The 227354-nt window shown below is 37.4% G+C and overlaps 26 protein-coding genes, 3 long non-coding RNA genes, 1 other non-coding gene and 1 pseudogene across 36 annotated transcripts in view; 16 read left to right on the forward strand and 15 right to left on the reverse strand.

Annotated features, from left to right (window-relative positions):
• The window catches only part of LOC145222143 (GATOR2 complex protein WDR59-like), a 9307-nt gene extending 1982 nt beyond the window's left edge, over positions 1-7325 (reverse strand). Inside the window, exons 1-17 of the mRNA XM_080088190.1 lie at positions 7100-7325; positions 6781-6966; positions 6459-6663; positions 6305-6393; positions 5957-6154; positions 5487-5640; positions 4429-4656; positions 3975-4174; positions 3341-3502; positions 3144-3239; positions 2952-3082; positions 2796-2879; positions 2430-2592; positions 2050-2228; positions 1716-1797; positions 1479-1588; positions 631-784 (exon numbers count right to left, since the gene is read on the reverse strand). Coding sequence (XP_079944316.1) covers positions 631-784; positions 1479-1588; positions 1716-1797; positions 2050-2228; positions 2430-2592; positions 2796-2879; positions 2952-3082; positions 3144-3239; positions 3341-3502; positions 3975-4174; positions 4429-4656; positions 5487-5640; positions 5957-6154; positions 6305-6393; positions 6459-6663; positions 6781-6966; positions 7100-7153 — 2475 coding nt within the window. The 5' untranslated portion in view covers positions 7154-7325. The remainder of the gene's footprint in view (positions 1-630; positions 785-1478; positions 1589-1715; positions 1798-2049; positions 2229-2429; positions 2593-2795; positions 2880-2951; positions 3083-3143; positions 3240-3340; positions 3503-3974; positions 4175-4428; positions 4657-5486; positions 5641-5956; positions 6155-6304; positions 6394-6458; positions 6664-6780; positions 6967-7099) is intronic.
• A 462-nt stretch (positions 7326-7787) lies between these two features.
• Positions 7788-16970, forward strand: LOC145222153 (protein CLEC16A-like). The gene is made up of 24 exons (XM_080088201.1): positions 7788-7991; positions 8060-8188; positions 8256-8389; positions 8486-8634; positions 9005-9110; positions 9182-9305; positions 9373-9559; positions 9702-9749; positions 10047-10136; positions 10233-10347; positions 10692-10808; positions 10889-10952; positions 11340-11440; positions 12260-12385; positions 12707-12816; positions 12948-12992; positions 13394-13444; positions 13506-13634; positions 13773-13893; positions 14038-14186; positions 14541-14662; positions 15111-15250; positions 15578-16069; positions 16486-16970. Exons 1-24 carry the CDS (start codon positions 7924-7926, stop codon positions 16533-16535), a joined length of 2967 nt encoding a protein of 988 aa, XP_079944327.1. The 5' UTR covers positions 7788-7923; the 3' UTR covers positions 16536-16970.
• A 1813-nt stretch (positions 16971-18783) lies between these two features.
• LOC145208928 (uncharacterized) lies at positions 18784-21866 on the forward strand. Its single transcript, XM_080079178.1, has 2 exons — positions 18784-19290; positions 19496-21866. The coding sequence occupies exons 1-2, from the start codon at positions 18924-18926 to the stop codon at positions 20968-20970; spliced, it is 1842 nt and encodes a 613-aa protein (XP_079935304.1). The 5' UTR covers positions 18784-18923; the 3' UTR covers positions 20971-21866.
• An 851-nt stretch (positions 21867-22717) lies between these two features.
• Positions 22718-26383, forward strand: LOC145209583 (high choriolytic enzyme 1-like). The gene is made up of 8 exons (XM_080079902.1): positions 22718-22769; positions 23391-23444; positions 23508-23660; positions 23890-24015; positions 24512-24675; positions 24737-24875; positions 25016-25148; positions 26269-26383. Exons 1-8 carry the CDS (start codon positions 22718-22720, stop codon positions 26381-26383), a joined length of 936 nt encoding a protein of 311 aa, XP_079936028.1.
• Positions 26384-26787: 404 nt separating this feature from the next.
• Positions 26788-26860, reverse strand: Trnam-cau (transfer RNA methionine (anticodon CAU)). Its single transcript has one exon. It is a non-coding gene; the product is annotated as a tRNA-Met (tRNA).
• Positions 26861-30489: 3629 nt separating this feature from the next.
• LOC145208830 (ephrin-B1-like) lies at positions 30490-35652 on the forward strand. Its single transcript, XM_080079084.1, has 6 exons — positions 30490-30888; positions 32736-32899; positions 33600-33728; positions 34090-34167; positions 34688-35180; positions 35341-35652. Exons 1-5 carry the CDS (start codon positions 30779-30781, stop codon positions 35029-35031), a joined length of 825 nt encoding a protein of 274 aa, XP_079935210.1. The 5' UTR covers positions 30490-30778; the 3' UTR covers positions 35032-35180; positions 35341-35652.
• Positions 35653-37055: 1403 nt separating this feature from the next.
• Positions 37056-45843, forward strand: LOC145237486 (ephrin-A1-like). Its single transcript, XM_080100365.1, has 5 exons — positions 37056-37962; positions 42947-43119; positions 44198-44326; positions 44624-44698; positions 44814-45843. Exons 1-5 carry the CDS (start codon positions 37859-37861, stop codon positions 45104-45106), a joined length of 774 nt encoding a protein of 257 aa, XP_079956491.1. The 5' UTR covers positions 37056-37858; the 3' UTR covers positions 45107-45843.
• Positions 45844-51073: 5230 nt separating this feature from the next.
• On the forward strand, positions 51074-59132 carry LOC145202954 (ephrin-A2-like). The gene is made up of 5 exons (XM_080075824.1): positions 51074-51263; positions 56034-56194; positions 56604-56729; positions 57152-57400; positions 57829-59132. The coding sequence occupies exons 1-5, from the start codon at positions 51142-51144 to the stop codon at positions 57936-57938; spliced, it is 768 nt and encodes a 255-aa protein (XP_079931950.1). The 5' UTR covers positions 51074-51141; the 3' UTR covers positions 57939-59132.
• A 2313-nt stretch (positions 59133-61445) lies between these two features.
• On the reverse strand, positions 61446-73562 carry LOC145235508 (ephrin-A1-like). Of its 2 annotated transcripts, XM_080099591.1 has the most exons (6): positions 73404-73562; positions 69219-69382; positions 67470-67595; positions 63160-63243; positions 62850-62918; positions 61446-62173 (listed from the first exon to the last, which is right to left on the reverse strand). In XM_080099591.1, exons 1-6 carry the CDS (start codon positions 73499-73501, stop codon positions 61947-61949), a joined length of 768 nt encoding a protein of 255 aa, XP_079955717.1. In that variant the 5' UTR covers positions 73502-73562; the 3' UTR covers positions 61446-61946. The 2 variants fall into 2 exon arrangements, with proteins under 2 accessions (XP_079955717.1, XP_079955718.1); XM_080099592.1 differs by lacking the exon at positions 62850-62918.
• Positions 73563-81155: 7593 nt separating this feature from the next.
• On the forward strand, positions 81156-82377 carry LOC145238007 (vacuolar protein-sorting-associated protein 25-like). The gene has a single exon (XM_080101032.1). The coding sequence runs from the start codon at positions 81226-81228 to the stop codon at positions 81754-81756; it is 531 nt and encodes a 176-aa protein (XP_079957158.1). The 5' UTR covers positions 81156-81225; the 3' UTR covers positions 81757-82377.
• A 34-nt stretch (positions 82378-82411) lies between these two features.
• Positions 82412-86547, forward strand: LOC145237999 (GMP synthase [glutamine-hydrolyzing]-like). Its single transcript, XM_080101020.1, has 11 exons — positions 82412-82855; positions 83232-83354; positions 83569-83726; positions 83829-83999; positions 84092-84227; positions 84326-84530; positions 84739-84886; positions 84947-85057; positions 85570-85731; positions 85999-86109; positions 86176-86547. The coding sequence occupies exons 1-11, from the start codon at positions 82414-82416 to the stop codon at positions 86425-86427; spliced, it is 2019 nt and encodes a 672-aa protein (XP_079957146.1). The 5' UTR covers positions 82412-82413; the 3' UTR covers positions 86428-86547.
• A 1056-nt stretch (positions 86548-87603) lies between these two features.
• On the reverse strand, positions 87604-90421 carry LOC145204811 (MTOR-associated protein MEAK7-like). Of its 2 annotated transcripts, none has more exons than XM_080077415.1 (7): positions 90271-90421; positions 89850-90062; positions 89473-89697; positions 89111-89414; positions 88923-89041; positions 88457-88651; positions 87604-88028 (listed from the first exon to the last, which is right to left on the reverse strand). In XM_080077415.1, exons 1-7 carry the CDS (start codon positions 90412-90414, stop codon positions 87867-87869), a joined length of 1362 nt encoding a protein of 453 aa, XP_079933541.1. In that variant the 5' UTR covers positions 90415-90421; the 3' UTR covers positions 87604-87866. The 2 variants fall into 2 exon arrangements, with proteins under 2 accessions (XP_079933541.1, XP_079933533.1); XM_080077407.1 differs by having other exon boundaries at positions 89111-89423.
• A 40-nt stretch (positions 90422-90461) lies between these two features.
• LOC145204825 (RNA-binding protein pno1-like) lies at positions 90462-91452 on the reverse strand. Its single transcript, XM_080077426.1, has one exon. It carries the CDS (start codon positions 91411-91413, stop codon positions 90727-90729), a length of 687 nt encoding a protein of 228 aa, XP_079933552.1. The 5' UTR covers positions 91414-91452; the 3' UTR covers positions 90462-90726.
• Positions 91453-93186: 1734 nt separating this feature from the next.
• Positions 93187-97152, forward strand: LOC145221068 (uncharacterized). The gene has a single exon (XM_080088037.1). The coding sequence runs from the start codon at positions 93431-93433 to the stop codon at positions 96497-96499; it is 3069 nt and encodes a 1022-aa protein (XP_079944163.1). The 5' UTR covers positions 93187-93430; the 3' UTR covers positions 96500-97152.
• LOC145222393 (threonylcarbamoyladenosine tRNA methylthiotransferase-like) lies at positions 97146-102513 on the forward strand. The gene is made up of 12 exons (XM_080088863.1): positions 97146-97382; positions 97477-97589; positions 97767-97851; positions 97982-98127; positions 98261-98381; positions 98525-98628; positions 98705-98871; positions 99275-99481; positions 99676-99795; positions 99891-100101; positions 102126-102223; positions 102292-102513. Exons 1-12 carry the CDS (start codon positions 97201-97203, stop codon positions 102406-102408), a joined length of 1671 nt encoding a protein of 556 aa, XP_079944989.1. The 5' UTR covers positions 97146-97200; the 3' UTR covers positions 102409-102513.
• Positions 102514-102560: 47 nt separating this feature from the next.
• On the reverse strand, positions 102561-115928 carry LOC145223243 (sodium-dependent glucose transporter 1B-like). 2 transcript variants are annotated; one of them, XM_080089966.1, is made up of 13 exons: positions 114686-115928; positions 111566-111689; positions 111074-111156; positions 110840-111008; positions 110659-110775; positions 110344-110451; positions 110117-110222; positions 109598-109755; positions 108891-109051; positions 108450-108587; positions 107568-107697; positions 103268-103381; positions 102561-103101 (listed from the first exon to the last, which is right to left on the reverse strand). In XM_080089966.1, the coding sequence occupies exons 2-13, from the start codon at positions 111612-111614 to the stop codon at positions 102968-102970; spliced, it is 1467 nt and encodes a 488-aa protein (XP_079946092.1). In that variant the 5' UTR covers positions 111615-111689; positions 114686-115928; the 3' UTR covers positions 102561-102967. The 2 variants fall into 2 exon arrangements, with proteins under 2 accessions (XP_079946092.1, XP_079946764.1); XM_080090638.1 differs by lacking the exon at positions 111074-111156 and having other exon boundaries at positions 111566-115928.
• Positions 104958-106995, forward strand: LOC145227381 (uncharacterized). Its single transcript, XR_013859958.1, has 2 exons — positions 104958-106594; positions 106917-106995. It is a non-coding gene; the product is annotated as an uncharacterized LOC145227381 (long non-coding RNA).
• A 190-nt stretch (positions 115929-116118) lies between the features above and the next one.
• LOC145224768 (MAP3K12-binding inhibitory protein 1-like) lies at positions 116119-117636 on the reverse strand. The gene is made up of 7 exons (XM_080091707.1): positions 117570-117636; positions 117390-117497; positions 117169-117249; positions 117015-117109; positions 116882-116952; positions 116589-116744; positions 116119-116475 (listed from the first exon to the last, which is right to left on the reverse strand). Exons 1-7 carry the CDS (start codon positions 117633-117635, stop codon positions 116252-116254), a joined length of 801 nt encoding a protein of 266 aa, XP_079947833.1. The 5' UTR covers position 117636; the 3' UTR covers positions 116119-116251.
• Positions 117637-117684: 48 nt separating this feature from the next.
• LOC145225790 (proteasome subunit beta type-3-like) lies at positions 117685-118755 on the reverse strand. The gene has a single exon (XM_080092278.1). The coding sequence runs from the start codon at positions 118664-118666 to the stop codon at positions 118049-118051; it is 618 nt and encodes a 205-aa protein (XP_079948404.1). The 5' UTR covers positions 118667-118755; the 3' UTR covers positions 117685-118048.
• A 3004-nt stretch (positions 118756-121759) lies between these two features.
• LOC145214010 (cysteine-rich motor neuron 1 protein-like) lies at positions 121760-143797 on the forward strand. The gene is made up of 17 exons (XM_080082435.1): positions 121760-122150; positions 123177-123322; positions 124815-124979; positions 126904-127149; positions 127296-127422; positions 129843-129964; positions 130338-130541; positions 131092-131241; positions 136736-136864; positions 137401-137545; positions 137710-137834; positions 138152-138367; positions 138914-139123; positions 139643-139766; positions 140240-140322; positions 141290-141648; positions 142139-143797. Exons 1-17 carry the CDS (start codon positions 122008-122010, stop codon positions 142268-142270), a joined length of 2826 nt encoding a protein of 941 aa, XP_079938561.1. The 5' UTR covers positions 121760-122007; the 3' UTR covers positions 142271-143797.
• Positions 143798-144362: 565 nt separating this feature from the next.
• Positions 144363-146354, forward strand: LOC145214041 (polyprenol dehydrogenase-like). 2 transcript variants are annotated; one of them, XM_080082472.1, is made up of 6 exons: positions 144363-144501; positions 144735-144866; positions 144933-145034; positions 145189-145396; positions 145657-145861; positions 145997-146354. In XM_080082472.1, exons 1-6 carry the CDS (start codon positions 144363-144365, stop codon positions 146171-146173), a joined length of 963 nt encoding a protein of 320 aa, XP_079938598.1. In that variant the 3' UTR covers positions 146174-146354. The 2 variants fall into 2 exon arrangements, with proteins under 2 accessions (XP_079938598.1, XP_079938606.1); XM_080082480.1 differs by having other exon boundaries at positions 145192-145396.
• An 85-nt stretch (positions 146355-146439) lies between these two features.
• On the reverse strand, positions 146440-160659 carry LOC145214019 (sodium/hydrogen exchanger 3-like). 3 transcript variants are annotated; one of them, XM_080082447.1, is made up of 21 exons: positions 160466-160659; positions 160316-160369; positions 159587-159616; positions 159248-159343; positions 158754-159068; positions 158132-158289; positions 157517-157773; positions 156987-157207; positions 156470-156672; positions 156305-156394; positions 156092-156162; positions 155576-155715; positions 155036-155138; positions 154601-154742; positions 154097-154234; positions 153958-154018; positions 153777-153812; positions 151239-151337; positions 150642-150728; positions 149589-149711; positions 146440-147974 (listed from the first exon to the last, which is right to left on the reverse strand). In XM_080082447.1, the coding sequence occupies exons 1-21, from the start codon at positions 160545-160547 to the stop codon at positions 147817-147819; spliced, it is 2664 nt and encodes an 887-aa protein (XP_079938573.1). In that variant the 5' UTR covers positions 160548-160659; the 3' UTR covers positions 146440-147816. The 3 variants fall into 3 exon arrangements, with proteins under 3 accessions (XP_079938573.1, XP_079938579.1, XP_079938587.1); XM_080082453.1 differs by lacking the exon at positions 153777-153812; XM_080082461.1 differs by lacking the exon at positions 150642-150728.
• A 590-nt stretch (positions 160660-161249) lies between these two features.
• On the forward strand, positions 161250-162907 carry LOC145214055 (uncharacterized). The gene is made up of 2 exons (XR_013856958.1): positions 161250-161867; positions 162092-162907. It is a non-coding gene; the product is annotated as an uncharacterized LOC145214055 (long non-coding RNA).
• Positions 162908-164905: 1998 nt separating this feature from the next.
• LOC145209393 (uncharacterized) lies at positions 164906-167038 on the reverse strand. Its single transcript, XR_013855091.1, has 2 exons — positions 165946-167038; positions 164906-165721 (listed from the first exon to the last, which is right to left on the reverse strand). It is a non-coding gene; the product is annotated as an uncharacterized LOC145209393 (long non-coding RNA).
• A 1563-nt stretch (positions 167039-168601) lies between these two features.
• On the forward strand, positions 168602-172013 carry LOC145239264 (transcription factor CP2-like). Its single transcript, XM_080102572.1, has 2 exons — positions 168602-169252; positions 169894-172013. Exon 2 carries the CDS (start codon positions 169930-169932, stop codon positions 171520-171522), a length of 1593 nt encoding a protein of 530 aa, XP_079958698.1. The 5' UTR covers positions 168602-169252; positions 169894-169929; the 3' UTR covers positions 171523-172013.
• A 1900-nt stretch (positions 172014-173913) lies between these two features.
• LOC145228920 (alpha-L-iduronidase-like) lies at positions 173914-177082 on the forward strand. Its single transcript, XM_080094138.1, has one exon. It carries the CDS (start codon positions 175022-175024, stop codon positions 176924-176926), a length of 1905 nt encoding a protein of 634 aa, XP_079950264.1. The 5' UTR covers positions 173914-175021; the 3' UTR covers positions 176927-177082.
• On the reverse strand, positions 176679-181873 carry LOC145228929 (coiled-coil domain-containing protein 102A-like). The gene is made up of 11 exons (XM_080094149.1): positions 181329-181873; positions 181141-181270; positions 180895-181071; positions 180767-180821; positions 180579-180705; positions 179295-179403; positions 179117-179233; positions 178664-178873; positions 178367-178537; positions 178089-178192; positions 176679-177641 (listed from the first exon to the last, which is right to left on the reverse strand). The coding sequence occupies exons 1-11, from the start codon at positions 181823-181825 to the stop codon at positions 177542-177544; spliced, it is 1797 nt and encodes a 598-aa protein (XP_079950275.1). The 5' UTR covers positions 181826-181873; the 3' UTR covers positions 176679-177541.
• Positions 181874-182494: 621 nt separating this feature from the next.
• On the reverse strand, positions 182495-185305 carry LOC145209591 (contactin-associated protein 1-like; annotated as a pseudogene).
• Positions 185306-198092: 12787 nt separating this feature from the next.
• On the reverse strand, positions 198093-201881 carry LOC145209601 (organic anion transporter 3-like). The gene is made up of 12 exons (XM_080079921.1): positions 201708-201881; positions 200753-200838; positions 200460-200541; positions 200223-200392; positions 200012-200163; positions 199659-199827; positions 199439-199555; positions 199256-199378; positions 198792-199006; positions 198599-198707; positions 198296-198426; positions 198093-198226 (listed from the first exon to the last, which is right to left on the reverse strand). Exons 1-12 carry the CDS (start codon positions 201879-201881, stop codon positions 198093-198095), a joined length of 1662 nt encoding a protein of 553 aa, XP_079936047.1.
• Positions 201882-202749: 868 nt separating this feature from the next.
• On the reverse strand, positions 202750-208904 carry LOC145208176 (organic anion transporter 3-like). Its single transcript, XM_080078887.1, has 13 exons — positions 208112-208904; positions 206826-207023; positions 206239-206324; positions 206018-206099; positions 205775-205944; positions 205561-205712; positions 205184-205352; positions 204786-204902; positions 204603-204725; positions 204249-204463; positions 204060-204168; positions 203789-203919; positions 202750-203200 (listed from the first exon to the last, which is right to left on the reverse strand). The coding sequence occupies exons 2-13, from the start codon at positions 207000-207002 to the stop codon at positions 203061-203063; spliced, it is 1671 nt and encodes a 556-aa protein (XP_079935013.1). The 5' UTR covers positions 207003-207023; positions 208112-208904; the 3' UTR covers positions 202750-203060.
• A 2180-nt stretch (positions 208905-211084) lies between these two features.
• Positions 211085-217635, reverse strand: LOC145209136 (uncharacterized). The gene is made up of 12 exons (XM_080079384.1): positions 217540-217635; positions 216251-216407; positions 216002-216097; positions 215842-215926; positions 215495-215615; positions 215329-215432; positions 214914-215037; positions 214507-214655; positions 214052-214224; positions 213577-213731; positions 213246-213476; positions 211085-213028 (listed from the first exon to the last, which is right to left on the reverse strand). The coding sequence occupies exons 1-12, from the start codon at positions 217579-217581 to the stop codon at positions 211325-211327; spliced, it is 3141 nt and encodes a 1046-aa protein (XP_079935510.1). The 5' UTR covers positions 217582-217635; the 3' UTR covers positions 211085-211324.
• Positions 217636-227354: the final 9719 nt, after the last annotated feature.

The raw sequence follows: 227354 nt of genomic DNA on the forward strand, positions 1-227354 counted from the left end.
TGAAAGTCGGAATTTTTTTCGAGGAGGATTCGGCTTAAGTCAAATTGCATTTCACATTAGGCTACATTAGTGTCAAAATTTTATTTTGGCAAATCTAACTTTCGTGCCCTAAAATTTTTGAACAAAGTGGATACTGGTGGTTTTGGGCTTGCACTTCGGGTTTGGGCCTTTTTACGTCTTTTAACAACCACCTGTTTTAGACCTAAATAATAAATTAAACAGCTACAAAAACTGGGCATAGAAAACGAAATTGCTCAGGAAAGATTGGTGTTTTCGGGGAAATGCTGCTAGATACGCAATAAACAATTATCCCGTTTCCATGGCCGTTGGTCCGATCGGACGCGAAGAAAGCGTTTTTGTGGACCTCCTCGCAAGAAGGTCCGATCGGAACTTTTTTGTTTCGATAGTTGCCGGTGTCTGGATTCAAACAGTTTTGCGAAAATATAGTTATTACCGATGCCTTTAAAACGAATTCTAGGATAAAGTGATTGCATGTAATTATTGTTTTAGCCAAACGTATCGTAGTGGCAGTTGATCCAATCAGGCCACAATTTGAAACAAGTCCGATCAGACCGACGGTCATGGAAACGGGATAAATGACACAAATCTATCACCGGATTATAGACTTACTCTGAACGTATCGTATGAAGCAGATCGTTTCATATCAGTTACGGTTTTCATATCGCCGCTTTGTGGTTGTGATGCTGCAGGAAGCGAAGAAGCAAAAGTGCAAGCCAACATTGCTAACGTTTGAACGTCGTATTGAACACAATAGTGCTGAATCCTAAAATGCATTTGTTAAAATTGCTGTACACCTGTACTGCTACTGTAGAGGAGGGACTTCACTACAATAACATTTACTTTACTTAATAGATTAACAGTGTGTCTCACAGTGACATAGACCTGTGAAATGCCGGATTTGTAAGGTAGAAAGCGTGTTGTACATTTTAATACCTTTAACGTTCCAATGCTTTAGATTTAGAGCAGTGGTTCTCAAACTGTTTTAGATTTTTTTTTCAAAACGGTCCCTTTCCCATTATTTCGAGGGCTCGCGATCCTTAAGCCTGAATGTGTATTTCAGAAAAACGAAAGTTGATTGCAGGACTTTAGCTAGTTATGCAAAATTGCGCATAACAGTAATCTAAAGACAGCTTGTGACATCACAGAAAAGACAAAAACATTACGATTGTGCGCGAACAATTGCATTTTTATTAGTTGTCATGCAATAAATACTATTGTTTAGCAATGAAGACAGTCGATTCTCAATTCTACTTTTATTTACACTTATTTAGTGGCACAAACTGACGCCAAATAAGATTATAGAAGTACCTCAACCTTTTCGCAGTCCCCTCAAAATTGCCACACGGACCCCAAAAGGACCGCGGACCCCAGTTTGAGAACCGCTGATTTAGAGGGTGTTGGGCCAAGATTTATTTGCCATTCTGACAAATACTCCAGAAATATGTTACGATACTTACAATTTATTCAAAAATGTTTTTCCCATGGGGCTACATGCAAATGGTCCACTGTTATCATGAACTGGTCGGTTTCCTTCGGGTTTTGGTAACAACGACACACAAGACCATAACTGGAAAACATTAAGACATTAGAAATATTTTTAAACTGCTACTATTTTTGGCCCTTGATTTCCAGTTAGAAAAAATTGAAAAGGTTTAGTCAAAACGGTTTTGAACAAAAAGTTGTGGAGAAATTACCTCTACCAAATCATCCATTTCTTCTTTAGTGGCATTCTTTTTGTTGTGCAAACATGCTTCCACAAAGTCTTTTTTGCTGGGACTAAAATTGATTTGTTAAAAATCGAGATAGAGTGTATTTGATTTAGCCTTTCCAAAATCTAATTTCACAATTTGCCAATCACTAGTCTATGCAGCTAATAAACGTTAAGGGACTTTCATTATATAGGTAGCGCAGATTAAAACTTTACGGGTTAGTTCTTTAGTACTGTGGTTTAAATTTATGAAAAAACACTTTTTTGGTAAAATGTTTTGTAAGAAGTTTTGACCTTTAACAAACTCACACACTACTTACATCAGATACTGTTCAGCTAGTTGTCTGCTTACTGGCATCACCCGAGTAAGATCATTGATTACAACATGACCAGCATACTGTTGAGGCTTTGTTTCATAGTTTGTTAATGATGACGATATTTCTTGATCTTTTGCGTAATATGGAAGATGAGAAAAGTTTTTCATCTTTCTGGAAGGTCTCTAGCATATCACAAAATACAAATGTTTAAACCATCACAAAATGCAAATGTTCAAAATGAGCAACCCTCTCATAATTGATTCGTAAATTATTGTCCCTTACTTTTTGTGTGTACACTAATGCTAGTAGATACACCAAAAAACAAACACAATTATTTTAAAATCTTTGACAACAGAGCATAAAACTTATTGTTAGCCTCTTGCCTTTTGTTTGTAATAAAAAGTTCGAACAGACAAATCAGGAGGTTGATTTGGGCTGGTGCTAAATTGTGATGTGGAAATCTGATTAAGAACAGATGAATTGCTTCGGTACATAGGAAACACTGATGGTGTGGAATTGCGGTGTGTTGTCAGACTCGAAAATGATCTTCATGAAAAAAACAAAAACATGTACAATGTAATTGCCTTAAAAAATGTTCTATTTGTTTCTGATGGGTTTCTTACAATTTTTATCGCACTTACATCTACCAGCTAGTTTTTGTTGTAAAAACAATAGATAACCTCAATACCAGTGTAATTGGTGACAAAATATTGTTACAAAGCCTAAAATGTGAAATAAATAATAAATACCTGGGAGTTTTTTCATTAACTGACTGAAATCCACGGACATGAGCTGGTCTCAAAAATATCACCAGGTATCCAACACTACAGAACCTGTTTACAATGTAATGGACATTTTAGCTGGCTAATCTTAAATAACAGAGAATATATTTGGACAAATTTTACCTGGCTCCACTTGTTCTGGGAAAAGGAATGTTGTTTGGCATTGCATAGAACTGGTGATTGCGCAAAACATTGGCAAAAGAAAATGTTGGTGGATCAAACGCTTCAGACATTTTATCATCCTCACTATGATACTGAAGAAAAAAATCAGAGATTGCCTAGTTGGTGACCAATTGACATAATTGTCACTCTTACTGATATGTCACTGAATTGTGTGGTGAGTTGTCTAAGACAAGGTTCCAAACAACTTCTGTTGTTACGCACATGATGCTGTGCTGTTTCTTGCAATGTCTAAATTGAAATATTGTTAATGCAAAAGTACTCACATATTTAGGTTGTGGGAGTAATTACTTAGATACAAGCCCTGAGTAACCTGGTATGAGTTTATTTACCAGCTTGAGTTTTGCAATGGCATCTCCACTTAAGTTGTTTTTACTGAATAGAAACATAGGTGGTTCATTGTGAGGATATGTGGGAGGAAAGCTAATTTTGATCCAAGCATAAAAGACTGGTGTTCGTAAAGACACACTGCACGTTCTTTGGGAGAGGTCAACCTGAAAAACAATTGCAATAGACATGACAGGATGCTTTTCATTTGAAGAATATATGTTCTATATACAACACTCTTATTAGAAAAACTACATGTATATTACTGAGGTCAGACCTGAAGCCAAGTTATGGCAGGACAGGCCCTTATATAATCCCGGGAAGCCAGGATCATTAGAGTTTGTATTAACAGTGCCTTGCCACTGCAAAATGCCCCAGAGAGTGTCTTGATTCAGTATAATGAACCTAATGAGCTCACTGCACTTGGGCAAATTTGACACACTGCTTTTTAATAGGTCATTTGGTCTCTTTATTTTTGTGTGTTAATTTTATATCAATTAAAGAAACAGAAATACCTCAATGTCATAAATAACCTCGTTTTTTCCAAATTTGTTTAAACAAAAAACAAACAAACAAAATTTGTCTCTTGTAGAAAAAATCACATGAAACAGTTGTTGTCCTGAATTAGGACATACACACCTCATCTAGGCGTAAATTAGGCAGTGAAACATTGAGAAGTTTAAACTCTTGTTCCAATGAATGCATGGAGGTTGCTGGGGAACTTATTGTCAATGACTTGTTGAATTGGTAAGATTCACTTGGTGTGTTGTCCATAAACCCATCTGGATACTCATGAGATACAGACTTGTAGCTTCCAGACACCAAAGATACATTACTTTCTGAAAAATTAACACACTTCAGTCTTCCAATGTTTATGTGCAACAATATATGTTTTTGTATTATATGTAGAAAAGTGTGTAGGATTTGGACAATGTTCATTAATAACAGTTACATTTTAACACCTAATAATGTTATGATGATGGATAAATAACATGCTGTACAGGCAAAAATCCACTAAATTACTGACATATGCAGACTGTATAGCTAGAGCACAATTTTATCAAAACTTTATCAACCTAATGGCAATGCTTACCAACACTTGAATTAGATGATTGGATCACATTTGATACAGGGTGGATTGGTTCAGCTGGTTCTTTTTCATCGGTAGTGACATCATGCATTAAATTATAAACTTCCTCATCTTCTGGCACATGATCAATCGAATCCTTTGACATCCCACAAGCATACAAAAGGTTTTGATCCAGGTTGTTTATTTGAAGAGTTTGATCCTTGCACCATGTCACTAGTTTCCAGTTAGTATCTGGTAAAAATTGCTTTTTAGTGTACATGTGAAGTAAAGCATATTGTGAAAAAAATTATTTGCCTTTATTCAATTTAAACCAGTGTTTCTCAACCTGTGGTATGCATACCAGTAGAGGTACACCTGAGCTTTTTCGGTGGTACGCAAGGAGCTTTATGTCATTTAGAATGAGAGTGTAACTTAACAGACCCAACAGGTCGGCCCTGGTTTGGGGTGAAACTCAGGTTTTAGACCAGGGGTGTGCAACCTGCGGCCCGCGGGCCAAATGCGGCCCTTGATTAAAGGTTGTGCGGCCCGCAGAGACGCTTGGATTTCAAATATACTGACAAAGAAGTCCAACTATTTTATATTTTTCAGATTATTGCGCCTGATGCTATTTTTCTGCGACCAGGCAATATGTGGCTGGAATCAAATGCGAGTTTGACTTGTAGTTGAACATATTTGGTGAGCAACAAAGTAAAATCACCTTGTGTTATACACAGGTGCGGCCTGCGATCTAATTTTGGCTATTGTATTTGGCCCCACAGTAACAAAAGTTGCACACCTCTGTTTTAGACATTCCTTTGAAATCGCTAACTGTGCTGGTTACAGAAATATGCTAGCCTGGTCAAGAAAAATGGGCTTATGCCTTGATGTATCCATTCACACAGGGTTGTGGGGGTATGCAGTGATAGAAAAAGTTCCCAGGTGGTACACAATCCCTAAGAGATTGAGAATCGCTGGATTAAACATATTGCTATTAATTAGCAGCTAAAACATAGAATATAATGAAGCAATTTTATAAGTTGAACCAGAGGCATGGAAACAAAACACACACAAAAAGTTCATACCAGATTTTGATTTTGCAATGTGGTAACCCAAGATGACATCATTGTGTCCCACAAAACTATGGACTGGTTGGTCAGGTTCATTTACATTCCACAATGTCAAAGGAGTTTCCCTGAAGTTTGCCAACTCCACAGAAACTAATCCAGAACCAAAGGGCTGTAAAAATTAATATATTTTAATAAAAATCAATGTTACAAAATTTGTACCCTCAGTACACATGTATGTATAAAACGTAATTGCTCTTCCGTGTTGTTATTTGGGTAATAATATAATAGAAAAAAATATATCAGAGAAAATTTTATCAAAGAAAAAAGAAAAAAATGTATCAGACTTTTTTGAAAAACACCTTTTCAACACATTGGTACAGATGATTAATAATTTTTACACAGTTCAAAATTTAATGTAAAAAATCAAAAACTAGCATGATGTTGCAAATACTAGTTTCCATTCATTAACAGCAAAAAATACCCACAGTGTATGAGAGTTTCCAGACTGGGTGTTTGAAGGTCATTTGCAGTTCTGCTTTACGAGGTGTTTCTGATGTATTCCAAAGCTTGATTGTGGAATCTTGACTTGCAGATGCCAGGGTATGTTCGTGGTTTGGGTCCCAGTCCAGATAATTAATTTTTGAAAGGTGTGCAGTAATGTAATGCATGGCAGTTTTAACATTCTGTATGATAAGTATATTACGAGTGAAAAAGGTTTACTTTTAAAAAGATGTATTGCAAATATTGAAGTGTTATAACAATTTTTGATTTTAAAACATAAAAATTCAGTACATGATTTTTTATTAAAATTCAAATAAAAATGAAATTTTTACCCTTATATCCCAAACTCTTATATTGCCATCATGAGCAGTGGACAAGTAGTTTCCATTTATTTTGTTCCATTTGACTTGGCCTGATCCCGCTATAAACACAACAAACAGTCAAAAAACTGTTGCAAAAATACAAACACACAAATAAAGCTCTTACAAACTGTTGAAATTGCAAACTTGTGGCGCTTTAAGTCTCGGGAGTCCCAAATATATATATAGGTATCCAGAGAACATGTTGCACATAGATTTGGATTTACAGCTGACCAATCAGCATCACTAATTGCTCTTGTGTGACCCTTTAGTTGTGCAACACATTTCTCCATTCCTTCATCAAATCTCCACACATCAGCCCATTGATTGTACTGTGATTACATAAAAATGCTACAGAATAATCAATACAAATCGTTGCATTTACACCTCTTGTACTACATTGTTAAGTCATTTTACAGATATCGTTGTTTAATATAAAACTTTCTTACCGTTGTCAAAATGAAGTTATTGTGTGCAACAGAAGGATTCCAAAATAAGTGACTGATGTCCCATTTGTTTGTTAGGTGTACCCTTCGAACCACCTTCTGCGGTTCTTTTAGCTCAATCAATGTCAAATGCCTTCTAGAACCTAGTACCACCAGGTCACCAAGGGCATTCACAGACATTGCACTGGCCTGAAACAAGTTTTTGAACAGAGCAATGTAAAAAAGCAATTTAGTCCTATAAAAAAAACAAAAAAATATAGACATGTTTAATGCTTAAACTTACTTTGCAAAAGCTTTGTTTCAAAACATGGTTTAGACATACCTGTGTATTAGAATGCTGGGCCACTATTGAATCTTCAGTTGTCCACTGGTTCATTTTGATTATATTTGAGGTAAATCTTTTAAAAAAACAGTTGCAGTGTTGCACTGAGCTTCTTTACATCTAGTCCTTTCTTATTACATCAGGATTCAGGATGCATTTTCCAAATGATGTCAAGCGTGACGAAGTGTTCGCTTATGAACCACCTCGCAAAAAAAGAAAAAGGCAAATGTGCTCTGTTGGAGAATCGACGAATCCATGTTTATGAGAGTTTCTCATTCCTTTTGCAGATTTGTGAAAGAACAATGAGTCTATGATCGCAATGTGTATTGTTTACTACTTGGGACCAATTTTCTTCATAGTAAATGAGTTAGTTAAGTTTGTTCTGCTTGTTGAAAGAAAACGTTGCTGCACAATTGTACTAATATAATCATCAAACCGAAATAGCACCGTAACTCTGGCTGGAGCTGTATCTGGACGTTATGTAATTCAGATTGCAATCGAAGTGAACTTGCATGTTAGTGTTAATGGAGTAGATAGCAAACGGTTTAATTTAGTTGTGGCGTGAATATGCATCGTTTTGAGACAATACGCAATATAAGACAATATGTATTGTGCCTTGTGGTACTTAAGAGCTAGTATTTAATTTATGCATAACTTACATAAAAATGTTTGGAGAGAGAGGTAAAGCACATTTTTTTGCATGTTGGTAGAGTTTTTAATACACACTGGTTTTCAAGTTGAGCATGTATTAGTGAATTTTGTCTTGTGATGACTAACATGGTTTGAAACCAAACTTGTGTTGAGGAAATTGAAAAAACATTGCAATGCAGCGACGGGGATGGCTTGGTGGACCAAAACCACCAAAAAATCCACATTCTTTGGAACATCTAAGGTAATCATTTGCAGGGATTAAAGTCATGTTGTTTCTTGTTTTTTTATTATTTGTTTTTTATCATTCAGGTACCTTCACCATGTTCTGACTAAAAATCACACCATCACAGAAAACAATAAATCATTGATTGTTGAAGCATTAAGGTCTATGTCAGAAATTCTGATTTGGGGAGATCAAAATGACAGTTCTGTCTTTGAGTGAGTATGGGTTTAAAGCCTGCTTTCATGTAACTATGAGATTTAAAGCATGATGGTGATTTTGCAGGTTTTATCTGGAAAAGAACATGTTTCTTTTTTTCCTCAACATTTTGCAACAAAACTCTGGAAATTATGTTTGTGTACAACTTCTTCAAACCTTAAACATTCTTTTTGAGAATCTTCAACATGAAACCTCTTTGTGTAAGTGTATTAAAATTTGTCTGGTATATTAATTGTATTTTGACTTTTTGTTAGTCACCGTATCATATTCAATTTGAAATATTTTTCTTTTGACAGATTATCTACTTTCCAATAATCATGTAAATGATGTTATTTGTCATAAATTTGACTTCTCTGATGAAGAAGTAATGGCATATTACATTTCATTTCTCAAAACCTTATCACTAAGGTTGAATGAACACACCATCCATTTTTTCTACAATGAGGTACATAATAGTAGCAGACTAATGTTTGTTATCATTTTGATAAATCCTTAACCTCTACCCTTGGTTAAACACTTGAGATATTAGCTTTACTGTTGCCAGGCTACCAAAGAGTACCCCTTTACCCTTTCCATGTTCCATATAATAGTCAACTTGTTTATTAATAAAATGAGATATGTAGTAAAACATGTTATTCCCAACTAAATATTGAATTATCTCCAATATTTTAAAAAATAGAACATTTGCAATGTTATTCTTGAAATGCGCATGGGGCTAGTCGATCGGGGTTTTGTGTTTTTTTACTGTAATTGTAATAACACTTTAAAAATCCAAAAAATGACAATTTAAAAATTCAAGCTTATCAATAATACAGCACACTGATGATTTTGCTCTCTACACCGAAGGAATAAAGTTTTTCAATCATTCTGAAACTATGGTGCGGATTGCTGTGCGAACTCTTACTTTAAATGTGTACAAAGGTAAGCAAAAGTCCCCTATTCTTTCAGACTGAAAAATCTTATGGATAAATAAGCCATGTGTTTTATTTTAGTCAATGACCATGCAATGTTGAGGTTCATTCAAGACAAAACTGCTGCTCCTTATTTCTCCAATCTTGTGTGGTTTATTGCTGAACATGTCAGACAGGTTGATGCCTGTGTAAGGGCAAATGTGAAGTAGGTAACTGTGCGTTTTATAGACTTATGTTCAATGTGAATAACTGGAATCATATTGTTCTTATAGTCACCAACAAAGTGACAGACTTCGAGACATTGTTGCTGAACATTTGGACCATCTCCATTACCTCAATGATATTGTGACATTGGAAAACAACATGTTAAATAAAGTTTTAATAGATCATTTGCTTCACCGATTGTTTTTTCCTTTGTATGTCAGATCACTGGCAGATGGTGCTCCAGGAGACGACAATGTAAGTTTATTTTGTTTACCCATTGTATATTTTGTGTTATGCTAGCTGTTTTTGGAGTAAATCTTTTGCTGATTTAAATTTTTGGTATAGTGTTAATCTGTTACTGTTTCTGTAAACCATAACCACTTTTTTGGTTTTGTAGGAAAAGCCTCTTGTGAATTCAGTAACAGCCCTGTTTCTTTTATCTCAAGTAAGTATTATTGAAAATTAGGCTTATCCCAATGATTTTGTACCTACAGGGCAATTTTTTAAAATCTTTGGTGTATTTTGTTTGCAATTTTGGTCCGTGGAATTTTTTATTAACACAAATACTTCCAGTGTTGTGTAAAACAAAAGATACTTTACTAAAGAGTATTAAATAATATAACAAACTAAAGCAGTGTGCGCCTAAAATCATGAGAAAAATCAGCTTATAAAAAGAAAATTACCTATCTGTTGGCAATGCTTCAGATAAAGCATTGATCAACATGCATTTGTTTGTTTTCAGGTGTTTCTAATAATTCATCATGAAACACTGGTACACCAGCTAGCTGAAGTAATATTTACAAAAAACCTTGAATCCCTGTTCATTACTTCTGTGAGTATCATTCTTTCTACTTCAAGAATTATTTTTTGTAAATTGTTGGATACCATTGTGTTCGGCACATATTTGTAACAAATGTTTTCTTTACAGCCAATTGAACACAAGGAGCTTCTTCAGCAACCAGAAAGTCTTGAGAAATTGTTGTCATCAAGGAAGCTGAGAAAGAAAACAAAAAACAAGAAAAGACCCAACTTTAGAAATCTCGGTTTGTAATAAAAACAATAAATGTAGTATAACAGCAATGCAGTAAATAAAAAATTCAAATCAATAATAAAGGCAGTTTGTTACATTGACATGCAGGATTGATTTTAAGTAATCACACAGCCAATTTATTTTTTTCTCTTGGACCTGAATTGTTTTTAAATTTTGGCTAAACCACAAATAATTATATGGCCATGCGGTTGTTATGTTTCTTTAACTAAAGATAGTTTCTTTGCAACTCATAACAGATATGGAATTGGGGCAATTGTGGGTATAATAAACAAAATTACAAAAAACTCATGTTGAACAACACATAAAAATATCGCATTTTTATTTGTTACATTTCAGGTTCTGATGAAGAAACTGAAATCAAAAGTAGCCCTGAACCGGACGCAGAAGCCTTACCTGTTGGTGTATCAAGTGAATTCTTTCAAAGGCAATTAAGCATTGCTGCATCCCAAACAGGTATATATTGTACAGAATAATTGAAAATTTGATGTAATTGCAGTGTTCACATGTTTTAAATGCAACAATTATTTTTTCAGCTTCATCAGGGAGTTCTCTTGAGGCAAGTCTGGGCTCAATTTCACCTGAATCTCATCTTGACAGGTATTGTTAATAGACATTTTGTTGTAAGTAAATGATACCATTCGATTCAGTTTTATGCATAAACTGTATAAAACTAATTGCAAACAAAAAGTGCTGTTCTACAAATATTGCACTTTTCTTTCCCAGAAGCATGTATTTCATGTTGAAAGTTTTTTCTATGTTTGTTTGCCCCTCCTGCAAAAAAGCAGCAACAATAGTTCATAATCAGTATATTAACCCCCATTTTACATATTCAATGTTAATAGACAAACTAGGGTAACATCTTTTTGACGAGCACGATTTTTTGTATTTCTTGTTGCTTTCTTTATAACTTGGAAATTGCTGTTGTAATAAGTTTGCATAAAATTTGCATTCTTCAACAAATTATGTGCTGTGTATTTTGCATAGGCCGTTCTTGGACACCATCTACAGTGCTCTAAACTGCACAGAAAATGATTACACTGCAATTTTTGCTCTTTGTTTGCTATATGCAATGCTTCAAAACAAAGGTACATCTTAATTTTCGGTACATTTATTGCCACCAAAGGTTCTGTGTTAAAAATTATAGCCCTAAACACCTCTAAAATGTTCAACAGTACAAAAAATCGCACAGGTTATAAATATCTGCAAAAATGTTTAAAAAATGCTGTTAAAACTTACGCAAAACAAATCTACAATTATTAATGATAACAGCAAGTGTTATTCACATATATTTCCTACTTCATAATTCCTGTTTTTATTGCCTCGTGAATGACAGGAACTGGTGAGTAACAGTTTGTGCAATTATGAATGTGGATGAATGTATTGTTTAGTAATTGGCTCAACATGCAATGGAATTGTAAAATATTTCAATCACTAAAAAAGGCCCTAAGCAAATGTGTGTGACATGACCCACATCACACCAGCTATTATGCTAGCATTTCCTGTTGTCACAAAAATTTGCAGCTATATTGCAATTTTGTGAACACAAAGTAACTATGTTGCAACAAACTGCTTAATATTTATTTTGTTACATTAAAAAGGTGCACACGAAAACAGCTGTAACAATGTTTTACAAACTGGTACTAAACTTAAAATTCCTTAAAGTTAAACTTTTTGCATGCATATTGCTTTTTTGACAATAATCCACAGATCCAACTTCTGGTATAACTTGGATTTGTGATTGTTCAAACCCAAATGTGCAACAATGTTGTCTAGTATGCTTAATTGTGGTAATTGGTGTTAAACACTGCAATGATGAGTTTGTATGCAGTTTCGTGCTTTGTGTTTAAAACAGTCATTTTGTGACAAAATATTTCTAAAATTAATTACATACTTTTTTTCTTTAGGTATAAGCTGTGAATTAAAGCGAATTGTTCAACTTGGGATGGGTGAAGAGGAGAAAAGGAATGAGTCGTATTGCCATTGGTTGATTGAGAGGTTGCTGAGAATCATTAGCAAAGCTGTCAAACCAGGTTTGATTTAAAACTGATCTAAAGTGCATTAACATTTTCAAGAAGTCTCTAAAACTATTGTATGTTTGTTAAATTACATCCTTTGTCCAGTTTTTCAATTTAAAGTTTTTTTGTTTTGAAAAATCAGTGTGATAAAATATTTGGTCAGATAGATTAAGCGATATACACAAGTCAAATTAAAAACAACTATGGGGGTTAATACAAATATACAGCTCTGTTATGAAATCCAATGACAAAAAGAGATTTTTTCCTGGTGTGTGAATTGGGCAATATGTGCAGGATACTTTACAGTACAGTGCATAACCTAATCTTCTATTACAGACAGCAAAATTCGCTTAGCTACCCTTCGTTTGACCGTGATCTTGTTGAAAAAATTGGGGATGAAGAATGGAGAGTGTGTGCTACCTGAACATCATCTAACATGTGTTGAGGTAAAGACCATCTTTATGTCATTTCTTGTTTGTCCCAAGCAATTTTAGCATTGGTTTAATAAGCCATACAAACTCTTATTATAAATCTGTTTTAGTTAAATTGCAAACATACTTGTTCTTTGTGTCTTCAGCAATCTCGCAATGAAAGCATGCAAAACCTTCAGAAATGTTTACAGGTATGTTATTATTAGCAACCACGTTCAAAATAAACTGTTCTGTAAATATTGTCAAACGATTAAGCCCAGCTCATTACCGTGTAAATACATCATTGCAGCATCATAAGTGCAGAAAATGTACAAAAATGAGGCACCACACTCTTCTGTTTAAAAAACAACCACAGATTTTCAAAATAGCATGACAAAGCCAGCTATACAATTTCCAAAAAAATGTTTGGTTACATGTGCAAGTTGTTTAACTTCATATATTGTCTGGAAAGTTTACGTAGCACCAAAAGCATTGCATCAGCACTTGCTTGCCTGCAGTATGTTTGGGCAACGAGAACTGAAGTAAAAGCACTGTTTGGTCAAACAGTTTACATCATGACCTTAGGCAATAAATTTAAATTATTATTGTTCAGGAGGAGGAAATGTTTTTAGACATTTTTGAAGACGAATACAGAACATTTATGGTAAGTACTAGATATGAAAATACCTTGCCAAAAATAAAACAAATCGTATTTGTGTGATCAGAACAAACCATTCAATGTGGAATATCTTATGATGGATTCATCATTGCTGCTACCACCAACAGTAACTCCTCTAACTGGTATTGAGTTTACAAAACGACTGCCATGTGGCCCAACTGAACAAATAAGAAGGGTAAGATACAAGTTGTTATTTTAATAGTCTTGTTCAATAAATGCAAATGTGGTAAGTTCCAATTTCCGGAATTTGGTTTACGATCACTTTTGAGTAGCTATATGTATTTTTATTGACTTGAATATTTTCACATTTCAGTCAATTGGTGTGTTTCTTGCTCTGCGTGATGTCTCTCTAACATTTTGCAAAGAGGTTGAAACTCAACTTCCGCTGACCAGAGAACAGGATTGCATTCAGACTGATGACAAACTTGACCTTAGTAAGAAGTGTGCATGTAATGGAATTTAAAGTTAATTTTTTTTATTACAAATAAATCCTTATCCCCCCTGAGTTGTTAGTTGTTTTCCTAGGGTTAACAAATCTTAAATTTATACTCAAATTGATTAATATATTAAACTTACAGACAACAGCGACCTCATTGCCTGCACAGTTGTTGGCAAAGACAGCAAGAATCGTCGATTTTTGGTTGTTGATTTGTACCAACTAATTTTGGTGGAGCCTGACAACAAACGCTTGGGTTGGGGAGTCGTGAAATTTTCAGGATTCTTGCAGGTTAATATTTTATAATTTACATCCATGTCCAGTTGCCCAGTGTGTGTTTATAATAAATTATTCAGTAGATAATGATCTCGCCCTTTTACCCATAGACCACTCTACATGGTATTGTACACTTGGAAAACTGTTGCGAAAAAAGCAAATACCATTTTTCAGTGTTACTAAGCTGTGAAGTGTTAGCAGATTGGGAAATAACCACAATATATTTTACCATGTGTAGTGTAAGTGTAACGTACTTATAACCGATGTATGCAAAAAGCTATGTTTGTCAGTTTGGACTGGACTGTTGCTCTGAAACTGCATTTGTGGGCTGTACATTTGACCCCTGCGTTTTTTGCATGTGCTGTTCAGGATGTTGAAGTTAGTAGCGACCCGGATGACAGCAGAACGCTTCATGTGACAATACATAAACCTTCAGGCACCAGAAGGGTTCCAATGCTTGCTGCGAATTTTGTATTTGATGATCACATACGGTAAATTAACTGTGCAGTTTTCCAACCAAAAATCCAGTATACCTACCACTTTTAAAAATTATTTGAATGCTTTGTTTTAAGAACGGATCTGTTTTAAGGTCTTAATTGACGTAAAATACGGCATGCTTTATTGTTCACACGTTTCAGCAAATGCTCAATCCATTATCACTGATATTGTTTCATTGGTATCTTTTCTAAATTATAGTTCATCTGTTAATGTTTATCTAGAAATTTAAAATAACAAAATTTCTAAAACGAAATATGTAGGAACAGCATGCCTAACTTTGTTACTAACTTCCAAAATTTATTTAGACAATTTTAGGTAACTTCTTGGTGTTTTGATTAGCTTTTTATGCAGACTTATATTGCATTTTTTATCATAACGTGTTCGTTAGTACTTTGTTAAGCATTAAACTTCAATGTTTACTAACCTTCGGACTTGTGACAGATGTATGGCAGCCAAACAACGTTTGACCAAAGGTCGTATGAGAGCTCGTCATTTGAAGACTCGTCGCATTGCTGTGTTGTTGGGTGTATCACCTGATGCACATGACGACCCATTTTCATCCAGCTATCTACTTAACTCCGGTATATTTGCCAGTTAATGATTTGAATTTGTACGTGTAGTATATATTTATTGTATACCGAAAGAAAATTTATGGCATCTAGCACAAATCATTAAATGAACCACTAATACATGTAAAATGTGTGATGTGAAGTCTTTGATCCTTTGTGGTAACGTACTAAATTTCTTTGATCGTTTTCTTCTGTACCAAAAGACCCCCAGACAAAAAGGTTGCTATTTTACCGGACTTTGATTTCAATTTCTTAGGTGTTTTTTCTTCATTAAATAAATAGAAGCATTCCCAAAACCAACTTGGCGGCAAAACGATTTTAATAAGTTTCCGATTTTAGGTTACCAAGCACCACGAAGCCAATTCCGGGCTTTCGCCGAACCACAAGTGTTACGAACGGACGCTCAACGACCAGGGGTGGCGCTCAACCAACGAGATCTATCCCGTACACCAACTGCCCGTGTACATCCACTGCTGAAACGACCTGGCCATGCAGCCAGTCGTGTATCGCCTGTGAAGTCAGGAGGCCGAATTGGGAATCTGGGACTCCCCCTTCTGTCGTCACCGTCACGTGCTTCGTCTAGCTGTTCTAGCTCCAGTGACGAAAAACCGACGTCATCAGATGGAGACGTCATCGAAGTTTCAGCTGAAGTCCCAGATGAGTCACGGGAATCGACGCCCAAACCTGAAATTGTCGTCGAATCGAACCCAGAAGTGACGTCAGTGGAAGTGGTGACTTCATCAGAGGATTCGCGTTCAGATGACAACGAGGAGGTAAATGCAAAGATGGTGCCAGACGACGTTGCTGTCGAAGTAACACAAAATGAAACAGGTATGACATTATTACAATTCCTTCACCATTTTTATCTTTTATTTATCTGACGCTGGTTTGTCCTTTCGTTTGGCCAGGAAAGAGTGCTTTAAACTATTTCAAGTTTACACACATGTTAGATTTGATAGTTTTTCGAAGTTTGACCCCCCGATGACCCTACGTCTCACCCACATACCCCCCAAACGGGAAATTTTGACCCTGGATGACCCAAAGGTTTGCCATGTGTGGGCACATATTCGTTTTTGCTTGCAAAACATTCTTGTTAGTTGGTCTAATGGCGTACATATTGTAGGACATGAAATATAGACTGTGGAAATAAATAGGAAAACAAACCTTCTGTTTTTTTATTTTTTTCTGAATGTCACTAAGATTCAGGCAAAAAAACAAAACAAGACCGATGTTTTTTGTTTTTCTAGAAACCGAAACGTCAAGGAGTGCATCAATAAATGAAATTGCCAGAGAATAACTGGCCAGAAGGTCATCGCTGCTTTCGCATCCATTTATAAATTTTGAATGTTAACACGTAGCAAACTGCTCAGAATATTTTTTCAAAACAGCAAAAAATTGCCACTGCATATAAACTTGTACATTCTTTTTTCTTCAAATAAAGTCATTTTGTGTGCAATTATTTGTGCAAAAACACGCCCAAGACAGGTTGCCACTTTATTTTGTATTTTTTCTGACTGTTTAATGGCAATAATCACATTGTCACACATGTGTTTACTTTTTAAAAAGTTTCGTGACCATATGCTGTTTTTTGTGTGGTGGCAATTAATGTAGTCCGACGATAATTTATTAGCTAGCTTGTTGGTGCTGGTATAAGTGGATAGAATGTGTATTTTTGTATTTGTTTCTTATATTCAAGTGCAATGATCGCGAATAAAATTATACGATTGCGTTGCTTCTTTTCGTCTGTATATACATGAAGATTAAGATTAGTTGGCTTTTTTTCTCTTTTATTACTTGTCTGGTGGCGATAAAGATACCAATAAAGATACCTTCTATTTATTTTGCACGCTCCGTATTAACAGCATTGTTAAACTGACTGGTTGCAAAATACGGAGAATAAATTTTGACTTGCAAGCCAAGACAAATGATTTTTACTGCCAAGAATCCTAAAAATGTTTTAAAAGACGTGCTGCCAATATGTTTTCTTGGGTTGGTCCACTTGCTATTTCTGGCTTTTTATTTATGTATTTTACAAACATGCTTGGAATTTAACGGTAGGTAACAAGCGTTCAAACTTTAGACTCGTCTTAACAGTATTGTGTTGCATTTTGAATTTGAGAATCGTAAATCAAATTATTTTAAAACCTAACCTATGACATGGTGTCGTTGAAGCGCCCAACTTACTTTTTGTTAAATTCCAAAATAAACACTTCTAAATAATCCACCTACCAAGACGCAAACTGTAAAAATATTATTTCTTACATATAAACACCCTTATAGGCAGTGGTGGGATTCAGCCGGTTCGCACCGGTTCTATAGAATTGTCTCACGAAATTTTATGAGACCAGCGAACCGGTTAGCATTGCTGGTTACTGTCAATGGACTTTTTGCAACAGGACTGGCCTAAAAATATGACTTTTGTGATAGAACCGGCTGACAAAAAATTTGAAACCAACCACTGCCCTTAGGTTATCTAATGTTAAAACTAAAATTGTAACAAGGGCAAAATAGGAGAAAAGAATGCTAAAATGCATTACGGGTTTTCACCGTTATATCATGTGACATCACGTTATCTACGCTGACGCATGAAATGCGAATATAGCCAACGGGGCATGAAATGACGTGAAACGTCTGCTGCTGTACTAAGCGCAGTTGAGCTGTTGTCTTGTGTCAACAAAGCAGGTCGTTCAAGTAGGATAGAAACATTTGTTCTTTAGCTTGGTGTATAGCTGTTCCAGTTATTTTAGGCATGAGATGTGAGACAGATGGCGCCTGGTATAGATCGGTGTGCTAATCAGCTGCTAATTTAGTTTATTCTTGACAGTTCATAGGACCCTTGGTTGCTGTTTAACATGAAAGTTAGTAACAGTTTTACCTACTAACAGTTTTACAGTATGACTAAACTATATAGAAAAGTATTTTTGCTGTTTCGTTTTGTCAGCTTCGTTGTTGGTTGGTTAAAATATAATACGCCGCCATTAATTAATGATCTGTCGACTGTATAGTATTACGATCAAAGCGGAAGCGTATGGCAGCGTATGGCAGCGTATTAGTTTGACTCAGCAGTACCAGCACGGACAGGATAGAATAGATGCATGTAAGTTATTCTTCAGCAAGCAAAATGTCTGACATATACCAAACGTCTACATTGGGAAAACAGAGTGTTAACAAATATTCTGAAGGCGAGTTCAGTAATATTAACAAATGTAAAAATTAACTGAAATAATGTATAAACTGTGTCTTAACATTGTAGTTACTAGGGTGTGGCTGAGTGGAACCAGCAGAAATCTGCTTTAAATACATATATTTAGGTACACCTCGCTACAGTATGCTAATATAGGAGATAATTACACTGCCTCCGGCCAGTTAGGTATAGTTATAGAGTCCTGTACCTGGGCGTAATGATCAACTGCAAGTCCAGTTATTTGACATACTGAACACAAATACAGCATAATACAGAGGCAAATTGCACTGTCAATTTATTGTACTGTGGTGAACTATTAAAAAGCTGTAGCTATTGACTATTGTGCCTTTTACCCTATAGAATCGATCTGAACTGGTTGTCTATCGATTGAAATAAGTCATAACACAGTTACAACTGGGTGTCCAATTCATCTTGGCTGCTTGCATGAAAATCTAACTACTAAAGGCTTTATTTACAGATTTGTTCGTAAAAATGCGGTAAATGTTTTGTGCTAAAATGCTCGAAAATAGTCCGTGCGTATTGGAACGTCCATGGCCAACTGATATGCAAGTGGTTCACCAGCTGGAGGACATGAAAGAACAGACTAATTACATGACGGAATTTCGGTCGGCGTTAAAATATGCCCTTGAAGAGGTTCAGACTCTACGAAGCGAATTGGCCGAAGAAAAGACTAAAGGACTTGACGAAATATCCAGTCATGCCAAGCTAAGCAAAGAGATTGACATACGAATGGCAAGTACAACAACAGTAACAAGCGGTCTGCACAAAAGCATGACAGCCAATGACGAGTCACAAACAACTGCTGAAACTGAAGAAACCAAAACCTTGCAAGAGTGTCTTGATGGTGGTGAGTATATGTTGCAACGTAAATTTGTGTTCTATTCTAGTGAATTATTTATTGACCATGCAATAATGATGACACGGCCCACTTACATTTACTAACGTATTTATCCCCTAATTTTGAATCGGGCGGTTTTATTATGCAGCTTTATGAACAAAACTCCTGTCCGCAGTGTGCAATCGTTTAACAACCATGAAAATACTTTCCACAGATTCGGTACAGACAACATCAGATGCAGACCTAGTTATTGCTGAAGCATCGAATAGAATTGACCGAATCCGCAAAAAAGTGATGCATCGAAATACGATTATTACCAAACTGAGAAAACAGTTACAAAAGTCATCGTTACTTCTTCGAAAACGAGAGGATAAGCTAGAACAAAAAATTAAATGCGAAAAAGAACTGAAATCGAAAAGCGAAAATTTGTTAAAAACCACAGACAAATACAAACTGATTGCTGAAAGCGCGACTGAGGAATCAAATCAAGCCAAAAGTGGACTAAAGGAAAAAGATGCGGAAATCAGTGCGTTACAGAAACGACTGGAGGCAATGCAGCAACAAGTTAACTCATTTGGTGCACAACTATACGAGAAGGACGAGCATATCAGATACTATCGTACGAGATGGGAAAAAGAGCGTGATTATGCCCTTTACAAGCACCGTGAATGTGACCACTTACATCGATGCTTAGAGGACATGAAGTACCGCATGCAACAGATGGAAGGGGAACGACGTGGTCAAGGCAACCACAACTATTCCCAGAGGACGCAACCAACGACACACGGGGAATATGTAGACGCACGCAACTTGAACTTATCTGGTAACTATGCCAACGAACGAGACTGGCATGTAACCAACGAACACCTTCGCACCAACAGCTATGCACATCGAAGTCCCCGACAAAACAATTACAAACCGAAAGCCACGAATCGTGCACATATTCTTCAACAGTTGTCACCTATTCAAGAAGACAGTGAAGAAACTAAATCAACTACTCCCCAAATAGTGATTCCAACGGAAAGTTCAGTTAGCTCCGTTCCTGATTGCTCGTTTGAAGTCAAACTATCCGACCTGAACGAAGAGCAAAAAGTAGTAGACGATTTTAGCAACGAAACTTCACCAAGTTCTGTTAGTAAAGACACAAACGCTTACCCATACTTAGTTGTTGACACAGGAAGCACCCATAAACATAATGTTCATAGTAGCAAAAAACAAGTGCCTTACAGCGTTCAAGATGATATGCAACGTAAACTAGTTTCCGAAGGACACCGTGGACCACAAATGCCATCAGTTAACATGCAAGACCAATCTGACCGTTTTGGGACATCGTCGTCCTCACCGTGTAGCAGTGTATTTTCAGCAGTCGACGAAAGCAGGCTATCCGATGTAACCACAATTTCCTGCCAATCGACCGAATCCCGCGTAAAAAAATCGTCAAAAACTAAAACTAAACGCAAATCGTCACGTCACATACGATATTGCGGGCACAAAATCGACGTTACAAGTTTCAGTATGCAAGATTTTCGTGAGATTATGTGGGCCCTGTCGGCCGAAGAACACAGTGTTGACCATTTCTTGGATTACCTTGCTGCCAACGCCAAACGTCTTCAGAATGACCCCTTGTGGATGGATAAACACGTACTAGGAAGCGACGAGGACTGGTTAAATTTGAAAGGGTGTTATTGATCAATATTTTAGTTTGTCAACAGACAAAAAGGACTTTTGGGGAGCTAAAAATATTAGTTTGTTTTCTGGTGCATTTTTTTTCTTTTGTTGGATTTTCGCAGAATATATAAACACATATGAAAATTTTACAACCTAACATTTAACAATCGAAACAAAATTCCTTCTATGATTAGGTGATACGGTTTTCTTCCATTGTTAGGTTGCAATTTTGTCAAATGCAACAATGATTTAATGTACCTTGTTTTTAAAAATTCTATGAAAGTCAGTCACCCGTTATATAAGACCATGTCGACCGCAACCGGCTCACAGTGTTTTGTACAGTTGATAAACTGTGTGTTTGGTGCTTTTAATTTTTGGTGTGCAATCAATTTTGTTACAACTGTGTTGTGTCATTGTAAAAGTCATTAAATTATTGGAGAAATGTTTTATGACACTTTTTCGCTAAAATGAGTCATAACATTGTCCATGTTAGATTTTAATCTGATGCAATCTGGTAGTTCTCAAAAAAGCACGTGCATATAGGTTAAAAGTCAATCTGTGATTTCTTAGTGTCACGAATGTTTAATGTGTAGCTTTGCTATGCAATTTTGATAATTCAACTTGATTTGAGGTATATCCTGATCGATATAACTCTTCTGCAGTAAATAACAAAGTATGTATTTTGATATGCCAACCACGCAACCAAGTTACTGCTACAGATTACTGCTGCAATTTTTGTTCGTTTTACATTTTTGCCTTGTCCTGTCAAATAAGATTAAGTTCCTGATTATTTTGTTCAACGTTTGCCTGTATAATTGTGTCGTTTTGTTGATAAGTGAAACTGGGTTTTGTACTGTTAGTATCGGTTACATGTTTTCGACCTTAAAACCGCAATTAAATAAACTGTCAAAAATACATTGCTCGTCTGCAATTTAATTTTAGGAAGTTTGATGTAACGTTGCACAAAATCTTAATTTAGCTTTTGTTATCCAGCTTGGTGACAGAGGATGTGGCTAAGTGACGTAGGTAATAGCATTTCCTTTGGCATGTATGAAGCATTTTGGTCAGTATTAATCGACTATTCTCTTTCTCTCTTATCGGACTATACAGATCACTGCTATGTAAAACATCCGTAACACAAATTTTACACATAAATCAGTGGTAAATGTCGAACAAAGTTATTTGTCTTTTAACTACTCCTAAGTTATAAATTTGCAGCTTATAGTTGTGTTATTGCAGCCTATAAATAGATGACAGTAGCTATAGGAATCAAAAACGTTTGTCACTTTTTGTTGAGTTGTTGTCTAACGAGAGGTCATTCAAACCCCATGGACTTTGTTCTCCAGACGTGCGTCTTTCGTGTTGAATATTTCTGCTTTGCAAAGCATCCTTCTCAGTTGAAATCCGTCCGCCATAATATAACAGCGGCCCTTCAGAGAACCTCGCACCCTTATGCAAAAATATACAAAATCAGGTTTCACATGGATAAAACAACAACTCAATTTCAGTAAATCATTTAAGAACGTGAGGTGTCAATCTTATTTTGGCCCTACAACGATAAAGGACTACAGTGTATGCATATAACTGACGGGGTGTTGGGACCACAATAAATTCATAATGCGCTAAATTAAAATGTCCACACGGCTGTGTCAATCACATGTCGGAAACACTAATGTCATTTTTTTTCTCATTAGCCTGTGACAATGTGAATAGTATCCCCTTTCATACGAACGTTTTGTTGCATGAACGGGTAGCTGTTTTGATGAACATGGGATTGTTGTCAGTCGCCGTGTTTGTGCTACTGTGGACAAGTTGTTGCTGTAAGTTTACCTGCTTTTTCACAACTCACTATTTATTATGTATAAATATGACGAGACAGTTTTCTATGTTTGCCTGGGTTAAAAAGGGATACAGGGGACAGATGAAAAATTGGGTCAATATAGAGGTTATACTGTGTTATTGGCTAGGAAATGTCTTTATTTTTAAGGATTACTCTTTATATATTTAATCGAACATAAAATAATTTGGGGACTTCTTGTAGCATATATTTTAAATTTGGGAGTTTTGTGCTACATTGGGAACATTCTATTGTTTTTCCTGATAAACAAAAAAGTTAAAACCAGGCGTAATTGTTTAGTCGTGGGGAATAACGGCCAAAAGCAAATCAACAAATTGTGCCACATAGTCCTTATGCTCGTTTCTGTAAATGAGAATTCAAGAATCAAAGACCGTTCAAGTCAAATAGCCTGTAGGTGCCAATTACGAAGCAAATTGAGGCTTAATATGAATAAAAAGCAATTTGTAAGAAAAACAGCAATATAACTATGTTGCGTTTGTTGTCACAACTAAATGTTCGTGCACTGAAAAATCCAACTCACGTCAAAACTATTGTAAATAAATGTGCATGCAAATGCGTTAGTTTATTTATGTTGTAATTTTAGATGGAAAGTCCACAAGAGTCGCTCTTCTTGTGGCTTCGGTTTCTGAATTGAAAGGTTGGTAAAGTGACTGCAAGTTAAAAGAAAAAAATGTCGGAAAATATATGCCTTAAATTGCAGGTTATCAACAGAACGATGTAAGGTGTGCTAATTTCGACATAACCGTGTGCACTGAAGAATGCTTTTTGGGCTTCCAGAGGGATGCTAAGGGATGTATTGTCAGTTGTCAATGCAAGGCTTCTGGTCTGTTCGACGGCGATATTATCATGACCGGTAGGATATAAAAAAACAGACTAAATAAACCTACGCAATTGACCAAACGTATTTTCCACAAAACTTTTCGAGAAGTAGATGGTGTTGTAACTACCTGGGCAATATTTCCAGTATCCACATGGTGGCGTTGTTAATCCAACATTTACAATTTCGAGAAACATTTTATGCAAACAATAAAATAAATTTGTGATGTAGGATCATAAAGTAATCATGTGCTTACTTACTAAAGCTGAAGAAGCTCGAACACACTTTGACCCAAACTTTCGAGCAGCGAGTCGCAAACTAAAACGTTGGAACAACATAAAAGGAACTGGTGGCACTTTCGTCATTCCATACACTCTTCACCGCTCAGTTAGTAAGTTGCTCCAAACCAATAATGATTGAAAGCACGTATGTTTCAAATTAACTTTACCAGCCAGGTTTGTGCGGTCGGTTGCGATCCTATGGCAGAACATACCCAGTACACTCCAGGCGTTACTCAAATATTCGGACATTTGGCTCGATAGGGTTTTTTCAGTGTCGTTTTTACAAACTGTTTAACATTGATTTGTCTGAAGAAGTTACAATGCAAAAAAAACTTATTTTTAAAACATTGTAACGTTTGGGACTTGACAGACAGCTTAACCAAGAACATAACTGCATTTTAGTTGCATGAAACGCATTGTTTCTGCTTAAATGAATATTTCACAGATAATGACACTAGTTTTATTAGTTTTTTAATACACTATAGTTTGTCAAAACGTTTAAATAGTAAAATGAATACGTTTTAAGCCATTTGAAGGGCAGTTTTGTTTTAGTTATGATAACATTAACTTTGAGTTTTTTTTCTCATCATACGGATTTTGTTAAAGGGCAAAACATGCATAAGACAAGAATTATTCTATCAGCATTGAGAAATTTTGAGGAAAAGACTTGTCTAAGATTTAGAAGTCGGAGCAAAGAAATCGACCACATTGAATTTACGAACGGGAATAAATGTGCTTCAAATTACGGACGAGTCGGTGGTAAACAAGAGGTAAAGACGCTTGATGTAGCCTAACCATAACCATTACCCTCATTAATCAATCTTGTTGCAGATTTACATCGGGAATGGATGTGACAAAGAGCAGGGCACAATAATGCACGAGATAATGCATGCTTTAGGATTTTTCCACGAACATTCTAGACCTGATCGTGACCGATACGTCAAAATCCAACTGGAAAATGTTTTATTAGGCGAGTTGTTTATATTTTCGTCCGTTGACATTTTACATCGTCTGAGCTCTAGTCCTAATTGATGTCTATATTTTCGTAAAATTGATTTTTTTGTTTTCTTGACAATTGTTTTGGTTTGATACAATATTTTCGTTTTTCAGGGGATAGATTTAATTTCAATAAGTTATCCGGACGCGTAATTGACTCCATGGGTTCACCCTACGACTACCAATCAGTGATGCATTACGGTGGTTACTCATTCAGTAAAAATGAACAACCGACCATCATAGACCGGTGGGTCACTTTATGCTCTAACTCAGGGCTTCTCAAACTTTCTTGCTCTGCGACCCCATTTTTGAAAAGAAATTTCTACGCGACCCAGTGTTTATAGCCAGTGTTTTTTTAAGGTGTTTTGGGAGACCGAAACGGTCCCCCAAATTTCTCCAGCGGTTTCCCAAAATTTGGACTTGCAACTACAACTACAGTTTTTGGTATTTAAATGAAACACTTGCGGTCTCTTAAAACTACTAAGAATAAGCGGTCACCCAAACCAAACCTTAAAAAAACCCTGGGTATAGCTAGTATACGTAAATGATGTACAACAAACGACCATTAAAAATAAACGTCGCATTGCAAATCTAAAGTGGCTTTTTTGTGAACAACGAATGTATTCAGTAAAACGAATAACCAATTACAAAAAAAATAGGTTTATAAAATTTATGAAGCACGTTTAATGGGATGGATGCGCTTGATGATTTTTACATAAGTCAACCATTCGTGGCTTGATACAAGACAAGGCAGGACGAAGAACATCCTCAACATTATTTAAAGAGGATCGGTATTTGGCCTTAATGATCACCAATCTTGAGAATCCCGCTTCACACAAATATAGCAAAAACCTACTGGAACGTAAAATGTTAGGTAAAAATAATTCGTTGTGATGTCATAACTACTTTAACAATATCAATAGCATAGTGCAGATAGCCAAGCTATTAAGGACAAAGGCATAACAACAACTTAACGATGACAAAAACCGGCCCAGAAAACAATTTTGCACGCACGTATACCATTTATTGTGACAACGACATAATAACGCATAATCTTTCGCGACCCCAAAATTATATTCCGCGACCCCAATTGGGGTCGCGACCCACAGTTTGAGAAGCCCTGCCTAACTAACTGGTTTTATTTTTATTGGTCTTATTCAAATGTTGGTAATTTTAGATATGCGTTCCAAGCGCTCTTGGTTTAGCTACAGACATTGTATTTAATCGCTATTTGTTGATTGAAAAGGACTTAGGTCATGATACGCTTAACAATACGATCTTACCTGAAACCTCTTAGGTCTATAGGCTATAGCTACCATTGTTTTACTCCTAAACTATTGCCAAACATTTAAATATTTTGTTAACAGTCGTTCTAACACCCCGGCAGTGGCACAACGCAAAGGCTTTTCTTCAGAGGACATCAAACAAATTAACTCCATGTACAAGTGCAGAAATTATAGATTTAATTGGTATTACAAATAAACACAAGCACTGTTTCGACTTTGTGATGAATTTTTAAAAAACAAAAGGCAATATTTTATGTTGTTTTCGTCTTTAACATTTCATCTTTATCACTTTTGCACAAACCTTATGTGGAATCAATTTCAGCATGATAACCCCAAGTCTATACTTGATTAAGAACTTGTAATTATTATGTCAGGAGTTTTTTTGCCACCCACATCAGTTTCGGTTTTGACAATTGTAACGTTTGATTGTGATGGCAAAATATGTCTTTGTGTTTGGTTTGTTGCAATAAATTCTATTTTTGTGCTGAACTGGGTTGGTTGTGATACTATGGTTGTTAAAACCGACAAAAAATCGAATTTGTGTGTTTAAAAAAAATAAAATAGCACTATGGAAATAAATTATTTGCGTCTGCAAAAACGTGCCCCGAGTGAGGATCGAACTCACGACCTTGAGATTATGAGACTCACGCGCTGCCTACTGCGCCATCGAGGCGACGAACACGGAGGCTCCAATGCATTGAGATAAAGTACAAAACGCGCTAAAGCCCGATGAAGTTAACAAATAACATTGGGTATTTCGGTTCAATTGAAGAGTTTACCTGCATTTTCGTGCTGGAAATGACTGTTAAAATGTCACGTGTATATTATCAATTTCGGCATTAATTTGATCGTTATTATTTATCATGTGAACATGTTCATTTTTGAACTCGTCACAAGCGTGCACTGTTCTCACAAGCATGGAAACGCACTTAGAATCAATAAACTGACACCACCATTAACACGTGCCTAAAAAGAGCTTGTATTTGTTTTGTGTTGGTGTCGACCTGTGGAAATTATAAACACTGCTCGTTTTGGAATATAATTGTGATGACTATAAAACGTGACTCTTGCCAACGTGCTTGGTAATGTTTTCACGACACGTGCTACTTTATTCTGCACACCTAGAGTCACGATTGCATCATGGTTTATAAACGAGCGCATTGGAAAGTTATGGTATTGTTGTTTTCACGAATTTTCGTCACGAACCTACAATAAATCGCTCTCAATTTTTTTCATTGACATGATTTTTCAAAATGTACTATACTTTGGGCAACATGTTTTTTTATTCAGCTTCCCAAAGAACGTTTTAAAAAAGGGCTTTGCTGGTAAAATTAAACTAAAAAAATGTACATTTTATTAAAGGTTTATCATTTATGTGAATTTTTTTTTCCGGCAGCTACGCCAATTCTTTCGCAGGTCAGCCTTTACCCAGTTTTAAAGATTTCACACAAAGTTTGTTGAGGTAAACAACCCATTGCGCACAGAGGTTAACTTATACCTATAAAACGACCTACAAATTCTCATGAGATTCCAAAACAGTACTATGTGTTTCTGTTGTTCTTACGTAATTGCAACGCAACGCAATTTCCTGTTTGTCAACATCCCACCGCTATTCTTTGTGGCTCTGTGGGTTCCTGTCCGAGAGTTACAAAACAAATATTTGTATCAATCGTTTCTATTGTGGAGTACTGTTACGAAAATGTTTGGGGGAAGGTTTTGTCTACGATTACTTTTTAGCGCTTGCTCTTTCAAAACAGTCTGATAGTAATATTGTCCAAAACCAATAAGCTTATTTTTGGTGTGCACGTAAATCAGTTTCAATATTGATACAGTCAGCAATCGTAGCTACATCCCCTTCCCCCCAACATATCAGACGCCGTCTGCTTTTGCAACAAAGCCCATTTATGAGTATCCAGCTGTTTAAACAATTTTTTAGACATGAGAACATTACAGTACAGACAAGTCCTGTTTGTTCGACGCATTTCCACCGAATATGTCCCTCTGCTCACAAACTGTTATATTTTTGTTTGAACACAATATGTGACCTAATACCGTTTGGCGACTTTATGCACGACAAAAAGTAGCATGGCTAAAAATGTTGTATTTGTAACTTAACAATCTTAACAGTTTGTAAGGTATATTCTTTTGTCAACATTTTTAGACAAACTTGATCAGGTTAAAATTTAAACCGATGACACCACTTTATCTTCGGGCTGAAATTTGTCAGTTATTGCCACTAAATATCGTTAACGAACAAGTTCTTATCTTTCTTGTCACTGAGAGTATATCGAGATGGTGAATACGCGTGTGCTATCTGCATTATCGCCAACGTTGCAGAAATTAGTGTGTTGAGATAAGCTAACGACCGATAAGGGCCGCCACCTTAGGGCAACACTTCACCTTCGACACAGGCGTGTTCACCCGGTTGGCCAACTTTCCTGCATTTTCACACAAACCAGCTTTTCATGCTGCCTAATAATTCGTTCCTTAGGACAACTTTATGACGTAACTATTGATGGACTGGTATTGTAAAGTAAAGACAATGGGCGGCACATGATTGCAAGATTTTAACTGCCATTATCCTGTAATTGGGGCAGAACAAATTAATCACTTTTAATCCATGTAAGTTTGCGGCAATCAGACTGCGTGCAAACTCACAACATAATGGCACTAAACTTACGAGATGTTGATTTTGCATCGATGCACTCCAAGTACGTCGTCAGCAGTTATACTAGGCGGCAATAATAGGCAGTTAAATTACACAAATTTAATCAACTCGATGAACTGTTAATGGCGGTGACAAGCACCACATATGCAACCAATTATTTAGTTTAAAAATATATGGCAAGTTTGCATTTTGCCAACTTTGTTGTGTGTAGAACAGGGGTGGGCAACCTGCGGCCCGCAGAGACGCTTGGATTTCAAAAGTACTGGCAAACGTGTCCAATTATTACATATTTATGAGCTGATTAATGCGCCTGATGCTAGTTTTCTGCGATCTGGCAAAATGTGGCTAGAATCAAATACAAATTATACTTGTAGTTCAGCATATTTGGTAAGAAACAAAGCAAAATCACTTTGTGTGATGCACATGTGTGGCCCTCGATCCAATTTTGACATTTATAATTGGCCCTACAGTAACAAAGGTTGCCCACCCCTGGTGTAGAAGATTTTAATATGTTGCCATGGCCAGGAATTTATCTCACCGAAAGCAAATAGTTAATTTTCAAATGATCGCCATTTCTTTAAAAACAATGTTGCTACAGTGTTTCGTAAAATTCCATGCCCAAAAGTCATATACCACATAGTTTACTGGTCATACCACAGATTCGGCGGATTAGGCCAATGATCGAATAGGATTTTCGATGCGGGATTGTGAAGGTTTGCGACGGACTGGCTTCAACTTTGACACTGCATTGTGGTTTTGATCAAATATTTCCCAGAAATAAAATTCCCGCAACTTTGACGCGTATGGGAGGTGCATTGTTGAAATGCTTTGCGCCAGGCACAAACCGCCTTTGGGTCAGTTTTTCGCCACTTGTCGTTCAAATACAATAAGATTTCGGACCGGATTATGCTGAATATTGCAAACATTCTTTGTCCGAAAACTTCGCTGACTTTGGCCCACGGCTAAACCGACGGAAATTTTGAGTGACATTGTTTACATTGATCTGTTTACTGAAAATTCCGCGATTAGCGCGTGCCGTCACAACGGCTGGGTAACACCTCGCAATCGACCTGAATATTACTCGTCATGCGAAAGTACATTTAAGGAAGCATGAGCTTTGCAAAAGGCCTGCAGTGGTTTTACCTGCGCCTAATTTAAGTGTGACTAGCAGATTTTAACTTCATCAATGTGTTTCTCCCACAAGGATATTTCCATTGCGTTATATGGTATTTTTGGGCATGGCCAAGCTATAATCGTTATAGGACAGCCCATAATTGTAAAGCTAAATTTATTCCAAATCGTTAGTAGGTAATCCAAATCGAGGCGTAAGTGGCATTAATTTCTAGCACGCGCTCGCGAAAATTGTAGCATGAAATTAGTTATCGACAGCCGATATCGTTCGTTGGCGTCGCCAAATAATCGCCCAGTAAAAACTGTGATAATGGACCGAGCGCTAGGATAAATATTTTGATAAGGATGAGGTCCCGATATGCACGAAGCAATGAGCTGTACTAACTCTACTCAGCTGGCTCGCAAAAAGAGAAAAAGGCAATCGCGAAAAAGAGAGAGGTGCTTTACTAGCTAAATTGGTGAGACCGCATGTCATCAATCAGATGTGTGGTCGCAGTCGTGGTAAGACACAGCTTCTCCTGAGAGAGTCAGCAATTACAAGTAGTAAAGCATTTGAGGTGATCTTGTTGTGGAGCTGCTTTAGTTTAAGGCGCAGTTTGTTGTGGTACAAGGATCCACAAGACGGGTCACATATAAAGCGCTTTGCATAAAGAAAGTGAATTTTACTTTAGCTAACAAGGCGCAAAGTTGTGTTTCGTAAAATCATCTTTATTTTAAAATCATTTTTATAACCTGTTTGTCCATTTTTTAGGTTTATTAGTTATTTTGCACTTATCAAACAGTACTATAAACATGAATATGATGAGATTCGCAAGTATGTTTGTTCTGTTCTATTTCTGCCAGTGCTGCGTCGGTGGAGCAACGAGGCATGTTCTCTATTGGAATTCAATTATGTCTCCACAGTAAGTTCATTTACACCCGTTAAATACAGTTTTGTATAACGTTTTTAACATAACGTTAAACCACATCGATCGAAACTTTGTCAGTGAAGTATTACTATGTACTGCATATGTATGTCACTATGTGGGCGGTACACATATAGAACCCCCCAAACCGTAGTAATCCGATTGTGAAAAACTCGGTAGTTAATACTTTTTAAGTAGATATACCCAGCGCAATAAAGTTACAGCAGCTCGTCAGATTTGATCGAGTAATTTTCCGAAATTAAGTACCAGAGGCATTTAAAATTGAAACCCTGCAATTATTATCCGCGCTTTGCCCTTATTCGGTGCTACGTGAGTTAAACGTTCCTTCGTGCAAAAGCAACCCATCGAATTTCAGTGCTATATTTATTGGCGGTAGTTAGCAAAATTTTATTGATATTTTACAAGTCGCACTATTGTCACCGCTTCTACACTGCGACGGTCATAAAAGTTTCTCACTGTCGTGGAGTCGCCACACATTTCCGTGAATATTCCCTCCACGAAGCGTTGTCCTGACAACGAAACCATTGATTGCGTTACGTATTGATTATACGACAAACGCGTCATCCTGTTTTGTGGATGTATAATGGTGTCCCGGACCGCTGGCCAACCTTTTATGAGAGAATATTGGCGTATTGTTTCCGTGGCGTTACAGTCGACCTGGCATCCGGTTCCCACAAGCGCAACTACAATTTAGGATCTGGGTTTGCTCCCCGGAGAGTTGCGCAGGCCTTTATGCCGAATCCGGCACGAACTATTTACCAAGGAACCAAATTAGTTTGTCAAATCGAAAATCGTTTGCCTACACAGCGTGGCGTCCTTGTTTTCCGGCAAGCGTCTGTCTTTGACAGTTCCACTAATGTTGTGTGGATATTCGACTAGGACGACGTGATTATCAAACATTCTATTGTTTTTGACAGTAGAGATTTACGTGTGGGAAAATTAAGCCCCTCATTGCCACGCGCATTTAAATCCCAGTCCCAACAATTGTTTAATTGTGCATTAAGCAGCAAGTACTTGCAGGCGGCAAGATGTTAACGTCGTGCGTTCGATCACAATTATCGTTAGCGATGGGAAGAAAATCATTGAGTGGGTTTACGACCATTGTCCAAACCGCCTATTTGGTTTAACGCCTGTTAACAAAAAACACAAAGGCTGTGCAAAGGGCTGCAACGGTCTTTCAAGCGACTCATCGCAAACAATGGTCAATGCTGAAACACGTGTTCGGGTTTTTTCATCAAAGGTCAAACCGCGAAAAAAGTTCGATGTATTGTCCGCATGCTAACCTCAAGTAATAACGACGCGATATTAGGTGCGTGGTTAATATTTGATACTGGCACTGTGGCACATGTCCACAAGTCGTATTGAGTGGCTCGCGTTAATGCTTTAAATTGTGGTTGGGCTCAACTCAGCAAGGGACCTTACTCATTGTTTGTACAACCGTACTGAGGTCTCTTTAGCGCGATGGTCATTTTTTGCTTGTTCTTGGCCACGTAGCCGTGTAAATATTGGTTTTACGCTCGAACCGGGACATTCATACTTGGAACGTTGCGCAAACAAGTCGCCTCTAATCGCGCCTTATCTCCTTGGCGCAAAAGAAGGTCTGGCATTGGCTCTCGGCCCACTAAATCGCATTACTTATCGCCGTCTAACAAAAACAACAACACGGGCCAGCCCAAAGTGTCTTCGCTTGCTACACACTAACGCAATCAATCTCACCAGAACGCGCACTAAATCTACATGAATCCACCAAAAATATATAAACGTGTCCCGCAATCCACACAAAATTGCAAAAACAAATAACACGTATTTATCTTCTTTTCCAGACTTAAGGATCGTGATCACATCACGCATGTGAAAATCGGCGAGTTCATGGACATACTGTGCCCCCATCGAAGTCTCCAGGGAATCACCGGAGGTCCACGGGAACCGGCGACCTTTGACTTGCTCAATGTGACGGAATCGGAATACAATGAATGCCACGCCAGAGGTCAGTATTCATCATTTGTGTAGAAGTTTGTGCTAAATTCTCCCAAAGCACAATGCGTCGGCCGCGCAAACGAACAGACATGTGGGGATTACTTGGCCTGATGATAGTTCATGCAAGTATTTTATTCGAAAGATTAGTTTTGGTGACTTCCTCGCTGAGTAATATTGCGCCGGCGTTAAATAGAGTGGGAGGAAGGCCAAGGCGTTGGTGCGCTATTATGACAATTAAGCGAGACACGATTAGGTCTGTTTTATACACAAATTATCGTCCGTGTAATACAAGTCCCGTGTGTGGCTCTGACGTCTGCTGACTGTGGGTGACAACCTACAGTGTATTCACTGCTTATGCGGTATATATGATGAGAAAAGTCAGACTAATGGGTAATGACTCAACACCCCATTTCTGTAAACAATCAAGTTTTTAAGGCAACTTTCCGCTGGAAACGGAGGCAGCGCGGTTAATTGTTTGTATTGACGCCTGGGTATCACATGTCGCTGTTTGCCTAACTAATTGCCGCTGAAGCCTATTCGAATTTCCACACCTCTTTGTGATACAAAGCTATGTTTACAATGGCCACTTTGTTCTGTCGCGATGATTTGGTGTTCGTTAGACAGTCATCAAACATCCGTTAGACACTTCGTTGCGACACAATCTCAGTGTTAGACACAAAACCTTAACACAATTGTTTCTCTTATTTCAGGAAAAGGAAAATTTATGTTCGCCTGCAACAAACCAGAACGCGAAAACAAATTGACTCTCAAATTTCAAACCATCAGCCCTTCTCCACTCGGATTTCGATTTCAATATTGTGCTGACTACTATTTCATGGGTAAGTCGATGGTTAAAGTAGCTATACTTAAGAACACGATTAAGGTGAAGAACACAACAGTGTTCTGCGAAGTCACGGCTTATAATTCCCGCTTGTGTGTGTTTGTTGTGCGATCTCGGGCGGTTTAAAACTGAATTAGAATATTAAGTGGGTGACTTAAATGCAGTGCCCGCTTTGCGTCCAAAGAAAGTCAATGCACTTGGACGTAAACACCCCGGGCCACAAAACGACCAACCATCGCCTTGGGAAACTGTCTAGAAACGGCCTGTTGTCGATGTACACAGACCAGAGCAGATAATTTCCATGGCGTGGTCAGCCTTATTTATACGGTGTCGGCAACAGTTTTTGTTTCTTTTTGCAGCTCTGCCACGAGGCCGACGATCCCGTCATGGCTGCTCAAAAGATACGACCAGGATCCACATTCGAGTCGCTTGCAAAGGTAACATTTGTTCCAAAGTTTGCGGTTGTTTATCATTGGCACTCAAGTTAGTTTTTCCCACATAATGGCAGAAGAAGATTTAAGTTAATAAGCCATCTGTCTGAGACCCAGCTTGACACACATTTCAGACGCGATTAAAAATAGATCAACTAAGAGCATGTTCGAATTAGTTATGGCGAAGCAAGGTTGCCAATTATGGGCCTGGTACTACCTGTGGCTGTCGAAGATAAGAAGAAAATGTCTCACACTCGCTTGCTCACGAGCTGTCCTCAATAAGAAGCGCTCTCCTTCCTAAAGCTCTTTTTTGTTCCTCGAGCTTACCTGCGGCTTATCGCAAACTAGCATTTATACCCGTTGAAAAAGAGAGAGAATAATTTAATTGAGCGTGCGCACGTGTTGGTCTTTTCAATGAGCCGCGGGGCGCGCTGTTTTGATAAACAAGTTCACGTGACTTGTGTGCAATACTTACAACTTGTGCCGTGTGACTCATCAAGCTAAATGTGATTACTTTGATTTTTAGACGAAACAACTACTGTTGAAACAACAACCGAAGCAACGACAACGACGGTCAAAACAGCGAAACCTGAGGATGTTCTCTCGGACGTTATAAAGCGAATTCGTCACCACAAGAAGCCAAGCGCTGACCCAGTCAAAACAGAAGACATTGTAATCCCAGAATTGACAAACCCATTCGATATCGAGACAGAACTCTCTGAAAACAATCCGCAAGTGTTAAAGGTTGTCTCAGGACACCGAGACGTTGGTGGTGGTGAAAATTCAGCATCTTCTTTCGGAAAATCGACTTTACTACTCGCTGCAACAGTGACTGCTGGTTTCGTCATATCAAAATTCATCGTATCGTAACGCTGTCTTGGAAACGGACTTAATACTGGTGCCTGTTCAGTTCCAGCTGTTGGTTGTATCGGTTGGCGGCTTTAAATCACTGTGGATAGTTTAAATATTTAATGCGACGACAAGTTTCAGCAACAAGTTGGATCTTTTCCAAACAGCTGGTAAGTTTTTATTTTTCATGTTTTGATATTTTGTTTTATACTTATTTTTAATTAAATAAACACAAAAATTAAATAAATAAAAAATCTGCTTAGAGTACTGTCGTTCGAAAAAAATATTTATTTGAACACATACACTGAACAAACCTTTTTACTTTTTTAGAATCTTCAATATGCACTCAAATCCACAGGCAATACATCAACGAACTGCTATGCTTGCAAGTGTTCATTTCGCTGACGTCAATCATGGCAATCCGCGTCTTTATTAGCCTTTGCTTGTATTTTGCATCCTTGCCAACGCTTTCATCAACTGCTACTTTGTATTTTTGCTTAATTTCGCGGTTGTTGATTGTGCAATTTTTCCTTAGAGTATGTTTTTCTAACCACTGTTCTGCACTTTTGTTTTTTGATTTCTTTTTTCTTAACCTTTCTTGTTATTTTTTCTACGATCGATCAAATAAATCTAAAATCCCGATTTTCTACGTAATAATTTAGACTTTAGAGCTATTGCTCGTCAAAACATGTAAGCTAGGCAAAACATGACCAGATGGTGGCAGTGAGGCTCAAACATGAAAGCTAGTGAAGGCATGACCACATAGTGGCAGTGAAGAGTAACTGATACAATCGAAGATCTGTGGTTGCGTGTTCCATATTTAACGAGTGGGATCAACAAACACACACGTCGTGTTTATTGCCGACATTAGTTGCACATCCGAAGATTTTGCAGAGGCATCGATTTGCGGCAATTGTGCATAAAAAAAGACGGTCATACGCTAGTTGTGTTTTTCCGATTAATCGATGTTAAAATCTACGCAAAGGAAATTCCGTTATTTGACTGAAAAAACACCAATTTAATAAGCTTTGTTGTTTAGTTTGCTTAGCAAAAATATTACGCCTTTGAATGAAATTTAGTATAGAACCTAAGATTCTATGTCCTGAAGTAATGATTGTAATCTTCCAGAACTAAATCTGTTCATTGTTTTCATTACCAAACGATATGAAAGCAAAAAAACTGCTGATCGTTAGTTGCAACGTTTCACACAGGTTGTGGGCCAGTTTTTTTTAAGGTTTGGTTTGGGTGACCGCTAAGTAGTTTTAAGAGACCGTAAGTGTTTCATTTAAATACCAAAAAATAGCCATATTTGCTTAAACGAATTATTTGGGAAACCGCTGGAGAAATTTGGACACCTTAAAAAAACACTGGTTGTGGGTATTATTTACTTCTATCTTGTACTAGAAGTTATACTTGTAGGAAAGCACATTTTTAGTCAATCAAAAAACCATTCATTCACACAGTAATTTGAAATTGATGAGTAAAATGAATTTAGACAGACGAACAAGCGACAGACAAGCTGCACCCAATTAATACGCCGCCACGTCGGCCATAAAACCGTCAGTAGCAGTCATCAAACAGACGTCAAACAAGATTATTTATTGCAAACAGGCGTTTCGAATAAACCGATTACTATTCGAACGGCAGCATTCAACGTCACAATGATGCAAGTTCGTGACACCGTTTCTGAACCTCCACAAGAAACGTGTAGAGAAAATAATCATGAACAAGTATTAACACGCTCAACGCCTTGAATTCAGCGTAATTTATACACGAATATTGAAGGATTGTCTTTAATATGAATTACCTTGGGTAAGATTATTACAATAGACGCTGAAAGAAATAAACGATTTGATTGTACAATCCCTGGCTTACACAAAAAAGTGAAGGAGTCGTGATGTGTATCTCTGATCGCAGCGATAGTAGTGCAAAATCTGTCCTTTGCTGAGCTGAGCTCGTACCTTTTTCTCTACGCCTACTTTGTTGTCGTTCTACGGGAGACGCTCCTCGGCTCAGTTAGCTGCCCTGACAGTCTTTGCCGATGGACCAACAGTAAGTTATTGCAGCCAGCCCAGCACAGGCAAGTTAGAATTGGTTGAACAGGAGTTGCAGTTGTCAAGTATATTAAATTTGCAATGTAGATGAGGTAAGGTGTGAAGAGATTAGGATGTTGACACATTCAATGCTTCACATTAAAATAACAAAAATGGGCGATTATATGTACAGCTGTGTGCACAGAAGTCTTTACCATAAAAAAACATATAGTTGCTGAACTAAGTTGCGCTGGTATTACGCTGCGTACAAACTAACACTACAATACTTGGTTTGTTGACTTATGGACGACAGACTATAAGGGCTGGAGGCGTCAGTCTGCTTTCAGTCAAAGGGTTTTAAAGTCTCCGTCATGAGTCAAGTTGTTGAATTAACTGTGACGAAATTAGGTTGACGACCTATTGTTTACGTTTAACTGCGCGGAACAAGATGCAACAACACAAGGCAGATTCTGAACTTCGTGTTACATGACTACAGCAGAGCAGTACAATAGTAGAGACTCATGGTTACCCAAAGAAACAGTAGCTTTATGAACTTACTGTTTGAATTATTAAAAATGTACCGTATAAACAGCAAAACTTATTCGGAAGCGCTTAACGTACGAAGCAGCTGTAAAGGAAGGCAGCGGTTGTCGCTCCCGTGTTTCTAGTTACGGCGTTGATTGGCCAAAGGAATTTGTAATTACATTCAATCCTAAGGGAACATCACATGTGTTTACGGAGGTGCTTGCAGACAGATGCCTGTAACTTTGCAACATGTATTTCAACAGTCTTGTGCTACCTAGCTTGTAGAAACAATGAACCGAATATTCGTGTTTTGGATTGCTTTGTCGTTGGTTTTTGCACAAGTTACTTCTTCCAAGCGGCATGAACTTTATTGGAACACATACGCAACGCCAAAGTAAGTACACCATTTGTAAGTTTATTAGGCACATCAGCTTAATGTCATTTTACCCAGCTCAGGCTGTGTGGCATGTACGATTATTAGCGGGCCTACCAAATGTTTTGCATTTCAACCAAATTAAAAGTATTCAGACGTATTTATGGCGCTATCAAAACATGTGCGTCGTCCATGATAAGACGGTGAGCTGCATAATCCCGCTGCAAGAGGCGAGCAGCAATTCGTTGTAAGGCTCTAATTGCTTATCTCTTTGCGGATTTTAACATGGGAAAGTGTTAGTCGGGCATTGTGTGCTGCCTTGCGACGCATAATAGCACAAAACCAACGATGGTTGTAATCTATCAGAATAACAAACAGACATGGGATAAGCTTTCCCTCGGGTCGCAAATGAATGGAGACAATAGCTCACTATGTGCGACCCAATCAGCTGCTAGGATGTTTGTTGTTTGGTGAATGAAGGGTTTTACCTTTCAATGTATTTGACTGTCAACCGTTTTACTATTGTGTTGTGGTTTGGTCCTGCAATCAGGGTCATGTCGTGCAAATGCGAAGGTCTAATTACCGTTATGAAATCATTGGGGTACTATGTGATAAAGTTAACAGTTTAGAAAATATTTGCGCGAATACATTTACACATAACTTTTCTTTCCTAATATCAAAACCTGAATTATACGCTGAAAATGAAAGATGTGACCAGTGGTTGTCATATACATTAATCTTTGCATTTTGTGGTATACCTAATTATTGTGGCATGTTGCGGCTTATCTTGTTTCTGTCGTAATTAGAAATTGTTCCCGAAGGACAAGCCTTAGCTTTGCCCTGAACGATCGTTTGGGGCGAACTCATCTGATGCCAGTTTTGCCGTCTGCATCTTGAATATCGAATGTCATTAACCAATTGATTGAAAAGCACCGTAATTATTCCATTGCTGCCATTAGTAAGCATATGACCTTTAATTAAGGCCTATTTATACGTAGATTAAGATACGGAATATAAATGCCTAAGAAGATTTGCAAAATGAACTGGAAATAGTAAACCCAAGGGTTTTGTTAGGGTGCACTGCCTGGAAGACTTGCAGCTCGATACCGTAAAACAACTTGTACGAGTCAAATTTCTAGTGCCGCGTGCTTTGTCACGCCGACGCATTGACTGCAGCGAGATTTTTTGAATTGCAGCGTGTCAAGTTACATTCTGCAAAGGCAGGCAGTGATTGATACACCGAGAACTGTAATGTTTACTTTATATTATCCACGCTTCTTTACCCCCGAACCACGGTGCTTGACAAGCAGAAAGACAGAGAACTTTAACGTGAAAATGGATAACATAAGCAAATGGTACTAAGCTAAATCAGCCTGGTCTTGTGTTTCTTAATATATCCCGAAGACACACGACCACTCATGTTCCACAATCATGTGAGATTAAGCTGACATGGCCTGCTACAAAAAGGTCAACTACAGTAGATCAATATGGAATATGTACTGGGGGGCGGCCAATTTCGCTCAGCTACAGCACTGTTAATTGTGGTCCGTACGGAATTAACACTTGGACTTGGAAAGAGCAGATTCGTGTTCGCATCGGCGTCGAATCCCAAGATGATTGAGACAGTAGATTTGGTAATGCTTAAGTGAGGTGTCCAATTCCTAACCGAGACACCCCTTAATAGGTGTGCACATTTTCGCGTTCGACATGTCGCGTGCAGATAGCGGCAAATTAAACTGCGCTTAGTCCCGTATCGGCATTGGCATTGCTATTAGTCCGCGCCTGATGTAAAAAGCCTCAGCGTAAATCTTATCCAGGCAGGCCTTGGACACGAAGCTGATAGCTTGAGGCGAACAAGTGCCATGGCAAACAAACATTAGCGCGGCAGACAAGTTCTTTCCGCTCGAAGTGCGGTTTGTCTGCGTTCTCTTCAACAGAGCGTCCAACCGCTTCAGTTATAGGTTCGGCACACTAAACGCAACTTCTGTTGATTAAAAATGCCTATCACGGTGCAGTATTTGGAACTTGCACTTTTGGCAAGTCAAAATTGTACAGGGAAGTTAAATGTTTTCTGGTGTACAGAACTCGGTTCAATTCGTAGTGTGAAACAAATTGAGGATTGTGTGAGTCAATGTACGACTTCATATCAACACAGACAATTGTCTCGTCCCCGGCGCTGCAATTTCGTGCCCGAATTGACATCACTAACCCTGATCGACTCATCTCTTCACGACCTTAGGTTTCCCGCACTCTAGCCATTTAAGTCAGGTTGAGTTTCCGAAGCATGGGACTAGTTTTCTGACACCTTCTCTGTAGCATGTTATCTGATCTTCACAAATATTTGCGAGACTGGCTGCTTGTTTTACAGCAAAACGAAGCCGCCATGCTCGTTGCGAAACCATCGGCTTATCTGCGTCATGCTTGATTTACCTTCAAGCCTCTAAAATCGCTTTGCTGTTGCGTCTCACGTAGTTCAAGTTAACGATAAATATCAAGTTTAGCCGTCGTAATATGTCTGAGTTAGTTTGCTTTTTATGTAAGTTATCGTGGAAAAATTATTACACTTTTCGGCAAATAGTTTATGACGCGTGAAGCTCTACTCGCCCACGCCGCTGGTTTATTTAGTTCCGCTCAACTTCGGCCGATAGAAGAAGTGATGAAATGTGGAGTTAACTTGAAATCATCCAAAACGTTGGAGAGCCACGGAAAAGCTTTTAGAAAAACAATTGAACTATTCAAAGCACGCTTCTGAAAAATGTCGTCATTAGCAGAAAGATCCCGTTCTTCCTTGATGCTTGGGAAATGATTTGTCAAGGATTGTCCCTATTAGCGGCACTTATTAGTGTATGATGGCGTTAATTTTCAAACCGGCGCTAATTTATGTCAGCTGAAACCGGTGATTGGCAACGTGTGTCCTTCAAATTGCCGTATGTCCCTTTTCGTCAGTTTTTTGCTACTATGTAATCGTTAAGACTGGACATCCAGCGTAAGAATGTGTGTTATCCGTGAAACTCGGTGCTAACTGCGAACCGAGCCAAAGCGGTTCAACTTCTTAGCGTCGTGTCATGAGAATCGATTTATGGGTTTACTGTCCGTTTGGTACAAGATAGCCTGGTGTCGTGACCGACCCACCCCTGCTCTTACCTCACATTGTTATCCTTGTTGGGCGAATTAAACAAACTCGATGCACTTACTGATTCACGAACCAGATCCGGCTGACGAAAAATCGCGCAAAAGGGTATTTAAGACTGGCGTCATTTGTTAATTTTAGACCCAATGTTTGCTTGTTATAAGTAGTCCACTATTTGCAAGTCATCTATACATGACCAAGCATTTTACAGAAAAAACTGCAATGTAGCGTATATTCATTCGTTGATATTTTACTTAAAGACTTGAAGCCGTTTGTTATGACACAATCATTACCATTGCTGGTTGTGAGATAGCGCTTTACTTGGAATGACAATGCGTAAGTGAACTTCCATTACTACTACGTCTCAATAATCAACAAGGGACCACCGCAGGGTGCTGAACAACTTTATCAAGTCAAGAGGTGACAGCTGACCACACGGGCACACGGAAACTAAATTAATTGCTGCGTATTATAGTAGGGCCACGTCGAAGACTGAGTCCAAATTGGAAGTGACGCGAAGTAATCCGTTTTGTATCTTGTAATAAAATTAGTTTGCAAGCATCGTTTATCTAAGATTCGGCTTAAGACAACGAGCAGGCTTTAAACAGGAGCCGTGTGTTATGGAGGTTAATCGTCATCAATAATTCATGTACGAAGCGTGGTGTTTAGATATTTTCCCATGTTTCTGATACACTGGTGTTATTTGTTTTTTGTAAGAAGCATTCATATATAATAGCTGTAATTTTGAAGACTAGTTTGTTATGATATTAGTTTTCTTACTATAGTGTACGATCGAATGGTTATCCCCGGTCGAAATTTCCGCTAAGACCACAGTTTGACTGGTGCAACCGCGAAATTCACATTTCTAAAACGTCTACCGGTAGTCGTACATTATTTATCTGCTCTGTCTGCTTTTGACTGGTGGTAAATTTTCAATCCCAAGAGAATCGAGTTATCTGACGCAATTGTAACAAAAAATCTCTTCCTGTTGTGCCACTTCGCGTTTAGCCGATACTAGCTTATCCCAAGTGTTTAAGATTCGGTAAACGTGACTGTGCGTTATGCAAACCACTTTCCAAAGCACAATCAACCATTAAGGCGCTCCGTACATAATCGTCACATAAGCCGAGAGAAGTTTACTTGCGCACAAGTGGGTTTTGTGTCTGCTGCAAATACAGCTGTTTCATCCTCTTGCAAAAAGCCTCATGCTTACTCTGTTTTAAACAGAACTTTGTATAATCTATTCAATACATTAATCATACTGCGAAACAACAAGGCGTTGGTTGGGATTTACCAACTGCTTGTGGCCATAGATTCGATGTTGATTCATGATTGTTTACGTTTTTTGTGATGAACTTGGTCGGTTCGCCTGCACTCATAGTGAGATAATGCCCAAAACGCGCGTAACGCGTCAATGCTTTTAAATACACAAAACGCGTTATGCCGCATCACCCTTTTACCAATCGAAATCTTTTGTCCAAACTTCGAACACCAAAAGTCACTGGACAAGATGACTTAACAAAAAATCTATTATTAACTTTCAACTGCTTTTGAGTGATGGAAATCAATGTGGTCACGTTGTGTGATATTAGTTCAAAACTGGTCTTTGCGTGCTAGTTGTCAAGGCGTTTCTTAGCTATTGGCGGTTGGGTTGTCTGCCTATTTTTCAAATGCAACGGACCGGTTAAACCTTAATTAAATTAGGTGCTAATCTTTTAGAGAAAGTCCTTACAATTGAGCTGTTCCCAAAGGCGCAAAGTGAGTGTCAAAACTGTTTTGACAAACAAGGAGCAGTTTATTTTTAACCTGAACCTTTGGTCTGTCAACTTAGTTTCAATACATATGTTTAATGAATATTGATTTTTGTGTTTACAGGTTACTGGTCGAAAACAATGACGAATTCGTTCTTCACGTGAAAATTGGGGAGTTTCTTGATGTGATGTGTCCTCATAGCAGCCTCATGGGTATTACGAATGGCCCGAAAGAACCAGCCCAATTCGACCTGTACAACGTTACCAGGAAAAGTTATCTCAAATGCCACCATGGAGGTAAGGAGTGATAATTAACTAATTTCGCCCTGTCTAATAAGCGAACCGAGTATTGCCGGCCGAATCACAGTTTCCTATTTCGGGTGTGTGCGTGCTGCCTGTAATAGATATGTGAGGTTTTCCTAATAATATTCAATCCATCTACTTGTGCCCCAAAGTTAAGCTTTGGTCTCACTTTATCTATGAATTTAACACAACAATTTTCCACTTATTCTTAATCGTTGATGACGTCACAATTATCAATATTACGATCGTTGAGCTACAAAACACGTTTCGATAACCTTTTTGCCAAGTAAAAGTAGCCTTAAAAAGTACAAAAAATATACTTATGTTGTGAAATACACGTTTCAATATATTCTTTTATCACCAGTATATATCTTAGGTATTTCCTATTCGTGATAATAGACAGTTAAACTTTAATAAACTCGATGTAAACCCATCATAAACAATAGGTGCCCTTTCCGCCAACCCTTAGGTGCTAAATCCTTGCACAAGTTTGTTCTTTGTGTGTTCTTCCCTAAAATTTTCACAACATGTATTGTTTGGTCGCATAAATAAGTTAGCCCGTATGATGGGCTTGTTGAATGATGAAAAACACAGCAGCAGCAGAGTTAAACGGTTAAGCCATTGCCTTATCATCGTGTTAACGTTCTCTGTTAAGAGCTCAGGTTGCGTAGATTTGATGTGGGAACTCATTTTGGCCAGTTAAAGAACAATTATTCTCACATTAGCCAATTAATTAGACGTTGTTTATTTTATCGCACAAAGACTTTTCTGTGTGTTAACAGCAAGAGATCACTTACCCACCATTCAACGCGTCACAATTCAGTTGAAATTTGAGTGTTCGTGGGTTTTAGGCCACTTTTCACTTCAAAAGACAGTTTTTCACCTTTCTTACTACTTGGCGTAACACGTAAAGTTTGGTTGTTAAAAAACCTGTCACGAAACCAATCCTTTCGAAATTACTTTCCGCACTAATCGTTGTGTTTCGAAAAGTAATATTCGCACAAAAGCGGCCGCTCCTTAATTGTTTGAAAAGATGTCACGCTCTTGACACGAAAATGTTTTTCCTTTTCAGACAAGAAGAACTTTATATTTGCGTGCGACAAACCAGAGCGAGAAAACAAGCTGACAATCAAGTTTCAAACTATCAGCCCTTCCCCGCTTGGCTTTCGTTTTCAATATTGCGAAGAATATTATTTTGTTGGTAAGATTTGTTCGTTAATCTGCCTTCATATTTCCTGTTCGGTTTTCTTGATGTATGTGGACAAATTTTATGTCTAATCTGAACAGTGGTTAGGCTTGAAGTGGCATTTCGTGTGAATGTTAACGATTCCCAGCGCGAAAGCTGATTGTACTTTAGACGTGCAATTCTCACGAGTCCCACATGGTGGAGTAACTGTTGTAGGACAGTTGATGTGCAAAACACACATAAAACATCTGTCAAGATTTTTGAACAAAATTTATTGTGTTGTAGAACTAACAAGAATTCTTATTTTTTCAGCTATTGACAAATCGCATAAGAACCGAGGTTGTACTAAAAACTCAACGAGGATACGAATTGTTGTGCAATGCAAAGGTAATGTTTTGTTTTTTTCGTTTTGATTTGCTTGATTACTACGATTTTTATCACACATATAAATAGTAAGCCGCCAAATTTGGACGCCCTAAATTTACGTGTATTTTACGAACAGACAAACCTGTGTCGACTAAAAAACCAACGACCACTACAACTTCGACTCCCAGCACCACAATAAAGGCAACCACACAAAGAAAAAAAGCCGACCCGCGATTTGTACACCCAAAACTGCAAAGACCCACTAAAAACTCAACTGTTTTGTCGACCGGCGTTCGAAAACAGCAAAAACAAGACGAACCCGATTACGGAGGGGGCGCTTGCGGCCAAGTTGCGCCGTCATTATGGCGAATACTGACATTTTCTTTTGTCGCTTTAACAATAACTAACATTGTACGGCAAGCGGCTTAGAGCAGATGACAAGCGCAATTTCAATCAATTATGATTCGTAAATCAAATAGATGGTGCAGATAGCGCGTTGCTTGACGAAAGAGCCGAGAAGCTTTTCAAAGAAGGGTCCAGCAGTCTCCAACCATTGCCACATCATGCCTGCAAATTATTCTTCAACATAAATGTCAATGACTAACACTGGCATGTAAAAGCTCCGAGCAAGTCGCTTTGCATCAAGATAGGCGCGGATGAACTGTATTTGACCGAGCTACACATGTCTGGTATCAAAATAGCTTTCGTTCGACGGGGGGTGACTCGTGCACCCTGTAAAAGCCTTCATATTCAGTTGGTTGTGTTCCGAGGAAGTGCAAACTGTTTCTGTTTTTCAGAACCCGTTTTTGTTTGTGTTGTGTCATTGTAAACACACCGATACGAATTCGGACATCACTCTGATTCACACTGATTCAAGTTTGCGTTCGTTGTGTTCGTCTTGCGTCTTTATTTATTTCACTGTGATACAGAGAGATTATTTACTTTTTTCGTTTTATTTTTGCTGCCCCAGAATTTCTTGCTACCGAGCTTTCTAATTTACCGGACATTTAAGTTGTTAAAGAACTTACGCCTGTTTTATTGTAAGAAATCATTTTGACAACTTCATCGTTACCGCAGTATTTGTTTTTTCCCACCTGGCACGAACTAAAAAGTTCATTCTGTTTTCCTGCTGACGTTTATTTGAAATAAAATGTCAAATTCAACGATTTCTTATTTGTTGAGCCGACTTTTGTGAATCCACATGGCTTACAAAGTTCACCAGTTTGAGTTTACCATTTCAATTTTCAATCGGTTTAAAGTAGTGGAAGGTGGTCACTATATATCAGGGCACCTACATGCCGTTAAAGCAAACAGTAAGTATGTTATTAACAGCATATGACGGCGCCTTGTCGTCTGTGTTGATGGTCGGTCTTGAGTGTTAGTGTCGGAGATATATTTGTTTGATGACGCGAACTAATTAGCCCGTTTTTTATGACTTGACATGGGGAGAGGCAAAAGTCTTTGGGCTGTAAAGTAAGGAATTGGGTAAAGCTGTTACATTTGTTGTGATTGGAAAAGTACGTGATAGTCAAGGATGAAGGCAAGTTTGGACTCTCTTACCGTTTGGTTTTTATTTGCACAACGAGATAACTGTGGACAAGCTGTGGCACGCCTCTTACGACTAAACGACTTCCACGTATGACTCACATTGCCGCACAGCAAGCTCTGCAATTCTTTGACAAGTTAAAGTTGCAAATCTCCAATCTTTCTCACTTAAACTGATGTTTGTATGTCACTTGCTATGAGAATATTTTCAAGGTGGCGACAAATCTGTTAATCAGTGGTCTTCAACCTTTTTTATAGGCGACCCCAATTTAAGGGAAAATGAAATCAGAATTTACATGCGACCCCATTTTTTTCAACACTGAGTGCTGAACCGAAAGAACAATTACACAAACTGTACATAATTACAAACAAATTTGGCGATACAAAAGTATTACGAATAAAGTTTTTAAGGCGTTTCATTTAAGACATAAACCCAATTTTCGGAACACAAACTTGTCAGATTGTTCAACATTTAGTTTGCACTGTTAGTGAGATGGTTGCGCCTGTATACTGTCCACAAGTTTTTGAAACCACTGCTTGACTTTGCACAAGCTTAACCGCATGTCATGCTCCACTTCCAATCGATTACGATGTTTCGTTTCTAATACACTCATTGCACTAAATCCTGCTTCACACAGCCACGTGGTTGAAAACGGGATTAGAGAAATTTGGCATAGTTGGGTATAAATAGTTGCATAAATAACTATTCACTCGTTCTGGTGTCACCTTAAATAATACAAACTTATAGTGTTGACTCATAATACACGTTGTCGAAACCCATTGTTACACGATAAAGGCATTTTCTGTTTTTTCACTACCACGATTTAATTGCAACATGAGGTAGCAAGCTGTACCACAAAACAAGAACAAAAGTTGCGATCTAAAAGAACATAATATTAGTTTTATTTTATGTAATCAATTTTAAAATGCGCTAAATTAAATTCGGCGACATTTCGCGACCCCAGAAAAAGTTTAGGCGACCCCACTTGCGGTCGCGATCATAGGTTGACGACCACTGTGTTAAGTTACCATAAAAAAATTAAAAAAGTATTTTGGTTTAATATTGTCAAACACTTAGCAGCATTGCTTTACGAGATCAATTCAAGACTGTTTCCAATCTTGCCAGTTTTATGTCGTTTATAGTCGGTGCTCTTAACAGTGCAAGTACTGGGAAAACTGAGACACAAACAACTAACTGACGGGATTGAAATCCACAACTCAACACTATCGTAACAGATGAGACCATCGTTCCACTACGTTAAACACAGACACAATCAGTAATTGTCCGGGGGCTAATAACAAATTCACGATGCGGAAAACGAGCTACTTTACGATACCAATCGTTTCTTTACCAGTTGCTTTCAGAATCAATCACATGCTTTCATACCAAACGGTATTAAAATGGGCACGAAACGTATTTGGACCCTTTAAACGCTGTCAGCAAAGCAAACGAAGTAGCTTAGGTAAATTAACTTCATCGATCCTGTGTCGTTTATAAATCCAGCGACCAGTGGTTTTATATCGAACAAAATAACGCCGTTATTTTTAATCCATTAATTATGCATCTTTCCGACCGAATTGTCGTTTTATGTGACAAGACGGTTGACCCTTGTATTATTTATTAATGACTAAATTTAGAAACAGTACGCGGCAGTTTTATGTTTACTAAAACGTATTTAAAAAAATGTTTTCACGGCACATTTGCTTATGCGACTTTATATGCCCATTTTTCACTACTTGTTCAGTCAAATTATCTACGGCTGCTTATGTTTCACGCAGTTTTATTCAGACATCAAAAAAGATTATTATTAATGTCAAATTGACACAGGCGCCTAGAGCGCTTTTCACAATATTAAAGTAAAATAGAACGTATTTTTTAATCATGTTTAGGCGTCAAAACCAGGCCAGGATGTTGTGTGTAGCCCAGTGCTTACTTTTTGTAATCTTTACCACCACCAAGCGATGATTGAATGTGATTGTAAAGTATGTGCTAACATTCAACACTAAATCGTAACTAAAAAGATGTTTTAGCTTTTAATTTTTAAAGTTTTTCCCTTTAAATTGCTATAAAATTTGAACGTTTGAAACAAAATTAAACATCAACAATTTAACGACTTTAGTGTAAAGACCTTGCTGTACAAAAGAGGCCCTCTTGGCGCACTGAGTTTGGTCAAGATTAGCCTACTAAGTGGAGCCTCGTTGGTTTATACCAGTCATGTTAATTTATTTTTGGCAAAAGGGTGGATTTGTTTTGCAAACAGCCGTAATCACGTGATAATCCTTCGCTGTCGTTGCTCAATCAAACCTGCCACATTGTGGCGAGTGCGGAAACTTTCCGGTGCGGTAAATGCTAACGCTTGTCCCGATACGGAGTTTAGCGCTGAGCAACAATATACAAACTCCAAAAGCGCACGTTTGGGCTTGAAAATAAGCGGCACGAAATGAATCGGCAACCCCCCACACGTTAGGAATACGAAATTCTCCCAAAAATGTTTGACCTAAAAAGTACAAGATTTAGGTCCACCGAAAACAAAATTTCCATGTTATTGATAATCCCATAAATATACATGGATTTGGTCCTTTTCATACAACTTTTTCAACCACTGCGCTAAAGCTTGTATCTTACATTATTTAACGTTGGTTTTTGGTTCCGTTATGCAGCAGTATATGTCTTCTCTTCTTACACGAAAACAATGGCTAGCAGTTTGTGCGTTATCATTAGTTAATCTCAACGTCAAGAAAACCGCACCTGACGTAAACTCTGGTTAGGCGAACAAACCTCATTCATGATGAATCAGTTTTTGCACGAGCTTGTATTGTTGTGGGATGTTTTGTGACCAGAATGCAGCGTCCAGATTTTTACACCGCTCGATGTTTACTTCAAATGTTCGCGCGCCCAGTTTGTTGCCAAACAAACAAATACTCTAAAAAGTCTTCATCGATCGTCCAGAAATAAAAGCTGTTTGCATAGAAAAGAAGCAAAGATCGCTTAAGGCGTTTCGACTAGTTTTTACGCTTCATTCTGAGTAAAGGTGTGCGTTAATCGCTTTTCTTTGGTCGTTAAGATTTTCTGAGCCGAAATCAGAATTACTTGCAATCGCCGAACTGATCACTCTGGTAAACAAACAAGGTATACCGCTGTAGCGTTCGAAGAAGACCCGGATGAACCCTATACAGTATACACGTATGCACGCATGCACCCACAGTATCTAAAATTAAAATCACTTTGACCATGCAAAACTTAAGCAGCACGCGTCTGTAATTTGTGCATTCCTGCGCATCTCATTGGTTGTCTGCTCGTTTTACAAGCTATTTCAAACCGCGGGCAACGTTGTTGCACACTGCGCTTTGTACTCTGGAATGATAAAGCACCGTCAATCAACATCTTCTTGGTTGACTTATATTGCAAGTTTGATCCGGATACAAAAGCACATTTTACCCGCCAACGTGTTGTAGTCAATCTTTTTTTTTTAAAAACTTTCATGTATATTTGCACAAAAACAATTTTCCACAATTTTCTTTCCTTGGACCGCATTTTACCTGACGATTTGTTACTATAAATTTGAGATAAAATATGCATGAAATTAAGATCAAAGTATTTTGCTCATTACAAAGACATCGAAGTGTACACTGCATTAATCTACATTTCGTGTCCGTTAGGGGGCGGTCCGACTTCGCAAGAAAAGTATAATGTAGCGGCCATTTTATTTCATGTTACGATTATGGCATTCACTACAAATTATACAAGCAGTGTATTAACAATAAAATTACTAATTGTCTAAGCAGGCTGGCAGCAGCATAAACGTAAAAACTGAATGATTTGAGGTTAACGGTTAGAAATTTTAGGATTGGTTTGAATATAATTTATTGTTGTTATTCTTATTTTCAAATTATATGATTATTAAAAATAGCCTTTACGAAAGTATGTGCAGTACTGTTTGCCTTTGCAAGATAAGTTACATTTTTTAAATTAAGTTTATAGATTCCGCGTAATTAGGCAAAGGAAATATCTGCCTTCCGCATATGTGCCATTGTTCAACCGAACAACAAGCCCGAGAGAATTTTGCGGACATAAAATAGAGTTTAATAGATTACTAAATGCGGCTATTCATGTCCCTAAGGCACAAACAACCGATAACGACTGACCAACCAAACGCGATCCGAAAAGGAAAAAAAGGCAAATGTTTGGCTGTGAGACTGCTGTCGAGTGTCGATAAAGCAGTATTTTACGAAGTAGTAATATGTTGTCACAATTAGCTGTGCGTGAAGGCAAATGACGAACAAATGGTGCTGTTCTATTTTAGCAGGAAATGCAACAAAAGGGTTATAGTCAATTTGTTACGGAACTGCACATCGTCGATAGCCTGCCTTCCAACTGTTCCATTGAAGGCCTCCCTAGGCGATTGACTGCGCGGTCATTGTGCTTTCGCCGATTACATGCAGCAGTGTCAGTTGAGCCCGCTGGCTTTCATTTCAGTAACAGACTTTTTCAGAGCAGTCTTCATTTACCGCCATGATCTGCAGTTCATAACAAGACGATGTGCTTGAGACTAAACAGAACAAACCGCACTGAGTAGCGTACACACTACACAGCCGTCGGGCAATAGCCAGCCAACAGTTGTAGCTTGCTGTATTATATCAGATTACGTTTCAAAAGACAGGCTTAAACAAAGTAGTCCATGGAGAGTGTATTAGTTGAAATCAGTACGCAAGACATGAGCATCAGTGAAGAAGAACAAAATAGAACAGTCTTGTATTACGTCACAAACCACAATTGGTGCTCATTTTAAATGAGGTTTTGTTGGTTAACTGAGAATGAGATTACTACGCGATTGTGAAATCTTTAGGTGTAAACAAGATTTTTGATTTATTACAGATACTGTGTTTAATATTAACTGCGCTCAACGTTTGTAGTAGCCATGAGGATTGCGATTATCGTTCTGTTTCTGCTTACCAACGCCAAGGTTGGAATAACAAATCGACGAGTCTCCCACTCCAAAGAGGTTCATGAGATTACCTGGGACCCGAAAGTTACCAACGGGTGAGTATTTAGTAATTTGTTTTTTAAGACATAAAAAACAAGTAAAATCCAGGCAATGAATGACTCAGTTTGGCAAAAACACACGCTTCGATAAATCCGCGGTTAAAGCATGCGCTCTTCGAACTGAACTTCCACGTAGCTGGAGGGATACGCCCGACCAACTGTGTTATGTAAAACACGAAAAGTGACTCACGAATTACCTGAAAATCGCGTGATGGTTTCAACTCAACGCGAAGATCGGTCAAAACAGATAAGTTAATCCCTAGCCCGGCACTTCATTCTACACATTGTTCGATGAGAGAAAAACATTGTATTGTAACCATGGGTTAGATTTTGGTACGACAATACCGTTGCTGACCATATGTTGTTAATAATTTATGCGCCTTTTTATAATGACAAGTTTCGCTCAAAATGAAACTAGCATGACTTGTCGTTTTTTTACGAATCTCCACGAAACCTATTTGAACGATGCCAAGTTAAACATGGCCTTTGTCAAGTATAAAAAAAACTACTACTGTTAATATGTAACGGTTTCGATCTTAAAATCCCATAAACATCCAGTCGCAAAGCTACACACTAGGCCGTTTTACGCTCGATTACACATGAAGCTATGTGGGAGGATTCAGTTCTCGCTGTGTGTCAAAACCACAATCACAAGCGCTGCGAATTAATATGTTGTGTCTGTGAAACAAATGTGTTTTTGTTCATTTTTCAATGCCACACTATTTGTCATTCGATTCATCGAACTTCAGGTTATCAATTTCTTGGACAGAAAGCGGGATTTAAGCTCTGACGTACAATCGAGCACAAAAGCGTTTGTTATACCATCCGTCACTCGTCGGGCTATATTGTTTGCTCCATGAAAAGAATAGACCAGGTCTGGGCTTGCTGCACTTGAGTACACATTCGTGGGCTAAGAACGACCTCGTAAAGTAAACTTCATTCGCGCAAACAAGAGTTATTCCACTTTCCATTTTTTAGCGCAACAAATCGAACTAATTCTCTTTAATTTTCTATATTATTACTAATAAAACTATTGTGGATACAAAAGTATTGGAGTTTAGAGCGTTATACATTGATTGATTAAAACAGGCCCTTTTAAAATTGGTATTTACCTAGGGCGTGCGTTTTATGGCATTGAGCAAATACATGACACTTGTTTGTGCTGACAAAGCAACATATCGTGTAAACTATTTATTGTCAAGGTTACATCACTGGTTTAGAGTTAAAATCTGCTTTATTAAGATGTTTTCTAAACTTCATGTATAAAGCCAGTCAAAGCGAGCTTGTATGTAAAGTAAAATAACTAAATCCACTTCGCAATGAACAGTCACACTCTTTGAAGATCACGAGTTTTGTCAGCTTAGAGATAATACATATTACATACTGGTCAGTAGCGGTCAGTGTGGCACGTGACTTATAATGATTTGCAGGTGTCGTGGTACGTGACATGGCAAATTATGCCGGTCACCTAAAACGGCGAAACATCCTTAATATTACCACCTTTGAAGTGATCTTTTGATAATCCCTTGCTATCAGCACGAGCGTGCCAGTCACCAAATCGTTAAAGCTTCCTTCTTAGCTTTGACGTCGCAAAAAGTCCCCAAAACACTGTCACACTGACCATATTTGACACACCCATATAAGGCGCTTGTTAATGCAATAAAGGTTGAAGCTGATCTTGTGTCATGAAAAGACCAGTAATTGCCTACTACTTCGTACACACATAGCAAAAAGAAAAACACCTTTAAATTTGACTAATTAGTAGCCGAGGGTTGAAATAGTTTCCATGCTTTGGCTATGGGCGTAATGCGACGCTTGAAACGTGTCAATTGGGCGGCAAAAATATCACCTTTAACCCGTTCGTTGCGTGGTTCCGGGCACTTGATCACTCACATCCTAACCAGTAAGAATTCTTTTCAGTCAAAGTGCCGACCATTTTATTACGAGTCATAAGCGCTGGCCTCTCGACGTTGGAGTGCTTGTGGCCAGTTGTAAATGCCCCATGCACTTTGTCCGATCAATGTGTAGAGCAATTCGGCCACTGTTATTAACTGTCTCATCAGCAACCACAACATGGCCTGGAAGGTGATCGTCGGCGTTCGGTACCGGGCCGTACCAGTCGCGAGATCTGCCCGAGCTTCCACTAACGACCACCTTACAATTGGCTGGCGTACGGAATCGGCTAATTTTGCGTTTTCACGCTATTGTTTCACGCGAGAACGTGATGTTTGAAAAAAACAAGACCCGCTACTCCCATTGAATTTTGACGCCTTCTGCAAAAGCAGTAAATTAAGGCACTTGGAAGATTGATAATTGATATCGGTTAAACCAGTGTGTTTCGCGATGCAAACTACAAATTACTTCCATTTGTTTTTTCCCCATTTTGGCTTATGGGAATCGATACGACAATAACGTGATTTTAAATATCTCTCAAGCGACGCAATATGACAATTTAAATATATTTCTATTTCCCGCTGTTTGCCATCTGTTTGCTTTTCAAATGGACATCTGGAGCAAGTTTGAACTGTCAGCGTGAGATTTAGTTTAAAGCATCTTGTGTCTGTCGGGTTGGTTTATCCCCAAAGAGAAGAGGCCGCTTCACGCTGGTTCAATGTGCTAATCATATAATCTTATTTGGGCGCAACATGGCTTTGCGGCATTAGAGTTTACCATTCCCTCATTAGGGCGAAGTTAGATTATAGCATATGTCGCTGAGTTTTGTATACATAATCGCTGCATGGAATAACTTTCTTTACCACCAATACGGTTGCGCTGGGAATTTTTCGGGGGATAAAAATCTTCATCTTTTTTGTTTGTTGGTGGTTCGTTGACGAGAGGTGCGAGTTTAAAACTTCGCTACACACGTTTTGGTGGCTAATAATAATTTTTTGCTGTGAAATTTATGTTTGCACTTTAAGCCGTGATCGCCGGCGGCGTATTTCGTGACATTAACAACAAACACAGTTAGCCCGCAGACATATAAGATTTTTGGATAACAATACTAGCCGCCATAAATTATGAAAGGAGAAGTATTTAAACAGTCATGTCGTTGAAAAACAAAGACCAACCAATCTACTATAATACCCACTGATCCTTATTTATGTGATTAAAACGTTAGACATCGCGTGTCTGTCGATTTTGGACAGCGGGATATACATTTGCGGGCAATAAATCGTGTTGAATTTAACGACTGTCTCGTGAAGTTTAAACTTAAATAATAACACACTTAAAGACAGTGTTGGATTTTAACAAACCACTTTACAAGAGAAATCTCCGAATAAATCATTTGGGCGAGTCTTATCCACGATCCTTAAGTGTCGCTGCCACTTGCCAATGTACACTTAAAACATGTAAGAATTGGTCAGCTTGGCCGTCGTTTAGGTAGCTGGACAAGCGAGCACTCAAACTCGATGATTTCAACTTCAACGATTTTTTTGACTCAAGTGTGCTGGTGGGTGCGTCAGCGTGAATGTTCAAATGTTCGCGAGAAGTGATCAAGAAGCTTTCGAGTGATCTTGAAGCGTTACACTCTGTCGAATCGTGAGCTAATGATGTTTGCTGCCGTCGTAGCCGCCCAAACCATCTCATTTACGACTAGGTTCAAAGTCAAAACAGTGAACGTGTGCTGTGCACGTAGCTGTGATGATACACGATGAGATCATACATGCTCTGTAAATATATGTGTGACATAAAAAAACAGACTTTTGGCAGATTGTTCAAGTGGTCCCATTTGACCAATAAACGTCGGACAAATATTGACATCTAAGGCAATGTTGCACCATAGCATTAGTTTCACTTCTGCTCCAGCACTTTGCAGCCTTCAAACGCGAACAGCACTCAACGTAAAGAGATACTCTAACACCGCGCTGGAGGTTACAAGTCGTGTATAATGCCAACGCAACATCTGTACGACAAGCCCTCACCATGTGGTGAACCCTTGCCCATAAGCTGACAACCCAATCTTAGTTGTAAATGAACAGACAAGCACCCAGTTTATAAGAACATAAGATTCGCGGAGCCTAAAAGAGTTTGGACCCGTATCATATGACAAAAGCTACTCCTGCTTTTGTCGGTTTGTTGACGGCGTAACTATACGCGGCCGTGGGTTCACGATCGTATAATCGAACGAGCATTGTCCCCGACAGGTAGATAATCTTTAACTTTCTGTGTGCCCAGCGTCGCAGTTTAGCCTTTCCGTCTGCTTAAACAGCGTTGGAACTAGCTTAACCGAATTCGTTTATGGCGCTCAACAAACGTCACTAATTACCCATACACTTGAACAAAGATTAAAACCATGACAACAGCAGGTTCCTTCGAATCAATCACAACATTGTTGCTTGTATTTTTGACCAAACTTCCCCTTTCGGAAGCTTTTCAAAATTTGTGTGCGTTTCTCAGGTAAAACAAAGTTTTGGGAACAACCTTGGCACATTTAAACCGAACTGTGAAACTAGTAATTACGTCAGGTGTGTCAGATCACGTCACAACGTTAAACATTGGAAAATGACATAATGTGTATTCTGCGTCTACTATACAACAAACCAGTCACGTGACCCAACTACACCCACCTACACAAGAAAACTGAAATCTAAATTTAGCCCCGTTTACCATTGTTATACCAGCCGATGACGTCAATGAACATGTCTTCCCACTCAACATACATATACACGTCCCCAAAACAAATGAGCATGTAGCCAGGGTGTCCAAAACACCTACAATACACATCAAACGTTCTGTTGTTTTGAGCTTGTACTGTTTCTGTTGCAGACTCGGCAATGGTCAGATTTACCACATCAATGTAAAGATGAATGAGTACATGGACATCTTTTGTCCGCAATACGACGCCGACGCCCCTGAAGCCCAAGTCCTGAAGTTTGTAATCTACAATGTCAGTTACCAGTCTTTCCAGGCGTGCACCAAAACCAATGGTAAGAGCAAATTTACTACAAAAGACTTTTCGCTAAAGATTATTAAGGCCCACACAATATGAAATAACATTGACATTCGATGGTGTGGAGTATTGTGGTAAAGCGTCCATTGTGAATTTTATTTTTATCAAACTATGTGACTGGGCGGATTTATTGTGGCTGCTTCTGTTTGTTGTGCAGTTTCCGCAGCGACGTATATTTTGTTAGCCCCAATCTCCATACGATGCGCTGGTGTATGGCACGAAAAAGTGACAAAATGAGTTTGCCCCATGGGTGGTCTTTATCATTCGAATATACGCCTTTGTAGTGTCGATGTGGCGTTTTAGCCCAAATTGTCGCCGCGCCCGTCGTCTTCAAACGTATGTTTGCCGTGCCCCGTGGTTTAAAACCTTTCTTTTCATATTCACAGAAGCAAAAAAGATCTTCAACTGCAGTTCACCAATCACATCGCGCAAATTGACGACCAAGTTCCAACGTCGAAGCCCAAACCCACTGGGTTTCGTATTCAAACCGGACTCCGATTATTATTACATCGGTAAGGAACTCCCATTGATCATTGCTTTGTTTGGCGGCCTCTGATGTATGGGTTTTTTAAAAGAAATGGGAAAATCAAGTCGTGTTTCCAACCAGCCTCACTCACCGTGGGCGACCGTTCCCCACGATACTTTCGAACACGTCAATAGTTTCCGAGCTTTTTGGAGTTAGTGTTGCGTTCCAAGCCTTGATCGTCGGCCAATCACGCGGAAGGTCTTCCTGGAAACTCGTCTGCGGAATGCTTTTATGTCAAAACGTTTCCTTAGAGATAGAATTTCTTTTTTTGCTAGGAATCGGTGCAGGGTTAAAATGTATAACCGTTTTTTTGGCCAAAAATGTCACTTGCTCCTTGCACTAAAAAGGTTAAGAAAACAAAAAATAGCACATTCATAACGTATTTTAACAATATTATTTTCGTCACAGCTTTTACCGATGAAGACAAGAAAGGGTGTGAAAACGCAATGCGCATGCATATTAAAGTTCACCACCGAGACCGAGTCAACGCCCACACGAAAGTACCAACAGTAAATGATAATTCTTCACCCAAAGTACCAGATGTGAAACCGCCTCCTGCTAACACTAAATCCACCACAAAGAAACCCACAACTACAAGGTCTACTACCAAGAAAATTGCAACGACGCATGCCCGAACACCCAAAAATGGACATCGAGGTAAAACGAATTTACTGCATTTTAGCTTTTCTCATTAAATTTCACTTTTACTGTCCCACCTCTTTTCCTTATACTAGTGGTTCTTAACCTGTTGGTACTACTAATACCACTGAGATCAACTAGATAACTTATATGTAGCCACAAAAAATAACCATATAATTAGCCTCTTTTACCCCTTTAAATTACGCCTACAGGGGTAAATACCCACAGGTTTAGAACCAACGCTTTATAATATGTCCTTTGATCTGTAACTTTCTAAACACATCGTGTCTGAAGGGCCCGATAAAAACAGCTAAACAAACCCAGCAAATTCATTATTATATTTTGTATGTTTCAAACTTTAATACAACTGTGCTTGGTTTTTAGTCTTTTCCTTCTTCAACTGGCCCAAATATTATCATTAACACGAGTTCTCCTTATATTTACAGTTGGCGATCCGTCAGTTGGTGGTTCAGGTTCTCCCGGTGCAGCTTCAACGCTTCGATGTTCAGCTTTGTGGTTTTTATTCATCTGCGCGATGGCAATACTAAGGAATTAACAATTGGCTGGAAGATTTATTTTGAAACCTAATCTGCCTCATCGCGCTGTGAATGCAGGCAATTCGAGAGTTTGGGAAAGGCATTGGGAAAATACGAGGCTTTAACCCACGAGAACTTTTGGGGAAGTTTTAAGTCAAGCGGGAGTTCAAAAAATGAACAAACAATTTTCTTCAATCGCAGAAATCTCTCACCATCAAGATTTTCATGCACTTAGGATTTCTGAATCAGATTGTTATTTTGCTAAATGGGAATTTGATATAGGGTATGATGCATAAACCTTTAATGAAGACAACTGTAAAACGGATTTCATTACCACCATTGCCTGTAGCGCATTGCCAAATCGTCGCCCGCCTGCCGTTATACTTTACAACTGCTTGCTTCGGATACACAAGGCAACGACCTTTTCGGTTTCCTGCGGCTATATTACTGCAGTCTGTCTGCCCAAAATGAAACTCCTCGGAAGAAGTTTTTTAATTGTCACACTGTGCTGGCGTGGTAGACAATATTAAAAACATGGGTGTATTTGTGTTGCGAGATCATGTTCATACATGTTCCTCAAAGGGGCGAAACTTTTTGTTAGTTTAAACATGTCTTTTTAAACGATTTAGGGGTCTAAATGTGTACTTTATAGCTCAAAATCCAAGGGAACCGATAAGTTTGACCTTGTGTATCATCCTTTTAAGATAATTGACGCAACTTAATACCATAAAGCAAAGGATAAGATTTTATCGACACTTACCCCTGCTTAACTTTAAGTGAACCTTGTGTACAACCGGTCACAGCGATCGCCTACTTTAACGCTGCTACATAAAGACGAAATCAAGTTATCTGTACGTCCAATGACAACACCAATGAAACCATTGGAAAATATCAATTTTATGTTTGAAAAAGTTTTTCTTTTTTTTTGCGTTTTACTTTGATCAAAATTATCGTTGTTTTCTCTGCCAAATGTTTCGTTTCATTCGTCACCTCAATTTTACAAAGCAAAAACTTATTTTAATGATCGACAAATGGACGGTTTTGACAGTCCCTGAATTGTAAAGTCGAGGGGACGAATATTTTCTGGTTGTTCGCACAACACTGTGAGTTTAAACTGTATTTTTTCGCTTGTTTTCTTTTTTTCCGTTTTCTTTTCTTGTTGTTTTTGTTTTGTTCAAGTGATAACAGAATAAAATTACAAATCCTAAAAAGTCCTCGTTTTGGCAGTATTTTAGACACACTTAATAAAACTAAAAAAGTGGTATTGCTACTGAGAGCAGAGACAAATTTAACACTATATTTTGGCAACCTAACAAATCTATTCCAACATCTTCTTTGCTGTAATCATCTACTTGTAATAATCATAGAGGTGTTTAAACATGGCGCTTATCTATCTTGCTATTACAGCCATTTTTCGTAACTCTGCAAGAGTAAATAACTACTATTCACTTACCAGCGCAAAGAGAAGGAGTGGCAAAATACACACCTGTAATTTTAACAATTGCCGCGTTTCAAATGTCTGCATGGCGTAATAGTTTTACTGAGGAACTGTTTGGATTTATCGATCATCTTTTTTAACCTTCACACACACAAAAAGGAACCATAATAGACAAATGAGATTTTCATGATAAATTTCAGGACTTGGTTCTGTAAAAAATATTAGTCATCTTGTGGTATTTTGTAAGTGAACCACCTTAATACAACACATTTTCTGTGTACACTTACCTTTGCGCGATAAAAACATTATTTATTGTGGCCTGTCGACGAATTGTTTTGTTTGCTTGTCGTACATTAACGTAGCACACACGAACACAATGGGGCCATTATGTGATACAATCTCCCAGAATCGAGCAAATGTTTGACTTGTTTGCTACCAAGGTTAGAATTAATGGCGCCTTTGCTGAGTGAATAAGTGGCCAAACAGATGCAACACACCATATTGAGTAAATATATTGGTGAACTGTTCTGTGAAAGTTGTCAATGCTATATTCTCCCTAAGTGTTACTATGTATAATCCAAGTAATGTTTAGGACTTTTGTTGTTGATGTAAGTGTAGTAAAAAAATCTCCGCAACACATTGGCCTTTGTTATACAAGACCATATTTGGTCACACAAGGCGGGTGCAAATTTACGCGTTGGCTGGAATACACAAATCGCATGTAGTGTGGGGATTTTGAAACCAGTCCTTCTGAAATTTCCATCTTGTTGGTGTTAAACAATATTTTGACTTAAATAAAGATTTGACTGGAACTTACGGGTTTTCCAGTTCTAAAGGTTGTGGTTATTTTTCCAAGAAAACTGAGATAACATATTGTGAATGTTGTTGAAAAATAGGTTATCCTTGTAGCAACCGCCCAAAATCAGTTTTAGTGGTTTGAAAAGAAACAAATAAAAATAAACCGAACAAGAACGAAATCTTTGACAAGAGATATAAGTCAATTTAGGGTTCTTTAGCGCCATCTTGTGAAAGTTTGTTTGACCAAATCTTTAGTGTATTTGCAATAAAGAAAACAAATAAAGAAAGGGGGTATTTTGTTTGTTTACTACGTTAAAACACACTTTTCCAAACCGTTGGTTAGTCTCAGTTTTTTTTATATTTGATATTTTGCAGTGGAACTTAATGTTAGTCGTGTTTTCAAAGTACTTTCCAATAATATTCCGATTTGATAAACCACAATTTGCATGACATTAATGTTGTGGGGAAATCTGCGGTGGGGAGTAAATTCAGACAGCATAAGGCTACTGCGACTATTTAGGATTCCCTAAAGAGCAACATGCGAATGCCAATACCTTTCAGTCATCCAGTTGAAATGATTGGCAGTAAGTTTATGTGCTGCGCCGTTATAGTTAGTTTTCATAAATATTACAAAAACATTAAACAACAAAGTAGTAAGGCATTTTTTGCCATATTGTTTATTATTTTTTGATGATTTTGCAGTCGTTTCCTGATCCTGCGGCACTAATGTTTTTTGCACTATATACTGTATCGTTTTTAAGTCTAGTTTCAAAACTCATACGAAACAATATCTAGGAATTTTCTGGAGTCTTTCCTGAATGCTAAAACTAAAATTGCATAAATCGCAGTGTCATAATTATAACGGTCTACAAAAAAACAAAAGCTAGATCATGAAATACAGTACAGGGCTAAACCATCTTTCTTTTATGTTTCCTGTGGTCATAGGGAGGTTGTAACATATGTTACAGCAAGAAAATATGTTGATAACTAACATTTTGTCATCACTTACACACGCCGCTTACCACCCATGGTGAAGCAAACACGACACCGGGAATTTACTATGTTCAAACGCCCTCCTTCACAAGGCAAGTGAAGGTTTGATAAACCATCTTATAAGACATCAGGACAGCTTATGCAACGTGGTATAATGTTGGATTGAAACGGATATTGATACTAAATTTGTGAAATTACGTTTTACATTAAAGCATTTAATCGCAATCACATTGAAGTAGTGTATTTTACAATATTTCAATTCATATTGAAATGCTATATTGTTTGTTGTACCAACCAATTTCTGAATGTTTCATTTTTTTATTTGCGCATACATGAAAAAATATTCAGCTCAAAAAGTAGCACTTGGAAAAACACAAAATCAAAGGCGCACTTCAAACAAAAAACACAATGTGAAACAAAGACATGGCAAGATCGAAACCCAGCCCAAGTTACGCAATACCTTCAAAAACAATGCGTCACCAGAACGCCCCAAATGTATTACGAGGTTAAACGCAGATTTATTATTTATGACCGTAAAGTGCATTATCCTCATTCAATCCAAAGATTAATCTACTCATCATCGATCGATGGGCCTTACTCATGCCGCTAGGTGGGGCTGCAACACAAAATTTTCGGGAGTTGAAAAAACTGTGCCACCAGCGGCTAATCGGCCTCGGTCTGAAACCAAATTGTATTTGCTTGGCTCAGCAAAGACAAAGCTGTTTTACAGCATGTTGTACTTAACGTCCTCCGCCTTGGAGATCATCACTGATGCCTCTTTTGGCCCACGGAAAAGTTTTCACGCAACATACATGCACATTAACAAAGCAATCAGAAAACTGGACAAGGTCAGTCCAAATGATACTTGATGAATTCGTGTTGCTGCATTGTCGTCGTTATTGGACGATGCTGCAGCACTTGCACGCGGCGCTTGAGGCGTTTTAACAATAGGCCTCACTACTGGATCCATCGGTTTGTGTTTATTGTGGTTTTCACGCTTGTGATCACGAGTGTTGCTGATTGCATCTGCGAAGTAAAAACAAGTTTGTTAAAAACCAGCACAACGTGTTTTTTAGCCGTGTAACAGTGTAAGCAGGACCTTATTGAAACTTTGAGGAGTAACTTCATACACCTGGAACCGTATTTGTATATGTTCGATTGTACTACTTCGTAAACAAATTACAAACTTGTATGCTTTTTATTTTATATTTTGAAATTGCATTAGTTTAACACGTTAGCTCCCAAACCTATTTACTGCAGGGATTTTAGTCACTCTATATCTAATTGAAAAGAAATTCCAGTCGCTGCTTTGGTCGAAAGGCGTAAATAGGTGGTATGAGAAGCTTTGACTTTCGTTTTAAACTTCAACTTTATCACGACTAAACTTAATTGAATGGCATATATGTGATGTGTAGCATGTCGTAAGTTTCAACACTCCTAACAGGTCGTTTCGATAAAAGGTATTCCTGACACGACACTGTATATACGTCTGTTATATCAGTTCTTATCAGTCACATGCTATCCTCAAATCCCATCGCTAATAGCTTTCCAGTTTTGTCTGTGTTTTAGGTCTGATGTCCTATGTTTACCAATGTGGTGGTGATAGTGGATACGTGTGTTTTCCTTGACCCAATATTTACTGACACAAAAGCTTTCTGCTGTTCGATTAGTGGTAAGCTTAAGTGACAACCAACCAACCAACCTGGCGATTGAATAAATATTTCAGGTCCTCTGTTATTTTTCCATGAGTTTTTGTGCTTGGAGTCTTGACCTATAATTAAAACAATATATTTTTCGCACCGAAATTACCACAAAATAGAGTCTTTCTATCTGTTCTCATAAAGAAAGGTCCTAACTGTTGTGTTACTCATGTTTTGTTTTTGATGCTGTTTTTATGTGCTTTTATTTAGGCTTAGTAAGATTTGTTTTAGGTATAATCGCCATTTAAATTGTATTACTTTCGAACTGATGACGCTGCCCTTGATTCTAAATCCTTGATACGATCTACATACCTTGGTCTTTTTCTTTTCTGATGGTAATAACAAGTTTCAAGATGTCCTTGTCGCATGTTCCACTTTGCTTCGTTCTCGGCTTGGCTGAAAATAAAATAATATGTAAATAGATAGACAAATAACATCGCAGCTATGTTATTCAAATTTTGTGGATAGAATCAACAACATTAGACTGTATACCGCCCTCTGGCAAATATATACACGATACTTTGAAGTGTTATTTTCAACACAAATTGTCAAAACTGTATTTGTGGTAAGAACATGTTGTTGCAAATCTTTTTACCAATTTGTAATGTAACTCATGGTCACGTTTTTACAAAATTGTTTAGGCTGTTTTAAAAATCTAGTTATTCAAATTTATTTACATTGTCACTTCATTACATTGTCATCGTTGAACGGTTTCATAAAACAGCATGGACACCGAAAAAAACATGGGTTATCACTCGTCCTAAAAACATTGCTGGACAATTGTCAAAAAAGCTAAAACTTTTAACACAGCTTTCTAATAGTCGTTTATGCTATCAAAATAATTTAAAATCTGTTTGAAAACTATTTATTCAATATGAAACAAACACAAGCACATGTTGAATGCATAGACTCGAAACGTTGTTTCTCATACAACCGCGACATTTTAAAATATCAACGAAAAACATGTTTCAATGTTGACACCATGATGATTAAAATGGCGATCCCTATCTGGGGGTGAGTCCACCACAGTGACGCAACCAGCGGTGTTTTTACAATGATTTTGTCACGTTGCGTTCAAGGGCAGGTGCTATATAATAAACAGAACAAACTCATATCTAACCACCATCAATAACACTGATATGCGGTTACAGACTTAATGTTTCTTGTTTCAAGCATAAAAAATGGTTTATTGAAAGAAATTGTTTTTCTAACAAAAGAAATTTTTTTTACAATTCAGTAAAACCACCACGTTTATAAAATTCACAAAAAGTTGGACTGATCAGAATTGATGACACTTGTCTATCACCTGACGCCAACACAAGCATCAGTGGACAGTTAAATTGGCTGCAACGAATGCCAATGTTTAGGCGTAAACATGTTTGAAAGAAGTTGAACAATACGGCATCCAATTTAACATCGCTAATCGCGAAGTCCGATCGAAAACCGGATTCGAACTCCGTTCAGCCTCATTAACTATGAGGATCGCACCAACCGGCGTGAAATTAATTGCACAAGCACAAAAGCCACAAGCAAACACACAAAGGCGGTAGGCTCTTTGGAAAACATAGAAGTTTTTCACATCATGTCAGGAGTTTGACAAAATTCAGCAAAACGAAGACGGATTGTTCGGTTTGCAAAATGGGATCATGCGCATTCTTGCGAAGCAAAAAGTGGTGATGTGTCATCCATGCATGAATGAGCATAGGACTGGTGGATCAGGACTTCACAAACATGCGTGATTCTTGGCAATAACAGCACGCATAGCCTCAGGTTTGGCAATGACCAGTGCGGCGAGTCCCCAAAATAGAGGCTGATCTATTGTTGTGATGACTGATGTACTATCAGGCCAAATTATCAGCAGTAATGTTTTCGCGAAATTTCCATCGTCGAGTGAGCAAGGTTTGGCCACCTGCAGTCTGACTTGGCAAAATGGGTGGCCCCATTGTTTTTCGTGTGATAGCATGTGAGCAGGGTGCTGAGCACGTGATTGTGGGTGGGACGAAGTACTACGCAAACATTCGCTGGCAATGTAGCGTGACTCCAAAAAAGCATTCGGCGCCAATATTTAGCGGCAAACTACAATGCAACGTCTGTAAGATTCTCGATAACCGTTTTTTCCCAAGGTCTTATTTGACATTTGAACACATTTGAACAAACATTTTTTTAAGGGTGATTGTGTCACAGTTCTTCTATTTACGCCCAGAATTGTCAGTTTTCATGCACGTTATCTTTCAGTGTCTATTCTCGCTCCAAATGGGATTGGGAGCTTCTATAACTGCATGAAATGCCAAACCTTAATATCGCGATAAATGCCATTTCCTTTTTATAATGTATGCACTTTTTTCAGGTGTGCTATTTTTCATTAAGGAGCGCTCAATTAGGCAAAGTGGGTCGAACAGACGAACACGCCTCTGGATTCGACGCGCGATATTTGCACAGTTTTATCCACCGAGATCAAGCGGTCAAAAGTAAACGAAACAGTAGACAGGCGCAGCTTACGCATCAAAGGCGTGAAGAGCCCTGATGCAGGAGTCGGTAAAAGATTGGTAGTCTGCTTTCTAGCGAAATCGTGTTTTCGGGTGTCTAAAGGCATTTGCTTGACAATAAATCAAGCTGATGAAATGTGGATGGGGTAGGATAGGCGGGCACTTATTTCCACGCGTAGATTGGCAACCCGAGATTGAATCGACTTTTCTTTGCGCGAAAAGAATGAGCTTTTTTGGCTCGCCGCCAAATTCAACAAGGCCGGTTTGCAGTTCATCAATTTAAATGCACTTCTACACAAAATTGACATTTTTCTTCGTATTTATCTGTATTGGGTTGTCAGGCACTGTTGAAGCGTGCATTGATGGGGTAAGCGCAGAATTCGACAAATTTATGCAGCAAATAACGTTTTGCCCGTAAATTGCATCAGCCAAAGATGGTAAACGTTTTCAACTTAAATTTAGGTGATTGAAATTTCTGGGGTAAATTCCGCAAAAACAAGTTTCGCTTTCAAATTCCAAACCTCACATAGGCTAATACTCGGGATATTTACCGAAAAACATTCATCATTTCCCATAAAATACGATCGTCAATCTGACTTACAATGTCAACGTTTGTTGAAGTTTGTCAAATTTAAAATCGTCACGCATTGGTTTGAATGACGTCAATCCGGTGGAAGTTCATTCTAAACTACGTCCGTCAGCAAATACGCAAAGACAATGTACACATGTTATCAGTTTCCCAAATGACGTCCATGTACATCGTTCAAATGATATTGACAACGCTGATGTAACGGATTTACATAATTACGAGTCCTAAACGGTATAACTTTGCATTTCCTTGTCCAGTCATCCGAATTTTGTTCAGTCACCTATATTTGTTCACATGTCAGAACGGATTAAGTTAAGCCAAGCGTGACTAAGAACAATTTGAGGGACATAGCGGTCAGAAGGTCAGGTGTCCGAGATAAAATCGCCATTGATATGAATGAGTTAGGGTCATGGGATGTGCAAACTACGACGTGACCTTCGAGAAAGCGCCTATTCCCCGATAAAATACTCGTCCAGTGATGGACAGCGACATGTCCACTAACCGAGTTCAAATGCTTGACCAGTTGGAGGAAAACGCCGCAACACTGAAGTGTGATGTGTTTGACGATAAACAAGTGGACAACTCAAAGACGTTTTGTTACATTTTTAGCAAAAAGGTCACTTCTACTTGGCTTACATCCATTAAGGAAGAGCAAATATAAAATTCAGATCCAACCTCAACTTGTTTTGTTCGTGCAAAATTTTTCGGCAACTCTTTTTTTTCCTAATTGATAATAACATACTTTCAGAAACCAACTTGTCCAAACTAATTTTTTACTGTTTCCGGAAAAGACGTTTTGAGCCGCTTCATTTCATTCAGAGCATTTTAAAAGCCGGGAATACGACACTAAGCAAATAGCAACGGACAAAAGTTTCGAACGCGTCCTCTGCGTTTCGACTTGACTCCGAAAAGGGGAAACCGACTTGGTTGAAACAACGTTTCCAATTTGTCAATGAGACACTAATCAAATTGTTCAAAGAAAGCAAAGTGCTTCTCGAAATACCCAAGCTACCAAAATTAGGTTTAACTTATAAAAACAGTATAAATACAGCTACTGACAAAGGTATAATGTTGGCAAATTATCGAGATGTATAAAGAACTTGGTAAATGGGGTATATGTAGCTAAAGTGCAAAAATTGTTTGGCCGCAGCACAAATGGATTTACATTTAGAAGTATCATTCGCGAATTGCCGCGGTAAATTGCTCATGGCCGGGTAGTAATGGACTTCGTCTTAACGGCAACAATCTTTCAATCTGGGCCTTCTAAAGCGGGACAGAAATGCGCAAGCGAGTAAGACCTTCCTGGGAAGAACGTGAAATGTCAGTGAGGTTTGTCAGCTGTTATCGTGTGTTTACCTCAAAAAACAACACAACACTACTGATGGAAACCATGGGCGCATCATGCTACAACATGTTTCTGTTTGTGAACTTTGTTTAGAAACAGTGATGTGTGTTTATCAGATAAAGAAAATAATCGTCGGGCACAGTTTACCGTATACATCACGTGGGAATTCAACATCGCAAATATTTTAGTGGTATATACTCACAAAAATAGTAGTAAGTGTGACCGGGTTTGAAAACAAATCCAACGGGACTTGGGCTTCTTTTCTGAAACTTTGTTGTCAATTTCGTTTCATGCTCAGGATCAAAACATCGAAGTATTGTTCGTTCTCCTAAAAAAGTTCAAAATAAAATTTTTAATGCATTTTAGAAAATGCTCATATTGAAGTGTCTTTTCTTAGCTAGATATACAGAGGTGACACCAGCACTGCTTTGTAGCTAATTTTCATCACCTCTGTGCCTATTAAAGGATCACAAATTTGGTCGGAAGTTGCATTTCTGTTAAATGTTTTGGGTAATATCACGTAAGGTTTGTTTTAAAAACGGATTTATACAACCGCCGTATAAACATCGTCAACAAGTAATTCCGTCGCTACATTTACATCATTAGAGCCGGATTGTTAAAACAAAACAAGCAAGAAAATACACGGGTTTAAAGTGATGTAAGTGACATCAGTAACACAGCGTCGGTACCTTATAATGCTCCCACTTACAAAAAATGTTGTAAAGTGAATTCCTACACAAACTTACAAAGAAAATCAATCAACTTAAGCAACTGCACGACCAGATAGTTGGTGCCATTTTTTTCCAAATAAGGGACCAAAAAATTAAAGGGTTAAAATCTATCGGGGTTATAAGGGCATTGAGTTATATCACAACATCAAGTACACATCACATGAAAGACTAATCCTACAGAAAAGCTCAGGGCATTGTGTATAAGATGTCATGGCCGAAATCAGACACCAATCATCCGGCCTTGCGCTTATTTACGTGCTGATCGTTATCAACAGCGGACCGAACATGGAGCATTTACGGGACAAGCGCCTGTACTGAGTTGTAAATTGTGTAATGCGAAGCTACACGGAAGAAGTGTCGAGACGATGCGAGCGAGATAGAAAAGATGGCGACCTTCGCAGTAAGCGTGATTGAGACTGAGATATCATTCCACGCAGAGCAAGTAACTCGCAAAAAATCGCCTCAACAGAGTGCTGCATTTCAAATCTGCAAATTGTGTGGCTGCAGAAAACTTAAGGTGTTTTTAAAATGTCGGTTGAAATTAAGCTATTGATCCCTGCTCACTGGTCGTGGTGAGATTTATAACCGTTTTGGTGCCAAGCCAAGTAAAAATATCTGCAGAGTAACGACTCGCTCTTGCAAAATGCTAAACGTATTACGACATATTTCACAATGCAATTGAAATGCAATCTCACTCTTTAACAGTTTTATCTTTCAGAGGTCGAACAAATGCCCTAGGTCTTATATTGAAATGCCTCGTAACTATAAAACAAAATTTTAATTGGCATTCAAGTTTGGTAGTTTTAAGTATCGTTTTCAGGCAAATAATAAAGACCGGTATTGGGTTGAAACCTTACATATAAGATGCCACTGTGGCAGTGCCATGCGACCTTCAGGGGTCTCAGAGCTCTAAATGTCAGTATAATGACTCATGGGGTGCTTAAAAGGAAATAATTATTTTCTACGGTTTTCATTGTATAAAGGATTTTATATGCTCCACAAAGTCTTTGAAAGACATATTTAACTTACTTTACCAAAAGTGTAAGGGTTCCGGTATTCCAAAAACTTTGAAACTTTTGCAAAAATATTGGGTTGCACCAACTTTAAAAATATTGGTAACAAGTTTCCCCTAAAGGTTATCTGGAAACAATGTGCAGCACTGAATGCATGGCTCGAAAAATGGAATAATAACCCAATCTATTCGCTGCAGGATCACTTACTTGTTGCAGTGCATTGGGTAAACTCTTCCTTTGTTACGTTGAAGAGTTCAATCAACAAGTGTCTGTTCGTGCTGCGGTGACGCTTGTGAACAGACGTATATGGGCATATGATGTCCAACCAGTCGTCCACATCCACTTCGAGATGCATGATGCCTTTTCCCAAACTTCAATAAAGAAAAAACTGTATTCACTACATTGTAATGGTTTATTAAAGCTGCTATAATTCCGCTTATAGTCGATACAATAAAACCACGAGTCCATGGAAGGTTTTGCTATGCTGTGGAATTAAAGCCCAAAAACCTAAAATTTGCGGAATTATGACCGTTTTAGTGGAAACAAAAGTTTTAGTTGCGAGTTTAGCAGTGATTAAGAAGGCATGGTTTTTAATCCGAGTCGAGTAATCCTATTCATGACACTAAACGGTTTTGGGTCATTCCCAATCACGTTTGGCACGCATGAATTTTATGCCGAGTTGTTCAGTTAAAGTTAAACAAACAATTATTCCATTACACAATAAACTAATTGACTTAACCTTTATTCTTTTGATTCTTGTGTGCAGTGGAAAACAGATTTTTTTGTTTTGTTCGATCGATAAGGTAGAATGCAAAGACAAAAAGGTTTGTGTGAAAATTGCAGATGATGCAATTTTGCTTGTTTCCCATTTCGGGCCAAATTAGCCGGGAAAAACAATCTTTTGGCAATCGCACAGTTTTTTTGAAGTCAGTAATCCCTAAATCTTCCCAAAAATGTGTACAACAACTCTGCGTGAACAAACAAACTGATTCGGCATTCTCCGTCAACTGATTGGCAGATTTAAATTCGACACAGCAACCAATCCTGGGGTCGACTGGTTAGCAACGTGGAAAGATGGCAAGATTAAGATAACCCCAGAGGTGAAGAGAACACTTGGTTTCGCGGCGTCTGCTTGTGTTTGCGCTACGTGCCAAGTAGCGATTTTACCATGACAGCGCAGCCAACAACAGCAAATAGTCACTCTGTCTGCACCTATTACCTAGCATCATCAGCTTTCGGTAGGAATGAATGCGCCGCTAAGTAATCCAGCGCGAAACACTTGTCGTCGGCTCACGTGATCCAAAGCGCCCCGACCGTCTGCCCCCGGTAGTACCCAGTCATTAATTGAAACTTTATCAGATTGCAAATCAACAACCATGACTTTGGTGAATGTCACGGTAAAAAGGTTGAAATGTTTTTTTGCACATCATATTTCGAAGAATATTTAAACTAAAAAATTATAAAAGCGGAAGAGGCGTCATAGGATAACAATGGAACCCTATTTTTGCAAAACATGTTCAAACTAAATTTACGTCAAAAGAATACTTGACGTAACAATAACGAAGCACACCCTATTGTTTAGGATTACAAGAAGCAACACAACGTATACAATTGTTACGAAAATTGTTATGCAAGTTGCGACACAATTGTTATGCAAGTTGCGAACCACATAATTACTATAACTTCGTGAACGACGGCCCATAAGCAAATGTCGCGAACTATTTTATAAACACAACATCATACACACACAAATTGGACGATTGAGTTTTGTTTACATGCCTGAAGGGCTCATTTAATTTCAGCTGTTCGTCGAACTGTGAAAACCCGATAAAATCGATACCATGACGACAGTAGTGACTGTGACCCGTGGTAACCTTTACGCAAAGTTGCCTCTACTTATAATCATATTCTTGAACCGAGTAGATCGGGGAAAAATCGACGAAATCATCAAACAACGTAATTCCATTTAACGAGATAACAAAAAATGCAATGCAAATAACCCAAAACCACAAATATAACTGTGTAACGGTTACATGACATAGAATTTATTATTTGTAATGAAATACTGTTTGGAAAATATGTTATTAGAAAAAAATCTAATTAAAAATTTAGACTACGGCGTATACCACAATAAACAAACATATATTTGTACAGATTCGTACAATTGTTCTTTCATGAGAAAATAAAACCAATAAAGCACCTGTAATAATACAAAAAAGGTTTCGTTCACAAAGGTACTGAGGTTGTTTATGTGAGAGCATTTGAAAAGAGACGAAGCGAATCGTCAATAAACTTCGTAGCATGTGAAATCGAATGTCTCCGTCATGCGATAGACAATTTTTGCTTGTTTGAAACGGCAACGCTAAATTCTATTGCCACGCGGTTGAAACCAAACGAATTAAACCGAATTTTTATTTACGAAGTTCAGTTTACAGTAACAATACTTTAAAATAACTTCAAAGGCAAAATCGAAAGAACAGTGGTTGTTTGGAAGTATCTAATAATAGAATTTTGATCTTTTAAGAACGTGGGTCGAATAAGGATAAAGTTTATCAGCATTTAGTTTAACAAGGTTCACATTCTTACAAACGCTATCAGCACGGTTTGGTTCACATACAGGTAGCTTTGTTTGTAAACAAACCACGGCTGTTTACATTTCAGATTACGATAATCTTTTTTGTTTAATGCCCAGTGGCTGTGTGCCTGCAAGTGCTAAAGAAACAACTGCAAGCTGTAATTAAACAAACCAACGTTTTTTTTGCTTCGCATAACGTTTTTTTTACCAGTACGCAGGAAATATAAAAATGCCAAAAACATTTATTATGTCGTGTTTGCTGAGAATGCGCTTTTTTGCAAAATAACGAGTATATTTGTGATGTTAATATTTGTAATGACTTGCATTGACCCTCAAAACGTATTTGTTTTTACTTTTATGGCAATTATGCAATCTCATATTGTTCTAACAAACGTTTAGGGCTTCACCACGAAACTTTTCCGTGGCCCGAATTTGAATACAGATTAGTCTGATTATAATGACAATCATAAACATATCCGTAAGTGGTGCTTCATAAAATTTCTAATTTCTTACGGCATCATACGGTCATACAAACAAGTGACAAATTGGCAAGAATGTTGCGTTTATGCTTGGCGCTTCACTATATGTTTGACGCGCAAATTTGTTGGCACAACAATCTTGAAAATAACTTAGTCGCTATTTAAACCGATTTACGCAAGGCTTAACGGTTCTCGACGAAGGCGCACAAACAATTATACCGACGCCATGGACCTTTTTAGTGGAACGAGGCTCATTGATTTGATCGAAGCCCAACGCGTTTGCTGTTGCCCGCAATTTTATGTCAAGACTTTCGTCGAAAAATCCGATTATAGAAAGCGACTAGGCTTGTTAACCCAACTCACTCAATTTTACTGTTCAACACAATGGTGTTGTAGTTGTCAGTCGACTTGTTGCCTTTGCACCCATTCAAGATCAAACCAGGTGCTTTCGATCTTTACAGACGAGTTAAAACGCATGAAAACTGGAAAGGCCATTGTTCAGCAACCGTGAAATCCACGGTAGAGAAGTTGCGAGTCTCTACACTTTGCGGTTAAGAGTTCTCGGCTAACGAAGCAAACTTGGTGGAGTGGTGCACTTTAGCGTATTGTGTAAAATTGAAGCTTTGATTGGCTTTTCAGATTAAAGCACCTCGAACTTTTTAACTGCTCAGCAAAATACGTAAATCCACTGTCTATAGATGCTATAGCGAAGCCCCATCGGGCTTGTAAAAACAAGAAAATTTTTGGCCGTGAGTCATACAAGTCACGCTATAGTTTTCACAAACGAAGCACTTAAAACTTGTTCGACGTTAGGTGCGCAAACAGAATACATTAAACTTGTATGACGATTACATGTAACGCTGATAAATATAACATGTATCCTTAATGTTGGCCACCTACATATATAACAACCCCTAAATGGAGGAAAGTGTACGAAAAAAATTGGTAATTGCGACCAATAAAGTAGTACATGGATTACCGCAACTACCACAATAACTTGGATCACACAGTAAAAAAACGCCCTGCAAATCGCACAAAGAACCAGTAACTCGACCTAATTAAGTAAACAACTTACTACAGGTGAAATTACAGGCAGATAAGGGAGCCAGAAACCCTTGCCGAAATTGACGAACAACTGATTCCGCCCAACTAATCGCTAATCGTTTCTTTGTGTGGTGAAGTACGAGGTATCGTGTTTCAATTAGATTTGTAACGATTATATGCCGCAAACCAGAACGGACCAAAGACCTTGCAATTGCTATCAGTAACATACAAACATAAATTACCCATTTCCCACGCGAAAATATATGTTTTAATGTTTCTATTGCATATACTAACCGTGGTTCAAGTACTGGATCCCATTGAATTTCGAACTTGGCGGCGGTCAGAAACCTTGGTCCAAATGCGATGAGAAAAATTGAAGCTACAAATAACATTCTCCAACAATTTTTAATTACAAATGCTAACAACCTATTAAACCGAAGATAAATCAAAGCGTTATGCACGTGTACATCGCGTAATCAGAACACCATACTTGTTACCTGGTGCAAGTATCAATTAACAGCACTTATAAAACTTAAGACTGACTTTGATGCTTGAGAGAGCTGTATGACTAGAAGCACTACTAACAATATTTCATGCAGTAGTTTCTGCACACTGAACAACCTTGCATTGCTAAAACTTCCTCCCATTACTGCAACACACAGCAAATCTGGTTTTCTTCCCTTCGCTCGAACCGCTGGCAAAAGGGAGATTTTGAGATGCGCGTTCAAGCGAAGACTCTGTTACAATGCACTACTGCCGCATGTGGCAAATTTCCACATTGGGTGATTACCACTTAAAACAGGACCGGCTCGAAGATGATAGAGCAGGGATCGGCAACCCCTGGCACGCGTGCCAAGATTGGCACGCGAGGTTGTTTTTGATGGCACGCCAACCGATTTGCGTGTTTATATTGAAGTAACAATTTAACCTGTTACACTGCTTGTTTATAGTTTTTATCATCCCATTGTCTTAAAATTAAGCATTACACGCACAAAACACTCTGCTTTCTCCTTATTATTGATATCTGCTGGCACAAACGCACGCGAGGTCATTAACACATGGAAGTAACAAGTAAATTGGCACGAGTCGCCTAAAAGGTTGCCGACCCCTGTGATAGAGTTTGTTTCAAAACTTTTGTAATTAATTTTATGGTTGTATGTTGTAACATACCGTATACCACAAAAGGTCATGTATATGGAAACGGCCAGCAAACCAATTCTAGTTTTCACTTTGTCAAATTTAAAATTAATTTACAGTTATTTTACTTGACTGTACTATAAATGTGTTATAGTCTACATTAGAACAACTAACTTATGGGCGTTATCGTCACATCATGTTTCCTACACTCTTTGCACTGGAATAACGATCAATTCAAATTCATTTCAAGTGTTAATCGAGTATCGTTAGCAAATTAAGCATTTGCTCGCATAGGTAAATTGAACCAATTACAAAAAAGGAAATTAAATGCATTAAGATGACATTACCATTAATCTGCTATCAGGCAATAAGGCTTCTTCGTCATTGGGTAGGCTTTCTGGTTTCGCCTGGACGTTGCGCGTTTCAAACGGAAATGACGTTGACTCCAGCTTCGTCGACACGTTAAAGTTTCAAGGATAGTAGAACAGCAGCGAAAACCCTGATTTGTATTCAGATGAGCAAATCTGCGTGCAATTACTACGTTTAGACGTGCAACTCGGCATGTTTCCGTTCATGCGATTCATCATAACGGGTGTTTTATTTTGACTAGCGCACAGCGGCGTAGGTCAATTTTTGCAAGAGAAATTATTAGTTGGACTACTTTTCATATTCTTGTGGAGGGTAAAACAACAATCGATATGATACAGGCAGGTGAGCTTGTGACCGTTTTAAGCTCCACCGCTACCGTCGGTTTTGGAAGCTTTGGAAAGGTCCTCGACTGTTATCATCGCTCCTACGGCCGCGTTGCTGTCAAATGTATCCAAATAAATGGAACTGCACAGAGTTTAAGTGAAATAGAAAACAAGTGAGTTGAATCGTTTAACATTTTGTCCCTCAAAATTTATAAAATACCATTATTATGTCTTATTTCGGCTGATTGAACCCAAACAGTATACGTCAATTGCGAACAATAATGATGCCACCAATTAGCCTCTTAAACAATCTATATCACCTAACAGTGTATTGTTGATTGCCAATTATGAAACTGAAAAATAGCTCGGAAATCAAACGTTTAAACATTCTTTCGTAACTTTTTTTATCAACCTTTTACAAGCGTTTTTATCTTAGAATGGTGTTATAACCCTATATACAATGAAAATAGAAATTACTTTTTCACAGTCTTACCAACGGTTTGTCGGAGTTGAAGAAGATTAACCATGGGAGTATTGTTCAACTTTATGCTGTAACAGCGTGGTCCTGCAACTTTGGGATTGTTACAGAATTCATGGAGGGTGGAAGTCTCAGCGATTTTCTGTCGGAGAGCAATCTTTCCGTTATCCCTTGGTGTTTAAGGTTATGTATAGCACATGAAATAACAAAAGCGCTATCATTTCTGCACCTGATCGACCCAAAAAAGCCAATAGTCCACGGAAATCTCAAACCACAAAATGTTTTGCTGACTGCCGATTTGCGTGCAAAAGTGGCTGACGTAGGGCTGGCTCACGTGATGACGTCATCCGGCGCGTCGAATTCTGTTCACAACGGTTCGACAAACCACAGCTCTGTCTTGTACTCCGCACCTGAGTTGTTAGATGATATCACTATGGAATACACGACTGCAATGGATATTTACAGGTATATTAGTATACATAAGAAAGGCATGGGTTTTCATAAATTTGAATGTCAACATAAAAAGCAAATGTCTTGCAGCTTTGCGATGGTTGTTTATGAAATTCTTGCAAGAAACCGTGTTTTTCAAAAAGTATCAGGCAATCTTGCACTGGTTATTTCCACGATTCTAAGCAAGGGACAAAGGCCAGACCAACAACCACTGCGATCTATTCGAGCAAAGATGAAACAAGGTCATCAGGATTTGATCATATTTGACGTTTTGTGCAAAACCATGCTGGAATGTTGGGACCAAAATCCAGCATATAGGCCTCACATAAATACTGGTAATTATAATACCTTACTGTACAACAACGTTTACTTGACCTGTTTAAGTAATAATGCCAGAGAGTTTAACATATGGTGAATATAATGATTACATATGTTGGATATAATGAGGAATGTAATGATCACAAATGTAAACCTCTATACAACAACTTTAATCTCAAATAATCGCCCCAGTCGATCGACCAGAAAGAGTAATTCGCATGCAAAGTTACTAAAACCTTTGTAAGATGTTGGTATTACGCTGCACCACACTATTTCGACAGTTGGAAAAGAAATCGGTTGCCATGTTTCTTCAATAAGCGAAACGGAGATGCTACAGGCCCGATTGTGTGCACTCAACCGTCGCGATCGCAATAGAAACTGGCACTATGACCAAGTTGAACATGTTCCCCTTTCTGAATGTTGGCAGAACGAATTGGCTTTGAAAAGCCCGCTTTCACCAACCACCAGTGAAGTCGGTATGTGTATAATTACAAAGTACTGGTATGCTTCCAGTAGTATTTTCGTTTCTAGAACATGACCTCTTAAAGCAGTGTTCCCACTTTGTAGTTGCATACTGCTGGCAAAATACTTTTTGTCGGTGCAATTGTTTTTACATTGTAAGTAAAAACTTGAAACTTAATGTGCTCTGTGGGGCCGCTTTCCTAAGAAATGAAATCAACGAGGAGGCCAGGCATTATTTACAATTTAAACATGTATAGTAGTTGCACTCTTTAAAAGCACTTTTCGCTGTACCCTTTAAAACTCTTTGAAAAAAACAAACACTGCCTTGATACTGGTGGGTTCTCAATTTAAACTCAATAACTACTTTTTTTTAAAAAAAAACACGCTGGTTTCGATACCGTCGCTTCATTAATGCACACAAAAACAAGAATACAAGAAACACTCACCAAAAGAGTTTGATACAGTTTAAAATAACATCGATATTCCAACGTATTTCAAGCAACAACAAAGTAGAAACGTACCACAACTCGCCCGAAATTGAATAACTGCAATTCGAATTATCAATTTTACTGAATAACGCCTCTTTGACGTCATAGACGGTCCCTGTGTTGTAAGAAAAAGGTGCGTGCAAATGGCGGCAAACGAAGATTTTATGAACCAATATTAGTATTTATTTCAAAATGGATGTTTCACGCAATACACTTTTTAACAAAATAATCTCACTCAAATATAATTATGTTTAGATTGGCAGTATGTGGACCCGCAACCTGTACAAAAAACATCACCTGTAAAAACGGTCGAAGAACTTTCAATCATATTTTTTGTGACCAACGAAGTTCAACAGTGTGATGTTTTCCAGTTTCTTCCCTCTTCGAAAACATTTGTTGAATTTCCGGTCAGTAGGTTAATACAAAAATCGACATGTTCGTATAGTTTAGTACAGGGGTGCGCAACCTGCGGCCGTACGGCCGCATGCGGCCGAAGAGACGAGTTTGTGCGGCCGTGAGCACGTTTATTAAATTATGTGTAACTGGCGGCCGTAACGTAAATAAGACTCTATTGCTAAATATTTTAATTTTTAAATTGCTCTAAACAGTTTTTGTGATACTAAAAAGAGTATTACCAGCCTAGAAGCCACATACGTCGGCCTTTTTATACGCCTATTGTGTGCAAACAATGCGAACAAAACAGGTGCTACAAACATCACAATGTAGTCTATGCCATCACAAACACTTAAGGCTGTTCAGCTTAATCTGTGGACCAGGTTAGAAAATTGGGATTTTTGGGCGTGATTGCATGGTGTATATATGATATAAACTAATTTCCTTCAATCAGTAATTTTAAAACAAAAACAAGCAGGTAAATGGCGGCCGTTAGTGAAATAAGAATCCGCGATGCGGCCGTCGTAGCAAAAAGGTTGTGCATCCCTGGTTTAGTAGAATGACATAAATGCCAAAAGACAATTTATTAAAGCAACATTTCAACATTCATCAAGTACATGTTGCTACCTTATTAGAAACTATTTTGGGACTGGAACGACTCTACGGCCGTTGTTCTGCAAAACTCGTTGTACGTTATTGGCTCCAATTCAGTATTTAGCTTGAAACTGAGCGGAAGTGCTACTTCTTCATGGGAAGCAAAATCGCCAATGCTGCATACAAGGACACACACTGCTGCAGCAGTCATCAAAGGTGCATTATTGATGGACACAAAAATTCAGTAAAAAAAACACAAGAAGAGATCAAAAGCACAAATTCGAGAGCACTTTACACTTTGCATACTTTAACAGCCTATGTAAACTCAAACGGCGTATTCACATTATTAGCCTCCAAACATTTTGATCATAGCACACCAATGCAAAATCAGCAGGGGGCAGTGTTCACATAGAATTTCCATTGCAGGTGAAATATATGTGTTTGGGGGCATTGACGAAAACCGGAAAGTTCTGTCGTCGATTGAATGCTACAATCCATCGAGCAACACATGGAGAAACAGAGGAAAGTTAAAGAAGCGTAGATTTGGACACAACGCTATTGTCTATAAAGGTAGCCTACTTCGTCAGACCTTATTAATTAGTATTCACACTATAATGTTTGGCTTATCATTAGGAAAAGCATATTGCATTGGAGGAGCAAATGCAAACGTCGAATGTTACGATCCCAAGGACAAAACCACTACAATCCTCACCAGGACACCAAATAGAAACGGATTTGCAACTGTTATATGCAACGGAGTCATTTATGATATCGGTAGGTCTGCATATTTACCACCTTGTTAATTGTAATGTGACAAAATGCAAGCGTCATCAGGCCTTATTCATCAAATACTGACAATCAAAGTTAAGCATTATGCTTATTTTTGAACCCATGTGTTTTATTTATAACTTTACTTAGTTTTACATGTATGTGCGTCAACCTGCACACCTAACATAATATTCATATGGCGAAACATATACTTTTCAAAGATTATAGGCCAAAGTCAAATTTACAATATTTTTTGCAGGCCGAAAAGCTAAAACTCAAACTCGAGGTAAGCATGTGAGGGTAATTGCGTGTAAAATCCTGCATTATTGCCTATTAGCAGAAAAGATATGAAAACATCTTTATCTGCAGGTGGTTCCATCAAAGGTCAGGCAATCCACTTTAATATTGATTGCTACGACATTTCATCGGACTTGTGGAAAAGAGCCGATGACCACAAAACTGACCGATCGCAAGGTTGCGCATGCGCAATAGGTGACAAGGTGTACCTTGTTGGAGGGTAAGTTTCCATTGAGCACTAAATAATGTTTATGCAGTTTTATCCCCAAATTCGGTTTGCCTTGTCAACAGGTTTAGCAAAGTGACATCAACGCAGTTCATCGAGGAATACGACACAGTTTTAAAGCGCTGGAGAACGGTGACTACCATGAACCACGGGTTTATCAAACATGTCTGTGTTTCGTAAAGATGTAGTACCAATGCTAAAATATAGTGTACAAATCAGTTCAGTGTTATTTGTTTACCTTTTTTCGTAAATCCGCAATTAAATCAAAATGAGCAAATTAGATGTTGCAATTTCTCGCAGTACGGCTGTGTAGACTGGCGTATAGACTTTTGTGCTTACATCTACCGTGGAAAAGATGAGTAGGACCACGTGAGCGGCCATAGGTTGACGTAGCACATGTAGCTGCAGCATTTATACCAGTATGTAGGCCAGTGGTTCTCAACTGGTAGTCCATGGACCACTACTGGTCCATGATGACTTTGTGGCTGGTCCATAGGACGCCCATTAACTTAAGGGATAAACTGGAGATGATTGTATATCACATATTGAAAGAGTGTCAAAATGTTAGCTGTTATAATAATTGTATCTCATTTGTTGAAAATCGGGTTTAATCAATTATGTTTCAAGCCCAAATAGTTTTGTATGCGTACTTCGGTATTGCTCAAAAATAAAATGGTCCACGATATTATTTTTACTCGGGCGGTGGTCTATGGCCTGAAACGAGTTGAGAACCACAGGCCTAACCAAAAACCATAAACTGAGGCTAAACACTGGCCTTGATTCAAGGCCCTTGAACAGGGATGCACAACCTTTTTGCTACGACGGCCGCATCGCGGATTCTTATTTCACTAACGGCCGCCATTTACCTGCTTGTTTTTGTTTTAAAATTACTGATTGAAGGAAATTAGTTTATGTCATATATAGGCCTACACCATGTAATCATGCCCAAAAAGCCCAAATTTCTAACCTGGTCCACAGATTGAGCTGCACAGCCTTAAGTGTTTGTGATGGCATAGACTACATTGTGATGTTTGTAGCACCTGTTTTGTTCGCATTGTTTGCACACAATAGGCGTATAAAAAGGCCGACGTATGTGGCTTCTAGGCTGGTAATACTCTTTTTAGTATCACAAAAACTGTTTAGAGCAATTTAAAAATTAAAATATTTAGCAATAGAGTCTTATTTACGTTACGGCCGCCAGTACACATAATTTAATAAACGTGCTCACGGCCGCACAAACTCGTCTCTTCGGCCGCATGCGGCCGTCCGGCCGCAGGTTGCGCACCCCTGCCCTTGAATGACCAGTTCCAGTTCGTCAACCGTCCAAGTGGTAACCTAGCTCAAAGTTGCCTAACTTTCGAAAAAAGTGACTGTAAACTTTGAGTGATGGTTTGTCGTAGAGAACGTGAGATTGTCCAACACGGAATCCCTAAATGTACTGAGTGTCATTAATGCGGTTGCGCAGCAGAAATCTATTTGTCGGTAGATGTCAGAAACTTGGCGTGGGCAGCCAGGGCAGGTGCCTACTAGAGTCCGTGAACCGTGAATTATTGCGTCAAAAAACAGCATTTACAAGGAAACAAGTAATGAAATAAGTATGGATTGAAGTCAACGTTTTTGTTAAATTGTTTTCAGTCTTCACTATTTTTTTTGGATTTTTCTTTTTTGGAGGGGTACACATATATGCACGATTTATGCCGACTAAATAAAACTACAGCCTGAGCCTACGAAGTACCAACGATACAGTTTTTTTTTAAACTTTTTAGATGCATGCTTTGAAATGAGTGTAAATATTTAAATAGGTAACAGTACAATGGCTGCTTCAACAACATTTAACTGGCCATGGCAATATGACTTTCCACCATTCTTTACAATCCAAAAGAATGCGGACACAAAAGCAAAACAAATTGAAGCTTGGTGTACTTTGGTTTTGGAGTATCATCAACACAACAAGTTATTGAAGTTGAGGGTTGCAGATGCATTGGCATCCCCACTTTTTTCTAACAAAGCAATCGAACGAAAACTCCCGAAAGAGGGTGTTATGGAAGTACTGGAAAGTTTATGCAAAAAAGGAAATGTTCAGTGGGATGACAAAAGCAAAACTTCCTGTGTGATATATTGGAAAACGATCGAACAATGGGCAGACATTATTTACAGTTGGGCATCAAAAACTGGTTCCTTAAACACTGTCTGCACACTCCATGAATTAACACAGGGACCACATACAACATCTGAACCTTTCCATGGATTGGATGATTGGTTGTTAATTAAAGCACTTTCTACATTGCAATCAAGAGGAAAGGCAGAGTTAATTGGTGAAGAAGGAGTGAAGTTTTTTGCTTGATAGGTTTTCCTCTTATACTTGGCTTTAACCATGAATGTTATCAAACCAAGTACACATCTATAGTTTGATTTTTGGTTTTTGGTAGTCCGTGTCATATTTAATTGCAATTTTGAAAATTGTAATAATAACCATGATGTATGTTTGTTTAGTTTTAAAAGTTACCACTGAAAATGTAATTGAAATATCACAAAAATAAAATGTTTAGTGCAGGGACGCACAACACAATTGATATCACTGGTTTCCCATTAATGTTGTCATGTGACATTTTTTAAGTGATTTCTTAACTGCACAATGCAAAGCGTAGGGATGGGCAATAATAAGTTGGATGCTATTTCAAAACTATTCTATGTTAAATTGAAAATACTGAATCCTAGTTGATGGGGCAAACTGGCCCAGTTTGCTTGTCTTAAATTTGAGTAAAGTGCAATTTGAGAATGAAATGTTTAACTTAAACTTGTGCAGTTTTGAATTTAATTTGAAATTTTGTGTCTAAATTGTATTTAGAGATAAAAGAAGTAATATATTTTAACATAATATGCATTAACTAACTTTTTAAATGTGTATCAACGTTAATTCTTTCAAGAAAACAGATGTTTTACTTTACCCTTTTCTTCCTACTAGCTTCGGTTTGATAAATGCTTGGCATACACATGTAATATGGCCAAAGTAGTGATTTTGGATGCGGGATCACAGTATGGAAAAGTCATTGACAGAAAAGTAAGAGAACTGAGTATTCATTCTGAACTACTGCCACTGCAGACCCCAGCAAGTCAACTCAAAGATGCAGGTTTTGAATGCATCATTATTTCTGGAGGCCCAGCTTCTGTGCATTTATCAGAGGCCATAGCTGTTGATCAGGAAATTTTTAATCTTCATGTTCCTGTGTTGGGAATTTGTTATGGTATGCAACTTATGAATCAGCATTTTGGCGGAGTTGTTGAAACATCACCTGTAAGGGAAGACGGACAATTTGATACAGTAGTTGAGCGAAGTTGTGCACTTTTTCGAGATCTAGAGTCTGATAATCAATCTGTTTTGTTAACCCATGGTGACTCTGTAAAGACTGTTGCCCCTGGATTTACGACTGTTGCCAAATCAGGTAAACAATGCTTTTGTGGTCATTGTAAAACTGGGCTGCTTTACATGCTACATGTTGTGGTGTTTTTAACGACTGTAAAAAGTTTTGACCAACAAGTTGTGTCCCCTAAGTCAACAAGACTTGATTTGCCTTTAAGTTTTTGTGCTTGCTGGAACATTTTAGTGTTTTGGATTGCAAGCCTGGATAACTCTTACATGCAGTAATAAATATATTTTTGAAGTTTCATAATCTTTAAAAATTGTATCAATTTATGATGACTGGCACAATAACTGCACCTAGACTGGTATTATAATGTGAAATGTGACACACAGCATTTGAAAGCTAAGCAACAGTTAAAACTTATTTTTCTACCAGATGTGCATTGTTTGTTTTTCAGGTAATCTTATCACAGCAATTGCAAAGGAAAGTAGAAGATTGTATGGACTTCAGTTTCATCCTGAAGTTGATCTGACTGACAATGGAAAACAAATGTTAAAAACCTTTCTTTACAACATATCTGGTGAGCATATATAGCTTGCATTGCATACTGGAGTTGAGTTTAGTTTATTTCGCTTGGTGACAGAAAACATGGAGACAAAATTGCAATAAACATTTACCAAACTGGAAATAGCTGCAAAATGTTAAAGAGCATGAAAAAGGCAGAATGGTTGATGAGACCTAAATGTGCTTCAGCTACACTTCTTTTTTAAGTGAAATAAACCATTTCTTCTTAGGTTTGAAGCCAACATACACTGTGGGAAGTCGTGAAGAAGCTTGTTTAAATTTAATCAAATCCACAGTTGGTACTTCCAAAGTTTTGGTGCTTGTGAGTGGCGGCGTAGATTCTTCTGTCTTGACAGCTTTGTGTTACAAAGCACTAAAACCAACCCAGGTAATGCAGGTAGTTGTAACATAAATAAACCACAATATTTCTATTTCATATTTTGTTTTTAAGTAACATTATTCAAAGAAATTATGTCATGTTGTCTTTTAGGTTATAGCATTGCATGTGGACAATGGTTTCATGCGAAAAAATGAATCACAAAATGTAGTAAAGGCATTAAAAAGTCGTGGAATTGATGTTAAACTTGTAAATGCTGGAAACATATTTTACAACAGCACTACAACTCTGAATGTCAAGCATCCGAAAGGGGCAAAACGAAAGGTAGAGCATGCATGTATTGTTTCTATTGTCCATCATTAAGCACATCTTTGTCCAAAGTTTCTGCCTTTTTAATGCTTGAGTCAATTTTCTAGATTGTTAGCCGAGTTTTATGTCAAACATTAGATCCAGAAGAAAAACGAAAAATCATTGGCGATACTTTTATGAATGTTGTTGATTTTGAAGCACAAGAACTTGAGATTTCAATAGATGATTGTTATCTGGCACAAGGTAACCCCTACACATATACATTTTATTGCTTGAACTAGTTTCTGTTCTAAGTAATCTAAAGTTACTAACATTCATTTCAAACCCTTTTTTGCTTCAAGGAACCCTCAGACCTGATTTGATTGAATCAGCTTCCAGTCTTGTCAGTACAAATGCTGATGCAATAAAAACACACCACAATGATACTGAACTTGTCCGAGCTCTCAGAGCAAAAGGTCGTATCCTGGAGCCCTTAAAGGACTTTCACAAGGACGAAGTGAGAAAATTAGGAAAATTGCTAGGGCTGCCCAATGAAGTCCTGATGAGGTAAAACACCTTTGGGTTTTACATAAATTTGTGAAAAGTTAGGTTTCATTTTTACTTTCTAATCTGTTGCCCTGCAGTTACTATTAAACTCTTGTTTTTGGAGATATTCACCCATCTTTTTAAATTATTTCATCTAGAAGTTTTGTATCATTCTTTACCGGTGTGAAATTAAATTGCAAAAACAAAATTAATGGTGTTTTAATTATAGACACCCATTTCCTGGGCCAGGTTTGGCAATTCGTGTCATCTGTGCTGAGGAAATTTTTCAATGTGCTGACTTTTCCCATACCCAAACAATGCTGCGAATTATTGCTAGTTACAGCAACTCAATCAGCAAGCCACATGCTTTGTTACAAGTTAGTTATATTCTAATTGCGATAAAAATCATGTTATGTACAACTGTGTAATAATTTCAGAAAATCCATGCAGTAATGTCTACGGATCAAGAGCGAGAAAAACTGAGAATTTATACAGAAAGATTTCCAATGAAAGCTACGTTGCTGCCAATTAAAACAGTTGGTGTGCAAGTGAGTCTGATTTTATGGTCTTTGTTTGTTCAACTAGTATGTGCTTTACAACATATTATCAAAACATTTTTAGCTCTTCCAGCAGTCTTTATTATATTACGTTTTTTACCACCGCTTTTTTGTGTGTTTCGCTGCCCTTTTTTGCTTTATACTAACTTTGTGTTTTCAATTTTTGTCATTATCCTGATGAAGGTGTCTCATATGCATTGCTGGGATTCAGCCAGTTCTTACCGGTTCTATAGAACCGTCTCACGAAATTTTATGAAATCAGCGAACCGGTTAGCATTACTGGTTACTGTCAATGGACTTTTTGTACAGAACCGAACCCTTAAAAATATAGCTTTTGTGATAGAACTGGCTGACAAAAAATTTAAATCCCACCAATGTTTGTATGGGACATCGAAACGACGGCATATTATAAAAAAACTGCTGGAAGACTTAAAAATTTGTTGATAAATTATGCCTGGCAGCAACAGTTTATTCATACAACATATTATGTTTGTCTTTTTCAGGGAGATTGCCGGACATATGGTTATGTTGTTGGCCTGTCATCGAACAATGAAAAACCAGATTGGGAAGTTTTATTCTTTCTTGCCAAAATGATTCCCAGGATATGTCATTCAGTAAATCGTGTAGCTTATGTCTTCGGTGCAGCAGTAACTGATCAGATTCAGGTGGGTTATGGGGTGAAAATTTTCCGATAAAAGGAAAAATAGTGTTGCTGATTTTTTTTAGTAGCTGCATCTTGCTAAACACTTCACACTTTCTATACTTGAACACAGAGTTGTTATAGTATATATACCTTTTTGATTTTTTCTTGTGTGTCCTTGGTACATATAGTAGGCCTTAATCCTACTGCGAGGTCTTGGTGTCTTTTCAATCCCTATTATTGTTTGTTTGTATAATTGTGTTTAGTGCTTCACATTTGTTTGTTGTTACAGGATGTTACTCCAACTGTCTTGTCCTTTAATGTTTTGGCAACTTTACGACAATGTGACTTTGTAGCAGACAAGATTCTTACCAAACACAATGTTTACAACAAAATTAGTCAGGTAGGTCACTATTTTTCATACCCACATTTGCTGTTGTTTTTGTTTCACAATTGACGATTTTTTTAGATGCCAGTTGTTTTACTGCCTCTACATTTCGATCGAGACATCTTTGTACGTGAGCCTTCCTGTCAAAGATCCATTGTTTTGCGTCCGTTCATAACAAAAGATTTTATGACTGGGCTTGCAGCACACCCGGGCAAAGATATTCCTTCTGAGGTTGTAACAGAAATGGTAAAAGAAATTGAAAAGGTTCCAGGAATTTCAAGGGTTCTGTACGATCTGACATCAAAGCCACCTGGAACAACTGAATGGGAGTAGTTTTTTGGCTGCACACTTATATAAAGTAAAAATGTGCTGCTTTTGGTATTTCCTGCTGCGACTTTACAGTTGATTGTGTTTTAACTCGAATAAAAGAGAGCTTTGTTCCTGTCAAAAAAAGGTTATATGTTAGCTAAAATCTGACACATTGCTGGTTAATAGCCGGTGCAAATTAAAACAGTCTTTCAATTTCTTCATTTAATTTTTGTCTATTTATTCATGGTTTAAGACAGTGGTTCTCAATCTTTTATGGATCGCGTACCACCTGACAACTTTTTTTTTATTGCTGCATACCACCCAAACCCTGTTTGAATAGATAAACCAAGAAGTAGGCCCATTTTCCTAACCTGGTTAGCATATTTAACAATTTCAAAAGAATGTCCAAACCACGAGTTTCACCAAAAAAATCACAAAAACCTACTCGTGTACCACTTGAAAAGTTCTGACGTACCACTGGTTTAAGATAAAGACACCAGCATATAATTTGCAAAAAAAGGTATTACAGGACACCCATCTGTTTTTTTAAATCTCTTGAAAAGTTTGATCAGAGTATGACATCACATGTGGTCAAGGCAAGTTGGAAAATACCAGAGAACATTTTTGACTGACTTACAGTTATGCTAATTTTAGAACAAATAAAACAGCCAATTTTTTGCTGCCAAAACTATGTTAATAGACAACCGAGAGTGTAACGCAGAAGATACGAAGTTCCTGCATTTATACAAAATCTTGCATTGTCCTAAAAACACATTTCCATTGTGAACATATGTTTTACATTATTTTTTTGTGAAATATCAGATCTGCTTACAAAGAAGAACTTTAAATGGTAAAATTGTTGTAAGGTCAATTTTTTTAGACAAAGAAGAACTTAATGTGGTAAATTTTTTGTAAGGCTGAGTGTCAAATTTCATGTTGATGCTCCGGATATAATGACATCACATACATTAGTCTCCATCTTCACCACTTAAAAAGTGTTTCAATTCTAGACGGTATGGAGATGCATTTGTATCATGAAACTCATGAAATGTTACTGAGTCATATTGACTCTACTGTCAATGAATTTTAGGACGTTTTAATAACTTTTGTTCAAAGCTGCCATTTTACAGGTGGTTCTGGTAGATGGAGTGTTATTAACAAAACTTAAGACAATTCCAAATTAAAGAACTCAACACAAAATTGTGAATACAGATAGTTTTTTTAGCACAAACATGTAGATAATGTATTAAACGCTGCAACAAATGAGTGAAATGACATGCGACATGTTAACCTTGCATAAACTTTGCTCACAACATAACAGAAAAAATGTACGACAAATCTAAATTGTTCAACACATCTCATAGTCATAAAAATTGCACAACTAGTACACAAAATACAGCAAAAATATTTAGATATATATAATTCATGATAAAATTGCACTCTTGGTGAATGATATAAAATTATCAGTAATCCATAGGATCTCGAGGTTGGTGTAATTCAGTTGTTTCAGGCATTGTCGTTGTTCTTTCACTTTCCCTGTAACCTTCACTAACTCGCTCTTTTCCCGCAATTTGTAAGATGGCAACAGCTTCGGGATTTTTGTCAATCACGCTTGTCATTCCATCCTAAAAAGAAGCAGCATATAAAAACAAGGCATGTAAAGTTTTACCGAGTTTAAAACAAAATGGTTTTGGCATGTTGTTCCTGTGTAATTCTACGAATAATGGTTAAGATTACAAGACACAAAGTCGTAAACAATTATATTTCCTGTAAAAAAATTAATGAGAAAAATGTCCAGATAACAGGTTTGCCACTCTTAACACAGAAATCATTGTCATCCAATTTAACAATGAGTATTTCCTTAAAATAAACACAAAAATCACTACAGATGAATAACATAATCTGTTTAATTGCAGGTAGCACAAAGTCCAACTGTAGACATTTTTTGAGAAAAATTGCCTAGCTAATTGCATAATAAAGCAAAATGATGAAGGCATTCAAGGTATTGTAAAGTTTCCCATATGTATATTTTATTTTGAAATTGAAAACAGACCTCATCACTGTCCATGTTTTCTTCTTGGGGCTCTTCACCCAAGCCCCATGCTTCAACCGTGTCGATTGAAAACTCTTCAGATGAAGAAAGTTGTGGACTTTTATATGTTGTGCATGTCGGTTTTGCTTTACTGTGACCTTTTCCAAATTCAGAGCTCAACCACAGACCAAAATACTCATGCTGTCCTCCCATTCCCTGTTGAATAAATAAATAAAGTAAATCTTTGCCTTTGATCAGAGGGGAAATACATTGTCCAAAAATATGTAAAACAGCTGTTTACTATACATTTGTTTCGTCAAAAAAATCAAAAAAACAATTTTCTGAAATGAACCATGTGATTGATGTTGGTTTGGCAACAAAATGCAAATATTATTGCACACAAAACAATCTTTTTCAATTTTTTTGACAGTTAACAAAATATATTCTCTTCCTTGTGACAATGTTTTACAACAGTAAAATAACTTACAAAGCCATTGGGCATTGTTTCCTGCCTAATGTTGAAATACACAAAATGATCATTGTAGCCAGTGGTTGTGAAAATTTTTAAGCTTGGAGCAATGGTAAAAAGAAAGCTGTGAGGAGTACCTGTGTATCAAAAGTATCCATTAATTATGCATGTTGTGTAAGTGCTCGCAAAAAGAAACTGTCACATACCTTGAAACTGTGAACTGTAAGATAAGTTGGTTGGTACAAAGCCACCAAAAACATGTCCACCTTGGTCTTTGACAAGAATGAGCAAGGGTCCTTTGTTTGCTATTTGGGTGCTCAGCTTAGAAAAACTTTCACCTTGCAGCCTTGACGAATATAAAAATCTCCACTTTGATTGCAAGTCCACTGGTAACTTGCTGTTTAAGTAAACCACATGTGAAGTGTCCAACAAAGTGTTTGTAGAAGTCAAAGCATGGTGAGGTAGTAATTCGATGTTGGGTAAAAGACAAGGAACACTACCTTGCATATCCTGTAATGACTACATTAGTTAGTGATATATTTTTCTTTGTTAAAACACTTGGACTTACACTTGTAACTGATTTAAAAGTGCCCAAAAACAGAAATCTTGTGCCCACTGAAATCAACTCCGCCAAGACACTGGAATTTTGAATTAATGACAAAAAATCATTTTTTTTGATATTTTCTCTGTAAGACACAGCTGACTCAAAGAACTGGTGACATGAAACATCATCAACTCCAAAAATATGGGATGAAGCATGGTTCAAAAGCAACTTTATTAAACCTATGATAAACTAAAGAAATGTTACTAAATGGTATCGAATTCAGTAAACAACACACAACTAATGCTGATGAAAAACATAATGTAAAATATAATACATATAAATTTACAGCAATCAACTTCCTGATACTTGAGTTAAACAGTTCAACAAATTTAGTGCAGTACCTTTTCAAATGTAAGGATTGGCACAGAAGAGTTATCAAAGCTAAGGACATCATACACAAAACTGATCCGGTCATTTTGGTAACCAAAAATCATCTTGCATATTTCTTGCTTGAGAACTTGCCCCGAAGTCTTTGATGCATTGTTGCATCTCACTTGCAAACTGAGAATAATTCCCTTTACGATTTCAGAAGGCAATGTGTGAGAAACATGGTTCTGTAACAAAAATAAGAAAAAAACTGGTTTTATTTCATAAAAAGACTGCAACAAAAATAAGAAAAAAATGGTTTTATTTTAAAAAAAGGTTCAGAAAATCTCAATGCATTTAATAAAGTGTATATTATATACTTTACACTTGTACAAGAATATTCAACTTTGTTTCTAAAAATGATTTTGGAACTTGAAAAGGCAGACAAAGTTATACCTGCAGCTTAGAAAGTTGACCAGCTAATGATTCTTCTGTTTCAGTTCCCAACATTTTATCTAGGCTTTCTGCTTCTTCGTCAGTCAAATACATTGCAAAGTCTTCTGTTTCACCACCACTTTTTGTTGAATGAGATTGACCCATGTTTTTCAGTGTTTTTTTTAGTATTCAAGTTATTTAATCACTTTATCTAAAGAATAACATGGAGCAGAGCAATAATTCTTACTTATTTAGTTTTGTTTGTTTATCAGGTGTAGAAATCCCATGCCCACATTAAGAATACACATTAATGTCACATAAAATACGACATAATACACAAACATTTAGTTCCTAACAAAAAAATCTTAAATTTTGTATCTTTATTTTGATGAAATATGTATATATCTGTTTGAACAATCTTGCATGTGGTATAAGAACATTTTCTGTTTGCATGTTAAAATCAATACATAATATATATTACAGTTGCTCAACAGTTCTACTCGCAACAGCACGCATGTTTCCATACACTTTTGAAGGTGGGCTACCCAAAATTAAATTACAAATCGCATTCCTCGCCAATCGAATATTTTGATATGACCCCAAAATATGAACATTTATGTCAGCCAACACGATTCGAGTTTTTGTGACATTTTCAATTGTAAATTTTGTCCTTCCTCCAGACCCAGCAACTCTTCCAATTGCCCGAGAAAGATGGTCTCCCTTCAGTCTTTTTACATCGGTAACTTTAAAGGACTCCAGAAATAAATCATCTAATCTGACAAGCGCTAATGCATCATCAACAGAAAAGCCCAACACAAATGCCTTGATAAAGTCTGCTGCTTTTTGCAAGGCTGAAATCTCAACAGTTTCTTTGCATGTTTGGATTTCAACATTCCGAGTCTTCAAATTAAATCGAACTTGCAGTTTCAGATGTTCAACAATAGGAGTATAAAGTTTCATCCAGTTTTCTTTCAAGGGAGTATAGCGGTTAGCTGGAACAGGAATCCTTCGTAAATTTTTTTGACCACTAGCTGACTTTTCAGCAGACAATGGTGGAAAATTTGGCCTTTTAGCAGCACCAATATCCATAGAATCCATCAGTTTGTCAGTAGATTTTCTTTTCTTTGCTTTGACTGTCTTAAATTCATTCTCTTCACCAGACATTTCTTTGTTTTTGTTTTACAAAACAGTTAAAGTCTGCTGAATCTGAAAAACACAGCATTGTTATTTTACTTTCCATAAAAATCAATATTTCCAAGCACAAGGAAAGGCCTATTAACCTTACACAACTAACAGTAATTACATACTTCATTCTCTGTCAACTAATTTGTTAGAATCGCGTACAATGTATTGTCACTAGTCTACTTTTAACAGAGATTTTAGATTTAAAAGAAAGCCCAATAACAATTCCAATGGTAACTTATGATGCAGCACTGTCTGCCTGCTTGAAAGTTGAAAAGGCGGCGGACAAAACGTTTCACGACTAGCCTTTATTTTATTCCTTCGAACGTGCAAACCTACACATGCACAGCAACACCACTCGTCAGACGTCAACTCGTCGGCCGGGTCGTCACGTGTGCTGGGATCAACCAAACCACGTACTAAAACAGTTTAGGATAACTGAATTATGCCCTAAATATTATTTTTTAAAACATCCTCTGCTCTTTACAGATATAATCAATTTGTTGCCAAAGTAAGATTTTTTAGACTGTTAAAATAAAGAAAATAATGTGAAATGATTAAATCGTGACAAATCTTAACCGAGCAATGTACTTGGTAGTTTGGGCTATGCGACAATAAATAATCGCTTAAAACAAACAGCGTTGTGGTTGTGGCAAAGAGTGGGAAATAATTTGTAATGAACCTTCTGTCTGGACCAAATTACTACAAGCGTTTTTAAACAAAAATTTAAGGCACAAAACGCTTCTTTTCCGTCTAATTACGTAACACGCGATCGTAAAACTGTGCTAAATTAACTTTGCATCATTATTTGCTCCTTACAGTCCTCACTCCGACAAAAGATCATACAGTATTGATAATTCTACATAAGAGAGATCTAGAATTCTAGACTGGCAACACAAAACCCTGTTGGAAAAAAGATCACAATGCGCCAAGATCAAAAGTAAAAACGCACCGAGATCCAGGGCAAAAACGTTTTACTCACTTTCTGTGCGCATTTTTCTGATGTCGTTTCCTGTTATGCTGTCACTTTCGTTAGTTGTGTCGTTGAACAACTTGTTTGTCTGTTTTTCTTACACCCCACCCCATCGCATTGTTTCAATAAATTTGGATGATGGAACAACGTTGTTCCACACTACGTATTTACACTACCTCCGGTTCTCGTCATATTCACTGTTAGTGTTAAAGTTTTACTTAAATCCCGCCTACTACAGTGGTTCTAAAAGTGTACTTGGTTTTAAAGTTCAAACCTTCGTGATCGGGTGTATTCAGCTATAAAATACTGAACATTAATACTGTCTGTGGATCCGCAATTATCAGTTTAATGTCCTCGTTTGTTCTTTAAATATTAAGGGCGGAAGCAATAAAGTCTGAGATCACCGAGTAAATTCTAGGAAATTAGACGAACTAATAGAAGTTTCCTATTCTCCCTGAAGTTAATCACATTGGTTTTACTGCTCACGTTGATTCCCTTGGTTTGATGATGTCTGCTGAACCAATCTTTTCCAAACTGACATACATCCCCGATTCCCATCTGCTTGGGCAAAGCAACAATGTAATCATAGAATAGGTGCAAACTAGGTTTAATCCTGCGACTGTTGCAGTAAACTGATAAAATAACTGGTACCGGTATGAAACAAATCAGAACATTTTTTTTGAATCAGTGTGAATTGAAGCCTGCGAGCTCGTTCGGTAAAATATTTTGAAGAGGTTCGAGGTTGTTCGTGGACTATTTTGCTGCTGTGCAGGAGACTGTTGCTTTGCTAAAGTTTTTCATTTAAGTGCTAAAGTTAAATGCTATTCTCAATTACTCATCCCTAAACTGAGCCAACACCTAATAATGCATGTACCATTTTAAAACCCACGGGTTGGCAGTTACTAATATTGGCAATAAACTTTTGTATGCTTGTTACTTAGATTGTTGAGCTGCAACACTGCTTACGTCAATAATAGGATTTCAATGAATTCTTATCAAAACTGTTCCAATTGCAAATAATCAGTTATGAATGAGCAAGTTATTTTGGAGGAAGACTATGATGAAAACTATGTTCCCATGGAAGAGGAGATACACGAGTATGCTCGAGTTATTGGTTTGGATCCATTAAAGGAACCAAACCTTCTGTGGATTGCTCGAGAGGGAATAAATGCCCCACTTCCAAATCATTGGAAACCATGTCAAGATACCAATGGAGACATTTACTACTTTAATTTTGAAACAGGAGACAGCATATGGGATCACCCTTGTGATGAATTTTATCGCAACATGGTGGCTGAGGAGAGACAAAAACAACTTACAAAACCTGCAGTGCAACCCAGCGCTCAGCAGAAAAAGAAGAAAGAAAAGGGAACAAAGAAGAAAAAAGCCAAAGGAGAAAAGGTCGGTGAAGTTCCTACTTTGCAAAGCTCATTGAAACCTCTGAATCCATTAAAAACAATTGATGCACCAATGGGTTTACAGTCACCTTTGGGCACTCTTGCTCCATTAAAAGGTCTGGGATCAACGAAAATGATGACAAGTTCACCAGTTTCGCCTGGAATCCCGACACAGCCTGATGTTATGCAATTGACAGGTAGTTCCCTTGCCAGTACATCTGACATTGGAAGAATAAACTTGGAGAAAATGAAGACCCAAGACCTTGAGCAGTCAGCTCTTGAATACCATATATCAGAGGAAGAAGAGGTTGAGGAGGAGAGTGGTGGTGATGACATAGCCAAGATGAACATTTCCTCCAACTCGAATGACCTTGATAGTGAAGATGGAAAATTCACACCAGAGGCAAACTTGCTGGAGGTGGAAAAACTGGCACCAATTGAAAAGCAAAAGAGTGTAAAGTTTGATGACAGTTTGCAATTGCATGAACCAGAAAAAAAGGAAATATCTGCCCCAGGTAAAGCAGCTGCAAAAGCTGCAGAGCAACGTTTGTATGGAAAATCTGATTTGAAAATAGATTCCGATACATCTGAATCTGAAATCTCTTCCACAAATGAGAAGTTGACAGAAGAAGACAGCACCAAATTAAAACTGGAGAAGAAATTGAGATTATCTGACTATCGTGAAAAGATAGAAAAAGATATTGACATTGAAAAAATGAGGTTAGAAGAAGAAAAATTGCAAAATCTCGAAAGACTTCAAAAGCACTTCAAAGTGGACTTGGAAAGAGAAGAAGCTAAGTTCAAATGTGAGCAGTCTGAAAAAATAGAAAATATGAAAGAAAGGTTGGAAAATGAAACCAATGCAGAGATTAGGCGATTAAAAAAAGCAAGTGATGAAAGGATTCTAAAAAATAAAGCAGAAATTGACACCAAAGAAAAAAGTGTAAAAGAAAGTCATCTCCAGGAAGAGGTTGAAGCTGAAATTGAGGAAGAAAATGAACGACTTTTAAATCACAAAAAGAAACGACTTCAAGAACTGCATCGAAACCATGATGATGAATTGAAAACTACTGAACAAGAGCTGAGACTTAAACTTCAGAAAGAGAAAAATGAACAATTGGAAACTATAAAGAGACTGCACGAGGAAAGTTTGAATTCTTTAAAGCTTCGCTTAGATCTTGAACAGAAAGACAAAGAGAAGCAACTGGTTTTATCTGAAGGAAAAGCTATTTCAATTGGGGAGGAATATGACCAAAGTTTAAGAAACATTTTGGGTGATAAATCACAATCACTCTACGAGGAACATGAAAAAGATGTACATGAAATCCTCAAATTGCACAATGAGAGAATGAAAAAGTTGCGTGAAAGTAATGAAGCTACTTACCAAAGGGAAATAGAAGTACTAAAGAAGCAGATGAAAAATGACTTGGAGTTGCAAATGACAAAACTCGCATCAGAAAATGATTCTAAATTGGAACGAATGAAACGACAATACAAGACTTCCCTTGCTGAACTGGAAAATGATAAGAACATGGTGAATTGGAAACAGCAACAGTTGCAGAGTCGCAGAGAAAAAATGGAGTCACTGGAAAGGGATCTTGTTGAAAAGGATGTGCACCGTGAAGCTGCCAAGGGAAGAGAAGAAGTAAAGGATTTTCTTTCCTTTAAATCCGAGCTCGAAGAAGAGGTCCACAAGCTTAAGCTGCAACAAGAAGCATTACAAAGAAATGTTCAAAACCTTCGAAGTGGCAACTTAAAAGCTTCTCATGATAGACTGCAATTAGAAGACCTAGGTTCAAGCCAGGGCAATGTAGGCCCTTCCGCAAGCCGAAAGAGTTCTGACTCTTCTTCAGCACCTGAATATCCAAAAGCTGCCTGGCAGAAAGAGGAGGATGGTATCTTAAAAGCAAGGGAATTTTTGCACAAACAGCAACAAAGCATGAAAGGTGTATCCTGGTATGACTCAATTAACAATTCTGAAAAGCAAGCATCAAGTTCTACAACCAGGAATCTGTTACATGACATAAAGAACAGTTTGGCACATGAAGCAATGCAGTTGCAAGCAGACCCAACAATGAACGCCAAGGAAAATGACTCGTCTTATGCCAAGTGGTTTGAAAATGAAAGATATCTACAAGCGGAGGCTGAAAATGCAAAAAGGAACAGACCAGTTTCAGCACCCCACCAATTGGGAATTGCTGAACAAAGTGCTGGTAATGTAGTAGATTATCTGAAAGCTGTAGATGGGAAGCTAAATCACATCATGCACAAAATGGAAGAAAAAGAGCGTACACCTGTTTCCATTCCAATGCCAAGCTATGTTCCAGTCAGACAAAACAGTTTCATCCCTGATCTAGTTGAAAATGAATTGATCCACAACTATAGTAAATATTTTGGACTTGGTTCCACACCAAAACAGCCAACATTCTTTGAAAAAAATCCTGTCCCTTACTGGCGATATGTGTCTGGCAGAGAGCTGATGGAAACTGGTGGAAGAATGTACAGCCCACCTGTAGGGGCAAGACATAGCCAAACTCCTGATGTTTCTCCAGCGTTTGATGCCAAGAAAATGGCTGAGAAATATCCAGCTAACAGTTACCACAGTGTGCACAATGATGTCCGACTTGTGATTGACAGCAGAACAAATGAACTGAAAACTGTCAGTCCAAGAGACTTAAACGGAGACTTTAGAAAATGATTTTTTTACTTTTATGACAAATTTATCTTCCAACATTATATGTCCTCCAGCTTCTAATGTACACATACTTTTTATTTCTAATGTATGTATTCCCCTCACTGTGACCAAACGTTATATAAATGGTATATTTTATTTAGGTTATGTAAAGTATACAAAGCTTTATATTTTTACAACCAAGTGCCTAAATTATTGCACTGTATATTTGTGTTGGGTCTTTGTTAACATTTGTTTTGGTTATGTGTGTAAATTTCTTAAAAAGAGCATCATTCTTATATAATGGGTTGAATGCAATCAGAGAGTTCTTTTTTTTATATTAACTACATTCCAAAAAACGAAGTCTTAGATGAATTAGTATTGTATTCTCTTTTCCCTTTTTCGTGATAAGGTGTTTCTAAATATACATTAAAACATGCCTGTCCTTCTGTTGGTTATGTGTCGACTGTCAACAAAACTTACGAAATGTCAATTATATTCCATCTATTTTTTTGCGTTGTTAGACTTGTGGATTATGATACAAATAGTGGCAAGTAATATATATTTTGTTTTCCGCACTGTTTTATAATTTCAAATGTATTACTATTAGTTTGTAGTGTTACATCAGTATGCTGTTAACAAAGTTTAATATAACTAAATTTTGAATTATTGTGCTTTAGCCTTTCGAAGTGACTTAACAGTTAATAGAATAGGTATTGGCTGTGAAAATGCCATCTCAATGTGCTGAAGAGTTAGATGACATTGAAGATATCGCCACCTTTGAAGCAAGACTTCAATCAACAAAAGCTGTAATTCTTCCACATGCACAAAGTGCCAAAAATAAAAGGAACACATTACCAAATAACACAGATGAAGAAATAGAAGGGAAAAATCAAGATGAGTTGTCCAGGTATACAATTTTACCTGTGTTGTGTGGTGTAACATTGTTAAATCATGTTGTTTATATCAATTCACTAACACAAGAATTTATTTGTTTTTACCAGCAATGCACCAGCTAGAGAGAGCATTTACTTGAAGACATGGGGATGTACACACAATTCATCGGATTCAGAGTATATGGCTGGGCAACTTGCTGCCTATGGATATAACATTACAGGTATTCAACTCATTCCTGTCTAAGTAGGCTTTTTTGTGTTTGTGTTGCCCAGCGGGTTTGACATTCTCTGGTGTTTATACAAAATGACGTCCTACAAGTTGTAAAGTGGTGCAGTACACTCTCCAAATGCTTACTTATCTTGTGGTCTCATTAAAAACTTAAGCTGTTGCTGTTTAGATCTTTGTGAAGATGCAGACCTATGGCTTCTGAATAGCTGTACAGTGAAGAATCCTGCTGAAGATCATTTCAGAAACATGATAGAGTTAAGAGATTTTTTCTCACATAAGACAAATTAAACAAAACAGTTACATGGCATTTATTTTATAGTTAAGATGTATGTTAAAAGCACAATGTGATGTGTCTGTTTGTAAGTTTTTTTGTCATTTGAACAGAAAAGGACGAAAGCTTGGCAAGCAAGTAGTGGTGGCTGGTTGCGTTCCACAAGGTGCTCCACGACAACAGTATATTAAAGGCTTGTCAATGATTGGAGTTCAACAGATTGATAGAGTGGTAGAGGTGGTAGAAGAAACCCTAAAAGGTAACTATTTTGCAGTAACAACCTATAAACATTTTAACCAAACCTGAAACAAGTTTGTCAAGTTTTGTTTTCATTAAATGTCAGTTTCAAATTGCTGAAGAACTTAACTAAATATCTACCATCCAAATATCAGGCAACAGTGTTCGATTGTTGGGTCAAAAGAAGGTCAATGGAAAAAAGACAGGGGGAGCTGCATTGTCTTTGCCCAAAATTCGACGAAACCCACTTATTGAAATCATAAGCATTAATACTGGGTAAGTACTGTAATTTTTGGCAGGACAATCCTAATGCTTTTTTTGCTAGGACAATGCACAGCTAATGTTAAATTTAACACAAAAATTCAATCCAAAAAATGTTATCAGAGCATTAATGTTTGTGTTGAACCATTTCTTTTTAGATGTTTAAATGCTTGCACATACTGCAAAACAAAACATGCAAGAGGAAATCTTGGGAGTTATCCTGTTTTAGAAATTGTGGAAAGGGCAAAACAATCATTTGATGGTTTGTTTGAATTGTTATGCATTACACCAATTTTGTAGAGGAAATTTTGGTCAAACTTTGTGTCATTCTTACTTAGAGGGTGTGGTAGAGATTTGGTTGACAAGTGAAGACACTGGAGCGTATGGACGAGATATTGGAAGTTCTTTGCCTGAACTTCTTTGGCAGTTAGTGGAAGTTATTCCTGACGGTTGTATGTTAAGAGTTGGAATGACCAATCCTCCATACATTCTCGAACATTTAGAGGTTTACAATTTATTCTATTTCATTGTGAATATGAGTTTACCCTTGTTGGGGCTAATATTCTCACATTCCACATAATATGCGGTTTAGTACCAACTCTTAAAAAGCTGCATCAGCGTTGTAAGGGGCCTAAATCAAGCTCCAATGTTGATGGCCAAAATCATAGTGAGTGTAAAGTCAGGTCCGAATCGAGCCTTTTTTGAAACTTGATCCCAATAGCGAACTTGAAACTCACCCCAGAAGTCTGGCCCAACCTACAACAATCTGCTGTGCATTAGTGGCATATACTGCCTTTGGAGTTGTTTTCACATACACAGTGTTCTATTCTTTTTTGGGTATTCTATATCCGTTGTCATAACAGTATTTGTATTTATCAAATCAGTAATAAATCGTTGCACTGATTTAGGAAATGGCCAAAATTCTCAATCATCCCCGAGTGTATGCATTTATGCATGTGCCTGTTCAATCTGGTGCCGACCGGACTCTGTATGAGATGCAGCGTGAATACACAGTTGGGGAATTTTCACATGTTGTTGATTTTCTTCGCGAGAAGGTCCCAGGAATTTCAATAGCTACTGACATCATATGCGGCTTTCCCACAGAAACACCAGAGGTTACTACTTTGTGTATGATCATAATGCAGTACTATTTATTTTTCTATGCTAAACCAATTTACAACAAAATATGAAACTACATGTTTTAACTTTTTATTCTGATCCTTGACAGAATGTATTATTTTAATCAATCAGTTTTTTGGGGGGATAATTTTGTTTGACATGTCACATCTAAAAGTAAATATTTGTGCAGGATTTTGAAGAAACTTTGGAATTGTGCAAAAAATACAAGTTCCCTAGTTTGTTTATGAATCAGTTTTTCCCACGACCTGGAACGCCAGCAGCGAAAATGACACAGATTGATAGAAAAGAGGTAAGCCGTTTTTTATCACAGAACCAGCTTTTTTTCTTAAGAAAAAATAGTTGAATACAACCTGAACTGTTGACTGATTACAAATCATTTTTTAGATAAAAAAGCGAACGAAAAAGCTTTCTGAAATATTTTCGTCATATGAACCTTATGGACATCAACTAGGAAAACGGCAGACTGTGTTGGTGACAGAAATTGCACACGACAAAGTTCATTACGTTGCGCATAACAAATATTACGAGCAAGTTATTGTCGACATGGAGGAAGATTTGATGGGAAAAATGTTTGAGGTTGACATTATTGAAACAGGTAAAAAGGCAGTTTTTTTATTTATGCTGAAACAGACCCTTACAAATTTGTCTTTCAAATACGGTTTTCGCGATCGAGTTGTGTTAAGTTTATTTCGCTCGGTGACAAAAAAAATCGTAGCAGCATAATTGTGTTAAAATATTCACAAGTCGGAGAAAGCTGCAATAAACTGAGGCGTTAGAATTAGATATTGCGACAAAGCAACGGCACAAACGGTGGATAAATGGTAAAAGCGCTGCAGCCACACTTAATTCACTCAAGTGTGTAACAAACTCTGGTACAAATCCTCTAATTATGACCTAATATAGCAAATTTGTTTGATGATACATGCAACAGACATCAGGTTAGAATAAGGTGCGTTTCGAAAGCCATTCTGGTTATTATGGGTCCCCTTTCCTGAAGGGGACACATATTGATTTTACTCAAAATGTTTTTGTTTTTTTTCTTTTTGTTTTCTTATTTTTTCTTCTACCCAAAGTTTGTCCGACTCGTTTTTCCATCTAATCCTTGATGGATTAGGATGAAATTTACACAGATGGTAGATGTAGTTATGTAGATGTGCATCCCACTTTGTTTTTGTTGATAACCCCAGTATTTACCCCGCTAGCCCCCTAAAATGGGTATTTTTTCCCCGAAGTTTGTCCGACTCGTTTTTCCATCAAATGTTTGATGGATTTGGCTGAAATTTACACAGATGGTAGATGTAGTTATGTAGATGTGCATCCCACTTTGTTTTTGTTGATAACCCCAGTATTTACCCCGCTAGCCCCCTAAAATGGGTATTTTTTCCCCGAAGTTTGTCCGACTCGTTTTTCCATCAAATGTTTGATGGATTTGGCTGAAATTTACACAGATGGTAGATGTAGTTATGTAGATGTGCATACCACTTTGTTTTTGTTGATAACCCCAGTATTTACCCCGCTTGCCCCCTAAAATGGTTATTTTCCCCCGAAGTTTGTCCGACTCGTTTTGCCATCAAATGGTTGAGGGATGTGGCTGAAACTTATACAGATGGTAGATGTAGTTATGTAGATGTGCATCCCACTTTGTTTTTGTTGATAACCCCAGTATTTACCCCGCTAGCCCCCTAAAATGGGTATTTTTCCCCGAAGTTTGTCCGACTCGTTTTTCCATCAAATGTTTGATGGATTTGGCTGAAATTTACACAGATGGTAGATGTAGTTATGTAGATGTGCATCCCACTTTGTTTGTGTTGATAACCCCAGTATTTACCCGGCTAGCCCCCTAAAATGGTTATTTTCCCCCGAAGTTTGTCCGACTCGTTTTGCCATCAAATGGTTGATGGATGTGGCTGAAACTTATACAGATGGTAGATGTAGTTATGTAGATGTGCATCCCACTTTTTTTGTCCGAATAACCGTAGTATTTACCCCGCTAGCCCCCTAAAAGGGGTGAATTTGTAAACAATGTCAGAATTGGCTAAAATTGGAATAGTTTGTAGAGTATGCCATTTATAGGTGTCAATTGTTGTGTTCAACCCTGTAGCCCTAACATTTACCCCATAAGCCCCCAAAGTGTAAAACGTATTTGTATGATACTGGGCACCACAAACAAAAGATTTCTGTGGCACAATAGTGTTACAAGAGCAACCAGTTGTATGTTACTCATTTGTTACTCAGATTGAGTCATTGAGGTTTCCTGTTTTTTTAGTTTGTGTGTCGGACCCCATTAGTTAACCTACTAGCCCCCTAAAATGGGTCAGTTTTTTTTTAATTGTTATCTATTGAATTGCATTATTTTCAACTTTGCATGTATGGGGACCCATGAGTTTTTGCCTGCAGAAACAACCAAGGTTATAAAAGACGATGGCTAATATGGGACCCAATACAAAATAAGCATAGGAAATATATTTATGTTTTAAAATAGATCATAGTGTATGTGCAAGGGCAATATGTGCTAAGCCACCCTTCTAGTTTTTCGTTAATTCCTGTTTGAAAGCTTTTTCAAAACAGGACCCTTTCGTCGTATGGATAACTTAATAGAACAGAATTGTTTTTTTTTAGGAAAGCATTATTTGCGAGGAAGGCGTGTTGCAGAAGTATCTTCACCAAATTCAACATCTCCGCTGCCAAAAGGTTGCGTGTCCGGTTTAAAAACAGAAGTAAGACTTTAAATCACGAAACAATTTAAAAAATAAACGCAGCATTAACGATCCAAACTCTTTTACAGATTTTTCAACAAGATTTAGTTATGGCGAAATCAGCCTTCGGAAAAGATCGAATTTTTTTGCTCGTTGTTCTTGTCGGCATGTTGCTATCTTTTTTATCAAAGCAGTTGGCAACATGACAACAATTTTGTAGCAGTGCGGAAGCCGCCTGCGTATCCGTTCGGCTCGGAACGCTTTTCGTGTCAGGTGGCGGTGATTTTAGAAATACAACACTGAATACTGGACGTGTTCAATTTTTTATTATTTTTTCCTTCTGTAGGATGTGCTTGTGATAAAAGACTCAAGTAAGGGAAACGTGTTGTTTAAGACTTACATGCGTCGAACTATTGAAGTCAGTTAAACTGATGAATAAAACGATTTTGATGTACGTATAACTGACGTACTTTACTTAAAACTGATCTAATTTTGTGTTTTTGGTATTGAACGCAAAATTAGTTCATCCTATAAGTCGTAAAATCTATACAGGTCGCATGGCAATTGCAAGTAAATATGCGACAAACAACATGATCCCGCCTTAACGGATATCCATTGAAACAAATTAAAACGTTTCCGATGACTACATTATGACCAAAATAATGGTAAGGCAATTTCCTTGAGCCAAATGCCAGAAAACATGGTTCCACGAAAATACGCAAAATGTATGTACATTGGAAATACTTGCTTCAATCAATTATTTGATCATTGTTCGAGTTCGTTCGTAGAAAGCAGTTTAAGATTGGTTGGGGTTGGATCAACACTTGGTCTAGGTTTGTAGTAATATTTTCCATACCACATCATCACAAGGAAAACAAGTAGATTGCCGAAAGCGAATACTAAAAGGCAAACGAAATGGTTATAGAGAAGGTTTATTCATATGTGAAGGCGTTTAACGCAATACCTTCATTGTCAAAAGTACAATTGCAAGTACCTGCTGACAACTGTGTAGTTGTTAAAAGTAATCTGGTAAGCACTGGATGGTAAAAATGATTATATATGTACCTGTACTAAACCATATAACAGCAATAGGTTGTTGTTGAAAGATCACACCTCCTACAGGCGTCATGCTCATCGAACCAATCGCGTTTCCAAAGTTGAAGATGAACATATACTTGCCTTTGAAAATACATTTGGTAAGTGGTGTATTTATCTGCTTGCCAATATGAATTGACGTTGGTCCAGAGTTGTACGAAAACCCCAACCTAAAAGTACACGCCCGTAATCCGATCCATTTAACAAAAAATAAAGACCTTTCGATTCTATGATCCAAAGTGGTGTTATAGAAAGTCCGTTACACCGTTACATTCACAGTGTAGCCCGAAACTGGTCCGAATTGCAACTCCGTGTTGTGCGAACAAGTGAACAAGGCAGCCGAATCTTTTTATGAGTCCTAATTTAGTCTCCACCATTTAGCGTATATTTTCCAGACCAAGAAACTTAACAATAGGCTAACAATGCGGCTGGCAGGTTGACGACCAACTTTCTTGTGGACGTATTTAACGCATTCATTCATGTGTTGCTCGTTTAAGTAGGTCGGATGAAACCCCTTTTGGTGCCCACAAATAGTCGTGACTGGCAACTAAAAATTGCCTGGTGGTATATTTTAATTCATCATTGAAATTTGACTAACTTAAGTTTACGTGTCGACCCAGAGCCTTATCCCTTATGACAGTGCCTATTTTGCCTAATGGTCAATCCAGACCTGCCACCACCGAAGACGAACATTAAACAGCGTGTTAGTGAAGATATGTTATTTTCTGCAACCATTTTCTTTGTATGAACCATTGTACGCAAGATCACTAAAGTCGGTCAGCAAGGATTCCAATATGACAAGGCGAATGCTAGAAAAATCTAGTCCGCGTTGGGATTCGGATCAACCACATGCGTCTTTCCGGGACTTGCGCTTGTAGCTCGACCTGCCTCGATGGCGACTTGTGAATGGCGGCTACAATGTAAACTATGATGTTCATTGCAAATTGTTTGGTGAGTCTGATCTTTGCATCTCAATAACAGCTGACTGATTAACAGCCACACATATGTCTCTTCTTTCTTTGTATTCTTGAATAACATTAAAGGCGAACGTCCAAATCAGCTACACATCCACATGGGATAAAAAAAGAAGCCCCAAAATAGCCGCTTTCCCGGTGGAAATAGCAGGAACAAATAGAATCCACAAATAGAAAAGAACGGCGAAAACATCAAAGTCTACGCTTATATAACAGTGCGAAACATTGGCCGGTGTACGAATTCTTTTTCTCATATTACTTATATTATTTATTTTAAGGTAGCCATGTAATTTACACAGGGTGGAAACGACGCGTTATACACGAATCACGACTGCGGAAATATGTGTCATAAGGGAATAAACACTATGTTTACTGTTAGATCTTTCTGGAACCCGAAAAATGGCTGAAAATAACTTATGACTACCATAGAAACGGAAATATAAACATTAGTCTATGCAGAAATGAGGGTAACCATTTCCATTTCGTGGTGAGAAACGTTATTGCGAAATAACATGCAATCGTTATCATAAACATTGCACAATAGTGTTGCAACCGTTACAAAAGCTCCCCCCCAAAAAGGGTGCACAATGTGTTTGAATGAAAAACACATTTTATCAATATTAATGGTCGTTAGCGACACGCGACAAGAGAAATTGGTCAATAGATGGCGGTAGGTGCTGTCACGTGGGGATTTATACGTTGGGAAAATATGCACAATTAAAGGCGAAAAATGAACATAACAATTATATATCTTGTCAATAAGGGTTTGACTCTTCAGCTCTTTGGATATATATCGTAAGGAAAACAATAAACGTCGTAAAGACAAGGTCAGACGGAGGAAAATATTGTCTGTACGTATAAACTGGCGAAACACAAGTTAATGACATTTAATAAGATATATATTGACTCTTCCCTAAAATTTTGGAAGCTAATCTTAACAGAACGATGTATGAAGTTAAGTGAAAGAGCATATGTGAACAAGGTTGCTGTAGGCGTTAATCTATTTACGAGTGAAGGGCTGGCTAAAATGTTCACGCCGTGTGAAAAGCTCATTTTGCTGATTGTTGGCGAAGTGCTTCCTGTTGATCTTGTTGTTGTTTGACGTCTGAATTCATCTGTTTCTGTGCCGTCACGTGTGTGATGACGTGCCCGGTAAACAGGTGCTTAATAGCACTGCAAAACTGGTCATGGATATGACGATTGCAAATAATTAAGTTGGTGCCAATTGTTGCACGTTGGTTCCCACTTGAGAGAAAATATCGTTCGCTCGTGCTGGCTCATAATTTTGTAGGCTTGTAAATAGTAGGAGCTCGTGGCTCGAAATGTTTGTTTGTAGACTTGTGAATAGTTGGAGCTCGTGGCTCGAAATGTCTGTTTGTAGACTTGTGAACAGATGGAGCTCGATGCTCAAAGTGGTATGCACCATGCAGACAAATATGGCGTAGAACGACGTCGTGTTTCGGTTAGGATGCTTGTTTTCTTGGGTTTGGGCAATTGTCCCCAGCGTAACTGAGCTCACTTGTTTTTGACAGGTTGGTCGTTTACATGTAATATTTGAGTGTGGAAAATGTGTGATCTTATTAAACAGCTCAAGCCAGGGAGTCAATACATATCATGCAGCGTGAGTAGCAAAACAAGAACGTTTCCGGCTTGACAAAACCGTTGACATGAAACGTGAAACATAAATTGACGGTGATACACACCGAAGCACACGTGACACTAGCAAAAATATATATCAATTTTTACTGAATTATAAGTTATATACACGCACACAGCTTAACATGCAACATACATCGATGAATAAACATAACTAATTTATCTTGAAAAGTGTTATTAAGCGAATAAAATATATATTTTACAACACAGAAAATTGTCAAGTGCAGATTTCACACGCACTTACTTAACCGAGGAAAAGATGTCAGTCGGCGCGATCGCGTGAATGCCATTTCCGTGATATTGGTAGTCGAGTTGTTCCTCCTCTTTTGTTTCTGATTCCATTGGGATGTCGGTGGCGTTGCACATAACTAAAATGTCTGGTTGTGCTCGAAAAGTCTCTGGTAAGTTCGGTCGACCGTCAGGGCAATCTGTGAGAAACCCTTGTCCAAATGACGTCTTGTTCGAACCGTTCGGGGCATCACTTTGTACGTGCTGTCCGAACCTTGCTCGTAATGTACCAATTTGAAGCGACATCTGCCTGCGCTGGAAGCGAGCTCGGAAGGTGTGTAGTAACTCGTGGGCACCACTTTGTAGGCACGCCTGCCTCAATGGCGGCCTGTGAAGGACCGCTACGGTGTGAACTATGATGTTCATTGCAAATTGTTTGGTGAGTCTGATCTTTGCATCTCAATAACAGCTGACTGATTAACAGCCACACATATGTCTCTTCTTTCTTTGTATTCTTGAATAACATTAAAGGCGAACGTCCAAATCAGCTACACATCCACATGGGATAAAAAAAGAAGCCCCAAAATAGCCGCTTTCCCGGTGGAAATAGCAGGAACAAATAGAATCCACAAATAGAAAAGAACGGCGAAAACATCAAAGTCTACGCTTATATAACAGTGCGAAACATTGGCCGGTGTACGAATTCTTTTTCTCATATTACTTATATTATTTATTTTAAGGTAGCCATGTAATTTACACAGGGTGGAAACGACGCGTTATACACGAATCACGACTGCGGAAATATGTGTCATAAGGGAATAAACACTATGTTTACTGTTAGATCTTTCTGGAACCCGAAAAATGGCTGAAAATAACTTATGACTACCATAGAAACGGAAATATAAACATTAGTCTATGCAGAAATGAGGGTAACCATTTCCATTTCGTGGTGAGAAACGTTATTGCGAAATAACATGCAATCGTTATCATAAACATTGCACAATAGTGTTGCAACCGTTACACGCTTTACCAACTGAACTACACAGGCTCAGTGATGAACCCTTCGAAAGTCGAATCACAAACACCGTTGCCTGTCTCGTATGCTGCACATGTCAGCTTCGTAGTAGGCGACCGCCAGATTGACCAGTATCAGATTTCACGGCACACTCATACACAAATCATGGTAGGCCCGGCCATTAAAGGCGTCATACCAAATTGGCCGGTCCCCACGCATTCCTTTATGGTAAGAAAAATTTAGTCTGCGGTGGGATTCAAACCCACGACAGGAGTCTTTCCGGTACCAACTGAGCTACACAGGTTCAATTTATTTTTATATTTCAATCTGATATGAGCAAGGGTGAGAACAGTAAGCACATAGTGCATTAGGTGGGAACTGTCGTTAAATATCTTACCGGAAATGTTCGTTCGCATTGAAGTCCACGACACACAGGCTGGGTACAAGGGCGAGAGAAAGAACCCGTAGAAGAATGTAACAATCCATGGAGCGACATCTACATTTGTACCACAGGCACACAACACGATCTGTAACATAACAGAAGTGTGAGTAATATCTAAGTGTTGAAGTCACACAAAAAACTATTTTTTTCCCTAGAAAGTCTCGCACAGCTGGATACCATAGCCACGACCAGAAAAACATGCAGGCTTAGAATATGGGCTACTTGTTGATTAATGTAATAATAAACATTATAACAATCCAACTCATTTCGAATGGATACGCGGTGTCCAGCTGTGCGAGACTTTCTAGGGAAAAAATAGTTTTTTGTGTGACTTCAACACTTAGATATTACTCACAACGGTCCCCCAAATTTTTCAGCGGTTTCCCAAAATGGCTATTTAAGCAAATATGGCTATTTTTTGGTATTTAAATGAAACACTTGCGGTCACCCAAACCAAACCTTTAAAAAAACCTGGATACGCCTGTCATGGATTAGGAACGCAAATGTAGGCCTATACATTGTAGGCTAGGCAGCTTTATAAGGTGCCTATTTTCCTTGGCCGAAACCAACACCCTACTAAGCATGTGCAAAAATATTCTCACTCATACTGTAGGGTAGAAATATTTGCCATTTTGTGCGTGACTCTAGACTAGAGAGTTAAACTTTAGAGCTATAAATTAGTAAGAACAGAAGGTCAACTATTAATCTAAGTTATGAGAACTATGAGAACCCGGCTGCGTTCGTTATAGGTAAATCATTTTTCAAGATTGGTGCCAATAAGTCGGTAACTTTAACGTAAAGCGCACTGTAAAACAAAACAGAGAAAAAAATCTATACCATAGACAGAAGAGCACCAATCAGACAAATCAGTATAATTGTTGCTGGTTTAAGAAATTTCGCCGCTGCGGTTCCAGACAATCTACCAGCTCCAAAACCAATCCACAAAAGTGAATTTAGAAGGCTTGCATCGGCTTCCTGTTGTAAAACGTGCGAAATAAAAAGTAGCAATTCAGAGCTACAAACTGAGGTAAATGACCGCGTAATAGTAACAGACAATTTAATTTATCACCAAAACAAAATTAGAGTGAAAATATACATCTTACCACTCTAACACCATTTTCATTAAAGATGCCAACAGTTTTGATAAAATAAAACTGCTTTCTATACTTTAATAGCAAGTCCACTCTTGCGTTTTTACTGTAATCATTACATATAGGAAACACATTAATATCACGTGCAGTTGGCCTATATAGTTAATTGTAAACAAATTTTGCTTACCGAATATTGAAGCTTCGTGCAAACCACGATAGAGAAAATGTACGCAACGTAAGGATGCTCTCCTCCAATCAAAAAGAAATAAAACAAAATCACCAACAGAAACAACAGCCAAACTTTTCTTATCGGTTCTTCAGGTCTTTCCTCCACGTCGTGCTGCTTGACTGAAACAAAATGCAAAAATCTAATGATTACATGTCGTTTAGCGAATACACATCGATTATCGCGGTAACAACACACCTGCCGTGTTCTTGGAACACACCGTTAGTGTGGTTGAAACACACCGGCGTGTTGAAACAACACACTGGTTTTTGTAGTGCAAGTGAACTATTTTATTGGCTGATGAAAGTTTTCGAGTTCCTATAAACCTTTGGTAAAATTGGGTTTGAAAAATGTTGCTGAAATAGTTTTAAAAGTGAGACTTAACTTGTGGCCTTTTTATTTTTTAACTACGAAAGGGTGTTAGGAAATGTAGGTCGAAAAAAACACTTTAGAGGCTCTTTCGAGCTTCGCCAAATTGCAGCGAAACATTTTGTTTATCTCACCTGCAAACATTGGTAAAAAAAATAATGGGCAAACTTAAAAACGTTATATCCTATAGTGACAAAAAACTACTTTGATCACATGTTACATGAAGTAATGTTCGTTTGGGCGTAGACGTTAACATACTGCACAACCGGATGAAATATTGTTTGAAACGTTGTTCATACCTTTTCTGATGGACTTGATTCGTGGAATAACTTTCAATGCTGCCATTAGGAAGAAGCACAAGGACACAAACACCATAAACAAAGCAGAAATTACATACGCATATGATACAGGATTGATTCCTTCTTGAACCGATTCGGGCGCCACTTCTGAAATGGATCTGTGAGGATTTAAAAGTGAGGATTTATCAAACTTGGTCAGCTAATTTGTGGAAACTAGGTGGACAAGATATACTCGATTTAAACAAAGGCGAATAGAAGAATGGTCTCAAAAAAAATTAAACCGCCAAGATTGACGAGTGGCTTGCGCAACCGCCTTGTGTTTACAATGTTGTGAGTTCTATTCCCATCTCGGGCAATTATGTTTCCTGAGCAAGAAACATAAGCGGTATCGCTCCAACCCAGCGTTTCCCGCCCACCGGGGATTAAAATAGAACAAACAACAATTTAGTACTGCTGTTTGGATACACCAACTTGGCGTGTTCAGTATTTCTTTAATAGTAGTCGAATTAGGTAACTTACGTGTTTGACTGGTTGTTGATTGAGGTTGATGTGATGTTTGACTCAAAACCTGGACACGTTGTTTTTGAACCTCCAGTTGCGCTGGCGGCCACCAGAAATGGACGTGCTAAATCATTGATTTGTGGTTATAATATATAGGTTTGTATAAGTTCGAAAGTCGTATTGATCACTATTAATTTGGGCATGCATAACTTAAGCAAGGTAAACCCCAAGTAACTGCAACGTACCCAACAGTGGGGCAAGAAAGGCACCAATTGTAAACATGAAGTGAAAAGCTTGAATATGCGGTCGTGAGTCCTTTTCTCCCCAAAGTTTAAGTAGCAGTGCTTGCATACCTGAAATTGGGAAATATAGTTCATGTTTTCGTTGTTTTGTAACATATTAGGCCTGATGTTAATCATTTCATATTAATTGGCAAAAACCGCATTTCCAAACAAACATTTTCGCTGGAATGACCATTTAAGCTGCGAATTTAAACCAATGACCTGATTGTTGTCGACTTTGAAAGAACAATAACCATATCATCGCTTATTTTATCTTACCGGCATCAAGATAACCTGCCATAAGCCCAGCAAGCGTTATAAGCACAAATATCAAAGCCGTTGAAGTGACGAAGGGAATGAAAAACATAAACAAACCAGAGAGAAACACGGCGAGGCCTAAAATAGACAACATTTTAGTTAAATATCGGATGAGAGTATAGCGCAATATCTCCACGCAAACCTAGAGTGATCATAGGTCTTCCGAGCTTCAGCAGATAACCAGCAGCAAAGGCACCAGCCATCATTCCTATAGAACGACCGGTAAATATTGGGGCTAGATCAGCAACTGTGCCGTTTACATTCTTGGCAAGAAAGAGCAATGTGGGAGAAGGCATCGACATGTAAAGTCCCTGTAAACAAAAACTAAGACGTGAAATCCTTAACTCCATTGAGAATATCAGGGTATAGAACTTACATGACATATTCTTGCCAGATAAATAACAAATAGGAAAGTGTATGTTATGACGGAATGTGGACACATTCTACCTCTTGTCTTCCCTGTGAAACGAAAATTTGCCATTTGCTCCGTTAAGTTTAGTGCAGCTACAGCCCCGTGTGTGTTTGGACAAAAGTTTATGGTGGCCGCTTTGACCAGCAAAACAGCTCATGGGTCTGATGATTTCAACCGGATTTGTGCGCTTCGATGAGTAAGTTAATAAACAATGGAACACCGAACTTCAAGTGACCCACAAAAACTGAGCAATTTGGAGCTAAGCAATGGATAAACACCACGATTTAGCAAGTTATTAAGTAAATTTGAATCATTTTATCCATGCTAGCAATTTGGTTGTTTCATGGTCAAGTTTAGAAAACAAAATCTTTGGAGGTTTAGCGGGTCCAAACGTATTCGTTTGTTCGTTTACTTTTGTTATTGATAGATTTGTAGCTTCACTGCGTACCAACATACCTTTTGCGCCCGCCTTTGTACTTTCCGTTTCTCTCATCTCCTTTTCCATTACGATACTTCCAGAAGTTGCAATTGCAACAGTTACAGGTAGGAATTACGAAATAAACGCAGGCATACAGATACCCTGGATTTTGAGCAAATCAGTTTATATGCAGACGTTCAATACGCTTACAACGAAAAAGGCCACTGTCAGTGATTTCATATAAATTACGCCTAATTTAGCCTATACACCCACTGGATTCCAATCAAATGTATTTCATATGAAGTAAAAATACACAAGAAAAGGGCGTGTGTGCTGTTTCTACATGCTTATGAGTTTTAACCACACAAACCGTCTTAATACAACACATATTTTCTAACATGCCTGTACCTGTACAAGGTAAGAAGCACGACAGATGCATAAGTCTATGCACACTTTGGGTGTTTTGTCTTTTTGCAGTTTACACTAGTAGTGATGCACCGAAGTTTCGGTTGGCCGAAACATTTCGGACGAATCCGCTGTTTTCCAGTGTTTCGGTTTCGGCCCGAACTTTTTCAAAAATTCGGCCGAAACCGAACTTTTTTATTGCATTGAATTTAGGCCTTAAATTTCATTTTCGCCCATACGAAACATCAGGAACTAACTATTTGTTGTGTCTATAAAATACGAGCCACGTTGTCTGCAAAATATTAGATGTTTACTAAAGCTTACACATTGTGAAAGTGATTTTAGTTTGTCAAAATTGAGTTCTCTCGCATAAACAACGCAAGGTTTAGTTGAAAACATCCATAAGAAAGGGGATTTTAGGTTCGGCCTGATTCGGCCGAAATTATTCGGCCTCATGGCCGAATATTCGGTTTCGGCCCGAACCTTTTTAGTCGGGTTCGGTGCATCACTAGTTTACACGTACAGTGTGCTGTCCAATGTGATGATCAAGCTGTACATACACATTTCCATCATATGCCTTACAATGCATGTCTTATTGTGCAAAATATTATAAATATTATACAAAACGTCTAAATGGCTAACAAAGTATGCCAAAAATGCAGACAAAAACTTCCTGTTCGTCACTTTCAAAAAAGCGAAGCGATAGCCTACAATTAACTTTGTGATAAACTATGAGTACATTGACAGTATTTGTGCGAAATCTAGATAACCCTCTTTCTTTAATTTTACACCAAATTGAACTGCCAACCGTCACTTTTTTTTACCATTTCAAGCTATTCGCATAATGTGCCACACTGCACAGACAAAAGCAACGCAACAGTTATTTTTGTGAACGCACCGTTCGAAAATCTTTGTCTACTTCACACTGGTTTACAATGGGGTATGAAGCAAAGTTTGCAATCAATCGCAGTGCAGCGAACAATGAACTTTAGTTCGTTTGTACGTTTTAAACACTTTTCATTGCCTGTCGGCACATCACTTAACCATTAGTTTTCTATTTAAAGTGCTGATGCAGTAAAATGCATGCGGCAGTTCGCGCTTGGAGTTGTATTACAACATAAAGTCAACATGCACACGTTTTTAGTCCGTGGCGGTCTACGTATGGCTGGTTGGATGAAACTTTCTGCACGATCAATGCTGTGATCTAATGGTTGTTTTGGTGTACCTTGACCTTGTAACGGTCATGTCGTGTCATGTCACATGCATGCACGAACGTTCTGGTAAATAATGCGATCACAAATCCACACTTAAATACTTGATTTTTGCTATTGTGATTTAATGATATTGTGTTCCGGACATCCTGACAGCTTTCCGGGCAGGTTTTCACACTTAAAACCCAAGGGCCATTTTTGCGATGTTTGGCTCGGTAGTTTTTGTAACAGTCACTTATCACGATTAACACAGAAAAGGCCCTGGTCATTCGAAATTCTGCAATGTAATTTTCTGCCACTTTTGTCATTGAGGCGTCAAAACAATTAAATTGACCACCCAGCCATCTTTGCTTTGTAGATAATATATTTAAGTTACGACTCAAGTCATGTTGCAATGTCACAAAGACACCACTTTTACCAGATCAAATGCAGTCATGGGCAGGGAGTCGAACCGCTTGTCATATGGTTTCAGGTTCGGTTCGGGTTCACTCGGTTTTGATTTTGAGGGTTCGGGTTCGGTTCAGGTTTTTAAAAATGTATATTTTCGGGTTTTGTTCCGGTTTGGGCAAATTTTCCGGTGCGAACCGGTTTGCGGTTTTTAAACCGGTTCAAATTTTTATTCATTTTAATTTAATTCTACCCATCATCTACCTGACCTTGTCAAACTCCAAAAGAATTTTGCAGGTGCACTGTTATTTTTGACACGCCCTATAAGTGTTATTTCGCGTATTCTTTAGTAGAGTGGTTCCCAACCTTTTTTGACGCAACCCAATTACATCCAAAAATTTTTTTTATGGTTTCACGCGACCCATGGACATACATTCATACTTTTTTGGGGGTCGTTCTTTCTTCAAGTAAGTAAATCTGGAAAGAAAATTACTCCGCCAGATTAAAAAATCAAAAAAAAAATCTTATTCGTTTTTTCGACCAAACATTTCCGTATCTGCCAAACTTTAAAGCTGGTTGCATTATCAACGCATTATTTATCAGCCAGACAACGCATAACAGTGAGCTAACACATGAGTTATGACGTCACAAACAAAATTAACCATTATCACACGAAGTCGCCAGGAAACTATTAATGGGCAACAATTTAAAGACGTGGGAAATAAAACATAACACTACGAAACAAAACCGAAAAGTAGATGCTCTTATTGTCACAAAATAGGCGACCCTACAGAATTTTCAGGCGACCCAACTTTGGCTCGCGACCCATAGGTTGGGAAACACTGCTTTAGTGCACTGTTTTTTTTTTAAATCACAAAATGAAAAATAGACTGCATTTTTACTGGTTCGGTTCCGGTTCGGGTCCAACGCCAAACAAAATATCGGGTTCAACTTTTCGGAAAATCGTAATTAGTGGTTTGGGTTCGGTTCGGGTTTAATGAAATTAACCGCTCAAACCGGTTCGCGGGTTCGGGTTCAGTTCCGGTTCGACTCCCTGGTCATGGGATCGGCACTAAACTGTTCCAAGGGGTATAAGTGGCGCTTCGTCAGGTTGGGTGATGCAACTGCCGTAAGTCACGCCATATAACGCCTTACCTTGTTTGTTGAAAATCTGTCCGCCCATTGCCCTGTCATAGCGTCTTCACGTTGTCTGTTTTCGGCTCAGTGATTTGTTTAGTTTCATTGTGCTGTTACGATTTCTTCCACCTAGAGGTAATAAACTCAACTTAACTGCCTGTAGGTTAACTGTACAGTTGTTTTTAAGCCTCTGCAAAAAAATAAAACCTTAAGTTTCTATTTAAACCGCAGTACGGAGACAAATTTTAGTCAGTCGTAGGTCCAGATCTACACTGATGCACTCGGTCCAAACTGCAGTACAGGCTGTCGTTGTTTTCTGCTCTTCTCAATAGGCGTGTTCGGCAACAGATTGGTCCGAATGAATCTGCAGCGACAACATGCCAATTATGTGTCGTACTATAGCTTTCCCACAACAAATATACAGTTGCGTGCAGCACTCTCCAGCTATATGCGCTAAGTTCACCCTAATCCAGGGGTGCACAACCTTTTCGCTGCAACGGCCGCCAAATGTCTCTTTGATTTTGTTTTTAAAAACTACTGATGTAAAGAAATCTATTTATCTCATATAAAAGCCACGCCATTTTCCAACTTGACCCACAGATTGAGCTGAACAGTCTGGCAATCAGTCTCAATGACGTCAACAACATTATTGTGACCGTTATGGAGAATGTTTTTTACAAAACTCTTTTCAGACAACAAGTTTGAAGAGCTCTTCTGGCTAATGTAATTTTATTCCGACGTTTCGACGTCCTATACAGGTCGTCTTCACCAGGGTACATAACACTGAATGCTTCAGGCACTTGCTTAATAATTTGGGCGGGAACTTGGCCGAATGGCCTGGCGCGCCTGACCCATACACAAAAACCTGATCGGGTTTCGTCCCCGGGAGTAACCTGGATTCGAATCCCGTGAACGACAAAGGACAATTTTCAGTTCTCGGACTGCCGCCTGATTGTCGAAAAATACAATAAAAAAACAACAAAAGATTAGAGGCCCAATCATTCGTTATCGCGCGGTGTTTTCGTTGCGTTGTGACGTGCTTGCGTTCCATTCTTTTTTCCTTTGTTTATCGTGCACTGTACTAGTACTTTACTAAGACGTCGAAACGTCGGAATAAAATTACATTTGCCAGAAGAGCTCTACAAACTTGATATATGCCTGGCAACAATAGCTTATATATCTTTTCAGATAAGTTTTAAAATATTGTGGTAGGCTACATGTATATTAGTACACATGTTCGCGGCCGCCGATTGTCAATGGTCACTTGACCGACCACACCTTTGGTAAATTCCCTCGCATACCAGAATATAAACCAAAATTTTTGTAAAAATTATCATTTTTAAGTTAAAATTAGGGTAGGCAGGAGCAGAAAAAAGGGCCGGCTGCGTCAGTTTAGACTTTGTGGGCAGTTTACACGCGGACCTGACAAGAATTTTGTGGTGAAACACCAATTTTGACGCGACTTCATCTTTTATTTGGATACAAAAATTCTTTGCTGTTCGATCTGATGATTTTGGAATCGACTTGCATAAAAGCCCTTGGAGAATTCAAACATCCCTTCTGGTTAGGAGTCTCTGCATCCTTTTATACCGGTCTTCCCGATTCACGCAATAAGTTCTGTTTCAGCAGTCGTATTCGATCGTCGATCTCATCAATGGACATTTGCGTGGTATCATCGCGACTTAACCGCTGACGTTTTGTGCCAAGTTCAGCGTGTTTAGTGAAGTATTCAGGGGAAATAGATTCAAGCTGAAGGACTCGGTTTTCAAGAATCTTTATACGTTCGTAAACGTTTTTTGGAATCGATTCTACAAAAAAATGGTGATGTTTGAAAAGCATTGCCTTAACAATTATAAGGTTACTTTGGGTCCAATTTAGTGTGTGCATGAATTGACCCTTCACAATGTTATTGTTTCATTACCTGTTTGAAGACCAACATGATTTTCTAGGTTTTGGAGTCTTTCTTGTATTCCGGAATATGAAGATGCAGGGGGAATATTTCTCACCACCGGAGCACACCAATTACCTTGCGAGTTGACTTGCATTTGTGGACCTTCTGTATTTTCAATTCGCTTTACTAAACAAAGGTAAAAATAATCAGGCTGAAGATAATAGGTGGTGACCATTCAGCCACACAGATATTTAAAAACAGTTGTTTTTTGCCTTGGTCAAATATGATTTATTGTTTATCAGTACAAGTAACTTGTAACAAACCTTCTAAATGTGTTCTGTTTGCAGGCCTTGGTTGATATAATGCATGTGTTCTGGCACATCGACAGTCATCTCTAAAATATTGACGTTTTAGCTACAGTATACAGTTGCCAATATTCAGATTTGTAGAACATACTGTGTTAGTTCTTTGGTGATGGAGAACTCTCTTACATTCTGCTCATCAACTGCTTGCTGTGCATGAGCAATGAACGATGCAATCCGCTTGTCCAACTACATCATTTCAGAAAGTTGTTATCACTCAAACAACTGTCTTCAGGCGAAATACTAACTTGGGCTTTTGGTGCAGTAATTTGGACAAGTGATTCATCTATCTTGTATTCTCTCTCCTTTTTGAAAGCATCCAAGTTATCCTAAAAAATGGAAATGTAAATAAAAAAAACACACTATTTTTATTTATTACACACAGCTATTGATTACAAAGAACTATTTGAAACCTACATAAAAATAGCATCAAGCACAAGTAAAAAGACTAACAATTATTTAATCCAACCTGCATACATGAAACAAGATTTTCCACTTTTGTGGACAATAATGAAACGTCTATGTTTGGATATTCATATTCTAGAGACACATGAAATGCATTTGGTGGAAGTCCAAGCTGAAAAACAAAGTGAATAAAATTACATATTGGTAACATAAACCTACAAACAATAATTTACAGTGACTGTACCTCTGTTCCAAAATCTTTTAGACATTTTAAAATGTTTTTCAAATGTGAGTCATTCGTAGATCCCATGATTTTTTGCTTTTACCAAAGTCATACAATTATTTCCAGCTTTATACACCTAAGCATATTAAACAAACATTTAATATTTTAATGTTGATAATTTCTTTTCATATTGTATCAATTAAAATTTACATTGACATCAGTTATGTATGCATGTTCATTTTATATTCTGGATTGGGTCAAATAAACTAACAGTTCAATATACTACAAGAACAAATTGAAAGCCAAGGTGGAGTAAAATGTCAAATCTGTGTAAGACTAACACAATGTCACAAAAATGAGCATTTCATTAAGATCACAAATGTCCCGTCAAATAATATGCCATCCACAAAATGGTGAAAAAAGAGCAAAAAGAACTTTATGGATCTACTTCTTAACAGTAAGCTCTTGAATCAATGCGAAATACATATAATTCACAATTTCTAGTCCATTCTTGCTTTCAGTCGCCTTGTGGTCACTTTGTCCGCTTCTATCACATGAACAACTGCTCCCCATCCTGAACCACAATCACGGTCAACAGAATTGAGCAAAGCTTGGGAAATGCATTCAAACAGCTCATCTGGTTCCATGTCTTCATGCCACAAGGCTTCACACATTCCATACATTTGAATAGCACAAGTTCCAGACACTACAAAATCTTCAGGTTCCATTGGACATCCAATTAGGTCGCATGATGCTATGAATGGTTCCAATGTTTTAGGATGCAACCCTGCAATGACAGGCTCAATAAAATAAGGACCAAACCTCTTTTCATACAACAAGTTAGACACAACGCTCAAAAACGTTTTGGGTGTCATAGGTCTGTTTTCCCGCAGTTCATATAACTTTAGCTGAAAGTCGAGTCTTTGAGCCACAGTCTGGATGTCAGTAGCAAGTCCGGATAGTCCAATGCACAACTTATCATTCATGTGAAAAATCTTTTCAAAGTCCATTGCAACGGTTTGTGCTTGAACACCAAACCGAAGGTCAGAAGCAATAGCTACACATTTTTTTCCTTTCATGGCAATGACAGCCCCTCCATTATAGGACATAATAGACATTTTGGCTTAAATGTTAAAAAACACGCAGCAAAACGTTTAACTATACTCCACGAAAGTTACAATTTACAAACTGAATGATCTGCAATTTTCGCGTGCTGAATATCCGATGAGAGAAGAGAAGAATTTCCAATTTTTTTTAACCACCCACAAAAAGTCCAAAAAATTAACGTTTATGAGTGAAACGTTATTTTTTAAATTACTGTGAAGTGAAACGTTATTGAGTTGTAAAATATATCTTGACTTCGGCTTACCACTCGGGTACAACAGTTATTTGTGGCAATTCACATGTTCCGTTGATAATTAATTTAGTCATGATGATGAGGTTCGAAACCACTCTGAATTAAAGTTTCTCAATACGGTATACAAATAAAAAAAATAGGCCATGGCCCTTTAACTCTTCCTGGCTACGGTAATGTTCATGCGTGAACATGTATGCGAGAACATCATTAGTAACTGAATTTGGTCCTAGAGTTCATGCATATGCTGATCGGCACTCTTACATAAATCATAGTGACGCAGACCTGCAACACGCGTTATACATTTTAGGGAAGTCGTTTAACTGTGGGAAGTTGACGAAATATAATAATTAATTAGTTCATTAAACGGGCCCGGGAATTATCACGTGTCGACTAAAATCTGCCTTGACCTAATGTCTTTTGTCGATTCGTTGCTACCTTTTCAGTAACTCAGTTGTTTTTGGTGAAAGATCTGTTATAATTTTGTTAGCATCTTAATTGTAATTCCCAGACTAGGAAATTATAAAACTTATTGTCCGCTGGGTGTTGATCGAGTGCGTATCTGGCTTGGTAATATCGTGCGATTTGTGGCAAAACGACTGCCTTCTTTCTTACCCTGACTTTATTCATAAAGCCGTTTGACTCTTCTCAATCTTTGATGTTATCATGAGTCCTCCTCGCGCGGAATTATTCACTGAGTCCACTGTAACCAATCCTATGAAAGCTACCGACATGGTTACCTTAGCAGACAGTGGTTTGTGCACTTTCATCTAAACTGCAGAAAAAACGTCAGTTTTTCGGCAAGCATATCATGACCATCTATATTACAGTATGTAGAGCACTATACCTCAGTAAGCTAATGGAGTAGGTGGAATACTAGCCAGCTGGCGTCATCGAGTCAAGGCTTTTGTAGACCATGGCCAACAGAAAGGTCTTAGTATGGTTTGTCCCGTTGAACGTCACTAATTTAATAATTATGCTTATGTTTTTGTTCACAATTGTTAAAAGCCGATTGTTGCTAATTTATCGGGAGTCAGCGAATAACAGTTAATGAAACGTTCCCCAAATTTCTAAGAAACTATCGTACATGGCAAGTGTATGCATTTAAATAGTGCGCTAGAAACTGTTTATTATACGGGCATTTTAGGTTCCAATTTATGCAAGAATAAATTAAAGTAAATGTGTTGTAGCAAGTTATCTCCCCTGTGCCTAAAACGTACACAGTTTGAAACTTTTGTTGAAGTTGGTACACGCGGGAGTCATATCCTTATACTGGCGATAGCCTAATACGGTTTTGGCAATTCGCTAATAATTTTGTCCGCCGGTGCGCGCTTTTGAGTTTTAACGTAAGTGAGAATGTAAAAAGAGATTGTTCGTAAAGGGCATCATTAACGCAAATACCATACTTTGTCATCGGCGTTCTAAGTTTTAACAAACCGGTAAAATCAAACTAATAATTTGGTCGTATTTTATTCATACATTTACACAATTTATTTTGTCAATTGTAAGCCTAGTGGTAACATACCCTAACCTGAAGTAAATTTGCAATGTAGTGTCATGGAAAGTGATGTTATTTCTTCTGGTATATGTATAGCGAAAAATTCCTCCAGCCATACACGTATCGTTACCCCTGGTGATGCACACGTTCGGGTTTGTTATATAGTACATCTATTGACTCCTTGCGCTTGCTTGCGGTTACGACGGGTGAGGCTCACTGCAAGCATGACGACTGCCCTACCAGCGGCAAAACCGCATGTAACACACTAACACAGGTCTGTTGTCCAACGTTTTTTTGCGAAAGAGGTGTCCCCACGACCTTACAGTTCACCGGGTTAAAAATACCGGAACGTTTATGCATCAGTCATTAAAACAAAGGAAATTTGATTTTCATATGAGTTCCGTTTTGTACTGCCAGACGCCGGGGCTACATTATAATTTAAAGTCTGAATAGAAATGGACCGGTACGAGCAAGCAATTTGGGTCAAATTGAAACTTGGTTGACGTTTAAAGCATCTGGCTTTTTCTTGAAATACGGTTTTCAATGTCATGATGTGCGTATTTTCGTCTCCGAGTAACAGGGCCAGTACAAGGGCTGGCGGGCGAGCTTTAAGCGTGTGTGCTTGCGCGTGAGTGCAGGTTCTTCACACGCGATCGCACGAAAGAATGTACCCAGCAAAACAAAGAACGCGCGGCGGAGAAAAAACGTGCTGGGCCAGAATCCATTTCAGCTTCACCGCCGCTCAGAAAATAAGTGAGCTCTAAGGAGATGCCTAGGTTCAGGTGATATTCTTTTACACACTGCTTTCATTATGGCAAGACCAAAGGCACAGTATTGCGGTGTTAGTGTTACAGTAGAAAGTGTGATAAAGTTCAGTCAGGAAATATCGGCTTACCGATAAAAGGGTCAAAAAGTCAAGATTGTTATGCTGTGTAAAGGTATAGTTAAAGATACAGATTAGAGAATTAGGCAAAAGTTTAAACTGCCTGTTTGTTTGAGATAGATCTTTGACTGGTATTAAATCAGCTTAAATCAGTCGTGTAGCTATTTGCTTGACTTTTTGCGTGTGGACAAGATGTCTCGATCCGCTTTTTACGAGTTTGGTGTTCTCAAGCCGACTTACCCGATTTAAAATTCCTCGTTTGTGGAGGTTGTTCATGACTTGACATCCACTTGTGTGGTCCATCATTCTTATTCTGTTTTCTAACACAGCCCTTTAGCTATAAAACCTCTTGATCAAAAATTGTTTTGTTTGCTGTTGTGACTTCTTTTGTGACAACAATGTTATGTTTCTTACGGGTTTTATTTTATGTAATAATTAGAAACTTACACAAAGTGTGCTATCGAATACTATTAATGTGTTCGCTTTGTTTGCAGTTGCATTACCTGTCATTAACACATAACTGAAGATTTAAACTGCATTTTACACATACTGGTGACAAAATCTGTGGTGCTTTCCGCCTGCTGTATCCACCAAAGAGGATTTGAAGATTATAGTCACCAAGCATACACAATCGACTTGTCATTGTGCTGGGTTTACCATAAACCAATAAACGAGGAATAAAGCTTGCGAACAATCTGCTGTTCCGCACGTTTGTTGCGCAACAATGGCGTCATTGAAAATTGGATTGACTTTGTTGGTTGCTTTTTCCATGTTTGCTGTATCATTGGCACTAACATGCAATAGATGCAACCAATCTGCTTGTCCTGAGCTAAAATGTAAAGGCGGTGTCATTCTCGATCCATGCCAGTAAGTTTGCCTTATGAATACGATTAAGTTTTAATTTACGTGTTAAAGTTACAACTGCGGAAACTAATCATATGCAGTTAGTCATAACATCAGTGGGTTTTAACATATGTGTGTGTTGAAGCCAAGTGGTTACCCACCCTGCACTGTCAACTGCAACCCGTACAAATTTTGTCAACTGCAACCCGTACAAAAATTCAACCCTAATAATTTTTTTGGTTATGGTACACATTTTTTGTTTGAGTACATTTCGAAACAACGGAAAAAGCACAAATATTTTAATAGCATCGAAAATATTTACGCTTGTAATATTTCGGTAAGATCAAATGTTACAGTAAATTGTTTTGTAAAAAAGCAACTTTAACTTAGCCTACTGAGCGCTTCTACACGCTATTCGTTTTGTAAACTGCGATTTATCCTGCGATGAAATGGACGACATAATAAAGAAAGAAAAACAAACTTGTTAGAATTGGCCGAGACCAATTCTCCCCGGAAAATTAAGCTTTTATTGTAACTATGCTTATCGAATAAAGATGTATTGTCGCTTTAGTTTGTAAATAATTCAAAACAAAGTGCTTAAAAGGGAAGTGCAAGTCAAATAAAAGCGAGATAGGCTGCCAACTTTACACAAGCGTATTAATGCCCATTGGGTCACTTAACAAACCGGTGCAATAATAATTATTGGCTGGTAATGCAGGGTTGGTCCATTAGTTGTACGCATTAGCATCGCTTCAATAAATTGCCGCGGGCCATTACAAGTTCAAATTCTTGCTGTGCTTAGACGACTGTATAGTTCTCTTTGTCGAAAGCAGTATGTGTTTGCCCTTTACCACTTTCTTGAAAAGCGCTACTCCCTTACTCACAACGGGTCAATAAATTCTTGGTTTATATTTAAGACATAACAAATTGTCACAATTAGTGAATCACTTATTAGGTGTGGTGTATAGACGATTGTTTTTAGAATCTTTACAAAGCCACCCCTTACTACCAGGATCGTGTTCAGAATTATTAGTCTGGTGTTTGTTTTAGGTGCTGTTACATGTGCGCGAAACAGGAAAATGAAACCTGTGGGGGCATGTACGAGGTGTACGGGCAGTGCGACATGAAGCTTTCCTGTGTTATCCGGCTCAATCCCGGAGGGGAGGTCACTGGCAATGAGATGGGAACATGTCGACGTAAGTTTAGCATGTACCTTTACTGTGTAAACATGGCAAAACAATTTCTCCTAGAGCTGTGATATTAACATACATACATACAACGTTGCCCGTTTGTTTATTGTTGCTCCCCGGAAATGTCAGGATTACGTATATGTTTGTCTTAGTTTTATACATTTGTTCACAAACCAACTACCAGTTGAACATGTTGGCTATTTTACATTGCGTGTGATGGATTAGGTAACCGAAAAATGGTCCGTAATAACCGTAGCTCGTTAAATTGCCGGTCGCCGGCGCAAGTTTCCGTTTTGCGATACTGTCTGGAAATGGCGACTTGTACATTTATACTAGTTCTGTGTTATGATATTGTTACAGGTAACATTAACTGTAAGCGTGCAGCGATCCTGCACTTCTAAGGTGTTACGAATAATGATAACCTAATCTCCCTGAGCAAAGAGACCTTTGTGCTGTGTGAGGACACGCGAGAACCTCGCCGTGTAGGCCTTTGTTTTCGTACACGTCACTTGATACACAAAACCATGTGAAACAATCGCGGGACACATTCCGCTTCTTTCCACACACAAATGCGCGTACAGTAAGGCGGGTATACAAAACTCGAGTCGACTGTTAATTTCCACGCCTTCGACCGAACAAATCCACTGCGATTACACACGCAAAAACACACATCTTTCTCCTGGAGTTTATTGTTAGCACAAGGGCATCACCCTTAAAGATAGACGTCACCAAAATACATATACCATAGTGACTATGTCCGCTATTTTTATATTTCTTGCGTCATTGGAACTCTTGTTGTGCCCAACGTTGTTAGTCTCGAGGTCTACGGTATTAGGCGTTACCTCAAAACTGTGAACATTCCTCTTACACCCACTTGGCAATAATAATAATGTTGCATTTCTCTTATACAAGGCTTTGCCTATTTAAGTCAAGTTCGACTTCTTGCAATCAAAATCAACATGTTCAACGCATTGACGCGAATTAACCAAAGTTTCGTCGTCCCATTCACGATCTTCATATGTAGCAAAAACTCTGTAAGGACCGTTGTGTTGTGTATCGTACACAATAATAATGTCTAAAAAAGTACAGGAAGATCAAGATTTAAAAAATATGCCCGACAAAACGATTTATTCGACGATTTGCCAGTATTCAACCGCGTTCACGAATTCGTGGCATATTTTGATTTCCGCTCTGTTTTGAAAAAGCTGCAATTTGTTTCGCCCAAAATAGACAAAAAAAACTTGTTGCAACTCGCCAAACCAGTAAGTTGCGTGCCAGGCTCAACCTGCTGTAACGCTTCGTTGCATTTGCGCCGACAGGAAAGGCATTTTTCAAAGGTTTTTACTTTTCCTCGGTGAATCACTTTTTATCTTACACAAGTATTATTTTTTGCTAAACTGTCGGTGCGGGCAAATAGGTGTAACATACATTCTACCCAACAGCTACGGCTTTTTATATACTGCAGGTTAATTGACAGAAGTTTTTTCTTCTATTTCAGCCGCCCTAAACTCTCTTGGAGACACCGAGATGTGTAAACAGACGGAGTATAATGGTTGCAACATCGAAGGTCACGACTGTAACTGCGACAGGCAAACGGCTTGCTCCAATCCATACCAGTATCAAAACGTTCATCAATGTAACCTGAACCTGGCCAAGATAGAAGGTATAATCTGTCATGTGTTATTTGTGTGTATAGATTAACTTCTGTTCTGTATTGCGTGTTATGAAAGAAAATACCACTGTACGGGACATAGTCAAATTGGTGGGTTCAAAGTTAAAGTTGTAATTTTCGTTTTTTCGATCATCGATCTTCATTACGAGAATTAGGGTTGGGCAGACGGAAAAACACTCCAGTTGTTATTGTACATACGCCAAGAGATAAACTGCCTTCCACTTGCAACCCGAGCATACTTCTATTTCCAATAATTACGCGTTTCCGTTTTCATGACAATTTTAAGTGGCAAAATTTAGTGGCTCTATTAGACACTTGATCGCATATGAAGTGCATCGTTTGTGACGTCATGCGCCAATTAACCTTTCCGAAAACGTAAATTGTTGTCGGCTTATACAAGTATTTGTTGAAAGCCAATGTAGCTCGGCTAAGTCGGTTCGTAAACTTGCCCTGACGTAAGGTTACTAAAAATATCAACCGGGTAAAGGCATTTTGCGGTTTGATTTTATCGTCCGTTTCTTCATTAGGGTCTGCATTTCATCACCATAACTTATCTTCTATCCATGAGCACTCTGTTAGATGTTAAAGTTGTATACTATACTGCCGGTGTAGTTATGGTTGTGATTGATATCTGCAAAATGTTGTTTTATTTTATCCCTTTTTCCAACATCAACAATGATGCCACATTGTGTCACGGTTGAAGTTTAGTATTGTTTACCGGATCAGAATGCTTATTTATGAAGCGACCCCGTTCAACAGAATTTGTTGAATCTTAACCCGGTGCCTTTGTGGGTGTGAACTCTAACGCGTTGAAAGAGCTACTTTGGTCAGTAGTATATTTCTGATTGGGGATAGTTGTTAAAGTCGTGTTTTTTATTTTTCTGGCACATTACCCAAATCTTTGAGGCCGAAGTTTATTGCTTCCAAATTTCGACGCAACAGTTAACTGTCTGCTGCGCCAACGCCTTGAAAACAAATATTTTTCATTGCTTAAACTAGAGTCGTCTTACCCAACGTTGTTGGACGATTGTCTGTGTGCTGAAGCCTTTTTCGTTACGATGCCTACCTGCTACAAACCATAGCTGGGCCATAAATAGCAGCCAGCCTGTCAGGGAGTAAGCAAATAGTCTTTCAAATGCCAACTACGGTAAATGTGTTGTGTTTGCAGAAAATACGTTTCGACGAAAATCATTGCATACGCCAACTCAACATTGTTTTGCAAATGCGTTAAGCAGGATTTATCTCCAATGGCTTGTGTGTGCTGAAACCACTCTTCTATCATCATACAATTGTTCAAACAATGCCCCAATTATTGTCGCATTAGCGTAGATCGCTCGTTCCGCGTGGGTGAAGCGACGATTGTGACGTCACAAATCAGTGTGCCCACCGAGTACACACTTGCTTTTCGCGTCGGGGTAAGTTTGTTGATTCTCGGACTGACTGCGGAATGTCGAGGGCCGTTGTGACGTCACAGATCTGTTGAACGCGTGAATGAGCAGAGAATCTCATTCTTTTTTGGGTTGTGCTGTTGAGGCTGATTTTACAGTCATTGGTAGCTATTACTGAAATACTCCGTGCGTCTGCTCTGGTTTAATATTTGCTTATTGTGGGTGGCAAATACCGTTAACTTACGCATACAATAAAGTCGGAAACTTGTTTATCATCACCGTATTTGCAAAACAATTCCTCGTGTCTTCCTATAACGTTTGAAAACCATGTAATCCATTGACATTTGGTACCTTAAGAAGATTTACATTACGCAGCAATTTAGGGCTTATTGGTTGTTTTAATGCCACTGTATATAATTATGGTCATAAATTCTGCCACCAGACAAAATATTTTCAATGTTATGCCACTTTTTGCGAGTGGCCAACAACGACCTTTGGCGTGAATTTAAATTTGATTCTTTTCTCAGAACGAAATAGAGACTGCCAGAACAGACGCTGTGGGCTACAGCCTTCACCGACATGCCCGGACGATTCAGTCATACAGGAAGGTTATATACCTGAGGGTTCGTGTTGTCCCTTGCCAAGCAAATGCGTGTGTGACATGGACAGCTGTTTGGCAGTGATTTGTCACCCGTCAACCGAGAAAGTTCTTGTTCGACCAGGAAATGAACAACCTGGATCATGCTGTGATTTATACGAATGCCGGCCAATTGGTATGTTGGTGGAATTTCTTTTAAATGTAGACGTTATCTCAAAGAACCATCCTTTTCTAAAAGGACCACATTTTACCAACAACCTACAGTTATGTCAGTCAAATATGGAAGTTCCTGCATATAATTCGTTATTGTTTGTTTTGCAGCTGACAAAATGGATTGCACCAGCGTGAATTGTGACGACAACTTGGTTTCGGCAGAAGTTTGTCCCGACGACAGCGATTTATTGCCAGCTAGCGAGGAACGGCGCCAGTGCTGTCAACAAGATCACGTGTAAGTATCTGTCAAGAGTAAATCAATTTTACCGCTTTTACACTGATTTCTGATGGAGGTGGCTTTAGTTGACTTACGTATTTGCGTTACATTTCTATAGGCGCCTTGACAGATAAAACAGCGATTTTGTTGTTTAGTTCTAATTTTGATTCTATGACATATAGGTGAATATTCCAATGATAAAATTCTACGTTTAAGCCACTTCAAAAGTAAAGATTTAAAACAATAACATGACATAGCTTATGACACTATGCTCCAGCAGGTGCTTTAAAGTTATTTTTACTGTCGTTAAGTTTGTTTCATTGTCAATCAGCATTCTGCGTCGATTCAAACTGTTTGTTATCTTTGTCGTACAACAACCCAACATAGCTCTTGCAGCTGACTTGGTTGTTGTCGTGCCCGATATTGCCGACCATGTCACAGTGTATATTTACCGTCAACAGTCCGATCTCTGTTTTCGGTGCGCTGACGTCTTTGATCCATTGTCAGGCACTTGTAACGTAAGACGCAACCCCGACTCAATGTATTTTGTAACCGTAAAGTTTGGCAAGAGTGCTTTTCGTGTAGTTCAGCTCGGCAATATTGCCCACACAATAGAGCGACATAATGTTTTCATCCGCCTTTTTTTTTAAATACGTGACTTTGATCTCAGGATTTCAGCAGCTTGTACGACTTGTCCGCGTTTCGAACAACTAAATTTAGTTTCAACTAAATGCTGCGCTTTACAAGTGAGGGGTGGTGGTACACACGCGTTAAAAAGGCTATGCGCTATTGTTTTAATAAACATCCAAAGTCTTTAAAATTTCAAACAAATGGTAGTTAGTTATCTGTGTTTATTACATGCTTTTAACAACGAATGGCATTAATTCACGAAAGTGACTTGAAAACATGACCGCATGTAGTAAATATGGGCGTGTCGTTTACATGCTTATATAAGTTTCATTTGTGCCCAGTGTGGGGTGCTTAACGGCCTTGCACGCCACTCCGCCAATGATATAGAATTCCGATTCACTCCATTAACTGCGCGTAAACTCCTTGCTCGTCTGGGCAGCACTCGATCAGCGATCAACGATATTCCTGCAACGTTCCCAATATTTGTTTTCTATTATAGGAGATTGGGTGCGTGCGACAAGGGTGTGGAGGCTGATGGTCACTCACTTGTCGCCATAGGCCACGGCCCATGATGTTTTGGCACTTCAATGGTAGAATGACAAGGCATAAGCGACCGAAAAGTGGTGCCAAAAATTAAGGCGCGATAACATTTAAAACATTATTGCGTTCTTGAACACTGCGTCAGATTTCCATAAGTTGGAGACACCGGTTTTAAAGTTAGGCAGATTCACAAAACAATTGGGCCAAAATTTAATGGTTATAAATTACTGAAAATACTTTCTAGAAATAAATTCAGGTGTCTTAGTAACGTTTGAAACATTCATGTTGCACCTTTGTTATTTAAATACACTGCGACCTAAAGCTGTTATAGACAGGTACTGAAGGAAGCTTATAACAAAGTTAAACTGGTACTTGAATTATTATTAACTCGTAATACATTTAAGACGCTTGTACATTAACAGTGTTTTATTCCGCAGTTAAAGGTTTTAAGTAACACAATCATTTAGGCCACTTATCCAGTTTCCGACCTCTCAGGTAGCCCATTTAACCCACCTGAAAACAAACCAAAGTCCCCTTTTTCACGTTTCACTTCCCATGTAAGAGGGCTACCGCTTAGAAACGACTCACGCGTATTTGTTTATGCAGTGGCGGCTAAAGATCCTTTGAATTCTCGCCGTTTTCAAGTTAAGTAGGCTTTGAATTTGCGATTACGACTTTGGACCCACGTGAGCGTTCCAAATGGATGTTTCCAAAACGCGGATAAAAACTTACGTACGCTTTCATGTTTTGTCCGTAAACATAGCTGTTTTTCCTTACGATATGTCTCCCGAGATAACCTTTGGGGGTAGCATTGTAAAATGGCAAACGCACACTCTTTGAGAAATTGCGGACCGCATATTTCCACCAACGCATTGCTCTTCACATATTTTTACGGTATGATGCGTTTGTGGTCATTTCGCGAACACCTTGAGTTTAAACCGACATTTTTACTGCGCGACCGACTGAATTCCGTGAATTCTTTACGGAATGTCGGAACTGTGAGCTTCATGCTTCGTCGGCAATTCGGAAAATGTGGCCGTTGTGTTTGGACAAGGCCCGTGATTTATTAACATTATGTTCGTGAACTGGCAAATTGGGCATGCAATTTCTTCACGGAAAGTAGACCCTGTTTAGCTGTTATATTGGAACCCTGTGACCTAAGTTTTAAGTTGTAAATTACTTTTTTGCAAATTATTTTGCGAACGTTTTTCAGTTATACAGCTTAATATTTACGATTACAACAAAAAATAAGTTGATTTTTTTCGCAGATGCAAATGCCACAGTGTGGCCTGTGAAGTGCCGCAATGTCCAAATGGACTGAAATTAGAAGTTCTGTTCCGCGGCGACGGCAATCCTGGTGCATGTTGTAGCGTTTACAAGTGTTCGGCAGGTACGTATTATGGATGTAGAAACTTGCTATTATATGCTAAAACACGTTTGTTGGGCAGTAATGTCTACTTATATCTGCTTTAAATGCATGATGACTTCAACTTATGGTTGTTAACAAAACGCCTAAAAGGGCAGAAATTATATAGTCAATAAAGTTTTTTGTTTTAGTTTTATTAGGAATGCTACAGGCGTAGGTATGCAGAAACGCACAGTTTGTGGTCCATTAGGATTTGTGCTTTCATAAATATATTAAGCTGATTATGTTTCTTCAAAAATTGGCGATTGCTATTTTTTTCAGTTTAGTTCTGTGTCCTTCTAGTCATTAAGATTGAGAAATTTTATGCTATAATTTCGCATCGTTTGAATCTTTTTAGAACCGTTGATCGCGGGTTGCGCGTTGCAAGGTCATCGGTTCGAATCCGGCGAGTCGTACGAGTTGCCCGATTGCCGAACATGCGAGTGCAAAAACGGTGTGAGTCTGTGTGAACCTCTTATCTGTCCCACACTCAGCTGTAGCCGACTTACCAAAGCGAAAAACGAGTGCTGTGCCGTTTGTGCCGACGATCAAACCAACGATGGTAAGTTACTAAGTTTACAAACCTCGTTCAACCCGCTTTTGACAAATCCAACTATAAATCAGAATTTATGTAAGGTTCTGCACAAGAATATGGATTTAGTGTGTAAGTTTAATATTGACCACAGTCACAACCAAACAAAATATAGGTGTAATTTTGACCTGTAAACTTCAACATTGATTACTTGCAACGGTGTGGATCAGTGGTTTCTAATTTAATCTTGGCAAGTTTCTCACTTAACAGTTTAAAACATTTTTATTACTCCCTGCTGTTATAACACAAAGTCGATTGGCGACGCTGAATTATGTAATGAACACTTAATATTTGACCTTTGACTTGAATGGTTCACTCCTAGAACTGACAAGTGAAAATGTTCACACTAAAATTTTAAAATTTCCCACTGGGAAACCTTTTTTAAAACATTTTTTCCAATGGAACTACTGATCTTCACATAAAATAGTAAATTTAATGAGTTGTTGAACAGTCAAACGTTCTTCGTTGAGGGCTTTATGTCTGTGCATAACACTCCTATGACACGAAATATTATTTCCAGTGGTGAACGGCGGCGTGAACATTCCCTATCCACTGTGTAAGGATGGTGAACATCATTACGCGGTTGGTGATACTTGGGAACCTGATCACTGTACTTCCTGCGAATGTGTCGAGGGCGGAAAGAAAAGATGCAATGCCGCGTTTTGTCAAGGTACGTCACCGTTATTGGACAACCACTTAAAGTACAGGCTATACATTCAACAAAATTTGGAATTCCAGGGGTTGCGTTTGTCCGAAATTTGAACATTAATATTTGTTACCTAACTTATATTAAACAACAACTACAAATTGTACTCAAAAACATTTATCTATTCTAAAGGTTTGCCAAGATTTTAACATCAACATACCACATTAACCTTGTGATGGCATCGCCTTGTTTGTGTGTTGGATAATCAATTATAATCAAAGCTATAGTGCTATGTTTGTAGAGTTTTAAATTTTAAGCATTTAAAATCGGGTATGGAATCTGCCGTTGAAGTAGTATGAGTTACATTGTGTGCGAAACTTAAAAAATATATGACCACAAGGCCTAGGTTTAATTTCACTTTTCCACCCACAACTTTTTTATCTTCATACTTTAAACTAGAATACTGCGAGGAATCAAAGGTTTTCGTTGGCTACGAACCACCTGTTTACACATACATATTCCATTTTCACCACGTAATAACCTTTCCCTATATCTCGTGAGTCACAGGCAGTTTTTACATAAGCACCATTCACCCTATTCTGCTCCGCTATATTTATACCCATCGTGTGTATAAATAAAACCTGGCCCGCCCCGTCGCCACACGAATGTTTCGCTTTATTTGCTATGGATACTTCATAGCTACTATCCCATACCTGATGTGCTTTGTTACGCTAACGGTCATGGCCATAACAGCATCTCGTGACTATATGTGTTATCTAGGTAAGGGGTAAAAGTAGAAAACGAATCCTATGGCACGAATACATCGAAAAAAAAATTTTTGTTTTTGAGGTGACTAATAAGCGCTTGAACGATTTACTTCTATGCAAAATCGAAACAAGTCTAAAGTCTTCCTCCGTTTTGTTTATACTTATAAATATCTATACATACAAATAATATTCGTTGTCTTTGTCAAGTTAGTGTCTTACTGATTCATATTCGAATAAGATGCTAAAGATGCCAATATTCATCAGATGAAAAAATACATTACGTAATAAACAAAAGGATAGATTTTATTATAGTATTTGCTCAATATATTGTATGCGCCCGACGTGTACATTCTTTATGTAAAGTTTCTAATGAAACTCGATTTTGAATATACCTTAGTAATAAACTAAGGTATGTAGACGATTTGCCTACTACTCAGGAGGTATAGGAGGTTTTTTCAAAGTATATTAACGAGGCTTAAAATTTGGTAAATTTTCGTGGGCGCGCTTATCACTAAAACTAATCGGACTAATTTGGCAGCGATTACCACAAACACAAAGTTGGCGGTGAAGAAATTTTGCGCATTGAGGCTAAATATCGACATCATATCATTATTTCGGTAATCCGCCTCCGAGAACGTAATTGTTGAATAAATAAATTATCGTGGCCATATGGAGCGCGCGTAACCTGACTGGAATCTTAAACATTTGGTATAGCATGTCCTTTCTCCACGGATCAATCTGTTACTTTTAAGCTAACAATTTGCTCGTGTCTAGCATCAACTATGATCGCTGCCTTGGCACTGTCAATTTCCTCACCAGTCTGTACCTGAACATTCGGTATTTCCTGCCCTGCGTTCTTCGTCAGCTGTTTCCTACTGCTTATTGCTGTGTTTTACTCTATTTTGCCACTATTTCCCCCCTTTTTCCTTTAAAGTAGAACATTAAATAGGACAAACTCCGAACAGTTACTGAATTGAATCAGATTTGTATAGTTTGTGCTTCATGAGCTTGGATTTTTAAGCACAGTAATGATCACTTTGTATTGCCGTACAACTCTAACTTCCTCAAGGTTAACTCTTAACATGCATTGTTTTCTACTTTGCATATGGTGGGACCCATGAGTTTCTGCCTGCAGATACAACTAAGGTTATAAAAGACAGTGGCTAATATGGGACCCATATATAAAGAGTGGGAAATATAAATGTTTCGAAATAGGTTATATGTGCAATGCTATTGTAACAATTACTATAGTGTATGTCAGTGGTCTTCAACCTTTTTTATAGGCGACCCCAATTTAAGGGAAAATGAAATCAGAATTTACATGCGACCCCATTTTTTTCAACACTGAGAAAAATGTTTTAAGTAATGCTGAACCGGAAGAAAAATTACACAAACTGTACATAATTACAAACAAATATGGCGATACAAAAGTATTACGAAAAAAGTTTTTAAGGCGTTTCATTTAAGTCTTAAATTTTAAGACATAAACCCAATTTTCGGAACACAAAATTGTCAAATTGTTCAACATTTAATTTGCACTGTTAGTGAGATGGTTGCGCCTGTATACTGTCCACAAGTTTTTGAAGCCACGGCTTGACTTTGCACAAGCTTAACCGCATGTCATGCTCCACTTCCAATCGATTACGATGTTTCGTTTTTAATACACTCACTGCACTAAATCCTGCTTCGCACAGCCACGTGGTTGAAAACGGGATTAGAAAAATTTGGCATAGTAGGGTATAAATAACTATTCACTGGTTCTGATGTCACCTTAAATAATACAAACTTATAGTGATGAGTCATAATACACGTTGTCGAAACCCATTGTTACGCGATAAAGGTATTTTCTGTTTTTCCACTACCTCGATTTAATTGAAACAGGAGGTAGCAAGCTGTGCTACAAAACAAGAGCAAAATTTGCGATCTAAAAGAACATAATATTAGTTTCATTTTCTGTAATCAATTTTAAAATGCAATAAATTAAATTCGGCGACTTATTGCGACCCCAGAAAAAGTTTAGGCGACCCCACTTGGGGTCGCGACCCATAGGTTGACGACCACTGGTGTATGTGCAATGACAAAATGTGCTAAGCCACCCCTATAGTGTTTTATTAATTTTAGTAACGGGTCGGGTGAGTAAAAGTCGCTTGTTGAAGACCGCACCGTGGTAATTATTATAATAGAGATGTGTTTTTGCTTGTTACTCTCAAAGCAACAATGCAAATAGCCTTCCTCGGTTGGGATAAAGACAGTACAATGCATAGTTTGCGTCATTGTGTGCATTCCACCTCAAAGTCTTTATTTGTCCAATTGCATGACGTTTTTAACTGTGTGTTTTTGGTTTTGTCGGGACACATATTTGAACAAAAGAACGTCAGGTTTGAATGTTAGCACACAGAGAAACATGTAATTCAGTTGGGACTATAATTTTAAACGAATAAATAACTTTTGTATTTATTAAAAAATATACACACAATAGTGACCTGAAAAGTACTAAAACTTACCACATTTTTGGTTCTAAAATTGATAATTTGTTCTATTGGGAACGACGGCAGTTGGAACTGTTAATTCCAGCTAAATCCGCGATCAAATGAAAGTTCAACATTCTTTTGATTCGGGAAATTGTCACTTTATAATGGCGTATTTGGGCTCTTGGATTATGGCACGTCTGTTAAACGGGACATGGGGCACGAGAAATCACTCTATCAAAGTTTTGTGGTGTTTTGTTCGTTCTTTTCCCCACTTACATCTAGGAGCGAGGATTGGGATTTGATGTTTGTACTTGTTCTGTTAGAGAAGCGGCTTTCGACTGTGGTTAAATTTGATATTCTTTGATGGTATTTAAGGGCGAAAATGATTTACATGATTTAGCCCATATTGTTTCACATGACCATGTTAACAACATGTTCCTAGGGTTTGGATCCATTTTATCACGAACGCTAGCAACATGCTGTTAACAAGTACATTAACAAGAAATGTATCTAGTTTTTACAACAGTTTGTTAAACTATAGTTTTTCAATGAAAACATGATTGTATTATTGTAATTGGCTACGGGTAACGAAACGATTTGAGAACCACTGTGCAAGAATTATCTCTAATACATGTTTAAGCTCCTAAAAAGATTCTGTTTCCACGTGTTGTACTTGTAACGTAGCAACGAGTTATGCGCAGAACAAATATTTGCAAAATCATGTTTTGACAAACCGCACTCCAGCTGTATGTTGACATTCGATATGCGATCATGTGCATGGATATGTGCTACACGCGTATGTGGCAGGTTGTGGCTGGCACAGCTGATGTTTAATAATTGATATCTTCGCCGCAATTTACGCTACCGGAATAACGCTTAGACGAGGTAAACCGCAATGCCGTACTTGTTTTTCACTTCTTTGATAAGCATATACGCATGGTCAAATGAAATGACGCAATACCAAAATTGGGCCAATGTTGATGTGAATATTAAAATGCTTCGAATATTCCAATGTAACGAATACATTAAATCTATAATGTACAGAAGGACCCCCAAAAAGATATTAAATAAATAGCAAAACTTGGCCCTAGTGTATGAAATGGTCATTGACAAAAGCCACTCTTTCAGTTTAGATTGATTTGACATTAAGTTATATATCTAGACATGATGTATCAAATAGCAGCGACTTGAGACAAAAGCATTAAAAAACCTCTTGAAATGAGCGGGAATTTTCCAGGTCCTGGTCAAAACACGGAACTGTGCACCTCAAACAACTGAATCTAAACAGACGCCCCACGTCAGCGAATAGTGATATCGACCACAGTGATACGTGTGATTGTCGTGCGTCGCCTTTCGTATCGGATCCAGCGATAAACCGGACCGACCTGGCGAATATTTTTTCTCCTCAGTGAAAGATAAATATGTTGACGAGCCCGGTATTGGGAAGTCGTCTTATTGTTCAACCATTATGGCTTATTCGCAAAATATTTTTGTTTGCGGTGTTCAACTTATGGGTTGAAGTTTAAATCTACGCTTTAGACCTGCCGGCTTGCTGACGCAATAGCCTAAAGCAGGAGTGCCCAACCTTTTCTGATTATACATCGATTTTTGAGGTATTACTAAAGCATAACTTGGATTTTCCAAGCCCTGTTTTACGTTTGTTTCGTGGTTTCGGTGGGATTTTATGTTTACAGTGCTATGAGCGCCATTTGTAAACCTAATCCAAAACAAATCTTTAAAAAATAATATTGAGAAAAAAGTTTAGGCCAAAATTACTTTGCATTAATCAGGCCAAAACAGCGATTCATTTCGAAAAAACAACGACAAAGCAACACCCCTGCCCTGAAGGAGTTTATCAACTCCGTTGGTTGCGTAAAAACTGCCATTATCAACGCTACAGTATTTCACAAAGGAAAAGTTGTCAACGATTTTGTATGGTTGGTTTCTGCATAGTTAACATACAGTATAGGAAACAAACCTTCAAATAAACATAGTGTTGGCGCTCGAGTGAGTATTCCATGATTCCCAAAACCCTCTTTTCTATATGTTTTTTTTCTTTCGCAGTCGCATCACTTGGGAATATGACGTCATCCAACGTTATGCGTTTCTTTTAAAGTGATCTCCGATCTCATATTTAATATCCGGCCCACAGGAAGTTTTTGTTGGCCTTTGCCGTATCTTCGTATAAAATCATATTGTAATTTGTAAAATAGAGGTTATCTTGCACAAAAGGTTGTCTGCTGCTAGACTGTCTCATTTTACACTTTCTTTATTGTTTAGGTACATTGGACACTAAAACTTTGCCCGATCTTTGTCCATCGTTGGATGACTGCCAGTTAACAGCTGATGATTGTCCGTACGGTTTCAAGCGCGATGAACAGAATTGCAAGAAATGCGCATGCGTGGAGAGTAAGTTCATCTTGTATTTGCCGGTTTGTAAAAAGATCAAGAAATAAAAACAAATAAACGTGAAATAACGACAAGAATTACCTTCAGGCAGTACACCACTGTAACGACCTATGGGGCCTCATCATTGCAGATAGTGACAAGAAATTGGTCGTACAGGCTAGAATGGCCAGGCTAAGGCTAGTTGTACGGCACATTTGTTTAATAACGACAAGACTATTTATTTCGCCTTTTTAAATTACCATAATTTGGGCATAGCTTACCAAAATTTTTCCTTTTTTCCTCATCGACCTTATTTTTTGAGCTAATTCTTTGGGTTTAATTATTTCTGAATCTTAGGGACTTTTTTGTTTAACTCAGGACCACCGATATTGGAAAACGTTATTTTTTTGTTTAGTGCCATGCACATTTTGTTTTTAATAGAACATGTTAGTTATGACTATAACCTAAAAATTTCGCCTTGATCGTCTCCACAAATCTCATTTGAAACACAGCGTTAAAAGTGAGGATAAAGTTTTACTTTATTTTGTATCTTTTAGCTCAATGCCCGTCGTTTGCTGACTGCAACATAAACTGTCCGAACGGATTTCAAAAAGACGCAAGCAATTGTCCAATCTGCCAGTGCAAATCAGGAATATGCACAGCGATGACTTCGTGTAACAAGCAGTGCCCTTATGGGTTTAGGTAAGTTGAATATATTAAAAAATACACTTTATATTCCAATATTTGTCCGCACTATCAAAGCCAACAAAAGTACAAGTTAAGGACCGAAGTTATTTGTAAATTTGCAAATTATTTGTATTGTTTGCTGAAGCCCGATAATATATTGTGGTTTATATTTTTTGCAGAAAACAGAAGAACGGTTGCGATAAATGCAAATGCCGTCGATGTCCGTCGATGACTAAATGCGGCAAATATTGTGCGTCTGGACTCGACCACGACAGATTCGGTTGCACAATCTGCAAATGCAGAGGTAAAATACTCTTCAAAGCAATGTGATATTTGTTTGCTGTTATGATTTGACCAATGCGTTCAATTTAATCATTTAGTCGTTCTCAGTTTTGTTTACGTTGGTTTGTAAGTTGTTATGTCTGTGGTACGTCCGTAGACCGTTTCTTTCTTTCTTTCTTTCCCCTGCATAAACTGCGTTACTTGCTTGTACATGAAATAGCTCCTTTTTTAAACAGTTAGGTAAACTCTGTACAAGGTGACACAAAAAGCGTTTTTCAGTAGTATTTAAATTATAATTAAAACAGTACAAAAATTGATGAATTTTATTTGTCGGAGCAGATTCACAAACGTCCGATGTGCCTCGTGTGGGTGGAAGAGCTTGTCAAGATATGGAGGCGAATCAACGTCGAGATGATGGGGAAGTTTGGAATTCGGGATGTTACATGTGTATGTGCAAGGGAGGCAACATTATGTGCGACCTCTTGAAGTGCCCTGTACCGTCATGCAAACAACCCGCACTGGAAAAGGGCGCTTGCTGTCCCACCTGCAACACTGGTATGTGATTTTTGAAAAAAATATTGTGATGTATTTGGGAAGCTGGGATTGTTTATTCGAGACACTAACTTGAAAAAGATGGCGTTGGTATTTGGAATAGATTTGATTTCATGCATTCAAAAGAAGTAAAATTGGAATTATATACTGGCATATGCGTGAACCAAAAACTTGTTCCGAATTTATTTGAAAACGTTATTTTTAACCAAATAGCTTCATTAGGATACCGGATACAGAATAGATATAAAAATGTGAGACAAAAAGTACTGTTTACCCAAACTTGAAAAACAAAGACATATAAACAGCATCCAATTTGTCTTTTTCTGTTTTTGACAATGTTTAAGCTTAAACAATTCTCACATTCATCCAGATCATTTTGCACTCATCAATCAAAACTTCCAAGTTTTCTTCTCTATCATTGTCACCTATTTTCCCCGCATATTTTAATCTATTAAGTCGTTCTTATGTCTTGCCCGTGACACACCATTTGACGTGCGAACTCCAACGCACCCGACAACTTATCTAACCGATTACTGATTGCCATCACAGATTCCCGATCGACTTCGGACATCCCACCCCCAATGACCTGTCAAGTTCCAAGTGGGAAGTGGTACGTGGAGGGAGAGATATGGGATATGGATGGCAATTCGACATGCACTTGTTACGGCGCCGATATGCTCTGTACATCCGCATGGTGTCCTCCTACCCCGTGTGACAATCCAATTGTAGTCGAAGGAGACCGCTGTCCAATTTGCAAAGGTACATTTAACCTAGTGGAACCTTGGCTGAAAATCAAAAAATCTGTTTTATCACAATTTATCGTATATATGTCAATGCCAGTTATCGCATACCAGTGAAAATACATGTTTTGCCACAAAAATGTATATACCTTTTACGGTCACAAAATGCATGTCTACATCTACAACCCGACCAAGCAAATTTTTTCGGCCTGCATTTACTAATTACCTACTTACTCAAGAATTTACAATGTACAACACAACGATATTATTGTTTTCGTCATAAAATATAATCTCGTTAGGTTTTATAACATCATTAACATGAGAGAAACTAACGTTATAAGTTAAACATTATGATTCTGACCCTGACTTTGACCTGGAGCTGGTATGATGTTGCCTGCGCCTGGCGTATATGCATGTAGCTATATGCTTTCTTCATTTAAACGCTTGACGAAAGTACAAATCAAAGTTTCTACAAATTTACCAAACTCGTTACGTTTCGTTTCAATTTTTAACTTGACTGTTGTTGTTATGCCAACAGATAACGGTGCTATGGAAGACAACACTAGGACGTGCACAGTTGGATTAAAGGAATATGGCTTTGGTGAAACGTGGAAAGTGTCCAGTTGCAAAACTTGCGCGTGTATAGGATCCTCAGAAGTGCAGTAAGTTTTATCTTCTTTTTATTATTTCTCCTTCAAAAGACAAATAACCGTATGTCAAAATGTGAAAAGTGGCTGAAATTTTGCCACATATTTTGAGGGATTTGGTTCCAAGGGAAATCATGTGTACTGTATAAAGTTACGATGTAAATATTTACAAACCTGTGGGTTTGTGGTTTAACGCGATTTTTTAGGGTTGCTCTTGTTTTTCTGTTAGCTGATTGATTTCGACTTTATACCCAAGGCAGTGACTCGAAAACTGTTTCAGGGCCCAAATATCAAGCTTTAAATCGTTTTGTGGCTCATGCCAACGTTTAAAAACACTTTACAATAGTGCGGTCAAGTCTTATTTAATCATATATGGCACTGTGTGGCCCACTAAAATTGTTTTCGTGACCTGCTGTTTGGTTATGGCTCACAGTTTAAAAACCACAGACTTACGGGGCTCCAATAAACCTCTGTTCTTTGTCATGCAGCTGTTTTACGAAAACCTGTCCTGAAACATACAACTGCAAGCAACCTATACTGCGCCACGGTGACTGCTGCTTATCGTGTCTTGGTAAGTTTGTTTTAAATTACACCTAAATCGATACAATTAAAAGTGCAACCTGGACAATTTTCGGTAAACAAATAAAAAGTACCCTGCATAAGAACTATTGGTTACAACGAATGACTACAATTGTCTCAGTAATTTTCCATTTGATATTTTTCAAGTAAAAGGTTTTTACCGAACTACTAATTCGCCATCAATACTTTCCTGCACAAAAATCTTTATGTCTGTAATGACAAAATACACTTTTAATTTAGCTATTAAGCCCTATTAAATGATATGTGATATTTCCTTTGAGTTGCTTAATGGTTTGCGCCAATCTCTACAGCCTGGGTGGTCCAAACTGTGCTTTTTAAGTGGTGCGATAACATAAAATCAAATGCCTAATCTTTCTTAAAAATTGTATTAGGTTGTGTCATTCGGATTTAAATTCTCTTAGCAGATGATTCACTACATGGCAGTCGAAAAGTGTTTATCTTCTGTTGGTTTATGACGCATCTTTCGCTTTGTGAAGATTACATTACTGTCACATAATAATATATTACATTTATAACTGTGATAACAAAGACTAAACACCAAGATTAAATTTACGGGATATTGTCCGTCCTGGTCTAACCAGAAAGAGTGAAAACATACAAAATGGAACCTACCATATTAAATGGGACATCAACAGTTTCTAAAACGGGGGTAAAAGTGACTAAAACTGTGCCCTGTACCTTACAGCAGTGGTCGGCAACCGCCGGTCCGCGAGGAGTTCGTTACCGGGTAGTATACTTTTTCAAGTGAAATGCTTTAAAACATTTTGCCCATGTATCCCGGGGATGCTAATTTATGCGTTTTCATTGCTGAATATTTGTTGATTTTTTAAAGGCCGGTCTGCGATAAAACTTCAGTTTTAAAAACGGTCCGCGGTACGAAAAAGGTTGCCAACCCCTGCCGTGGAGGCAGTTGAAAATAATAGATATTTGACTTACAGAAAACATTGACGACGAACCAATTAGCAGAGCCAACTTCAGTTGTTACATCGACGGTGCCGAATACAAACACAGTGAGCAGTGGGAAGACGGTTGTCAAACGTGTACGTGCGTACAGGGCCACGCCTCATGTCACACAAAGACATGCCCCGAAATTGCACAAAACTGTCCGAGGATTATTTCTGCCGATGGATGTTGCGATCAATGCGACGGAGGCAGTTACCTTCCCGATAAAGCGGAAAGTAGCAACCGGCAAACGATCGCCATAGCGACTGGCGTCTCGTTTTTGGTGGTAGTTCTAGCGGGTTCTTTGGCGGTGTGGTGGTTTTGTTGCCGACACCGACGCCACACCAATTCAAAGGTAAGCACTTCTTGTGTGTGGCTGACGTGTAATCCGGCGTTTGTTGGTTATTGGGCCAATCGACAAGTAAAACGCGAACAGATTGAACCTCTATTTAAAGGCAAAAAATGTGGAAAATCCACTAGCGATTTAGCTCAGGTATTACAGTGAAACAGACACTTGGATAGGGTACAAAGAAAACTATAGGTGCCATTTTGTGCTGTTTTTTGTCACCATCTGAAGTCCGAACGTGCGACCTACAAAACGTAACCAACATCGATAAGTGAACAAGTCTACTTCTGTTAAAATACTGCTTAAAAACTCAAATATTTAACTCAGTTTTATGTGCTTCTTTAACAAATAACAAATTCTGCACTCCAACTATGTTAAAAAGACCCTTCAAGGAGTGATCGCATTGTCTTACAGCCTGCTTAAGCTGTGGCCGAATTGTACGCGGCTTAGAACAAATATCGTGCAAGTTTACACAATGTCGACGTTTTGTTATTTGCAGTATCAAAGCAAGGTGATAAGCTCCCCAGAAGGTAACAGCAGATTGGGTCATCGGCTCAACTCAACCAAGCCGCTCATGTCCACCTCCTCGGACGATGCCGGGCCGGACGCTAAACTTACGCATCATGTGTGAAAAGCACAGTTTTTTTACGTTCGTTTTTTTGCTTATTTAAATCGGCCGACGCGCCGCTGAGCCAATGCAAAAAAAGCGCCGGGCCGTATTTCGCGCACCGACGTTGGTTTCCGTTCGTCTCGTCCCGAAAGCCACACATCTCCGTCGCGATCAGCCGTTTGTGACGTCACAAGGAGGCATTAACCCAGCGTACGACCGTCATTATGACGTGATAGCTACAAGATACCGATTACGTTTTTTTCGCCTTCTCCGTTGTATAGTCATTTCTAAATTTGTATTTTTAAGTGAGTTTCTCAACCGTGGAAAACAGTTTAAAAATCAGACGCTTGTTTTTATCTCGACATATAGATACTGACGAACTGCACGTATCTTGTGCTATTCAGTGGGTCATTTGAAACAGATAAATTGGTCGATGTAGTTTAGCGGCATAGTAGTTTCCTCACTGACTCTGCCACTAATTGTCATTTGTTGTGTAGAGACTAAAGTGAACCACGCTTGAAGTGCCTTTACAAAATCGCTATTTATAAAATAAGTTTTACGCTTTTAGTGTGCTAGCATTTGCTTGTTTTTTTCTGGTCTTTTTTGCTTCTTTTTGCCTAATGGTGTGTCGTCCTGCTTTTGTGCTTCACCCGAAGTCGTTCTAGCGCCACCCAACGTCAACAAACAAGTTGTGATTTAGGTTATTTTTTTAACTCAAGGTGAAGCCAAATACGTCTTGAAGCACTCGTATGTAAAATGAACCCAAAAATGCCCACAGTAAAACCTACAGTGCTGTTAATCTTTTCAAAATTGTAGTTTCACCCGTGTATGAACCGCTAAGGTGCTTGTTTATTTGACCATTGTAGCCATATTAAGAGTAAAACCTTTAAAAAATGCAAATATTAGGTGAACAGAAATGAAAATGCTCCTCTTTGTGGAGATTTTACCCACGTGCAGTAAATGCGAAGGATTCTGATCCTAGTTTGTGACGAAACAATATATTATATCGTGTTTTCGATATCACTGTGACCGCAGCCATTTTCACTGCAAACTCTTACCAAAGGAATAACAAAATCTATCGCTTCGATGAGGTGTACCAACTCTTAAATACCACCCATGTAGTAAATTGTCATACGATTATATGAATATGAAACATTGTATGTGGAATACGTACTTACATGAAATGTCATATAAAAACAACAAGACCATGGACCAAATCCTGACCTGTTTTCAGCATTTTATCCCCCTGTGCCGGGATAGGCTTTTTGCGCTTGCTTTTCAAATGCCCGATATACTTGTTTTGTATCTTTTGTACGACCAAGAGCTCTTTCCTCGTTTGTTCCCACTCTTTCTTGGCCAAACTTCTGTTATTGTTGCTGTTTGTGATTATACGCTGTACCGTAGGTACCTATGACAAAATTGTGGCGATGTAGAAACGCTTGCACGCTTCCATTTTGTTGCTGGCGGGTTCGATGTAACGCTTACTGACCCTGTGTTCTTGGCGGGTACCATCAAGTTTTGATCGAAATAAAAACGATTTTTGTGCTATATCTTCTTCAGAAAACAAAGATCTATTGCGAAAGTGGCAAGATTTGTTGTTGACTGCTCACGGCAAGAAGTGAGGGTTTGCAGAAGTTCTATTACAAACTTGAAAATTTGTCGAAAGTCGGAAAGTAATGACCGTATCCTTCAACCCAGTATTTAGAATAGAGGTGGTTAGGGGCTGGCTTACGATTATTCGGTATACATGGCGTTGTTCTTTTGATTTTTTTGATATCTGTAGAAATTCACATCATTTAGTTTTAAAAATCCAAACTGCAGCATTGCTTTCTTGTGACGGATGTCAATTTCCACATCAGGAGACGCGAATATAGCGGCTCTCATCACTTTAATTGTCCCTTAAATGCAAAGCGTATTCTTAAACAGAGTGTTCGCAATGCTACTTATGTATCCCTGAGCCAGAAACTTAAGCGACATTGCTGTATGATTTATATCCACGGAAAACAACTAACGAAATAGGGTATTACCCCTTTGTGAAAAGTGACGTGACTGGGAAAATCAAAATCGTAATTAAACACCAACCAGGTGACTGTGAGTTATATTTTCCGGCAGAATGAATTTTGTGTCAATTAACAGAATATGGATGATTATTTTGGTATACCTTATTGGTCTGAAGGTATGCTGCGAGCAGCTGTTGTACAAGTACGTTTTCCACACATCTTCAAGACCGACAGAGCTCCATGTCAAAAAATGTTAGTGTTAAAATTGCATTGCTCTAAAACGTAAGGCTTTGTGGACTTTGTGTTTAAATACTAATGTACCTTCTCTCATCACACACTTGCACCTTGCTCATATTACCGACTTAAAAGTACCTATAACCTTATGCAATGTTTGTAGAAAAATACCTTTAAAATTGCAGTGTTTATCCTAAATTTGACATGACCAGGTGTAAAATTATCTCTATCAGTGCATTATGTGATTTTAGGTGATGGACCAACTGCAATTGTAACTGGTGGCTCTTCTGGAATTGGGCTTGCCGTTGTAAAGAAGTTGCACAAACTTGGTTACACAGTTATATCATGTGCAAGCACCCATAATCCTTTTCTGCATTGTGAAGGTAGGCCATTTCAACACAAACAAAAGCTAGGATTTTCCTAATACCTTGATATTGATTTACATTCAGTAAAACAAATTGAACTTGATCTTTCATCACTTCCATCTGTAAAAAAGTTTGCACATCTCATAATGCAACAGAACACCCAAATTGATTTGCTGGTTAACTGCGGTAAGTAATAAATGAACAGTGCCCGATCCACCCTTTTTGAAGTAGGTAAGCAATAAACAATGTTTGAAGATGTTTAGATCTTTAGCTTGTGTGTAAAAATGTTTACCAAAACAATATAGTTTTTAACAGAGTTAGTTATGATGATTAATTGCAGCAGGAGTGATGTTTGTGCCGGAAACATATTCAAAACAAGGGATTGAATATCACATGGCAACCAACTACCTGGGACACTTTCTGTTGACTTTGCTTCTATTACCTGCTTTGAAAAAGTCAAAGCAGTGTTGTGTCATAAATGTTACTTCATCAACCTCTTCAATTATCAACTCCTATGACTTTAAAAGTTGGTTTAGGCCCCCATTAGGGTGAGGAATTATGCTGTTTTCATTGGTATATATACTTGCAATAAAACAAACTGTATGCAAAATCCTAAACTTGTGTTTCATTTTAAGTTTTTGTTGTTGTCCAAAAAAATTACAATATTTGTGTGAGTAACATGATTGTACATTTTCAAGGGTATAATTTTTTGAGTGCAGGTTGTATGCATCTGCATTACTGGTATATATGAACACAAAAAATACTGCATTTTATAAAATTAACAAACAATATAATTTTGTTATTTCAGATCATACATACCCGAAAGTCAATATGCGAGGAGCAAACTGGCTTTAATTATATTTACCTACAAGCTTCAAAAACATTTAAAATTAAGTGCACCCAGTGTACAAGTATTGGCATATGACCCTGGAACAGTTAAAACACAACTCTATAAACATAGTGGAAAGCTCACCACAATGTGTATGCAGTTGCTTGGATGCATTCTTTTAAGGGTAAGATTGCTTAAGATATATATATTTTTTAAATAGCAGCTAATCATATGTATGTTTTTGAGATACAGAATTGATCAAGGTTGTTTTATTTTTGCAGTTAAAACATTCTAATCTAACACTTATTGGTTAAAATAGGTTTCTTCAGATGTTGCAAATGACATAACTGAAGTTTTGCACACAACTTTACCTAACGGAATCTGTATGAAAGGGTGGAAAAGGAAATATGAGAAAACAAAACAATTTACATACCTTAATGAAGTGCAAGACCAACTGTGGAACCAAAGTATTCTTGAAGTGGAAGGATTTTTATGACCCAACTTGGTTTCAAGCATTTTTTTCCGAATTAGCATTCTGTGTTTTAAAAGCATTTTTTTCTTAATTAGCGATTTGCGTTTTTGAAAGTTCTGGAGGAAACTTTGTTATTGTTTTTTTAATGTCATTGTGACAAGGTTAACCATAATGATGTGAATAAAAAAGTATACCTCAAAAGTAAGTCATTTTTGAAATATTTTGAAACACCACAAGAAACAAAATTTTGACTGCAGTATTATTATTAACATCACAAAGAAACCAAGAGATTGCATTTCTGTACAGTTTATTAGTATTCAGCAGCAACTGCTCGCTAAAAAGTTGTTATCACAGGTGCCTTCACAATGAACTGCTCATGTACAAAAGAAGTTGGCAGTTAAATTTCATACAATGCATAGCACAAAACATCAGTTTTTTATTCAACACTAATAGTAGTAAATTCATATTGATGACAACTTAAAAGTTTGAAACACTTTGCAATGAATAATATGTCGAAAATACTTTAGATCAGTGGTTCTCAAACTCGGTTTTCGGGGCCGCATGCGGCTCCCAACTACTTATTTTGCGGCTCGCACCAGACCTCAGAAAACCACCAAACATTGCTATTTTAGCTTTCAAAGTCATCTTTTTTAGTGACTTTCTCAAGGTTTCGTTTTTTGCGGCTCCCTACACACTTAAAAAATACCATTTGGTCCCGACAATAAGAAAGTTTGAGAACCACTGCTTTAGATACATTTTGTATTCTTTTCAAACATATTAACTATATCAATCAAAAAAAAAAAAAAGTTATCTGTGAATCTTTTGCTTATCACTACGCTGCATAAAACAATTTGATCATTAAAAGGAACACACTGTGCAGCAGTATGGCACAAAGGGAACAGTTTTTTTTTAAACAATTGCAATACAATTTCAGCTATTTCTTCTGTTAATGACTGCTGTTTTGCAACTAACTGAAGCCAAGTTTTCCACAGGATTAAAAACATAGTATTACTTCAGATGCATAGATAACTTGAGAAGTCAATAAAACCCAATACAGCAGCAGGAAAAAAGCTATACATGTTGTTTAATAGTAGCTAAGCAGAAATCTGTTAGCAGGTGAAGCTTAAGTATTATGTGAACTGCACCTTTTCTGATAAAAGCTCCTAAGCAATATGATTAGGAACACAAGATTGCAAATAATAAGTGCATTAATTAATAACAACAATTACGTTGCGTGCAAATACAAATAATTGTTGACAATTTCTGTGTTGATTTTCTTGCAAAATTATGTCGCAAACATGAATTGTTTCATTTTTTTAGTAAAACACTACTGATAAATTATTGTTGCAACACTACTGTTACATTGCAGGAAACATGTTTCTTCAATTATTGCAAAAAGTTGTAAAACACATCCTGTAGTAAAATTGTCCATGCAAAATGAAGGTTAGGTGTAAACCTTATTACCAGCAGTTCACGTATACAGTTTATCATGCACAATGACACCAATAATAAGTTTTATGCGAAATGATAGAATACTGGTTTAAAGCAGATACTGGACCTTTTCTTACTAACCAAAATAGTTTATTGCACAACAGTCTCAAAGAAACCCATTCCAAGCTCATTTGTTGTAAAGCTACATCTCAAACTTGTTTGCTTAAGTGAACAATTTACACGTTGTCTTCAGGAATACTCTCCCACATATTTTCATCCAAGGTATTTGTTTCTGAAGTTGATGTAACAACCACGGTTGGAACTTCTTCGCTGCTTTTTTGTGGACTTTCTGGGGTTCGGTTAGGATCTCGAGGCCAGAGCTCAAATCCTTTTCCTGTTTTAACAGACTTATTGTAGCAGCTTTTTTAAACGTATGTTCAATCCAATGCAACACAAACCTTTGCACTTAAAATGGGCCAAAAACTTTTAGTACATATAGTTGTGTTGGTCTTTTTGGGATTTAGAAATACTACAGCTCATGAATTGCAGCTCACAACATTTTGAGCTGACTTACTACCTGAAATTTACTAACTATCCTATGCAGTTGAAATATTTGGCCCAAAAGGCAGTTCTTACTCCTAAATGGAATCTACGTTTTTTCATATTTTGCGTTCGAAATGAGCTATAACCAACAAAGCTAAAAAAATGATGTGTAAAAAATCAGACAAGCAACTAGAAGGGTGGCTTAGCACATTTTACTATAGCATATACACTACAACCTATTCTGCAAACTGTAATATATTCTCTATATTTATTTATATTGGGTCCTATATTAGCCAACATTTTTTATAATCTTGATTTGTTTCTGCAGGCAGAAACTCATGGGTCCCCAAAACCGCAAAGTTGTAAACAGACAACCATAAGAAACGGTGCTATAAAGTCAAAGACAGTGATTGGTAGTGTTCCTAAAAAAAAAAGTTATGTAAAGTACAAACTGTCTAAATCTCATGCAATTGAGACATTGTTATAAGTTTGTGTGCCTAAATAGCATAAAACACTGACATCTCAAAATGGCATATTATACAAACTGTCAAAATGTATTGTTGATTAATTCACACATTTTGGGGGGTTGGTAGGGTAAATAATAGGGCTGCAGGGTGAAACACAATATTCGACTGCTACAAATGCCAAATTCATAAAACTATCAAAAATTTATCCAAATCGGCCGTTTTTAAAAAATAGGTGGCTCAAGCAGTAAATATTGGGCTACATGGTGAAACACAATAATCGACGCCCTAAAATGACATAATGAAGAAACTGTCCACATTTTATCCGAATCGGCCATTGTTTAAAAAATCACCCATTTTAGGGGTCTACTGGGGTAAATATTGGGGCTACAGTGTAAAACACAACAAACGATGCCCTAAAAAAGCACAATGAACAAACTGTCCAAATTTCATCCAAATCGGACATTGTTTAAAAAATCACCCATTTTAGGGGTCTAGTGGGGTAAATATTGGGGCTACAGTGTAAAACACAACAAACGATGCCCTAAAAAAGCACAATGAACAAACTGTCCAAATTTCATCCAAATCGGACATTGTTTAAAAAATCACCCATTTTAGGGGTCTAGTGGGGTAAATATTGGGGCTACAGGGTAAAACACAACAAACGATGCCCTAAAATGGCACAATGAACAAACTGTCCAAATTTCATCCAATTCGGACATTGTTCAAAATTTACCCATTTTAGGGGGCTAGTGGGGTAAACACTGGGGCTATCGAGTCAAACAAAACAAATGGCACATCTACATAACTATATCTACCATCTGTGAAAATTTCATCCAAATCCATCAAACATTTCATGGCAAAACGAGGTGGACAAACTTTGGGCAGAAAAAAAACAAGAAAAAAAAAGAAAAAAAAAGAATAAAAAGAAAAAAAACAAACAAATCGAGTAAAATCAATATGTGTCCCCTTCAGGGAAGGGGACCCATAATAAAAAAAACCTTGTTCACTGCTTGTGACATGTGGATCACTAACTGCTGCTTCATTGTTGTTCATTGATTTCCATGGTAACTCGAGCCCTCCACCATCAACATGTGTAACATCAGTTGGTTCTGATGCAACATCTGTATATAACATCAGTTGCAATTAAACAGGACAGTGTTTTCCTGGTAGAAACTAGCATTGAAGCAAATTAAAGGTGATGCAGCTACAACTTGAAGAAATGAAGCAGGTCTACTTTTACTGTACTTTTTCCCTTTTTGCAAATGCAGTAAATGAGTAGTATGCGTTAGGTTAGACAACTGATATTTCGCTGTTATTTTTTCAACTGATAAAAGCCAGTGTCAACGTATTTCTTGCAACAAAAGTAATAGAGATGAAAACAATCCTGCTTTATATTGAAATTTAACTTAAACCATAATATAATAATGTTAAATATAACTAAAATATAGAAAGCACAAAAATATGTTGCCAAACACACTAAACACATACTGGTCTCAACCAAAAATCTAAAACAGCACTAGACATAGAAAACATAATCAATAAGAAAAATTTCAGCTAGATATAAACTACACAATCACTTTTTTTTCAATCAAATATTTTTTCAACATGCCTTTTTCCTATCCTATGAGCAGACCAAAAGCTTTGTTATTGTTTAAAACTTTTTCAAACAAAGTAAGCGGTGCTACTATTTTTTAACAGCAAAAAATATCCTTCTAGCTCTAAACATTACTAGATACACCAAAGGAAAATGCTAAGTGCAAAAAAATAGTTTAAATATTGGAACTTTTTCAAGTACCATGAATTTTTGATCAATGAAGCAGCAATTAACCTTCCCCTGCCCCAAAATAATTGCATCACTTTTAGGAAATTATCTGCAGAAGCTGAGCAGTGATTTGCTGGAATGGCATAAGTTAAGTTTAACCCAATATTTGAAGAAGCAAGGTGTGTATGCCAGGTTTTATTGCAAGCAGGTTTGTCCAGGAACGAACTTTAACAAAACAGGGTGAAACGACATGCTAAAAACAGAGGACAGAGACAGATCTACAGCAAACCTGATGATATTTCTTCGGGCAGAGTTTCAAATGAACTCATGAACCCGAGTGGATTACGAGCTAACTTCCGTCCATTTTTGAGGCCGGCTTGGGAAGAATAAAATGGGTGTAAATTTCGATGAAAATATTAAATGAGTTTTTATTGCAGAAATACACAGACCTGAGGAGTAGCATGATAAAAAACAAAACTGCCAAAGACTTTGAGCTTGCTCTATGTGCAGTTTTGTTTTTGATCAAGCTGTATTTTTCGCACATAATGAAAAATATATTAAAGACATAAAATATATCACAGTGCTCGTAAAAATTGGCACTCTACAGCTTTGTAAAATTTGCTTGTTCATACCTCAAGCATATTAAATGGTGGTTTAATAGCATCTAGTTTTGTCGACTTTTATTATTATCCATTTTATACAAATTGTGAAAATGGTCCACTGCAGCATTATGAATGTGCCAACCCTTTTTTTTACATTCAAATTTTCTATATTTTATATTCATAAAGATTGTGCATAGCTTTCTTATACATGACCACAAAAAATTTTAATTGTACTTTTATGGTTTAAATAAAGTATTTCCTGCTATTTTGTTTTAAGCACTCACCATTATTGTTGCCCACAGTAAATGTAATCCCTGGATCTTCATGGGAAACTTCTTGGCTTTTTGATTCATCAACATTTGGATCAACAACAAAAGTTGGAGCTGTAGTAAAAAAAAATACAGATATATGAAAATACCAATGAAAAAATGCATGATAGTGATTTGCGTGAGTGTTTTATTTTACTGTGAAATTGGTGTGCTAATACTGCTGTAATGTTTCTGTGTGTGGTTAGAAGATAAATTTTACATTTGGAGATATGCAAAGACACCAGGTTGAACTATTGATGTATGAATGTCAATTCAAACAATGTCACCAGCAAAAAATTAAACTTGCCCATCCATGCTTGATAAACAAACATAAAACGAAACCGTGTAATGTGTATGCACTGCAATGTAGCAATTAAAAAAACATTAGCGCTGACCCAAAGTATCCTGGCACATTCCACCTAAACTGGTAGGCAGGGATAAAAAATGCACATGCTTTTTTTCTATTTCTATGAGAACCTTGGAAGCAGCATTTTTTTAAAACTAACATATTGCTTAATACAGTGGTTCCCAGCTGGGGAGAAATTTTAAAACTTGAGGGGGTAAATTTAATTAAATTTTTACATGTGGTTAGCAAATAGACACTAAGCTTTGAGAATATGACCTGTTAAGTTGATAAAAGACTTTTAATTGATCGTTGTATGGTTTTGCATCTACTATGTAGTACATTAGGGAGGAATGAAAAAGTTTTGAATTGTTAAGGGAGGAATTGTTGGGAAAATGTTGGGAACCACTGAATTAATACATTGCCCAAAGTCAACTGTAAGCTGCCTTTATGTTAGCAAATTCTACTGCAACTGTTTAATCATGGGTGAGCTACACCCAAGGAATTAATGTGGTTTTAGTCTACATAATGACACAAAGGTCATTGTTTTTAATATGTATTAGCCAGGGCACGTTGGCAAGCTTTCGAATGTTTAAAAAACCTCAATATTTGAAGGAGAAAATTTGGTTTGTAAACACTTTGCTATATAGAAGAGACAGGTATTATCTAAGGCACACTAGGGATATGATATAAACAATTTGATTTTTACATTGGTCTAGTAAAGCAAATCACAGAATGGCAGGTTTGTAACACAAGGGGTCAGCAACCTTTTCCGAACTGCTGGCCAAAACCAAGATGGGTAAGGTCTTAGTGGGCCTCACTAATATTTTACATCTTTGTTTTTGATACTATTAATGCTTTCAAATTTAGAGTATATTATTCAAAATATTTTATAATTTATCTACAGACTAAACCTCATGAGATTGGTAACAGTTCATACCAAAAACTTAAATATGTTTATTGAAAGCATAATTTTTGTTAAAAAAATATATGATATTTCACAAACAATTTGTGGCTTTTGGTTGTCAGTTGCCGACCCCTGCATTACACCCAGTAAATCAGGAAGTGAGATACACATTTCTCAAACTAATTTCTACAGGAAAATATTTCTGGCAAGCTTTTTCAAAAAACACAGGATCGAAAACATCCAGGCGCTGGAAATAACCGTTCCGTGGAAACCACCAATCAGTCAAGCGTAACTATGGGCTACACAGTTTACTGGTTTTCATTGCTTTAATAAAGTTTTCTGTCTCAAACAACACTCTGCAAGGGTACTGGTGCATTCCAATAAGTCACCTGGCAATGAAGTTAACTTGCAATACAATTCGGCCAGTAATTTCAGAGAATATCCATTTTTGTCGCAACAGATTTGGGTTGGAAGTGTTTATATTTGACGTTTTTTTTTACAATACAACTTTATTAATTTCATGTTTGTTGTTGGCCTTTGTAGGTGATTCATTATCATAACTTTCAGGTATCTATTGGTTATAAATGATTGACCCACACAATATCCTGTGTTATTAGTCATTTCCCACTGTGGGTAATCAATAAAACTTAACCTCCAGTGGGCTGCTGTATTTCCACATTATTAACAAAATCTTTTGTTGGTTTTACAGATGTCTATGTAAAGTTAACAGATAAGCTACTACAATTAACGCTATGTGGGTGCCAGTAATTTATGCATTAATTTGATGAGAAATGGTTTAGAGACCTTTTAGAGGAGTTTTTATGCTTTTCAATGTAGAGTTTATTTTAATACAATTTTAAGCATTTTGCAACAGTCAATGTTTTTTTTCTGTACAATGGTTGATCTCAACTCTGATCAGTCCATGCCAAGGTCACTTACAAAAACTCAATGTGCTTCCCTTATTAATTTAACACACATGCTTTTTTTTATTTTTTAGAAATGGTTGATGCAATTTGAAAATTGTTCCTTAAACTTTGTAATTATCATTAGGGGACTAAAATTTGGATGCGAGTGGTTGAGGAGTTCCCATTGTACAGAATGGTTTTCCAACATTTGCATGTCAAGTATTTCACTGAACAGTAAATGTTACCAAATTATGCGAAGTCCATTGCAAAAAATTAGGAAGCATGCAGAATGCCGCCAGCAACTACTAGTGCAAATTACAATGAACGATAGCAAGAGAGTTCATGCCACTTAAGCTTACCTAACAACTTGGTGGTCTCCTCATCAAGACTGTTTACTAGACAACATGCAAAAAGCATTTTTCCCTAAAGCTCTTGCAAAATTATTTGCATTGGTAGCGGTTACCCATTGTTTCGTTGCAGAAAAGGGTTAAGACACAGATAAAACAATTCATGACAAACATGTACAGACAGATTTGGTACCTTTTTTAATTGATTTATTGCTTGGAGGTTTCGCTAGTGGTGATTTTGATGAATTTCTTGGCTGAAAAATTATTTGGTTGGTCAATGGTAACGTTTTCAGTCAGGTTCTTTAAAAATTTGAGGATATATTTCAACTAACCTTATGTCTGGTGTGTTTATGCTTGTAATGCTTGTGTTGGCGTCGCTGTTGTATTTTGTGTCGTATGAGAATTTCCTGTTCTTGTCGTTTCCTTGTGGGGTCTTCATCTATGTAACCACGACGATGCCTTGTTGGATCCTAACAGTAAACATATATCTTGCACACACTACTATAATGCACACTGTAAAGTTTCATGCCTTAACTGGAAACATACATTTTCGTTGCTGTATACATGGGCAAATGCTGTTCATTAGTTAGTTTTTAATTTATTTAAAAAAACAGTGTGTTGTGAAACAAATATAAAAAGGGACAAAAAATATTTTAGGTGTAAAGCTCCAACAAAGCAATGAGAATAAGATGAGACTAATTAATCTCTCAACAATTGATTGCTTTGCTATAAAACTGCTGGAAGACCAACAATGGTAAATTTAGTATGTCTGGCAGCAACGGTTAATTAGTGGCAAAACAATGTTTACAACTTGTCGCCAAATTTATATCCCATACCCTTGTTCTTGGCTTGTACATGTTTTGTTGCAAAACATGATGGACGTCTGCATCTTCAGTGCTACGTATTGCAGCCTTTGACTTGTTCTGAACCTCCAAGGCCCGCATGTCAATTATGGCATCAGACACACCGTGTTCGCGACTAGAAAGATATTACTTTTGTACAACAGCAATGGATCTATTACTCTGCCAGTTAGTTAGTTGTAAACCGTTATTGATCATTTGCATAAGTAGAGCCCGAGCTTAACAGTCTGTTGAAAACAATCACCTATATGGATATTGATTATTTAGGTCTCACTGGATTATAGCACAATGTGGGTCAAATGCAAACTACTGCAAAAGGGAGTAAGTTCTAAGTCAAATATCATGCCTCCCTTATACACAACCACATTCAGCAATCTGTATTGTAAAAGGTTTGTTCAAGGCATGACTTACACCATGGTATTGAATGAAGCCTGAGAATACGAACGCCTCATTTCATAAGGTAATAGCAGGTTAGCCATGGTTCCAGTCAATTTCATCTCACCACTGCTACCAGCTGCAATGTACAAAAATAGTTTCTAAATATATGAATCTTTAACCATTATATGAAGTGTAGACAGGATTTTAGACCCCAGTGCATCATGTTACTTCCTGTTTAATTAAGTAGTGCATGGCTGTTGCAAAATTACCCCTCTGTGTAATGTAATTAGTTTATTCTTTGGCATTGTAGCAACAAAAAACTAGGCCAACAGTTTCAATGATGTATATATTAGCCATTGAGTCATTTAATTAAAAAAATAATAATTCTTGCCTAGCAGATCATAGCACAAAAAAGCATTATGCATTAAACGTTATTTATAGCAGTACATATATGTTTTTGGTTTTACTTATTGTCAGTCAACCATTAATGTTTTAGGTTGTGCACAAATATAGCTGTAGTGAGCAGTTAATAAAATGCCGTAAATTTACATGTACTAAAAAAAGTTAGACTACCTCTTTCATATTCAGCAGCCAAATCCACAGCTTCCCGCTTATTAATCCTATGGAATGTTTCCAGGATTTCCAAGTCCCGACATTTGTATGGTTCACGGATAAACCAACGAGACAAATATTCAGCATTAAAACGCAGAAATCTAAAATAGAAAGAAACCATAGATTTGGCATAAAAATACATATAGAGTGTCCCTTAATTTGTTTTTTTTTTAACAAAAAATCATAAATTTCTTTGGTATGCATGACCTTTAATACACTTAAGCTCCTTAAACAATCCTGGATTGTCTGTATTTCTCTATTGATTTCTTAACACAGAGAAACTTTTTATGTAACTGAAGCTTTGGCTTAACAGACATCCATTCATGCAGATAAATATAGAGTAAAAAAATCAATATACAGATACAGACAATCCAGGATTGTTCAAAGAGCTTAAGTGTAATAATAAAGGTCACACTTACTAAAATGAAAACAAAAAATTCTACACACAATATTGTACACAGGTTTTAAGTTTCGAACCTCTGTGTCCAGTAATGGTGACCATGGTGTCCAGTAACATCCTCTATACCGGTCATCAAATGCTCGATAAGCTGCATAAATGTTTAATTGTTTACAAAACATATGGGTTTAAAGATATTGTATGTCACAGAGTGTTATAAAATATGCTGTTCTGCTTAACACTGTCATATGGAGACATTTGATATTTAATGAAAACCACAATTTGTGTCTCACCCGAAGGTTAACATCCTCAAACATTGTTTTCCTGTGTTTGTCAGCCGTGCGCACTTTCAGCAGTTCAACAAAAGGCCGGATTGTAGAGCCCTGTATATTTGATGGCAATATACCATGTTAAAATAAGTTTGTCAAACTGAATTCAGAATACGATTTATAACTAACCTGAACAAAAGATGTGAAAAGAATAGCCACAATGCAAGCACATATCATAGTTTTAATTGGGGGCACCAGTTCTGGTGAGGTAAGAGAGACCAGTGAAAAGGCAATAGCTCCACGCAAGCCACCATAGGCCATCACAAACTGATCAACTTTACTGATTTTGTCAATACGGATACAATTGATGATCCATGTCAAGCTAAGAACACCTGCAACAATGACATGACATTTTTTAGCCCTGGGTAATAACTCCTTAAAATTGATTTGTCATGGTGACTGATTACCGGGAACAGTAGTGCCAGACACACAGGATTTTTATGATCATGACAAATTTTTTTGACAAAAACAAAATATTTTACAACTGACAAAAGTACAATGCTTGTTATTAGGAATATGGTAATTAACTATATATACATGAAAACTTTCTATAAAGTGTAGTTTGATAGTAGATTAAAATCTTCGTACAAACTTACAATATAAAACAGATATCTTATGTGACAAATATTGTTACTAATTCACTTACCAATCACCCTGTATATTGTAATAAAGATAAGGGTCCAAAATACAAAACCAGTGTCCCAATACTGCCAAAAGTCACTGACAGCTGCAATCCCAAGCAACATGAAAATGATTGTCTCCGCAATGTTAGCCAACATTTTCATTCCATATTTTACAGTTGTGTGGGATTTGGATGAAATGTTGTGTTCAACATAAGCACTCATTGTAAAAGCAGCAAATACAATTCTGCATCAAAATATGTTCATATTTTTTTGGAAAAAAACAATACAATGCAAATTAAATAACAGTCTTCAAGCAACATGTTATGTCTCTGCATTAAAGAGCGAATTTTGAAAGATTTATGTTAAACAAACAACTCAGTTTGGTTGCCAGTTTATAATAACCTGTCTCAAACCCAATTCCAATATTCCCTCAGGACAGAGCTAAAAATGTCTTGTGATTTGTTTAAGGTCAAACACCAGGGTGGAGTGACAATGCAGATTTCTCAACAATGGGGCTTAAACTGTATTTAAATGAGCTCTGAAACACACTTACGCAATTATTCCTGACAGATGAAAAACCTCAGCAGATAAGTAAGCCAGGTAACACAAGACAAACACAAAAGTGGGTTCAATTATTCTGTTGTGAACAGTGTACTTGGTGATGAAAGAACCTAAGTATCCGAAGACAACGCCGATAAAAAGTCCTCCAAAAGCAACCACAAAAAAAGAGGCGATAGCAGCTACGATGTCAATTGCTATTATGTTGTTTTGTCCAATGTGAATGTATCCTTCAAACATTTTAAAGAGCACCTGAAACAAAAAGCAATAATTGGTTAAATTGAACATGCGATTAAGCATGGCAGACATGTAGTATGTATTTGCTTTCAAACTTTGTTTTACTACACAACAGCCTGATGAGTTTGTGCTTATAAGGTGGTGTATTGTTTTTCCAAATTAAGAAATAAACCACAGAATTACATGTGCGAGACAATAACGACCAATGGAAAATTTAGGCAATTTGTGAAGTAACTTGCTCTAAAAATACCATTGTTCATTAGGCTGTGGCCAATAAGGTATAAAAAGGCATTGGAAGCAAAATGCCTTCAGGTTATTTTTTCACCACTGATCAAAAATAACGCAAGCAAACAAAGCCTTTGTTTCAACTTACAACAGCTACACCATCATTTAGCAGTGATTCACCGAAAACACAAATGTACAACACAGTGTTGACATGAATTTCCTCAAACACAGATATTACAGCAACTGGGTCTACAGCAGAAATTATACTTCCAAAGAGTAAGCACTCCAAAATGGTGAGATTCACTCCTGTAAAAAATAATATTATTTGATGAATAAGTCACTTAAAGGCAGTAAAGTAAGCAGTAGTTGTACAATAATTTTTAACATGCGATTATAAACAAATATTACATTTGATGGACATTGGTTGGCATGCAACATGTTTTTTCATGGCACGCCAACCGATTTGCGTGTTTATATTGAAGTAACAATTTAACCTGTTGCACTGCTTGTTTTTATCATGCCATTGTCTTAAAATTTCAGCCTTACATGAATAAAACACTGTGCTTTATCTTTATTATTGATATCTGCTGGCACGAACCACTATTAGTTAGAAAAACGTTGGCACGTGAGGTCATTAACACATGGATATTGGAATGTGTGGCCTAAAAGGTTGCCGACCCCTGCTATAGCCTACAATTACAAAGTTTATGTTGTCAAAATGTGCATAAAGTTTTCTAAGACAAACAGTAGTAAATCCAACAGATTTATACCTGGAGTCAGGCCCCAAGTAGATACGGCAAACAGAGAACCTCCAATAGCAAAAGCATTGAAGATTGTGCCAATGATTGCATATGTCAATATGGTTCCAAGGTTGTCAAAAAATGGTTCTTTTGGCATAAAGTATCCAGCTTCCATGACAATCGGTGGCAGAATGAATAGAAAAAAAGTGTCAGGATTGAAAAGAAGTTGTTCAATGCGATGATTTGGGTCAATTGCATAGGCAATACCGCCGACAATAAGTCCAACACAGATCAGAATGCAACTCTCGGGAACCCTTCGCACAACTTTATGAATGAGATGAAAACCTGACAAGCAAATTGCATCATGTCATTTTAAGATGAAAAAAAAAACAGTTACTATTTTGTTGTGGCTTACAACTGTAAACAGGCTGATCATAAAATAGCCTACAACAGAATTAACAACATTGAGAAAAGCTTAGAAATGTCAACTAATGTATTTTTTGTTTTGTTTAAACAAGCCTCACCTAGTTTTGCAAGCCCAGCAAATATAATCCACATGGAGATTAAGTAGGGATTGGAAACCCTTTCCCAGTTGACAACAGCAACAGGAAATCTGTTGACTAAAATGCTGCAGCCATTAACTTCAATATTCTTAACTTACATCAATGGAGTAACAAACATAAGAAAAGTTTTTCTCTAACAACTTATTTTTATTTATTATTAACTATAATTATTTGAAAAAGCTTTGTATAGACTCAACTAATAGTTATTCAAAAATCCTTACATTGAAATAACCTTGGTTTAAAAAAAAAATGAAAGGCATAAATATGCATTTTACCAGTAAAAGGCAAATAAATTGTTACCTGAAGTGGAGTGAGTTGCATTGCCGGCACCTGAAAATGTGTTTACATTGACATTTTAGTTTGATATAATGTATACATGGTACACTAAATATACATGGTACACTACACTAAAGTTTTTGTCAGGTTTGTTATCTTTTGAGTTACATTGTTTTGCAACAACAGAAATTTACATTACAACAGACATTGAATCATTAATGATTTGCAGTAGACTGTTGGAGGGCAGAACAAAATGTACCAGTTGGGCAAATCAATAATTATCACACAATATGTTGTACAAGTGATGTTTAATGCAATACTCAAGTGTTCGACAGAGGTATCAAATTTAGTCAAACATATTGGACATAAAGGTATAGTCTTTAAACATCGAAACTATGTTATTGATTTGGTAAAAAAAGTATATTTTGCTTTAGACATGGGATAAATCAACCTATGAACTTAACCTGCACAGTTCGATTTAAATATAATCATCACTCGTAAAATGTAAGTTCTAAATTTCCCTTGAGAGTTTACAAATCAAATGTGTGAAACACAGGCTGTCAAAAACTGGAACTAATTTGTTACCACAAAAATACATGTTCAAATTAGTGTGAAAACAGTATGTGTCTTGTATCCCTAAGTGACAACTATATTCTCATAAATAGTTTAAGTTTTTAACATAGAAGACGCAGGGACGAAAACATATTAGTAGATTAAATTTAATACAGATTTGATAAGTGTGTGTAATCTTACTTGCATTTGTAGATCTTATGTGTCGAATATGAGCGCGCTTCCATAACACATTTTCTATAAAAAAAATTGGAAGTATAAGAAATACACAGTAATAAAAGTAATCCAAATTGAGGTGTAGAATATAATCTCTGATTTCTTGAAAGTACTTACCATCAGGTTTTGGGTAAATCAGAGCCAGAGCAAGAACACAAACACAGACAACGAACAGGTATACAATCCATGATTGTTTCATCGTTAAGTTTGTTCTTGTCTTGTCCAATTATTTCAAATGAGCAGAAAATAAATCCCTGATTTGATTCATGATCCTACAGGTTGATTTCAATTTCTTTGAAACAAAAGTGAAAACAAAATTAACCTTTTTAAGATGTTAGTTAACACTTTTATGCACCAAAATGTAGACTACTTTAGCTGAAAATAGGTACAAACACTGATGAGATCACTTTTCAGGGAAAGATTAAGAGACTTATTTAAACATTGACTAAATCTTTGTTTATGTACTTCTAAACGCTAAGCTTTAGCAACTGTGACTCGTTTCCGACGTGTTGGTTTTAAACTTGCAAGAAGGTAATCATGGGTATCTGCTAACAAACCAAGAGAAGAAACAAAGTAACAAATGATCTAAATAAGCAAACTTGCATTACTACTGCCATACCAGATTTAAATCGTGATACCACATGACATGTATTCAACGCGAAACGACCTGTCGCAATGTACATAGTACATACTGACCGTCGTGACCGATGGTTACACATCCTGACGGTAGCAGATTGCGAACAAATTGTTACCAATTACTAATCGCATACGCAAGCTGTGCTCGTGAGTGATACACAATTACACACGCAGGCATTTTTTCGAATGTCTGTTGAAGACCGTGTTTACCGGCTTAAATGTCTGAACCAGACTAGCAATACCACGAAATCTTTTTTTACTACTTTTCTGTTTTGTTCGTTCCAAACTCCGATTCGGAACAATTCGCGGTTCTGGTTCTGGATGAAAAAATACTTTGTTCGGTGGTGCGTTAATGCGTGACGAGTGGTTTGTGCACTTACCATGTCCAGTTACGAATTACGAACCACCCGATCCGTCTGGAAGTCCCCGATTAAAATCGGCTGTGTTACGCAGAATAATGCGTTTCTTATCGGGCGGGATTAGAATCTTTAGAACCTGTGTTATAACACAGCCCGATTGCAGACGGTTTTATCGGTAATGGCAGTGGAGCATTAAATTTGTTTTTTATTGGCAAATATTATTTTTGCTGTGATAATAATCGCAGGTAAATTGGGTTTTATATCAAAATGGCAGTTAATTGTAAAACAGCAAGACAAAAGCAAATGCATTGTAAGCTGTGAAATGAATATGTTAAACACTAAAATCAGCCAAGAATCAAGATTGAAGTACCTAATTGGCATCAAGGTTCTGGCAATGAAGCAATGCAAAGAGACCTTTCAGTGCGAAGACTTTCCAGTTCTTACCTTTATATGAAGCAAAGTGAGGACCAGCACACTGTCATATGAGGGACTTGTAGATTGGATTTGAATTGAAATGATTCACAGTAAGTGGCTGCCTTGTTACTGCCTTTCTAAACTCAACTCTTTCTGTATTTCTGTCTGATGTTATTTTGAATTTTAGCACAGCTAAAACCCCCAATATTGAATATTAACTCTGTTTTATAACACTTAGACTGCTTATTGGTAGCTAAACTCAAACCTGTTTTGTTTAAACCCATAATTGTCAAGTCAAATGAGCATACACTTTATCTTTATTTTTTTATTGCAGTTCACCATCTGGAAAAATGCTTAAAGCTTGAAAAAATCAACAGGAACATTCCATATCAAAAAAATTGAAGAAAGTCTTTCATTGCGGAAGAATTTTGTCGACAAAAACAGCTCTCTCTTAAAGTGTCAGCAAAATCATTGATGTATACAACCTGTTACTTGCCTCACAGGAGAAAATTGTATGTCGAGATATGCACCACATACTTTAGTTTTACATGAATCAAATCGGAATATGTGTTATTTCTTTTCCACTGTTCTCCCTGCCTGCAAGTTTATTTATTAGTTCTTATACCCAAATTAAGAATTTGTATTTAAACATTTGTAGGCGTTGATATTATTTTACCTTCATGGTGATTATGGTCTCATGTAAATTCTGAGAATGTTTTGCACTCTGATGTAGAATCGGACAGTAAAAGTGATTCATCAGACATAAATTGAGAACCTCTAGTTTTGACCAGTAGTCTGCATGATAGCATGTTGTAACAATTGTGTGGTTCAACCTCATTTTCACATGATATCTGGTTTAATTTTCTTGATAATTCAGCAAATCATTACATTTTCAGCTGTACAATATTGTTTAACCTTTTTGTTTTATTTTAGTCTGTTTACTTAAAGATCCTTGTTTAGTATGTACTATGTACTTGTAAATGCAGGTTTTAACTGACCAATCAACCAATTGCTGTGAATGTAATTGTTTATTCTCTTCCCATTTGTTTCTGCTTTCATATAACTATGGGACTCAACTTGAAAATGTTGAAGTGTGGAAATTGGGTTCATAAGGTGCTTTTTCCATCAATAAAGTGTTGTCCTCACTGTGCATTTGGTGTTTCATCATTTTCATTAGTACAGGCTTTAACGTGTTTGAGACCAGTAACGGCTTGAGGTATATGGAAACGTTTTTTACACGCCAACTCTAAACAACATTCAGTAAACGCTTGCAAAATATCGTTAAAATCTGATCATAACGTCGAAAATGAGAGGCGTACATCATAAGCGAATACATGGCATAACCGCTTTAAAAATGATTTTTGCGCTGTCGAATTATGTAGCTTATAAAAGCTCCAGATGACAAACGGTTTAAGGTAAACGCAAACGGTTTTTACAGGTCAACTCTAAAATACATCCAGTAAAGCCATACAAAATATCGTTTAAATCTAATCTTAACCTCGAAAATGAGAGACGTGCATCATAAGCGAACGCAGGGCATGACCGCTTTAAAAATGATTTTTGCACTGTCGAATTATGTAGCATATAAAAGCTCCAGATTTTGAACGGTTAAAGATAAACACAAACGGTTTTCACAGGTCAACTCTAAAATACATCCAGTAAAGCCATACAAAATGTCGTTTAAATCTGATCATAACCTCGTAAATGAGAGGCGTGCATCATAAGCGAATGCAGGGCGTGGCCGCTTTAAATATGATTTTTGCGCAGTCAACCAATGGTATACAAGCTCCAGATGTTAAACGGTTAAAGATAAACACAAACGGTTTTCACAGGTCAACTCTAAAATACATCCAGTAAAGGCATACAAAATATCGTTTAAATCTGATCGTAACCTCGTAAATGAGAGGCGTGCATCATAAGCGAATGCAGGTCGTGACCGCTTTAATAACGATTTTTGCGCTGTCGAATTATGTAGCCTATAAAAGCTCCAGATTTTAAACGGTTAAAGATAAACACAAACGGTTTTCACAGGTCAACTCTAAAATACATCCAGTAAAGGCATACAAAATGTCGTTGGAATCTAAACATAACCTCGTAAATGAGAGGCGTGCATCATAAGCGAACGCAGGGCATGACCGCTGAAAAATGATTTTTGCGCGGTCTACCCATATACCATGTACAAGGCTCCAGATTTTAAACGGCTTAAAGTTATTATCACATTTAAACGATGTTTTGTATGCGTTTACTAGCTGTATTTTGGAGTTGACCTGTGAAAACCGTTTGTGTTTATCTTAAACCGTTTAAAATCTGGAGCTTGTATAGGCTACATTGGTCGACTGCCCAAAAATCATTTTTGAAGCGGTCATGCCCTGCATTCGCTTATGATGCACGCCTCTCATTTACGAGGTTACGATCAGATTTAAACGATATTTTGTATGTCTTTACTGGATGTATTTTAGAGTTGACCTGTAAAAACCGTTTGTGTTTATCTTAAACCATTTAACATCCGGAGCTTGTATACCATTGGTTGACTGCGCAAAAATCATATTTAAAGCGGTCACGCCCTGCATTCGCTTATGATACACGCCTCTCATTTACGAGGTTATAATCAGATTTAAACGATATTTTGTATGCCTTTACTGGATGTATTTTAGAGTTGACCTGTGAAAACCGTTTGTGTTTATCTTTAACCGTTTAAAATCTGGAGCTTTTATAGGCTACATAATTCGACAGCGCAAAAATCATTTTAAAGCGGTCATGCCCTGCATTCGCTTATGATGCACGTCTCTCATTTTCGAGGTTATGATTAGATTTAAACGATATTTTGTATGGCTTTACTGGATGTATTTTAGAGTTGACCTGTAAAAACCGTTTGCGTTTACCTTAAACCGTTTGTCATCTGGAGCTTTTATAAGCTATATAATTCGACAGCGCAAAAATCATTTTTAAAGCGGTTATGCCATGTATTCGCTTATGATGTACGCCTCTCATTTTCGACGTTATGATCAGATTTTAACGATATTTTGCAAGCGTTTACTGAATGTTGTTTAGAGTTGGCGTGTAAAAACGTTTCCATATACCTCAAGCCGTTAGTGGTCTCAAACACGTTAAAGCGCCTGTACTAATGAAAACGATGAAACACCAAATGCACAGTGAGGACAACACTTTATTGATGGAAAAAGCACCTTATGAACCCAATTTCCACACTTCAACATTTTCAAGTTGAGTCCCATAGTTATATGAAAGCAGAAATAAATGGGAAGAGAATAAACAATTACATTCACAGCAATTGGTTGATTGGTCAGTTAAAAACCTGCATTTACAAGTACGTAGTACATACTGAACAAGGATCTTTAAGTAAACAGACTAAAATAAAACAAAAAGGTTAAACAATATTGTACAGCTGAAAATGTAATGAATTGCTAAATAATAAAGGAAATTAAACCAGATATCATGTGAAAATGAGGTTGAACCACACAATTGTTACAACATGCTATCATACAGACTACTGGTCAAAACTAGAGGTTCTCAATTTATGTCTGATGAATCACTTTTACTGTCCGATTCTACATCAGAGTGCAAAACATTCTCAGAATTTACATGAGACCATAATCACCATGGAGGTAAAATAGTATCAACGCCTACAAATGTTTGAATACAAATTCTTAATTTGGGTATAAGAACTAATAAATAAACTTGCAGGCAGGGAGAACAGTGGAAAAGAAATAACACATATTCCGATTTGATTCATGTAAAACTAAAGTATGTGGTGCATATCTCGACATACAATTTTCTCCTGTGAGGCAAGTAACAGGTTGTATACATCAATGATTTTGCTGACACTTTAAGAGAGAGCTGTTTTTGTCGACAAAATTCTTCCGCAATGAAAGACTTTCTTCAATTTTTTGATATCGAATGCTTCTGTTGATTTTTTCAAGCTTTAAGCATTTTTCCAGATGGTGAACTGCAATAAAAAAATAAAGATAAAGCCTATGCTCATTTGACTTGACAATTATGGGTTAAACAAAAGAGGCTTGAGTTTAGCTACCAATAAGCAGTCTAAGTGTCATAAAACAGAGTTAATATTCAATATTGGGGGTTTTAACTGTGCTAAAAATTCAAAATAACATCAGCCAGAAATACAGGAAGAGTTGAGTTTAGAAAGGCAGTAACAAGGCAGCCACTTACTGTGAATCATTTCAATTCAAATCCAATCTACAAGTCCCTCATATGACAGTGTGCTGGTCCTCACTTTGCTTCATATAAAGGTAAGAACTGGAAACTCTTCTCACTGAAAGGTCTCTTTGCATTGCTTCATTGCCAGAACCTTGATGCCAATCAGGTACTTCAATCTTGATTCTTGGCTCATTTTAGTGTTTAACATATTTATTTCACAGCTTACAATGCATTTGTTTTTGTCTTGCTGTTTTACAATTAACTGCCATTTTGATATAAAACCCAATTTACCTGCGATTATTGTCACAGCAAAAATAATATTTGCCATTAAAAAACAAATTTAATGCTTCACTGCCATTACCGATAAAACCGTCCGCAATCGGGCTGTGTTATACCACAGGTTCTAAAGATTCTAATCCCGCCCGATAAGAAACGCATTATTCTGGGTAACACAGCCGATTTTAATCGTGGACTTCCAGACGGATCGGGTGACAGACAACCTAACCTGTTTTTTCAAAATAGTGTTATAACTTATATCACATCATAGATGACGTTTCTTTTGCAACATCAAACTTAAACTGTTAGCCTTTTTGTTGCTTGTTTCGGCCACATCTTTTTACATCCAAAAGACACGTCCCAACAGACGTTTCAAAAATTGTCGATTGCTGTTAATGCAAGTACCGTTTGAGCTGTTTATAGGTTTAATATTTTAAAACAAGTTCCGGCCGAAATGTTTCGGCCATACCGGAATCTTTTGTGCATCTCCAGAAAAGAAAAAAACAACAACAAGAAACGAAATCTGTTCTCTTTTTTTAGTTCGACGTCGAAACTTCGCTGGTGGTCAGAATCTGATGCATTTTGAGCAGAAACCGGAAACGAAAAAACACAAACTTTAAAGTTTAGATCTACATTTAAAAATACATCTGTGTTTATCACTGGTGGTCCTAATCCGATGTGTTAGATCTTAAAATCCTCTACGACCTACTGTTTATCTTGGGGTTGCATCTTTGCAGTGGTAAGATACAGCCGGTTCGCACCGCTTCTATAGAACCGTCTCACGAAATTTTATGAGATCAGCGAACCGGCTGGCATTACTGGTTACTGTCAATGGACATTTTGTAACAGAACCGGCTGAAAAATATGACTTTTGTGCAGTGCCGGATTACGGCCCGTAGGCACATTTTATAAGTGGCCCGAAAATCAGGGTTGCCAACTACAAAATTAGAATTGTAATCATTAATCATTTCAAAAAAATCAGTGTTGCCAAATCATTTAAAGTGGCCTGGATTTTTGACTGGCCTGTAGGCACGGGCCTACTTTGCCTAATGGTTGATCCAGTATTGCTTTTGTGATAGAACCAGATGACAAAAAATTTGAATCCCACCACTGCATCTATGTCGTAAATTGTTCGGAACTATGATCTATCGATCCGAATGTGTTTGATTGTCATATTCTTTCGAAAGAACGTGATCACGTTTACTTTAATAATTTTTTATTTTAAAACAATTTTAATAGGCGTTTTTGGGTGTTTGCATGTATTTTTAACACCACGTACCTCCAGACCAGTATGTGACCGAATCCAGTGGGGGATTCAGCCGGTTCGCGCCGGTTCTATAGAACCGTCTCACAAAATTTTTTGAGTTCAGCGAACCGGTTAGCATGCCTACTGGTAACTGTCAATGTACTTTTTGTAACAGAACTGAGGGAAAAATATGAATTTTGTGATAGAACCGGCTGACAAAAAATTTGAATCCCACCACTGACCGATCGAATCATTTAAGTAAGGATGAAGTTGATTCGTGTTGTAGAATTAAAATAACTTATGAGTTCCTTACCCCCTGCAAAAAGTTTATCCGATCTGCCCACAGGTTCTTTACCCCTTTGCATGTTTCGATCAATGTTAACTTTCCCTGACATCATAGGTTAATTTTGTTTTGCCTAAATTTATTTATCTCCACCGGGTGTAAAATTGGAATTATCTTTTTGTTAGTTTGTACTTTCTGGTCAAAAAGCCTAGGCTACTCGACTCGATGGTTTGGATCCGTCAAATCATATTCATATTGCGATTATGGCATCTATGGTCATTCCTTTTTTATTCATCTAAAAAAGCATTTTTTAAACGAAAATGTTTTAATGTAACGGTAAATAAACTCGTTGGTGACATTTGAACAAACACTTTACAATGTTAATGTTATAGGTTATTGTCATTTCTGCACATTTCACTCTATTTTCCCATAGACTAGGTTTTCCCATAGACTAGGTTTTAATTTGTCAGCAGAGGGCGATGTTGATACAATAAAAACTTGTTTACAACTTACAACAACAGGTGGAGTTAGGATTTGGGAACGAACGAGGGTGTTTTTTGTTTGCTATGGGCCGTAAGCCCGTAAACTTTTGGTTCAAGTGAGTTCATAGCTTATGTAGCGCTTTGAGGGTAAGAGCATGAGAATTGAGAACAATGTTGCTCGTAAAATGCAGTACACATTTTTTGAAATGAAATAATTTCAATGAATTTTTTTGTCCAAATCTCGCCTACCTATATTTTTATGACTGTTTTATAACTGTATGCTATAGTAGGCTTTAATTGCGTTGGTGTTTAAGTGTTTGTTTAACGTTTGTTTGCGTCAGGAAAATTTGTGGAGCTTTTGACTAATTTAATTATGGAGCTTTAAGTTCAGTGTGTAATCTTCTTTTAGATGCAAATGCTTTGCAGCAGGCAATTCCATTCTATTGACCTAAAGCTTTTTTGTAAAGTTTTTTGTAATCTGTCAACCTGGCTTCCAAGACCAGCACAGAGTCACCCTCGTCTTCATCGAAAACATATCTACTGGTTGTCCCAACAGTGGCACCATCGAACAGTGAACAAAGCAAAAGACAAGCTGTGGGAAATTTGATCACTTCAGAGAAAAACAACACCCAGTTTTTCCAATTTCATGAAGATGACCAACAACAAAAAACTTTGAAGAGAAAAGTTCCAGCCACAATTAGTCCACTTTCAGGACAGCGTCTTTCACATGTTCCAATTAGACAGAAAGAGCCATCTCAAGTCCTGAATAGACATTATTCAAACAATTCTTCTGTGATTCATACCAATTCACCTCCAAGTAGCAGCAGTAGCTCTGCTTGTTCTGTATCATCATACACCCACAGAATATCGTCAGGTGCAACCATTAATGTCAATTTGCAGCAAGAAGCAGAAAATGACTCTCCTTTCGATCTTGGATCTCAGAGTTTTTTGGCCTCTGTTACATCCAACAGTACAAACGATGTCAGTGATGTTTCCTCCCCACCTGCTATCATTACATCAGTTCAGACCACTGTATGTTAACATAACCAATTTCACTTAATTTATGTTAGTATAGTGGGGTGCAGCGGCGGCAAATAATAAGTTTACAAAGAAAATGTTTATATCATCTAAACCAGGGGTCGGCAACCTTTTAGGCGACGCATGCCAATTTACTTGTTATTTCCATGTGTTAATGACCACGCGTGCCAACGTTTTTCTAAAAAATAGTGGTTCGTGTCAGCAGATATCAACAAATAAAGAGAAAGTAGAGTGTTTTGTGCATATAAGACTGAATTTTAAGACAGTGACATAGTAAAAACTATAAACAAGCAGTGTAACAGGTTAAATTGTTACTTCAATATCAAGACGCAACTCGGTTTGCATGCCATGAAAAACCACCTCGCGTGCCAAACTTGGCACACATGCCAGGGGTTGCCGACCCCTGGTCTAAACTCTAATTGGAACTATGTTTTAAGATCCTGAGTAATATTGCTGGTACAAAAATTTACCTCTTATTAGGGTTGTATTTTCTGAAATACATAACCAAATAGTTGCTTATTTTGTTGGGGGTATTTAATGTCAATTTATAACTTGAAGATCCACACTTTTCGTTAAATGTTGGTCTGGAAAAAAGACAAAACATGCTGTGTAGATATATTTTTATTGTGTTTTAGGTGCAAGACAAACAAGATTTGTCAACGTGGGTGAAAATGGATGGAATGGAGTCTGATCTTGTAAAAGATTTTGACAACAACTTGTCTGGACTTGGTCTGGAGCTGGGAGCCAATGCCTACAATATGAGTGAAGTTTTAAACTTACCCATATTTAAACAAGAAAGTATACTTGGTGGCAATCAAGGTCTCCCTCCTTTTCAATACATGCTTTGTGCACCTACATCTCCTGCTACTAAAGTCTATGAAGAAACATTGACTTATTTAAATCAAGGCCAATCATATGAAATTAAGCTGAAAAAACTGAGAGACATGCCTGATATGGGTGCCTTAAACCTTGTAAAAAGCCAGCTGCGAGTGGTGTTTCATGACCGCAGGCTTCAATACACAGAGTATGCCCAGTTTCAAAGCTGGAGGTTAAATAGGCCGGGTGACAGACTACTGAATATTGATGTTCCAATGTCAGTTGGTGTAATTCAACCCAAGGAAAATCCTGACCAGGTTAACCTTGTGGAGTTTGTGTGGGATCTTGACAAAGAAGCATCTGTATGGGTTCAAGTTCACTGCATAAGCACTGAATTTACTGCACGGAAGCATGGTGGTGAAAAAGGAGTTCCATTTCGGATCCAGATTGACACCTACACTGTGGACACAAATGGTGAGATGGGCCAGCATGTGCATTCTGCAAGTTGTCAGATAAAAGTTTTTAAACCAAAAGGTGCTGATCGCAAACAAAAAACTGACAAGGACAAAATGGAAAGGCGGTCAGCTCAAGAGAAACTGAAATATCAGCCTTCCTATGACTCAACACTTTTAAGTGAGTGTACTCCTAACTATATCCAGTCTGAACAGATTGAGGAAGTTAAGGAAATTCTTACTTCTCAGCCAAGAAACAGAATCATGGACCAGGCAAATGATATGTCAGGACAAAGACTTGACTTTTCAATATTGCAGCAAAATACAAACAATCTTAGTTACCCTGACAAGCGGTGCCGCAGTATTGTCACATACAATCCATCTATTGAGTCATCCATACCACCGCCTCCCCCCTGTGCACCAATGAATGCTTCAACAAGCTCACAACAAGAAAGACCACCCAGTGCTCCAAATTTAACTCAAAAACAGGAAGTTTTAGTTGGTTTTGCCACTGTGGCACAAACTCAGGATTGGCTGCAGCGCAATCGCTTTGGCAGCTTTATTAAAACTTTTAATAACTATACTGGTGCTGATCTGCTTACATTATCCCGTGATGATATTACTCAGATATGTGGACATGCTGACGGAATCCGTTTGTACAATGCATTGCGAGCAAAAAATGTGCAGCCACGCTTAACATTGTACTTGACCCCAGCTACCATTGGAGGAGACAATGAACTTTGCATATACAAAGCATACTATTTAGAGAGAGCTACAGTGGCTGAACTGGCTAAAGCAACCAGCGATTGTATTTTCGACACTGGTGAGGGATCTCGCCCAAATATATCACGCATTTTGTACCAGCCTCCGCGATCTTCTATTCATGTTCTGGTTACAGATGAAGTGGTGTCATTGATGAAAGATGAGTCTTCTTTTACTGTTTCCTTGGTGAAGAATGAGGTGTCATCTGGATTTCAAATTATTTTGAAACCATAATTCAGGGAACATGTTTGTTATTAGGATTCATGAACATCTGTTAGAAAGTCATGAGAGACACTTCTAAAGAGTATGTGGTGATATTACAGATTAATCATGCCAAAACAAAAATAATTTTGTAAATTCCAAATCTGATTTTATATTTGCAATTCATTGTTGTTGTTTTTTTACCTATATGCTTTGGCTGTGTAATGTTTCTGGGAGTCTTTATCCCACCCTGCCTTGCCTCGCACAAACATTTGATAATTCCTTTAGGACATTGTTTCGAAGAAATAAGAAGAAATAGTTTGCTTTTACTTGTGCAGTAGCGACTTCAGCTTTTTCACACAATTGCATCACGATTTAGCAATGGTGTGTTGTTGGATTTTTATTTGATATTCATAGCTGCATTTATGACGTTTTTTACCCGACAAGGGTGTTCTTAGGGTGTTGATGTCTTTGTTGCACTACAACAAGTCTCTGCAGTTTAATTCCTGCTGCTGTCCATGGTACTTTGACTGACTTTTTATGGGACTGAATGTAGTAAATTAGTGTGACAGGTTGTTTGTTTATGTGACAACATAATGGACCTAAAACAATTTCTGACACGAAAATACCACTAAACTGGAAAAGTAAGGTTGAAAGAAATCACTAGCCTGAAGGCCAAAAAACGGTGCATTTGATGCATGGTGGAAATTATGGCTGCAGTTGGACTTTGGTGAAAGCAATAGAATGCCGCAACTAAGCACTCATAATCATGAGTTGGGCAACAGGAGACCAATTCACCATAAACGACGCCTTGCCATTCTAAAAATTATAAGCACACACAATGTACAAAACTCGAAATGTCGATAATGGTCATGCACGCGCATTGCCTGTTACAATTTGCTATAAATGATATGACTGTTCTTTTATTTAACAATTATAGCACTATAGCAGTGCCACACTAAATTAAATCAGCAACTCGGTTTAAACCAGGGAGTCGAGCCCGCGAACCGGTTTGAGCGGATTATTTCATTAAACCCGAACCGCTAATTACGATTTCCTAAAAACCCGAACCGGAGTTGAATCCTATAATTTGTTTGACGTTGGACCGGAACCGAACCAGTAAAAATGCAGCCTGCATTATATTTTGTATTTTTTTTTTTTTTCAAAACAGCGCAGTAAAGAAAACGCAAAATAACACTTATATGGCGTATAAAAAATAAACATACACGATCAAAATTATTTTGGAGTTTGATAAGACCAGGTAGATGATGGGTAGAATTAAAATTAAACGAACGGTTTGGACCCGATAATTTGCTTGAACCGGAACAAAACCCGAACCCGAAAATACTTTTTTTTAAAACCTAATCCGAACCCGTAAAAACAAAACCAAGTGAACTTGAACCCATATGACAAGCGGTTCGACTCCCTGTATTTAAACTATTGACAAACAGTGCGTAAAAATCAACATGTACTTGTGAGTCTGTGGACTTACGACGATCTCAGCACTAAGCTGCAAGCTCAATTGGTGGGACGCCAGTCCCGAAACGTCTCCTGGATGAATTTGTTTCTAGCCCATGTTTGCCTTATGGGAATGCTTTGGAGGCCGGTTTGATTCGGTAAGGGTAAGACGCCTTATAGTCTGACGCACTATGATGAAACTATTGGTAGTTTTAATTATAGTTTCTTGGAGCACCCCAAACGCTTATCAAGTGGAGATCGAAACTATTGGGTCAGCAATTTGCATTGGGTTTTAAGTAGGTTTAAAATTGGCCTAGACGAACTATTTTAATTCTACAAACATTTATTGACAGACCACATATTCTGAGAATGTTTGGTCGCATTGTGGAACACTATAGTAGTAGGCCTCTATATCAGACAATGAAAAACTTGTCTGAGAACTTTTTATTTTTACTGTTTATTTTTATTAGTAGACGTGTTTACAAATGCCTCATGTAATTCTAGGTGTTGCAAGAAAGGTTGACTTTTCATTTCAACTAAGCCATATGTGATTCAAGTCAATGATAAATTGTTTCTCGTCATTTTTATTCCCGACTGTTTATATATTTTACCACACTAATCTAAAACTTAAATCAAAACTGCTATTTGTTCTATTGATTAATCTTTGTAGCGTTTGCACTGTTTTGGGATGACTGACAAGGTGACTTCCGGATCTTTCGCCATCCCGCCGCCAGTGCTGGATTAAACATTAGGCAAAGTAGGCACGTGCCTACAGGCCAGTCAAAAATCCAGGCCACATTAAATGATTTGGCAACACTGATAATTCTAATTTTTTAGTTAGCAACCCTGATTTTCGGGCCACTTATAAAATGTGCCTACATAGGCCAGCAGACCCTTAATCCGGCACTGCCCGCCGCTTGAAGTGCGCAAAATGTATATACTTACTTACATAAGAATATGTTACCCTTTTTTGCATATTGAATAATTTACTTCTGCTCGATACATTTGCTGGTGTTATATCGCAAACGATAGACGTCAATATTAACTTAGGGAATTGCCCCAATTTAGCTACCTTATGACGTCATGCGTGGTATTGTAAGCTTGCAGGTGCGTTTGGTTTTGGTTCAATTTAAAAGTTATAATTTTGCATTGTAGAAGTTTGTAATAAATGTATTAATTATGGGTCCCCTTCCCTGAAGGGGACTCATATTGATTTTACTCGAATTGTTTGTTTTTTTTGTTTTTTTCTTTTTTTTTCTTCTTTTTTTTTCTTCCCAAAGTTTGTCCGACTCGTTTTTCCATCAAATGTTTGATGGATTTGGCTGAAATTTACACAGATTGTAGATATAGTTATGTAGATGTGCATCCCACTTTGTTTTTGTTGATAGCCCCAGTATTTACCCCACTAGCCCCCTAAAATGGGTGAGTTTTTAAACAGTGTCAGAATTGGCTAAAATTTGGATTTCTTGTATAGTATGCCATTTATAGGTGCTGATTGTTGTGTTCAACCCTGTAGTCCTAACATTTACCCCACAAGCCCCTAAAGTGTAAAACGTATTTGTATGTTACTGGGCACCACAAACGAAAGATTTCTTTGGCGCAATAGTGTTACAAGGGCAACCAGTTGTATGTTGCTCGTTGGTGGGTTGCTTGGTGGTCGTTTTTGCGCCATGGAAGTTAGGGGCTTGTCAACAGCCCTATGACGTCGGAAACATTAACGGTTGTTGCTCAAAACTCCTCTAGTGGTCGACATTTTAAACATTGGCGGATTGGGCTGAAATTTTGCAGTACTATTGATTGAGTCATTGCGGTTTTTATATATTTTTTAATTTGTGTGTCGAACCCAATTAGTTACCCTACCAGCCCCCTAAAATGTGTCAGTTTTTTAAAACGTTAAATAGGACATACTTCAAACAATATCTGGGGTGAATCTAATTTTATAGTTCGTATTCTACATAACATTATTATTTAAGCCCAGTGCCGGTCAGCACCAAGAACAGGAATACTGATTAGGGGATACTGGACAATGATGGTTTAATTAGCATATTTGTGTTACAGAGTTTGGTCAAACAAAATGCATCACTTTGTTTGTGTTTTGGCTGCTGTTCTTTGTACCATTGTTGATGTTAATGCAGAGTATCAAATCAATGTTTTCCCACTCAACAAACTTTCAAATTTAGATCATTTTTGGGAAAGCACTGGTCTCTGTCCGCCATTGCCTCATAAGGATGCAGGAAAGTTTTTGCTTTCTGAAGACATGCACCAAAACCTGGTGTTAATTGCCTCTACTCCCCACGCTGGAATTAAACAAGTTCGTGTACACTGGTTGCTTGACCTTGTTGAATATGATGGAAAAAACTACAATTTTACACAATTGGATAAATTTGTTTCTTTACTACACAAAAATAACTTGTTTCCAGGCTTTGAAATAATGGGGAATCCATCTAACACCTTTACAAATTTTGACAATTTTACACAAGTTCTGCAATTAAAAGCGCTTGTAACTGAAATTGCCAAAAGATACATAACAATGTTCGGATTGGAATATGTTAAAAAATGGAATTTCGAAACATGGAATGAACCAGACCATGGGGATTTTGATTCTGTTAAAATAACTGTACCAGGTTTTTTGAAATACTATGATGCATGTTCTGAGGGTCTGAAAAAAGCAGATCCCAGTTTGGTATTCGGTGGACCTGGGGGTGCATGTAAAGGTGTTACATTTTCTAAACGTTGTTGGGCATTGATGTCACATTGCATTAATGGCTCTAATTACATTACTGGTAAGGTGGGTAGTAGAATTGATTTCATTTCCATTCATAAAAAAGGAAATGGAAAGGCACAAAATATTTTAGAAGAAGAGCTGGAAACATATGGGACCTTACAGTCAAACTTTTCAGAACTACAATTTTCACCAATTTATAATGATGAAGCTGACCCCTTGGTGGGATGGAGTAAGCCAAAATGGTGGCGAGCAGATGCAACATATGCAGCAGTTATAGCAAAAGTTATAAGTCAGCATCAAAATCAAATCATTGCAAAGAAAAACAACTTTCAATATAAACTGTTAAGCAATGACAATGGTTTTCTTAGCTTTGCTCCAAATTATTTCACACAAAGGACTCTAAATGCAAGAATTCAAATCAATAATACAGACCCAAAGTATGTACATTTTATTAAGAAACCAGCACTTGTTGTGATGGGACTGCTGGCAAAACTTAATGACATTCAGGTTAACATGAAGGTTAGTTCTGTAAAACCCAGCACAATCGGCGGTATTGCTTCCATTTGTTCCACAAAAAGCTGCCAAGACCTTGAAATATCAACAATTCTATACAACAGCATGGATACTACATTTGGATTTGGCCAATCATTCATAGAACTAAACTTTCATGATCTTCAAAACACTGCTACAATCTTTTATAAAAGCAGAGGTCTTCTGCCACCTAGTGATGTGAAAATGATGGTTTGTGAAGTGAACAATTTAAAGACAAATCCATATGCGTTTTGGAAAGACATGGGCAGTCCCACTTTTCCTAATACCGCACAACTCAAATTGTTGCATGCTGTGGAAGGCCCATATTGCTTAAATCCAACTGAAATATCATTCAATTCCACAGATAAAAGCACTGTAAGAGTAAAGCTTCCCTTACCTGGGGTTTTGTTACATCAAATATGTTGGAAGCCTGCTAGCTTTCAAAATCCTCCAGTGAATTTACAAGCACACAAAATTAACAAGCGCCAAGTTTTATTGGTTTGGGACGATAAATATATTCAAACAAAGTGTATTAAGACATATGTTGTACAGTACGCACAGAACAGTGATCCTCAGAATTACATAACCATCAATAATAAACACATATTATTTAACTCACTTACTTTTGTTAGTTATGATAATGTGATTGGGTTCTTTCGTGTTTATGCAGTTGACATGTGGGATCGCGCTAGTCCATATTCAGATGTAATTTATTTTCAGTAATGATATTTTCTAAACAGTGTTATTTTCCATGTTTTTACTTATTTGTGCTTTCAAATAATTAATGCATTTGGCTATTTTTTATTTTTTTTATATCACTTCCACTGTAAACTGACAAACACAAATCATGCCATTGAAATATAAAACAATATTCCTACACACTGACGTTATGATTATGAAAAGGCAGAAATCTTCCTGCTGGGTTGTGATTTTAGAATTTTTGTCATGGTAAATCAGTGATTTTTTAAAAAAGCTTTCAAATAAAAAAAAATACAAACATTCTACAACTGAAGATGCTACAGCTAATAAATACAACAACTATAAAAGGATGGTTTAGAATTGAGGTTTGTCATGATAGAAACCATTGTACAAAAAATATGGATAAAAAAATATAATTGCACTTTCTTGTATCAGTTTGAACTTCAAAACAAACTGAAACAAATTAGGAAGCAACAGCTTTTTAAATCGGATGAAATAACAACAAACTTGCAATATTCTTAAAACAATGGTAAGGTGTGTATGATGTAGGGTATAAATGTTGATGAAAAATATCAATACAGTGGTTTCAAACAAAAGCACAGTTGTAAAAATTCTAGGTAAAACAACAATCTGAAAAGTTTAGACATCAGAAGATGAGTCTGAACCAATCAAATCATCTTTTCCGCTTCTGGTAAAGGTTGATTTTGGCCAGGATGGAGTTGGAGTCTCTCTTCTCAATCTAAAAAGAATATTGGATAATTAACCACACATTTTGGGCATCCCACAATTTTTTTTGCATAGAGCTTCAGGAATGTGCAATTAAGAGAAAAGGCACCTATTTAAATCCCTCCTATCAGTTCAATGTCTAGATATGAAAATGTGTGCAATAAGTTATTACAAGTTACCACAGTTTCAGTATGAGCAATGGAGACATCAGTAACATATAAAAAATAGTGTGTAATTTTAATTAGTCTGAGGCACACAATAGGATACTGAAGATACCTGGTATTTAGTTAATATAAATGTCCTTTATATTAACTAAATATGTATGACTTCATATTTTTTTTAAAGTTTACAGCATGTGCAAAATCTGCAATTTTTCATAAAATAGGACTTTTTTATTACCAATTCTTTTACACAGGTTAACAATATTTTTAACATTTCATTCACTCCTATTTATAATAACCTTGTTTGCAGTTGACCCAATTGAAGATGAAGTTTCTCCAACTCTTCGTCTTTTTCCTCAACTTGTCGCGACAGTTTTCTTGTTTGATTTTGGGCACTGTCAAGCTTAAAATCCAGACAAATAGAATTACTACACTTGATTGTACAAATTATGAAATGTTCAAGACTTTTCAATTACTATTTCCCTGCAGTGTTTGCATTATACATGTGGAAAAAACAACTACAAAACCTAATGTGATAGGTGTTTCTCAAACGAAAAACAGGAGAACAAAGACAAACCTCATCTTCAGTGTTGGTTTGTTGCTTTTTAATTTCTTCGACACGATTGCGTAAAGCTCTCACTTCAGTCTCATGTTTCTCTGCCCTTCTTCGACTGTGAGCTAATTCCTCCTGTTTGTCTTCCAACAGTTTTTGATCTTTATTGTATTGTCGCCTTAAATCACTTAATTCCTATAAAATACAATATTTCCAAGTGAGGCAATAAAATCAAATCCTTCTTTAAATAAATCCTTCTTTAAATAAATCCCTATGCATCTCACAGAAATAACTAAAAAATGTTTAAATAAAGCTTTATACTTCATGTAGATCATGTAGCTCAATCTGTGCATGTTGCAACTCATGATCACGATCTTCTGCAGTTGTTTTACGCCTTCTCTCCATTTCAGTTTGCATCTCATTGGAAGATGTTTTTAGTCGCTTGTTTTCTCGCTCCAATTGAAGTTTCTCTGTTTCCAATCTTTCTCTTCTGCCCCACTCACAAGTATTTTCTTCTTGTAGTCTTTCAATCTGAAAATACAAAAAGGTACTTTACAGTAGACACAACTTTGCACTTATTGCTTGCCATCTTTTGCAGTAATAGGGGAACACATGCTAAAACAGAAGAGTAAAATGTACACATATTTTTATTTGTGTGGAAAACACAATTTTACAACAAACCTTACAAACAGAAATGGGTTGAACAGGCATATTTTCTTAAAACTGAAAGTTAGACCAGTACACAATGATTACAATGATGGACAATTCACATACTTCTTCCCTCAGGTCATGGATCTTCCTTTCCATTTGTGAGCGGTTTTCTAGTTCCTCCTCCAAGTTAGTGTTAATTCGTACCAGATCCAAACGATGTGACTCTTGAATACGGGAAAGCTGTGTGATAAAAATGCAGCTAAGTTAACTGCCCAATTACACACTGATTTTTGAATTTTACCTGTTTGAGAGCATCTTGTTTTCCATCCTTCATTTCTTCAAATTTCTTTTTGTAGGTTGACAACTGTTGGCTCAAATCTTCGATGGTCTTATGTAGGGTCAATTTTGAGCTAACACACAAACAAAAATGGTTAAGTCAAAATAAGTTTGGGATCTAATCTTTACACAAAATTGGCTTGAACTTAAGGTTTTAATTAAATATGGACAATCATAAACATACTCATTTTAATTTATAAATTTATTATGGTTTTACATTTGAAAGTATCAAGCATATCAAGCAGCTGCACAATAATGCTATTTGTGTAAAATGGATGACATATTTCAATCGTCAAACGGAATTTGTCTGTTTTTCTATTTAGTGAAAACTGCTCTTGAAGTCTTTTTGTTCACAGAGGCGCAAGTTTTTACTGTTTGTGTAAGCACTTACAGACAAAAAGTGGAATTCGGTGAAGAGGTCTCATATGTCCTAAAGCTGTGTACATTGTAAATAGCGCACAATAGACACAAGAAGATGAAAGACAAATAATGGCAAACTTTTTGCTTCTGTGTTGATATTTGAAGTTTAGAAGGCCTCTTTAAATTGTCCATTGGTATTAACTTTTAAAACTTAGTTAAGAATTTTTAGCAATAACAGCTGCTTGTTTTTAGGCTTTTGCACTATAGACAAAAGTGATTAAAAATATATTGATTTGATGGTTTTTCTATATGATCGATATTTCATTATTTAAGCTGCACAACATCCTATTATTTCACAATAAATCCTATCTTACAGGTATTATTTATGGCTTGAGTTTAAGCCATTGAAGACATTGAGTAAAATTATCTCAAAATAAAAATTCTTTCAACACCTACCACTACAAAGCCATATTTACTTTCAAAAAAGAAAGTCAAATACAATGGTTCAAAGACAAAAGAGAAATAGGTCTTCTACAGTGAAAAGGGTCAAGTCCAAAGTCTAAACTAGATGGCAGAATTTACTTGGTCTGTGATGAAATTTATGAAGCTGTTATCAATGCAGGGAATTCAAAGCATATTTTAATGTGCATGTGTGAATATGATTTCTGACAATGGGTTGGGGACAACCTGCTAAGCGAACACTACCTACAGGTTAAATTTTCTTCCAAGCATGAAAATGATTACGAAATATGTTTGAGTACCAACAACATAACCAAGCGTTTCAATGCTGTTGAGTGAGCCTATGCATACAATTTGAACGAGTTAAGCTATGCATACAAGAAAGCAACCTAAAATGTTTGGACACTGATTTAGTTGAGTGGAGACCTACTTTCTTTCTGCCTGGATGGTCTTCACTGACTCTTCAACTTTAAGTTGGAGGGCACCAACTTTTTGTGACAAGTGATCTTCGTCAACTGATGAAGTGTTGCTGGCAACTGATGTGTTACTTTTGACCCCTGTTAATTGAAAAAAAATTGTAAAAAACAGTAATACAAAAAAGACATTGTAAAATCATACCCCCTTTCCTGAAGTTGGATGACTCAGTTTTTGACTTGTTTTGAATTCCAGTGGACTACAGCATAAGATGCAAAAAACAAAATTTAAAATTTTGTTGGATATATTTTTTAAAAGAAAGAGTATTGCACCTGTGATCTTGTGGTTTCACTGTGTAAACTGCCATTTTCAGATGCAACATCTGCTTTGTGATGATTTTTTAAGTCCACTTTTAGACTTGTATTTTCTTGGATAAGCATTGATTTTTGCTCCCTTAAAACAAGGAGCTCTTTTCCATTGTCTTCCAGTTTCAGTTTTGTCCGTTTTAACTACGCATACAAAAAACTTTTGTGACAAAAGATTTAAAACAATGAAAATATTTACAAATCATAACTTACTTCTTCCCTGGCTCGGTTCCTTTCACTTCTTACTTTCGTCCACTTTTCACGCCAGTTTGCTGTGCAATCAGACCACCATCGTAGAGTTTTTTCCATTTGTGAAATTCTCATCTGAAGTTCATACACTTCACTGCAAAAATGATTAATTGTTTCGTTTAAACTTACCCAATGTAATTATTTTAAAATACCTTGGTCTATTTGTTTTCTGTTCACGATAAAACATATGTCGAGTTGTATCATCTGTTTTTGAACGTCGATGGTTGTTGTATACTGCCTCTGGTGGTGTATGCAACTGATGATCAAACTGAATATCATCACTGTTGTCGTCATCAAAATATTGTGGAACATCTTGGAAGTTTCCAGACAAGGCCATTGAGTGTTGCGCGGATGACAACAAATTGTCTAACGAATGTCCACGACTTTTAGGCTTTGGTGATCGCTCCTTTGGGCGTCCATGTCTTTCAACTTTTTTGTAACTTTTTGATGACATTGGAACTACATCATCAACCATTATTTCTGCTTCACTATCAGGACTACTAAATGTATTGCCAAATGGTTCTCTGTGTCTTCTGTACAAATCTCTATGTTTCCTTTTGTGCTGTTCTGGTTCATGATTGAGTGCTTGTACTGAGAGTTTACTTGTTCGAACTTTTGGTCTTGGAGTCTGAGAAATGTTACCAGACATAACTTTAAAAAGTTCTGCAACTTTTCTCTAGGGAATTTAAACAACGTTAGATTTTTAATATAAATAAACAAAAAATTCTGGGCCACAGTTAAAAACATTTTAAAATAAAATTTAAGCAACTTAAATTAAATTCAGCACAAACCAAAGCAGAAAATCTGTTAAACGGCAAAGAAATGAGTGTTTGAAGGCTTTTTTACATTGAATGTTTATAATTTACTTTTATAATTTCATGCTTCTGCAGTTCTTGTTTTAGTGTTTATTTCAAATTTTTCCTACACTGTTTTTTGCTTGCGGTCACTGTTGCTTTAAAGTTTAAATTCAAACACTAACGCTAGTGTATGACGAAAGGCGAAATGGTCAATTCAGGAACATATTATTCTCAAAATCTCGACACCATTTGCCTTAACACATAGGTGTTATTCGGTTATATTATATTTTACATTGTACATTCTATAACTATATTTTATAAAATATATTATCTTCGCTTTAAACTTTTAGACGTCGAGTGAAGATTCTGTCAAGCTGTTCAGCAAATAGTGCAAATAAGTCTATTATGTTGAGACTTCGGTGACCGGAGATCAACAGTAGCGTCCCTCGCAATGCGTGACAACTCGGTCGTGCATCGTTGGATAACGAAACGCATGATTAATTACATTTTATTTTGACAGCAAACACACACAAAATTTTATCTGTTTACACCGGTTAAGAGCAGACATATTTACACACAAACAAACGTACATAACTTGAGCGGCATAAAAATATGCAGCACAAAAGATAGCTTAAGCACCACGCCAAAAACAATTGAAATTGCGCATACAGAAAGAATTTAAAGAAATGTAACAAAACCATTGGCCTACCCCTACAGCCAGTGCTAGTTACTGTTATTGCTGATGTTACCTGGTTACAAACACACTTTATATACAATGCATAGGCCTACGTTTGTGATGGTTCTTCTTCAACCAGACACATTTGTGACCACAGTCTTTAAGCTAAAACAACATTTTTACCAAACATAAAAACTTATAAGTTATTTTAAAACAAATAGACCTACCTGTGCCTAGACATTCTAATGGCCCAAGAGTGTGCCAGCCATATTCCCCAAGATCACCAGTGTCCCCAAACATCAGTTTGGTCACGGGTAGTTTTAATTTGTCAGTAAGGTAACCTTCATCAGAAGTTTCTGGTGGCGCGTTTGTGTCGCAGTTGCACTTTAACTTGGGGTTATCGCAGGTTTCTGTACATTTTTAGAGACGGTGAAAGTATAATAGCCTATGATGTAGGCTAAATGAACCAAACGAGGAAGCAAAGTGCGGCTTGCCCAAACCACTTCATTTCCTATTTTTCTTTATTGCTTAGGGGGGAGCATACTAAAAGAGTTTTTTAATTATCGTTTTCACAGCAACGGGGACTAGAAATTAAAAGTCATTGTTTCAGGGTCACAACATTTTTACCCGTATCTCCACAAGCACAGTAGTAATTACTCCTGGACGTGGATCCTCCCCAGTACTTCATTACGTCACCGTCACGTGATACCCACGCTCCGTACTGATGAGCCCCGTCATTAAGCAAGAAGCTGCCATCACAGCGATACTGAAAACAATATTTTATTGACTTGCAACGATTTTGCACAATATAGCCTACTGATTAACAAACCTTAATGTATTGTCTGCAGCCGGTTTAGGCTTCAATTAGAGCGACAATCTGATTCATGTTTGCGTTGTATACGACGTTATGTTTGTAGCAAAAGTCTTTCTCGCACTCTTCGACCTGGCTTTCGGAAAGCGAATTGTGTCGAACTTGACTCAAAGCTGTTGTGCAGTGAAAAGTTACAAATTTTTAGTAGGATGGAATTTTATCCGAACTGACCTTGATCGCCACTGAAGTTACAAAAAACATAAAATGGTTGTACTACATCGGGTTTGGGTGATATGAGGTAAGTTCCCGAATGATTAGGACTAATATCTTCACATGTTCTGGGAATTTCTGAAATTTAAATCGAGGATTGTTTTACGTAGGCTACGGTTTTTCTTCGACCTATTCTTTCACACTTAAGTCTTTAGAGTTAAATCGTAAGTAAGTTTTATCATCTTTACTAATTAAGATACAAAATTTACACAGATTTGCGTTCAAAGATAAAGCAAATCGTAAAACGCCTGATATTAACCTTCGACAAACGCACGTGAAAACTAATAAAACATGTAAAAAAAATTCAATAGTTTAATTAATTGTTATTAAGTTTTTTTCACGCTTGGTGTTTTTACATTTATCAACCTACCAGTAAATTGGTTCATAGCTTCTACCTGATTCCGTAATCTCTGTAGCTCTGTCATGTCACAGTCAATACCTGGGGGGCCTTGATTTCCTGGTTCACCCTAAAAAACTTATTTAAACATAATATATTTTGCAAATATGCAGCTGCTTTGATACGCTTTAACCAAGAAACTATACGTCAAAAAATTTGCCGTAAATAGTGAATCGTAACACTCTATTGCAGTGATGGGGAGACTCGAGTCACCTTTTTAAAAGACTCGACTTGACTCGAGTCTCAGTTGTGAAGAGACTCGACTTGACTTGGACTCATCTTAGTAGAGACTCGACTCGGACTCGTTATTTAACCAACAAAACGGAAATAATGGATAACCTGTTCAGTTGACTTCAACCAAACAACAGCAGCAATTCACTGTGCGATGCGAAGTTATTACTGCTTAATTTTAACGTAACGAAGTCGCTGCTACATTTTGCTAAACTTTCTTACGCTGGCATTAAGTGTTGTACTTATTGCTTGGGTTTTAAGGTAATCGAATGCAGTACATAGCGCATGCGGTAAAATATGAATTTTTTGTTTTCATAAACTCCTTTGAACAGGATGACGTTCATTTCCTCACTGTTTAATGAATGTCAATTAATGTGTCTCATTAAAGATGACCCTACTCTAAGAAAGGGACGTTGATGGGATTTGTTCATTGTAATGAAGCGGTGTCCGTTTTAAGTTAAAAAAGGCGCGATGAACCATTCAAATGCTGGATTAACTATCTAAACCTTTTTGCAAAAACTTTTTGTGACTTGCCTTGACTCGAACTGCTAATGACTTGACTCGACTTGAGACTCGAACCGCTAATGACTCGACTCGACTTGAGACTCGAACCCCTTGTGACTTGACTTGACTTGGGACTCGGACCCCTACTGACTTGACTTGACTTGAGACTCGACTGATAGGACTCGTTACCCAACCCTGCTCTATTGGCTGTAGGCTACCTTGGTCCCTGGAGGTCCAGCTGGCCCAGCTTTTCCAGGTCTTCCCGTGTCGCCTCTGGTTGATTGTGCGGTTAGATTTGACGAAATGTTTTCCGAGATTGGTCCATCGGATCCGTAAATGTTGGTGATGGTGTAATGGGAGCAGCCTTTTTGATTTGCAACTATTTGTTTTAGCATCAAAACCAGACAAATGTTTATGAATCCACTTCTACTCTTCATCTTCATTATTAACCTTGTCCGAAAAATTGATGCAAGTTTCCTGATAGTCCTGTTTAAAAAATGCCAAGACTAAACTTTAGCCCAAGTTGTTACACAATCAAGAAACATTTTTCTAAATACGACTTTATGTTGTTGATCGCTTCTGTCTCAGCAGACTAATCCAGAAGAATTTCCAAAATTATGTTACAATTAGCCTACATGCGAGAGCACATAATTACCAGGTTTGCGCTCACCTCAAGTAGATCTTTAGATTTTGTGCCATGTACCAGTGAAGTGCTTTACTTCACTGATAAACATGGAAGTTTTATACTAAAGCAACAAGAGATTTAAACATATTTTCAACGTAAATTTCATAAAGCTGTTTTGTTCTTACTATTACCATTTATTTGTACAGGTTGAAGTGAAAAAAAACTTATGTGGTTAATAAACTTTTGGTTACAAGTAACTATAGGCCTACTGTATAAACGAGCCCAGCTAGCTCTTTCGCTTTGCTTAGGACGTACTGTTATAAAGTTAAATCTCCACACTGCACAAAATACTGCTAACTTTATTTTGTAGCGAATGTTTTAATTGTTACCTATAGAAATGAAAGTTTACAAAACTGCAATTGCTCTGTGCAAACTTTGCCACTTTTTTCATAATCGCCTTTTTCCCTTTATCGTGTTCTGCCCAAAACTTTTTGCATTCGAAGCGGTATAAGCGTATCCAGTGTAGTTGTCAAAAGTAAACTTCAGTGTTAAAAGGTGCTCAAAGGCAGCAATTCAAAATATATTCGCCTTTTGGTTTTCAAGGGTCATTGGCGAAATATTGTAGGACCTTAAGCAAGGCATGTCATTGTTTGAAGAGATAGTTGATCAAATTGGCTGGGGAAGGTATCAAATTCGTAACACTGTGTTTTGTCACATAATTTCTGGTTTAATGGCGATTCATGTACTTTCGCCAATATTCATAGCTTATCCGTTGCCATATTCGTGTAACCCCAACTCAAAACAGCAAGCTGAGTTGGTAAGTATAGTGTCGGTAGAAACAAATCTTAACTGACAAAAACTCAACAAGTTCAAAATTTACATTTTCGCTAAGTTTGAAAGCTAAGATCTACATCAGGGGTGTCCAACCTTTTTGGCCAAAGGGCCACATACGGTTTACGAATGATTGCGCGGGCCACTTGAGTGTTTACTGCTAATTTGTAATCTTAAAATGGCTGTCCACATGTCCACTTTTCTTAGTATATTCTGTTAGCGTTACTTGCTTTTCGTTTCTTATTTGGTATAATCTATATCACTGCAGAGTGCGTAAGATATTTTACTGCTGAATGCGTTTTGCGCGAGTGTTTGATATCAGATGTACAACAATGAAGCAAGAAATATTGACTGACTCTTGAAGCAAGAGTAAGATTGTGACGTAACAATGCAGAAATTGTGATGCGTAACAATATGCATTGTGGTGCAATAAAAGTAACTTGAACAGTTGTGTATTACTCTATTAACAAAGAAATAAAGCAAAACAATAAATGCCAATCCTCGGAATGTAAGATCGCCATAAATGGGGCAGGCGTTAAAGTTCATAATATAAGTCATTTCGAAAAATACCGCGCGGGCCACTCATAACCTTCCTGCGGGCCAAATGTGGCCCGCGGGCCACGGCTTGGACACCCCTGATCTACATGAATAAACGACAAACAAGCTACATGTTCATGTAGTTTGGAAAAAAATGACAAGTAAACTGTGTATTGTAGATTTGCGACATGACTTTGAATGAGAACCAGACCAGCCTGTTTATTCCAACTAAAATCGATACAACCGAGCTGAATCACTGCAAAGAGTACGTTCCAGAATCATTAAGTTTTTAGACTATAGTGAAGGAGTAACATATAAATATTTTATTGTTTTTTTTTACCCCAAATGAAGATGTAAAATTTTTTTTTACTCTTTTTACTTCATGACAAACCGAGTTTACTGAGAAAGTGAATTTTTTTTCAGGTATTCATATACCCTTTCTCCGCTGGTATCTTCAAATACTTGTACATTTTGGGATCATGAGCGAACACCTAACCTGGTACGGCCATTACATTAATTTTCACGGGAGCAAGTTAATCTGCTGCATAAATTTAACCAATTTATGTTTCAGACGATTGATTGCACGGAATTTGTGTTTACCAACGATGGAACTGTGCAGAGTTCAATTTTCGCAAAGTACGAAATGATTTGCAACAAATCGTGGTACAATTACCTTTTGCAGTCACTTTTCATGGTTGGTGTTTTCACCAATGGCTTGGTGTTTGGAAAAGCCTCAGATAGGTACAGCATCGATGTATGCTGCTATCAGTGGAAACATTTCAAAACAGTGTTGTCTTCTCTTTTTTGTAGAATTGGGAGAAAGCAAGTACTATTGATAATGAGCATTGGAACAATAATACTCAGTTTCGTCATAGCTTTTGCCAATTCCTTTCCACTCTATGCTGCTCTAAGAACAATGGTTGGATTCTTCTGCTTTCCTGGACCAACTACTCTAGTTTTAAGTATCAATTGCCTTGTTACTTATGTTTCTTAAAGCTGCAGCAGAAAAGATTTGAATATATTTTTTCTGCTAAAAGGCACTGAAACAACCCGGACCAATCGAAGGGCAATAATGACAAACGTAGTTAGCTTTGGATTTTCAACTGGAACTATCGTTTTGGTACTTTTCGCCTACTTTGTCAAACACTGGCAAACCTTGCAAGTAGTTAGCAGTTTAACCTTCAGCGGATGCCTAGTGTTCTGGTGGTATGTTATTGTTCTTTTGACCCTTTCTGTCCTTTACATTTTTCAACTTCCTACCAGAGGTGGGCGGATCGGGAAATTTGAGATCCGAAATCCGATCCTGAATTGTGATTTTCCGCTCCGATTCGATCCTGATCCAAAATTTTCGAGCCACAATAAGATCCGATCCGAAAAATATCCGACAATTTTCTAATTTTATTAGAACTGTTTAGTTCACTACAAAAATTATCTAAATGTAACATCTAGCCTGAAACAACAAAGAAATATTAACATCTCACAACATAAAATAAATATAACCTCCATTGAAGTATGCAACTTCTTAGTCATCAAATTTTCACCTTCTATAACGGCGTATAACGCTTCCCTTACTCCCTGTTGCACGTTACTGTTTACGGTAGGCCTACTATGTCATGTGATAACCAGATTTTACAACAACACAAAAAACACAGGACATACTCATAAGGGTGCACAACTGCACACGGCACACAGCAAATATGTTCAATTCAAGTTTCTATTGATATTGCCTTCGACGGTTACTTGAATACTTGCCCCATACAATTTCACAAATATTATATTATTTTCCCTGAGTATGTTGTACAAAAAACTGGGTTGGATAATCCGGATCCTGATTCGGCAGCTGTAAAGTGGTATCCGATCCGGTATCCGTCAAAAAACGAAGATCCTGCCGGATCACGATCCGGTATCCGGATCCATGCCCAACTCTGCTTCCTACTGTGTGATAACATGCGTTGTATACCATGCGATCACATGCGGTAGCATGCGATATTTAGTACCACCGTCTTTTTGGTAAATCATTTTGGTTGACCAATGCAAGTATTATTTTTTTAAATATCTGTAAGGTTGTTTGATGAATCTCCACGTTGGCTGGTTTCTAGAGGCAGAGGCGAGGAAGCTTACGAAATCCTTGAAAAAATCTCCAAGGTCAATAAAGTTGGTACAGCAGAATCATTGGTAACGTACGTAAGCGGACTTGCTTTCGGTTGTATCTTGGTAGTTACCAATTCAGCTGTTACAGATTAAAAGATAATTTGTTGAACAAGTCCAGTAATGTTTCGAAGCCTTCCAATTTTGGAATGACTGATACACTGCGAACACCACAGCTTAGGAAGTTGACCCTGGTGATGACCTACACCTGGTTAGAACATTTTTTCTTGTTGGATGTGTCACATAAAAGTACTGCAACAATTATACTGTCTTGCACCCAATATTGTGGAAGACTGGTCGAACCAATTGTAAAAACCTTTTTTTGTGTTTAATGTTACACCGACAAATATCCAACTTAATTTTGTTTGATGACAAATAGTATTCGTAGTTTGGCAACATTATATCTTATTTACGGATTCTTTAGGTTTTAAAACAGATACTGCAAAAATAGATGCATAGAACAACAATTGTGACATGAAATTTTTTTTGGATGAGACCACAAATGTTGTTTGTAGGTTTGCCACATCTTGTGCTTTTTACGGTTTAACTCTTAACGTGTCCATGGTGGGTGGAAACATCTATCTGACAACATTGTTGATGGGTCTGATGGCATTTCCGGCTTATCCACTTGGCTTATACTTGTGTCAAAAGGTTGGAAGGCGGTTTGTCATCTCATCAACGTTTTTACTTGCAGGCTTGTTTTGCTTTTCAATGTATCTTATTCCATCAGGTAAATGCATTTTCTGTCTGTTTTTTACAACTGTCAGTTGGATAGGGCGTATAAATCCTTTGGTGTGGCAGATTTAAAAGCACTTCACATAACAATGTTCCTAATGGGCCGAGTATGCACTCTTATTCCATTTTGCACACTCTACCTATACGCTATTGAACTCAACCCAACAGTGATAAGGTATGTAGTTACAAAAAGATGAAAGTGAATGGGCAAAATAATAACGCAAAGAATAAAAATCATTCAAGAGTTCTTGTTGACACAAACCGCACCATCCGGAATACTACACAATCTAGCATGTTAAACATGAAATGGAATGTTGCAAACTACAACCTTTCGGCAAACAAAAATTTATGCGTGATCAGGCCTTTTAACCTGCGAAATTTTTGTTAAGATCCACAGCAGTGAATTATGGCAGCTCGTTGGCTCGTGTTGGTGCGATTGTTGCTCCTGCCATTGCTATGACCAAACTTGTACACCCAACTCTACCTTTTATAATGTTTGGTTTCATTACCATATTTGCAGGTGAATGACTGATATTCAACTGCGCTTGTTAAAAAATAATATTATCGGTTTTGCCTCAACATAAATAAAGTTTGTTGTGTAATCTGAAATTCTGTATTTATATTTATGACTAAAACTATCCCTATTGATCTGTTTGTTTTTATGATTATTTTAGTACACGCACGAAATTACAAGGGTAAATGTAGAAATTCATATGTTGAACTTACATTTTAGCTAATATTGTAGCGTATTCTGCGCAGGGTATGATTTTAAACTTGCAACTATTGTTAGGATTTTTGATTTTGCTTCTGCCGGAAACAAGGAAGGCTTCAATGTTTGAAACATTGGAAGAAACGGAAGAATTTATGGCTGACAACATTGGCCCTCTCGAAAGATTAATTTGTGGACGAAAGAGCACAATCAAACTATAAAAAAATGACTTGTTTTTTTTAATCTGATTTGACTATCAGACAAACAAGACGTATCGCTATGGAATATGTTCTTGCGTCTAAAATGTACATGCTGGCTTTCTTGTCAATCACTTTGCGCAATTCAAATAGAGTTCTTGTTGATGAAAATTCTCACTGTACTGTGTAAGATGTTTCACCAGGTTAAGTACGCTGCTAGGTGTAGCTTAAACCAGCCCCAAAAGTAATAGTTCAAACCGTTGCCAAAAATCTTGGAAACTTAAAAAAAATCACTAATAAAATAAATCGGTGGTGTTTATAAAACATTCCGACATAACTTAGAGAATGTGTGTGAAAGACTGGAAGTGGAGGCTATCGCCTATCCAGGCCCAAAAGTCTTACTGCATTAAAATCGGTTCTCTACTGTATCTGCATTTGACCTTTGGTCTCTTATGATTCCGCCAAGCGATTTTTGGATGGACCCAAAGTTGTAAACGGGTCTGAAATTCGAGCCCAACCCGATTCTTTTTTGAAAAGATCGTTTAGGCCCGAAAGTTTGATTGACAGGCCTGAGGCCTATAAATTGAAGCCCCAGGAAAAACAAGACAACAAACACAATAGACAATTGATCTTGAATAAGGCATTTTAGAGCAGAGCTGTTTGACGTTAGGTCAGGTCCAAAAACTGATTACTTGGCTAATTAAATGTGTTCCAAAAAACGCTGACACAGAGTGTAAAATCAGGCCCGAATCAAGTCCGTTTTTTTGAAAAAACCTAAGCGACCCGACTTACAACTCTGGAGGGAACCGCAAAGGAGCTTGATGTATTTCTACAATCAAATGGAATATCAGATTTTGCGACTTCGTCAGCAAAAGTTGGCGGGAAAATGAGTTTTCTATGACGAGAAGCAGTTGTTTACTTTATAATAAAGTATATCGAAGAAGGCCATTGTTCGCGCACAAATTTGTTCTTTGACATTGACAAACATTTACGTTTTACACGCCTCAACACATAACGTCTAGTTTTTCTGTAACACCAATCGGTTCAGTTTGTTTTGAAAGATAAAAATAAGTGTTCTGTGACAAGAAACAATATTTCATTTAAGCCTGTTTGCAACGATTTTACACATTGAACTATGATTACCACACCTTAATTCATTGTCTGCAGTAAATGTCTCTGTTTTTTTAAATATTGCTGACTCGTCTTTAGTATTTATGAAATGTAAGATTTGTTTACGTTCTAAATCGCTGTATTTAGTAAGTCTATAGCAAGTGCTTAATTCTGTAACTAGTTTTATACTAATACAATTCTAATCACATAGAATACAGTGGCGTTGTACTTTATTTACATCCCGTTTCAAATAAGGTTAACTTAGACAATCCAACAAAATAGAACACACATGTGATCTTAAGTCTAGCGTGTTAATTGAACATGATGCAATTGCCATCTGATATTCCTAAGGCAAAATGTTAGGTATCTTTGAAAACGAACTTAGTTTGCAACACCTTGGACCTGACCCCTTGGGATTCTGGATGTCCTGCAGGTCCCACTTTTCCAGGCTTCCCGTATCGTCTCTGATGGATCGTACAATATGATTTGGCTTCTACTTTTCATTTTCAACCTTATCCGAAAATTTGATGCAAGTGTAGCGGCCATGATATTGTTGTGTACAATGTTTACATTAAACGTTTGCATTTTCGTGTACAAGAGCTTCTAATACCGCAACAGGAATTGTGTTTAACTCGTCACAATAAGTTTCAAAGATAACATTGTCGTTACGTTTCGATGCAAGAGGTTTTGAGTCATTTGTTCTCTAGAATGTTCTGCTTGTGCACAAACATAACGTGTTTGTTCATCATCGCGCATATGTCCTCCTGTTTATACTGTCGTTTCCGTTTCAAGTAGAAAGTCGCTCGTACCTGAGAAAAAGCATAGTAGCTCGGTTAGAGGGCGCTATAACTTCATAATGTTGCACAGTTGCAACAAAACAAATTCTATAACTTAACGGGAAAAAGATGCGCTACTATACATAGTAGCTTTATCCCCTTCTGTTCTTCTACTTTCTTTCATTTCTTCCATTGTTGATGTGGAAGCTGATTTAATCGTTCGCCTTTGAAACGTTTATTCAAAAGAAAAGAAACGCTCTGTGTGTCATTATCAGCTATCAATTACATGCAATGCAAAAGGCAGGATTTCAAGATATAATTCGAAAGAGAACCGCAAGAATTCCAGCACGTTCTAAAGCGCCTAGATTTATCAAAACTTCAGAACCAATCGCTGAAGGCGCTCAAGGAGGTGGATCAATTGCTCCAGCCAGGGATCAACTTGATCGGATTACCAGTCAAGAAAAATTTCAGACAAGTCAGCAGGATTTCCACGTTTTGTTACAGTTATGTGGAAAGTACATAATTGCAAAGATTGCGCTAACGTGAAGTGGATTTTAGGATTATGTGGCGTATCAGTGCAGTGTTTTTCTTCATTTTGATAAATATTAAAAGTTTTATTTGCCTCAAAACATAGTTTCTTGATTTTTCTGTATCACAAAGAAGGTAAGACTTATTTTTGAACGCAAATGTCCGAAATGTTTTTTGTTTTCCTTTTTAGGCTATCGTATATTTTTACAGGCCCACAAAATACTTGGTTGGTAATAAACTTTTTGGTGAAAAGCAACTATAGTGCATAAACGCGCGTTTTTAGCATTTTTTTGCTTTGCTAAGGACGTATAATACATGTTGTTTTAAAGTTAAATTTGCAAAAGTATTTAGGAACTTATAAATTAAAAATTTCACTGCGTTTTTTGGTATTTTTGTACCGAACGCTTTGTAACCTACCGAGATGAACGTTTACAAAACTGCTTGTTCTGCACAAACGTTGCTCCTTTTTCCAAAATCGCCTTTTTCCTTCGTGGTGTTCTGGGCGAAAATCATTTGCATTCAGAGCGGTATAAGTGTAGCAAGTATAGTTGTCAAAAGTCAACTCCAGTATTAAAAGTTACTCAAAGCAACATTTTAATGTATATATTCCTACTTTAGTTTTGCAGGCTCATTCATATTGTAGGACCTTAAGCAAAGCATGTCATTATTTGAAGAAATAGTTGATCAAATTGGCTGGGGAAGGTATCAAATTCGTAACACTGTGTTTGTCACATAATTACTTGTTTAATGGCGATCCATGTACTTTCGCCAATCTTCATAGCTTATCCGATGCCATATTCGTGTAATTCCGAAGCAAAACAGCAAGCCGAGTTGGTAAGTGTAATGTCGAAATAAAAACAACCAGTTTAAAATCTGCGCTCTCGTTGTGAAGGATGTTTCACAGCGAGAAATACAAAAAAGCTTGCTACTATTTCATGTATATGACAGGCAAACTGCGGTGTATTGTAGATTTGCGACATGACTCTGAATGAAAACCAGACAAGACTATTTATTCCAACCAAAATCGATACAACCGAGCTGGATCACTGCAAAGAGTACGTCAAGTAATTTTTAAGTTTTAATACCACAGTCACAAGTAGTCATATGCATAAAACGAGAATAATGATGTGTAAAAAATTTTGTTTTCCTTTTTTGCAAACAGCAACTACCTTTTTCTTTTTAGGTATTCATATACCTTTTTTCCAAATAAATCTTCAAATATTTGTAAATTTTTGGATCATGAGCAAAAACCTAACCAGATATGGTCATTTCATAAATTTTCGTCAGAGCAAGGTAATCTGTTGCATAATTTTAACCAATTTGTCTTTCAGTCTATTGATTGCACTGAATTTGTGTTTACCAACGATGGAACGGTACAGAGTTCAATTTTCGCAAAATATGAAATGATTTGCAACAAATCGTGGTACAAGTATCTTTTGCAATCACTTTTCATGGTTGGGGTTTTCACTAATGGCTTGGTGTTAGGAAAAGCATCAGATAGGTAAGACATGTGTGCTTACTGCTATTAATAGAAACATTTCAATGCACTGTTTTCTTGCAGAATTGGAAGAAAGAAGGTGTTCTTGATAATGAGCGTTGGAACAATAATATTCAGTTTCGTCATAGCGTTTGCCAATTCCTTTCCACTCTATGCTGCTCTAAGAACAGTGGTTGGATTCTTCTGCTTTACTGGACCAACTACAATAGTTTTAGGTACCAAATGTTTGTAACTTGCGTTTCTAAAGGCTACTGCAACTACCTAACAAATTTTTCCTGCCATAAAGGCACTGAAACAACCCGGACTAACAGAAGAGCATTGCTGACAAACGTAACTACATTTGGATTTTCAACTGGAACTATTGTTTTGGTACTTTTCGCTTACTTTGTCAAATACTGGCAAACCCTTCAAATCGTGTGCAGCTTAACCTACCTTGGATGCTTAATAATTTGGTGGTAGGTTACTCTTTTAACCCTTTCGTACAATAACCAATACTGTAGCCTAATATTGGTTTGTCTTTTGTTGGTAAATAATTTCTGTTCAACAAAAAAAGTTTTATTTTTTATACTCATTTTCAGGTTTTTTGATGAATCTCCACGTTGGTTGGCTTCGAGAGGCAGAGGGGAGGAGGCCTTGAAAATTCTTGACAAAATTGCAAAGTTCAACAAAGTGGATACAGTAGAATCATTGGCGACGTACGTAAGCTGGTTTTGCCTTTAGTTGTATCTTGGTAGTTATCATTTAGCTGTTTGCAGATTTCAAGACAATTTGCTGAACAAGTCCAGTAATGATTCGAAGCCTTCCAATTTCGGAATGACTGATACACTGCGAACACCACAGCTTAGAAAGCTGACTCTGGTGATGACATACTCTTGGTTAGAACATATTTTCTGACTTTTTAGATGTAACACATAAAAATACTGCAACGGTCTTGCATCCCATTTTGTGGATGGTAGAAACGAAAGCAAAAGTCTTTTTTGTGGTTAAACGGCGAAGACAAATTTTTGACTTTATTTTGTTGAAAAAGAAAGTAATATGCAAATCAAGTCAAATTTATTTGCATAGACACTTAATTATATCACAGTTCTATTGTTAAGCGGTTATCTAAACAGCAAGGACACCGAAAAAATCATGGACTGTCGAGTCAATCGAGTCAAAAAATAGTAATTGCAATTTGACAACAATATGTCTTGTTTACGGATTCTTTAAATTATGCAACAGATACCCCAAAATCGTTGAATAGGACCACAAATGTTGTTTAGGTTTGCCACATCTTGTGCCTTTTATGGCTTAACTCTTAACGTGTCCATGGTGGGTGGAAACATCTATCTTACTTCATTTTTAATGGGCATAATGGCATTTCCAGCCTATCCAGTTGCAGTGTACTTGTGTGAAAAGGTTGGGAGGCGGTTTGTCATCTCATCAACGTTTATACTTGCAGGCTTGTTTTGCTTTTCTATGTATCTTATTCCACCAGGTAAATACATTTTCTGTCCTGCTTTGTACAACTGTAAGTCAGTTGGGTAGGGCGGTTTAAATCTTTTTCTGTGGCAGATTTAAAAGCACTTCACATAACAATGTTTCTAATGGGCCGAGTATGCACTCTTATTCCATTTTGCACACTCTACCTATACGCTATTGAACTCAACCCAACAGTGATAAGGTATGTAGTTACAAAAAGATGAAAGTGAATGGGCAAAATAATAACGCAAAGAATAAAAATCATTCAAGAGTTCTTGTTGACACAAACCGCACCATCCGGAATACCGCGAAATGTAGCATATGTTAAACATGAAATGGAATGTTGTAAACTACAGACAACCTTTCGGCAAACAGAAAATGCATGCACGGCCCTACTTTTTAACGTGCGAAGTTTTGATTAAGATCCACAGCAGTGAATTATGGCAGCTCGTTGGCTCGTGTTGGTGCGATTGTTGCTCCTGCCATTGCTATGACGAAACTCGTCCATCCAACTCTACCTTTTATAATGTTTGGTTTCATTACCATACTTGCAGGTGAATGACTGATATTCCACTGATACATTTTTTTTACATAACTGTTTTTAATTTTATTTTATTTTACATTACCGAAATTTAGTTTATTTGTGATGAAAAATCCCAAATTGACTAAACAAAGACAGACTTAAGAACCATTCTTTGATTTGTTTTAATTCGTTTAGTTAACACTTAGAAAGGAGGGAACGTGGAGTAATTACAATACTGAGCTGACATTTTAGCTAGAATTCTCGTGTGTTTTATTAGTTTTGAACGTCCCCTTAAAATTGTTAGGAATTTTGATTATGCTTCTGCCCGAAACTAAGAAGGCTGCAATGTTTGAAACATTAGAAGAAACAGAAGAATTTATGGCTGACAACATTGGACCGCTCGAAAGATTCATATGTGGACGAAAAAACACGGTTGAAATATAAAAAACGCATTGGTTTGGTCGTTTAAGCTCAGCACCCCAACTATAGTCACGGTGTGTCATGTAAAAAATTCATTGAACAGGAATCGTTTGTTTTGTGTACCAGACAATAAAAAGCCTTACTAATCACATGTTGTGCTAATGAAAGACTTTACCGTACTTTGCTTTGAAAATGCATCAATGCAGTAAGACAAACTCAATACGAACAAATACAATTTGTTCGTACTTCGTAGCAACATTACATCCAACTTGCTACTCAATTTGAGGAATAAAGTCAGCATAATAAGTTCACAACCCAAAATCTCTCGCTAAAGTTTCCCACAGAGAGAAAGGCGTGAAATAAATGTAGAAGAGGGCTTCTTGTCAAAGGTAATATATCGGATCTTACTGCATGGTAAAGGCTATAGTTGATAAAAACTGCCTAACTCTTACAAAAGTAACTCCGAGAGTTTCAAATAACATCTTCGTTTGGTTTGAGAATCGGTTTTACTACTGAGATGTATAGCAACATTGGTTTGCCACACACAATCATGTTTGTGTTTTATTTCCGATATTAAATGCAAAACATCAGTGGCAAACACCAATTGAAAGTTTATTTAGTGATTAAAATAAATTCAGAGAACTTTAGATGTAAGTTCAGAAAAAACCACTTAGTCGTTCACCCTTTGGTTCAGAGAGCTTTGGTACACTAATAGACAGTTAAAGTAAAAAGTAAAAACGTTACATAGGCCGCTCTAACATAATTTTTTTTATTTTTAAAAAGACCTTTTTCCACATTGAGCAATTGGTTTTGGTACAAACCAAGACGCCAATCGAATAAATGTTAGTATACTCAACATTCGCAGAACTTGTTATTTTCTTGTTTCACAGAAAAAAAAATAATAGGCTAAATAAAAATGATTGCAGTTCATGAATAACAGAACAACCTGTTTAAGAAATTAAATGAATATCATTACCAATACAATATTAAAAGCAAACTAAACCAAAATTCACGCAACAATATTTTAGTATTTTTGTAATAAACTATGATTTTATGGGCAAGTTTTAATAACAACCAACAACGGGTTTGGTATTTCGGCAAATTGCTTTGTGAAAATAAGACATGTGACACATTATCCCAAATTCTTCCGTCCACACAATAACCTTTGCAAAGGGCCGGAGTTTTCAGTCAGAAAACTATCCGCTTCCTCAAAAGTTTCCAACATCGCGACTTTTCTTGTTTCGGGCAACAGCAAAACCAATATGCCTAAATCAAAAGTTTTTGCTATTTTCTATTTAAGTAAATTAGTTAAACATTGTTTAACAAAAACTATACCTGCTAATACGGTTACAAGGCCAAATATTATGAAGGGTAGAGTTGGATGAATCAGTTCGGTCATTGCTATAACTGGAGCAATAATCGCTCCCACACGAGCCCATGAACTGCCATAATTTACTGCTGTTGACCTAAATCAACATCTTTAATGAATGTTGACCTAAATCAACATCTTTAAACAAGTTTAAGAAACAAAATGTAAAATAAGGAATAAATCAACAATTTCCCCACATTTTGATGGCAAGCACCTGTCTTATATTTTTCATTAAAAAAAACAAATAAAATCCTGGATGTAACCCTTACCTTATAACAGTTGGGTTTAGCTCAATGGAGTAGAGATAGAGGGTGCTAAAGGGAATAAGAGTGAATACCCGACCCATCAAGAACATCGTAATGTGTAGTGCTTTCAGTTCTACGTCAGATATACGATTTTATATCTTGTTGTTAGTATTTTCGGATTAATGCCGACAACAAGCAACATTCTCTGCATACATACCTGGTGGAATAAAATACATTGAGGAGCAAAACAATCCCGCAAGAATAAAAGACGTTGAGATGACAAATCGTCTCCCCACTTTTTGACACAAGTACAAGGCAAGTGGATAAGCCGGAACTGCCATGAGGCCCATTAAAACCGTCGTCAGATAGATGTTTCCTCCTACACTGGCCACGTTAAGAGTTAATCCGTAAAATGCACACGATGTCGCAAACCTGAAACGAAAAACGCGGTAAAACATTTAAAGTTCCGTTAAGTACATCTTCTTTGTAAAAAAAGAACAATAATTGACACAAACTTTAAAGACGAAAAAAATTAAGTTTTTTTATTTCAAATTCAAGTTATTCAAAGTTTAGAGTTTGTGTAGATTTATGGCATAAAGTTATATGCTGCAAGTATACACAAACTTATTGACAATAAATCTGCACCAAAGTTACCGATTAAACTCTAAGTCAAAGTTTTACCAACAGTAGGTCAACACCAAGGTCAACTTTCTCAGTTGAGGAGTACGAAAAGTGTCAGTCATTCCCAAATTAATAGGTTTTGTCTTCTCACCGACCGAGTCATCCAGCAGAGATTCTTTAACTCTAAAAATGAAGTTGTTTATTAAATCTGTTGAACGTTGTTTTTTTTAGTAATTTATTTACGATTGCAATGACTCTGGGTTTTCAACTTTGTTAAACTTTGCAATTTTTTCTAGGATTTTTATGGCGTCCTTCTTTCTGCCACGTGCAGCTAACCAACGGGCTGACTCATCCAGGTACCTACAGTATAACTATATGAATGTTTTCATATTATTGTTTTGCTTTTGTCCACCACGTCAACAAATGAATTGATTTGGAGCTAAACACGAATTAAGAAACTCACCACCAGATAACCAGACCTCCAATAAGAGAAACGCTTGTCAGCATTTGCAGCGTTTGCCAATATTTAACAAAATAGGCAATAACCACAAGGATAATTGTACCAGATGAAAAACCAAATGCAGCAACATTTATAACCAAAGCTCTTTTGTTCGTCTTAGTTGTTTCTGTTACTGTCGAAACATAAAACGGAAGTAAAACAGTTGTTCACTTTTTTAAACAAATCTAGCTACAGATTTAAATAGGTATAATACAGAAGCTCACAGAAATTAGCCTGAAAAAAACCTAAATTAAACGTTTTTTTGCGCAAAACTAGTATTGATTTAATGAGTTAAATTTATGTGTTCATACACCTACCTAACACCTTCGAGGTGGGTGAAATGAAGCAGAAAAATCCAACCACTGTTCTTAGAGCAGCATAAAGTGGAAACGAGTTTGCAAAGGTAATTGCGAAACTAGATATCATCGTTCCAACTGTCATTAACAGAAGAACCTTTCTTCTTCCAATTCTGTAAGTTAAACAATGGAGTAAAAGCATATGTTTAGTTTCGTGCAAATCGTCATTTACCTGTCGGATGCTTTTCCCAGGACCATTCCATTCAAAAGCACCCCGACCATAAAAAGTGATTGCAAAAGATAATTGTGCCAAGATTTGTTGCATATCATTTCATATTGGGCAATGATTGAACTTTGTACTGTTCCGTCGCTTGTAAACACGAATTTAGTACAATCGGTCGTCTAAAACAAGACCGTATACAGACTTAAGCAATCTATTATGTAGTGTAGATGATAAGAATAAAGATACCTGGTTGGAGTAAACTGCAAAATCGTTTTCTCCAAACTCGCAGTTTATTGCTGTTGCGTTGGGCGGTAAGGGGTTCGAATATCTGGAGTAAATAATTTTGATTAGATCTACAGGAAGGATAATTGTTTGATTTTGACATTAGAAATTGGAAAATAAGTTATTTATTATAATTTTGACATTTTAAAAAAATTGACTTGTCAAGATTTTTTTATTAATTTTGCTGTTAGGATAATTAGTCTTTGCATAAAAGTGATTTTTACGGTCTGTATCGTAGATATCGTACATGCACTCACTGTAGACAATAATTCAAATCCGCTGAATCGACTTTTGTTGGAATGAGCAGTTTTGTTTGGTTATCATTTAAAGTGATGTTGCAAATCTAAAAATAAGTTGCATTCTAATTGACAATATCAGTGTGTTACATTTCTAGGCAGGTTGGCAGTAAAACAGTAAAACAAAGTTTAATACGTGGCAAAGCAAAACAAAAACGCCGAAAACAATCTCCGGCGCCACTATAGGTGCTCTATGACGTAATCGAGTTTGACGCAATGGGGTGCTGAACAACTTGAGATCAACCTTAGCGCTCTTTTGGCAATTGTAAATATAGGTTGATATTATGCCTGGTAGCAACAGCTTGTAAAATTATTATGATGTTTGTCAAAAAATACAAGGGAATAAAGCCTATTTTTGCTTTGCATGTCCAAAACTATACTTACAAAATAGATACAGCAAACAGTGGGTCATTACTTTGCCACTTTACGGGTGAAAGCATTTGAACCCGAAAAATGCCGATGCAGCAACCACTGTCGAAAGTTCTATTGGTGTTACGGACCATTGCGTGCTTTGCCTGACAAAAGTCATCTGAGACACGCGGGTCGACCGAGAGAAGGTTTACGAAGGTATGGTAGAGCTACTAACACTGAGCTTCACCTTTGGCCCGACCTGGGAACTTCTGGTTGGTGGCGCAAAAGAGCATAGGCGTTTATGGTGCTGACTCAGCAATTATTCTTACCATAAACCCAAATTGCTGTAACAGCACCATAAACGCCTATGCTCTGTTGCGCCACCTACCAGAAGTTCCCAGGTTGGGCCAAAGGTGAAGCTCAGTGTTAGTAGCTCTACCCGAAGGTATGAATACCCCCATGTACATCGATAAAACCAACTTTTACTACACCAACAAAACAACTATTTTGCATTGATTGGGTTAAACTTAAGGCTTTTTGCAAATAGCCCAATTAATTTCAGTACCTTTTCAACTTGGTTTTTGACGTCGGAGCTGCACGTATGAGGCATCGGATATGCAACGAATATATGAGAAAGGACATGGAACGATGTGAGAATAAGATGCACGTGACAGAAAGCTATGTTGCGAATTTGGTATTTTCCCCAACCAATATTAGAAATTGCTTCATCAAATGACATGTTTATTTTTCAACCTAAGCAAAAACTACTTTACTCTTGTCAATTTGTGCTTTACTAAGCGAAGCTTCACCATTTTTCCTTTGTTACGACTTCGTACCAAAAGCCACGAACATAACCTACGTAAATAGAAAATATGTGGCTACATACTGTTAACCAGTAAACTTAAACCACAGTGAAACATATTTGAGGTTTGGTAAGGTTTTCCCACTGACGACTGATTTGAGGACCAGTCAACTTAAACCGCGCCAGTAAACTTGAACCACATCAACTGATTTGAGGTTTGGTAAGGTTTATCAACTGACAGCGGCTGAACTCACCTCGAACTTGCCTATGTACGGGTTTGTAGATTTCATAGCAGGCCAATTCGAGAAGAGCATGCATGATTGACCTTGCAGAACTAATTTTTCTGCAGTCGATGCAAGGGGCAAAAATATGGGTCAAATATATTGTAAAAATCAAGTGAACCTACAAGGGTTAATATAGTATAGAAACTATATATTTCTAACAATTCATTTGCTTTTTGCTCCCGCTGTTAGAAATTTTATTTGGCTCAGGAGAGAAATTTTGTTGTTTTAAGTTTTACAAGACGGCAAGCAGTTTCTGAAAAGCGCTTCTGTTTCTTTTTCCAAGCTTTGCATTGTAATTAATCACAATATTTCTTGTGATATAGTTTTGCCAGGTATTGTACGCAGACAATGAAAAGCTTGACCTACTGCATCACATTCTATTTTTTCTGCTCGCTTTTCTGGTTTTGAACATTTTGAAAAAAATAGTCAAACCTAAATAAAGTTGCATTTCCAGCCTAGCACTATAAAAGTTTTATAGAACAGCTGTTTTTTTCACTTTCACTGTATACTCACTCACAAAACTTATTGTATATTTTATTTGTGTACAAAGTTAGTTACGAACGTTTAATTCTGGTCAGCTAAGCATATTTTCCCTAATACCTTGTTTAGGGTGCCAAAAAACACAAAAATAGTCCACAGATATTATTGAAACTTATGCCAAACTAACTTAATTCAAAAGGTGCTGTTAGAGTATAGATACCATTAACACAAACAAAAAAAGCGGTCACAAACAGCACTTAAAAATTGCCTGTACAAAATATGTGGTGTTTGGGCGACTTGTTACTTGTTTTTGTACATTTTGTTATTCGTAGTTGTGAAAAAAGGTTAATGTCTATTTCATGTCATATTCCTTTCGTCCACAAAATAGTTTTTCTAACGGTCCAGCGTTGTCAGCCAGAAATCCTTCCGCTTCTTCCAAAGTTTCCAACATCGAAAGTTTTCTTGTTTCTGGCAGCAGTAGAACCAATATACCTACATTTGTACACCAAAATGTTTAAAGGCAGAAATTAATCTCTCGATAATTAAACGCACCGCCTAAACGCGTTGTTTATGGCAACATAAGCGTGTTGAGTTTATTTTAACAATTACTATCAAGATCTTAGGAGTTTAGAAGACCATGGTTTACTGTATGTAAATAAGTACAATATGTGCAGTGTAACATGAGCGAAACTGAATTTATCATTTAGTAATAGGATAGCGGTGAACTAATTAGGTAATATATACGCCTAATAATCCGGTGTAGCTGTATCACGTTCAGGCATCATCCACCAAGCAAAATCCACTTGAGCGTTTCCTAGTGCTATTGTGTCGCAATGATTTTTTTTCACCAAGCAAAACAAACTCAACTCAATTAAAGAAACATATTACTATGTAAATACGTTGTAAGGAGGTTTTTTAATGACATGACAAACAGTTAATGCGCACACGACAAACGTTCCCGAAGTTTGGTTGCATTGGTATTTCATTTATGAAACTGCCAGCTTAATCTAATGCTGTATTTTTGGTTACAATTTTCTTGCTCAACCGTATATCTCATACCTTACTCAACAAAAATATTACCTGCTGACACAGTAACAATGCCAAATATGATGAAGGGTAGAGTTGGATGAATCAGTTCGGTCATTGCTATAGCCGGAGCAACAATCGCCCCCACACGAGCCCATGAACTGCCGTAATTTAGTGCTGTTGACCTAAACAACAAAATGCAACATATTTTTACGGACAATTTATTTCACTACTTTGAGTTTGGTTAGCTCAAAAATGAGCTTTTAACTATTGTCATACACGCATTTTGTTCGTTTCTTTGAAATCCTAGATGTGTTGCACTTACCGAATTACAGTAGGGTTGATTTCAATAGTATAGAGATAGAGGGTTGCAAACGGAATGAGAGTGAACGCTCGGCCCATCAAGAACATCGTAATGTGAAGTGCTTTTATTTCTATTTTAGATGTACAATTTCAATCAGTTATAATTTTTATTGAATAAAAATGGCTGTTTTAGCCGAAACTGCATACATACCTGATGGAATAAAATACATTGAAGAGCAAAACAATCCGGCCAGGATAAACGACGTAGAGATCACAAATCGTCTACCCACTTTTTGACACAAGTAGAAGGCGAGGGGATAAGCTGGAAATGCCATTACACCCATCAACAATGTTGTCAAATATATGTTTCCTCCCACACTGGCCACGTTAAGAGTTAAACCGTAAAATGCACAAGATGTCGCAAACCTGAAAATAAAGAAAAACGCGAAAAAACATTTGAAGATCCGTTAATTTCTTGTGAAAAAGATCGAAAAACATTAATTTCCAAAAACTTAAAAGACCAACAAATATAGGCTTAATTTTCATTTCAATTGTAAAGTTTTACCAGCAATACGTCAACACCAAGGTCAACTTTCTCAGCTGGGGAGTTCGAAAAGTGTCGGTCATTCCCAAATTAATAGGTTTTGCCTTCTCGTTCTGTGGCTCATCCAGCAAGGATTCTTTAACGCTATAAATGCAAGTGTTGGTTAAAAATATAAAGTTGATTTTTTATCAAGAACTTATTTACGATAGAAGCGAATCCGGGTTTTCAACTTTGTTAAACATCGCAATTTTTTCCATGATTTTTATGGCTTCTTTTTCTTTGCCTCTTATAGCTAGCCAACGGGGAGATTCATCCTGGAACCTGTAATACATTTTTACAAAGCCTTGAGGTGTGCACTTAACCTTCCTTTTTTAGCTGGAATAGATATACCAAAGGCATATACGTTTAACTTTTTTATGGATTGATGAGATACTTTTAAACTACCGGGTACTATATGTGATGAATGCACGCACCTTCCCGGTTACTTGTTTTGACTGACATGTTTAAGACGCGATACGCTAATAAATGCGACAATTAAGTGACGTACTGACACAGAGTGACATAATAAAATATATACCAAAAAGTCTTAATTTATTACCTACCACCAGATGATAAAACCTCCAAAGAAAATAACACATGTCAGTATTTGGAGAGTTTGCCAATACTTAACGAAATAGGCAACAACCACAAGCACGACTGTTCCAGTTGAGAAACCAAAACCAGCAGAATTTGTAACCAAAGCTCTTTTGTTCGTCTTGGTTGTTTCGGTTGCTGTGTTAACACAAAAAAAGAGTAAAGTGGAGCTCAAATTGTGTTTATGCATAAATTAAAAACAAACCAACGTGAGCAAACGAGATTATTTGGCCACCCTGATGCATATATCTAATTTTACAAAAAAGTATGCCTTTGCTGTATGCCCTCAAAAGTGTTGGTTTGGTCTTGGGTTATCATACTTTGAATGACTTTTTAGATTACAAACCCAAAACTGCAGACGTGGGTGCCAGGAAGCAGAAAAATCCAACCATCAGTCTTAAAGCAGCATAAAGTGGAAACGAGTTTGCAAAGGTAATGGCAAAACTAGATATTATTGTTCCAATTGTCATCACCAGAAGAACCTTCCTTCTTCCAATTCTGTAAATTAAGAAAAATAAAATGAAATTATTTGTTTGGTTTGGTCTGCAATTGCCGTTTACCTGTCGGAGGCTTTTCCCAGAATCATTCCATTCAAAAACACCCCGACCATAAAAAGTGATTGCAAAAGATAATTGTGCCAAGATTTGTTGCATATCATTTCATATTGGGCAATGATTGAACTTTGTACTGTTCCGTCGCTTGTAAACACGAATTTAGTGCAGTCGGTCGTCTGAAACAAGCAAATCGAAATCTTTAAAAAATTGAAACTTATCGTTTAGTGTTGAAAGGACAAATAAGCAAACCTGGTTGGAGTAAACTTCTGCATTGTTTTCCCAAAACTCGCAGTTTGGTGCAGTTGTATTGGGCGGAAAAGGGTTTGAAAATCTGGTAAACAAGAAACAAGTGTTTTTATCAATTTGACAAGATTATTTTGGTTAAGCAGCAGACATTTAAGTGTTTTTATAATTGATAAATTATGCAGCCAGTGTCATAAAGATCTGCAGCAATGGTATAGGAGACTTACTGTAGACAATAATCCAAATCCGTTGAATCGACTTTTGTTGAAATAAGTATTTTCGTTTGGTTTACATTTAAAGTGATGTTGCAAATCTGAAAATAAAAATTATTACATTAACCTGTTGTTTTCTTGTTTTTGTACAACGTGCTAAAAGAAAGGGTAGAATTTTTTAAATAGCACTATCAGGTTCATTGTGCAACTCAAACAAAATAAGGCCAAACTGAATTCTTGTAACAGTTTTGAAAAAGGGATGATTAGGCAAAATCTATTTTTTAACACTGGCAACGAAAGCACTAACACAACAAGACGGTTGCACAACCTCCTATATGTACAATAGTTTAACAAATGCGTTTAAGGTTTCTTTGTAAGTTTCCGGGTCAAAGCAGTTAACCCAGAAAAAGCAGTAACTGCTGTTTGAAGTCTTGTTTGTGTTACGCACCATTGCAAGCTTGCCTGACGAAAGTCATCCATCTTAAACACACAAAGGTAAAGAGAAAGCAAACCTTAAACCTTTACTAATCCAACAATGCATAACACTCTTTTTGGTTGTTGATTGGTTGCTATCATTTTTCAAAACAGTTTCTTGTTTTTACCTTTTCAACTTGGTGTTTGACGTCAGGACTGCACGTACGAGGCATCGGGTATGCAACAAATATATGAGAAAGGACATGCAATGCTGTTAGGACAAAATGCAAATGACAGAAAACTACGTTGCGAATTTGATATTTTCCCCAACCAATATGCGAAATCACTTCATCAAATGTCGACATTTTTATTGATCATTAAAAAATCTGAAACAACACATAAAATATTTACTTTAGTATCTACAAGTGAAGGTACTATATGCAGATTGAGGTTCCCAAATGTTAAAAACTAGGATCAATAATATTACAGATCTATTCCAACCCCAGTGGCTTATGACGAGTTTTAAAGGGCATAGGGATTAGTTAACGTGGCTTCAAAACCTTTTCTTACTTAGCTTGGGTCGCCAAGCGTGTAAAACGATTTCCTACCTAGATTTTTGACAAACACATTTCAAGGTCAATTTTAGTTTTAGTTTGTGTGCTGTCTGTGGTGCCATTTGGCGAAATAACAAAAACTTAGAACCAATGTTGCTTTTAGCGTACGAGCGTTTTATCATCACATGCGAACTGCATTTCTGACCACATCGATTTTTACCATTTATCGTTTCAGAGCAATTGTTAGACTGTAATCCACCAAGTTGGGAAAACAAGTTATATTAACTTCATTTCCCATGTAAGTTTAATGTCGAGTTTAACCTTGCGGAGATATATTTTATTCTTGTATTAGAGCTGACGTACTGTAAATTGAACTCCATTTTGAAAAACAAATACGTTGTTGCACATAACAAATTTACTGCTGGTCTGACTGGTATTTGCTCGTATTTGTTTATGTACACATATATATATATATATATATATATATATTGTGACGCTTGTTTTCGCATTGTTTGCACACAAGAGGCGTCCAAAACTTCTGACGCATAATAATAATAATACCCTTTCCAGTCCCACAAAATCTGTTTTGAGCAGTTTGAAAATCAAAAGAGTTAAAAAAAGAGTTTTATTTACGTCATGACCGCCAGTACATATATTTTCAAAAACATGTTCACGACCGCACAAACTCGTCTCTGCCGCCGCATGTGGCCGTACGGCCGCAGGTTGTACACCCCTGCAATAGTTGAAGAAAATCCATATGTGACTGAAAACTATGCTTTCGTTATTGCAAAAACTCACAAATAACTGCAACAAACTTTACCAAATATTACATAGCCTTCAGAACAAAACACTACTAATGCATGTTCCAAAAAAATCAGATTTGACAATAACGACGTGCATCGATATAAATACTGACGTACAACTAACAAAAAAGGATCGGAGATTCTTGCAGAACGTAGACCGAATCACAAATCGTCTAAATCAAAGCTCTTCAACCTTTTCAGTGGCACGGAACCCTCAAGGTGTTTTGTCAAACTTTGCGGAACCCCCATAAAATAATTTTAATCAATGAAATACAAGTAGGCTACATCAAAGAAAAAAAAGATGCATTTTTGCTTAACACGCCCCAAGCACATAATAAAAGTTGACTTTAATAAAATGATTCTCAGAAACACATTGCCATGTTACTTGCATCAGTACTTTCTACATTTATCTCGCAATTTGGAGTGGATCAAGGCTGTGTTTATTACGTCACAATTGATCAATGGTGTAACCAAGGTTAACTAGATTGTACAGGCGAGCATTGCTGTTTGCAACAATGATATTACGAATCTTTCATGCTTGAATTGCTACACGAAACCGCTGGGCGAGCCTTAAAGTTCACGGAACCCTGGAAGAGTTGTACGGAACCCTAGGGTACCGCGGAACCCCTGTAAGAGTTGTACGGAACCCTAGGGTTCCGCGGAACCCCGGTTGAAGAGCCCTGGTCTAAATACAATTGCACATGGTGAACAAGCACATTCACATGGTTATACACTTTTTCTCAGCTTTTAAAGCACCAAACTAAACTATCGTAACTCTGTATAGGTTTTCATTTACTAAGGTCAACCCATGCATTCACTAAGCCTAATTAAATACGTAATACGCGTATCTTCATTTTGCCTGCAGTATGCAAAAAACGTCAAATGTCGTTATAGAAGCCAAATTTGCTACAAGTTAATTTTTTGAACTTTTTCACGACTTCTGTAGACGCTAGTACACTGCAAACATCGCACCTTGCTCGACTGTAACATATTCAGATGTTCGTGAGATCTACGAGCTCATGATTCTACCGCTGCGCCTTCCTGTAAACCATTTGCATTGACAACTATTTTAACGTCAGACGTCGTTAACCGCGGACTGCACCCACACACTTGGTTATATAGACAGGTTTATGGGGCTCTGAGAAAGGTAATTACAGAGAAAAACGTGCGTGATTGATCTTGCAGAACAATCGTCCTACTTTCCTTGCAACAGGACAGGGTGAAACAGAGGAATAGCCCCCAATGAACTGCCTTGCCCGATGCGCACATAATAAAAAGCGATAAGTGCTATGGTTGACGTGTTCTACAAATGTTTTGATGTCTATCAACACATCTGGACCGCAAACTCTTCTTTTAACTGGTGCATGCGACCATTGTACCGAATTTTTGAACAAGATAAACTAGAAAAAAAATTACAATTATAAATTACTATAAAAATGTGACCAAAGCAAAGCCATACCACAATTAAGCCTATTTTATGCAGACTTTAAGCCCGAACCCAAATATCTTACGAGTACAACTAAACTCTAACATAAATTCTTCTGCGAAAATATCCATTTTGAGCTAAACGCTTTTGAGTTTCGTCTAAATCAGCGGTTCCCAAACTGGGGTCCGCGGTCCTTTAGGGGTCCGTGAGGCAATTTTGGGGGGACCGCGAAGTGGTTGAAGTAATTCTATAATTCTCAGTTTGTGCCACTAAATAAGTTTAAATCAAAGTAGAATTAAAAATCGACTGTCTCCATTGCTAAACAATAGCCTTTATTGTATGACAGCTATCAAAAATGCAATTGTTCGCGCACAATCGTAATGCTTTTTGTTTTGTCTGTGATGTCACAAGCTGTCTTTGGATGATTTTTTAGCGCAATTTTGCATAACCAGCTAAAATCCTGGAATCAACTTTCGTTTTTATGAAATACAGATTTAGGCTTAAGGACCGCGAGCACTCGAAATAATAGCAAAGGGACCGTTTTGAAAAATATATGAAAAAGTTTGGGAACCACTGGTCTAAATTCTAGTTTGTCCAACAGCATTTTTAGGCATGTGATACCAGTATGCGTTTTATGTGCAAAGCGCACAAAACCACGTAATTAACAAGACCAAACCACATCACCAAAACACGTGAATTTCAGCCACGTCGAATTATAATATCTATAGATAGTTCCAAACGTGCAAATTTTAAAATTTAAATTTGAAGTGTGCTACAGTTGGTTGGTTGAAATCTAATTCTAGTTCGAATTCTAGTTTAATTTCTGGTTTTTGAGAAAATGGCAATTCTAATTCTAATTTAATTTGTAAAAACTGAGATGCTATAATTTTAACTCTAATCTAATTTGAAAAAACGAACGAAAATCTAGTTGTCCAAGTCTGCTTATAAGACAAAAGTCAGTTACTGCGGCTTGATACAGCGAAAATTTGATGTATGTGCTTTCTTTCCCTATTTCTGGGCCTCACTAGCAATATGACTACATTTACTGTGACGTAACAAAGCGCCAGCCACGATTGGTGGAGAAATCTTAAACGTAACAGTGCATCTTATGTCATTGGTGGTGCAATCTTGTGCAGACCGCGTTTTACAGTTTCTTTCTGTGCTTTGAGTAGTCGCAGTTTTTGGTTGAACTTATTCAGTTTGTAAATATTTATGCTTCTACATCACAGTGTATTATGTGCAGCTATAGAAACATGAATGCTAAAGTTGATTTTAAAGTGCTGAAACGCACGTCAAAGTGCCTATAGCTTAAACCTGGACAAGTTGGTACGTATTTTGATTATGTGCACCTAAATTAATTTAATTTCGTGATACGGTTTGCGCAGAAATTAAGAGATATTGTATTTCTTAACGTCATATGTTTTTTTGCGTTTGTCGAATATTTTTGTGTGTATAATACTAGCCGATTGTGACATATCCAATGCTGTTGGCCTGTTGTGCAACACAGCAGGATATGTATCTGTCAGGCAGACAGTGTTGCGTTCGAGACAAATTAGGAAATCCTTGGTACGGCGGTCGGTGCAGATCCAGGCGGCATAAATCGAGTAAATTACGGCCGCTACAGGGTTGGCCTTTTTCAGACCAAATATTTACATTTGTTGCCATTACATTAAAAAAACTTTATTAGAGCTTTTTCAAATATCAAATGTACAGAGTGTGCAAATGGTAACACTATGAGCAAAGGCACATAACTTATTTTCAGGTAAAGTGCAACTCGTGGTAAAGAACACAAAAATGAACGAAAGTGCATTACAACACAACAAAATCAACAACACTGCCTTGCATTACGCGTTAACTCACAAAAACTGAAACTTTAAATGTCAAAACTTTAAAACTGAAAATGTTTAGTCGGTGATAGAAAACTGTAGAGCGTAGTTCATCGACTGGTTGGTCTCGCTTGACTGCACAATAACTCCGACCTTTTTCTCCCCGGGCCCTGCGACGTAGCTCCACTCGTATTTACAATCTGTGGAAACGATTGGCTCTTGCGGAGTGACGTCATCGATCAGAAGTAACACTCTGTGGTATGGGACGGTGGCAAATTCACTTCCCGATTGCCGGTACTGACCTAATGAGAGTTTAATCTCAGTAGGGACATTTCTTTCAATTTCGGCTTGGAGGGGTTGGACAAGATCAACTGAGCTCATCGTCCATATGTTGAGAGAAATTGGAAATTGAAGTTTGCATTGACTGGGATTGTTAACCTGTATAAGTGTACTGTACAGGGGAGCAAGCTGGCCACTGCTGTTTGAAACTGATTCACCGAAGACGGACAAAGCATAGACCCCTGCTTCGGTAAATCTCGCCTGAACAATACTTTCCGCTGTAGAGCTTTTGGACACAAACGCAAAACCTTCCATCTCGGAGGACTGGAGCCCGTCAATCTTCGACAAACGTGGTTTGAGCAGTAACGGAGCACCGTGCCTCAACACTACTTCGAAATCGGCGCCGCCTGTGTAAGTCCTGAAAGGTGATGTTTCCGCAAATGCCTGTTGTGTTGACATGACTGCAGACGTTGAATTTTTGAATTTCACCTTCTTAATATCACAAGAATAAAACTTGTCACCGTAAGGACCCCAGATTCGGTTGGGCGACTGCGGCAATGGTGGATTTGGCTGCGTTGTTGGCAAACATGTAACAAATGTTGTAAAAGCGCAGGGCAAGCCCTTGGCCTGTTTAATGGGAGCTGCGTACAATTTGAGGAGAAGCACGTCGCCTATGGCAACACTGGGTGGAGTGCGAATTAGAACTGTAGATGTGGTTCCGTCTGTTAACACCGTCACAAAGTCATCGTAGGTTCCAGACGAAGAAATTAGGTTGGCGATTAAAACAAGCGGTTCACTGTGCGTGAAAGTACAGTATGATTCTCCCTTGTCATCAGGCGTAAGCCAAAATCCGCCGTTGCTACCTGACCCATTGAGCACTTCCATGCCAAGATCCGAAAATACTGGTTGGACTTTACCCAAGGTTCCGTTTGGAACATCAGGAAAGGGATTTACGTGCGCTTTTCCAAGCTTTTTTGACGTGACTAGATAGTGACAAAAGGCGGAGAGACTTCCAGGCCCCGATTCGTCGTTTTGGCCGCAGTATAATGACACAACAAAGTTACCATCGTATGGCACACGTACGTGAACTAACAACTGATTCAGTTTAGGATCGCTTTGACGAGACACGACACTATGGATCGCATAGTTAGGGAACTGTTTCAGATTTAGATCTTGCAAGTCTTGGGAAAAGGCCAACTTTGTTTTGCCTTTTGCTAGAGACAGAACGACGTGTGCCTCGCCTTTTTCATCACACTGAACTACAGGTCCAAGATGACTTTTAGCTTGTAAGCCAAGATCATGCAGTGTTTTGCTGGGGCCGTAACAAAAGTTGACCACAGGAAAAGGTGGTAGATAGCTGGTTGAAGGGGGAGATTTTATTTTCGGACATTCTATTTGATAGAGACAGATGTTAGTGAAAAGTTCGTCTTCACTGAACTTCGATGACAATCCAAAAATTTTGAAAAGAAATTTTCCAGGTGAAGGTAAAAAGATTTCGAATATCTGCAAACAAACACAGTCAATCAAAATACACAGATGTGAAGACATTAAAATACAACATACATTAAAAAAGGTTTGGAACTCGCTTAAAATGATTTGGGTTTTTTGGAGGATACACAACAAATTATTCCACTTCTTCACAAAAAATGTATATATATATTCCCTTAAGTTTTGAACAATGAACAGGTTATTTGTTCACATAAAAAAAACTCTTTCTAACCTCAACATCGGGTTTCGAATAATGCAGTACATATTGCTGCAGGTCGGGTGAACTTTTCATAGTCTCGCGATGACGAAGTTCACCTTTGAACTTTGCGTCAGCACGCCCGAAAAGCGAAACTCCCAGTTTAATTTGCACGTATCCGTGTTCGTCCGCAGAAATAACTCCGTTCTGATGAGAGTTTTGCGTAAGTTTCAGTTTGTAGAATAAGGGCCATTGCTTGATCGTAGTCTGTTAAGAAGGAAGTTATGATTAGAATCTTATCCATCTCATATCGCACGCTACGGCTACATAAACAATAATGTCATAAACAAACAGTAAAGGGGCAAACCTGAAATTGATCGAGGGTAATTGGCTTTGGTAATAGTTGCCACGCTTTGTCATCCGGAAAATGAGTGTTGACCAATATATCCGGGTCGGTAAGGAAATAATGTTCTTCGTATCGATATTCTGTTTGCCACTGCTCACGCGATACCGTGTTTTCTTCTACACATTACAATAAGTAATACAACTTACAATAAGTAATACAACTGACAGATTTAGTATATTTTATGTCTTCCACGGCATTTTGTGCTGAACTGTTGCTATTAAGATGTATTGCTACGCAGGACCAATATTTCGATTTTTGGTGGCCTCACTTTTTTATTGCGGCAAATATGAATTAGTTGTGTTCTAGTTTGTTTTAATAAGCCATAAAACAGCATTCAACCACCATTAAACACAAATTCATATTCCCTGTTTAGATAACCGCCTTTCTGATCAAACAAGCATTTATCCTTATCAGACGCGATTAATTTTTTACTAACCGTTGACGTGTCGTGCACCCCAATGCGTATCGATCAGTCTCCATTGTCTGTCGATTAACACAGCATTCCACGTTCCCCTCAATGGATCGGAGACACCAGAAAATTTGTAATCCGGTGTATAACCCAAACCTTTCAGGTAACCTTGCACCAGTTTAGCATGCAACCCAGCAGCACTAAAAACAAACACGTAAAAACTGTGGATTGCCAAATGTTTCTAGTACAAAGTTTTTTTACGTTTTGGTGTATATATGTACCCTATTTCTCTGAACATCGCCGTACCTGCTGATAAAAAACACCCTATGGAGCATTTGTTTTTGTTCGTTAATGCGTGTTGATAAATAGGCAATATATTTGTGTTGGTAATGGTAAATGTCGAAATCGGAACATTTTTTGCAACGACTTGTGTGCTAATGCATTACTGCTAGAGTCAAAACCTGTTTGGAAATTTCACTTACTGGCATAGGCGTTGGAAAAGTGACGCATATGACTTGGCGTCATCTTTTACCGCTTTTAAATAGGCAAGTGGGGAATCTTCAGGCATAGATGGCGGAAACACGATCGAGTTGAGATTTTGTGACGTAATCCAATGGAACAGGATTCGAACCTAACATTTTTTGCAAAAAAATGGACTGCGTTATTTTAAAGATCAATAAAGTTCATAAAAAAGACGAAATATTAACGATTTGTTTTAGTTCAAACTAAATCTTAAAATCACAGTCTACCATAAGTTGCGATTCTCGTTAATCGCATGAACGTATTTGGCACATTGAGTTACCAATATTTCCATACTGCATAAATAGCTATTTAAATGTAACGTATTTTAATTGCAATGTGTCCGAACTATTTAGGCTACTTAACTTGCCTTCTCCAAGTCTGATAGGTCGCTGATAAACAAGTTTTTCATCAAGGTTTCGAATGTGACGTGACTTGACTCTAAGCTCACCGCGTATTTTTCCAAATCATTAAAGAGCTCGATGTTGTCGTCACTGAAAATTCAGTTGTAGTTTTGTGATTGACATTTCCAAACAAAAAACATAAATGCAATTTTTTGATTGAACTGGTGTCAGTAGTTCACGTATGATATTGTTGACGCTGTAGTAAAACAGGAAACGAAAAAACAAAATAATTTTAAACATTTCGGTTTCTACATGGAAAGCGAAGGACAAACATTTGTCAACCGATATAGAAAATCGTCTTCTAAATGTCAAGCAAACCATGATGTTTTATGCTTTTTTATCTTTTTGGCAAAAGATATTTGAACTAAAAGTACAACAAACCTGTACAAAACATCCTTAGAAGTTGTTGGTGCTGCTGGATTCGGTGCCTCGTCAATTTTCGAATTAGCGATCGATTCTACATTAGCTTGTGCGTCCGGCTTGATCTAAAAAAATACCCCAATGCGAATTAATAGCAAGAAGTTATAGGTTTAAAATACCGGTTTACCTCAGGTTCGCAGATCACAACTCCAGTGTCATTGCCCAGTTTTTTCTGCTTTCGCTGTCGTAACTTTTCTTCCAAAGCCAATTTGCTTCTTAGCTGTTGCTGGTTGAGGTTATCCTCATTGCTTAAAGAAAAAAAAAAGCAGGATCAATAAAAAACAAAATCACGGCAGCTTATTTACTATGGTTTCGTCCAATAGTGTTTAAAAGGTATGGTATGTTATTGTATTAACAAAAAAGAGACTGCTGCAATAGACAACCTTTGTATAAACTTCTTAATTGGTTGAATGTTGTCTAAGATCAGTTTTAGCGTTTTCTGCATCTTCTTTTTTTCGTTGTTACAAAACTTACATTTCTTTTTGCCTCTTGAAAGCATCCAGCTGTTGTTGAATATCTGACTCGGTTGCTTGTTGGGGAACGATGGCTTGTCTTGGTGCTGTAGAATTCAAGAAGGAAATTTTAGTTGTGATGTAAGTAAACAATTAACTTAACAAACTGCTGCTTGATGTACTTTGCGAAATTACAGAGTTGGATACTTTCGGTGCAGTTTCCTGTTCATAATCCGACTCGTCATCGTTTTGGGACTTTATGTTTCCTGTGTACGTATCTGTTTGATACAAATACCATGCATTACATAAACTATATCGCCCAACAACTTTTATACGGAAAATGTGCACGACTGTTTCAAACTTTTGCCAACGGAAAACTGCTAATAAAACCACTTACGATCAAGATTTTTAAACTGCAAAAAGTAAAATACCGTCATAGTCGGTTATGCTGGTTTGGTAATTTGCATTGCCATTTTCAGTTTTTTGGATCTGAAAACTATTTTCTGGAAAATCATTGTCGGAAACAATCAGTTCCGGAGGGGGAGGTTGAATATTGGTTTGGCCAATTCCATTGAAATATTCAGGTTTCTGTAAAAGTGCAATATGGGGTTAAAAATTTATTTGCAATCAATCTGGGTGGATACTAAAGGGTACAGACGTATTTTACTGTAGTGCCGCGTACAAACGTGACAGGCCAAAGAGAAATGTGTGTGCTCGAAAGGTAATAAAACTTTGATGAAAGGTACAATGTACGAATATTAATATTTACAACCATACATCTCACACCATTCTTTTACATGGACCCTAGTGTCTCAAAGGGAATTTAAACAATACATTTGATTTGAAATAACGTTTGGACAGTATTAATGTAACGCACGCGCCAAACACCAGTACAAAATCCATAAATATGGTGTATACTGTATAGGCCCAACATTATTTCTTAAAAATTTCCTAACGTAAATTTGGTCACAATTTAATAACTAAAAGACCTCAGGCAAGTTTAGAATATATTTAGAATATAATGCAGATAGGCGTCTTTCTCGTTCTATCGTCAAACAAAGTAGAAAATTTGTCAAAAAATGGCATAGTGGTTTTGAGTAAATGTTTTATTTAACAATGATTTACTTGACAAAAAATATGACGGGACCTATATATCAATGTCTCATCAGCTGGTAATCTTACACCTGTGGGTGTAAATTTACAACTTTCCCATGACGACATAAACAATAAGATCACCGCACTTGTTCATCAGTAGCTCATTGTTGATCCAAACAAGGAAAAACAATTCTATAGTTACTTTTAGCATCCACTATAATTGAAACAAAATGAGGTAAGCTCATTGTAACAGCTTTTTAAAAAGAGAAATGAAACCAATTCATACTTTAAAATACCATACATAGTCACCCGCACGTTGGTCATCAATAATGGTTACAAATATTTAATTGATTTTGTGCATTTAATACAAATACATAAAAAAGTTGCTTACTCGCCCATAGGCGAATTTTTGGCATTCCACCTGTAGCCTCGTCTGTGGAAGCTATAACCTTATTTTAATGAATTGTTTGCATTGTCTGATCGATTTACTGCTTTGGCAAAGTTACTTAAGAGGGAAACAAGCTCTTTAAAAATTATTACGCGCCATATGACGTCATGGACAAGCAGCCTGTTCACACAGAACGTGTACGTTGTACAGATCCAATAATAATATGTAGCAACTCACCTGCTGAACAATCTTGGCCGACTTGCTATTGACACAGCCCATAGTTTGAACGAGGTTGTGCAAATGTTACATAAGTATATGAACTGTATTCACGTCGAACCTGCACAACAAATTATGAAGTAATAAGGGTGAACACACTGTTTTTTTAACCTTGACACGAATTGCCGAAGGTCCTACGATAAACTACATTGTTCTTTCTCGCTGTTTGTCTACAAATGTAAGCTCGTATTGTGTCACAACAATACCTCAAGGACATCTGAAGTTCAATGCGCCTCAAGCCTTAATTGTCTACTGTCAGCAGAGTGGCACTGAGGTATCTGTGTGTCTGACTTGTTTGTTCAAAAAGGTAACATGTAAGACGCGCTGCGTTTATTTTAATCAATGTATTTGAATATCGATGATGTAAACATATGCCATTATGCCTTTTTATTGCTATTTTCTCCTCGCATGGTTTTCAAATGGACCAGCTGCCATCAGGATATTACGTGGTCATCAAATGCAAATATATAAGCGATATATGGATGACAGCTGTCATATTTTATTGCCGACAATAAAAACATTTGTACTTTGGCAAATACCTTCTGTAACGATTTGTTTATTCCCTACTTTACCTGACTTAAAAGAAGACTGTGGTATAAAGAAGAAGAAACTGATTGCATTATTTTGTTACAATGGCAACAACTGCAACTGCCCCTAGCCCAAACATCAACTTTTACTCAATTTCCACGTGAGACAAAACCTATTGTCTGCTGGTCTCACCGCACCCAGTCCAGTAGTAGAGCCTTTCAGTCGGTAAATTAAACAGAGCTAAATCAATATCGCGTGCCAATTGTTTGCTGCTGTATATCAGATATCAATCTAAGTCATAAAATAAAAGCAAACATTTTACAATTGTTCCAAAGATAAATGTTTACCTACTGCAGACAGTCTACTGCTCCATAGTGGCTACTTGTTCCAAGTCCTACCTAGACTGGGATTGCCATAATGTGAAAAGCGAAACTTATTTTTTGTGCCTGTGTTCACTATCGGTACAAGGGAATTTGCTTGCAGCAAACAACGCCAAATCAGCACTGGTAAACAATGGCCTAAACACACCGTGCTAATCTGTGGTATACCTTTAATGTCAAGTAACCGTAATACTGATTTTGGTTCCCAAAACGAATTAAACATTCAATTGACACTACAACACCTGGCTCGTGTGGTGTCAAGTGTCGGGCTTTGTTAAATTGTTTGTACGTCACAAGACTTTCAACAAAGACTCCTTCCCCCAGCTGTAAATATTTAAACACGCGCCAATACAAATACATAGTTTGGACTGTTGTTAAAACAGCTACATAAGCCTACGTGGAATATAATATATGGGTTGTTAAAACCGACCAAACCAAGTGTTAGTTGAACTGTTGGAATGTTAGATTACGATGTAAATATTAGTTAAATTAGTAACATTTTTGACATGCAAAAGTCAGGTAAAGTTTTGCTAAGTATAAACTACGTGGTCACTGTTCAAACGGGTAAGTTGTCCTATAGCAAAAAAAAACTTCACACCTCTGTTTCAGATGTAACAACAATACAGAAAAACAAGTTGAAACCAATATACTGCGCCTGCGGCACAGCGCAAACTAAAAGTACAAAACAAACCTCATTATTGTTTATTCGTCTTCCTTTCCCCATACGCAACACAAAATCCGTTCTTTCAGCATGTCCACTTTACTTAAAACGCGTCATGATAGAGTTATGAAATGTATCAGTCGATTGACGTTTATTTCTTAAGTAAGAGGTTAAAGGCAAAAAAGGAAGAGGCAAAAATTGTATTTTATGACATCACAGAGGACTATACCAGCAATGTACAGTAGCTTGCTTGCTGTTGTCAGTTGATGTCGTATTTAATGGATTTATAGTGTATTGTCGTCTTTGCAAAACCACAACAGGGCAAAAGTTTATTTTTTACATTTGCGTACAGTAAGTTTATTCAGGTTTCCTAAAAACTTTCGGTAATAATTCAATTTTGTAAAAACTGTTGTAAACAGCTTCTGGCAACAATAAATTAGTTTTAGATGCAATATAAAGTCATAAACGACTGCGCAGTTCTGACGCTAAAATTTCGACTCGGTATAACATTGAGACACCAACAAAAAAGGCTGCAAAAAGTTCCTGGTGTGTTTAATGAGTTATCACCATTTTAACATGCGACGTTTACTGTTCACAAGGTCACCGACCCCTGTTGGAAGCTTTCTCTTGACTTGGCCCCTTTCTCTCGATTTTCCGCATCTGCAGCAAGCGAAACGGCTTTCTTTCTTTCCAATACCTACTTAGGTGTCATGCAACCCTTAATCGCACTAGTGTTCGAATTTAAACGAATATGCAGTTATTATGATAAATTCTGCTAATTATGCAGCTATTCTATACCAAATCAGCTCGTTTCGATTTGCCCGCTCAAAGCTCACAAGTAGGCCTAATTAGGCCACCTAAGGGAAATTGTGCAACGGGTTTGTCCTAATATATTGCCAAATCGTGCTGTTATGTTTGCAATATTTCCTGTTACAGTTGAATTAGGTAGTCACAAAATCTTGTTTCTGTGCTCATAGTCGCGTGTTTGTACTGTGCTGTGATTGGACGCTGTCTTAGCACAGAAGCTTGTTTATCTTAAGACTCATTGACGAATTTAACAACCTCCTCTATCGGCCGCCACATATATCAACAAACGCTACACTGTTTACAACTCAAATGCCAACATACCGAAATATTTTCAAGAACGAATATATTATTAGGCTACATAAGAAACATATATTGCCGATCAAATGTAAAAAAATATTTTTCAGAAAAACTAGAAACAAAAAACGAATAAATTGTATAAGCTACGTATAAACATATCTATGTACAAAGTTCATACAAAACAAAAATAAACAAAATAACTTTTTAAAATTCTAAGCTTTTGTACTTTTCTTTAAAATGGAAACATGGTCAGGAAACAGTCTTTTACCAACAACGAAATGAGCTGCACAGTAAATTGAAATAGGCTACATTTGTGGGCAAATAGGACGCCTTGGAAAAACAAAACATGTGAAATCTCAAAAAATTATATACATATTCAGATATGTGTTTGTGCAATTGATCATCCACTAAGTGGTGACTTTATATTCTAGCATGTAACTCATGGATGAGCTTTGTTTTGTGTCCTTAACAGCCACGTAAACCAACTTTTCCGCAGGCCCTGCAAAATACTTCCACTCATATTCACACTCGCCTTGGACTTCGGGCTCCTGAGGAGTTTTGCCATCAGTCAGAAGCATGACTTGGTAAAATGGAACAACTTTTACTAAAGTATTTGTTTTCTGGTAACGACCCACCCTCATTTTAAATGTAACCGGCTGATTCCTTGGAATTTCTGATGTTAATGGTTGTGTCAAATTGACATTTGAGTCTGACCAAATTCCGTAAGACTTTGGAAAGGGAAGGTGGCAGTCACTAGCAGCAACAACCTCAAAGAGAGCGTTGCACAAAAATCCAAGCCGGTCGGAAGAGTTATCAGAAATTGATCTACCGTATAATTGTAACACATAAACTCCTTTTTCAACAAATCTCAAAAGGATTTTCGTTTTGGTCTCAGAGGCGAGAGACAAGAAAGCAAACCCATCGCACTGTGTTTCTTTTCCATCTTTAATTTTGGCCAGAACTGGTTTCAGTTTGAGAGGTATTTTTTGGTCAAGTACAACTTCCATGTCTGGGCCTCCTTTATAAATTCTGAAAGGTATTGCGTCGGACTCCGAAGAATAAATTGGTTGGACTGCAGGAAAAGAATTATTAAACTTCAGTGAAATTATCTTACATGTATAAAAGGAATCAGTAACAGAACCCCAACTTCTGTTGTGAGATGTCGGAAAGGCAATACAAGGCTGGTTTGGTTGTTTCACAGCAACCAACGCAGCGAAAAGAAAGGGTAAAGATTCAGATCGGCCAGCAGGAGCACAATAAACTTTCAGTGCCAACGTTTCCCCATTTTTAATGGTTGGTGGGGTGCGTATAAGAATGGTAGATGACTTTCCGTCCGTTATTACTGTCACGAATTCATCGTGCTTGCCAGTTAAAGATTGCAAATGTGCAGTCGTAACAAGTGGTTGATTGTGCGCGAAAGTGTACCACGATTCTCCTTTATCATCAGGTTGAAGCCAAAATTCATCGTCACCTCCGCCAGAACAAGAAGTCACGTCAATGCCAAGGTTAGAAAAATGTGGTTCCGATTTGCCCAAAGCACCGTTTGTCACTTCCGGAAATGATTTCTCTGCATTTCTGGATTTTTGTGTGCAAGTGACAAGATAGTAACAAAACGCAGGGTAGGATGCATTCGCGTCTTCCTGTTGGTCACAGGCATACAAAGTAAGCAAAAAGTTTCCAGTGCAAGGGACCCTAATATAAACTATCAAAAGTAATTCTGTATCGTCCATTTTGTTAGCAAACAAAAATCGCACAGTGGAATCAGGAAGTTTAGTTAAATCAACATCCTTCAAGTCTTGCAAAAATTTTAAGCCTGGTTTGCTTTTTGGAACCGACATGACAATTTTAGCTTCACCTTTCTCATCACAATCAACCACTGCACCATAATGACTCCTAGCTTTTAAACCAAGGTCATTAGTCGGTTTAGTGGGGCCATAGCAATAGTCGACCGCTGGAAAAGGTGGGCGATAAATTGTAGGAGGAGACGGTTCAATGTTTGTACATTCAATCAAAAATTTACAAATATAACTACTTTTGTTTTTGCGGAAATTATGTGATGCGCCATACATTTTAAGCAAGTAGCTGCCTGGGGCCGGTGCGAAGATTTCAAAAATCTGAAACAACAGGACTGTGTAAATAAACATGTAGATCGTAGTTGATAAATAAAATTTAAATGTTTACCTCCTCATTTGATTTTTGGTAATGTAAATCGTTTTGCTTAACAGGATTCAACTTGGAATTATTTTCCATTTTTTTGAAAACTTTCAAGCTGAATGTCGCATGAGGTCGAACTGCTGGTGGCACGCCTAGTTTGATTTGTACATAACCGTGTTGATCTGCTGCGATCACTCCGCTGTGGTGCGAGTTTTGTGAGAGATTTAATTTGTAATAGAGTGGCCATTGTCGAATTGTATCCTGCAAAATAAAAAAATACTTGTTGCTTTTATAATTAACATACTAAATTCAATATGATCGCTATATTGCTTTGCCAGCGTCACACACTGTTTGAGTATATAAAATTTTCTTACTTTTATTCTTTTAGGATTTATTATGTTTGTAAATTATATTGATCGGTTGTCTCACTAAAACTGTTTGTTTTATTTTACATAATTCAAAAACAAAGGATCACACTTTTTAACTAGGATCCCTACCCATTTAGGCCAAGAACCGCCCGGATGTGCTGCATTGTGACAAACGTCCAAAGATGTATGCGTGAACATAAACGAAAACGTACAAACCTCAAACTGATCCAGGGTGATTGGTTGAGGTAAAAGTTGCCATTCCTTCTCATCCGGAAAATGAGTGTTTATTAGGTTTTCAGGGTCGGTAAGAAAGTAAAATTCTTCATATTCATATTCCAAATGCCAGTTTTCTCGAGGTTTCTCTTCTTCCTCTGTCACAAATCTCATAACCATTAAAAATATGTTTAGTATGAATTGCGATTTCACACCATTACCAATAATACTGCGAGCTCCCCAGTTAGTATCAACAAATCTCCATTGTCTGTCAATGAGCACCGCGTTCCAACTACCTCTCAAAGGATCAGTTTGATTAGAGAATTTGTAGCCCGGCTCGTAACCAACTGCTTTCACATATCCCGAGATGGTTTTTGCGTGCAAACCTGCAGCACTAAAGACATGGCATTAAAAGATTATGCAAAAACGTTTCCTAGTAATTACAAGAAACCGGAATATTTTTGATTGAAAAATACCAACATTGTGTAATTGAATCAAACAAGAAAACCGTTTGTACATTAACAGCAGTTTGTGCCAACCGCTTTAAAAAAAATTAATTGAGTAGCAGAATTGGTTTTTTTCGAAACCACATGTTCCGTCCTAATTTGTTTATTATAATTTTGTTTTTCAAAACTGACGCTTTTTTACACAAAATGTGCATTTAAAGTCCATGGTTAACACCCCTCTTGAAAATATCTGACGAGCACTGGCAAAGACTCCCTGTTTTATTTTCAAACTTACTTGCACAATCGTTGAAAAAGGGATGCATATGACTTGTTTTCATCTTTAATCGCCTTTAAATAACCTAAAGGCGAATCTTCATCCAATGAAATTGGAAAATCTATGGCATCTAAATTTTGGAAAGTAATCCAATGAAACAAGATACGAACCTAAAAACACAAAATCCACCAATGAAATTTAACCTTATTGCCATCTTTTGCACTTTCGGCAATATATTTGTAGCATCGCTGAACCACATGTTAAAAACAACCATTTAGCACATTCCAAACCTTTTCAAGCTCAGACAAATCGTCGATGAGCAAATTTGTCATCAGCACCTTGAAAGTAATATTGCTAGATTTTAGACTGATCGCGTGGCTTTCTAGATCGCTGAAGAGGGCAATGTTGTCGCCATCACTTAAAAAGAACAAAAAAATCAGTATGTTCATTGGCCGTAGTTGAACTGTTTTTGTGTATTATACCTGTACAAACAATCCTTGTTTATTGAAGGTTTGATTACTTTCGTGACTTCTGTTTGGGAACGGTCTGCAATCGACGATATACCGGACTTTGCCTCTGAATCTGCCTTTGAAATCTTAAAAAAACGGTGTTGTGGATTAAACTTAAAGCCTACTCAAGAACCCTAAAAATAAATTAACCGAAGTGTCTGTGGTCACTGTTACTTCAGTCTTCTTTCTGTTTTGCTTTCGTCTCTGTAGTTTTTCTTGCAGTGATAATTCGTGTCTTAGTTTCTGTTTCTCGAGACTGTCTTTATTTCTGTCAAAAGAAAAAAAAAAGTTTGAATAAAGATTGATATTGACGACCGTGAGTTGCTTACAGCTCTTCTCTCATTCGAAACTCTTCGATATGTCTTGCAACATCAATCTCACCGGAATCATTAGTCGATTTGATTTTCATTTCCAAAGTTTTCCTTTCCTTTGATATATCTAATTATAAACCAGGAAAAGGTTATGTAAGATTTTAGCAACTTTTATGTCAGTTGGTGTCATTTGTTTTAGAATACTTGTGGTTGTTGTTTGTGTAAGGTCATCATGTTGCGTTTAAATGTTTCCCAAAGGTAAGCGTATCAGTGCAAAAGTCACAAATTTGCGTCTGTTCACTCCTGATCATATTACTGAGTTCGCCTCATCGCCAACAATAAAATGTCACGGAGCGTTTGTACGTTAATCAAATCGTTATTTGTTTTAGGAACTTATGTTTATTCCCGCACATCTCAATTTAAAGGGCACTGACATTCTTTGAGGGTGGGGTTACTGGTTCCAAACAGGCAAATCCCCCGATTGTGTATGCAGAGTGCTTATCTGGGGGAACGAATGTCGTTTTATGGGAAACTCCTTATTTCTACCAAACGTATAGTTCAGATATCAAGCACAAACCACCCAATAAAACACATTGAAAGACATTTTATGCCCTTTGTGTGGCAACTGAAGGCACACATAATTGCTCTCAACGTGATTGCACCTAGTTTGTTAACCTTCGGGGGGTCCTTGGTTTGAGGTAATAATTGACTTTGGTAGCTTCGTGTCGGTTGATTGAGGTGATGAACTTGTTGACGTTGATTGAAAAGTAGTGAAAGCTTGGCTGGTTTCTGACTCCTCGCGACTTGACATTTCCTCATTCGATTCAACGGTTGAACCCAAAGATCCATGGCTTAACGCCTGAGACTGCACATCATAAACATAAAACACTATACCATTAACAAACATTTTTTAACGTCAAAAGTCTAAACTCATAGTAATAAATCAGGAAAATTGTGGTTTCAATCACCTTTGATACTTGCAACTTACCTCATGCACGACTGTGGCGATACTGCTAGAGCAACCCATGTCTGTTCAAAAACGGCCAAAAGTTTTGCTTGTACGAGAAGATTTCAAGGCGTCTTTTTGTACCTCGTGGCTGAAACAAAACGATAAGAATGAACTAAACAATGAAACCCAAACTTCACTGATCCAGGTAAGATAAGCAACCTATCCTTATAAACAAACGTAAAAAAGTTCGTGCTTTAGATTTCCTTTAATCACCAATGCTTTTTGCCGTAAATTACCAGTGAAAATATTAAAGCAACAGACGACCATAAGGCTCGATAACAACACTATGTCTAAGTATAACTTGTAACAGATGCGTGACCACTTTATGTGCAGATGGCAGCATGTTAAGTACGCTAAATATCCTTACGTTTGCGAAACAACTAACTACCCCGACGGGGGTGTAGATACTTGGTAAAACATATAAAATTGGGTAGTTACTTTTACAGTCCTTTAGTCGAGTAGCAATATTGACTTTACATACAACAACCGTAAGCCTAAACCATTAAACGATGCTGACACAATATATGTTCTGCCTGACCTATCAAGCTACAGTCAAAGTTTTTGTTTGCTGTTTGGTTGAAGGTTGGCGTCACAGGTTGCCTTGGGCACAACAAACAATACCTTGGCTGAAACTAATTAACATATGGTTTATACAATGAATAGGACAAAAATCCATCAGATTTTATGTTAATGTGAGGTTGGGGTTGTATGACTGGCTGTATCAATACCGTTTTGATTAGATTTGAAAATTTGATTAAAAAACCTAAACTCACTGAGATAGTTTCCATAGTATTGACTATAAGAGTTCCTAACGCTGCACTGTTAGAATGCCAAAAATCCCCACAATGTTTTTTTTATAAATAAGTCAAATTTATTTGCATTGTTCCTTTATCACATTGCCATGGTTAAACGGTTTCGTTAAACATCAAAGACACTGAAAAAACATGGGTTAATGGGGCAATAACCTTTTTTGAATGATGCTTGAGTTTTGGGTTCTGGATATGTGGCACAGTAGAATCGCAACCGGCACAAACTTGGTGGTGTACAGCCGGTTGCATATGACGCTGGTCGAACCCGGTGGAACTACTAACCAAATGAAACATGCCTATAGCCCAGTGGTTCTCAAACTTTTTTGTTGCGACGCCTCTGGAAAAGTTTTCTGGACTTGCGACGCACCAGCAAATAAAAGTTAATGAGGAAACTTATTATTAAAGTTGTGTTTATTGATACAATAACAAGAATTTACGAAACGGAACTCTTTTGCGACTCCCTTGGAAAATTGAAACGACGCACCAGGGCGTCGCGACGCACAGTTTGAGAACTACTGCTATAGCCGAAAAACCAGCGCGGTTCCTTGGGACGTTTCTTGTAACCAGGCAGATTCGGGTGTCCCGAGAACAGTCCTTGATGACAATGGAAATTTAGCTGGTCCAACATTTGCCGTCGATCCTCTCCTTTGCTTTCGTAAAGTCAGTCTCACCACATCGTGTGCTCGAGATCGCCCACAGCATTTGACAAGACCACGTTAAAGGAAATTTGAATGTTAGTTTTCGCACATAAAGGTTTTTTATTGCAAAAGACAATGCCGTCTACTACAGGCTTGTTTGAACAACTATGGTTATAATACATTATTTCGAACGTTGTGTATTTTACATTGGAACACTATATACGGATCTGTTCATAAGTTTAATGGTGAAAATAACGGCCCAAATAGACGTAAAAAGCGACATGCTTTATTGTTCAAACGTTTCGGCAAATGCTCATGCCATCATCAGTGATATGAAGGCCACATCAGTTACACCCGTTTTTATATACTTCA

Source organism: Phallusia mammillata, chromosome 1 (genome assembly GCF_965637545.1).
Source record: "Phallusia mammillata chromosome 1, kaPhaMamm4.hap1.1, whole genome shotgun sequence".
Classification (NCBI taxonomy): Eukaryota; Metazoa; Chordata; class Ascidiacea; order Phlebobranchia; family Ascidiidae; genus Phallusia; species Phallusia mammillata.

What these genes read in the sequence shown, in the direction of transcription:
- LOC145209136 (XM_080079384.1), bottom strand. Translation starts at nt 217,581, where the DNA reads ATGGGCTGTGTCAATAGCAAGTCGGCCAAGATTGTTCAGCAG. An exon ending in CAGCATAACCGACTATGACG is followed by an intron (nt 216,098 to 216,250) that starts GTATTTTACTTT and finishes TGTATCAAACAG; the next exon opens with ATACGTACACAGGAAACATA. An exon ending in ACCTATCAGACTTGGAGAAG is followed by an intron (nt 214,656 to 214,913) that starts GCAAGTTAAGTA and finishes AAAAAATGTTAG; the next exon opens with GTTCGAATCCTGTTCCATTG.
- LOC145209583 (XM_080079902.1), top strand. Translation starts at nt 22,718, where the DNA reads ATGGGATTGTTGTCAGTCGCCGTGTTTGTGCTACTGTGGACAAGTTGT. An exon ending in CACTCTTCACCGCTCAGTTA is followed by an intron (nt 24,016 to 24,511) that starts GTAAGTTGCTCC and finishes ATTTTGTTAAAG; the next exon opens with GGCAAAACATGCATAAGACA. An exon ending in CAACCGACCATCATAGACCG is followed by an intron (nt 25,149 to 26,268) that starts GTGGGTCACTTT and finishes TTTTGTTAACAG; the next exon opens with TCGTTCTAACACCCCGGCAG.
- LOC145224768 (XM_080091707.1), bottom strand. Translation starts at nt 117,635, where the DNA reads ATGGGATCTACGAATGACTCACATTTGAAAAACATTTTAAAATGTCTA. An exon ending in TTACTGCACCAAAAGCCCAA is followed by an intron (nt 117,110 to 117,168) that starts GTTAGTATTTCG and finishes GAAATGATGTAG; the next exon opens with TTGGACAAGCGGATTGCATC. An exon ending in ATCACCAAAGAACTAACACA is followed by an intron (nt 116,953 to 117,014) that starts GTATGTTCTACA and finishes TCAATATTTTAG; the next exon opens with AGATGACTGTCGATGTGCCA.
- LOC145239264 (XM_080102572.1), top strand. Translation starts at nt 169,930, where the DNA reads ATGGATGGAATGGAGTCTGATCTTGTAAAAGATTTTGACAACAACTTG.
- LOC145222393 (XM_080088863.1), top strand. Translation starts at nt 97,201, where the DNA reads ATGCCATCTCAATGTGCTGAAGAGTTAGATGACATTGAAGATATCGCC. An exon ending in GGCAAAACAATCATTTGATG is followed by an intron (nt 98,629 to 98,704) that starts GTTTGTTTGAAT and finishes ATTCTTACTTAG; the next exon opens with AGGGTGTGGTAGAGATTTGG. An exon ending in CACAGATTGATAGAAAAGAG is followed by an intron (nt 99,796 to 99,890) that starts GTAAGCCGTTTT and finishes ATCATTTTTTAG; the next exon opens with ATAAAAAAGCGAACGAAAAA.
- LOC145209601 (XM_080079921.1), bottom strand. Translation starts at nt 201,881, where the DNA reads ATGTCATTTGATGAAGCAATTTCTAATATTGGTTGGGGAAAATACCAA. An exon ending in AACCCAGAGTCATTGCAATC is followed by an intron (nt 199,379 to 199,438) that starts GTAAATAAATTA and finishes CTTCATTTTTAG; the next exon opens with AGTTAAAGAATCTCTGCTGG. An exon ending in TTGGTGTTGACCTACTGTTG is followed by an intron (nt 199,007 to 199,255) that starts GTAAAACTTTGA and finishes TTTTCGTTTCAG; the next exon opens with GTTTGCGACATCGTGTGCAT.
- LOC145235508 (XM_080099591.1), bottom strand. Translation starts at nt 73,501, where the DNA reads ATGTTATTTGTAGCTTCAATTTTTCTCATCGCATTTGGACCAAGGTTT. An exon ending in TACCCAATGCACTGCAACAA is followed by an intron (nt 67,596 to 69,218) that starts GTAAGTGATCCT and finishes GAACTTTTTTAG; the next exon opens with GAGAACGAACAATACTTCGA. An exon ending in CAGAAAAGAAAAAGACCAAG is followed by an intron (nt 62,919 to 63,159) that starts GTATGTAGATCG and finishes TTTTAATTATAG; the next exon opens with GTCAAGACTCCAAGCACAAA.
- LOC145214019 (XM_080082447.1), bottom strand. Translation starts at nt 160,547, where the DNA reads ATGAAACAATCATGGATTGTATACCTGTTCGTTGTCTGTGTTTGTGTT. An exon ending in CATAAGATCTACAAATGCAA is followed by an intron (nt 159,617 to 160,315) that starts GTAAGATTACAC and finishes ACACATTTTCAG; the next exon opens with GTGCCGGCAATGCAACTCAC. An exon ending in GCTTCATTCAATACCATGGT is followed by an intron (nt 154,743 to 155,035) that starts GTAAGTCATGCC and finishes ATATCTTTCTAG; the next exon opens with TCGCGAACACGGTGTGTCTG.
- LOC145225790 (XM_080092278.1), bottom strand. Translation starts at nt 118,666, where the DNA reads ATGTCTATTATGTCCTATAATGGAGGGGCTGTCATTGCCATGAAAGGA.
- LOC145223243 (XM_080089966.1), bottom strand. Translation starts at nt 111,614, where the DNA reads ATGGAAAAGGAGATGAGAGAAACGGAAAGTACAAAGGCGGGCGCAAAA. An exon ending in TACAAAGGCGGGCGCAAAAG is followed by an intron (nt 111,157 to 111,565) that starts GTATGTTGGTAC and finishes TTCGTTTCACAG; the next exon opens with GGAAGACAAGAGGTAGAATG. An exon ending in ATCAACAACCAGTCAAACAC is followed by an intron (nt 109,756 to 110,116) that starts GTAAGTTACCTA and finishes AAATCCTCACAG; the next exon opens with ATCCATTTCAGAAGTGGCGC.
- LOC145202954 (XM_080075824.1), top strand. Translation starts at nt 51,142, where the DNA reads ATGAGGATTGCGATTATCGTTCTGTTTCTGCTTACCAACGCCAAGGTT. An exon ending in GACCCGAAAGTTACCAACGG is followed by an intron (nt 51,264 to 56,033) that starts GTGAGTATTTAG and finishes TTTCTGTTGCAG; the next exon opens with ACTCGGCAATGGTCAGATTT. An exon ending in GGCGTGCACCAAAACCAATG is followed by an intron (nt 56,195 to 56,603) that starts GTAAGAGCAAAT and finishes TCATATTCACAG; the next exon opens with AAGCAAAAAAGATCTTCAAC.
- LOC145204825 (XM_080077426.1), bottom strand. Translation starts at nt 91,413, where the DNA reads ATGTCTGGTGAAGAGAATGAATTTAAGACAGTCAAAGCAAAGAAAAGA.
- LOC145237999 (XM_080101020.1), top strand. Translation starts at nt 82,414, where the DNA reads ATGGCCAAAGTAGTGATTTTGGATGCGGGATCACAGTATGGAAAAGTC. An exon ending in AGCCACATGCTTTGTTACAA is followed by an intron (nt 84,887 to 84,946) that starts GTTAGTTATATT and finishes TAATAATTTCAG; the next exon opens with AAAATCCATGCAGTAATGTC. An exon ending in TTAAAACAGTTGGTGTGCAA is followed by an intron (nt 85,058 to 85,569) that starts GTGAGTCTGATT and finishes TGTCTTTTTCAG; the next exon opens with GGAGATTGCCGGACATATGG.
- LOC145214010 (XM_080082435.1), top strand. Translation starts at nt 122,008, where the DNA reads ATGGCGTCATTGAAAATTGGATTGACTTTGTTGGTTGCTTTTTCCATG. An exon ending in CAATGCCGCGTTTTGTCAAG is followed by an intron (nt 131,242 to 136,735) that starts GTACGTCACCGT and finishes TTTATTGTTTAG; the next exon opens with GTACATTGGACACTAAAACT. An exon ending in CACAATCTGCAAATGCAGAG is followed by an intron (nt 137,835 to 138,151) that starts GTAAAATACTCT and finishes TTGTCGGAGCAG; the next exon opens with ATTCACAAACGTCCGATGTG.
- LOC145238007 (XM_080101032.1), top strand. Translation starts at nt 81,226, where the DNA reads ATGGCTGCTTCAACAACATTTAACTGGCCATGGCAATATGACTTTCCA.
- LOC145214041 (XM_080082472.1), top strand. Translation starts at nt 144,363, where the DNA reads ATGAATTTTGTGTCAATTAACAGAATATGGATGATTATTTTGGTATAC. An exon ending in AGAGCTCCATGTCAAAAAAT is followed by an intron (nt 144,502 to 144,734) that starts GTTAGTGTTAAA and finishes ATGTGATTTTAG; the next exon opens with GTGATGGACCAACTGCAATT. An exon ending in TGGTTTAGGCCCCCATTAGG is followed by an intron (nt 145,397 to 145,656) that starts GTGAGGAATTAT and finishes TTGTTATTTCAG; the next exon opens with ATCATACATACCCGAAAGTC.
- LOC145208176 (XM_080078887.1), bottom strand. Translation starts at nt 207,002, where the DNA reads ATGTCGACATTTGATGAAGTGATTTCGCATATTGGTTGGGGAAAATAT. An exon ending in ACCCACGTCTGCAGTTTTGG is followed by an intron (nt 205,353 to 205,560) that starts GTTTGTAATCTA and finishes GTGTTAACACAG; the next exon opens with CAACCGAAACAACCAAGACG. An exon ending in ATCAACCCTACTGTAATTCG is followed by an intron (nt 203,920 to 204,059) that starts GTAAGTGCAACA and finishes TTTGTTGTTTAG; the next exon opens with GTCAACAGCACTAAATTACG.
- LOC145237486 (XM_080100365.1), top strand. Translation starts at nt 37,859, where the DNA reads ATGAACCGAATATTCGTGTTTTGGATTGCTTTGTCGTTGGTTTTTGCA. An exon ending in TCTCAAATGCCACCATGGAG is followed by an intron (nt 43,120 to 44,197) that starts GTAAGGAGTGAT and finishes TTTCCTTTTCAG; the next exon opens with ACAAGAAGAACTTTATATTT. An exon ending in CGAAGAATATTATTTTGTTG is followed by an intron (nt 44,327 to 44,623) that starts GTAAGATTTGTT and finishes TTATTTTTTCAG; the next exon opens with CTATTGACAAATCGCATAAG.
- LOC145204811 (XM_080077407.1), bottom strand. Translation starts at nt 90,414, where the DNA reads ATGGGTCAATCTCATTCAACAAAAAGTGGTGGTGAAACAGAAGACTTT. An exon ending in CAATCCTTACATTTGAAAAG is followed by an intron (nt 89,698 to 89,849) that starts GTACTGCACTAA and finishes ACATTTCTTTAG; the next exon opens with TTTATCATAGGTTTAATAAA. An exon ending in TTACAGTTCACAGTTTCAAG is followed by an intron (nt 89,042 to 89,110) that starts GTATGTGACAGT and finishes TTTGATACACAG; the next exon opens with GTACTCCTCACAGCTTTCTT.
- LOC145208928 (XM_080079178.1), top strand. Translation starts at nt 18,924, where the DNA reads ATGTTTTGTGCTAAAATGCTCGAAAATAGTCCGTGCGTATTGGAACGT. An exon ending in GCAAGAGTGTCTTGATGGTG is followed by an intron (nt 19,291 to 19,495) that starts GTGAGTATATGT and finishes TACTTTCCACAG; the next exon opens with ATTCGGTACAGACAACATCA.
- LOC145222153 (XM_080088201.1), top strand. Translation starts at nt 7,924, where the DNA reads ATGCAGCGACGGGGATGGCTTGGTGGACCAAAACCACCAAAAAATCCA. An exon ending in TACTTTAAATGTGTACAAAG is followed by an intron (nt 9,111 to 9,181) that starts GTAAGCAAAAGT and finishes GTTTTATTTTAG; the next exon opens with TCAATGACCATGCAATGTTG. An exon ending in AGTAACACAAAATGAAACAG is followed by an intron (nt 16,070 to 16,485) that starts GTATGACATTAT and finishes TTGTTTTTCTAG; the next exon opens with AAACCGAAACGTCAAGGAGT.
- LOC145221068 (XM_080088037.1), top strand. Translation starts at nt 93,431, where the DNA reads ATGAATGAGCAAGTTATTTTGGAGGAAGACTATGATGAAAACTATGTT.
- LOC145228920 (XM_080094138.1), top strand. Translation starts at nt 175,022, where the DNA reads ATGCATCACTTTGTTTGTGTTTTGGCTGCTGTTCTTTGTACCATTGTT.
- LOC145228929 (XM_080094149.1), bottom strand. Translation starts at nt 181,825, where the DNA reads ATGTCTGGTAACATTTCTCAGACTCCAAGACCAAAAGTTCGAACAAGT. An exon ending in ACCATCCAGGCAGAAAGAAA is followed by an intron (nt 179,404 to 180,578) that starts GTAGGTCTCCAC and finishes TTTGTGTGTTAG; the next exon opens with CTCAAAATTGACCCTACATA. An exon ending in TCCATGACCTGAGGGAAGAA is followed by an intron (nt 178,874 to 179,116) that starts GTATGTGAATTG and finishes TTGTATTTTCAG; the next exon opens with ATTGAAAGACTACAAGAAGA.
- LOC145208830 (XM_080079084.1), top strand. Translation starts at nt 30,779, where the DNA reads ATGAATATGATGAGATTCGCAAGTATGTTTGTTCTGTTCTATTTCTGC. An exon ending in CAATGAATGCCACGCCAGAG is followed by an intron (nt 32,900 to 33,599) that starts GTCAGTATTCAT and finishes CTCTTATTTCAG; the next exon opens with GAAAAGGAAAATTTATGTTC. An exon ending in CATTCGAGTCGCTTGCAAAG is followed by an intron (nt 34,168 to 34,687) that starts GTAACATTTGTT and finishes TTTGATTTTTAG; the next exon opens with ACGAAACAACTACTGTTGAA.